At 39.5% G+C, this 288,358-nt stretch overlaps 1 protein-coding gene across 10 annotated transcripts; it reads right to left on the reverse strand.

The window, feature by feature from the left end:
- Nucleotides 1-55,753: 55,753 nt before the first annotated feature.
- Nucleotides 55,754-215,120, reverse strand: EYA1 (EYA transcriptional coactivator and phosphatase 1). 10 transcript variants are annotated; one of them, XM_060115523.1, is made up of 18 exons: nucleotides 213,376-213,487; nucleotides 191,834-191,848; nucleotides 189,111-189,188; nucleotides 178,201-178,270; nucleotides 177,730-177,872; nucleotides 173,836-173,997; nucleotides 155,929-156,011; nucleotides 155,345-155,512; nucleotides 142,322-142,325; nucleotides 132,594-132,733; nucleotides 131,176-131,259; nucleotides 104,700-104,789; nucleotides 74,091-74,149; nucleotides 73,820-73,980; nucleotides 72,798-72,912; nucleotides 72,559-72,680; nucleotides 68,662-68,762; nucleotides 55,754-55,834 (listed from the first exon to the last, which is right to left on the reverse strand). In XM_060115523.1, the coding sequence occupies exons 1-18, from the start codon at nucleotides 213,482-213,484 to the stop codon at nucleotides 55,754-55,756; spliced, it is 1,785 nt and encodes a 594-aa protein (XP_059971506.1). In that variant the 5' UTR covers nucleotides 213,485-213,487. The 10 variants fall into 10 exon arrangements, with proteins under 10 accessions (XP_059971506.1, XP_059971504.1, XP_059971509.1 ...); XM_060115521.1 differs by lacking the exons at nucleotides 142,322-142,325; nucleotides 191,834-191,848 and adding an exon at nucleotides 215,077-215,120 and having other exon boundaries at nucleotides 155,326-155,512; nucleotides 173,836-173,973; nucleotides 177,730-177,875; nucleotides 213,376-213,494; XM_060115526.1 differs by lacking the exons at nucleotides 104,700-104,789; nucleotides 142,322-142,325; nucleotides 191,834-191,848 and adding an exon at nucleotides 215,077-215,120 and having other exon boundaries at nucleotides 155,326-155,512; nucleotides 173,836-173,958; nucleotides 213,376-213,494.
- Nucleotides 215,121-288,358: the final 73,238 nt, after the last annotated feature.

Consider the following 288,358-nt stretch of genomic DNA (forward strand, 5'->3'; position numbering starts at 1 on the left):
TGCAAAATTCCTTCTTCTGAAATTCATTAGCTTCATGCCCCAGAGTGTGGTCGCCTCTGACCCTTCAGGAGCGGGTGGTTTATGTGAGAGAGATACTAATGAATGGTCGCAGCCATTCTGGGCTGCATTTATGTGGGCCTTTTTTTTTTCTCATGGTTTCCATCAGGAAGAGCTCTCATTATGTTTAACTAGCTTAAGCAGCAATTTCAATATTAACTCCTCAGCATCAAATGGCTCTAGAGCCTCAGCTGTGGCTAGTTGATGCCTAAAGCAATGTGGGATTCTAAAAACATGATCATCAAATTGCTTGTGTATGTTTTCTTGAAGGAACTCATCCAGGAACAAGGCTGCAACCCTTTATTCTTTTGCCTCAGCTTGTATTTGCTTCCTCACACACTGTGATCTCTTCAGACAGCTTGCTCTACAAGGTCCTCACAAGGTCCTTGACCTGTACTCTGAAGCTCCATCTGAGTGGGTCATTTCACTCACAGTCATCTTAGTGTGCTTAGTGTACTCTCCTGTCAGTACTTTCCTTCCACCCCACTGATGGCATCGGGATCTCCTAAAGGAAGCAGCCCAGTTAGTATGGTGACTGGTGGGTCAGGAACAGGAACCTTTCCTGAGGTCTGGATGGACTGGTGTCCTTACCAGTGTGGTGAGAGAGCACAGCATTGAGACTGTCTCTGCCACAATGTGTGGAATACCTGGGCTCTGGTTCAAATCCCTGTTCTACCACATCCTGTGAGATCTGAGACATTACTTAAGTTTTCTCTGCCTCAGTTTCCTCATCTAAAAATGGGGAAAGAATAGAAGCTACCTCCCATGGGTTTGTTGTAAGATTCAATGAGTTAACACTTGTGAAGCATTTAAACTATTGTCTGGTACCTACTGAAGTGCTTGGTAAATTTTGGCTGCTATTCCTACCACCTACTATGATGATGCTTCTGCTACCCCTGCTGTCCTCCCCAAACCTTGTGAGTGCTCCTTCATCCGTGTATGGGGGATGGGAGGTATCTTTTGAGCATGTTTCTCTCCTTTAACTGTAGCTGTGACATTATGGATCCTGGACCCTGCTCATCTAAGTAAACAAAACAATAACTCAGAAGCATATATGTATTTGCCTCATTAAATTCTTGTTGCAGTTGCATTGTATATAGATCTTTGGTATCAGTTGTAACCTGAAATTAGATTGGAAACTCCATCAGGTCTGTCATTCGTTCATCAAACATTACTATGTGCCACTCCTATCACAGTGGGGATAGAAGACTGAGTCAGGTAGTCCCCCCTCGTCAAGGAGCTTATGGTCATAAGACAGAATAATGTGTAGATAAAAATAATTTTAATAATAATAATAATAATAGACATTTGCTCCTTGGCAGGCTGTGCTGAGCACGTTTCCATTTGTTTCATAACTGACTTCTGAAAACAGTCCTACAGCACAGGGAGGCAGAGGTCCTGTGAAGAATTAAACCTTGGTCCTTCTGGCTTCCGAGCCTGTGGTATGCCCATTCGTGACACAAGCCATGAGACAGTGTCACAAGGCTGCTCAGGGGTTCAGAGGAAGGAGAAGTCACTTCTAGCTGGTGTGTTTGTGGTGCAGGTGTGCTTACAAGGAAGGTGTGGTGGCAAAGGTAGCTTTTTAACAGTTCATGCCTGGGACTGGTGGGTGGAATTTATCAATACATGGGAAAGAAGCATCCTGTGAAGTAGGACCAGAATAGAAGTGCTAGACACTATTGTGAAGCTGGTCATTTCCAGGGCCCTGTACATAATTTGTTTTGACCAAAATAAAGGATATGGGCAGGGAAAGTCCAACTGGAGACATCTTAGATCCAGACTCCATAAGGCCTTGTATGCCAGATAAAGAGTTTGCATTTTTTTTTCTCACTAGGGTAGTCTGGGAGAGTAGAGAGATCCCCAGCCATCAAATTGGATACTACTGCATGTGAATAGTAATGTGACCACTTACAAGTCAGTTGGGGAGTATGCCTTAAACTCTCTGATCTTCAGTTTTCTTGCTGATGACCTCAATAAGGATTTGTTCATGCTTGTTTGCGGAATGGATGAAGGGACTACCTCATCCTACCTCATATTTTATCATTGTGAGAAAGACAACCAAGGCAAAGCACAAGCTTAGCAGTCAGTACATGGCAGCTACCGTCGTTAATAAGTAGAGATGTGTCCTTGAGGTTGTTAGGCAATGGGGTGGCATCAGTAGAGTGTGGTTTTTAGGAGATTTCTCTAGCACATGTGTCTGTGAGGAAGAGGAAATACTGCAAGTGGGGTGCTCAGCAGGAAGCCACTGAGTAATGCAATGGAGAGAGAATGAGAACCTGAACGGAGGCGCCTGACGTGAGGCCCTTGATGGGTCAGGGGCGGAGTCGGTGCTGTTGGCTGCCTGTGGGTGACCAAGAATCTGCCCAGGAAGCCTCTGTGTCATATTGTATCAGGGTACCCCCAGATATTTCCTCAGTCCTTTTTAACCCATGGGATGTTTGCAGTCACGTAGGGTGAAGCTTCAAGGCAGAACCTAGTTCTAGAAGATTCTGACTTCCATGCGTTGAATGACTCTGCCTTAGTACCCTGCCTCATGTTATGCTAATGAGCTTCAGCATAGCAGCTTCTCCAGCTTCGTTTCTCTAATTCAATGGAAGCCACATCACTGTTGTGACTCGGTGTTTATAGCCTGGGAAAAATCATATGAATATGTCAGATCCACTAATAACCAGTAACTATGACCAAATGGATCCCCTCAAAAAAAAAAGAGTTTACCTTAGCACTTTGTTGATTTCTATGTAACCAAGCTACTGTGCAGCCTGCTCCTTCCCACTTTATGAGTACTGCCCATGAGGGTTGCATATTTCTGATAAGAATGAATTTCAAATAATTATTTAGATTTACTATATAAATGCATCTTTGTTGTTCATGTTGCACCTTGGCCACTGCATTTCTCTTTGAGTCTGGGACTGGCCTCTACCACTTGAACTGTTTTTTTTTTTTTTTCGTGACTCAGTCACATGAACCTCTTTTGGCAAAAGTAAGAAGGAGGTTTGTAGGACAGGCTCTGTGAGCCCACCAGACAATGGAGAGCACCTCGGCCAGTAAGAGGTCAGCCCTGTTTCATGACAAGGCATGAAATATCAACAGCTGTGATTTTTGTTCCTAAACCAAGTCGGAAGGAGGTGAGGCATGTTAAGACAGGGTTTTCTTTCTCTTCCTTCCTTCCTTCCTTCCTCTTTCTTTTTCTTTTCTTTCTTTTTTTTTTAGATTTTTTTTGATGTGCACCATTTTTTAAGTCTTTATTGAATTTGTTACAATATTGCTTCTGTTTTATGTTTTTCTGGTTTTTTGGCCGTGTGGCATGTGGGTTCTTAGCTCCCCGACCAGGGATTGAACCCATGCCCCCTGCATGGGCAGGCGAAGTCTTAACCACTGGACTGCCAGGGAAGTCCCTCTTTTTTTTTTTTTTTTTTTTAAAGAAGACTGGGAATGTAGAAAAGCAGCAGCTTGGACAAATAGGAGGGAAGAATCATAAACATATCCCAGTAAGTCGGGGTCCTGACTTGCCTGCTGACAGCACTGGGATTACTGTAGCTGAAACCACTTGCATGTTATCTCAGAATCTGCAAACTCCGAAGGGAGCTAAAAGATTCCCTGAGTCTGCTACAACCGTGTGTTCAGTATCCCAGCCTCTTGTTTGGTCTCCTTCTGATCATGAGTTTTATTTGTTGGTTTACTGTCGTATTAGCAACACTGACCACTATAATCAACATCTGACACGTAGTAGGTGTTGAGTCAAAGTTTTTATTTTTTTAAAAATTTTTATTGGAGTATAGTTGATTTACAGTGTTGTGTTAGTTTCGGGTATACAGCAAAGTGAATCAGTTACACATATACATACATCCACTCTTTTTTAGAGTCTTTTCCCATATAAGCCATTACAGAGTATTGAGTAGAGTCCCCTGTGCTCTACAGAAGGCCCTTCAAAGTTTTTAAAGTAAAAATTCCCAATGCTTGGACTCTTGTCTCATTTCTCATGACCAAACCCTGTCCTCATACTCTGGTCCAGCACTGAGTTCTCTGGCTTCTTACCCTGGCTTTGCTTTGGACCATTCTTTGATTCCTTGGATTCACCACATCCTGTGGGACTCAAATCCTGCCATCCCAGTGGTCTCCCTAGAGCCTGAAGTTCTTCTGCCTATGAAGCACCTCTCCTCTGGCTGTTACCGATTGTTTTGCCACCAGCTCTCCTCTTCCTGCCTGCTCCCCAGACCCCTTCTCACACGTCCACCTGCCATGTCAAAGCCCCTCCCTCTTCTCCACCACTGGGACCCTCTTCTTAGCTGCCCTGAGGGGTGGGACTGTCTAACCTCTGACTCTGGCTTTTCCCACCCAGCCCATCCCCCCACTGACCATGACCTGATTTAGCAGTTACTTAAAAATCTGTGGAAGGCTGGGGGAGAAGAGGAAAGCTTGTTCCAGAAGGAGCTGTCTGAGGGATCATAAGAATTTCTAAACAAGGCAAAGGAGGGAATAAATTACTGGTTGAAAATCGAAAAAAAAAAAAAATCTGTGGAAGGCAGCTGGACCTGGGGAGATGGGTGAGCAACAAATGCCAGACCTTTTGATGAAAAAGATTTATCTGGGGCCTCCCTGGTGGCGCAGTGGTTGAGAGTCCGCCTGCCGATGCAGGGGATACGGGTTCGTGCCCCAGTCTGGGAGGATCCCATATGCCGCGGAGCGGCTGGGCCCGTGAGCCATGGCCGCTGAGCCTGCGCATCCGGAGCCTGTGCTCCGCAACGGGAGAGGCCACAACAGTGAGAGGCCCGCATACCGCAAAAAGAAAAAAAAAAAGATTTATCTGTGACTTCCAAGAGAAAGAGAAATAAGAGAAAATTCTAAATCCTTACTACACGACCTTTTCAGAACATGTACTGTGGGTCCCTAGTAGTGAGTATATTGTGATAGTCCCTAATCCCTCTTCAATAAGCTGAAGAGAGGCCTGACCAGAATTAGTATTCAGAGATGCAGCTAAAGGAGGTTCCTATTCTTCTTTCCTCAATACTCACCGTACGCAGCAGGGCAATATCTGAGGATAACTTTCAATCTCTTAGTTGAGGAAATAGATAAAAGCCCTTGAAGGAAGCACCAAAGTTTGACTTTTTCTCCCTTGTACCATCTCTCAAACTGACAAAGGATAAAGCATCCAGTACTTCTCACCGAGCCCCAGGATGACAGAGGAAGCTGATTAACATGGCCCTTTGGGTTGGATCTGGAGAGCTAACCCAGCATGGCAGGGAATTGGCCGAGTTTCATGCTTTGACCTGGCAATTGCACCCCTAATTGGGCACACAGTTGCACTTTCATGCCATTTAAACACTTTAAAGAAACCGTACTCAAGACAGAAGGCTACTGTGTGTTTTCCTGAGGGTGCAGTCAGGGAGTAAAGAATGCAGGGGCTCTTTAAGCATAATTAGGCATTTAATTGCACAGCTAGGCTTCACCGATGGTTTTGCACACACATTTGATTATGATTCACTTGAATACATCCCACCGATGATAGTCTGTCTTCCATTTCTCTACAAAGAAAATTAGGGAGGAAAATATTTGAAACATTTAATTCTTAAGCCTTATTTCTTTAGTTTCTTTTTTGTTCTAACTTCCCTTCAAGTTTCTAGAGAGTTAAAACAACCACCACCGCAGGGAATTCCACATCTGACTCTTATAAAGCACATAAAACAGAATGTACATAACTGTGGGTAGTTTGCAATTAGAGCATAAGTATAGTACAAATGTGGTGTCTCTCATCTACCAAGAGCCCCCTTCTTGCTCTCTACCCATATTTTCAGATTGAGAAATCAAGGCATCGGAGTCAAATCTTTGACCTAAGTCACTGAGTAGCAGAGACAGTTTGGGAATATAAATTGCCCTTGGCATCATGTTCTTTTCTGTCATCAAGCCAAGAAACCAGTGTAATGTGTTTTACTCCGTTCTTCAATTGCACATGTAAGGCAGTAAACAATGGCTAACCTCTGAGACTTGGGTTATACAGAAATACAGACTTGGATATTTTGGTCCAGTTTCTTTTTCATACCCGTCTCCTTAGTCACAGCACCAAAAAATTTCAAATGAAGACTTTGGAAATGGACCCATCTGTTTCCTTCATCCTCTCTGCCTTCATATTTTGAGTACTTTGGGAATTTTGGCTTTTAGTCCAATTGTATGTTCCGTACTTTTTAAATTCACATGTTCCATTGACCAAAGGCCACTTGAGTTGTGTTTGCTACACGTACACCACTGGTTGCTGCCTCTCCCAGCTTTTCATAACTTGGCCATCCTCAGAGCATCCTCTAAGGAGCAATCTTTAACCTAGTTTTGGCTTAATCTGACTTTGGCTTATTGCAGTAGTCAAGAATGTGTCACCCAGAGTAGACATCAACCGGATAGAAGATCTTGAGAGGTGGTTAGAGTATGTCTGAACCACCGCCATGAATCTAGGGCTATTCAGTCGTTACTGCATATTCATCAGAGGTGGATTTTTACTGCATAGATAACAAATGCTTAATGGTCATATTAAACGTTGATTTCTAATCTCTTCTCATTAAGAAATAAGTGAAAACGCAGCCAGATACAGCTGGCTTGTCAAGTTCTTAATGGGAAGTGTGTATGGGAATCACGAGCATGGGGGTGGTGGGCTCCTTCAGAATATGGAGATACAGGCCCTCTGAATCAGAAATTCCACACTGGAGCCAAAGCCTATGTATTTGCAAAACGCTCCTTAGTGATTCTGATGCTTTGCTGTGGAGAAGCGTAAGGTGGGAAGAATAGTCTCTGTTCTGGTTCTTCCTGAAATATATTGTCTTTTGCCAGGGTGTTAGGTTGGGATTCATGGAATTTGAAGACTTGAATTCAGTTGGGGACTGCACAATTTATTGTGTGAGCTTGGGCCCCAATGTCCTTACCTGTAAAAGGTGAGACGATCATAGGATATGTTGAGATTAAGAGAAGAGGTATGCTTAGCCGTGTGTCTGGTATCTACCAGCCATGCGTAGGGCTCATCAAATGGACTCTTCCTGTCATTATCCTGATAAATTCATGCCCCATGCATCTTGTCCATTGTCCTGTATTGGAGTCGTCAAAGTTTTGTATCAGGGTCCTTATTATAGTTTGCAGAGAAGTGCCATACCTTATTCCTAATAAACAATGTGAGAGTAATAAAAAAGCATAACTTCCCTCAAATATGCTCTGTGCATTGCCTGCTGGTGCTTTTACTCTTTGCCCCAGCTCTCTGCCTACTCTAACCCCAGCATTGTTTGGCCAGCCTAGTAAGGGGAATAGCTTCCTAACAGGTCTGGACAGAAAGTGGATTCTCCCACTGGGAAGAGGCATGGTCATCCTAAAACTGCCTGTGTGACATCATTCTACCATCATCCTATAGGATGAAGGGTCAGTGAAGTTGACCATGTCAGGTCAATGGACACACTGCCCTGCATGTGGGTGTTTGAGTCTCAACGTTTTGTTTCCCAGCTATATTGTCAGTTCCCCAAGGACAGCCTTCCCCTGTCCAGGGCTTCACGGAGCTCTGGGAACAGGGAATGTGTGTGCCAGGCAGCCCCCTGGCAGAGGCATGGCTTGTTTATCATTCTGGTTTAAATTGCCTCTTTTATGTACCAGTATTTATACGTATAACAAATGGGGACTGGCTAATTATGTGGTTCTTAGTAGGAGTTTAGTCTCTGCTGGAACCAGCCCAATCTCTGCCCACTATTTATAGCCTTCATATGTCCCAAATTTTCCAGTTCTGATTTCAAATATTCTATCCCACTGTCTCCAGAAGTATACTTTATGCTTGTCAGACCGCATGTCAGTTTATGGTTGAGAAATATAGTCACAGTATTATAACTGCCACGCCAAACACCATATTTTCTGACTGTTAGATTGGAATCCTGCCTTTTCAAAACAAATTGGACATACTTAGGAAGTGTAAAAAAAAAAAAAATCTTCTTCAAATATTCTTGGTAAGCAGTTGACTCGAGGCTTCACCTAAAAACCGTGAAGATCTGGGATTAAATGGCTACGTAATAATAAAGAGCTTGATGACAATTGTCCTTGAGAGAGTACCTTTCGCAGAGAACATGACCAATAGATAGAATAAACAAACAGATTGAATGATTGTATAGAGATTTTCTTCTTACTGTAAACTACAGAACTCCGATCTGAGTGGGTTGTGTTTCTTCCCAGTCATACATGCAGGCAGAACTTTTTGCTGTATTAAGTGAGAAAGGGGCAGATTTCTAACACTGTTTGGTCCCTTCTTTGTATTAGGCAAGATGCTAGGCCCTTTATCTTACTTAACCCTCCGAAGAGCACCAGGGCACAGGCAGCATAATCTTCATGCCACAGATGGGAGAATAAAGACTCAGAGATTAAGGGGCTTCCTTGGGACACTCACTTGGTTAGAACCAGAACTCAGGCCGGTGTGACTACAAAGTCTCTTTATAAATCAGAGCTTCTCACATTACTCTTCATTTTCCCCAGGATGATAATAGATGAAATTTAACTGAAATCATATCCCATCAGCCCCAAGCTCCCCATTATATGTTTAGAGATATTTGCAAATGTAGCCAGGAGGATAAATGTGCCTTTGCTCTTGTCACAGCTTCCTACCTTGTGTGTCAATGCTGGGATGGATGTCTGTGTTTTGGGGGGCATACATGGGTGGGAGTGTTTGAAGGCCATGTGGAGAGATTGTCTTATCCAGGCTTGTGCCTTATCCATGCTGAAGTCCTCTGGTGGCTCTGCATGGCTGGACCTAATCTTAAAACCTGGTATTTTCAGCAGCACATAAGCACGCCCTAGTCAATGGGACTACTTCCACGTGTCTTAGAAACCAAGGGACAGCTTCTTACCCAATGTCTCCCTACCCCACATAGCCCAACAGATAGCACTAATAGAATCAGTACAGAATGGCAGCTGCTGGCTCTAGGAAACCCAAAGTCTTTTCAGATATGGCAACTTCTGTTCAGTCTATGGAAAATGATTTCAATAAAATGTTTAGAAGTCTAAAGATGTGGGATGCAGCTTCTGTAAGAGGAATGGCTCTAGGGCCTAGAACGGTGCCTGATCCAAAGTTGATGCTAAGTCAATATTGTTGAGTAAATGAATGAGTTAAGAACTCAATGACTCTCTTTCAAAATTTATTATGGAGAAGTCCATAGACCATTGCAGCATCTCATGAACTGGCAGTCATGATGCCCAAGGCAGAGAAGAGTCTTGATTAATCCCTTGTTGGGTATAGCCAGAGGTGGTTCTATTTTCAGAGGCCCCTGGATGCCACAGGGAGCATGCTATCTGTGAAACCCAGATATCCCAGCACTTAGCAGGGTCCTGACATTTAAGAGGCAGGTCATAGTATCAAGACAGTATCTCAGGCTTCCCTGGTGGCGCAGTGGTTGAGAGTCCGCCTGCCAATGCAGGGGACACGGGTTCGTGCCCCGGTCCAGGAAGATACCACATGCCGTGGAGCGGCTGGGCCCGTGAGCCATGGCCGCTGAGCCTACGCAACTGGAGCCTGTGCTCCGCAACGGGAGAGGCCACAGCAGTGAGAGGCCCGCGTACCACAAAAAAAAACCCAAAAAAACAAAAAACAACTGCTTTAGACTTGGTTGTTGAGGGAGCCAAGACAACATGTGATCTTCCCAGCTACAATGATCACCTTATTGATGTTGCTGGAAGCTTTGCTTTATGAATACTTTTCTACCACCTCCCTCTGAGGATGCACTGAAGTGGCTTCTTGAGAAAACACTGGTAGGATTGAATGCTTATGAGTTTGAAGCTGCTGGAACACTCTAAACAAAGTAAATTACCATTAGATAATCCAGAAGATTCTTGGAGAAACTGGGGCTGCATCTGGATTCAGCTGTTACATATTTTCATTTTAAAACTAAAAGTATGCCTGCCTCTGGGGAAGAAAAAGAAGAATTTGAGCATAAAGTCCAATAAAATGACCTCCAATTAGTCAGATATACGTGAGGTACTGCGCTGATTATTTTAGCAGGAAAAAAGCAAACATATAGGGTTTGTGGCCGTTTTTCTTCACTGAACTGTAAGTTAGATTATTTGAAGAAAAAAATCACAAGTTCTTGTCTTTCAAATGTGGCTGAAAAACCATATTCGAATTGGATTGGAAACGCTTTCCACCACATGGCATTGTGCTGGTAAACTTTGGAGTGAATTCCTGCCCAGAAGACTGAGACTCCAGCCTCACCAGTTATGGCAAAGACTGGAATTAAAACAAACAAACAAAAAAATGGAGGCAGTATCCTGTTTTTATTTGCTCTGTGTTTGGTAGGGCAGGATATATTTTAAACATCAGTTTGCTTAAAATGATACAAATGAACTTATTTACAAAACAGAAACAGACTCACAGATCTCGAAATCAAATTTATGGTTACCAAAGGGGAAACGTGGGGGAAAGTGATAAATTAGGAGATTGGGATTAACATATACACACTACTATATATAAAATAGATAACTAATAAGGACCTGCTGTATAGCACAGGGAACTCTACTCAACCCTCTGTAATGACCTGTATGGGAAAAGAATCTGAAAAAGAATGGAGATATACACACACACACACATACATATATAACTGATTCACTTTGCTGTATACCTGAAACTAACACAACATTGTAAGTCGACTACACTCCAATAAAAACTTTAAAAAAAATCACTTTGCTAGAGTGAAAAATGAGGGTTTGTGGATTAACTCTTAATAGAAGCAAATTAAACTTTCCCCTTTGCTTCCTGGAGGGTGGCTCCCACCACAAGATGAAGAAGTGATCAGTTATCATGGGTCGGGCTTGACAGCTGCTAAGGGTAGATACTGTTTGGTTCTATACCCAGCGGTCTCACATAGAGGCAGTCACGGGATGGAGTTCCCTCCTGCTGGTAAACTACTATTCCATCTGGCAAGGGGGTTAGAAAGAAAGAGAGGGAAGTGGAGGATGGGTACCAAGGAGGTGGGGTTATATGTGCCAAGCTGCACTGTGCACTGGCCAGTGTCCCTTCTAAATGGGCACCATCAGGCTCCCCGTTCTGCATCAGTCATTTCCATCACTCTCCAATCCACCGCAAGCCCAGAGTTTGAGGGTAAGGAAGACAGATGAACAAGGAATGAAAAACATGAATGTTTAAAGGGAAATTTATCACAAAATTGGTCTGGCTTTGTAAAAGGGACTGAACAATGATTGAATGATTTGACTGAATTTCCTGAAAACTGAATTTCCTATCACCCAATTTCTTTTTCCTCACCTTTGATAATATTTTGAAGCTGTTGTATAGACACACACGACAAATTGCCTAAAATTGTATTTCTTTTTCTAAATTTCATTCAACGATGCCTCATTCAGTGACGCCACTATTAAGTGTAAGATTTATAAAACGTGGACCTTGCTTGATGCTTCTGAACTTGAAATGTGGGCTTTTTGATATGGATGATCCGATGGGTTCCATTTTAGATTATTAAACAAAAACAATTTTTTTTTCTCATCTGGAGACACCAGCTGCAGATTTAAAACACCATGTGATGTTTGTAGCGTCCAAAAGGAGTTTGTTGGAAAATCACGAAGTTAGGTGGTAGCTCAGCAGACAGTCTAGGACGCAGTTGGTGCTCGGTCAGCGTTTGTGGGATGAGTGAGTGAATGGCCAGGAGCATTTAGCATTCATTTAGGGGCTAAGCACGTCAATACTCTTGACACAGCTATGGAACTCAATCAACTGGTGGCCTGAGGGAACACTTTACCGTTACAATTTGTTATTGATACAACTCACGGGACAGATGCTCATTAGAAGACAGGGAATTAATGAGGCCAAGGATCTCTGTTGAATGCCTCTAGGGGCCAGTTATCTTTGTTCTGTTCCAAGGCTGCATCCACAACCCATAACCTTTGCCAGCTGTCACACACCAGGGCATGCTCTTTGTCACACAGGGGCCCAGAGAGGAGATTGTGAGCAGATTAGCTCAGGCCCATGACCATGTAAGAGGAATAAAACTACAGGCATGCGCTCTTTAGAGAGGGCAGTTGCAACAATTGAGTGAATGGAGAACAGTCTGTTTTGGAGCCAACAGGACCGAGGATGTCACCACATGTTGCGGTTGTGTGTGTATGGTGCCTGGGCATGGTTGGCTGCAGACAACCTAGCCACATTTGCTGAACATGGAGTCATTCCAAAGCCCTGACTCTAGCAAAAAGCTCGACACACGGACTTCAAAATGGACTTGGGCGTATTACAACCACTTACCCCTTCCAGAACTCCCCTTTTGCTAAGCCTATATATTTCAGATGATTCCAGCATTACCTAGTAACATTCTTGGAATAGTGGGCTAGTATGTATATTTTCTTCCTGGCAAGCCTCACCTTGATCTGCATTATCATTTAGACCCCATCTGAAAACACCATTCATTTAAATAAGCAATAGAGACTGAAATAAAATTCCATTCATGCTTAACTCTCCAATGTGGTTTGGAAATGCTTTCTTCTTCAGCCAGTCTTATGTTACATGCTGGATGGTCTTTTCTTTGACCACCTCATAAAAAAGGGCTCATAAATACTTTTCATGTGTTATTTAAACTAGCAGTACTCCCCGAGGCACTACACTCCTATTTTTTTAAAATCCTTTGTGTATTTCTAAAGCATTTCTAAACCAGTAGCAGAGGTAAAAGCATATTCTAACTTAAGAGGACCACGTTCTATCACTATCAGGCCACAAATTTCCTTTACTGATAAAAAGAATTTACTTCTCAGCAAAACGTTGCCTGATTTATATGCTTTCTTTCTAAAAATAATCCTGTGTGAGCTCTAAGTGCCAAAGTTAGAATATATGTTTCTTTTCTTAATGCTCAGAATTGTGACTTTTTAGCACAAGGCTGTCCTAGGATATTTTGATAAACGAGAGCTTTATTCTCTCATAACGATCTATTAACTTCTATCTTCTCTGCCTTGTTATTCAGAAAAGTTGATGTTGCCTGGTGTACAGGCTCATCATGCTCTGTGTGGCATGGTCTTGACTTGGAGCTGAAATGGTCCATCTCCCCTTTCTAGCAGGTTAGCACTTGACTAACTTTCTAGGCCGGCACTTCACTTGGTGCCCTGACTCACACATGTTTCTTTTCCCTCGAGTATCTTAGCTCTTGTGCTTTCATTCTGCTTGTCCTTCCCACTCGGAAATAAATTTTGGGTGGCTGTACTGCTGCATCCAACTACTATGTTCTTCATCTCAAGTTGACCTGAGTCCGCCACTGCTCCCTACGCCTTACTCAAGTCATAGAATTGTAACATCTATTAGGGTTAGAATGGGACGGACGGACCATCAGTCCTCCTTCCTTCAAGTACAGGAAACGAAGTAAGGAAATCCTTCCTTCAGTAGTCCACATGGATACCCCTTTAGAATTTGTTTCCATCACTTTAGGAACAAGTAGTTTTCAGCTTTGCACGCTGTACCCTCATTGCTCAAACTGTAAGACATTCTAAATGTGGATTCTGTCTTCAACCCTCTGGCACTGACTTACAAAGCTTACGAACTCAGTGGAACTTCGTGTACCTAACTTTGCTAGATTCCTTAAGGGTTTGAAAAATGTCAGCTCTAATGCTTCTAACTGCCTTATTTACAATCATACTTCTTCAAGCTACATATTTCAATCCATATGAACTGATGTGACTTTTTGACAAAATTCAAGGACCCATATTTCCAGTTGCTTCTTGGTCATCTCTACCTGGATTAATTTTCCTTTTATTCATTTAGCAAGTCTTTATTGATATGCTCCAGGCATTATGCTAGGCACTGGTGGTTCAGATGTGAACCAGAGAACATCCCTGCCCTCTTAGAGCTGACATCTGATGGGGTGGTTAGACAACAAATATATAACGTGCCCCATAGGTTCCTCAAACACAATGTGCTTAGATGTTAACCTTTAAGCTTACTTCCTTTTTAAACGAACTCTTCACCCCCTGCAGTCCTACATCAGTGCTTCTCAAAGTGTGTTCCCCAGAGTAGCAGCAGATCTGAGAACTTGTTACTGGATTTAAACTTTGGGAAGTGGAGCCTAGAAATCTATGTTAATAAGCCCTCTAGGTGATTCTGATGCATGTTCAAGTTTGAGAACCTTTGTCCATAGGGAATCACTATACAGCAGTCCCTCGATATCCACGGGGGATTGGTTCCAGGACATCTGTGGATACCAAAATCCGCGGATGCTTAAGTCTCTTATATAAAGTGGTGCAGTACAGTCAGTTCCCCACATCCACAGATGCAGAGCCCGTGGTTGTGGAGGGCAAACGCTATAGCCTCTCAAAGTAGAAATGCCATAGCCCCCTTGATTTCTCAGTCACTTTTTCCTCTCCAGGCACAAAGTCTTGTTAATTCTCCCTAAGAAATTTCTTCTTCCAGGTTTTAAATTCAGAAATTTCTCCTGCCATGAGAATCTTCTAGGTTTTAAATTCAGACCTGTATGTCTTACCTGGTGTAACTTCCTAACTGTCTTCTTAACCCTCATTTACTTTCTCATCCAATGGATCCTGCATACAGCCAACAGAGTTATCTTCCTGGGTTAAAAAAGAAAAATCTTGTCCTGCAAAACAGGACAAACAGCCACAAATTCCTGTTGGCTTCTTGTTACCTTCTGGATAAAATTTAAACTAAGTGAGACACACCACACAGGTCCTGAAATTTGAATGGAACTGATCTCACAGCCTTGCCTATGCACCCTTTGTGCTTATTCCCTGATTTCCCCTAACCCCTGAATACACCATCTCTCCATCCCCTTTTGTGCTTGTCTCTGCAAATAGCTCTTGGTTGTGACTACACAGTCACCGCATCCCCTCCTACCCCACAGTCCTGTCCCTGTCTTTTTCAGCTGGTAAAACTACTTTCCTTCCAAAACAAGACCAAAGGTCACCTCCTCTGTGAAGCCCTCTTTAACTTCTCTTGGGAGAGTTCCTTGCTCCCCTAACTCCCCACAGCACTTTGTTCATACCTAGCACAGTGGTGTTCAGTGACCATTTTGATAAATGAGAATGTGAGACACAGAGACTATATGCTTTTTCCAAGGTCACACAGCTCGACAATAGCAGAGTCAAGAATGAACCAGGTTCTCCTGGCTACTAGTCCAGGGTAATATCTTCTGTGTTTCAAAGCACCTGTTTGGTGTGTTGGGTGGTGGGGTACTGGGCAGTATTTCTTTAGACACTACTAGTGAAATCCAGGAGATTCTTCCTAATCCCACTTAAAGTGGGAGCTTCTGTCTTTGCTCAGTTGAGAGCTGGGGAAACTTGAGGACCACTGTATGCTGCAGGAGTCTCCTGCTGAATTCCCAAACTGTCAAGATTCTCTTACAACATCTGGCCACTTTACAGGGCATTTCATGGAGCAAATCAATTAACATTAAAAAAAAAAAAAAGTCGGGGCTGAGAGAAAGAAAGAAAATATTTGAATGGTAGCATAGCACTCTCCAAATTCCTGAACTGGGATGGCTGAATTGCACCAAACCTTGTAACTATATCTCACTTCTACATAACACAACTTATTCTTAAACAAAATGTAAACATTTTATTTTCCAATTTAGATCATCAGATTCTTTGGACCATGGACAAATCATAGACATTATTTAATAGGAGTACTCTTAGCTATACCACTAATTTATCCTCTCTGTGACAGTGGGCTCTGAGATCAAGACTGTGGCTTGAGAAATTACATTTAGCCGTTAAGACCCCAGGGGGTGGTTCTTTCGAGATGTAGTCATTGGATTCTGGCTAAACAGTGCAGGGGAATCTTGGCAGCGGCTACTGCAATCACTTGAACAGTGCTTGATGTACTGAAAACATAGAAGCTATTTCTACTTGTGAAGTTAAATCCTGGTAAGTTCACTTCAAATAGTTCAAATTGGTTGCTCCCATAGAGGCTCACTGGTTGTACACACACACACGCGATTGTGAAGTTGCTCATTTATCTCTATTTTGAACATGTAAACACCACAAGACACGATATAGCTAAAGTACCTAGAAGAGTGCTTGACACATAGTAGGTGTTCCATATATAGGTTGTCAAATTAATAAAGGAGTGTTTTTAAAGAACAGTGTTGATGCTCTAATGGTCTGTTAACCTAGTGTAGTCCCCCTTTGATAAGTTCTGTGATATTTTGGAAAGAACCCAATTGCTCTGATTTGAAGAAGTCCTCATCTGCAACGAAAGAGGAGAGCCCTTCTCTTACGGGGCCCGTGTAAGAATAAAATGACATTTACAAAGTGGCTCAATCTATAGTTAGCAGTTCTATGGAAATCAGCATATTTAACTTGACTGTTTCTTTATTAAATGGGCCTTAAAATGTCTGGCTTAGGACTCTGCCAGGGTCCAATAAGTCATAAATGTGACCATACTTACTAAGCTGCAAGTGTGAGGCGCTGTCGTCACACACCTCTGCTAAGAGTTGACAGGATGATGCCTTTCCCAGGCACTTATTCTGACCAAGGTGAGGATCGTTAAAGAATATGACTTTGAGATCACAAGGTTTGCCTTGTCTTTATTCTCCTCTCAAACATAATGAAATGAATTTACTATTAAGTATCTTTTAAAAAAATTAAACGGTCTTCACTATCACCTAACTGATAGAAACAATGCTGAGAGTAAAGGAGCTGTGAAAGATCCAGTCCCCTCCAAGTATTCCAGTTCCTGGGGAAGGGTTTCCCTTCTTTTATCCTCTCAGGGAACCTCTTGGGATGAGGCTTTTCCATCTAGTTATTTAACACACTGTTTTTGCAGTCCCTCCCCACCAGGTTCCCCCTGCCCCAGACACACACACACACACACACACACACTCTCTCTCTCTCTCTCTCTCTCTCTGAAGTGATACAGGCTTCAGACTTTGTTTTCTCTTTCTCCTTTCCCTAAGTCTTTTCCCATGCTGTGGATGGTAACGGGCTATAATCTGTTGAAAATGGGAACATAGCAATAACTCCAACAGGGAGCCTCACAAGTTTGAAAAATTGAGCCAAGCTGCATGATTTTCTAAACATTCCATCACATTAATACCTTGTGGGTCTACAGGGACCTTCATCTAAATCTCTCCAAACACTTGCCCCAGTTTGGTTAATCCTCAGTGTAGCCATAGTGAGACATTCCCACATGATGGAGGGGCCATGAATGAAGCCCCCCTTGGCCAGGAAGCTGCTCAGGAACCCGGATGAGAAAAGGAAGCTTCTACCTTGAGCTCCGTTGTCTCTCAGCCCACGCAGGCATGGCCAGCAAAGCCGTGCAGCAGGACGTGGGGAGAAGACAAGGAAGTTTGTTTCAAATCAAAATAAACTTTCCAATGGAACAAGAAACATATTGCTTTATTTTTCATAGCTGAAAGATTCTGTATTTGCCAAACGATGGAATCAAAAGACTCTGTCTATAGTCAACTGCTCTCTGTGGCCCCTGCCCAGAATTTTCCCCATGACTAAATTAATTATTAATAACGTTATTCAATAAACATTTACTGAGCACATTCCAGGCACTTGCCCTAGGTATTAGAAAAAAATAAATGTGGACAAAACTACCCCTTGCCCTCAAGGAATTTGCCGTGTAATAACAGAGACAAATAGACAAATTATTAAAATAACATGGGAGTAATTTACATGCACCACACACATGCTTATGAATTCTTTCTTCAATCTTAAAAAACAACTTCTTTCAGGAAGCCTTCCCTGAATGTTCTCCACCTAAAATTATTCCTCTGACTTGCCCTAGGCTTCTATCTGTGCTTCCATTGTGGTTCTTTTGTCTTCTTACCTTGCATTACGTATGGTTATGTGCATACATTATTTTCCTTAGTAATCTAAGTCTCTTGAGTAACTTGTGCACAACAGCCACTTAATAAATGTGAGTTGAATGAATGGATAAAGAACAAGTCAAGGGCTTCCCTGGTGGCACAGTGGTTGAGAACCTGCCTGCCAATGCAGGGGACACGGGTTCGAGCCCTGGCCTGGGAAGATCCCACATGCCGCGGAGCAACTAGGCCCGTGAGCCACAACTACTGAACCTGCGCGTCTGGAGCCTGTGCTCCGCAACAAAAGAGGCAGCGACAGTGAGAGGCCCGTGCACCGCGATGAAGAGGGGCCCCCGCTCGCCGCAACTGGAGAAAGCCCTCGCACAGAAACAAAGACCCAACACAGCCAAAAATAAATAAATTTAAAAGAAAGAACAAGTCAAAGCTTGGCCACTAACCTAGGAGATGTTATACTTTAAAACAGAGCAATATAAATCTTTGTTCACCTCCTACACTGTTGGTGGGAATGTAAATTTGTTCAGCCACTATGGAAAACAGTATGGAGGTTCTTCAGAAAACTAAAAATAGAGTTACCATATGATCCGGCCATCCTGCTCCTGGGCATACATCCAGAAAAGATGAAAACTCTAATTCGAAAAGATACACGCACCCCTATGTTCATAGCAGCACTATTCACAATAGCCAAGACATGGAAACAACCTAAATGTCCATCAACAAATGAATGGATAAAGATGTGGTACATATATACACTGGGATACTACTCAGCCATAAAAATAATGAAATAATGCCATTTGCGGCAATGTGGCCGGACCTAGAGATTATCATACTAAGTGAAGTAAGAGAGAGGAAGACAAATACCATATGATATCGCTTATATGTGGAATCTGAAATATGATACAAATGAACTTATTTGCAAAACAGGAACAGACGCACAGACAGAGAAAACAAACTCATGGTTACCAAAAAGGAAAGGGGATGGGGAGGGATAAATTAGGACCTTGGGATTAGCAGATACAAACTACTATATATAAAATAGATAAACAACAAGGACCTACTGTATAGCACATGGAACAGTAATTGATATCCTGTAATAAACCATAATGGAAAGGAATATGAAATATATATAACTGAATTACTTTACTGCACACCTGAAACTAATACAACATTGTAAATCAACTATACTTAAGTAAAAAAAAAATCTTTGTTCAATTGATATCTCTAGTAGCTGGTCCAGTGTAGGCAGGGAGGGAGAGAGTGAAGAAGAGAGGGAAGGAGGAAGTCCAGAAGGAAAGAAGTCTACATATGGACGATCTATAGGGAGTTTTTGACTAGATTAATGAGAATTTTAAGGCAGTACAACTGATTAAAATGGATTTTTGTTCTTATAATTCACTTCAGTAGATAAACTGAACAACAAATGATGGGATTCCCAACTCATTCAAAGCTTAAATATCAACCCATATTTTGTGTGTGTGTGATTCCTATTTTTTTTTTTTTTTTTTTTTTTTTGCGGTACACGGGCCTCTCACTGTTGTGGCCTCTCCCGTTGCGGAGCACAGGCTCCAGACGCGCAGGCTCAGCGGCCGTGGCTCACGGGCCCAGCCGCTCCGTGGCATGTGGGATCTTTCCGGACCAGGGCACGAACCCGTGTCCCCTGCATCGGCAGGCGGACTCCCAGCCACTGCGCCACCAGGGAAGCCCTCCTATTCTTTTTTGATATGACAAACTTAAAAGAGGAAAGCTTACGCCCTATATGCTTTCCTGTTCAAAATCAGTATCTGGTGAGTAAACTAGGACTACTTTTAACTTTCTAAGGGTAAGTCTTTGGTGCTACATGAGTCAATCTGGATCCAAGTAAATTTGGAGGAGAACTTGTAAAAAACATGAAAAGATATGAGGAACCGTCAAAATCACAGAACTGTATATATGAAGCAGAAAAGCTGAGACGTGCAGATAACAATAGGCATAAGGAAAGATGTTAATGCTGGGAAATAACCAGCAGGATCCAGGTGTACAAATGAATGCTGGAGCCTAAGTGTATGGGTGATGACATAATATTAGCCCTAATAGAATAAGCATGTGAGAAAAAAGTGTCAATTCATTTTTTGGAGCTCCTTCCAGGTCTGGAAGCATGCTTACATAAAGCTTAGTAACCAAATGTTTAATTTTCCTTCGATGGATGCAGGACACATTTGGAACATAGAACTGTGGCCGCCTACTCTGCTGGGCCCTTCTCATCTTACCAGGCTGGGGAGGCGGCTTTGTGATGGGGTTTTGGCCTGGTGGACTCGTGGACCAGACTGGGGAGAAGACGGGCTGCATTTCCCTGCCGGGAGGACAGTTGGAGCTACTTCGTTCGTATACTACTGGGATTCCCTTTCAAGGAATATCTTGGACTCAACTGTCTTTTTCCTGATGGATCATGTTTTGGATCATCCTTTACCAAGGATATAATCACGGGCTGTTAACATTTTTTTGGACTTTGATTTGGCCGGTAACGACAATGTTTTTGGAAACCTGTTTTCATTTACTTTCATTTCCTCTTTCCTGTTAAGCACATCACTGGCCTAGAAGAGCAGAACCTCAGATTTTTGGAACTCTTTGTGTTTGGTGCTGCTCCTCCATTCACATTGGGAGAGGCCTGAGACACACTTCTGACTTGTGTGGTTCCCTCCACGGGAAAGCCAGAATGCACACCCCGACCTGCCTGAGGTGGGTAGCACAGGCATGGAGACAATAGTCATTTCATACTATCGTAACATTACGTAAGTCGTTTCCTTCCCTTCTAGAACGTGAAGGGATATATGAGAAGCAAAGAAAAACTCATATTTTCCACAGGCCTCCAATTACCCTTTCATCTGCCCCAAAATATGGAGGGTGATGTTAAAACCTTGTGTGATAATCTGGCAGGGTTTTGTACGTTCATGTTGTCTCTGGTCTGGTTTCTAAAACCGTTCTGGTGATTTGGAAGATTTGCCAGCAAGGGCTCATTGTTCCACAAAGTTGTCGGTTTAATTGTTAGTGGTTTTCCGTGGTTGGTTTGGTGTTGCTTTTAAAGAATACAAAACATGCACAGCAGGATTCCTGCTTATTCCCTTTTGGCAAGTGTGTTTGCCATCCATGTGACAAACAAATTAGTGGCATCTTTGGAAAACACAGGAAATTTATGACATGAGAGAAACATGATGAAAAGGAATGAAAAGTCTGAGGGAGTGAAATTCATTCTCAGCCACATAACCCTGTGAACCTAATGGGAGACAGCTTTTCTGTTGCCACCAAACAACAACAGGTAAAATGGACTGATTTCACTTATCCATTCATCTAACAAACATCTTTGGAGCACCCACTATGTGACAGCAGTATTCTTACACTAATGATACACAAACAGCCCTGAGAGATAGTGTGGGTTTGGTTCCAGACCATTGCAATGAAGCAAATATCACAATAAAGCAAGTCACACAAATTTTTAAATTTTCTAGTGCATGTAAAAGCTATGTGTATGCTATACTGCAGTCTATTAAGTGTGCAATAGCATTGTATCTAAAAAATGTGTATGTCTTAACTAAAAAATGCTGTTCTGCTAACCATCATCTGAGCCTTCAGCGAGCCATAATCTCTTTGCAATAGTGACCTGAGGGCTTGCTTCCATGGTGGCGCAGTGGTTGAGAGTCCTCCTGCCGATGCAGGGGACACGGGTTCGTGCCCTGGTCCGGGAAGATACCACATGTTGCGGAGCAGCTGGGCCCGTGAGCCATGGCCGCTGGGCCTGTGCGTCCGGAGCCTGTGCTCCACAACGGGAGAGGCCACAGCAGTGAGAGGCCCGCGTACCGCAAAAAAAAAAAAAAAAAAAAAAAAAAAAAAAAAAAAAAATAGTGACCTGAAAGATCGCTGATCACAGATCACCCTAACAAATATAACCATAATAAAAAGCTTTGAAATATTGCAAGAATTGCCAAAATGTGACGGAGACATGAAGTGATCAAATGCTGTTGGTAAAATAGTGCCAATAGTGCTTGATGTAGGGTGGCCACAGATCCTCAATTTGTAACAAATGCAGTCTCTGTGAAGTGCAATAAAGCAAAGCACAGTATAACAAGACGTGCTCGTAGAAGTTAAAGAAACAAAACAAGACAAACTACTGCTGTCCTGAAACTTCGTGGAGGGAGATCATGCAATAGTGAAGCAGTGTTCAATTTGAATAGAAACATGTTAGTGTCACTCGCCTCCTTTTCAAAAGCCACCATGAAAATAATTGGAGGCTGATATGGTGTTTCTTTTAAAATAAAATGACAGTGACATGATGACCAATATCCCTTTTATTCTCTTCGACTTAAAAGCTGAGATCTTGCAGAATAGCTTCTGGAAGAGGTGGAATGGATTACGATGATAAAAATAAAGTGTGAAAGAGATAAGACACAAGCACAGGCTGTGCACGTGGCAGTATTTTTTCCGCGGAAGGATTTATTGGTCCAGGCAGGTGTGGGCTTCCATCCCTCAATGTTGCCAGCTGGACCACTCTTACCAAGTCTTGGCCCTGAGAGTTTGTTTCCCATCAGTGGGCTTTGCTGTCCTGACAGACGTGCTCCATGCAAAAGCTTAGCCCTGGCCAAAGGTACGTGGGATACAGTCAAGCTCACCAGCTTCCACCGCCCGCCTTCTCCCAGTGTCCTTGCTCACCACCATGCCCTCCATAAACCCTGCATCAAACAAATAAGCACATGCATAGTCATCAGACTCTGGCTATCTGGAGACCATTAACAAAGTGATGAAAACATCTGGTGCTCCCTGACAACATGAGTGGCAGATATTGCCTGGAGCAGCCAAGGATCAGAGAGCAACTGGGCTTTATAAATAGCTTCTCTCAGTATCCCCATCTCCCGGCCCAAAACAAGAAAAATAAAAATTAATGGACGCACACACGCTCGCAGTTTTTTTCCTCTTTTTTCACCATCTGATAGATATTGGGACAGATTTCAGGTCCCATATACTTGCCAACCAGCTATTTCAGCGCTGATGATGTGTCTAAGAAAGCTGGCTGGTATAGAGTGAATTTGACATAAATACCAATAAACGCGACCCCTCCTTCCATAACATTATTCAGCAGAGAGAAGAGTTAATGCCATCTTTTCCCAGCCCGATGCCCAAGTCAAATATGATCACTAATTGGAATTTTTCAGTGGATCGAAACAGTCAACATCAAGCTTGGGCAAATGCCTTTTAATACCTAATTTCCCATCTTGATCATAAGGAAGTAGAGTCCTATCAATTCTTTTCCACCAGGAGAAAAGTTTCTCCTCATAAAAGGAAGGGGAGAAGTAGTTAAAAAGGAAAAAAAAAAAAACACCCTTAAATAGCACACAATCCCTTTTCTCCTATTGAGAAAAAAATCAAGTTCTCAGCTTGTTAAGTAACTTATAAATACAGAAGTTTCCTGGTTATTCTCTCTTTGGTGGCAGAGTGTGACTTTGAAGGCAGCCTCACTGTTGAGTGGCTGGACATTGAGCTAATGAGATTTTACTGTTTTGAGCAGCTGGTCAAATTTGGAGGCCCCTGGAGCCTAAAGGCAACTGCTGATTTACAAGGATCCTGCAATATACGCAATTGTGGCTGGTGCTTTTGTTGTTGATTTAGGCTGGAGCAAAGGTGTAGATTTTGTGATGCCGTAAAAACGTCAAGTGATTGATTTGAGAATATGTAATTCCTACAGGTAGCCCCTGCTAGGAGCCAGCATCCTGTGTGGCTCATATTGGAGAATATTTTAGGAAGGTTTGGGTGTTCAATGTGGCCGTACGTTTTCGAGGAGGCAGCTTTGCATGAACTGGCTGTTTACAGCTGGGTGGAGCTGGAAAGAAGCCTTTGAAAATTCTAACTCCCTCCTCCTCTCCCTGCCTTGTTACGAAGGATGTCAAAGTAAATTCCAGAACTCATATCATGTTACCTCTACATCTGTGTATCTCGAAAAAATATAGACGTGTTCTTCAGAACATAAACATCATAATTCTTTGCTATAATCTAAGACCTAGTCCATCTCGATTTTTTTTTTTATTATTTTCTTGGAAGTATCTTTTAAAATTAGTTTGTTCACCCCGGATCCAAACAAGGGCACACATTATCATTTGGTTGTTAAACCTCTCTGTCCAAAATAGTCTCCTCTCAGGCAGGTACTTTTATCCCTATTTACAGTCAGGAAAACTGAGGCTAAAGAGAATCCACAGAGAATGAGGGGAAACAGTGGTCTCTCAGAACCCAAATCTGTTCCTACACTGCTTCCCTCTTTTTCCTGGCAAATTCATTCTTCCTGTTGAGCTTGGGTTGATTTCTCTGAGTACCTTCCTTTCCACCTTACTATTTGATCCTAATTGCGCCTTAGTAGAATCTCAAGATCAGAGTTCAGCTCATATTGCTTTCCTGTTCCATGTGTCTGTAGCTTTTTCCTTAATTATTTCAGAAGAAACAGTAGCCGAATCACAAAAGTTGTGCAGTGCGCCCTGGTGTCTGGAGGTGAGATGCTGCTGTTTCCCTTGGTAGTTCCTAGAATTCTTCTGAGCGCTCTAGTCAGCTCCCCGGCTCTTTGTGGGAGAAGTGAAGGCTGCAGATAAGGAAAGGAATAAGACAGGTTTATTTCTCTATTCTTTTAAAGAGTTAGAGCTTCAGTATTTAAACCAGTAACTAGTCTAGGTGTGGGTATCAGGGACAGAATTTGTAAATTGTGTTTTCACTAGTACAAGTCCAGAAAATAGAACTTCCTTTCAGGTACAAGCCAGAGTACAGAGGGAGAGCCCCTGCTGGTCCCCTCGCCTTGGTGGGGCGGTGGGATCAAAGGAAAACACAGGAAACATTTCACACACCCATAAAACCTAGGCTTTACCTCTCTTCATCTGGTCCAGCATTCCATCTCTCCCAGAGGCAACCCTACCCCAGTCCCACCCTCAGCCATGTCCTCGCATCCTGCCAAGAAGCGGTGGTTTGTTTGAAACCCCAGTGCCGGGTCTACCTTTGCTGTTGCCTCTGGGGCTCCTCCACTGATGCGCTCATTCCCCCTCAAGGCTCCCACCCCTCGTCCCTCCTGAGGCTGAGCCCTGCCGTTGCCCCCATGCTGTGGCACGTTGCACTTTGGACTTGCTGCGTGCTTTTACACCAAACAGGCCTGAGTTTGAGTCACCGGTCAGCCACTTACTCCCCGTAGGATCTTGTACAAGCCCCTCCATCATTCCGGTCCTGCTGTGACTGCTTTCTGATGACAAACCCAGGATAAGAAGATCTAGCCCCTTGGGTTAGGACAGCTAGCCCTTTCTGATTTTTAGTCTCAATTGTCTTAGGGAAACTCTGGTATAAAATCATTTCCTTCATTTTTTTTTCTTTTTTATCTTTCCAGAGTACTCGTATTCTAAGTCTCTAGTTCATGGTATTTCTTTGTAATGGCCACAGTTTTATTTAGGTGACCGAAAACACTAATTCCTCCACGTAAAATCTGGCCCTTCTTCTGTTTACCCCCAACATATCCCTCTCTTGAATTGCCATGAAGTTGTTATTTATTTTTATTATATTCCACATGGTATCTTTGGAACCCTGCTTTTCTTATATTCTTATGTTAGGTGTATGTGTTCCATTTCTCTTACTGGGCTGTGAGTCCTTTGGAGCAGGGTCTTATCTTAAAAAGTCTTGAACCAAAGCTCCCACCCACCTCAGAGCACCTAACAAATTACTTCAAGCCCATAAAGTATTCGGTGCACGTTTATTAATGAATCTGTGATTCCTAGGGAGCACTTGGGGAGCAGAATCGTATTGATTTCCACTTAATCTCTAGATTTGAGTCTCATGCTAGTTTGGGAGAAGGGATGAAAGGAAAGGGTTGGAAATAGTTGGACGATTACCTGCCTCTCCACCATCTTAAGGCATCTTACTAGCTTATTTCATTTGCTTATCTTGTTGACTAAATGTTTGTCTCCTGGGTTTCTTCTTCAATAAGTAATAAACATGGACGTACCTATAAACAATGCCGGCTCCTTTTAGTCCTGAATGTCATGTGCTCTTTTAAGATCTCAAGTCAGCATAAGCTCAGAACCAAATGTTTTTGGAGAAATCTGTATATGGATCAGTTGTTGATGCCTATGGTGCCCACCTAGGAAGGTATTTCCTTGGTCTTAGAAACAGAGACTGTTGTAAGCAGTTCTGGAGAGCAAGACAGGTCCCTGCTGCACCCGAGAGTCCATTTTTGCTGTTTCTTTCCAGTCTTGTTGGGGTGAACTTGGGTGTGAGAGGTTAAAAGAGTGACTCTACCATGAGAAAAGTTAACTAAGGTATTGACTTACCTTGATTTGAGTGTTCATGGGTCCCTCCCCACTGCTCCACATCAGGAGTCAGGGGGCTTCCCATGGCTAGGCTTGCCCCAGGACAGAGGGTCTAGAAATCCTCTGACAACTTACCGGCAAACCCTGGGGGAGCTGATTGAGCGCTGCTTGAAAGTGGCTACACAGAGTTAGCTAAACTGTGAGATTAGGGCGCAGTCCTCCGGACTGCCAAGTCTGCCCAAGACCCTGCAAGGAGTTACGATCTAACAACAGAGTTGGAGGGCACAGTCTCACTTCTGACACCAACATCAAGTTTGGGGGGGCACGTCCTTCAATCACCTTCAAGTTTGATAATTCGATAGAAGAACTCATGGAACTCACTGAAAGGCATTATACTCACAGCTGTGGTTTATTATGGGCAGAGGATGCAGACCAGAATTAGTCAAAGGAAGAGGTGCATAGAGCAGAGCCTGGGGACGTTCAAACACAAAGCTTCCATCATCCTCAAGGACGTGTTACCCTTGGGCATCAACATGTGACAGTATCCATGGAATATTGCCGACCAGGGAGGTTCACCTAAACTTCAGTGTCCAGCGCTTTTACTGGGGCTTCATTACGTAGATATGATTGATTGATTGCCCAGGTCATTGATCTCAGTCTCCAGGTCAACTACATGATCTAAAGCCTTCACTCAAAAGTATGTGTTTGGTCTCTTTCAGGTGGCCAGTTCCCACCTCAGACTATTGTATATGGCTGGCCCTACCCTAAAATCTGGTGTGGCCAGCTTTCTCCCTAAACAAAGACCCTCCTATCGGGTATGACATTGATTCCCTCCCAGAGCCTGAGGGCAAAGGCCAGACCTCTCATTGGACAAGTCCACCTTCTTTACCAGACAGTGACTTAGCAGGTCTTTTTACTATGCCCAGCTCTTCAATCTCTGGAGCTCTTTTCCTGGCAAATCAATTAAAATAAACCAGCAAAGTTGTTACTCTGTAACACTTCCCTTTAACCCTTGGACCCAAACATCATCACTTGCCAGATTAATGTATATGACGTTGTATTAATTCACCTAGCACAGTATGTAATACAAAGTTGGCATTCAGTAGACCAGAAGTTCTAGTCTGTGAACCCCCTGAAATCATATGTAAAATTTTGCAAGTATGTTTACATTGGGTTTGGGTGGGGGAATCATGGTTCAAATGTTTCATCAGATTTCAAAGAAGTCTGTGTTCCATAAAAGTTGGAGCCCTCCTGGCCTAGATAAAAGTGAATTCTCTCCCCACACATCACCACTGCTGGACTATTTCTTCATGAGCTCTTGGAATTTTGTTTGCTAAGAGAAGGGGGCACAGAGGAGACAGTGCCTGGTCTGGCAGTGTAAGGGCAGTTTTGCTATCTTGGTTTACAAGGCCTCTTGGGTTAATTCTAGAAGCATCAAAGCAAGCGTTTCTTCTGCCTTTCCTGTGCTCTGCAGGCCAAGAGTTTCTTGTGCTAAAATAAATAACTGGCAGTTTCATTAGACTCCACAGAAGGAAGGAAGAAGTTTATGTTTCATACCTTTTATATTATATAACAACATTACTATGCGAACTTCAATTCTTCAATCTGTTTAGTTTATTTAAACTTAAAAAACAGTACTAATACTGTAAATAGAATAAACCACGTCCAATCCTGAGCATCTACAATGAGCATGCAGGCAGTAATATAGTCCCTGAAATAATAAACCACTTACCCTTGATGGTCAGGAGAGATAGATAGATATAGATATAGATATCTCTATATATCACCTTTAGGTTTTATTAAACTACAGCTGGCTTGGGGGTGGGGAGAGGTTCTACTTGTTTTAAACTATAGAAAAAAGCCCCATACACTTTATTTTGCACTCCTTGAAGCTCTTATATAATCATGGAAATTATGACGTGTCTGTGCCAGCCAGCGCTCAATTTTGTTTTGCTTTATGTAGAAATTTGAAGTCTGATCATAAAGAAGATATCTGTTTATTTTCAGTTCTGTTGAGTTCTTAAAATATCTTGGTTTTTTGTCAGACAAGGAAATAAGTATTTGATGCTCTGTAATCCTGATTCATTCAGAGGCATTGAGTGCTGCCCAGCACATGATTCAGTAATACATTCTGAGGAGGATACATATGAAATGATTACCCTTGAAATGCTCACAGTTTAGTGGAGAAGATTAGTAGTTCCCAACACTCACAGCGTTTTACTACAGTTATTGATTTACATGTTTTTGTTGTGGACTGTTTCAAAATCCCAATTACTTTTATTTTTCAGAAATAGAAAAATCTATCCTAAAATTCATATGGAATCTCAAGGGACACCAAATAGCCCCCTTTTCTTGGGAAAAAAAGAATAAATTTGGAGGTCTTACACTTCCTGATTTCAAAACTTAATACAAAGCTAAGTTAATCAAAACAACATGGTACTGGCAAAAAGACAAAAGTATAGACAAATGGAATAGAATAGAGAACCCAGAAATGAACCCTCACATATATGGTCAAATGATTTTCAACAAGGGTGTCAAGACCATTCGGTGGAGAAAGGGCAGTCTTTTCAACAAATGGACTGGAGAAACTGGATATCCACATGCAAAAGAATGAAGCTGGACCCTTACCTCACACCATACACAAAAATTAACTCAAAGTGGATCAAAACATTAAAGCTACGACTATAAAACTCTTAGAAGAAAACAGAGGAAAAAACTTCACGACATTGGATGTGGCAATGAGACTGTGTTTTATGTTCCAGTAGAGAAGAGCAGTCAAGTTGGGGGCTAGAGTCAGAGAGCTGGGCTCAAACCCAAGACCGCCACTCCCTACCTGTGTGATTTTAAGCACATTGCCTACCCTCTCTAGGTCTCAGCTTTCTCATCTGTAAAAAGATGACAGTCATGGAACAATGGTGGGAATTAGATAAATTAATGCATGTAATTAATCAATGCTGGTGTCTGGCATAGAGCTTACTCTCAGCCACTCCTATCCATTTGGGGGAAGTGGGAGGCGACATAAGACAGTAGTTTAGTGGGGTAGGATTTGAAGTCATGTTTTATAGGTTCATATCCTAGTTCTATCTTTTACCACCTCTGTGACTTTGGGCAAATGCTTTACATTTCTGTAACTGAGGCTTTTTTAAAAAAAGTTCTGAACAATGGAATTAGTAATAGTACTCAAAGCTGTAAGGATCAAATGCAATAAAGTAGTTAACACTCCGCAGTGTTAGTTCTTACAGCTGCTACAGTGCTCAGTACAGTATTGGACAAATAGTACGTGCTCATATAATGAACCATCATGCTGCCCTAAACAAAGGCTTTTAGGAAGTGCTTAATGACATGGGTAAATAGTAATCATAAACTGTCAGGAAAAACAACATAAAAAGTTGAATATGCAGTTTGATCTCAACTATGTAAGAATAAAAGCAGAATAAAAGTTTAAAAGTAACTTGTTGAACTATTAACAGTGGTCATTCCTGAGATGGAAAAATCATGCATGGGTTTATTGTTTCTTTATGTTTTTGTGGACTTTTCAGAATTTCTACCATGAGCATGTACTTTGGCCACTGGAAATACTAAAACGCAGTGAGATAAGCTGGAAAGAGGGATAGCAGTCCACAATGTCTACTGACACTTGGCACGCTGGCTTCTAGGAGTAGCTCCCAATAAGCGGAAGAGTGCGAAGACCATGGCCTTGAGGAAGTGGGATTGTTTGTGTGTGTGTGCTTGTGCACGTGGGTCTTGTCTCCCAGAGAGCCTGAAATATCCTTGAGGGCATAGACTCTTTGCCAGCCAATCCCCCAAGCTTTCCTTCTAATCCAGGGTCTAGCATAGATGTTCAGGATCTACGCACATATAGTCACTGAATACATCGTGAACCAGGAAATGGTATTGATGGTGGAAGGAGAGGTTCAAGCCAAGGCTGCAGTGGCAGGGGGCTGACCTGCCTGTGTGACCCAGTGTTCCTCCACCCCACAGACTGGGCAGGCAGAAGAGAAAGTAGAGATCATGGAAAATCAGAAAACTTTACCCCTTGGATTGGGCATGGCCCTCAAAACACTCAGCTTCAGGGAAGAAATTCTCTCTTTGCTGAAGACATGGTGTTTGAGCCAAATCTTGCCAAATGTAGTGATTAGAAAATAGGGAAATTTTTATTTTATAATTTAAAAAGCTTTGAAATTATTTTAGCTATATCATTTTCTCATTGGAAACTTCAGAAAATAAAGACATTATCAAGAAGTGAGAATACTTCAGGATTCTACCACTCAGAGATTACCACTGTATATATTGGTATATATTAGTCTAAGTCTTTTACAGTGTGTGCTGTCTGTATCTTGATTTTTTTTTCTTGATGAGACAATATATTGTAGACAGCTTTCTATGACTGTAGGTATAGCCCTATATAATTTATTTAATGGTGGCACAGCATTTCATTGCATAGATGTACTTCAATTTTTAAAAATCAATTCTGACATGTCCTATGTGTTGGAGATGCAATGGCCAAAACAGACATGGTGCTTGCCCTCATAGGACTGAGGGGTTAGAGTGGACTTCAGACGATTAAACCCACACAAAGTGTGGTAAGTGTGATTCGGGGATAGAAGTTTCTCCGACAGCCCAGAGGCAGAAGTCCCCGGCTTACAGGCACATTTAAGTATAATTCCTAGTACCTCTATATTTGTCGTTAAGCATTCATTTTTTTCTTTTATTGAGGTATAATTGACATATTACAAGCAGACCTCAAAGATATTGCGGGTTTGGTTTCAGACCACTGCAATAAAGTAAATAGCACAATAAAGCGAGTCATGTGAACTTTTTGGTTTCCCAGTGCATATAAAAGTTATGTGTATACTATACGATACTCTTAAATGTGCAATAGCATTATGTCTAAAAAAGACAGTGTACATACCTTAATTTAAAAATACTTTATCGCTAAAAAATGCTAACCATCATCTGAGTCTTCAAGTCATAAGCTTTTTGCTGGGGGAGGGTCTTGCCTCCATGTTGATGGCTGCTGACTGATCAAGGTGGTGGTTACTGAAGGTTAGGGCGGCTGTGGCGACATCTTAAAATAACGATGAAGTTTGCCCCATCGATTGACTAATCCTTTCAGGAAAGACTGTAGCCTGCAGTGCTGTTTGATGGTATTTTACCCACAACAGAACTTCTTTCAAAATTGAAGTCCATCCCCTCAAACCCTGCAGCTGCTTTATCAACGAAGTTTATGTCATATTCTACATCCCTTGTTGTCATTTCAACAATCTTCACAGCATCTTCACCAGGAGTGGATTTCATCTCAAGAAACCACTTCCTTTGCTCAGCCATAAGAAGCCACCCCTCATTTGTTAAAGCTTTATCATGAGATGGCAGCAATTCAGTCACATCTTCAGACTCCACTTCTAATTCTAGTTCTCTTGCTATTTCTGCGACATCTGCAGTTGCTTCCTCTGCTGAAGTCTTGAACCCCTCAAAGTCATCCATGAGAGTGGGAATCAGCTTCTTCCAAACTCCAGTTAATCTTGATATTTTGACCTCTTCTTATGAATCACAAATGTTCTTTATGGCGTCTAGAATGGTGAATCCTTTCCAGAAGGTTTTCAGTTTACTTTGCCCAGATCCATCAGAAGAATCACTATCTGTGGAAGCTATAACCTTACAAAATGTATCTCTTAAACAATAAGACTTAAAAGTCAGAAATGTATTTCTTAAACAGTAAGACTTAAAAGTCAGAAATGTATTTCTTAAACAATAAGACTTAAAAGTCAGAATTACTCCTTGGTCCATGGGCCGCAGAATGGATGTTGTGTTATCAGGCATGAAAAAACATGAATCTTGTACATTTCTATGAGAAATGTACATTGTCAATGAGCAGTAATACTTTGAAAGGAATCTTTTTTCTGAGCAGTGAGTCTCAACAGTGAGCTTAAAATATTCAGTAACCATGTTGTAAACAGATGTGCTGTCATCCAGGCTTTGTTGTTGCATTTATAGAGCGCAGGCAGAGTAGACTGAGCATAATTCTTAAGGGCCTTAGGATCTTTGGAATGGTAAGTGAGCATTGGCTTCAACTTCAAGTCACCAGCTGCATTAGCCTGTAACAAGAGAGTCAGCCTGTCCTTTGAAGCTCTGAAGCATCAACTTCTCCTCTCTAGCTATGAAAGTCCTAGATGGCATGTTCTTCCAAAATAAGGCTATTCTATCTACATTGAAAATCTGTTGTGCAGTGTGGCCACCTTCATAAATTATCTTAGCTAAATGTCTTAGCTAAGTATCTTCTGGGTACCTCACTGCAGCTTCTACATCAGCACTTGCTGCTTCACCTTATACTTTTATGTTATGGAGATAGTTTCCTTCCTTAAACCTCATGAACCAACCTCTGCTATCTGTAAACTTTTCTTTTGCAGCTTTCTCACCTCTTTAAGCTTTTATAGAATTGAAGAGAGTTAGGGCCTTGCTCTGGATTAGACTTTGGCTTGAGGGAATGTTGTAGCTTGTTTGATCTTCTATCCAGACCACTAAAACTTTCTCCATATCAGCAATAAGGCTGTTTCGCTTTCTTATTCGGGTGTTCACTGAGGTAACACTTTTAATTTTCTTCAAGAATTTTACCTTTGCATTCACAGCTTGGCTAACTGTTTGGCACAAGAGGCCTCACTTTCAGCCTGTCTTGGCTTTCAATATGCCTTCCTCACTAAGTTTACTCATTTCTAGCTTTTGATTTAAAGTGAGAGACATGTGACTCATCCTTTTATTTGAGCACTTAGAGGCTATTGTACAGTTATAAATTGGCCTAATTTCTCAAAAAAGAAAAAAATTGGCCTAATTTCAGTATTGTTATGTCTCAGGGTATAGGGAGGCCCCAGGAGAGGGAGAGAGATGGGGGAGCGGCCAGTCAATAGGGCAGTCAGAACACATATAACACGTATTAAGTTTGTTGTCTTATATGGCCATGATTTGTGGCACCCCAAAGCAATTACAATAGTAACATCAGAGATCACTCATCACAGATAACCGTAACAAATATAATAATAACAAAAAAATTAGAATTATTGTGAGAATTACCAAAATGTGATACAGAAACATGGAGTGAGCAAATGCTGTTCAGAAAATGGTGTCAATAGACTTGTTTGCGGCAGGGCTGCCACAAAACTTCAGTTTGTACAAAAAAAATGCAATTATCTGTGAGGCACAATAAAATGAAATACAATAAAACAAGGTATGTCTGTATATTAGCTTTAGCTGTAAAACATAATGATTCGATGTTTGTATATATTGCAAAGTGATCACAACAGTAAGTCTAGTTGATATCCAACACCACACATAGTTACAAATTTATTTTTCTTGTGATGAGAACTTTTAAGAACTACTCACTTAGCATCTTTCAAAGGCGTGATAAAGTATTATTAAATAGAGCCATCATGCTCTACATTGCTCCCTGTAACTTATTTATTTTATAACTGGAAATTTGTACCTTCTGATCCCTTCCCCTATTTCACACACCCCCAACCCCTGCTGCTGGCAACTGACAATCTGTTGTTTGTATCTGTAAGTTTGGTTGTATTTTTAGTTTTTGGAGGTATTGGGGGTGTGTAATTTTGGTAATTCTCACAATAATTCTAATTTTTTTGTTATTATATTTGTTACAGTTATCTGTGATGAGTGATCTCTGATGTTACTATTGTAATTGCTTTGGGGTGCCACAAATCATGGCCATATAAGACAACAAACTTAATACATGTTATATGTGTTCTGACTGCCCTATTGACTGGTAAAATCGTAGTGTATTTGTCTTTCTCTTTCTGACTTATTTTACAAAGCATAATGCCCTCAAGGTACATTCATATTGTTGAAAATGACACAATTTCATTCTTTTTTATGGCTGAATAATATTCCATTGTGTATATATACCATATTTTCTTTATCCATTCACCCATTAATGGACATTTAGGTTGTTTCCGTGTCTTGGCTATTGCAAATGATGCTGTAATGAGCATAGCTTTTCTAATTAGTATTTTTTATTTTCTTCAAATAAGTACCCAGAAGTTGAATGCTGGATCATGTGGTAATTCTATTTTTAATTTTTTGAGGAACTTCCATACTATTTTCCATGGTAGCTGCACCAATTTAAATTCCCACAGTGTACAGGGGTTCCTTTTTCTCCACATCCTCACTGACACTTGTTGTTATTGTCATTTTTTTTTTTTTTTTTTTTTTTTTTTGCGGTATGTGGGCCTCTCACTGTTGTGGCCTCCCCCGTCGCGGAGCACAGGCTCCGGACGCGCAGGCTCAGCGGCCATGGCTCACGGGCCCAGCCGCTCCGCGGCATATGGGATCCTCCCAGACCGGGGCACGAACCCGTATCCCCTGCATCGGCAGGCGGACTCTCAACCACTTGCGCCACCAGGGAGGCCCTATTGTCATTTTTGATAATAGTCATTCTGACAGGTGTAAGGTGATATCTCATTTTGGTTTTGATTTATATTTCCCTGATGATTAGTGATGTTGAGAACCTTTTCTTGTACCTGTTGGCCAACTGTATGTCTTCTTTGGAAAAATGTCTATTCAGATTCTCCGCTCATTTTTAAAATCAGTTTTTTTTTTTTTTTTTTTTTTTTTTTTTGCTATTGAGTTGTGAGTTCTTTACATACTTTGGATATTAACCCATTATTAGATATATAATTTGTAATTATTATCTCCCACCAGTATGTTGCCTTTTCATTTTGTTGATAGTTTCCTTTGCTGTGCAGCAGCTCTTTAATTTGATGTAGTCCCCCTTGCTATTTTTTATTTTGTTGTCTTAGCTTTTGATGCCAAATCCAAAAAATCATCGCCAAGACTGATGTCAAGAAGCTTACCACCTATGTTTTCTTCTAGAAGTTTTATCATTTCAGCTCTTACATTCAAGTCTTTAATCCATTTTGAGGTACTTTTCATGTATGGTGTAAGGTAGTAGTCCAATTTCATTGTTTTGCATGTGGCTGTCCAGTTTTCCCAAAACCACTTGTTGAAGAGGCTGTCTTTTCCCCATTGTACATTTTTTGCCTCCTTTGTTATAGATTAATTGCCCATATATGTGTGGGTTCATTTCTGGGTTCTCTATTCTGTTCCATTGATCTATGGTGTTTTTAACACAAATACCATATTGTTTTGATTATTATAGCTTTGTAATATAGTTTTAAATCAGGGAGCATGATGCCTCCAGCTTTGTTCTTCTATCTCAAGATTGCTTTGGCTATTCAGGGTCTTTTGTGTTTCCATACAAATGTTTTGGAATTATTCTATTTCTGCGAAAAATGTCAATGGAATTTTTATAGGGATTGCATTGAATCTGTATATTGCTTTGGGTAGTATGGACATTTTAACAATATTCTTACAGTCAATGAGCACAGAATATCTTTCCATTTCTTCGTATCATCTTCATTTTCTTTCATCAGTGTCTTACAGTTTTCAGTGTACAGGTCTTTCACCTCCTTGATTAAATTTATTCCTAAATATGTAATTCTTTTTGTTGCAGTTGTAAATAGGATTGTTTTCTAGTGTTGATCTGCTAGTGGCTGGGGCCGGTTCCTGACACAGCTGGCTCTGGGGGTGTCCCGAAGCTTGTGCTGTCCTGCTGGTGAGGAGCTGGGTCCCAGGGTGGCTGGCTGAGGAGTCCAGAGTATCTTGGAGCTGGTGTTGGCCCACTGATGGCCTGGAGGCAGGTGGTTCTGGGGCTGGTATTGGCCTGCTGTTGTGTTGGCTGGGTCCTGTGTTGGTCTGAGGTGTTCCAGTACTGGTGCAGACAGACTGGTTTTGGGGGGAGGGCTGGGTCCCACAGCTAACAAGCTAGAAGGAGGATGCTAAAAGAGCAGTTGCCAGCACCAGTGTCTTTGTCGTAGTGTTCTTGGAGCTTATCTTCCTGGTGCAGGAACCCTGGGCTGGGGAACCTGATGTGGAGCTTGTACTCCTCATTCCTTGGTGAGAAGCTCTGCAATTATAATTTTCCTCCTGTTTGTGGGTCTCCCACCCAGCAGTATGGCTCTCGACAGTACTGCATCTCCTCCCCTCCTACCTGTGTTGTTGTGGTTCCTTCTTTATATTTTTAGTTGTAGCAGGTCTTTTCTGGTACGTTCTGGTGTTTCTCATCAATAGTTGTTCTGTATATAGTTGTAATTTTGGTGTGCCCATGAGAGGAGGTGAGCTTAGTGTCTTCCTGCACTGCTGTCTTGGCCATAACTCATAACGTCTCCTCTTTAATTTCTGATTTTATTTATTTGAGTCCTATCTTTCTCTCTCTCTTTTGGTGAGTCTAGCTAAAGCTTTGTCAGTTTTGTTTATCTTTTTAAAGAACAGCTGTTAGTTTTATTCATCTTTTCTCTTGTGTTTTTAGTTTCTATTTCATTTATTTCTGCTCTAATTTTTGTTTTTACCTTCCTTCTAATAACTTTGGTCGTCATTTGTTTTTCTAGTGCTTCAAAGGGCAAAATTAGGTTGCTTACTTGAGATTTTTCTTGTTTCTTTTCTTTTTTTTTTTTTACATTTTTATTGGAGTATAATTGCTTTACAATGGTGTGTTAGTTTCTGCTTTATAACAAAGTGAATCAGTTATACATATACATCTGTTCCCATATCCCTTCCCTCTTGCATCTCCCTCCCTCCCACCCTCCCTATCCCACCCCCTAGGTGGTCACAAAGCACCGAGCTGATCTCCCTGTGCTATGCGGCTGCTTCCTACTAGCTATCTACCTTACGTTTGGTAGTGTATATATGTCCATGCCTCTCTCTTGCTTTGTCACAGCTTACCCTTCCCCCTCCCCACATCCTCAAGTCCATTCTCTAGTAGGTCTGTGTCTTTATTCCTGTCTTGCCCTTAAGTTCTTCATGACATTTTTTTCTTAAATTCCATGTATATGTGTTAGCATACAGTATTTGTCTTTCTCTTTCTGACTTACTTCACTCTGTATGACAGACTCTAGGTCTATCCACCTCATTACAAATAGCTCAATTTCGTTTCTTTTTATGGCTGAATAATATTCCATTGTATATATGTGCCACATCTTCTTTATCCATTCATCCGATGATGGACACTTCGGTTGTTTCCATCTCTGGGCTATTGTAAATAGAGCTGCAATGAACATTTTGGTACATGACTCTTTTTGAATTATGGTTTTCTCAGGGTATATGCCCAGTAGTGGGATTGCTGGGTCATATGGTAGTTCTATTTTTAGTATTTTAAGGAACCTCCATACTGTTCTCCATAGTGGCTGTACCAATTCACATTCCCACCAGCAGTGCAAGAGTGTTCCCTTTTCTCCACACCCTCTCCAGCATTTATTGTTTCTAGATTTTTTGATGATGGCCATTCTGACTGGTGTGAGATGATATCTCATTGTAGTTTTGATTTGCATTTCTCTAATGATTAATGATGTTGAGCATTATTTCATGTGTTTGTTGGCAGTCTGTATATCTTCTTTGGAGAAATGTCTATTTAGGTCTTCTGCCCATTTTTGGATTGGGTTGTTTGTTTTTTTGTTATTGAGCTGCATGAGCTGCTTATAAATTTTGGAGATTAATCCCTTGTCAGTTGCTTCATTTGCATATATTTTCTCCCATTCTGAGGGTTATCTTTTGGTCTTGTTTATGGTTTCCTTTGCTGTGCAATAGCTTTTACGTTTCATTAGGTCCCATTTGTTTATTTTTGTTTTTATTTCCATTTCTCTAGGAGGTGGGTCAAAAAGGATCTTGCTGTGATTTATGTCATAGAGTGTTCTGCCTATGTTTTCCTCTAAGAGCTTGATAGTTTTTTCTTGTTTCTTGATACAGGCATTTATCACTATGAACTTTCCTCTTAGAACTGCTTTTGCTGCATTTGATATGCTTTGATATATATTTTTATGTGGACCATTTTTAAAGCCTTTATTGAATTTGTTACAATATTGCTTCTGCTTTATGTTTTGGCTTTTTGGCCCCAAGGCATGTGGGATCCTAGCTCCCTGACCAGGGACTGAACCTGCACCCCCTGTGTTGGAAGGCAAAGTCTTAACCACTGGACTGCCAGGGAAGTCCCACCTTGATATATTTTTATTTTCCAGTATCTCAAGGTTTTTTAAATTTTACCTTTCGATTTCTGCTTTGGTCCATTGGTTGTTTAGTAGCTTGTTTCTTCTCCACATATTTATGAATTTTCCAGGTTTCTTCTTGTAATTGACTTCGAGTTTTATACCATTGTGGTTGGAGAAGATGTTTGATATGATTTCAGTTGTCTTAAATTTATTAAGGCTTGTTTTGTGCCTAACATATAAGCTCTCCTGGACAATATTCCATGTGTACTTGAGGAGAATGTGTATTCTGTTGCCTTTGAATGAAATGTTCTGTGTATATCTGTTAAGTCTATCTGCTCTAATATGCTGCTTAAGGCCAATGTTTCCTTACTGATTTTCTGTCTGGGTGACCTATCCATTGATGTAAGTGGGGTATTAAAATCCCCTACTATTGTTGTTTTGCTATCTTTTTCTCTCTTTATGTCTTTTAATATTTGCTTTATATATTTAGGTCCTCCTGTGTTGGGTGCGTAAATATGTACAAATGTTATATTCTCTTATTGGATTGACCCTTTATCATTATGTAATGCCCTTCTTTGTCTCTTATTACAGTCTTTGTTTTAAAGTCTGTTTTGTCTGGTATAAGTAGAGCTATCCCAGCTTTCTTCTGGTTTCCTTTAGTATGGAATATCTTTTTCCATCCCTTCGCTTTTAGTCTATGTGTATCCTTACATATGAAGCAAGACTCTTATAGGCAGAGTATAGATGGGTCTTGTTTTTTCTTAATCCACTCAACCATCCTATATCTTTTACTGGAGAATTTAGTCTATTTATATTTAAAGCAGTTATTGATAGGTATGCACTTATTGCCATTTTGTTAATTGTTTTCTGGCTGTTTTGTAGTTCCTCTCTCTTCCTTTCTTCTTCTCTCTCTCTTTCTTTTATGATTTGATGACTTCCTTTAGGGGTATGGTTAGATTCTTTTCTCTTTATCTTTTGTGTATCTAATGTAGGTTTTTGCTTTGTGGTTACAATGAGGCTTACATGTAACAACTTATATTTACAATAGTCTATTTCAAGTTGATAACAAATTTGAACACATTCTAAGACTTAGCATTTTTACTCTCCCTTACCACATTATATATATATATTTTTTTTTTCTTTTTTTTTTTTGCTGTATGCGGGACTCTCAATGTTGTGGCCTCTCCCGTCGCGGAGCACAGGCTCCGGACGTGCAGGCTCAGCAGCCATGGCTCACGGACCCAGCCGCTCCGTGGCATGTGGGATCCTCCCGAACCGGGGCACAAACCCGTGTCCCCTGCATCAGCAGGCGGACTCTCAACCACTGCGCCACCAGGGAAGCCCCACATTTTATATTTTTGATGTCACATTTTACATCTATTTTTATCTAGTTATTTACATAGTTATAGTTATTTTACTACTTTTGTTTTTTAACCTTCATACTAGCTTTATAAATGACTAATTCATTACTTTACTATGTATTTAACTTTACCATTGAGATTTACAGTTTCATAGGTTTTCTTGTTGTGAATTAGCACCCTTTCTTTTCTGCTTAAAGAAGTCCATTTAACATTTCTTGTAAGACCAGTTTAGTGGTAATGAATTTCGTTAGCTTTTGCTTATCTGGAAACTCTCTCTCTCCTTCAATTCTGAATGACAAATTTGCTGTGTAGACTATTCTTGTTTGGAAGTTTTTTCTTTCAGCATTTTGATATGTTGTGCCACTCCCTCTGGCCTGTAAAGTTTCTGCTGAAAAATCTACTGATAGTCTTATTGGGGTTCCCTTGTATGAAACAAGTTATTTTTCTCTTTCTGTTTTTAAGATTCTGTCTTAAACTTTTGACATTTTAATTATAATGTGTCTTGGTGTGGGTCTCTTTGAGTTCATCTTCTGTGAAACTCTCTGGGCTTCCTGGATCTGGATATTTGTTTCCTTCCCCAGATTAGGGAAGTTTTCAGCCATTATTTCTGCAAATAAGTTTTCTGCCCCTTTCTCTCTCTCTTCCTTTTCTGGTACCCCTATTATGTGAATGTTAATCTGCTTGATGCTGTCCTTTAAGTCCCTTAAACTATCTTCACTTTTTTTTTTTCATTCTTTTTTCTTTCTGCTGCTCTAACTGGGTGACTTCCACTGCCCTGTCTTCAAGTTCACTGATAGTTTCTTCTGATTCATTTGGACTGCTGTTGAACCACTCTAGTGTATTTTTCAGTTCAGTATTATATTATTCAGCTCTTCGACTTCTATCACTGGTACTTTCTTATATTTTCTACCCCTTTTTTAAAGTTCTCACTGTGTTCATCCATTCTTCTTCCGATGTTTATGACCATTATTTTCAACTCTTTAGCAGGGAAATGACTAACCTCTGTTTCATTCAGGTTGTTTCCTGAGGTTTTATCTTGTGGAATATATGCCTCTGCTCCTTCATTTTGCTTGACTCTGTGTTGGTTTCTAGCATTAGATGAAACAGCCACCTCTCCCAGTCTTGAAGGGTTAGCCTTGTGTAGGAGATACATCTTATCATTCAACCCTGCTCTAGCTGTTAGTTGTCTCTCAAACCTTTGTAATTGTCTAAGAGGCCTATTTTATTTTTAGTGGCTCCCAGTAGTTGAGGGTGTTCCAAGATCTATCAGTGATCTGAAAGGGAAGATCTTAGCACTGAGATTCAGAGTGATTGGAAGCCTGAACTTCAGGCAACAGCTTTTAAAGTATGCAAATATATATAATCCTGTGGGACCACAGTGTAAGCTCCACTGGCCACCAGTGCCAGCCAATCTGGAAATGTTCCTTAGGTGACAGCTGCAGAAATTTGGGCTCCAGATGAGTGTATAAGTGCCTTTCTGGGAGATACTGGCAAGTTGTACTGAGGCAGAGGGAGAGTGCAAAGATGGTGTCCACTGGCCTATGTCTCCTGAGAGCACCTCCATCAGCTTCTAGATGTGTGCCAAACCTGAAGTCTGCCCCTCAGATTGAAGTTCTAGGACAAGCAGATAGGCTTCATTTACAGAAAGACTGGGGTTGTGTTTCTGGCTACTGTCTGTGCAGTGCACTGGAGGTGGTAGCCAAGAACTGACTCTCCAGGTGTTACCGTCCTGTGGGATCCAGGAACACAAGCCCACCTGGCTACCAGAGCCAGGTGATCAAGGGGTATCCCCTGGGCGGAAGCAGCAAAAACCATGGTACCAGATGTGTATAAAAGCTCCCCTCTAGGAGACACTGGTGCTCTGGAGTATAGCAGAGGGAGAGCACAAAGATACCATCCATCTTTTCCAAGATCTCTGGAAGGGATTACAGTCAGCCCTTAGATGTGTGTTTAATTAGAAGCCTATCCCTCAGGCTGCAGCTATGATGATAAGATAATAGGCTTCTTTCATAGAAAGACTGAGCTCCTTGGTCTGTTGCTTTTTACTGTGCCTGGGGGCGGGGTGGTGGTAGCCATTTAGGAACTTAAGGCTACAGTCCTATGGAGCCCCACTGGTCTCCAGAGCCAGACAGTGTAGAGGTTGGCCTGGTGGCAGCCATAAAAATCAAGGCACCAGACAAGTATAAGCTCCTTCTGGAAGATACTGGTGAGCTGGAGTGAGGTGAGCTGGAGAGGGCAGAAAGATTGTGTCCACTGTCCTCCGTTTCCTGAAGGCATCTCTGTAGGCCTCAAGATGAGTGCCAAACCAGAAGCCTGCCCCTCAGGCCAAAACTTCTGGACAAGTAAAAGGCCTCTTTCACAGAAAGACTGGGGACCAGTTTCCATCGGCTATCTGTACAGTGCCCTGGGGGCATTAGTCTGCCAAGCACTGTGCTCTGGAGTGTGGCAGAGGGAGAGCACCAAAATGGTGCTTACCAGCCAGCAGACTCCTAGATGTGCATTCAGTCAGATGTCTACTTCTCAGACTGATGCTTTAAGATTTGCAAATATCTTCTGGAGGAGAGCTTTTATATGCATCTCGTACCCTGGTTTTTACATCTGGTGCCCAAATTTTAGGGGCTGCTGCCCAGGGAATGCCACTTGATCACCTGGCTCTGAATCCTGGATCCCACAGGACTGTAACAGTTGGAGAGACAGTTCTTGGGCTGCCATTCCTTGGAGCCCTTTGGTGGGTAAGTCTACACGTGAGCCCTTTAAGAGCTGTTTCTCAGATGGCTATAGCCTGTGGGTCTCACGGGCAGAGGCCCCGCTGGTTTTCAAGGCTAGATTCAGGTCTTAGAAGTTGGGGTGCCCACTGTGGGGTTCAAACCCTTTGGTCCTCAGGGAGATACTTCAGGTTTCGAATTCCCGCAATTGTGGGCTGCTGTGCCGGGGATGAGGTTTATGGAGAGATTGTGTCCCAGCCTCTCCTACTTGCTTTCATGGGGGCCTTCTCTCATTCACCTGATGTGTAGGAGCTGCTCAGCCAGTTTTTAGGGTTTTTTTCAGAGAGAGTTGTTCTATATGTACTGTAGATTCAGGATGTCCATGGGAAGAGGTGAGTTTAGGCTCCTCCTATGTTGCCATCTTGAACCAGAAGGCAAGCATTCATTTTTATGATCATGATTAGCCCAGCCAGGTAATTATATATTTTTGCTCCCCATCGCATCCTTAGCTGTATTATGCTGAATACAACTTCTGGTGAATAAATGTTGAATAATATTTCTCTGAATAAATCCCCAGAAATGGAATTTTATAGCAGCATATTTAATTGAAATATAAGATACTAGTGTATTTAATATGTAGAAGACATCAAAGAAAAATGCAACAATGGGTTAGAGTTTTCAGGGTAACGTAAAAATGTGCCTGTTGATCTACACTATAAATCAATAGCACCATCAACTGATACTTCTGAAGATTTACCATGTGATGGGCTGGATACTCTGATGGTATAGGAAATGAGGCACTCTTCCTGCTCCAAGAAGTTTAAAATGCTGGGTAGGGGGTTAAGAAATATATATATGAGAACCAACCACTGTTTTGCAAGGCAACGGATAATACTAAGTAAATGGTATAAAGAGTATCTTCCTCAGTAATTCAGAGGAGTGCAGCATGATCCAGCTTAGCAGGTATTGTCAAACAGTTTTACAAACAGGCTGCACTTCCACTAGTGTTAACCCTCTCTTTTATTTCAGTCATTCTGGTGGTATGGGAAGGTATCGCATTACTGTTTTAGTTGTCATTTCTCTGACAACCAATGAAGTTGAGCAACTTTGTCTATTTTTAATCAGCCAGTTGGGTATCCTCTTATATGGAGTGTCTATTCAGATCTTTAAAAAAATCTTTGATTTTTTTGGTCTTTTCCATATTTATTTGTAAGAGTTCTTTATATATTCATTTTATGAGTACTTTGTCAGATATATGTGCTGCAAATATCTTTTCCCACTGTGGCTTGCCCTTTCATTCTCTCTCTTTTTGTAAAATTTTTATTGAAAAACAGTTGATTTACAATGTTGTGTTAAGTTCTGCTGTTCAACAAAGTGATTCAGTTATATGCTCTTTCATTCTCTTAATGGTGTATTTTGATGAACAGACATCTTAATTTTAATTTAGTCCAGGTTATAATTTTTAAAATGGTTAATAATTTTTTTTGTCCTATTAATAAATCTGAAGTTCATAAAGCTATTTTTATATGTATTTTTCTAATATCTATATTATATTACATTTGGACCTACTATCTTTCAGGATTTTATTTTTGTGTATGGTGAGAGGTAGGGTCAAGATTCATTTTTTACCCAAATGGAAATAAAATTGATTGGCACCATTTATTGAAAAGACCATCTTTATTGTACATACTGTCCTAGTCATCAGTGACAGAATATATGTAGTTCTATCTTTTATTCTTTTCCATTTTTCCTTGTTTATTCTAGGGCCAATATCACACTAATTGCTATAGCTTTGTGATTGGTTTTGACATCTACTAGTATAAGTCTTCCTGCTCTGTTTAGTTTAAGGAATCAGCTTGTGTTTTCTCTCTCTCTTTGTAATATTCAGTCTTCTAATTTATGAACATGGTGCATCCTTCCATTTATTTAGGACTTCTTCAATTTCTGTCAACAGTATTCCTTAGTTTTTAGATTTTCGTTGCAATTAGATAATACACAATTTGATGTTTAGCTTTTACTTTTTGGGTCCAAGGGCTGGCAAATCTTAGAAATACCTGTAGAATTTTAAAATAATATGGAAATCCACATCCTACCTCAGAACTACTGCAGCAGGATCTCTGGCAGCAGGGCTCTGAGAGTCTCAAAAGCCTTCCAGATTTCCCAATACTTTTGGTGGAAGTGTAAAAATTAGTGCAGTTTTTTTTTTGCATAATAATTTGGCAAATTTTATTGCATTAAATAGTCATACCTGTTGAGCTTGCACTTATATATCTAGGAAGTTAACTTATATGAATTATTTGCACATTTATAAATACCCATTTAAACGAATGTTTATTACAGCATAGTTTGTAAAGGGAAAAGATAGCAAACTCCCTCAGCTTCTATCAGTGGAAGAGGTGTGCTACTCACATATAGTGGAACACTAGGCAGCTGTGGAAAGTGAGGAACTAGATTTATAAATACTGAAATGGAAAGATATCTAAGATAGTTGAAATTTTAAAATATCAAGAAGCAAGAAATTATGTAAAATAAGCTAGTATGTACATACATATGCATGCACACATTACACACAAATGTGCACACACATAAAGACAGTCACATGACTGTATCCTTTGGGGAGTGTGAAGCTTTCCTGCTTCCCGTCATCCCTCTCTCCTTAAGTTCTATGACTGAGCAGTAGTGCAGTCAGTGATTCGGAGTCAAAGTACATGAAACCCTGCATGATTCTAAGTGGAAATAGTTGGGGTTTTTGCCTGTGAAGTGGTCAGTGCTGGCATGCAGGAGTCCAGTGGCATGAATTCCTAAGAGTTTGTGAGGGACATGATGGTTCATTGTATGTTCATGTGGCAGCAGGTTGAGAACAAAAAATCCTTTAAAAATTTTACATATTTCTCCATTTCTGTTTGTGATAAGTAGCCATGCTTATATTACATAAGCTTTTATTTTGTTTTCCATGTTAATGTTTTTTCAGTATACCATTCAGTGGCATTAAGTACATTAAAATGGTGTGCGACCATTAGCACTATCCATCTCTAGAACTTTTTCATCATCCCAAACAGAAACTCTGTACTCATTAAACAATAACTGGCCATTTCTCTCTGCCCTCAGCCCATGGTAACCTCTATTTTACTTCCTGTCTCTATGAATTTGCTTATTCTAGGTCCCTCATACAACGTTAGAATCATACAATATTTGTCCCTTGGTGTCTGACTTCTTTCACTTAGCATAACGTTGTTTAGGTTAAGCCACGTTGTAGCATGTACAGAAACATTTAAAACTATTTAAGAGATCGTAAATGTGAAAAACATTCCCAAGTTCATTTTGGTATATGGCCACACTGGGCACCACTGAGTGACATGACTTTCCAAAGTATGACTGATGCTGGCACTTGAGTCCGTTTGCCCTCCAGCCTCCTACCTGAGGCCAGTAACCTTCCCAAAGGCCCAGCTTAGAGATCAGTTCCTCCAGGAAGTCTTCCTAGACATTCCAGCCAGAAATCTTTTCCATTATCTGCATGTTTTAAACTATGCCCACTGTCATAGTTTAATCCATCTACAGAATTTAAAATTTGGAACCAGAATTTACAAAGTTTGAGATTCCCACAACCATCCCCCACCCCCACCCCTAACCCCCCAAACGCAATATCAGGATATCTGGCTTCTCTTGAAAGCTGGAAAACCTGACACCCTGAGCCAGCATTCCTTCGTGGCAACAACTGGGTAGAGCTGAGAAGCAGCTGTCAGCTTCCTAGAGCCCTGCTCTCTTCTGACCATCCCCACCTCTTCCCTCCGAGGATAAATGCCTAGAGCTGATTACAGTATACTTTTTTGCATGATTTTCTTCTAGTGTAGAAAAACTTTTCTGAACTGTCACTATCAAATCAGAATAAGGTTTTGTTGTTGTTGTTTTTACATGAGAGGGCCCTGGGATTTCTATAATAGGCCTGAATCCCTCCCCCACTTATATTACTCGCTGGCCCCTGTTGTCATTTGAGTTTGTAACCTTCGGTGACATGAACTCTGGGCATGGTGTGCAGAGCATATCTCTCTTGACCTATGAATTTCTTGCAGTCGGTAGAAAGCTCTCCGTGAATGGTTATAAGTGACCATCCTATGTCGTGCTTAATTTTTATAGCAGTTTTAAGGCTCAATTTCTGAAACTGTTTTAGACGTTATGCACTTCCCCCCAGCTTTGCTCTTCTTTTTTTTTTCCATCTGTGAAACTCCCACCTGTTCCTCAGTACAGATTAAATGTTACATTCTCCTAGGAATCTTCCCAAAGCACTCATCTCCCCAGTGACCCCTGCGCCCAAAGCCTCCAGTTCATTCTGTTCCTTACCGTTCAAGTCCAAATCACCCAACGCTGCCTTTATCTCAGCAGCCCACCCTGACTCCACCCTGGGAAACATGAACTTCTCAGGACCAAGATCCTGTCAGCACCTTGCACCGGGCTGGGCATACAGTGGGTCTTCAGTACATGTTGAAAGGTGACATGTCAAAGGGAACTATTTTTTCAGCATCTCATTTTCTTTAAAGCCTGTTGTTGATGTCAGGCTGTTTGGAGCAGTCTGTTGTTTTTCCTGATTCCTGCATTTCCCTTTGTTTTTCATGGAACACGTAGCACTGATTTCCTGTAAGGCTTTGCAAATAAATATCAGGGTCGGGCTGGAAGCCTTGCTGGAGCTCTCATGGCACCTTTTGATTCCACTGGGCCAAGAAATGCTTTCAACCCCAGAGGGCAGAAGTTTTTCAAAACAAGACTGTTCCACTAAGGGCGTGTGCTTCCTCTATCAGTGCAGGCCCCCGCCCGCTTGCATTTTAACTACTTTGAGAAGAATGGAAGTTCTGCAAAACCTTTGGTATTTTTGAACTACTGAGTAGGCTAGGTGATGGGGCCTGCGGTGATTTCTCAGTGAGAGGTTGGTACAGACAGGAACATGGGGGGAGGCGGTGAAAGAGGCCCTTTCTGAAGAGCCAGCGGAGGGGCAGGGCCGCCTCCGCCCAGAGCCCCTCTCCCCTTCCTCCTCCGCCCCGGGGGCTGTCTGGACGCGTGCTCACCGGGACTTTGATCCCTGCGACTTCAGGGGGCCCGGGTCCAGGCCTCCTGCACATCAGGGCTAGGGCAAGTACGGGGGGATCCCGTTCAGTGGTTTCGTTCTTTTTAACGTCCAAGTTGACACAACAAACCCTCCCTCCCTCCCTCCCTCCTCCCTCACACACGGTCTTGGTTTCCCTTCTCTCTCTTTCCTTTCTTTTCTTCTCTTCCTCCTGACACTTTGCCGTCCATCTGAGATGGGTGGCGTGCTTGTAAACAGGGAAGTGCAAGGGACACAGTCAAAGGGGTTTTGCATCGAAGGGCCTTGGAGCGGCCTCTGGGTGCCTGTTTCGTCTCCGAGGATGCAGCGTCCCTTAAAGGGAGGTGCGAGGAGTGAGCGTTCGGGGGACCCTCGTCCTCCTGCAGATACTGTTACCCAAAAACTAGGTTTGCCTCTTGGGGGGTGTCGAGCCAATGGACACGACCAAGCCAAAGACGGGGAGAAGGAAGGACTTATTATTCCTGCAGCCAGTAAGGAGAACCTTAGGGGTCTTTCCCAATAGCAAAACTGGGGAGCTTTTAAGCTAAGGGTCCATGTATATTCGTGAAGGGGCTTGAGCAGAGGAGAATTCAGCATAAAATTGGGACAAACGTCGACAGAATCCGAACTTGAGTTGACTGACGTCATGCTGTCCTCCCCTGGGTGGGGACCTTAGACCCTGCAGAACTCAGAGATATATTATTCTGTGTATCCCCTGAGGAGGCACGAGGACTCTTTGTCACTGCACTATTGTTCGGCTGCCTTTTCTCTCTTCCTGCATTCCTTTGTTCCCTAAAGCTCATTGATTACTGAGGCCTGTTCAAGGGCCAGCATGTGGCCAGGCTTAGATCACAAAATGCTGAGGCCAACATGGCTCCTCTTAGGTCAAGAGAGCCATTCCTGGTTCTCTTTCTTCGGGGACCCCATAACCTATCTGCTTACAACACTACAAAGGTCCCGTCCCCTGCCCCCCAGCCCATCTCCATGTTATGTTTTTGGAGGGTGATAGGAAGGGCCTCCACAGGAAGGGTTTAGCTTCTTTAAAAACACCTTCAGCCAGCCCCCCTTCCCCCAATTTGTAATGGAAAAGTGTCACTTTCCCAGTTACACGTAAAGGGCTTCAGCCTGATTGCTGCACTTTCGAGAACCATCTGGGAAACTGGGATGCTATTCTTGCCCCTTGAAATAATTCACTGCAACACACACACACACACACACACACACACTCAATGATATATATAATTAGCCCCCCCCCCCACACACATTCAATGATATATATAATTAGCCCCAAAGACAGCAAAGCCTTCCAGGTCTGAGTCCAAGAGAAGATTTAGAATGAACCAACACCTTCCCCTCAGCTATAATCCTCTGACTTAATTATGCACAACTTGGTACCTGGCTGGATCCAGCCGGATCCTATCCAGTGTTGGATGGAGGGAGGGACACAGCAAGAGAACCTTGGAAGCCTGCCCCCCGCACTCAGGACTAGCTCTGCCCCTGGGACACCTGCGAAATGGGTTCCATGTTTCTATCCCCAGGGCTGCCCTAGGACAGACCCTCCTTACATCTCACTTGGGTTATTGCAGCCGGCAGTTATTAAATAGTTCTCTCTCTCATTAATCCGGAAGAGGATGAGGAACCTAGGTTTAGGAGCCTATCAGTATCTTTTTCTTTTATCTCATCTAGATCGATGAAAATGTCATCCCCTCAGTGAGACCTGTTTCCCCAGCCAACATCCATTGCTGTCCCCTCTGGGCTTCCATCATAAGTTAAAATTCTTTGCAACATTTGTCCCCCTAGATTTCCAGTGTCCTGGCCATCCAGTGAGGCCGTCGTCACACCTGCCTTTTCTCACATTCTCTCTGTTTCCCCACTAGATGGCCAACCCCCTGGGGACACCCTTGACACCAGGCAGAAGTCTTCACTCACAGGACGAACTCCCTAGATGCTTGAATGGAATCGAGGTGGGGGTCATAAGGATTTCCGGGGCATAGGCATGGCCAACCGGGAATCGGAGTGGCTTGGAAGGGAAAGGCCAGGAGCTGGGAACTCACACTCCACACATGGCCCAGCCTTGCTGGGAGTTGCCTTGAATGGAGGCCTTTCCCATACCTGGTTGGCCCAAAGCAATGGCTCTTTACCTTGACTGCTGCTCGAGCCCCAACCTAGACAAATTCAATTAGAATCTGTAGAGAGGGGCTCAGGGAGTTTTCTAGGCACCCGGGCGATTTCAATGGGCAGCCCATTGAGGACCCCTGGTAGAAGGATATGAGGGCTTGAGGGGGCCTCCTTTCTTGGGGAGTTACCCAAAGGTCCCTGCTAGATGGGGTGGCAGACAGAGGGAGGAGGTGGGGGGAGTCGGTGGGCGGCACCAACGTGGGAAACACGAGGTAGCTCATCTCCTTTCCCACCTCTGGGTCCTGGGGCTTTATGTCAAGCCACGAGAGAAGGTGGGACAGGCCACGGGGTGCTGGGAGCAGCAGAGAGGAGTGAAGGAAATCCATTTTCAGGATGGTCCGTCTAGCTATGGTCCCAGGCAGCAAAGTCCCCCAGTCAGACCAGCCGACAAACCCAGCCCAGAGCCACCAGGCGGTGCGTAGCTGCACACGCACTAGCTCTGGGCACACTTGGTCCCCCATCAGAGAGTTCTCTCGGAAGGGCTTCCCTCTGGCAGGGCATCCGTTTTTCTTCTGTTGCCAATAAAAATCCCCGGCGCTGTTCTTTCTCCTTCACTTCCTTCTATTGCTTCTGACAGAGTTTGCCAGTTAGCTGAGGTCAGGATTTCCTCTTTACAAACAACCTGCTTTCAGTGAGTGGAGCCAAAGGTTTCCTAAATTACAGACCCTTTCATTTCTTCTGCCACAAGTTCGCCTGTCAGTTTGGATAATTGCACAGAACAGAGAGAAAGGGAAACGTTTCTGAGAGACACTGAAAGAAAGAAGTGCTATTGCTAACTGTCTCCTTTTGGATTGTCAAGAAACCATCCTGAGTGGGAGGGACAGGGCGACGTGAGTCAGCTGACGCTTCTGTAGCTGCAGAAAGAGAGTGTCGGGGATCCCAGGGTCTGGAAGGAAATGTCTTACAGGTCTGAAATGAACCCACGCTGTCTGCGGCAGCATCTCCACATTCTGTTAAGCAAATGGCTTCCTTTATAGTCACTTGAATTGGGGAACATCCAAGCCCTATTCAAATGTTTTGAAAAGCAACTTTTAAAAGTTATTACAGAATGCATGTGCATTGGATGTGTGTAAATGCTGATTGGAAGACAAATTTTAAACCAGTCCCTGGAAGGATGACACAGAATTGAGGTGCTGAGGTTTACAACCCAAAGCATTTAGACATCATTGGACAATTGTACTAACGGTGGACAGGATGCCAAATACACCTTGAAAATGGAAAGCCCTGGTGTGGAGCCATGGAGCACGGGGCAAAGCCAACTTCTATTGACCTGAGAGCCCATGATCTTTTCATGATTCTGTGTTGTATCCAAGAGTCGCCTGGGGTTATGACTCTGCCTGATTGGGCTGTGACCTCTTGGACAGAGCAATTAACCTGAGTTTTGTAATCTGTATAATAAAAGGGGCTCCGCTAGACGCTACTTAGGGCTAACATCTAAGTCTAGTTTAATGTGGAATCATGGCCCCAGTGAAGGGTCCCAGGCTGTTTGTGCTATAATGCAGGAGGCTGAATGCAACCTCTGTTTCTATCCTCCTATCTTTCTTCCGTGAAAGGGGACTAGCCATGCTCGTGGGTAATGAAAGCACTAAGCCTGAAGTTTTGCTTGGAAGTGAAGCACAGTTCACGCCCTCACCCCTCCCTCTCCCGCCCACTCTGACCCACACTCCCCGCGATCCTGTAGTCCTGTGGCCTGTCTTCCCTTCTCACCTTCCCTCTCGGCCTCTCTCCTGTGCTCCCTTCTCCCCACTCTGCTCAGGCCAGCTCTAGCCGGCAGGGCTCAGCTTCGGGGCGGCGTTGCCCGCTTGCCCAGGCTGCCCTGCTCTCCCCACCTCCCACGCCAGCAGGACCACTCACGGAATCCTCCTTTATCGTTGTGATTCTTTTTTAATAGCCACCATCCCAGTGCTTGAGGTCAGAAACTAGATGGTCTTTTTCATCCTGTTTCCTAGACTAGGCCGGAAAAATGCAGTCCCCTTGTAAATGGTCTGTGCCGTCAAAGAGCTGGTTCTTTAGTTGGGGAGAAAAAAAAAGTCTGAATACTTAGCCAGCATAGTAATGGGCAGCATTAAAAAATATGCCAAGCAGTGTCCCAAACAATTTATACATTTTAACTTAATTGGTCCTCATAATAACGGTCTGAAGTAGGTATCATTGTCATCCCCATTTTTTTGGGGGGGGTACACGGGCCTCTCACTGTTGTGGCCTCTCCCGTTGCGGAGCACAGGCTCCGGACGCGCAGGCTCAGCGGCCATGGCTCACGGGCCCAGCTGCTCCACGGCATGTGGGATCTTCCCGGACCGGGGCACGAACCTGCATCGGCAGGCGGACTCTCAACCACTGCGCCACCAGGGAAGCCCTGTTATCCCCTTTTTACAGATGAGGAAACTAAGGCACAGGGAAGTTAAACAACTTGGCTAACTAAAGTGGGAAGCTGGGATTCGAACCCAGGCAGTCTGCCTGCAGAGGCCAGGCTCTACACTATCTCACAGTGGTGGGGAGACCCCTTGCTCTGGGGGTGTTCAGACTCCTTGTGTCTCACTGCTCCCCCCATTCAACCCATTAACCAAGTTCTGTCCTTGCTGTCACTACAAATAAATCCAGGTGTTTCCCCGTCCTAACCTGAATCTGGCTGTTGTTCTCCTGGACTCTGCCCTGCTAGCCTGATGACTCGTTCCCCCACTTCTTTAGACCATCCTCCACCCAGCAGCCAGAGTGGTCATTCCAAAGTGTGTGTCAGATTGGGTCACAACCCTGTGTAGACCCCTCAGCGGCCATTTAGAATAGCATCCAAATCCCTCGACAAGGCTCTCCCCGTCTCCATTCCTTTCCCAGATCATCTCTTCTTGGACCCATGAGTGTGACTTTCACTCCTAAAACACAGTGAATAGAAGTCTTCTCCTCTGAGGACCTTTGACTGTATCTCCTGCTCCTCATCTTCACATGCTGCCTGCTTCTTAGCAACTGGTCTCCGTTCACATGTCTCAGTTCTGTCCATCCTTTCCAGGGAAGCCCTGTCACCTACCCATATTCCCTGTTTTAATTTTCCACAAAGAATGCTTCCAACTGAATGTATCTTATTCACTCATTCATTCAGTAATTCATTTGTCTGTTCCCACCTACTCTGATATAAACTCCATCCTCATGAGCCAAGACCTCCTGTCCTCAGCATCTCGGACAGTGGTGGGGGCATGGTGAGCCTTTATTTAAGGGAATAGTCTGAACGGCCAGTAAGACTATGGACATTGGGTGAGAGAAGTTCAAGAGAAGGCACGAACACTGTGTGCCATGGCGGGAAAGAAGGTTCTGCAGAGGTGAAGGGTCTGGAGCTGGACACGGTTTGGGTGGATTAAAGGTGGAGGAAGTCATTGATGGCAAGGGGAGAGCTCTGAGCAGAGATTTGGCAGGGATGCTTACAGCCTGTTTGGCCCATTAAGGAGCCCAGTCTATATGGACTGAAGGTTTGTTCCTAAGAATAACGAGAGACAACATGGGGAAGAAAGCAGAGGCTGGACTTGGAAACTCTAGAATGGCAGGTAGAGAAATATGGGCTCTAATCTATGGTTGAAGGGGAACCCTTTAAGCATTTTGGCCAGAGGGGGTCATGTTAGACGTGGCGCTTTAGAAAATCCATCTCTTGAGGGTATGCTCTCCACTTTGCCTGTTTTCCATACTTTCTTAACCTGAGACCAAAAGTCCTTCTGGTCCCCACCCCTGCCTCTCTTTACAGACATTCCCCAGACTTTTCATTCTCGGGTGTCTGAGCATGCACAGACACTTCATTAGTGTGTGCATGTAAAAAACGAACATCCTGGGCCTGATAAATGAGTCAGACCACTGCATGTTTGATGGTCACGTGTTTGTATGTATGAATGTTGTGTTTCTAAGATTAAGTCCCAGGAGGAAGCAAGTTGTGCTGTTTTGTAGCTCTTTGTCGGTGATTAATCTGGCCAAATCTTAGCGGTGTATGTTGTGGGCGTTCTTTATAGATGAAGCTCGTTTCTGTTGCTGTCCCTTGGGTATTTAAGTGGCTAAATCTATGCTCTGGCATCAAGACACTTGATGCTGAATTCTGTTCTATAGCAGATAAGTCTGAGCAGAGGTCTAGCTTAGATAGTTTTCGGAGGAAGTAAAGAGCTTTTCCATTCATCTGTTCTTACAGTGATCAAAGAAACAGCTGTAATTTTTCTAGCTTAGTCCTCTCAAGGACTGATAAAGCCATTACTACAGTTGCTCTGTACAACTTCCTTTTGTTGGACTATGAGCTTTCTAATGCAACCAAGATCCTGCTATTTCTTAGAACCAAGAGATGAAGAAAATACTGACAAGTCAAGGAGCTTACAGTACTTCACAAATCAGTTTTATTAATTTAAACACAAATTGAATGAAGAAAAATTCTGTACACAGTTGTGGACACAACACACCTTTATACAGTAAGGGTAAGATAAACTGTCTTTTCAGTCTGCAGAGTACAAAAATGTAAAATGTTAAGGCTGAAAAATTGTCGACTTCTGTTTGCTTCAAGCAAAAGAGGAAAAACAAACTGAATTGAATGATTAAAACGATTTTGAGAAATTCACAACTGACTGACTAATTCTAGCAGCAACATGAAACTTCAGAAAAGGATAGAGTAGCTCTTTAGCTACTTTGGGTCAAAGCTGGTGTTATTTTTTTCCCTCAATACACTATTAGAGAAAATTCATCCAAAAAGTAATTCATGACAATGGAAGGCTTTAGATGAGAGAAACTAGTGTCTAGATAAACTGATGGATCACTTTTGGAGAAACTTTATTAGGGTATTACAAAGGTGACAAATTTTATTTCCCAGGTTTATGCTTGTCATGTAATACAGAATGGGGGTGAAGAGTAGCATTATTTTCTTGGTGATGATGACCGGGCTGTGTCCCCTGCTGGCAATGAACTTTCCTGGGAGGGTGGGGTAGGAGGTGAGTGTGGAGGAAAACAGAAGGAACATGACTGTAGGAAGTAATACAAAGTTTTGCTCATTTCCAGATATGTGGTAATGTCCTTCCTTAAATGAGAAAATATCATCTGAGCACATGAAAACTTTGCTAGTGTCCAGTTCATGAACCATTTCATTAGTAAAATATATCCATCATCTACATTCTTTCTGTGGGAAGGAGCGTTTGAATAATCTTTTTCCAAGTAGTTACATATACTACATTAGTGTTGACAATGAAAAAGTGAGGTTTTAAGAGGGCTTTTTTCCCCAAAATTATTTAAGACAGACAGACACTGCTGTGTTCTTTTACCAAGGCCCTCCTAACAGCATAAAAAAAGAACTGATGGGAAAAAAAATGGGAAAACAAAATCTTATTGACACTTGACATCCATGCTTTTGGTCTTGACAACATGATCTTAAAAAAAAATCCATTATCTACATATTTATACCAGTACTTCGAGAAGGCACTGCACGTCTGTGCATATCCTGCCTCATACTTCACTATCAAGGCATTGCTACCTTTCAATATCATTTTCCTAAACAATATGTAAAAGAATCATCCATTATTACAAATTTACACCCAAAATTCTTTCTGTACATGATTGTCTCAGTGATGTACATATTATACGTTTAAATTAGACATATTTTAAACTACTTTGCAATGTGCTAAAATTCAAAGTACTTGCTGTGTCGTGAGGCCAAAGCCTTCAGTCGCTTCTCTCTCATCATGCTGTCTCTTCAGTTATTTGATGTCAGAAAAGTCTGTTCACATGAACTGTATGGTTCCTGAATTATACCTCGATAAAGCTGTTTTTTTTTTTTTAAAGTCTGTTCATAAATAAGTAGAGATGTACAGATGACCCTGGGTATGAGACACCAAAAAAGTAAACCTTTACAAGAAAATCCCCCCACTGGTAATCAGGAAACCCATTTCAGTCTTTGTTGTGCAATCAAGTTTGCTGTATTGGAGAAGCTGTTTAGGTCACACTGAAGATGCTAAAAACGTAAAGCGTCTGCGGGTCCTTTCTTCACAGGTTCGAACCATGTAGTTAATGTGGCCAAGACACGTTACACTGTGCTAGAACATTCTCATGGCTTATTTGCATTGGATTCACAGTACTAGAGTCAACAGCTGTTCTGAAGAAAGGGATGTGGTCCTTCATTTACCACAAGGGCAGAGGCGAGGACCCACAGCAGCTGGGCATCAAAATGTTGAAATCGCTAGTTTGGAGTCCGGCGCCGACTCGGGACTCAGCCTGCTGGGTGTGTCCCTGGTCACGGGGCGGTTGTGTGGTTTCAAAGTGCTAGGGGGCTGTTACAGGTACTCCAGTTCCAAGGCATGATGTAGGGCCATGAGGTCCGAGTGACTGGAGACCCTCCAGAAGGGCATGGCGTGCTGCAAAGGGGCAGACAATGTGGTCAGGACAGAGGACACTCCCAGCACAGGCCCTGAAAGGCTGCTTTGGCAATCCACCATGCTGCCCACATCCCCTGATTCGGTACCGTGAAAACCGCCAGTTAAGATCTCAACATCACATCTGTTTAAAACACAAATTCAAACTTAATCCTCCCCTTAGAATACTGGACTGCATTTTAAAATGTAATTCAGGAATCTGTTCCTTTGAAGAAGGTGATGGGTATTTCTTAAGCAGACCTACACTGCGATGTGAATGCCGATTTCAAGCTTCAAATAAAATCCAGTAGCTATGAACAAAACCTTGTCAAACATTTGCCTTTCAAAATCTGGATCCAGTGCATTTTTCATGCTGCAAGTTTAAGCGGTTTTCCTTAGTTGGTAGTATTTTACATTTTGCAAAACTTAATTTTACTCCTGTAAGAAGCAACTTTTTTTCTTTTTTTCCTTTTTTTGCATTGACCCTGAAACAGGTTTACCATATGGGAAATTTTAAATGAACATCTAAGATAGTTTTTTGGGTTTTTTTGGTGGTAGTTTAAAACATCTAGAAATCTAGCTTAAATGACGTTAAATGACGGGAATGTCTGTGAAACGCCTGAATTAATCAGAGACAAGAAAAGCAGGCCAAAAAAAAAAAAAAAAGGTTACATCGTCCATGAGGGATAAAAACATTATAAACTTTACGGCTCAAAAAGCACTGTACTAAGTATTTATGTATCAGCAAAATCTTTTTCTTCATAAGAGAAAGATAATCATCACACTTCAGAGAACAAAATTCTATCAAGCCCACAGAAAACATTTTGGTTTTTTCTATGCAAAAAATAATGTGAAGGCCTGAGTATAATTTGCAATTATAGGCCTAGGGAATTTTTAAACAATTCACACTATTAGGAGAATATGGCATGAAAGCAAACAGAATTTAGAAATGAGGAGTTTTTTGGGGGGACTATCTGTAAGTGACAGTAGGAGCTACTAACTATTTTGGTGCAGATCATATACCTGTTATTCTGGGGATGCAAACTATTGTTACTTATTAACAAGTAATCTGCTAAAAACATATACCACAGTCCAATAGCATATATAGACCTTTCTGGATTCTATACTATTTTGGAGTATCTCTATTTTTGTTATCCTTCAATAACTGTCCAGAACCAAGTACTAGAGATTTCTTTTCAAAAATTCAGGATGTTCCACTTGGCAATTTTAGATCATAGAAGTAGCCTGTACTATTTTGCGTTCATTCATTAGTGATTTTTTGCATTCACAGGCACGGTGTAGAAGACATCCCCCGGCCCACCCTCTCACAGTCTGTGGGTGAGTAGCAGAAATGAACAACAATCATGAATGTTCACCTAAAAGGAGTAGGCGGGGGTAATTCCCTTTGCCTGGGGAACTGGGAGAGACACTGGTAAGAGGCGGTAATAGCTGAGCTAGTTATGAAAGGCTGATCATTCAGAAGAGCACTGTAGTGTCTCTGTGCGTGTGAAGGGGGCTGGGGCAGAGGATAAAGAAGTTCACTGTTAGAATACTGGCTGTGAGAGAGAGAGACATGGCTGCGACATTACCAGCTGTAGGAGCCAAGTGGTGCAGGACCTGGTTAGTCCTGTTAAAGAGTTTATTAATAATAATGATAGTTACGATTAACGTTTAATAGGGACTAATTCTAAGAAGACTGAGTCTAGCGGAGACAACAGGGGAGTCAAACATGTGTTAACAAATAATTAGAACTCATATTGCAAAATAACATTTTCCCTAACTAAGCACATACGGATGTGAAGCTTTTATGGATCTACAAGAGCTTCCCAGGGCAACTGGGTGCAAAGTAAACAATTTTTTTTCCTGAATCAATGTTTAGCGTGGAACAAATATTTCTTATGTGAAGACAGAGAGATATGGTGGCAAAAGAGGAAAAGAAAAGCAGGTTCTAAAATGAGGAGACCTGGGTTATACTCTCAACTCTGACTTTTGTCATGATTCAAAGTCATGTTACTAATCTCCCTGGAGCCCCCGTTTGTTTATTTGCAAAATAAGGGTTTAGGGGAAATGACTCAGGGTTGCTTCTAGGTTTAATAAAGTCTATAAACTTTTTCATTAAAATATTCTATTACTTGTACAGCTCTGCAGCTACAGCAGATTTGTAAAGTAATATACATACATAACATATGATCCTACTGCCAAGAACCAGCAGGCAAGACATATCTGCTGAAACTATTTCATTACAATGTAAGGCAGTGTGGGACTAAGAATCAAATTGACCTTGCCAGAGAAATGAGGTAAGAAAAATAAATAAAAGCATCAGAATTGGAAGGGGAGAAGTAAAACTATTTGCAGATGACATGATTATATATATAAAAAATCCTAAAGACTCCAAGAAAAAAACTGTTAGATCAAATCAATGAATTCAGTAAAGTTGCAGGATACAAAAATCAGCAGCATTTTTATACACTAAGAACAAATGATCTGATAATAAAGAAAGTGATTCTATTTACAATAAAGCATCAAAAACAACAAAATACTTAAAAAGTGAAGGATTTCTACACTGAAAGTTATAAGACATGGATGAAAGAAATTGAAGAAGACACAGATAATAAATGGAAAGGTATCTCATGTTCATGGATTAGAAGAATTAACATTGTTAAAATGCCATCTACAGATTCAATGTGATCTCTATCGAAATTCCAATGGTGTTTTTTTACAGAAGTAGAAAAAACAATCCTAAAATGTATACGGAACTAAAAGACCCCAAATTGCCAAAGCAATCCTGAGAAAGAACAAAGGGGGAGGCATCACACTTCCTGATTTCAAGCTATATTATAAAGGTATGGTAATCAAAACAGTATTGGTATGGGCATGAAAACAGACACATGGAAAATGGAACAGAATCAACGAGCCCAGAAATAAACCCATGTATATATGCTAAACTAATATTTTACAAGGGAGCCAAGAATACTCACTGGAGAAAAGACAGTCTCTTCAATAAATGTTGCTGGGAATACTGGCTATTCACATGTATAAGAATGCAAGAATTAACTTGAAAAGGACTAAAGACTTAAATGTAAGGCCAGAAACCATAAAACTCCTATAAGAAAACACTGAAAAAAATGTTTGGCTCCTTGACATCAGCCTTGGCAATTATTTTTTGGATATGACACCTAAAGCAAAACCAACAAAATAAAAAATAAACATGTGGACTATATCAAACTAAAAAGCTTTTGCACAGCAAAAGAAACGTTTGACAAAATGAAAAAACCTATGGAGTGAGAAAAAAATGTTTGTAAGCCATATATCTGATGAGGGGTTAATATCATACAACTCAATAGCAAAACAAATAATCCAATTTAAAAAATGGGCAGAGGACCTGAATAGACATTTTTGTAAAGAAGATATACAGATGGCCAACAGGTATATGAAAAGGTGCTCACCATCACTTCTCAGGGAAATGCAAATCAAAACCACAATGAGATACCAGCTCACGCCTGTTAGAATGGCCTTCATCAAAAAGGTAAGAGGTAACAAATGCTGATGAGGATGTAGAGAAAAGGGAACCCTTACGCACTGTTGGTCAGAATGTAAATTGGTATAACCACTATGGAAGAGAGTATGGCGGTTCCTCAAAAAATTGAAAACAGAACTACCCCATGATTAGACAGTTCCACTTCTGGGTATATACATGCCCAAAGGAAATGAAAACACTATGTCAAAGGCACATCTGCACCTTCATGTTCATAGAAGCACTATTTATAATAGCCAAGACATGGAAGCAACCAAAGTGTCCACTGACAGGTGAATGGATAAAGGCGTTGTGATATATACATGATTGAATATTATTCAGCCATAAAAAAGAAGGAAATCCTGCCATTTGGGACAACATGGACAGACACTGAGGGCATTATGCTAAGTGAAATAAGTCACACAAAGACAAATATTGTATGATCTCACTTATGTGTGGAATCTAAAAGAAACCAAAAAACCGGAAGCCATGGAAAAGGAGATTAGATTTGTAGTTACCAGAGGCAAAGGGTTGGGGAGGGGAAATTGGATGAAGGTGGCCAAAAGATACACATTTCCAGTTATAAGATAAAAAAGTACTGGGGCTGTAACATACAACATGCTGACTATAGTTAACACTGCTCTATGATATATGTGAAAGCTAGGAGTAGTAGATCCTAAGAGTTCTCATCACAAGAAAAACATGTTTTTTGTATCTATAGGAGATGATAGATGTCAATGAAACTTATTGTGGTAATTATTTCACAGTATATGTTTCACAATATATGTAAGTCAAGTCATTAGGCTGTACACCTTAAACTTATACAGTGCTGAATGCCAATTATATCTCAAGAAAACAAAGAATCAAAATGATAAATTCATAGAGAACTCAGCTGTAAGCAGGAGAGGGTAAATTGGGCCTGTATTGAATTTGAGAAATGGGCAAATCTGGTTAGGTAGATGGAGAGGGATGGGACTCCCAGTCAGGAGATGGTATGTGACAAAGGTGGGATGCACAGAGTATTTAGTGTGGAGGAGATGGGGCTGGAATGGTGTGTTCATAACAAACACTAATAAGAAAGGAGATATTTTTTTCCAGGTAGAAGTATGTTAAGCAATTTAATGAGGCACTAAAGGAAGGATGGATTGGAGGTGTGGCTGGCTGGTAGCAGAGAAACTAGGCAAAGGAACAGTGGAAATGGAGTGGGTGCAATGGACGGGAGACACACTGTAAAGAGAGAGTTCTTGCTAATGGGTGATGGGTTGGAGGTAGAGAACACCAAAGCAAATCTGAGTGGGCGAACTGGTTTGGGACAGTAGAATTCATCTGCTGATATGCAGGTGGATGAAATGGGATACCTACATGGAGAAAGTCCATCAGGTAACTAGAGCCATGGGACTAAAACACAGCTAAACCACAAATCTTAACAACAGTGATAGCCTAAACTGATGTGTATATAGTTAGTTTATCAAGATTAGCATATACTGAGAGAAGTGGGCATCAAGACCTAAATCTTGGGAAATAGCCCATGTTTTGGGATCATTAGAACCAAAATATTCCCTAATGGTAAAATAATGATACAGCCTTTGTTCCTCTTGCCCACATGTGCAGCTTTCCAAATCCCCTTCTGCCAACTTTCCTCCTTGTCTGGTATTTATCCCTTCTGGGTATACATAAGATCAGTAATATAAAAAGCTGGGTGTGTGGACACATGTAATTTGAATATTGCTGAATTATTAAAAATGTATTAAGAAAATGTTTCAAAACCAGAAACGCACATAACCTTTGCCCCAGGTATTGCACTTCTAGGAATTTATCCCACAGATATACTTGCCCACGCATGAACCACATAAAGACCACTCACTGCAGAACTGTTTGTAATAATAAACACTGGAAACCAATGAAATGTTAAGCCCCAGGGGACTCGTTAAACTACAACATATCAAGGTAATGGAATTGTGATGCAGCCATTTATAAGAATTAGAGATGCAGAGCTCCATGTATTGATATGGAATAACTACCAGGATATATATGAAGTGAAAAAAGCAGGCACGGAAAAAAAAGTGTATAGTTACCATTTGTATAAAAAATAAAGAACAGATCTGTGCTTTCCTATGCATATATTATCTCTAGAAAATTTGCATATGGAGGTACAAATACTTCTCAAATTGTAAATAAAGAGATATTCTGAGAACTCATGAAGCTTACCACACAGCTTTGCTCTTTGACTATTTGTATACCTGTATCCCCTCTGGACAGGAGTGAGCTCTTTAAGAATAAAGATGAAATCCAATTTAAGACCTGGCATACAGTATGTGCTCATTAAGTTAAACGAATGTAATGGCTTTAGAATAATAAAATTCTGTACTCAGTAATCCCTATGTCTCACTTAAATAAAACTAAAAGCAAAAACTTGCCTTAAAAATGTTGTCTTTTTTTTAAACAAAAGAAGCTCTTATTTTTCTCCTAATTTTTCTCCTAAATAAACTCACAATCAAGCATTATTAAGCAGATTCTCAGCTTCATCTTGGTTTTCAGCAAGTTTTGGAATGCACAGTGAAAATGGACATTTTTTGATGAAGAGTTTGTCATTATGCAGAATAATGGTGCTTGCCATCCCCCTTTCCCTCCATGTTATTCACAAGAGATTAATTTTAAGTAATTCTCTGAAAAGTAAATAAAGTCAGAGTTATAAAACGAGGCTGTTTTTACTCTAGAAACCAAAACTGCTTTCAGTGTGCTGAAGACTATTATTTACATTTTGATTTTTTAAAAAATCATACATAGGCCTAATTATTTTCACTTGAGGAATGTTGTATTCAGCATGGCAGACTTTGACAACAAAGACATACATCAAAGAAAGATAGCCACCAGTAGTGAGATGGCTTCTCTGAATGGTCTTTCTAGGAATAAAGAGGTGCTCAGAGAAAACTCTTACAAGAGATCTTTTTTAGAATTTGTCCATTTCTTCTAGGGTGAAAAAGGGAAAGCATTTCCTCTAAGATCAGGAACAAGACAAGGATGTCTAGTCTCACCACTATTATTCAACACAGTCTTGGAAGTCCTAGCCACAGCAATCACAGAAGAAAAAGAAATAAAAGGAATCCAAATTGGAAAAGAAGAAGTAAAACTGTCACTGTTTGCAGATGACATGATACTATACATAGAAAACCCTAAAGATGCTGCCAGAAAACTACTAGAGCTCATCAATGAATTTGGTATAAAGTTGTAGGATACAAAATTAATACACAGAAATCTCTTGCATTCCTATACGCTAACAATGAAAGGTCAGAAAGAGAAATCAAGGCAACAATCCCATTTACCATCACATCAAAAAGAATAAAATACATAGGAATAAACCTACATAGGGAGGCAAAAGACCTGTACTCAGAAAACTGTAAGATACTGATGAAAGCAATCAAAGATGACACAAACAGATGGAGAGATATACCATGTTCTTGGATTGGAAAAATCAACATTGTGAAAATGACTATACTGCCCAAAGCAATCTACAGATTCAATGGAATCCCTATCAAATTACCAATGGTATTTTTCACAGAACTAGAACAAAAAATTTCACAGTTTGTATGGAAACACAAAAGACCCTGAATAGCCAAAGCAATCTTTAGAAAGAAAAATGGAGCTGGAGGAATCAGGCTCCCTGACTTCAGACTATACTACAAAGCTGTTATAATGAAGACAGTTTGGTACTGGCACAAAAACAGAAACATAGATCAATGGAACAAGATAGAAAGCCCAGAGATAAACCCACACACCTATGGTCCCCTAATCTATGACAAAGGAGGCAAGAATATACAATGGAGCAGACAGTCTCTTCAATAAGTGGTGCTGGAAAACTGGACAGCTACATGTAAAAGAATGAAGTTAGAACACTCCCTAACACCATACACAAAAATAAACTCAGAATGAATGAAAGACCTAAATGTAAGACTGGACACTGTAAAACTCTTAGAGGAAAACGTAGGCAGAACACTCCTGGACATAAATCGCAGGAAGATCTTTTCCAACCCACCTCCTAGAGAAATGGAAATAAAAACAAAAATAAACAAATGGGACCTAATTAAACTTAGAAGCCTTTGCACAGCAAAGGAAACCATAAACAAGACAAAAACACAACCCTCAGAATGGGAGAAAATATTTGCAGATGAAGCAACTGACAAAGGATTAATCCCCAAAATTTACAAGCAGCTCATGCAGCTCAATATCAAAAGCAAACAACCCTAGGGCCTCCCTGGTGGCGCAGTGGTTGAGAGTCCGCCTGCCGATGCAGGGGATACGGGTTCGTGCCCCCGTCTGGGAGGATCCCATATGCCGCGGAGCGGCTGGGCCCGTGAACCATGGCCGCTGAGCCTGTGCATCCGGAGCCTGTGCTCCGCGACAGGAAAGGCCACAACAGTGAGAGGCCCGCGTACCGCAAAAAAAAAAAAAAAAAAGCAAACAACCCAATCCAAAAATGGGCAGAAGACCTAAATAGACATTTCTCCAAAGATGACATACAAATGGCCAACAAACATGAAAAGATGCTCAACATCACTAATTACTAGAGAAATGCAAATCAAAACTACAATGAGGTATCACCTCACACCTGTGGGAATGGCCACCATCAAACAAATCTATAAACGATAAATACTGGAAAGGGTGTGGACAGAAGGGAACCCTCTTGCACTGTTGGTGGGAATGTGAACTGGTGCAGCCACTATGGAGAACAGTATGGAGGTTCCTTAAAAAACTACAAATAGAACTACCATATGACCCAGCAATCCCACTTCTGGGAATATATCCAGAGAAAACTATAAGTTGAAAATATACATGCACCCCAATGTTCACAGCAGCACTATTTACAATAGCCAGGACATGGAAGCAACCTAAAAGTCCATTAATGGAGGAACAGAAAAAAATGTACATACATAGAATGGAATATCATCCATAAAAAAGAACAAAATAATGCCATTTGCAGCAACAATGGATGGACCTAGAGATTGTCACACTGAGTGAAGTAAGTCAGACAGAGAAAGACAATTCTCATATATCGCTTATATGTCGATTCTAGAAAAAGGGTACAAATGAACTTATCTACAAAACAGAAATAGAGTTACAGATATAGAAAACAAACTTATGGTTATCAGGGGGTAAATTGGGGGGGAGGGATAAATTGGAAGATTGGGATTGACATAAACACACTACTATATATAAGATAGATAATAACTAAGTAAGGACCTGCTGTATATAGCACAGGGAACGTCACTCAATATTATGTAATGGCCTATATGGGAAAAGAATCTAAAAAAGAGTTGATATATGTATATGTATAACAGATTCACTTTCTGTACACCTGAAACTAATACAACATTGTAAATCAACTATACTCCCATAAAAATTTTGAAAAAAGAGATCTTTTTAGAATAACGTTTTTTAAAAAAACAAAAGTATTTCTAACCTTTTCTCTTTGACTTTTTTTTTTAATGATATGGATTATAGAATTAGATAAAATTACGGATGAAACTCCTGGGACTGTATTGCTAAAGAGAACAAAGGTGATAGAGCAGACTTCAACTGACCATAACAAAACAAGTAACTGGCAGAATACTTACTAGTTTTCATTTCCGGGCTTAAAAAAATAACTACCTCTAGCAAAAGAACATTATTTAGGGAGATGAAAGATATCTCTACAGGGAAGAGAGAGGAGTGTTGTACTAGATTTTTAAAAGGACATAGGAAATGAAGAGAGGCAGCTAAATGGTTAAAATTGATTTAGAAGAAATGCAAAATGTTTTGATTTTGCAAAACATTTTAGTGCCCAAACTTGCAGAACTTCACTGGTTCACGGTTAGTTTTATTTAGTAATCTGAAATGCTTGTGAACCAAATTATAAACTAGAATTAATGATTTATTTTTAAAATTTTAATCATGAATGTAAAATTGGGAGAAAGAGAACACTTAACATAGTTCTATCTACCTCCCAAAAGAAAAGAAACAAACATTGCACACTATATTCTAACAATTTTAAAAAAGCATTAAAATTCTTTTTTTGTAAATCAAATCATATTTAAGATATGTAAGTAAAGTCTGTAATTTGAAGGAACTTTGTGCTGAATCTCACAGATATAACTGGCTTCAAATCCTAATTTGGTGACTTTCTAGCTGTGTGAGCTTGGCCAAAGTATTCACCTTCCTGTGCCTCAGTTTCCTCATCTATAAAAGAGGTCTAAGGGCTCCTGCCTCATAGAATTGTTGTGAGGATTTAATGAGATAATGGATAGGAAGTGCCTAAAAGAGGTTCTGGGACATAATAAGGGCTTTATAACTGATAGTAAGGATAACCATCTCTTTATTTCTTTAGCTTGAATTTTCATATAGAGTTTTTAAAATGGGATATTGATAAATTGTAGTCTTCCCCTAAATTAAATATTTCCCTTAAGTTAAATATTAAATATTCTCTATTTCTATGCAGAACGCCACACATTAAATATACTCTATTTACTGTGAACTGTTAGATCCTTGTCTCTTAACTCATGCACTAAGTACTGCTGTTTAAATACTAGTTAACCTAGAAAGGCTAGACAGACTATAAGAAAGGAATGGTCAATTTGTCACTCAGGATGACAGATGTATGACATCTGAATCATATGCACAATTATTAGGAATCTGACTATTTCTGAAAAATCTGTACACTTTACGAACACACATAAAGTGCTTACAACTCCTGGTTACAGTTTCATTAGAGTTCCCACGCTGGTAGCTCTCAAGGTGCCAAGAGTTCCTTGTAACAGAGTACTGGACTGGTTACATACACTTATCCCAAGAAATCAGACCAGAAAGTTGAAGCTACTAGCATTCATTTACAGTCAAAAAATTTAAAGAGGATGTTCTTCGTAGGCAGCTGCCTAATTCTTTTTGGTATAGGTGTGTGTGTTTGTCCTGAATAGAAAGAATAACATGTCCAAAGATAAACAGTGGAAACAATTTTAACTGTTCTTCAAAGAGAGCAAATACTCTCAGTACTGTTACTACGTTCAATTCTAACATCAAATCACAAATTCCTTTACTTTTCCCATCTTGTGTTCACCCACACAAATATCTAAGAAACATACTTCTTGTGTTCTTTGAATTTTAGGTCATCACTTTCATAAACATTCTTCTGTCTACCACAAGCTAGAAAGCCACATTTTGGCAACCTTCTCTTGAAATTAAAATTTTTTGGTGAGACTAGGTGGAGAAGGACCAGCTTGGAAGGCAGAGTCACACCTTGGCCCTGGGCCATCCTGGCATGAAATGCTGCTCTTCAATTCTGTGATGCTCAGAGGTGCAAATCTATTCCATGTTCCCATAGCCACTAGGAGGTCCTGTCTGGAAATGGCAGGGGATTCCAGAGGCTTTCTCAGGAAAAAGATTTGAGTCTGGATTCGCACCAAATATTCTCTTTAACTCTCCAGGGCTGAGTTTTGGGTACTCTATTTAGTCTGGGAAAGATTTCTTTTTATGAAGACAGCCCAAAGGGCTAACAGATGTACCTAATGACAATGGTGGTTGGCCACTGGTGAAGCTGGAACACAGAATTAGTGCTTAGATGGCAAATACTGCTTAGAATCAAGCTTTAAAAAAGTGTATGTGGGTTTCTACCAGCACTGAACACACGTGGGGAGACTGTAATCATGGGCACATTGTGTATCTATGGGTGTAAGTGAAATCTGTTATTTACAGAATTAGGGTCAGCTTCTATGCTTTTACTGGAATTCAGAGGCACTGAAGGTGAATTAAGTATTCTTGGACTCTCTAAGGAGGCTGGCCACATGCCATGCTTCATGCTGCATCTATGGACTGGTGCCATTTCTGGAGTATACTGGAATATTCCAGAAGAGCTTGCCTCCTTTATGGAAAAGTGACTTCTATGAGTGAGTGTATGGGGAAGAGAAGAAAACAATTATTCTATTGGTTAATCTCATAAAATAGTTAATGCTCTTCAATTTAAGAAGTATTAGTGCATGACTGTGCCAAGATTTAGGGAACTGTAAAAAAAAAAAAAAAAAAAAAAAAAGAAGACAGAGTCTCAAACAGCAATCAAGCAAAATAAGATCCCTACATCTCAGGAGCTCACACTTTACTGCTGAAGCAGGCACATGTGCAAATAATTAATAATAATAGCTGCCATTTGTTGCATACTTCATACGTATCAGGCTCTTTTTTATACCTGAACTAAATCTAATCCTTAAAATAGCCAACGAGCTAGGTGTTGCTATAATCTCCATGTTTAGATATGGAAAGAGAAGGGTAAAGTAACTTTTTCGAAGTCACAGAACTGGTAAATGGTAGAGCTGTCATTCAAACCCAGGGTATCTGGCTCAAGAATCCAAGTTATTTACCAGAGCTTCTGCAATTAAAGTATAAGTGGTGCTACTATAACTGAGCTCTTATAAACAAGGGAAAAAGAAAAGGTGGTATGTAAACTGGATTTTGAAAAATGAGTAAGACAGTGACAGTAAGGCACTGGGCAGAGGAGCATTCCAAGCACAACAGCAGCAGGAAGGAGGTGCTGGGCGTGGCCAGAGGAGGGCAAGCAGACCAACGTGCCTACGGTGTTACTAGATTGTGAAGACCCTGAGTGCCAGGCTAAGGAATGTGGTTCCTTCCTCCTTCCCCCTTTTTAAAATACAATGAAGGACTTTCATGAGAAAGCTTTTGCTACAGGAAATGACAGAATCACACTTGCAGGGATGCAGAAGAATAAAAAGAAATATCACGGGCAAACGGAGAGTCAAGGGACCTGCTCCTTTCCTCCTTTTTGAGCATCCCAAAAGAGGCAAAGCATTGACCTCGTGATCAAAAGAAGGCACCGTACTCTAGGGCAGAAAATAGCTTTGCAAGCCAGCTCTGATTAGCTCCTAGAATCTTTCTGAACTGATGTTTGGAAGGTGCTTAGGCTGCATCCAGGCTCAGGTAATGGACGTCTAATCACCTGGCGATGTCTGCCATGGGTGCAGAAAGGGGCATGAGCAGGCATGTGTGCTGTCTGTGTTCCGGATGATGGCTGCAGAACTAAGCCTCCTTTTCTGTTCCCCGAGTCTACATTCTGTGAAGACCAACCATCCATGACCCCCGAGCTTGTGAATACCACTCTTCAAAAAGATCTCTTCAATAATGACTTACTTCTACTCTGCCCTTGGTCAGCGCTTATGGTTCAGAACACATTCATAATCTGTTTCAGAGAAATGGCATGTGTTTAAATGATCCAGTTCTGAAGATTTTGAGGAGTAAGAAAAATGAAAGGGCACAAGAGGCACCAAGGAGGAACACTCACCTTTTTTGCCCCTTGTTCCTCTTCCACACCGTCTCCTACGACAACATACACCACTTTTCTTCCAAACCTCTGAATTATCCTCTCAAAACAGCTTTCCTTTCCTAATGAACAAAAGTAAATTGTAAAAAAATGTAAAGTTTGAGTAAGTCAGCACTCCAGGGCTTAAATTTTTATATAAAATGCTTTTTCCATGCTTCTGATCCAAGTCAATCGTACTTGTGCAAACTAGGAAGAGTGCTTTTATATGCCATTTGGGGAGTATGTAGAACAACACAGTACAGCAAAAACTGTAAATGAACGACCCATGTGGTGTCCTGTCCCTTGGGAACGAACAATTTTAGTACTTTTTCTCCCCCAAGACTCATTTATTAAAAAGTAGAATCTAGATCTCAGTAGAGCATTTGGTGGAAAAAGTATTGTTTGGAAATAGTACTTTTCCCCCTACCAGCTGAGACTAAATGAAAGCATGCCATTCTGGCACAACATTTTAACTTGACTTAAAAAATGTTTCATGATCTATCAAACTCTGAATACAGTATCTGATCGAAAGACTGTTGACAGGGATGAACAAAACCGAAGGACTGGTTTTATTACGGCAAGAGAAATCCAACACTGGACTTAGTTTATCCCTTCATTTTCAGGTTGGGATGCTCTTTGAATGAAAGACACCCTCCCCCGACCCAGGCGTAATGCGTTGACCTGAAATATTCTTGGAAAACTGTTTCTGAAATGAATGTCAGGTAATTTGGTGCTTGCCTGGCCCAGGCATCTAATGCTCAGTAAAGCGCTTTCCTAGAGGAAAAGTGGGATAAAGGTAACAGGATACCTGTACCTATGTATTATCTTTCCCATGTCAAGACTTAGTTTAGGCGCCCGTGGCAGCTACACTGTCAGCACATCCCTGTAGTTAATGCAGCCATTGTTGCTTCTTGGAGCAGGAACTGGGGTTCCAAGTCCTGGGCTGCCAATAAGGTCATTTTAATGGACAATGGGACAGTTTATAGTTTTCAAATGTGAATGGCTGAACGGGGCCTGTACCTCTTTCAAATAAGGATCAGATATACACACGAACAAATTGCTTGTTTGCTTAAACAAATGTCTGCTTTATATTTGTATTTTGCACTAAGATCTCTAGCTTGCATCTGACAGAACGAAATAAGGCCAGCCTTCTTCAAAGGATGTCATTTCAATGCTTCTTCAGTTGCCCACTAACCTGTGAAATATTAAATCACCTTGAGAAACAAATACAAAGGATGGTTTTCACTGCAAAAAATATGTAACCAAACAGTCAGATGTCATGAAACTTTCTTTCCCCGCTTAGAGGGAAACGTTTATGTGGTTCTGTAAAGTTTCCTTTTCATGGAAAAAAGGAAGGTAAACTCAATGTTATTTAAAAATAAGTCCCCAACCTTTCTGGCACCAGGGACCGGTTTCATGGAAGACCATTTTTCCATGGACCGAGGAGGGGGTGGGGGTGGTTCAGGCAGCAACCCCAGCAATGCTTTGCTCCCCCTTCCGCCGCTCAGCTCCTGCTGTGCGTGTGGGGCGGGAACCCTGGCCTACGAGGAAAGTTCCTGGGTGGTTTTCTGCATTGATCCCCAAATTAGATCTCATTTGATGGCAAAACTAGCAGCAACTTACAGGAGTTTCAATACCTACTTTTTTAAATTAAAAATATCATGGAAAAGTGATTCTACCTATGGTTTTGAGATCGTTTCTACCACCGTACAGTTTTTAAATTAAATTTTTATTCTAGACTGAAAACAATTAAAGAAGTCCAATATGGCAAACAAAATGCCCATTAAAAAAAAACTTGCTTGATTGTTATTGTAACTTCCTATTATCCTCGCATTTTCAAATTATTTGGGATTAAAGTTCAATGTGCATGACGTGTAATACGCTAATTGTTCTTTTCTTCTGGGAAGTTAGGTGCTATCCGTTCTGTCTTATATGCTCATTTGGAATATGTTCTTTCTTTCATGTGCTGATAAACCTTTCCCTTGGATCCTTGTTTACAAAACACAATGATTCCTCTTTACTGATGCAGACAGAATAAAGACCTGAGTTTATGGAAACCGATTGCTATTTTCTATGACAACATATAAAAATTCAAGTTCTACTGGCCTACTAGGAATTCTATTTGGTATACTCCTAGTATTCTCTCCTTGGCCCTTCTCAGGAGGCATCAGTCATTCTCACACTCCAACGATTTCCAACTGGACAGGGCTATCTGAATGTCCCATAGGTTTTTCAATCTCACATTGGTAAGCTCAAACCCTTATTATCTTTGCCATCAAACCTGATTTCCCCATCAGCTAACAGCGTCACTGCTGACCCAGTTGCCTAAAAGAAACCTCTGTGTCAGCCTTCTTCTGAATAAACAACCATTTATTCGCCCATTTCATTCAACACTGATTGAGTACCTACCGTGTGCTGGGCCCTGTAGCCACCATGATGAGTGAGATGGATAGACTCAGTTACCAAGGAGACTATGAACAAATAACTGAACAAGCAATTTTTTAGTGATAATGTAGTAAGTTCTTTGAAGCAGAAGTACAAGCCAAATAGATAGGGGTTCTGTTCTGCACCTTTTTCTTTAGCCAGAAACAACCTTCTTTCCACCTACCAGGATACTCATCCTCCTTCCCTAGGACTCACTTACATAACATTCCTCTCATTAGGGCAACATACGAGGCCACTTATGATAAGACCCAAGTCTACCTTTCCAGCATCAGCTTCCCATGGGCATTGCGTATTAGTCACCCGGGACGACTCACAAGTCCCTCAGCAGGGAACCCATTTTAATTCCTCTGTCACTTTGTGCTCATTCGCCATCTGCCTAGTAAACTCTTCTCTACCCTTCTCTACCCAGCTCAAATGTCATATCTTCCCTTTAGTCTTCACTGACTCGTGCCCCCTGCTGCCTCCTGGGTGGGAGTGAATGCTCTCCCACTGAAGTGCACATTTGGGCACTTAGTGGTAGGACCTCTTGGGGTGTGGAATGGAGTCTGCTGGACCTTGGAATCAGAGAGATCTACTTTGACCCTTAACTTTACTAGCTGTTAACCTGAACAATTTACTTAAGTCTCTGAGCTTTAGTTTTCTCAGCTGAAAAATGGAAAGGCTGCAAAGACTGACTTTAATATGTAAAATGTTTAGTACAATTCTGAGCATCTAGTAGATACTTGATAAATGCTTATTTACATACTACTTTGTCATATTATAGTTATTTTGATTGATGTCTGCTTCCCCTGCTAGACATAGTGAATTCCCTAAGGAAAGAGCCATGTCTTCTTTTTATCCCGACTTCTGTTTTGTCTTGGTTTATACCTTAACTAAATTTCCCATTAGTCTTCTTTCCCAACTACATTTCCTTCTTGCAAGAATTTAATTTTTTTGATCCCCATAACAAAAATGGGAACTCAATCATTTATACATGTTATAAAATAAGGTGAAAAAAATAGTTCCAGTAATAATAATGTATTATTAGAGTTGTTTAATTAAAGCTGCTATTAGTTATTTCATTTCTACTTTGTATATTTCTATACAACTACTTGTTTTAGCTTATAAAATATTTTCATTGATGTTGCCTAAGAGAATAAAAATAAGATAATAATCTAGAAGTGATGCTAAGTTGCCTATAGCTAAAACGCATAGGTTTTAATGTTAGCCAGTAAAGTAAAATTTTCTGAGTTCAACTACATGGATTGTGCTTTATATTTCTCTTGATATCTAAAGCCAATTTTGACAGTAAAATTTGGTTAAATCATTCTTCTAGTTTTCTGACATTTAGCGTTCTGAAAAAAGTAGTCCTGTTTATTATCGCCTTTCATTCTTACTAGCCTGAAAGCAAAGTGTTGATGGTTAAATAAATAAATTAATTAAAAAGCAGCTTACCAATTTTAGTTGCACTGTAAATATTTTCTATTGGAAATACAATTCCTAATCCATACAGCAGGACTTTCGCCAATGCTGGGATAAGCTGAGTAGTTGTTACTAAAATATTAACACAGTTCGTCCTGTGAGAATACACAGAAAAAAAAAAAGACAGTTGAAAAATAAATCTCCAAAATGAACAAGCACAGCTCATTTTCAGGCAAAGGCACTCTGTATGAAGTGACCTGGGGAGAACTTACCGGGAGTGAATGAGTGTGAGAGCTTTCAGGGCCAGTGTCAACCAGGAGTCTGTCAGGGCTTCAATCTCGGCCCTCAGCTGCAACCAGGCTTCCCTCTTAGCTGGACCAAGCAGACCTGTGGATTTAAAAGCACATGAACTACCTCCTCACTAACGTGTCTCGTCAACTTTATAAACAGTAAACATTTAAAACTACTCAAATACTACCCTCAAGCTTTATAACAGACTAAGCAATTTTTCACGTTATCATTCATTTGACAAATATTTAGCACTGTAGCGAACATCTATTGGTTTTGCATTCCTAGCATCCTTCTGGCTATAGACATCCTCTCTTCTTTTTGGGGAGCCTACTCTCCCCCATTCCTCCAACCATGAAGATTGAGCAGAGCAGACCCTACCCTCTGGCTCCCAGAATAGCCATATGTCCTCAGCTTGGCCAGTGAAAGGCTGTTTCGGATCTTTTGCTCAATCTATTGGGAAAGACACTTTCCACCCCATGGTGGTGCTGGACTGGTAGCATATAAGCCTGGGTCTACTGGTAGGCACATTTGCCACCTTTTGGGAGGTGGTAATTTTCCAAAGGAAATTACAGGCCAAAGATGACTGATTGCATCATCTGAGCATCTGGATTTAGCCATGCCAGAAACCAGCACCACCTAAAGTTTTCATTAGGTCAATATGTTCCTTTTCATACCAAAGCTATTTGGAACCACAATCAAAAGATCCAAAGTAATGCAAACATCTACCCGGTAGAAGGAGCTTTATGATTCGTCTTAAGTCCTTTAGGCAGGAGGTCAAGAAACTTACTCCAGGTCACACCACTACTAAGGAATGGAGGGCAGCTGGCTCTAGTCGGTGACTTCTGTCACTCGGTCACAGCAGCGTAATCACTGGTTAGATGAAACGGCTCTCAAAAACAGCTGTTCTATCCAAAAAAGTGTGATGTAAAAGTGTGTGGTACTTTGAGCATCTTATCAAGACTATCTTAACTAACACAGTAACCTACTGGTGATAGCCACTTGCCTCCAACATTATTTTTGTAGGTATTGTAGATCTCTTTTACTCGTCTGTAACGGAAGGCCAACTTTCTCATCCAGTCTACACCGCCACGCACACCGGTGGCCAAGCATAAATTAGCGCTGGTTGCCGCAGCAGGAAAGCCATCTGTTCCAAAGTTATATGTGCTATTTAGATGCAAGAAAAGCCCAAAGTTAACCAAACAGAAAGTTCATCTTAATAAGCTGAGCAATTAAGCTATAACGTGGAGCCCATCACTTCCCATTCATCGGCTCACCTTAGGTCCTGTCCATTGTCATCTGAAGAGACATCATCTATATGAACTTGGTCACATTCCTAAAAAGCAATTAAAATGATACATGTTAATTTTCAAAAAGCATCTACATTTATCTACATTTTTTGGAGAGGGGGAAATCCACAGAAGCCTGTTTAAAAAAAAAAGCCCAAACACTGTAATTGGAGTGTTTTCCAACCACGGCAATCAGTAGGTGGCAGTCTAGTTAAATTGACATTTTTACCTACTTCGAGTCCTTTTACAATATAAGAAACGAGCAATGTCATTAAGGACTACTGTTATTCAGGTTCAGAAAACACATTTTTGTGTTTAGAAAGGAAAGTGATTGATTGAAAACAATTAGCATATGTGTTTCATAAACCTCAGGTACCTGAAGACATCGTGCTGCTCCGAGCTGATTCAGTCAATGCCGAAGCGTAACTGAAACCAGACATTTCGGTAAATCTAACATGCTAGAAAAATTAAACCTGATGCTAACTGCCAATGAAATTATGACCTCTGATTGCTGTCGAGCCACACACCAACACAGCCTGAGGCCAGCGTGTGGAGGAGCCCAGACTAGAAAATCTGTTACTGGTTTGCCATTGATTTGAGAGATGCAAGTTTTATTCTGTGTGTGTGTGTGCGTGCATGTGTGTGCGTGTGAGTGTGTGTGTGTGTAGGAAAAAAGCATGGGAGACTTCACAACCTAAATAAAAATAATCAAACCACGAGGTGTTTTTTTTTACTGTTTTTAAAACTTTAACTTTTTTTTTTTTACTGTTTCACTATTATTACATATTCATTTTAAATATCGGATTGATGAGTTGATTATAGAATAATATGAGTTGAACAGACCTGATTGTAAAATCCCAATCCATGTGTAAAGTGTTTAGAATAGGAGGTGTAACTGTGGGTTAAAGCTCAGTTGGACGAGTTCACGTTGATACACCTGCTCACATATAAGCACGCCCACATCTTACTGCTGTGTCCCCAGCCCCCAGCATCATTGTGGGAAGAGCAGACACTCAGTAAACGTTTGTTGAACAAATGAAGGCAAACTAAATTTGGAGACAGACACGGTCCCTAGTCCAGAAACAAGTAACACACTTGGCAAATGCTCTAATGTTTTCAGTTATGATTCTCCTCTTGGCAGTCAGCCTCCAGGTACCCCAGAGGCCATTCTCACACTTATTTCCATTAAAAGTTTTAGTTAAAAACATTTTTAAAGAAATTTTCAGGCGTGGATCCTGTATTTTAAAATGTTCTTCAGACGAAAGCTCTGGTTTTCTTTCCTATAGAGTTAATTTTACAGAATCTAGCCTATCTGTCCCTCTAGTGCTTCAATTCCAATGTATAACAAGATGCCATAGGTAAGCACCACAGGAATAGAAGGTGTATTTTTATGTTGCTGGCTCCTTCTGAACAAATTCTTTTCTCTCCATGGATTTGTGAGGAAAGGAGCAGGAGATAGAAGTGGAAAGAAACTCAAACCAGCTGTTGCTTAACAGAATTAAAATCCTGACCCCCCAACCTCTTCTCTCTAAAGCATCTATTTTCCAGGCAACCCTCTCCCAGCAAGCAGCAAGTTCCAAGGAGGAAGGGACTTTGACCTTGTAACCCTCCCCTGCTCTCCCGAGGTCCGAAACCCCAGATAAGGAAAAAAAGGAATAAAAGTCTAGGAGGCCTCACAGGCAGGGCTGTGAATTTAACATTTGAAAAAACAGGTCATTCCTGCAAAACATGTTTGGAAACTTCTCAGAGTTATTAATTATACATAATTCGGAGGATGAAAGATGAATGATAGTTGTGTTTTTTCAACAACATACTTATTCTGGGTTTAAAGAATGACTAAATCATGACTTTCTGCTATCTAGCCATTCATCTAGCCAGAAATACAAAAATTACGCTGTTGGTAAACTACTCTTTTCGGGTGTATGGTTAGTTACAACACAAACAAATGCAGAAAAGCGTACTCCCTGCAAACAAACAAAAACCCCTAAAGCCTTAGCGCCTCAATGGAGTATTTTCCTCTCTTGGGAGAGAGAACAGAGAGGAGGAGGAAGTTGAGAAATTAGAAGAGGAAAAGATATGTTAAAGAGAATTTAATTCAAGGAATCAACGGTGACCTAAAGTACTTGGTTAACTCTAGGGGTGGGAGGAATTCTTTGCAAACACAGGGTGTTAAGAGGCTTTTCTTAAGCTAATGCTCTTGAAAATCTCCATTACTAACAGAGCAGCCATTATCTTCTAATGACTGTTGGTGACTCTACCGTGGCTATTGTCCATCCACATCCTGTATTTGTTTTCTCCTGCCAGCTTTCCTTAAGACTTTTTGTTCCCAGGCTGAGGCCCTCATTTGAAGTATTGTTCAATATCTTGGTTGGCGCTAAGTGTCAACAGCTTCCAGCTTTTTTTTCACTGCAGGTAACCAAACTCACTTCACGGTGATTTGATGAAAGCAAAGTTTGGTGTGGTGGCAACAAGGAAATCCTGGCTCTTTAGCTGGAGAATTTTTGTAGAACAATTTGAATCAAAATAGATGAAAAAAATCAAGAGCATTTTTAAAAAGAGCCTCGTTAGCGCTTTTAGGAATTAAAACATCATTAAAATGTCTATGTAGGGCCTCCCTGGTGGCGCAGTGGTTGAGAGTCCGCCTGCCGATGCAGGGGATACGGGTTCGTGCCCCGGTCTGGGAGGATCCCATATGCCGCGGAGCGGCTGGGCCCGTGAGCCATGGCCGCTGGGGCTGCGCGTCCGGAGCCTGTGCTCCGCAACGGGGGAGGCCACAACAGTGAGAGGCCCGCATACCGCAAAAAAAAAAAAAAAAATGTCTATGTAAAATGTGTTTTTGGAATGGGTGCTCATTTTACTTAACAACAGACAAGTACTATGTTGCACAAACTTGGAATTGATGAGATACATATTAAAGATGCATCACCGCTGAGTCTCTGTATGAGTTTACAAATAATGGTATAAATGTCTTGGGAAATAAGCTATGTAGTTTAAAAAAATTTTAATGAGAAACTATAATATTACTTTTGATGCTTACCTATGAAAAACTTTAATTCCTTAAAGAATGGAGAGTATTAAGATACTGAGAGATCATTTCATTTCCCAGCAGAGCCCTGTTACGTGTGAACTTGTGCTAAGTGTTTTCACTCTCAAATTAGAAACTGCAGTTCCCTGCATTCTGATATCCTGCAGTTGTCTCCTCCGTGGGGATGAGGCTCCCCTCCTCCCACTTTTCAGAAGCCATCTAGCTTTTTGTTTGTCTTCCTGAGAGCCTAATTTGAGGTTTTCATTTTTGCTTTCCGAATTCGGTTGCTTTTAGTTTCCAAATTCGTCATAAACTGAGACAATTCAGTAACTGGGGGAGGGAGCAGAAGGGGCTCTGCACCCACTGAAACAACAACAGCAACAAAGCTTAAATCCCCCACTGGTGGACACAGAAGACAACAGTGGAAGCTTTCTGTATTTTCACGTGCCAAAATATATCCCTACAAGCCCTAATTTAATGCTTAATACACAGAGTGCAGATATATAGAATTCCACGAGAAAATACGTTTTTATTCCCAAAACACTGAATGTGCTGAAAATGTACTTTTGAAATAAACTTCCAAAAAGTATGTGATAGGATTTTAAGGAGTATGTCATTACCGAATCCAAGTCTTGGGGTGGCATCCACATAGGGGGCTCCCACTGCCAGCTCAGCCAATTTAGCATATTTCACGCATTAATCAGTCCTACTGAGACTTGAGATGCCTAAGGGACCCCTAGCATATATGGGTGTCAGGCTTGGAGTCTCACCTGGGGACACAGAGTAGTGATTTCCTGGACTCCTGGAAGACTTTGCACTCAATACCCATCCAAGCAGGCTAATGGGTGCCTTGGATTAAAAAGGTGATCATTTATTTATTCATGTGTCTAATTATTTATTAAGGGGTGACTGTTCTGGGTATTGTTCTAGATGCTAAGGATACACCACTTAACACAAAAATCCTTACCATCTTGGAACTAACATTCTAGTTGGGAGAGACACCCGAACAAGAAAATATGCAAAATGTACAATCAGACAGTAAGAAGTGCTAAGGAGAAAAAATACAGCAGGCGAGGTGAATATGCAAGGCTGTGGTGGTATCTGGGGAAAGAGCTTTGCAGGCCAAGGAAATAGCAAGTTCAAAGGCCCTGAGGCAGGAGGGGAAGAGTTACCCGGGCCAGCAGCTGACAAGCGAGGAGCTGGCCCTGCCTGGGAAGTAGTATCAAGTTATCAGTCCCTGCCCTCAAGGCACCTACAGTTTGGCAGGAGGGCCAGAAGTTAATTTAACTAGCTACACATGTGCTACGTTAATTACACTTGTGGTAAATGCTGCAAAACCTCCCTGGAACCCAAAGGACTATCCTCTCCGAGAAAAGGGAACCCTCCTGCACTGTTGGTGGGAATGTAAGTTGGTACAGCCACTCTGGAGAACAGTATGGAGGTTCCTCAGAAAACTAAAAATAGAACTACTGTATGATCCAGCACTCCCACTCCTGGGAATATACCTGGACAATATACTATAATTCAAAAAGATACATGCACCCCTATGTTCATAGCAGCACTGTTCACAATAGCCAAAACATGGAAACAACCTAAATGTCCACCAACAGATTAATGGATAAGGAAGATGTGGTACATATACACAATGGAATACTACTCAGCCATAAAAAAGAATGAAATAATGCCATTTGCAGCAACATGAATGCAACGAGAGATTATCGTACTAAATGAAGCCAGAAAGAGAAGGACAAATATATGATATCACTCATATGTGGAACCTAAAATATGGCACAAATGAACCTATCTACAAATGAACAGAGGCAGACTCGTAGACATGGAGAACAGACTTGTGGCTGCCCGGGGTTGGGGGAAGGGGAGGAAGAGGGATGGATTGGGAGTTTGGCTTGGTGGATACAAACTTACATTTGGAATGGATAGACAACAAGGTCCTAACGCATAGCACAGGGAACTATAGTGAATATCCTGTGATCAAACATAATGGAAAAGAGTATAAAACAAGAATGTATAGATGTACACATTTCCCCAAAAATAAAAACATAAAAACACAGGACTATCCTCTTGCTGAATGGTGGAATTCTGCTTAGTCCAAGAGGGCTGCAGAGCTCTGAAAAACTGAAATTATAGTTTGCTAGATCAGAGAGGGACAGCCTGGCCCACTGTTTATTCTGGTTGCTTTTGTGATTAAAGTAATCAAATACAGAGATACATGGTGGACAGCTAGAGATGGTTCACAATCCCTGAAGCTACGGTAACAGGAACAAAACATAGCTTTTTGATCCCAGACTGTCAATGCCGGTCCTCTACTTTTGAGTGGCTGTGGGGTGGAGCAGGGGAAGGTGGCACTTTTGGGGCAAGCCAACCTTCTCTCTAGGAAATACCCTAGACTTAGAGATGCAAAGGGACTCTGTACAGTTAGTGAGCAGGTCCCAGAGGTGAGAGGGAAGGTTCTTGAACATAGTTTCTTTTACCCCCCCAATTATAGATGTGAGAATTAATGTGGGACAGGAAAGGGATCAAGAGGTGGGCAAAGAGTTATTTGTTGTTCACGGCTTTCCAAAGGGATGTCAGAATCAGTATTTTTGCGTAAAGGCTCTGTGTCACGTCAATCCTAAAGGAATATATAATTAACATTTTTAGTTAACCAGTTTTCACATATACCCACATCTCACAAAGAGATTCTAAGGAAGAGTCAGGCCAGTGCTGGGCACAGCTGTGATTATCCTTCACTAGGAAAAGTTCACAACACCGAATTAGATATTGCTAATGCATCTGGCCCACTGTTGCCATCCTGAGCTCAGTCCCTCCCTTTTCAGAAGTCCTAAAGCACCAGGGATGCACCATCCCCGTTGACATTCAGTTACCAAAGTGTCCCGTGTTGACACTTCGTGTCCCGCAAAGAGCGTATTCCTCCTTCCCTCAGAGTGATGGCGAGCGACTCCGAGTCATTTCTTATACTTCTGTGGAGTTCCTGCAGAGGCAGGCCTACGGTTTCTCTTACACAGACTCCTATTTCTTGTTGAGTTGGATTACTGTTACTTGTGTAGAACACAAAATAGTATTTAATGTTATAACCCATCTTATAGATGCAAATAAATGAAGACTCAGAAAAGTTAAGTAACCTAAGTGCTGAGACACTACACAGGTCTTTGACCCCCATTCACTGTTTCTACCCGGATCCCTGGATTTCACACAGTGTAGACAGGTGGCCACGACCTGGGCCCCTGGTGCCTCGCCCGTTGTTTCATGTTTAGGGGACGCATGCTCCCCTTCGTCTGCCCCACACCCACCTGGGTCCAGAGTTTGTCACCAAAGCCCCTCTCCCAGCCCGGAGCTCGGACGTGAGTCCTCCATTCTCCAGTTCAAGCCCCGCCCCATCATCTCTCCACCACGCCTCCAAATGGCACTCCAGAAGGAAACTGTCCCGGAAGGAGAGCCATCGTGGGAACTGGGGTGGAGGGGACAGGGCACAATGGTAGGCAGTGAGGGCGTAGGTGTTAGTGTGACTTTGACACATGTCTTCATAGGAGCCTTGAAGCCAGGAACAAGGATTTTGGCCACAGTCACCGATCAGGGAGGCATGAGTCTGAGCCTACAGGTGCTGGCCTACAGGCTCTGTTCTACCTGGAAGCCTCCTAGGAGCATCCTCTAGATAAACACCACAAACCAAACGACCAAAGTTTACCCTCGCCTGGCTTCCCTTTATGTTCCATGGACTGGGCTTCACAAAGCGGTAAAATAAATAAAATTAGCAAGCTTCAGCTACTCCTGGCCCTCAGCTCAGACATCTCAACACTCGTGGGGCTGGATTATAAAATGCTCACATGCGTGGCTGGGGAAAACTGCCAACGCATGAAGCAGAACTGAATACCAGGTCTAGACTTAGAGATGCACAGGGACTCTGTGCAGTTAGTGAGCAGGTCCCGGAGGTGAGAGGGAAGGCTGGGAGCGGAAGCAAGCCACACGGGGACCGTCTCACGGCCAGGCGGCAAAGGCACAGTCTCTCTCAGAACTCTGGTTTTGCACTGTTATTCTGCCTTTTTGGTCCCTTCTGTCATTATTTTTGGCACTGCAACTCAAGCTGACCTTTTTCTGATCCGTCATCATCTCTGGCCTTCCAGGGCCGGGCCACAGACATGTTCTTTTGGACCAAGCCCCGGGAATAACTCCGATTTTGTACAGGGGCTCATATGCAAAATATTAAGTTATGGCAGAATTTTTCTGCAAATATTTATTCTGCTTTGATACCGTAGTGGTTGGACTTTTCCTCCCAAGCCTTTCACTTGTGCCATAATTATGTAAAAATACACCATACCATTCACATTCATTTAGGAAAATTAATAAAAAGAATTAAGACAGTTACAATGGGTCTTATTATCTGTGCCAAGCAGTGACGTCATCGCCAGGATGTTGAGGCGTTTATACCCCTGAATCCGACACTAGAAACATAAACTCCAAATAAACCTGCAGGCTTTGAATAAACAGAGACACTTAGAAGACTTTGAGGCAGCCTGCATGTTATGAAAGGGAACAATATAAAATTCTTACAAACACGTCTTTGGAGAAGTTGAGTTACAGAAGCCCTGATTCTGCTGACTGAAGCGGTATTTGCTCCATTTCCCAAATTTACCATGAGAAAACGGACACCGTACTGCCGACTAATTGTATCAATAACTTTCTTTACAAAGTAAAGAAGGAAGGAAGAAAGAGTCACCGGAGAACGAGCTATTTTCATTGTCTACATCAGGGAGCCTACTGAGACCCCCTGGAGTTGGTGAAGGCCAAGGAAAGGACGGCTGGGTTCTCTCTCCCGCCCCATCTGTCATCAAGCAGTTACATCCACTGCTCTGACCTCCCCCCCCCCCAACAACACAGATACTTGCTTGATACCTTAGACATCTACAAGTTACGAGGACGTTTTCCTTTTATTCCTAAACATGAAAATGTGTAATTATACAGAGTACAGGAGTATTTCTAGTACTTGAGAGACAACTCACACAAATTGTCTGAAAGCTTTAACAAGTGATCAGCAGTGCTTGAAAATGTTTAAAAAAAAAAAAGGACCCCCCCCCCAACCTGTGAATCTGCCCACACTATCCTCTTTCTCATAGAAAATCTAAATTGTACTGATGGCATTACGGGGTGACCAGTATTTGAGTGACAGAGGTTTTAAGGGAGTGATTTCCATGGCGGCTTTTGGAAATAACTCCCGACTGCCTAGATATTTGCATAGCTTTGTTGGAAAAATAAGGTGAAATGGGTCATCCCTAGAGATTTTCTGTTATTCAGAAGTTCTATGGAGGGGGAAGGAGTGGTCAACAAACAAGTTAATTAATGACAAAGATGTGAAGAATCCTGCTTCTAATTGACTGACAATTAGAGTCAGCGCGTCGAGCTCGGTGGTTAAGAAATTGTCTGTACTGTACAGCACAGGGAACTATATTCAATATCTTGTAATAACCTATAATGGAAAAGAATCTGAAAAAAATATATATGTATAACTGAGTCACTTTACACCTGAAACTAACGCAACATTGTAAATCAATTATATACTTCAATTAAAAAAAGAAAGAAATTCTGTCTGAGAGTTAGTAAATTTGCAGAAACCAGGGTTTGACTTGCATATTTCGCTCTTTTGCTTTATAAAGGAGGCTGTCCGATCAACGTGCTGTGTATTTAGACTTACTGATGGGGAATAATATGCTTGTAGCGTGCTTTCTAAAGGTGTGTCCAAATCCTCACTGCACTTTCAAATGGATGCAATGACAAGCCATAGAACTGCTGCGTCCCTGTGCCCCTCACCATGGACTGGCGGCAAGCCTGCGGCGCGGGCCACCTGGAAAGAAGAGTATCCAGGTTGCAGCCTGGTGGCTCTGGTGCTCAGCGGCAGGACCTGTCATGCCTGTCTGGGGTGCACCTTGTGACCTGTCAATTGCCGGTGCTTTCCCACTACAATGCTTCCTTGCAAAAGAAAAGGGTGCAGATTACCCAGGGCTAAGGCACAGGAGATGAAGAACAAAGGGAGTTTTTGAAATCCTTCTGTTTGACAGTTTGGGAAACACCAAGTTAAGGAATTAAAATATAGCTGGACAAATTTATCTGCACATTCCCACTTGAAACTATCTACTCAGCACAGCAGCAGTGCCAACGCATATTTTAAGTCAATGTTTAAATAACCCTATCTGTTTTGATAGGAATAGGATGACACAACTATAAAAGCCAGTAGGAAAAAAATAAAAATAAAAACAGAATTTTGAATTTCAGAAACCGATAAGAGGAATTTTAACATCTATTTTTAAGATCTGGTAGTAAGATGCAACTTGTGGAGACACGTGCTGTTTTTAATTATTGTTCCTTACTTAGAAAAACAGTATTTTAATATATTTAATGTTACCATATCCTGTAGGGATTATCTAAACGAGAGAGAGATTTTACTAGAATCATGTTTACTTTAGCTAGGAGACCTAGGTACCTGTATTCAAAACCCAAGATTTGAATTACAGCAGTTTCAACAAAGGCAAGATATTAACTATTTCAATCTCATTCTGTTTAGATGAATATTCATAAAACATTTAGAGAATAAAATCTTTACTAAAGTACCTGGAGATGGCATATTAAGGCAAAAGATAAAGTGCTTAAGCTACGTTTTTGTGTATGTACGAAGTTATACTAAATATGTAAGATCACTAAATAAAAATTACAGGACTCTCAAGCTTCTTATTTACAATAAATAAAGAAAAGATGAGAGCATGTTTTTAAATTTGTAATATTTTCTTATAATATTAATTCCTTTAAAAATGTGCTCACTAAAAGTAATATGTCATGATAATACCACTGCAGCACGCAGCTCGAAGAATCCCAAAGGAATTACATGAAGCTGGTTCCTTCTTAGAGAGTGGTACAGTGTTAATAAATATGTCAGTTTCACTCTGCTTGGAGTTCCTTCTTTCTAACCATGAATACCTTCTTTCCCTCATTGGTTATATTAAATATATTTATCTTTATTTACACCCTCCACCTTAGGGTGAGGAAAAGAAAGGCTTACTAATGAAAGCCAGAAAGAATTGAAAATGAGCTTTTAAAATAAAATGGGCTTATTTAAAATCGTTCAACACTGTATCTCTAAAAGTAAGGGATTCATTTAATTGATAATTATGGCATATTATTACATTTGATCAAATGATATCAACATATAACTTTCTTTACTTTTTAAAAAATATACAGTGAATAAAAAAATAAAGTGAATAAAAAGCAGAGTGAATGAAAAGGTATACAGTGAATGCCTAATATCTAATGCTACAAGATCCATCTTTTTTGTTTAAGTTATGTTTTGTGCAATAGCACAAACTATATTTCAGTGCATTCTATACCCCTACCACATGATACTATACATAAAAAGCTTTGGCCCAAATACACAGCTTCATTTATCGTTCAGCTAATACAAGAAGATATGGCATTTTACAAATTTGCAGAGAAATCAGTGAAAATGTTTTATACCTTCAAATACAAAAATAGGGCAGTGCATCAGTGTTTGATATGTCTAATTGTATTATATAGCTTTTCATTAAAATATCATACAGGGGCTTCCCTGGTGGCGCAGTGGTTGAGAGTCTGCCTGCTAATTCAGGGGACACGGGTTCGAGCCCTGGTCTGGGAGGATCCCATATGCCGCGGAGCAACTGGGCCCATGAACCACAACTGCTGAGCCTGCGCGCCTGGAGCCTGTGCTCCGTAACAGGAGTGGCCGCGATAGTGAGAGGCCCGCGCACCGCGATGAAGAGGGGCCCCCACTTGCCACAACTAGAGAAAGTCCTCGCACAGAAACGAAGACCCAACACAGCAAAAATAAATAAATAAATAAACTCCTACCCCCAACATCTTCTTTAAAAAAATTAAAAAAAATAAAATATCATACATATTTTAAATTATATAATGTAACTTAAAATCAAGTAGTAAGATAAAAGACTACAGGCTGACTAGGTACAAAATAATAATTCAGAGCCTTAAAAAAAAGGACAACTCAGCACATATCTAATATAAATGTCATTCTTTGGAAAGTCAGGACTACTCTTAAGAATAAGACTTTGATTTACTGCTGAACTGATTTCTCAGTTTTCAGTGGGTTTGCCCATCATTTTGCAAACATAATTTGTCACTGGTCACAGTGTTCTTTGTAATTCCTGTTGCCTTTCTTTTAGATCTATTATTCCTGCTGAGAGTATCTACCAAAGAAGAATTTTTCATAGTGACACCAGCTCTAGTCTTGCTGTGAATAACCATATTCTCATAAAAGTCATTCTTTTTATTGCAAACTTGCTGCTAGAAGCATGGAAACATACCCAAAGCAGGAAACCTTTTATACTTTTCTGCAACCACTTTCTTTTAGCCTTCACTGCCATTTGAAGAAAATTAATCAGATACTAATATATTCACAAAGCATTTAACTAGAAGTTTTCATTTACATGGAATATTTCTGTCTTGATCACACATAAACCAATGAACTAAAGTTGTAATAATTAAACAGGTCATATTATAAGAGAGCTCTTTTTTTCTGAAATAATTTTTCACTCTAAAATTCCACATTTGCGACCAACAGAAGTTCCAGTTTATTACCATTCATGTCTATCGGTTCCTCTTTATTGAACTGCAAACCATATGTCAGGACAATTTTTAAGGACATATTTCAATGCAATTGATTTTTTTAAGTGACTCTTTTTTGCAGGGTTGAGGAGTAAAATTTGAAACTTTAAAAGAGATCAATTTATTAATTTTAGTTAACTTTTATCATATAGCCAGATGACTTTATAATGGTAAAAAAGAATCAGTTTTGTATAAAAGAATGTGTAGCTCGGAATAACATCCTTAGTTTATAAGTGAATAAAAATTCTCCAGGCTGATTTCCTCTGTCGTAAAATTATTGCTGACTCCAGAGAGAAAAGTAGGCAGAAACGGACATGGGCACTTAAAAAAAAAAAAGTTTCCCCATGAGCTTCAGGAAGGTTCCATCATCACCTTCCCTCACTGTCAGCCCCTCATGGGGGGAATGAGGACCTCAGAGGAGGCCGCTTTCTTACTCAAAAAGTTCTCTCTTCTCTTCCAAGTATCAGTGGGTCTGAAATTCCACCCGTGGAAATCATCCCTTTTCAATCTTCTTTTATAAGACAAAGACTTCTGGTAAGGGTAAATGACTTAAGCTCCATTACTTTGGTGTGAACTGTCCTAACTGGTAAATTTCCTCCAGCATGGGGGCTCTGGTGTGCCCCCAAACCAATGGGTGTCAGTAGGGGAGGGGAGAGGGGCAAATGCCTGAAAACTAAGGAAAAATCTTGTTCATACTCATAGTCTCACTCCCTACAAAACCACCCCTTTTCCCATGAATTATATATTTCAAGCCACAAAGACTATGTTTTGGTTGTTTATATATTATTCAGGAAAACAGTATATTATATACCATTAATATAGCATTAATATGATCTATGTTACCTCTGGAAATATCTTTAGAAAATATATATAGGACACACATTCTGTATTCTTTCATTCATTTTGTCATGTATTCAACTAATAATGACTGACCACCTATTTATATACCAGGCACCAAGCACACGAAAATAAATGAGATGCAGATAATGCCAGTAAGCCTTCATAAACATGGGGAGGGGCTGGAGAGAGAGGGTATAAGTGAGTGTCACTATGATTTTTCTCTCAGAGAAGGAACTAGAATTCTCACAAAGCTACAAGAATGGAACATGGGATTCATCATGCTTCTCGCCCTTCTCCTTTCAACCCAGCCTGTGCATTAATCACCTTCAGATACAGTTTTCTCAAAGAAGGTTTTGCTCTCCCAGGAAATACGATGGGAGAGCTGGTGGAAATCCTCCAGTTAATCCACTATGGAGGATTAGCTTCTTGGGGGCAGGTAATACATTTCACTTCTATTTCTGTCTGTCTCTGCCTTTTAACCAGAAGGTGATCAATAGATGCTTTGGAAAAATTAAATTAGAAATACGTTATATATTCCAATGCACATGGGCATTCAAGGGCTTCAATAATGAGACTTAACCTTGCCTATCCAATGCTGTCTGTCTCTCCTTCACAGCCCATCTGGAGGAGGCACATGCTCCTCGCAGGCCAGCCTCAACCAGCCTGGCCTCCACTTCCCTCTTTCACCAGATAACGGTTGTGTCTATTGCTTGCTGGAATGTCTTCTCTCTCCTTTCTCTCCTGTCAAGGCGAGATTCCTCTGGCAAGCTTTTTTTTTTATTATTATTTGACCAATAAAATTGATGGATTCTTTTCTTTCTCAACCCTGATGTATGCTCTGGAGCTCACTGTCTGAGTAACAGAAGCAACAATCATTAAGAGCCACTATGTGTCAGGCACGTATATTGCACGCTATTTCCAATCTTCCCTTAAACTCTATATTTGATGGATAAGGAAATGAAGGCTTACACAGATCTGTGTATCCCACCAGGTAACAAATGCTTTGAAGGAAGAGAGAACTTTTTATGGGTCTTTTTCTCCCTATTTATATTCTAAGTAGAACCTTATTCCTGCCTATTCCTTTTCTGGGTGGACCAAGCACATGGACGATACTGAAGGAAACCTTCCAGATTATCTGGCTGACAGAATTTAATTTGAAAAAATGGGGTGACCCAACCAGAAATTAGTTGCTAACATTACTGCATTTTGTCATTGCAGTGTTAAAAAGTTAGTAGTTTTATGAAAATAAATTTATTATTTTATCTGATTATAAATGATACATTCATGTAGAGAACACATGCAAAATACAAAAATATATAAAACAAATAAACTTCAATTCCATCCCTCAGAAGGAGCCAGTGTTAAAATTCCTCCATCATTCTTCCTGGTCCTACCCACTCAATTATCCAGCGTTCTTCATGTTTTTCGTAGAGCTTAAATTCTGGCACGGGATACGTACCAAAAAAGCCGGTAGGGCTCCCCTGGTGGCGCAGTGGTTGAGAGTCCGCCTGCCGATGAAGGGGACGCGGGTTTGTGCCCCGGTGCGGGAGGATCCCGCGTGCCGCGGGGCGGCTGGGCCCGTGGGCCCTGGCCGCTGGGCCTGCGCGTCCGGAGCCTGTGCTCCGCGGCGGGAGAGGCCACAGCAGTGAGAGGCCCGTATACCGCAAAAAAAAAAAAAAAAAAAAGCCGGTAGAACCAGATACATGTTTTGTAGCTACTTTCCCCTCCACTCAACAATATGGAATAAACAGCGTTTAAATCAATTCATCATCTGTATTATCTTTTAAATTGCTGTATACTAGTCCACATTATGCATGTCTCATATTTCTTTTAACCAAGCAATGGCTGACAGTTTCTAATATTTTCTTAATTCCCTAATATTTAAGTAGGGCAACAACTGTCAATCTTCCTTACAATTCCATTTTAAGCAACTAAAATAATTAATATTTAATTATTAATTAAATTAATTACTCATTAATAATTAATATTTAAGCATTTTTGTGCATAGAACAGTCACCACTTGATCAATGTTTAAGTGAATGACCACGCTGATGAACAAGCTTAGACAGATTCATGACATTCATTTATCTCTTTAGGCTACATTATACTTTTCCTGACATGATATTTTGAATCACTCAAATCTCTGAGCCTTGTTCACTATATACCTTCTGCTTAGAACATTCTTCTCTAAAGCCCACCCCACACAGCTCTGTTTATTCCTGTTAATCCTTTGTGACAGTTTCAATGTCACCCTCATCTTTCTGAGTACTCCTTACTCTGAGCTCATGTGACTTTAAGCACCTTGAGAACATGACTTTCATCTTGTTTACTATCATCCCTAAAAAGTTTTACAGGGCTTCCCTGGTGGCGCAGTGGTTGAGTCTGCCTGCCGATGCAGGGGACGTGGGTCCGTGCCCCGGTCCAGGAGGATCCCATATGCCGCGGAGCGGCTGGGCCCGTGAGCCATGGCCGCTGAGCCTGCGCGTCCGGAGCCTGTGCTCCGCAACGGGAGAGGCCACAACAGTGAGAGGCCCGCATACCGCAAAAAAAAAAAAAAAAAAAAAAAGTTTTACAAAATTCATTTGTTTCTTAACTCAAATATAAAGTTTAAAATTTTTCTCCTGGATTTTGGAAAAGCCCTTGTCAATTTCCTTAAGGCCTTGGCCAATTATGGGGTATGACTTCTGCTTACGACCATTTGAATAGGTATGTGACTGAAAGTAGAGTGAATTATTCATTTTTGTCATTTTGAATTTAAGTACTTTTCCTTATATTTTAAAGAAAGTAAAGGTTGTAATTACTACTTTGAAAAGAGAAAATATTATTTCGCCACACCTCTACATGTTCTTATGATATACATGCTAAATACTATCTTTCAACTGTTAATGCTCCAAGCTACTTACTTTTTGCTTAGTAGAAACATCTTATCTGCAAGTCCAGGGGGACTGCATTAGTATGTGTTTAAAACAAACAATTCCCACCAATTAAAAGGGATGGTATCTTGGATCTAAGAGGTCCCTTTAACTTTTTGACAAAACACCAATACTAGAAGATACTTCTTAGTCCATTATTTTCAAAGAGACAAACAAAATCACCAAATACTGTTGATCAAAAACGGCATCCTCTCCGCCTGCCCCTGCACTCTACCTGCCTTACAAAGGAGTCGCACACAATTACCAGCAAGAAGAATCCAGGATTTAGAAAGTTTTTACTTAGAAATGCTGTTAGCATACTGGACTGGCTGAGCCCAGATAGAGGCTCTATTGTAACTGCCCCGAAACGGGAGAAGACTCCAGGGACCACAACTTAAGCACATTTTGGGGAAGTTGAAGTTACAGGCTTACTCGTGCACTCGTCAATTTTTTTTTTTTTTAAAAAGAATTTTTTTCTCTACTAAGCAAACTTCCTATGAAGGTAAGCGAGTAAAATCTCCCAGATTGAAGATTACTGAGCACCTGTCAAAATGAAGAATCTAAACAAAAAGTCTGTCATAGGTGACACCAACAGGTCAATTTCTCAGGATTTTTAAATAAACTGACAGCCATCGGCCAATTATGTGAAAGCTGAAGTGGCATTTCTATTTGGGAAGAAGGAAAGGCACTCCTGAATACTGAGGCCCACCACCATGTGCCAGGCATTGGCTGGGGCTCCAGATAATCCTCTCTCCTAACTGCACTGTACCCCTGGGCCATCTCTGACGCTTGTCGGGGTTGATGGGTGAAGGTCGAGCATTAGTTTTAAGCGAGACCTGAACTTGCGTCACTTCCAAAGAAGTGTTCACTGTTTCCTCAGACCACGCTGCCTCCAGTGGCTTCATCCACAGAATAAAGCCAATATTTTATAATAACGATAAATGGAATATAACCTTTAAAACTGTGAATCACTATGTTGTACACCTGAAACTTACAATTATTGTAAGTCAATTATACCTCAAAAAAATAATCAAAAAAGAGACTATGGTAAAACGACGAAGATAGTTTCACAGGCAGGTCAATTATCAGTTTGCTAGAATGACCACTTTTGCTTTACATACGTTATTTAAGTTTCTGAATAGGGAATCAACAAACATTTAGATTCTGTGTTTCCAAACAAAAATCTCACAAAGAGACCCCTGCTCTGAGATAATGTTTATCATTCAATACATTCTTCCTGAGAAATTGTAACCAATTTTATGGGTGATGACTTCAAGCTCAATTCTCTCTTCTGAGCTTCAGACCCACATACACTGCTGCTTGCTGTAGTTTGCCTGATGTCCAACACACACTTCAAATTCAACATCTCAAAATCGAATGTAGCATTTTCCTTCCAAAGCCAGCTAGTTGTCCTGGGTTTTCTATCTCTACCTTATTGTTCAAGCCGGAAAGTAAGATTCCTACTTCCCCAACCCATTACATCAAATCTTCTCTCCCATGCTCTAGACGACTTTCTTAAGAACTTTCCCATCTGCCCCCATATTCTGTTCCTAGAAAGGAACCCTGGTGATTCCTAACCTATCTTACTGACACCTCTGACTTCACCATACAATTCATCTCCAGAGCAATGCTAACATTAGTGATTACCCTTGGCATTCAATATGACATTCAGCTTCCTTAGCAGAGTGTACAAAGGCTCTCACGATCTGGCTTCGGTCTCCCTTTCTGTCTTCTTTATCTCACAACTGCTCTACATGTGCTCTGAGCTTTATATCTCTACTCCAACCGTTCCTAAATGCCATGCTCTCTCACACCAAACGTTACGTCACGGGGAAGTCATATCTCCTGCCCTCTCTGCCTTGCCACCTCTCCCCCAGGCTGGGTTAGCCACCCTGCCTTTGGACTCTATTAAGATCCTTACGTGTCTCCGTCACTGTGGAGATATACTGTGCTCTAACTGTTTTCTTGCTTTTCTATCTTCACCCCCCATCTGGGCTCTTTGAGCGCAGTGAATATATTTCATCTCTTCTCCTCAATGCCTAGTATAGTGTCCAGAATGGAGTAAGCATGAGTAAATTTATAGCACTGTAGCTCTTTTTCTGTGCAGTGTAGATACAGGCAGCTAAAATATTTTTGTCTACTCAATAGAAATTGAGAAGCACATGTCTGTCTGTCCATTATCTGTCTGACAACCTATCTACCTACCCATCTACCTCCAAACCGTTCCAAGACAGATTTCAGCTTGCCTGGTGACCACTAACAGTAGAGTAAGACCTAGTGAGAAACAAAGCTAACAAATAATCCATTAGAGAAAACACGTTCGTTATTGGGATCTGCTGCATGACAACAGTATAGTGTCATCTAGTGACAACCGTATATATGACAGCACCAACATGCCACTACGTCCTTTGTGTTGTTGCAGAGAAATAGCCAGGTCATGGGACATGGCTAGAGAGGTCTGTGCGATGATATTTTGGATCAGAAGCCCCTGTTCCCACCTTAGCTTTACCATCACCTCACCAAGTGGCATTGGGCAAGAATCGCTTCACTTCAACTGTCCACACACGTACACTGGAGATGAGAAGACTGAGGTCCCAGTGCTGACGGAGCGTCAAAGTCAACACTCTGTACTGCTGTGAGAGGAGCTTCCCTAAAGCCTGCCGTCCTTCTCCCTCCTGTATCGCTGTGTACACGGCAGGGTTCTGCTCCACGCTGGGGACACCACCAGCAAGATCCAGGAGCCACCCCTCAAACACAAGGCAGGAAGAGGACAAGGAAAGGACAGCTCACTAGCACAATCCGAGAAACACGCGTCTTTTGGACGTGAAGCCAGCATCCTCGTTTTCCGTGAAGGGACAGCACAGGGTGAGGGAAGCCAGATACAGTAGCTGTTTCACTGCCCAGAGGAAACCTCCCCTCCTGGAACTGGGGGTGGGAGGAGCATGTGAATGGGGAAAGAGCAGAAGGAGGACAGTGCGCTGCGACGTGCCTGGAACCGTCTGCATCTGCAAACTGAACACCGGCAGAATTTCCGTTGTTCTTCTGGTGTGATTTCTGTTGGAATTCTACACGGGAATTTTGGCGGCAAACCACTTATTATTTTCCACGCTTCATTTCCTAACCACTCCCCAAGCCACCCCCTCTTCTTGCTCCGTGGCCCTACTCTCCAGTGTTTTGCATCAAAGATACTCAATAAAGGGCCTCCCTGGTGGCGCAAGTGGTTGAGAGTCCGCCTGCCGATGCAGGGGATACGGGTTCGTGCCCCGGTCTGGGAGGATCCCATATGCCGCGGAGCGGCTGGGCCCGTGAGCCATGGCCGCTGAGCCTGCGCGTCCGGAGCCTGTGCTCCGCAACGGGGGAGGCCACAACAGTGAGAGGCCCGCATACCGCAAAAAAAAAAAAAAAAAAAAAAAAAAAAAGATACTCAATAAAGAGTAATAGCAGATTGGACTTCCTTAGTGCCTCCTGTGTGCTAGAGCTAGTTCTAGGCACTTAACAGGTATTCGCGTCTTGAGTCTTCACACTGACCCTAGGAGGTGGGTACTATCACCATCCAACTTTACAGAGGAGAAACTGAGGCACAGAGGGATCCCTCAAGAACTAATGAATTTGTGAGTTTAACCTCCAGTACCCCTAGAATTGCAAGATAACACACCACATAAATATAGGGCTTTGAGTCAAGTTGGAAGAGTTGAGTCATGATTATTCAACAACTTTCTTATTATAAGAAATGTTAACTACAGAAAAGAAAAAATATAAAGAGAACTTATAGTTTAGTTCATGGTAGTCTTATCCCACTATCCAGAGGTAATTTTTACTGTAGAAATTATTTATTTTTTGTAACATTTTTAATGTGGAAAATCTTTGTATCTTCTTTTGGATGTATGCACCTTTTTAAAAAAACCTTAAACTGGATCGACACTGAATATCATTTTATATCGTACCTCTTGCACGTCCATGGTGTTTTGCCACTAAGGACTTTGAAAATATGACTTAAAAAAGGCTAATATCAAAATTTAACCTCTTGGACAATTTCAGTTATTTTTAGGATTTGTGATCAGTCATTTACTTTTAGCAAGTTAATGTTTGCAAATTGTAAAAAGAGTAGGGTTCATTGTAGACTATTACTTTCAAAAATTTGGAAAAAATTAAAAAGACATAGGAGAGCCTTCCGTGTAACCAAATCTGGTGTTAGTGCTTAGGCTTCAAGTGGATGAGTCACGGCCCCTGCTCTCAAGGGACTGCCGGGGGGGTGGGGTGCAGGTATAGAAAGAGGTAGACAGAAAATCGTAAGATATTACGGGAGGTATTTTTACAGTGAGAACAGCCTCCTCTCCCACTGTGGAACCCCAGCTGCCTGCCTGCATCTGTGCACCTGCAGAGTCTGCCTGCCTTCTTACTGAAGCCCAGCCCTGCACCTGGTGTCCTGAAGCCCATCCTCTCCTGAAACCCAAGGACTTCACTCTTTCTGCTGCTCCCTCTCTTTGCCACACCTTGTATCATCTCTACTGGATCATTCCCCCCGACACCCAAACATGTCTAAATATCTTCTATTTGAACACTAACCGCCCCCCCACCACACACACCTTGGTCCTATGATCCTCTCCACATCCTACCCATCTCTTTGCATTTTGTCATTGTGGAAACTCTCAATCTTTCCTGGTTTCACGGTGTCAACCCTCATCCTCTTTTCAACCCACTCCCATTGGGCTTACGTCTTCCGCTTCACTGAAAGGGTGCTTACCAGGGTCATTACCAGCCAACATTCTTGGCAAATCCAACAGCCACTCGACACAGTAGTGCAACCCCCTCATTCTTGAAACACTATTCCCTAGATTTCCGTGATGCCTTGTACTTTTCCACCTACTTCACTGTCTACTCCTTACCACTCTCTCTTGCGAGGTCTACTTTCTTGGTCCTGTTTCTAAGTGTCTGATGCCCAATCTTATGCCCTCTTCTCAATTTCCTCTTTCCCCTACGAGATGTTTTGTCTCATGCCTCTATGATTCCCAAAACTGTATCTTCACATTTGCCTCTCTCTTCTGAATTCCAAACCTAAATGTCCATAATCTCTTGACCTGAATGTTGAATAGGTATTTCAAACTTAATATGCTCAGTGCAAAATATTTGAGGACAACTCTTCCCCCAGCCTCGCCACCCCAAAGCGCTCTTCGTCATCTCAGATAACGTGACCACCCATCCAGTTGCTCAGGTCAAAACCTAGTGGCCCTCCTTGATTCTGCTCTCCTTCTCCTCCCACATCTGACCCATTAACAGATTCTGCCAGTGCTTCCATGAAATTATACTGTAAATCCTGCAACTTCACACCACGTCTGGAACTGCTGCATCCTCAGCCCAAAGCAACTGTCTACTAACTGGTCTCATTGAGTCCAGTTCCTCATATGATAACCAGTCTGTAGTAAACACTAGTCTATCATATTCATGCTTAAAACTCTCCAATGGCTTCCCATTGCAATTAGAAAAAAATCCAACTTCTTTACCACAGTCTACGAGGCCCTTCATGATCTGGACCCTGTCACTTTCCCCCCATTCACTCTACCCCAACCAAATGAAGCACGTGTTTATTTCTTGAAGGAGCAAATTGCATTCCTACCTCAGGGCCTTTGCACAGGCCATTCCCCTTCCAGAATGACTTCCTGCTGTTCCAGCTGCTTCCTCCCAACTTCCTGGTTTCTTCACAAATGTCCTCTTTTCAGAGACACCTGTTCCTGAATATTTCAGCTAAAGATGTCCCACTCTCAGCTAAAGATGCCCCATCTCAGCTAAAGAGCCCTTATCCCTTACATTACTCTCTGATTTTCTTCCTAGCACTTATCTCTACCTGAAATTATTTTATTTACATAGTGTTTGTTTCCTACTTCCCCTCCACGAACAGGGTAACCTTCACTCAATTATCGCTGCATCCTCAGCATCCAGAATTGTGCCTGGCACTTAACAGTTAATAAATATAGGGCTTCCCTGGTGGCACAGTGGTTGAGAGTCCGCCTGCCGATGCAGGGGACATGGCTTAGTGCCCCGGTCCGGGAAGATCCCACGTGCCGCGGAGCGGCTGGGGCCGTGAGCCATAGCCGCTGGGCCTGCGCGTCCGGAGCCTGTGCTCCACAATGGGAGAGGCCACAACAGTGAGAGGCCCGCGTACCGCAAAAAAAAAAAAAAAAAAAGAAAAGTTAATAAATATATATTGACTATTGAATGAAGGACAGAAGGTATAAAGAGTTTACACAATGTTATGAGCATCTCAGTTTTGACGCGTCACAGAGAAACAGCATTTATAACCCCATCATCCAGACTAGCAACATTATAATGTATTCACCTCCAGTTATTTTTAATATGTCATAGATGCTAAAATCAGAATTATACAGTATAATTTATTCTGTAGACTGCTTATTTTTAAAGTTACATAATGGTAGCTTTTAAAACTGTATTTTCCTCCAGTTTTCTTAATATGCCACACTTTAAAAAAAATTAATAAACCTTATTTTTTAGAGAAGTATTAGGTTTATAGCAAAACTGACCATAAAATACAGAGATTAGTCATATACCCCCTGCTCCTACACATGCAAAACCACCCCTCGTATCGACATCTCACACTAGAGTGGTACATTTGTTACAACCAATGAATGTATATTGACACACCATCACCACCCAAAGTCCATAGTTGACGTTAGGGTTCACTCTTGGTGTAGTACATTCTATGGGTTTGAGCAAATGTCTCATGACATGTACCCACCATTGTAGTATCACATAGAATAGTTCCACTGCCCAAAAAATCTTCTGTGCTCCAACTAATTCATCCCTTTCTACCCCCAACCCCTGGCAGCCGGGTGATCCACAGTTGTGCCTTTTCTAGAATGTCAAATAGTTGGTCTCATAGTATGTAGCCTTTTCAGATAATATGCCATAAATTTTAACATTAAGGCTACACTGTACTGAACAGTCTATTTTTAAAACTTGAAATGGACCATGAATATTTTCCCTATATTTAATAAGCAGTCTGAAAACAATTTTCAGTGAGGATGTATCATTTATCACTATTCATCTATTTTAGGATATTTAAAATAGTTCTATATTTTAGTGGTAAAAAACACCATTTGGGAGATGATATAGCATGGGGTTGAGTGGACTTCTAGAAAGCACTGGACCTGAGTCACTTGTCTAAGCCACTCAGCTGTGTGGCCTTAGACCAGTTTTGTTTTAACAACTCTAAGCTTCTCTTGGCTATTCTATAAAATGGAGATAATAACAGTGCTCTTATCATAGAAATATCAGGGTATTAAGTGGAATAACATGTAAAGCACTTAGGACAAGTGTTCAATAAATGTTCATTAATATTGTATCAATTCTCTGCCTATAACTTAGAAGTTATTTTTAGAAGTTTTCTTAGAAGTTAAAAGTGAAATTACGGAGTAAAAGGATCCATACATTAAGGTTCTGAATACATATTATCAAGCTACTTTTCTCAAAACTTGTACCAATTTCTATCCTTATCAGTAATGTACACAAGTGTTCCTCCTACTGCACTGTAGACCATACTAAAGCTTGGCCAATTTGATGGGCAAGAGGCTGAACACTTACTCTCTAACATTTCTGATTACTAGAGGTGAAATCCAACATTTTCTTTTCTGTGTTGAAAATTTGAATGCTTTTCTCTTGCGAATTATCTGTTTTAAAGCTTTGCCAATTTGATGGGCAAGAGGCTGAACACTTTCTCTCTAACATTTCTGATTACTAAAGGTGAAATCCAAAATTTTCTTTTCTATGTGTTGAAAATTTGAATGCTTTTCTCTTGTGAATTATCTGTTCATGTCCTTTGCTAATTTCTTTAGGTTTTTCTTAATGGGTTGCAATAATATTGATTATTTTATTGGTTAGAAATAGCTTTGTCTTTTAATATTATCTATGGTTTTCAAAAACAGTGTTTGTTTTCTTCCCTGACTACAAAAGAAATTAGTATATATGTTATAAAGAATTTGGAATACACAGAAAAGTACAAATAAGAAAATAAAACCTGGGATCTCAGATAGAAATAACATTAAAATTCTAGAGTACCTCTTTCCATCTGTTTTTTGTTCCTCCATTTATTTATTATTTAACACGTACTTACTGGGTGCCTTCTATGGGCCAGGCACTGTGCTAGAGAAACAGTAGTGGCTATTATTATACATAGGGTATATTATTATTATTATTTTTTTTTGCGGTATGCGGGCCTCTCACTGTTGCGGCCTCCCCCGTTGCGGAGCACAGGCTCTGGACGCGCAGGCTCCGGACGCGCAGGCTCAGCGGCCATGGCTCACGGGCCCAGCCGCTCCGCGGCATATGGGATCCTCCCAGACCGGGGCACGAACCCGTATCCCCTGCATCGGCAGGCGGACTCTCAACCACTTGCGCCACCAGGGAAGCCCAAGGGTATATAATTTTTAACAGAATTGAGAGCAAACTATGTCTGTGTGTATAGTCCTCAAAATGTTACTTTTTAAAAAATAACTTTTTGTTGAAGAAAGTGTATATTATAGCTCAATGAATTTTCACAAATGGAACATAGTCATGTAACCAGCTCCTGGGACAAGAAATGAAACATGATCAGAATTCCATAATTTGGAAATATTTATAAATAGTTGCCTTTGTCTTTGACAAGTAAAAATTCCTAGATGTACAATTAGCACAAATGGTATCAATCTTTTTTAGGCTATTGATGCTTACCGCCAAATGGCTATCCAACAGTTTATTTCCTGTAAGCAGTGTGAGATCTCCTTTTGATCTACCTATATTTTCTCCTTGAGTTTTATTCTTTCACATTTTAACGCTATAATTTACCTATTTCTGTATATAAATTGAATAATCCATTCCTTCACTGGTTAATTTGTTTGGTTTCATTTAACACATACAAAATTTTTCTACAAGTTGGGTCTATGTCTGAGCTCTCTCTTCTCCCTATAGGTCAATGTCAAAGCTGTGCCAACATAAATCTTCATATTATTGTCTAATTATAAAACATTTAATACTTGGTTGAGCTGGGTGCTCACTATTACTGCTTTCTGTCCAAAACTTCTAGGTATTTTTGCCTATTTATCCTTCAAATGGACCTTACAACAATTTTGTCATATTACAGAAAAGAAAAGGAATGGAAGAAATCTCACTTATTCAAATCTTCCTTTAGATCCTTCAATAGGATGTCAAAGTTTATTCATATATTTCCTATAAACACTTCTTATATAGGTTACTCCTTATCTTTCCTTTAATTTTTTTTGTGTTGTAGTTACTGCAGCTATTTAAAAATTATAATTTAATTAAATTTTCTACATGTGTGGCTAGAAGAAGGCTATTAATTTTTTAATTTAATTCTATAGTCTTTTACTTTTCTGAAGCCCACTGTAAATTCTAAAACAATTCCTGGAGATTCTCTTCAGTTTTCTATGTATATCAAATATTATGCAAAAAAGCACAATAATTTTAATCTTTCATTTCATTTCTTTCATATCTTATTGCGCTGCTCCAAATTCCTAGAACAATGCGGACTAATAGTAGTGACAGAGGACATTCTTATTTTGTTTCCATCTTCATGACAATTTGCCTCTATTATTTTATTGCTAAGTACAATGTTGGCTGTTGGTAAAAGGAAAATATCTTTTATTATGTTAAACAGCCACATATTTTGACTAACTTTCTGATAAACATCAGAATCAAGGAAGTCTTGGAATATAGCTTTATGTTTCTATTTTTTACTTCAGATAAAATAAAGATGATAGAATCTTGTGAGAAATGATGAGATAGGAAGAACACATATACTTATTCATGAGTAACAATAATGGATAAAATATGGGTATTGCTTCATTCTGATCACCAGTTACAATATAGTTAAATTCAATACATATGTATTTTGTCTAATAATCATTTGCTGCTTGCAAACTTATTTTGACTCCTAAACTGAGGGCTTTGGTGTTACTCCTATTAACTAAGAAAATAGACGAGGTCAAGCAACGTATCTTAAAACAGAAAGGCAAGGTCAAGTCTATTGTCTTCCATGGGAAAGGACACAGAAATCGATCTTCTATCTGAGACAACAGATAAGAATTTAATCTAACAAATACTCACTAATGGTCAACATGTATAGGGCAATATTCTAGGTGTTATGAAGGATGTTACCAGGATTTTAAAAAAACTGTAATCCTTTATGTTTGCTAAATTTATCAAAAGAAAATTAAATACATATACAAAAGCCTATGTCCAGAGCTGAAAATGACAAGTGGCATACACATGCCTATGGTACATTTATGTTTAGAATGCAATTACTGATAGGCCCACACACTTTCATAGAGTTGTTTCTTGGCTGTGATATGCACTGAAAGAAGAAAACAGCTCAAGCTCTTCCAGGAGTGTCTTCTTTACAAGCACCTATGGAACCAGAGCATCCAGCGCCTACAAAGAAGCTGGACCCTGGGCATCAGAGTTCATTCTTGTTTAGCAACAAAGCACTTTCTAGGTGAATTATACTTTTCCACTCAAAAAGTCAACTTCTCAATTAGCTTACAACTTTTCCACTTTTGGAAGCACAAGCATTAGGTCACTACAGAACGCTTCGCTTGAGATCAAAGCTACTTAGCATTGGCATGACTGACATTTTGAAGTAAGATTTTTTTCCCTAGCTAAAAATCAATTTATAAACAAGATATATTAAAGTAATTAACAGACGATAACCTAAGTTTTAGACTCATAATATATTACTGCAAATTTAAAGACTGAATGAAACCAAGGGGCAAACTAATTTCTTTGCTTTATAAGAAAACTCATTATAGCTTATGTGCTTTAAGTTATGGCATTACTTGGAGACTGTCCATGGTGCCTTTCCTTGGCCTTTGACTCATCAAACCCAGCTCTACTGAGACCAGAACCTTTGGTCCCAGGCCTTTTCTTAATAGAAAATGTGAAAACAAGGAGCTACAAGAGTAGGTGATTGAAAATCAAACCTGGGACAGGAGTCTACATATCAAAGGCCCAAGAAAGGGCTGGGGTATTCACATTGTAAAGCTTGACACCAAAGAATCCTCTGGTCTGTCCCAACTAACCAACACAACTAGGAGCATGAAGGAGAAAGTTGTAGCACAGCTTCACACTTGACTTGGCGAACGTGGTGTGTACAACCCAGGAGACAAGAGGTGGGTCCCTGCTGCTTCCCAACCCTGACCCCTGTGGCCTGACAGCAGAGACTCTTGGAGGCTACCATGTTGATAACATCAGTTAGGATGGCAACCATAACGCCATGATATTACTTAACACCAGACAGAAAGAGAACATTCGACATCAGCTTGTGCCTTATTTTTCTTTAGACTCATATTAATCTTGATGAAATATCGTCCTTTAATTGTGGAAAAATCCAGCAGGATAATCGACAAAAAGCAAGTAAAACTGAAATGCTATCGTATTCAGAAGGTTGATCACCTTTCAATAAAAATCCAACAGAAAGAGCTCTTTCTCCACTCAGTCAGAAAGAGACAGACTTTACTAAAGAAGCTGGAAAAAACCCTCCAATTTCATACTGTCATTCATAAAAAATGACTTCCATAATAAGCATCGTCGGATTGCACACGGAGACCTTTTGGTAAAATGATACGCAGGGTGTTAGTCAGACTTGAAAATAGGAAAGCCAGGAGTGCATGGAACTCAAGTCTAAACCCTTCTCTGGGTGGGGGGGAAAATATTATTTCCTCTGATAATTGTGTCTCCCTGTCACTCATGGTCCTTCACATGTCAAACATTTTTAATGGTTCAAAAAACCAGCTTTCTCCTTCTTATTTATTTTTTCCTGAAGTGTCAATAGAATTAAATTGTGATGGCTTTTATTAAAAACTCTCACTAACTGATATGACAAATAAGGCTTTTAAAACTAAAATGGTTAACTTTATTATGTCTTAAAATTCAGTGAAGATATTTCTAAATTTAAAATCATATCGAAAATTTCCTAAATAATATCCTAATAACCATTTTAAGCAAATACTTTGATAACACAAGAACTGTTACTGGAAGCTCCTTACATAGTATATTTCATTATTCAGAATCTCTTTTAAGCCACAGCTTGAACTAACCAAATTATAGAGTGGCTGGCAAAAAGTTAAGATTTTAAAAGAAAATGAGACTTAAGTCAACAATTAGAGTTCAGAAATCACACTTCAAGCTAACCAATAGATTGTTAATCTCCTTGAAATTACCTGTACTCTAGATCTTCAAAAGCTAAAAACATGTAATTAAAATATATTAAAATATTCATGTCCTTTACGACAGTACATTGCTAATTGGAATGTGAAATCAAGCATTACCACATCATTTTTGCCTGATGAGATAATTTTGGTTTTCTAAAGAGTATTAAGCTAATACATTTATTTTTGCCAGGAAATAATTTTACTCTATTTTGAAAGAAACTAATATTTGCAATGACCAGTCTCAGGTTTGTTGAATTACAAAAATATAAAATGAAGAATTGAAATAAGTATAAAAACCAATGTATTTTTAAAATATTGCACAAATCTAAAGCAAGTAAATAATTTCCGAAGACAGAGGCTAAGTGAATCTTTCATTTATACTTTTGCTTTATATTATTCGCAAGTAAAATAAAATCAATTTTGGGAAGGTTACAAGCTTAAATAATTTTTCACTATTGATTTTTACATTTGGTTGAATTATTCCTTCATTCTCTTCTCTACTTTACTTATAAGAAAGAGTCCTCAGGGCTTCCCTGGTGGCGCAGTGGTTGGGGGTCCGCGGGGGGTCCGCCTGCTGATGCAGGGGACACGGGTTCGTGCCCCGGTCCGGGAAGATCCCACATGCCGCGGAACGGCTGGGCCCGTGAGCCATGGCCGCTGAGCCTGCGCGTCCGGAGCCTGTGCTCCGCAACGGGAGAGGCCACAACAGTGAGAGGCCCGCATACCGCAAAAAAAAAAAAAAAAAAAGAGTTCTCATGCCAAGAGTAAAATCTGATACTTCAATATCTGTGTGGATTCCTAGTTCTTCTTTTTTTTTTTTTTTTTAATTTGGGCTTATGAAAAAACTACATCCACTACAAACCTAAACTAGAACTTTTAATATTTACTTTTATTTCAGACCTTCTCTATATAGTTCGGTGTGAATAATGTTAGTAAATAAATAAAAATCTGGCTGTATTATATCCAAATTGAGTTAGGAAGCTTTTCTGTCTATATTATACCAAGTTACTATTTTGTCTAACTTCTCACTTTTTACCACATAGTTTTGGCACTGTACAGTCAAGCTTTGTCATTTTTAAGGGGTAGAGTTTAAAAACAATAGAAAATTACTGCTAATTTCTTCTTGATGGATGCTATTAATACCTATTAACATCAGTAAGAGTAACAGGTTTGAACCCAAGACAAAATATCAGCCTAGTCTGTATCGTTGGAAACAACCGAAACTTAGGAAAGGAATTTTAACATATTAGTAAAATATGGAATTTTTTGGTGCTGTTCTCTTATGAAGGGAATCACAACCATAAGGCAGAAACAGCTTTTGAAAATAAGTATGATTATTAAGCTTTTAGAAAGGCAATTCTGAACTTGTCACTCACTTGGAATATTTCCACCTTAAAAAATAGTAATGCCTTACATGTAATTTCCTTAAGGAAAGCAAACACTTTAAAATGCAAAAAAAAAAAATTCTGTATTTCACCCTAAGTGTAAAAATAAATATTTCACTAAGGAATGGGGGAAAAATGAAGCACATTTAAATAATTTCATTGCACTGGAAGTTGCCAATTCGTCTGTGAGTAGTTTCACTGCAGATGAAAAGAAATCAAAATACAGGACAGATGTTGAACAAACCGCATTTAAGTTCTGTCACACACTGGCATTTTTCAAATGATTTTGGCTCATCTATGAAATAAGGTGCATTTTGCTTGATTTTGAAAAGGGGAAACATAAGGAAATATTTAAAGGCCAATTGCTGCCAATTAACTTTGATCAGTAAAAGTTCTATTTGAATCTTTCAGATTCTTCTCCTGTCTGAAATAACATACATTTATAAAATCTAGGAAAACAACAACTTGATGATTAATGCCTGTTGGCAGCCCTACCACAAGCTTGCTTAATAGCAGGATTTAAATAAACAACTATCTCTATTATGAAGGGAGTGAAATGTAGTTACAGGCATGTTTTCTCATAATGGAGCTATGAAAACCAATATTCTTTATTCTTAAAAATGCTTCTGGGGCTTCCTTGGTGGCGCAGTAGTTAAGAATCCGCCTGCCAATGCAGGGGACACGGGTTCGAGCCCTGGTCTGGGAAGATCCCACATGCTGCGGAGCAACTAAGCCGTTGCGCCACAACTACTGAGCCTGTGCTCTAGAGCCCGCGAGCCACAACTACTGAGCCCACGTGCCACAACTACTGAAGCCCACGCGCCTAGAGCCCGTGCTCCGCAACAAGAGAAGCCACCGCAATGAGAAGCCTGCGCTCTGCAATGGAGAGTAGCCCCCGCTCGCCGCAACTAGAGAATGAACGCGCCCAGCAACGAAGACCCAACACAGCCAAAAATAAATAAATAAATAAATAAATAAATAAAAAGCTTCTAACCAAGATCAGCATGTTTGTCATTGCCCGTAACACATTTAACTAGCCATCTTACAAAAGTTTCCCCCCAGATTATAAAGGACAAATAAAATCATCAGCAGTTTGACATAAGGAATCCTGGTAACCCAAAGAGCAGAGGCCTGACTAAAATGTTATACGACCAACTGGGCCAGACAGAAAAGAATCTGACCCAATACGATAAGAGTCTGACATGGACAACATATGAAAGGATCACAAATTCTGTTGGATTCTAAAGGTAACCCATCTCAACAGTGATTATGTAACTGAGAAATCTGTAGCTTCTGATAATCAACACAGTTTAATATAAAACATTCTTGACATCAACTTTTAACCCCTACCAATAATCATGTGGAATCGAACTTTGAAATACAACAGCCAAATAAAGCAAAACAGAAACTCCATGAAGGCAAAACACATGATCATATAATAATTACTTTATCTCCTTATTCCAATTATATATTCAAAAAATAATATCCCACCATAATTTTAGGACCAATCACCTATTTCCAAACATGCAACATGAAGAGTATATAAAATAATCAGAACTTACCTCTAAGTCGTTAAAAAATAGATGTGTGTCTGCCAAGTTGAAAATCATTTCTTCCATTCGTAGTCCAAGGGAAACTGAAGTAGGTGGATCCTAAAAGAAGAATTTTACAGGTCAAGAACATACATACTTCAGGGTACAGGAAATAGAGTGTCACGCTGAGAGGGAGTTAGCATCGGGAAAGGACAAAAGGCTTGGGCTCCAGCTGCTTTTAGAGTGCGTGGTTTATTCTGTATTTGAACTTCAGTGACTTGTTTTATTTAAAAAGTACCTCTAATGTTGTTGGTACTTTGCATAATGAAGAAAAAAATTGCTGCTTATAAGACTGCAAAAAATATAAAATCTAGGGTTACTTAGACATATAGAGTAGAGGAAATTCAGCTTCACACGTCTGTTTCAGGAGAAAGAAATTCAGTGAATCAGGAAGACATTTTTTTTATGTTCCACCTCAATCCATGAAGAGTGTCTAAAAGCACTGCCACAAATATCAGAAAATAGATATAATATAGATTAATTTCAGAAGGATAGAAAATACCAATTTCACTCCAGATGATAACTACCATTATTTTTTATTTATTCAGATCGCCTGCCAATTTTGAGTATACTCAAAATGGAAGTGATGGCCACTCTGACCAGCTGGCACCATGCCAGTTCAGGAAGCTGATCTTGACATTCATGTGACACTATCCAGTCATCAAACAGCCAGTAACACACACAGGGGAGCACCAGCATTCTGAACAGTGGCTTCTACCCAACGCTTCAAGCCTTCGACACTAGTGATAGACAGTCTGTCCCACACAACACATATCCTGATGACATCTGTTGGTATTGAAGGTGGGGGATAGAGAGATATTTGCAGGGTTTTAATGGTGTTACTCTATTCGTAATGCATCAAACCCAGGAAGCAACACTGTTCATGGTGAATATCCTGCATAATTAGTGAAAAAGGAAAAATATTCTGTAGAGAAAGTATTCAAGGATATAATGTGAGTTTTTCAAGTTTTTATTGGCATTTTAATAGCAATACCAACTTTCACCTTTATGGCCTTTACATTTTTCCAAAGAACAATAATTTCTGATATACTATTTTATTATCACAGCAAACCTTTGGAATCTATGTGGATCATTTAATTAGAGAAACTGTAACTAGAGAAATTATGCCTTCATGTCGCCCACCCATCTAGCTGGGGTGTACTTTGTGTATCACCTGTCTTTGAGTCTTAGAGTGGAGAAAAACCCAGAGAAAATAAGTCTTGCTTTCTAATACTGTCCAATATAAACCTTGTACATTTTCTCTATTGTCTTCATTTCAAAGCTCAAGACTTGCCTGTGTTTTACCCCCTACCCTCCAAGTATCTAAAGTCCATCAACCTCAAGCCCCATCTTCTCATGGGCTTTGGGAGGCAGCGACAAATGGTAGAAGAGCCCTAGACGCAGAGGCCAAGCCCTATCCTTGTTCTCTTAGTTACTTTGGTGTCTTTATCTCACTGAGCCTCAGTTTGCTCATCTAATAAATCAGGTGGCTAGATGGCAAATATGTTGTTCTCCCGTAGAATAAAAAAAACAAAACAAAACTCCGTCTCTTCATTTGTCACAATCATATGTGTTTATACACCTGAGAAAGGAGGGGCCTGGGATGGTGGAGGGGGCGGAGACTCACTGGGTGCCAGCCATGGGCCAATCAACTGTGGCCAGGGAGGCCGAGTCAATACCATCCCTGCACCACCCATCCGACTAGCTCCACCCACCCCACCAGCACACCCTCAGCTCCAGCACCAGCATGGTTTATCTCACAGGAGTCCCAGAGACGGACAAGAGGAGGTTTGGGGAAAATAGGGCAGGATGGTACTGCTGGTCTCAGTTCCCCTCCCACCTAGGCCTCCTCTGCCAGCTGACTGGCAACGAAAAGGAGAGAGAAAACACATTATTGCCAAAAATCTGGGGTTAGCTTGGCAAAGGGGCAAAGCAAATACCCCAGGGTTTGTAAGAGGGCAGACAGGAAATAAAAACACATAGACCAACTGAGTGTCCAAGAGCTGTGCAGGGAGGGACAAATAAAAACACTTCCCTCAAATTTCCTGTACAATGATTTAGCCTTGTTAAATCTTCCCTGCTTGATACCACCTAAAATCTATGAAATTTCATAGGTTGTAGAAGAATTAAAAACTGTTTACAAAGAAGTAAAGAAAAACTCTCACTGAATCTTGGTTTTATAGGAAATTGCTCACTTCCAAGAATTCCAAGTATCAATAAGTGTGCTGGGAAAAACAAATGCTCAAATACATACAGCCTAGAGCAGAATTAACCAGTAGGGGAAGTTCAAACAGCTGTTTCTAAAACAAAACACCTGACTCAGGTGTGGCCTCCCTCTAGTTGAGGCCAATAAAAATACACTGACTTGTCTCATAACCACATCAATGAATCTTTTTATGGGGCCAGGCGAAGGAGACTCACTGCCATTATTTAATGGGCAATTGTAAATTGATGTGCCATGGTATTGTTACTTCTGAAAAAGGATTATTTCTCCTTGATATGGTTGCTTATTTATACCACCATCAAAAGTATTACTCCATTGTTTGTGAATACATAGCATACTCTAACTTTTCTTCATAAATTACAGTAATGACTTGTGAGTTGGAATACTAATAAATCTTAAAGGCTTGTTCAGTCTTGTGGTCAAATACAACATAGATGTTGGCCTTATTTACCTTTTAATGTTTTTCTCTTTTGTTATTAGTGGTCACTCCTTAACAGTTTTCACACCTGTCACTCCACAGTATTGTTAGGAAACATTTACACCACCAATAGAACAACCTGACGGTTAACTGGAATGAAAGAATTTTAGAATAGGAAGCGGATCTAGTTGAAAGCAGTGTTTCTCAAATATTTTTTAACCATAATCCACAGTAAGAAAAATCATTGTATACTATGATCTAGTAACATCTCTCTCTCTGTGTCTCTCACACACACACAGCTGAAATGTGAGCTTGGCAAAACAAGGCTTTCCACACTGTGTGGAGAGTATTCTGTTACTTTCCATTTCATTGACCGTTAATGTGTCGAAGTCTATAGTTTGGAAAGCAGAGTTCTAAAGAACACCTACTTTTGATTTCAGAGACAGGAAAACTGATTTGCAGCCGTGTTATGATTTGCTTGTGGTAACAGAGCTGTTAGGGTACAGAGCTATCTCACCCTAAGGGTTTTACCTGAAGGAAAACTAGCCAGAAGAACAGATAGGTAACCATGGTCACAGATCTGCTTCCACATTCTAGCAACTGGAGTTCTTCTCAAATCAAGGTTGGATTTGATCTTCCTATTATAATAATCTTTCAATATTTTCGTATTTTTCAAACATGGCTGATACAAGTCAAATGTCAAAAAAGCTAACACTGAACAGTTAATAAGTTAGTCCTAGCTTGATGGCTTATTTTGGCATATATAGTGGAAGAAAGAAAAAACACATTTTTTAGACCCAAACTGAGACATTAAAATCACCATGTCTTTGGCTTAATCTTACTTTCCTTGTGCTTTGCAGTAACGAATTCCAGAGCTGTAGTTGTGAAATGGTGCCTTTTAAAACACCATTTTTTGCTACATCACTTTTGAAAAATTATTTAGAACTTCGCCTCCACTTCCAAGAAACATTTCACTTTAAGTAAACCTTGTTGCCAAATGTTTCCATTCTTTTCTGAACTTGACTCCTCTGTGGTATTTACCACTTCTAATTTCTTCTTCCCTTACGTCTGTAATATCATCAGTCTTTTCTGGGCATCTTCCTAGAATCTGATTACCCATCCCCTATCCCTTCAGTGATGTTGGTTCCTAGGACTGTTTTCATCCATTCCTCATTCTATTCACACTGCCTTACAGACTCCAACACACTCATACCTTCAACTATCACCCCATTCCCCTCTGTTGAACCTCAGACCTCATTTGTAGGCCCATATATCCATCACCTATTGGTCCTTTGTACTTGATGACCCATAGAGCACCTGAAACTCAATGGGCTGCAACCTGGATTCATCATATTTCCCACATCCAATGAACCACAAGCTCCTGCCCCTTGGACCTGGAATTCATACCTTCCTTATATTCGCCACCATTTTCTTTTCTCCAGCCATGTGTCTCCTTTGTAGCTATCTGTAGTAGCTTCCCTCACTGGATCGGTCTCCCCTGGTTACCGACATGAATACAACCAAGTCTCTGTTCAACCCCCATGCTCAGTCCTGCATCCCACAGAGTGCTTCTTTCAGTGCCCCTCCATCAATCCAGAGTCTCTTCCCCGACTCCTCCCAGCCGGGCTCATCAGCCGCTGGGTACCACAGCTGTATGTGCTCTTGTCTATGTCAGAGGCATATCCCTGTATCTTTCTCTCTCCATCCTTGGGACCATGCACAATGCCTGGCACAGGGCTTTCACAAAGTTTGGTGGAGGAATAAATGAATGAAAGAAATAAACAGCAGATATTTCAAATAATTGTAATGAAGAAAAAAATATTAAATTTGATCTTTAGTTAGTTATTAGTGTTTAGTGTCAGTAAAAAAAAAAAATCCTAGATACCTAGCTTAGGGGGAAAAAAGGACATTTGATTCCTAAAAGTCATTCTATCTACATAATATGGTATCAATATTAAACACATTCATTCCTACTTTGTACCTGATTAAAGAGCAGCTCATTCTTAGAAGAGCTACTTACAAAGCCTTTCTTATCTATTTGATGCAGTGAATAAGATTAACATAAGATCAGCATACAATTATTTATTTTTAAAATTTATCAGTGGTATGCGTTAAAACATCTTGAAAAATATATTCTCATATTGTCTGCAATCTACTTCCCTAGTAAAAACTGAATAGTTCAGTGAAGAGGCTCAAAGAGAGAAAATACAATCAAATGCTTTATCATTTTTCTTGTTTAATGAATAAACAGTATAAACTTACTATAGTTCTTCTGCCCAGGAAATTCTACTAGCTGTTCCTTAACAAGACAAGACAAACAGCATCCAACACCACCCCTCACTCACACACACACACAGAGAGAGGAATTAAATTTAACTCTGATCTTAAATTATTTTGATATGATAGTAAATTGCAAAGCAACCTAAATGTCCATCAATGGATGAATATATAAAGATGATGTTGTATAAATATACAATGGAACATCACTCAGCCATAAAAGAGAATGAAATAATGCCATTTGCAGCAACATGGATGGACCTAGAGATTATCATACAAAGTGAAGTAAGTCAGAGACAAATATCATATAATATCACTTATGTGTAGAATCTAAAAAAAGATACAAATGAACTTATTTACAAAACAGAAATAAACTCACAGACATAGAAAACAAACTTATGGTTATCAAAGGGGAAAGGTGGGGGAGGGAGGGATAAATCAGGAGTTTGGGATTAACAGATACACACCACTACATATAAAACAGATGAACAGCAAGGACCTAGTGTACAGCACAGGGAACTACATTCAATATCTTGTAACAACATATAATGGAAAAGAATCTGAAGAAGAATATATATATATATATATATTCTATATATATATTCTATATATATATATTCTATATATATATTCTATATATATATTCTATATATATATCCTATATACGTATATTATATATATATATATATATATATATAAAACTGAATCACTTTGCTATACACCAGAAACTAACAGAATATTGTAAATCAACTATACTTCAACTTAAAAAAAATTGCAGTTGTCTGCTTGAAGTCATGAAAATAAGGTGAAGGAACTCGTTGCAATGCTAGGCTACCCAGGGCTGTTTTGTGTAAGTCAAAAATGGTGGGCTTCCCTGGTGGTGCAGTGGTTGAGAGCCCGCCTGCCGATGCAGGGGACACGGGTTCGTGCCCCGGTCCGGGAAGATCCCACATGCCGCAGAGCGGCTGGGCCCGTGAGCCATGGCCGCTGAGCCTGCGCGTCCGGAGCCTGTGCTCCGCAATGGGAGAGGCCACAACAGTGAGAGGCCCGCGTACCAAAAAAAAAAAAAAAAAAAAAAGGTTATGTCTATTGAAGAGAAAGCAACATTATACAGATAAATTAGACCCAAGCCTAAAACAATTGTTTTGCTCTCATCTTCTATCCAGTGATCTTTAATTATCCCATTCCCTCAAGATCTTTTTCTCCGGTTTCTAGAACACAGAGCTGCCCACAGAGACTAAAGTTATTATCATCCTGTATTCAAATCATCAGCATCATCCCTGGCCTGTTGTCATTCTTTTAGTGTCCCTTGGTTTTTTTTAGCCTGATCACTGCTATTACACTAGATCCTCATGTGATGAAAATGCTTTAAAAAGAAGAAATTCTCGACAAAATCAGTGCATAGAAATGCTGAAATGCCATTAAATTCATCTTCTAGGGAGATTCATGTCTGTCAGTCTTGAATTAACATGTTGAAAAACTATAATGTGATTTGAAGTAAATGAAAGAAAAGGGTGTCCGTACATGTATGTGGGTATTAGAACACTGGAGGACTAGGAATGTGGGCTCTTGTCACCTTGTTTTGCTTTACAGATGAGCTAGGGCCTTGGATAAACTTCAAGCGTCACTAAAAATGCACATTTCCGTCAGCACAATCGATAGCAGTTCAGAAGTGTGATCTCACCAAGACGCAAACACCAATGAAGACACTGTTGTAACTGCAGGGCTGTGTCGTTGTTTCCACACATCCATCTAGGAATTCTCTCAGGATGACAAGTAATGAAACTCCTTGTGATCAGAGCTTGCAAGGATGCCATCCAGTTCATCTTTGGACGGAACTAGGTGTAACACTAACCCCAACACAAGGCATTGGCAGGGGTACTTTTTTGCTACATGTCACAGAAATTGAAGGAGCTTCTTCCAAGATAATTGTGCTTCCAACCTGCAGGCATACACGGTAGAAGGACACTGGAAGTGCACACTCTCATGGTGGTCGTACCATGGGCTTTGCAGTCATGGAGTCTAGATTGGAATTCTAACTTTGCCTTTACTAGCTGTGTGGTGGGCAAGTTCAGTTACTTAAACCCCTGGACCTCAGGTCCCTCATCAGTAGAACAGGAACACAACAGGTTTGCTTGAAGGATTAAACTGATAATACATTTAAAGTTCTGAACATAACGCCTGCCAAGTATTAAGCTGCTGCTGCTGCTGCTACGGGTGGTGGTGGTGATTTCTACTATCACTATACTACAGTAATAACAGCAGATCAACCTGAACATGGGACACCATGTCTCCACTACAAAAAGATGCATTAACATTCTGCACTCAGATTGGATGTGAAGTTCATGCTTTTTAAAGATAAGGGCAACCCTAAATTCCTCATGCCAATATATATATATATATATATATATATATATATATATATATATATATATTTTTTTTTTTTTTTTGTGGTATGCGGGCCTCTCACTATTGTGGCCTCTCCGGTTGTGGAGCACAGTCTCTGGACATGCAGGCTCAGCGGCCATGGCTCACAGGCCCAGCTGTTCCGTGGCATGTGGGATCCTCCCGGACCGGGGCACGAACCTGTGTCCCCTGCATCGGCAGGCGGACTCTCAACCACTGCGCCACCAGGGAAGCGCCTCATGCCAACATTTTTGAGGTGACTGTGTTTTTAAGAGACCAATCACCAGTAAAGCTGGTTTGTGTGGATGTTAAATGGGGAACATGCAGTGTGACCACTCTTAGGAGGACTGTCATTGGTTCTCCCAAAAGATCTCAACCAAGCTTCTCATCACTAGGAGAGATGACCCAACTCTAGCAAACTGGCAAAGGTGTTGTCCCATACTCTGAAGATCTAGGAACTAAAGGGGAGGAAGTGTCATTCAGATAGGATCCAAATACTGCACCAATTCAGTAGAAACCTAGAAGTGTTCTTTAAAAAAAAACTAATTACTTGCACAGCCAAGCACTGTGATCTCCATGGGTGGGTCACATACCTGTTAGCTTATACCCTTTCATCATTAAAGGGTCAGATTCATGAACAGGCACTTAAGCACAGCCCAAATCCATTGCTTACAGTCAATTAACAAATGACTTGGAAGAACAGGTCTTAGAAAAATCTTGACTCTGCCCAAGTTTATCAACAAATGGCTGGTAGTGATAAATGGCAATAAACAGTTAATTACTGAGGTACATTCCAAATTTAGTACCTTCAATGTATAGTCCCTGAAAAATTTCAGTATTCACAAAATGATGTTATGTTTTAGCATTTGAGGAACAACATAATAATTCAAAGAGGTCTTGTTTGTGGTAGGGTCAAAGGATAAATTTGTGGGACTACTTTAAGAATATCAACATCATATAAAATTATCAGCTAACATAACAAGAAAGAAAAGTGGAGTCTTCTAGTATTAGTTCTTCCACAAATAGCACCTCTGATTGTCATGTGATTAACTACCAGGGAAAGGTATTCCATTTCTCAGCTCTCTGATGTGAGCATAGCATTCTTTCCCTAATGTAAATAGTTGATCACTTCCAAGTCAAGATTACAATGTACATACATTGTACATAAACCTCTGTTAAATAGTATTCTTACACTGAGATTTGCAAGGAAACTGCCTGTAGATTAAATGCCTAAGGCTAGACTTAAGCCTCAAGGGGCAGAGTTGGATTTACCTTTAAAGTTACCCACCAAGCATCAAGCAAATCTATAGATTAATCACATTAGTTCACTGACTCAGGACTATGGCTGGTAAACTGAAATTCACTATGCTGTTGAAAAGATAATAAAGGAATGTGGCACCTGCATGAGCCACTGAGGATATCTATCTGTCTCCTAGAGGTGACCAGGAAGCCTTAACAAGGATCTGTACTAATACTGGAGAGATATTCAAGGAGAGAAGATATTTGAGAAAATCTCTAAATTCGGAAAGTAGTCTAGGTTTATCTCAACCCGTTGCCTCACCAAAAGTAACTATGGGCTAGTTATTTGCAACAAGCACTGTCACATCTTTTTATTTCTGATGTGCATCCACATATACTTGGTTCTGCTGAGTTAATCAACTAACTTTGATTAATCAGTTAGTTAATCAACTAACTTTAGGTCCTTCCTAATCAACTAACTTTGAGCCAATAAGAAAGGATTTACAGGATAATTACAATGGATTGTTAGAGGAGACTGTCCAACCAGCAAGCTGAAGTTTAAAACAAGAGCAACCAGGGCTTCCCTGGTGGTGCAGTGGTTGAGAGTCCGCCTGCCGATGCAGGGGACACGGGTCTGTGCCCCGGTCTGGGAGGATCCCACATGCTGCGGAGTGGCTGGGCCTGTGAGCCATGGCCGCTGGGCCTGCGCGTCCGGAGCCTGTGCTCCGCAACGGGAGAGGCCACAACAGTGAGAGGCCCGTGTACTGCAAAAAAAGAAACAAAAACAAAAACAAAAACAAAAAAAACCCCAAGAGCAACCAGACATTACACATCTCTTACTGGAAGGATATACCCCACCTATGAAGTCTTGACCAAAACAAACAAACCATTAAACCTGAATCTAATTAAGCTTCTGGATCTAGCTACTAATTTACAGGAAATACAGGGGACAAAAGAATATGTGACAAAGGAACACAATGAAGATGCAATCAAGAAAACCCAGAGTCTCAGACACTCTGTAAGACAGATGATCTGGTTATTTCAACAGAAATACTCAAGGTTAAAAAAAAAAGATTGAGTGAGAATGTACAGATTAAAGACATGTAAGAGACATACAATAAACTGTAAAAAAAAAAAAAATTATAAAACCACTGGAGAAAAACACTTTACAAAGTAGGAACAGAGGATAGAAGGAAACTATCTCAGTACAAAAAAGGACATATATGAAAAGCCCACAGGCAACATCATACTCAATGGTTAAGGTCTGAGTGCTTTTCCTCTATGACCAGGAGTAAGACAAGGATGCCTGCTTTTGCCATTTCTAGTTGACATAGTACTGGAAATCTTAGCCAGAGCAATTCAGTAAGAAAGAAAAAGAAATAAAAGTCATCCAAATAGGAAAGGAAGAAGTAAAATGTCTTTGTTCACAGATGACATGATCTTATATGTAGAAAATGCCAAAGAGTTTCTAAAAACTGTTAGGACTAACAAATGAATTCAGCACAGTTACAGGATATAAAATCAGGACACAAAAATCAATTGCATTTCTATATACTAATAATGAACAATCCAGGAAGGAAGTTAAGACAACTTCATTTAAAATAGCATCAAAATGAATAAAATACTTAGAAATAAATGTAACCAAGTAGGCAAAAGACTGGGATACTGAAAACTACAAAATGTTGCTGAAAGAAATCAAAGAAGACACACACAAATGGAAAGGCAGTCCATTTTCATGGATGGAAGACTTAACATTAAGATATCAATATACCCAAAGTGATTTACCCTATCCAGTTTTCAATGATGTTTTTTGCAAAACCAGAAATATCCATCATAAGTTTCATATGGAATCTCAAGGGACCCCAAATAGCCAAAACAATCTTGAAACAGAATAACAAAGTTGGGTCTCACACTTTCTGATTTCAAAACTTAGTTACAAAGCCACAGTAGTCAAAACAGTGTGGTACAGAGTGATCTATAAAGACAGACATATAGACCAATGGCATACAACAGAGAGCTCAGAAATAAATTCCTACATATATGGTCAAATGACTTTCAACAAGGGTGCTAAGATTATTCAATGAGGAAAAGACAATCTTTTCAACAAATGGTGCGGGGAAAACTGGATATCCACATGCAAAAGAATCAAGTTGGATCCTTACCTTACACCGTATACAAAAATGAACTCAAAATGGATCAAAGACCTACACCTAAGAGTGAATTTATAAAACTCTTTTTTTTTTTTTTTCCTTTTTGCGTTATGTGGGCCTCTCACTGTTGTGGCCTCTCCCGTTGCGGAGCACAGGCTCTGGACGCGCAGGCCCAGCGGCCATGGCTCACGGGCCCAGCCGCTCCGCGGCATATGGGATCCTCCCAGACCGGGGCACGAACCCGTATCCCCTGCATCGGCAGGCGGACTCTCAACCACTGCGCCACCAGGGAGGCCCTATAAAACTCTTAGGGGAGAAGCTTCATAACAGTGAATCTGGCAGTGACTTCTTGGCTATGACACCAAAGGCACAGGCAACAAAAGAAAACAATAGATAAATTTCACTATATCTAAAAACTCTGGGCATCAAAGGGTCCAATTAACAGAACAAAAAGGCAACGTATGGAATAGTGGAAAATACTGAAACTCGTATCTGATAGGAGGTTAGCATCCAGGATATACAAAGAACACCTACAACTAAGCAACAAAAAATGAACAACCCGATTAAAAAATGGGCAAAGAACTTGAATAGGTATTCTCTAAAGAAGATATACAATAGAAACATCGTATCACTATGTTGTGCCCCAGGAACTAACATAGTGTTGTAGGTCAGTTATACTTAAAAAGAAAACAAATAAACTCATAGAAAACATCAGATTTGTGGTTACCAGAGGTGGGAAGTGGGGGGATGAGGGGTTGGATGAAGGTGGTCAAAAGATACTAACTTCCAGTTATAAAATAAATGCTAGGGATGTACTCTACAACATGATTAATATAATTAACACTGCTGTATGATATATATGGAAGTTGTTAGAATAAATCCTAAGAGTTCTCATCACAGGTAAAAAAATACTTTTTCTTTTTTGTTTATTTAACTTACTGTGCTAAGTATTTCAAGATGTATGTAAGTCAGATCGTTACACTGTACACAAACTTATACAGTTCTGGATGTCAATTATATCTCAGTAAAACAGGAAGAAAAAAAAGCTAAAATAAAAAGAAGATATACAAATGGTCAACAAGCACATGAAAAGATGATCAACATAACTAGTCATTAGGGAAATGCAAATCAAAATCACAATGAGATACCACCTCACACTCACTAGGATGGCTACTATAAAAAAAAACCTGGAAAATAACAAGTGTTGATAAGGATATAGAGAAACTGGAACCCTTGTGCACTGCTGGCACAGCTGCCATGAAAAACAGCATGGCAGTTCCTCCAAAAATTAGGCATAGGGTTACTATGTGATCCAGCAATTCTACTTCTGGTACCCGAAATAATTGAAAGCAGGGTCTCCAAGAGATATCTGTACACCCATGTTCATAGCAGCCTTATTCACAATTGCTAAAAGGTAAAAGCAACCCAAGTGTCCACTGACAGATGAATAGACAAAATGAGGCATACCCATACAATGGAGTATTACTCAGCCTTAAATAAAAAGGAAAGGAATTCTGATACATGCATACAACATGAATAAACCCTGAAGACATTATGCTAAGTGAAGTAAGCCACTCACAAAAAGACAAATACTGTATGATTTTACTTATATGAAGTATTCAGGAGAGTCAAAATCAGATTATCACACTAAGTGAAGTCAGTGAGACAGAGAAAGACAAATATATGATATCACTTACATGTGGAATCTAAAAAATAATACAAATCAACTTATTTACAAAACAGACTCACAGACATAAAGAACAAACTTATAGTTACCACAGGGGAAGGATGAATTAGGAGTATGGGATTAACAGATACACACCACTATATATAAAAAGATAAAAAACAAGGATTTACTGTATAGCACAGGGAACTGTATTCAGCATCCTGTAATAATCTATAAAGGAAAAGAATCTGAAAAAGAACATATATATACCTGAATGACTTTGCTGTACACCTGAAACTAACACAATATCGTAAATCAACTATAGTTCAATAAACATAAATAAATAACAGAGCAGTCAAAATCATAGAGACAGAAAGTAGAATGGTGGTTGCCAGGTGCTGTGGGGAGGAGAGGATGGGGAGTTATTTAATGAGTATAGACTTTCAGTTTTGCAAGATCAAAAGAGTTCTGGAGATTGGTTGCACAATAATGTGGATGAATTTAATACCACTGAACTGTATGCTTAAAAGCTGCTAAGAGAGCTTCCCTGGTGGCGCAGCAGTTGAGAGTCCGCCTGCCGATGCAGGGGACACGGGTTCGTGCCCCGGTCGGGGAAGATCCCACATGCCGCAGAGCGGCTGGGCCAGTGAGCCATGGCCGCTGGGCCTGCGCATCTGGAGCCTGTGCTCCGCAACGGTAGAGGCCACAGCAGTGAGGCCCGTGTAACGCAGAAAAAAAAAACAAAAAACAAACAAACAAGAAAACTGCTAAGAAAGTAGAGTTTATCTTACGTGTATTTTACAATTTAAGATAAAAAAAAAGAATCAGAGAAATGTAACCGTTGATTAGACATTCAATGATATTAAGAAATTATTATTAATTTTGCTAGATGGCTAAAGTTCTGAGTAACATCTACTATTTCTATTCTAAAAAGTCTTTTTTTTTTTTTTTCTTTTTGCGGTATGCGGGCCTCTCACTGTTGTGGCCTCTCCTGTTGCGGAGCACAGGCTCCGGATGCGCAGGCCCAGCGGCCATGGCTCACGGGCCCAGCCGCTCCGCGGCATATGGGATCCTCCCAGACCGGGGGACGAACCTGTATCCCCTGCATCGGCAGGCGGACTCTCAACCACTGCGCCACCAGGGAGGCCCCTAAAAAGTCTTTTAATGCAGTCTTAAATACATACTGAAATACATACAAATGAAATAATATGATCTCTGGGACTTGCTTTGAAAAATAACCCTAGGGTAGAGCAGGATAGGGGAGGGATGTGGTAAAGGACATACATGCAACAAGATTAACTAGGATCTGATCATTGTTAAAGCTGGCAGAGGTTACACTGGGTTCCGTTATACCATTTCATCTACTTATGTAGATGTTTAGAAGTTTCTATAATAAATTAAAAAAAAAGTATTCACTGAGTCCAGATTGGTTGTCTTTTGGTGGTGAAACTATAGATTAAAAATATTTATTTTGAAAATGTAAAGCACACTCAAACCATACTTTTAAAATGACAAAAGAATTTTTTAAGTCAAAATTGTCAAAAGTCTTGCAAAATTCCTCAGTATCTCCCTTTTATTGAAAAGATGCTAGGAGTTGCTTGGTAATCTGTACTCAGACTTAAGTGAGATTTGTCATATACAGAAGGATGTAGGTCAGAAGACAATGCTTTTCTTGTATTAACTCTACTAATTTTTTATCATATGGGATGGTCTTTTCCAGAAAACCAGAGAAACTCCTACATACATAATGGAAGCCACAGGACCTATGTCTTATATATTTAGGAGCAGCAGTGTCACATTGTAATGCTGATCGGCTGCAAAGGAGAACTCCCAGTGTAATTTAAGAATAGCGGTAACCCTAGAAGCATCTCATTTAGGGCCTCTGGCATTTATTTTTTGGTTGTGCAGCTCCTGTGGATCCTGATCTTTTTTTTTCTGGCTCACAATACTAGTGTTATCATTTGACATCCTATTATTGGCTCTTTCTTACTAGCTAAGTAATTGTAGCTATTAGAGAACACTTGTCCTGAGTAATACAGGAAGACTTGTTTCCTTCTTAAGATTGTTATTCCTTTGGAGATTCTGTGGTTTCACTCTTTGTGGATTTAGAGTGGCATTAGTTTAGATCAGTTTTGCCCCAATGAAGGACTGCTGTTGAAGACTCATCCATTTCCTACCGACTGCCTCCTTTATTAATTTATAAGCTCCCTGAAGGCAGGAATTACGGCTAGGCACCTATTACATTGCTATGTATGTATTCAAGAAATTATAAAGGGCTGACATATGTACACTCTTATGTATAAAACAGATAACTAATAAGAACCTGCTGTATAAAAAATAAATTAAAAAAAAAAAGAAATCATAAAGGACTGACATTCTGAATGACTCATTGGTATCAGACCAGGAGATAAATGGTGACTCAGGCAGGAGAGGGGTGCACAGCCAAGTGTGTCTTAGGTACTACAGCCTGTATAACATGGGTGGTTTTGCGTGTGCAACTTGGAACGGTGCCATTTGGTGGTACAATTTTTTGAATTACTTAATGGATGTTTTCAGTGATCATTACTCACAACGAAACTACTATAGGCCAGAAGGCTAAGGAACTGCATGCCATCTACTACTTCTACTATGATAAATTCTTTGGATGGGGTCTTAAATTTTGGTTAGTCCTAACATGGGGACCACATGGCATTAGCATGGATTCTTACCCAGATCTGTGAGGAGGAGCAGCAGGGGGTACTTTCTGACATGACTTGTGCTGTATTTCACTGACCAAGCTGACGTTCATGCTGCTCAGATTATTTCGTTGGCCATTTATGTTGAGAAATATCATAGTTACATCTGCACTGCTAATTCCAGTATTTGTACATGATATTTGATCTTAACTATCTATAAAACTGTTTGGAAGGATGGTAGGCACTCAGCCCTAATTCTCATTTCGTGGCTTCAATGGCAATTTAATGTTTTTAATGGCAAACACGAGCACCCCCCATACCTACCACCCCTCGAACTGAGACTGATTAAAAAATGCTTTTCTTGGGCTTCCCTGGTGGCACAGTGGTTGAGAGTCCGCCTGCTGATTCAGGGGACACGGGTTCGTGACCCGGTCCGGGAAGATTCCACATGCCACGGAGCGGCTGGGCCCGTGAGCCATGGCCGCTGAGCCTGCATGTCCGGAGCCTGTGCTCCGCAACGGGAGAGGCCACAACAGTGAGAGGCCCGTGTACCACAAAAAAAAAAAAAAAAAAAAAAAAAAAAAAAGCTTTCCTTAACCCATTTTCATTACTTTCTCAAAATTCTATTTTTGGCTCAGAGTGTCCATGGCCCTTTGAGCCTCAAAATAGATAGTTTGAGGAAAACCTGTTTATCTCTTCTTGGGTTTTTAGAACAGGATCCAGAATGTTATTCTGAGTACAAAAATAAAATACTTTGTCCTTTCTCTAGAAACCTTAAAGCTAACCATTCATCTAGCCATAAAAATATCTCTTTTTTTATATGACTATTTTAAAAGATACATCCCAAGATTTTTAGTTTTGGTTTAACAATGCTCCAATGCCAAATATTGCATTAGATCTTGTATAGTCCAAAAAGAATAAGTCACTTAAGTTTTACTGTAAAAACAACTAAAAATAGCACCAAATGTTAATAAGAAAGCAATTTCTCTTTATTGCTTAGATATACCAGTAAAATATTAAAAGAAAAAATTGTTCGTATTATTAATATAACTCTGGTTCCTACTTCCACACCCTTGAAATTTTGCCCTTTTATTCCTTTTCTTACCATCTTAGTTTTCTAAACTGAAAAGCAAAAAAATTTAACAGTGAAATAAACCAAGCAAAAGTATAAGGTAATATACATTTATCCAATTCAAATTATTTAAGCTGAGACCTTTAAGAAATATTTTAATACCTAAGTCGTTGTTCTAATATTAGATAGCTGCAGCATTCCAAGTAATAGGACTTCTACAGTAATAGTAATATAGTATAGTAATATAGTAATATTACTGTAGTAATTCTACAGTAATAGTAATAGGGTTCTACAAAGTACCAGTGATGCTGGGGATTTATTTTACTGAAAGCCAAAAAAATTAATTTTGCTTTTTAATTTTTTTTTTTCTTTTTTGCGGTATGCGGGCCTCTCACTGCTGTGGCCTCTCCCGTTGCGGAGCACAGGCTCCAGACGCGCAGGCTCAGCGGCCATGGCTCACGGGCCCAGCCACTCCACGGCATGTGGGATCTTCCCAGACCGGGGCACGAACCCGTGTCCCCTGCATCGGCAGGCGGACTCTCAACCACTGCACCATCAGGGAAGCCCTGCTTTTTAATTTACCTATTACTATTTCCAATTTCCAAGTACCTTTTAAATACATGATAAATGTCTTTTGCATCTCTCCTATCTGAATATGTACCCCACTACATCTATATGATCAAACCTATACAGAATCCTGGCAATTGCTCTTCTAATACTTTGGATCAAAAAGTAGAATCTATGATGTTTTAAAAATGCTATTTAGGGCCTCCCTGGTGGCGCAGTGGTTGAGAGTCCGCCTGCCGATGCAGGGGATACGGGTTCGTGCCCCGATCTGGGAGGATCCCATATGCCGCGGAGCGGCTGGGCCCGTGAGCCATGGCCGCTGGGCCTGCGCATCCGGAGCCTGTGCTCCGCAACGGGAGAGGCCACAACAGTGAGAGGCCCGCATACCGCAAAAAGGAAAAAAAAAAAAATGCTATTTAAAGAGTTTATCTTAGGCTAGAAAGAGGTGCCAGAAGATGGTTCAACTATTTCAGAAAGTCTGACTAGTTCCCTGGGATATGGTACTTACATTTTTAATTTGTGGACTAAAAGGTAAGGTTCTAAAAATTCTATCTGCTCTGATCCTAAGTGGGCAGCTAAGCCTCCACTGGAGAACAATTACTGGGATTGAAGTGGCCCAGTGAGGTGTGATGCGAAGGATGTGAACAGGTTTATGAGGATTTGTTGGTCAATGTGAAAATCTTGTAAAGTCTCCTCAAAGCAACAACAAATCTTGGCCAGTCTCAATCAAAGGAAAGAAAAAAAAATACCCATTTTGGACCCCTTAAGCAACTCCTTATTTAGAACGCTAATATTACAGCCACGGACAGGGCCCAAATGCCATTTAAAATAAATTCTCCCCATTCAGGATCTTTTGTTTTGGAGAAAAAGAAGCTGAAAAACAGGACTGGGCAGGCGCTCTGAGCCCAGGAGTGGCTTCTTTTCAAGGCCCCATGCTGGTTGCTCACAAGGGAAGGATTAAAGATAAGATGAGAAAATTAGCTCCCTTCTTGGAGAGAAGAAAAACAAAATATGCTGAAATGTTATTTCATTTAAAACTATTTCTAAAAGTGTTATGTAAATGATATGTACAACCTATGAGACCCAAAGATTCCACTGTTTTCTTTCTTTTCCCTAACCTGTCTAAAGTTATCAACACCATCAATGGTATATTAACTTTTTGTAATTTTATAAGGCCCTAACACTGAACAGCTGGTGTGAAATGCCAAGGTTTAGGAGCTGGGCATAGTTCTGATGCCAGTTAAGAAATCATCTGGATTACCAGGAGAGAAGGCACACACATGAAAAATAAATCACAGCTGAATTACTCACTGAATGATTTTAAAAAGAAAAAAATCCAAACTTGTGGTAGGGCTAATCAGGTCATTTTTACTGATTAGATATGTGACACTCGACTGCTCTAATTTTCTCCTATTTAAGAGATTCTCTTTCAACATCATGAAAATAATACCCAAGTAGAGAATAAGGGTAAGAACGTCACCATTCCAAAGATGAATTGTGATTGTGGAGAAAACCCAATGAATCCCAAACATGGGACAGATGCCAAGACGTGGTACAAAGAGGGAGGAAGGAGAAGAAAGCCAGAACAGATCTAGCCAAGTTGGGGCCCATGCAGTGCCGGCAAAAAGCCTACACGGCTAAATCCAATCAAAAAACATCTAGATTTCACTTGTAACCACTCTCCTATCTCTCTCTCCTTCCTAGTGTTACAGCCATTCTCTTAGACCTTTATTATTTCCTACTGGGAGGACCGTAATAATCTTCTCTGCTATCTCATCAATCTTCCAAATGGTACACGTCCATCATGTCGCTCTACTGTTTCAATATCGTTCATGGCATCCCCATGCCCACATCACAAAATCCTGGCATTCAGGGCTCCTGGCACCCCCCTTTTGAGGGTGATGGGCCCATCAGAAGACTAGATGAAATTCCTGATGTTGTCAGTTAACAGATGTGCTTCCTTGGGCCCATCATTTACTCTTCTGAGTCACAGCTTCCTCATTAGAAAAAAAAGAAGGAACTAATTGGATATTTAATCAATGTGAGATGGCAGTGCAGACTGTAAAAGCTGAACAAAGGTGCAGTATTCTTATTACCATTTCAATACATTTTCTGCTACTCATCTTCTGCAAGTCCGATCCTCTATATGTACTTAATAGATATCCAGCCACCTTGCCTCCCATTTCCCTAAATGGTTATGCTCTCCTTCCACCTCTCCCAGTCTGCTACCTGGAACAACAAAGTATTCACTATGGCTCACTCCCTCCTCTGAACCCCCCAAAGTAAGCAATAATAGCTCTTATTTACAAAGTGCCTATGAGTATTTTTCTAGGTGCTTTACATTGTTTTCCCAACAGCCCCGTGATTCCTCCCATTTTATAGATGGGAAGATTAAGACAGAACAAGTGAGACTTGCATTATCTCCAAGGGGCTTTTCCAGGCCTTAGAGCAAGGGAGGTCCAAAGCTGGTGTTGGCAGCCCAGTATGGTGGTTGGAAAGCTGTGATGATTCATGTTTGTTCGCTGCATTCCCTTTTACATGTATGAACATGAAAAATAGGCTTCATTCAATAAGGTAGCAGGAACATACATTGCAGTCTATGTTACAGCCAGTAAGGAGGAAGAGGCTGCCAGTTAAAGGGAAAGAGAACCACTGTCAGGATAAGGGCAACAAAAAGGGATGAAGGAGGCTCTTTCAGCTGGAAATCGCATTGATAGTCAAAAACATTGTGTTTTGGTTCATTTTGAGAGTTTAGGTTCCATGTCAATTCACAGTATCCAAAGGTTATATTGGGAACCCTAATTTATTTCATCATTTTGATCTAACTTGGCACTGATACACAAAGAAGATAATAAAATCAGGGAACAATCCTTTGGGAGTAAGTGGCCACTCAGCACACCTCTCACATAGCCCTAGGGCACTTCTCTGCTGGGATGACCAGAGCCACCGCAAAGGTTTGAAAGTGTGCTCTGGGTTTTACTCATTTGTCGAATATTTCTTAGCTGAGAACTGTGGCTGCCACTGACACCCATCCACCAAAACCCATTCTCTGTTTCTTCCTGGGCACACAGCTAGGCTACATCTCCTGGTCTCCTTTGCACTGGGCCAAGGGAGCAGAGGTTATGTACCCTTCTAAGCCTGGCCCATAAAGCCTGCCACTCATGCTCCCCCCTGCTTTTTCTCCCTGTGGGCTAGAAAGCTGATGACAAGGATCACAGAAGCCTGAGAAGCTACACGGTGAGATGGTACAACCATCACCTGCAGGGCCAAAGCCTGCCTAAACCAAGCAACCTGGGAGATCCACTCAAGACCATTCAGTAGGAAACAGATAAATTTCTGTTGTGTTTGAGCCATGAGATTTGGGGCCTATTTGTTACCACCACTTTGCCTACCCTGACAAATTCATGTGCTGGCTTGTGCTTCACTGCGGCCTCAGATGCAGACACACAATGCCTGCATTGAGTTTACTGTCTAGTCAGCCACACTGTGGCCGTCATTGAATTGTCCTGATGTCCTGAAGGCAGGAGTAATATTAAGTAACGCAAAGTTCAGAGCATGATCTAGAGCAAGGGCAGGCAAACCCTTTCTCTAAAGGGACAGACAAAAAATATTTTAGACTTTGCAGGTCATATACGGTTTCTGAGACAAATTCTTCATCTCTCTCCCTCTCTCTCTCTTTTTTTATATATATATATCCCTTTAAAAATTCAAACAACATTCTTAGCTTGGAAGCTCTACAAAAACAGACCACGAACCAGATTTGGCCTATGAGATGTGATCTGTCAATCCCTGGTCTACATTTTTAAAATCCAGTGGAAGGATATTTCATGACATGTAAAAATTACATGAAATTCAAACTTGGGAACTATAAGTAAAGTTTTATTGACATTTATTCAGTTACATATTATCTGTGGCTGTTTTTGCACTACCAGGGCAGAGCTTTAGAGTTATGACAGGATATGGCCCACAGAGCCTGAAATATTTATTATCTGACCCTTTATCAAAAAAGTTTATGAAACCCTGGTCTGGAGGTTCCAAAAGAGAGATCATCCTGTTTAAGTAACCAGATCCTCTATAGCCCAAGAAGGACACTGGATGTCTGGCTGCTTGGGTGCCATGCTAAGAATTTGACATCTATAGCCACCATGGAAGGCAGCTCAACAGAGTTTGGAGTTTTAGGGAGTTCATACCCTAAAACAGGGTAAGAACAGTTATCTTTACTGGCTACCTAGAGTGTTCTGATGAAATGGGTTAGATAAGCTGCTGTCAAATTTTTCTTTCATCAATGTGCTGAATGATCAGTAATACACTCACTAGGGAGGTTCAGTTCATCTAAATTCACTATGACAATGGGGACCTTCCTAGAAGCCTGGTACATTAGAAAACAAATGCTTAGACAGCAGACACAAGATCAGTGACATATGCTGTTTTTATTATTGGATTATTGCTATTAATAAGGCCCTTCAAATTCATGACACGACTTACATCTTTTTTTCCCCTCCAGCCTTATTGCGAAATCATTGGCACTTAATGAATTCTTAAAGCAATTATACGTAGTCAGATTTATGGATATGGAAACTAAGGCTCAGCATGGATAAACAATTTGCCCAAGGTCAATGAACTGAAAATCAGAGCTTAGATCTGAGTCTAGCTCTATCTGAATTCAAATCCGATGCTCTTTCTATTACACCATAAAGCCTATCACATATTGGTACTTCAAAAATTTAAAGACACTACCATAATTTACTCACTAGCAACTATGCCAGATTCAAGGAGTTTTTTGTTTTGTTTGACAGCCAAGGTTCAGCTACATTAAAATACAACTAATACATATTTGATGCCAGACACGATGCGAAGTGTTTTTCACATTTGGTCTCCACCTCTTCAGTTTCCTCATCTGTAAATGGGTTTGGCAATAGCAGTTTCAGAGCACTTAAAGTTGAGTTAAATGAGTACTGGGCACACAGGAGATTCTTAATAAGTAGGGCCTACAATTAAAAATGCTAAGCTTTATGCTGTCCTAAGTGTTCACGCATTTAGGTTTCTGTGTAAAATGAGGAGTGAGGCTCAAGACTTTGAAGACCTAAATTTCAGCCCAAATCTGTATGAGACACAGGTGTTAAAGCAACAATAAAAATAAAGTATTAAAACAATCAAGATACTGGGTATCTTGGGAAGTCCTCCCACAAAAAGGGAATAATGCTTGGGACATCCGCACAAGACTTATTTTAAATACAAATCTGGGGTCTGTGCTTTGATATTAACAACTAGATTATTACATTGTCTATTTTAAAGAGAACATTCAACAAAAAATATCAAGACTATAGTTTTCTTCAGTAAAGTTGGGGAATTTGGATTTAGTTTGAAAGCAACTTAAAAAGAAGCATTAAACAAAAAAAGCTAGGACAGATATTATTAACAACAACCTAATTTACAGTAACACCCATGGACTTCATTTTCCTGCTAATATGCTCTTTCTTTTCTCTTCCCTAAAATATGAACTGTAGCTAGCACCCTCTTTTTGTTCCCATCACCTTTGTTATAAAACAACACTTCCTTATAACACCCAGCAGGACTGCTTCCCACAGCTAGGATTACATGGAAGGTGGGACATTCTCAAACTTTTTTTGGGTACATATTGCTGTAACATGCCCTAATTTTGCATTATATCAACCAGATCCTGTATCCCCTTACTGAATAGCCTACTCATCCAGGAGCCTAAGCTACTGTGACTAAGCTACTTCTCAAGTATCTGGTTCCCATAGAGACCGGACAGCGATCACACTGTCGGGTATTCAATGCTTTATATGCCTGAAGAGTAAGGCACAGCCACATGCTCCCTTGACAAAGCCCAGTAACATCCCTGAACCTGTGCTCCAAGAAAGGTGGCCCGCCCCTGAAGTGCTTTAAGATTTCTCTCCTGTGCCCCGAGTAAACAAGAGGGATGCAAGTTCTTATTTCTTTTTTTAATTTATTTTTTTATACAGCAGGTTCTTATTAGTTACCCATTTTATGCATATTAATGTATATATGTCAGTTCCAATCTCCCAATTCATCACACCACCGCCCGCCTCCCCACCACTTCCCCCCCCTTGGTGTCCATACGTTTGTTCTGTACATCTGTGTCTCAATTTCTGCCCTGCAAACCAGTTCATCTGTACCATTTTTCTAGGGGGATGCAAGTTCTGATCAGCTTGGTTATTATTATTGTTTGGAAGAATCCTTGGTGAGCCACAGTTTTACAAGACATGATTATCAGATCTGAGAGCAGTTCTGCCAGACTCTAAAGTTCTCTAATAAAGAGAACATGGAGCAAGCTTTCTTGCATGCCTCAGGCTACAATTCAACATCCTCAGCAAGAGCATCTTCAAAAGTCAGGAAGGGGCGTGTCCCAGCAATGAGACCACAGGCTGACCAAGAGTGCCCAGCACAAAGAAGGTGTTTAGGAAGAAAGCAAGCTAATAGTGTCTGAGGACCTTCTGATCCTGAGCTGTGCACTGTTGGACTAAATCTGACATCTCCTGCCCTGACCACTCCCCCGTGCCCCAGGCTCACCTTCCAAGTATCTCCTTGCCTAGTCCAAGTGGATGTCTAATGGGCATTTCAAACCAGTATAACACTGAACTCTCCATTTTCCCTCCAAATTAGTTCTTCCCCATCTCAACAAATCTTTGACTATTCTCCCAGTTGCTCAGGACAAAACCCTGAGCCTATTATTTATTGCCCACCAGCACAGTCCAATTAAATCCTAATTCTCTATCTGCAATTGTAATAGGGAAGAACCTTTTGTATTCTACTATAAATTAATCACTAAAGGGATGTCACCTATAAGCTTAAATTATACATAATGGCCCATCTCTGGGAACCCTGCCTCCCAGGTAATGAACATTAAGCTAAAATACCTTTGTTTAGCTCACAGGGAACATCCTGATTAGGCCCACCTGTGAATGACTGCAGGGAGGAAGAAATTAACACATCCCTTCCAGAGGCTGATGGGAACCAGCAAATGTTTGACTTTACTCCCTCCCCTTTCAGTATAAAAGAAGACTGAATTCTAACTCAGGCAAGATGTTTCTTTGGGACACGAGTCCACCATCTTCTCGGTCTGCTGGCTTTCTGAATAAAGTCGTTATTCCTTGCCCCAACAACTTGTCTCTAGATTATTGGCCTGTCGTGCAGTCAGGAGTACAGGCTTAGACTCAGTGACACAATAGAATCCATCATCCTATCAGCTTCTCCATCTGTACTGCTAATGCATCAGATCACCCCTGAAACCTCCTCTCTGTTCCGCCACCCCTCTCCCTGTACCATTAATCCTCCACACACAACCAAAGTAGTCTAAAAATCTAAATCGGACCTTGTCATGTCCCCATTCGAAGTCTTCCAAGGATTTCCTATGGCCGTGCAATGAGATTAACCCTGCTGACCATGGTTGGGAGGCACTTTGTACCTCCCCTCATCCCAGCCCACACCTCTCTTGACTCTGCATCTCCAACACTAAGCTAGGCAACACCAGCCTCTTTGTCTCTCAAACATTAAACCCTTTCCTGCCTCTGTGCTTGCTGTTTCCTCTGCTTAGAACACTCTTTCTCCTGATAGGCGCATTCTCAACTGGACCCTTCAGGTCACTCTGACCTCAGGCTCAAAGGGTCATGCTCAGGAAGATTTTCCCCAACCAGGCTTTCTGAAGTTGCTCTCTTCCCAACCCCCATCAACTTATAAACGAAGGGTAAGCTTACATTTAAACATCTCAAATCATCCATAGTTGAAAGAATATATACATTTGGCTTTGGGAAATTACAGAAGGTAAAACTTTTTATCACATGCCCTAGTATGAGAAAACTAAACATACAAACAAACAAAATACTATCGGTTGAAGTCTCAAAATACTAATGGTTGACACTTGTAAAAATAAAATTCATGATATTTGTAATGTTTGGTTTAGATCTTGTCAAGAATTCAAATGAAAAATTCTAAGCTGCCAGTGGCTTCTAGGTTAGGTGTGAATTCCATGTGTAAACCAATAATTTATGGCCAGAGACTGACACGAGGTCATGCGGTCATGGGATGTTCACCACCTCTCTCTAAACTGACCCCTTTCAATGGCTAACAGCACACTGATCAAGACAACTCTCTTTACATCAATTTGGCCTCTAGTGACAAAGCTTTTAAAGACTTGAGACTTTCTGGGTGGTTTTCAAATGTTGGTTTCCTAAGTGCATGCCCTTTTCAACACTTTTCTGTGAGTTCCAGGAGCCAGCTCTCTTCCTTAGGAGTTAGTTGTAGGGAGATTAAAATTGTTCTGTTAAGATGATCTTCAAGACTCTTCATATTCATTACACTTTGATATTTCAGGCTTATAAAGTAGTAGTTTTTGTAGAAATGGGGATAGTAATAGTATTGATAGAAGAAATAATATAAAAAATCACAACTAATATTTATTGAATCCTTATTATGTGCTAGCCACAAATAGAGACTTATTTTGAATGACTGATTCTATGACCTTATTTTTTTATAATCTGTGTTTTTGTTAATTGTCTTCTTCTCAGAAAATTTGTTTAACAGTAAGATGGGACATATTGTGTTTCACATATATCTTATTTCTGACAGACATTCAAATGGTGGAATATTCTTGCTCTTACAAATGTGCATTTTTCCAACCCTTTTTCGGATTAGGTGTAGCTTTAGGGTTAAAAGAAGGAAAGTTGCATTGTGAAGCTCATTGATCATTTCTCTACTTTCACCTTCAGACACCTACATATCAGGCACTCAATATGTATTTACTGAAATAACTATTTATTGAAAGAATGAATACCTGCATAAAATCTGTAAAGATAGCATGACAATTTTACAAGTATCAATTTTAACATTTAACTGTGATACAAATCTGGAGTCACCAAGACACAAGAATTCACTTCCTAAGGCTTCAAAAAGATTTAATCTTTAAATCATTCTTTAAAGATTAAAAAGATGAAAAATATCATATTCACAGGATATTTCAGAAATTACTTAAACACACTTTAAATAACATGATTTTTGCGTGGGAAAGGTTTATGGAACCACCAAGCAATCAGAAAGGATTTCCAAGGTTTTGAGAAACCCAAATTCAGAACATTGAAATTGAAGTTGTACTCATGGAAGGTGATCTATAACATTATTCTGTACCTATACCACCAAGATAAATATTGTAACGACTCAGAATTGGACGTGTTGGTCCTTTGTCATTCAGAGGCCCAATTTTACAAACCATTCATGTAAATTTAGCTCCATAGCAAAGGACTAATAAAGACATTCATAACAGGTACTTTGAAAATAAAATACTAACACTGGTAATCACAGAAGACAATATCAAGCACAATATTTGCTCCATTGAATATGTTGGGAATAAAGAGAATAAAAGGACGTGACAAAAAAAATACAACGCAAAAGACCTTTCTATATCATCTATATATTTTACTATTTCATCCTAGAATAGCATCCAATCACCTGTATTGATTGGGGTCTGAAATAAGAATGAATGTAATTGCATAAAGTTTATCTCATTTTTAAGAGCCTAAAAAGAACTCCTTCTGTTCATTTATATGTTCTTGTCTTACATATATATTTGACTATTTCAATAAATCAAGTTATCTTCCTTTTATATTTTAAATGTATTATTTAAAGTTAAGCCACATTCCCATTTGGATAAAAAAATTCAATTCTAGGAATACTTACTCTAAAGAAATTAAAAACTGATGCCTCGTGGTACTCACCCTCCCGTATCTGTTGGCGTAGGACCCAGTGAGCAAGGAGTGGAAAACGATGATTGTCTCATCCAAGTCCCAGATGAACACCCTCTACAAAGGAAGAACCAATCACTGTGTCTTTCTCTTCTTGGTTGAGAAACCTGCTATTCAGCTAACTTAAACATGAAAAGGTAGTCTTTAAATGGGAGACAAATGAAAAACGTGAATTTACTATTTTTTTTAAACACAGCTGTTCCAAAGGGTATCTCCTAGTTTTCCTCAGATATAACCTCAAATGAGGTGCAAGAGGATAAATACATTAGCAACACTGACATAAATGTAGGAAAAAAGAATATATGTCCTTCCTACTTCTGTAGTTGCTTCTTAGTCTTAGTTCTAAAAAAATGAAACATAAGCTAAAATGAGTTTGTTTATAACTTCTAAGACAGAGAGGGGCAATCAATGAAAAATCACTCAATTGATCTTTTCCTTATCTCTGCTCTCTGTTCATTAAGAAATGTTAAAATAACTAATCTTGTGTTTTATTCTTATCAAGTCAAGTATTTAAAAATTGCACATAAAAACTGAAACTACATCGTCTATTCACCTTAGGTTATCTGTTGCGATGTTATCAAATGGATGATATACTGTTCCTGCCCAATTTTCTTCAGATTTCAGAGTTAACAACTTAAGCAGATGGAACACACATGCTCCTGACACACTCTTGGGGTATTTGGAATTGAATTATAGAAGGAACTCATTTCAAAAAGGTCTCTGAGATACCACAAAAGGCCTCCCAACCCTGCTTTTCTTCTTCCCAATCCCACTTACACCAGTACATATTCATACACACAAGTTCTGCTGGAAATTTTCCATCTTTTCAGCCAAAAGAATCATGTTTTCTACCATCAGTTTCACTTGGGCAATAAAAAGAAACTTAATTCCAGTGGATTCAAGGCTATGAAATCTATCACCCTTTAAAGTTTTATTTATTTAATCCCTCCTGCTTTGAACTCCATCAAAATGTGTCTCATAAGGTGATAACCACTTCTGTTTATAATATCCTGGGTTGTCCTTTCTCAATATACATAGCGTGTCTTTAATTTCCAAGTGGATTTTATTAAGCATTTTTCGTACAACACTTAATTTAAATGGCAATGACAGAGCAGTACAAGAGAATTTTGTCAAAGCAGGATTATATAATTTATGATGTTTCACTAAAGAGAAAAAAAAATGCTTTACTACATAGTTAAAGTGGAAGAGAAAACAGAAATAAAACTCTGCTTTATCTTCAATATGGAAAAAAAACTGGCTTACTTATAGTTAATATGGAACAGAATGTAGTAACAAAGGCATTTGGACACCTTGCTCACAGCAGGTATACAGAATCACCAGTTAGCTACTAAAACACCTTGCTATTTACTTAGGCCTTGGCAATGACATACCTCAAGATCAGAATCTGGCGGAGGAGAAGGATTATTGTTTCTTCGGCCCCGTCCACGTGACTTCCCATCTGAACCTCGACGCAATCGATCAGAATCTGAATCTTTAATGGGTGTTGACGGGCTGTGGATTGTACTGTACTCTGTGGAAATACAGCAAGGACTTTCATCTCTTGTTCTATCACCACGGTGCCAAGATTATCCTTGTTTTAATCCATAGGGAAGTTGGAAAAGTAAAGCACATTTCATTCTGCTCAAATTCTACATTATCTTTTATGGACATCAGTAAATAAGTTAAGAGATGGATGATGTTAGACTTGTTTGGAAAGAATGTGTGATTAGAAGTAATTAAAAATTAATGGAAGGTGGGAGACAACAGGTTGTACCAAGTGGGGGAGATTTTCTTTGTGGTTCTCTGTAGTGAGACCCCATCTCCAGGTCCACTTGCTTCTCTCTCACCCCACAAATAGCTCCTGGCCATACTGAGAGGTCCACACAATTGCCTTACCAGCCATGCTCCTGCCTACAGAAAGGCTTCTGGTTCATGGAACGAAATGAAAAGAAAAACCCCTGGGCCAGGGAAAATGGAATCAGATGGAATTTTCTTTGAAATTTTAAAATTCTCCATTTTCTCCCTCATTTTATGTGAGAACAAGGGAGCGGCAAGATGAGCAGAGCTCATGTACGAGCAATGCCATACTCTGCACGGCATTCATCACAGGCTCTTCCTGTGTCTTCATCTCTTTGAAGCAAATATCCCAAACCAGGCAGCACATTAAAAGTACTCATCTGGGAAACTCAGAAAAACCACAGAAATAATCATGGAGAAACCACAAAATTAAAAACAACCCCCAACCAGCTCAGAGGAAGAGCTGGGCAGTGGTTGTGGAGTCGGGAAGAGACTCTTACCCTGTTTCCAGAATAAACAAAAAACCCTCTACTCTTAGCCCTAGGTACGTTCTTTTCATAGTCCATCCAGTTCACCCATCAGACAGTCTCTACCTACCCAAACTCCAGATGTGCCTGTGTGCTGGTTCTCCCCCCAACCTCTTTGCCAGATCACTCTACTAGATATGGGTTGGATCTCTCAGTCTAATAAGAGGAATGATTATTCTCACGAAGACGCTGATGTGACATTTCACCAAACAGAACTGTGGAGAACAGCTAAAGACGTGGTAGCCTTTATTAATGTACTATCAGCCTTGACTCTACCAACAAGGTCTTCCATGTGTCAAACTGTGTGATCTCAGTATTACCTCCAAGTTGAAGGGCTTCTCCAAAGCCTTATGAGTCGGGGTAGATAGGAATGGACTCTGACAGAGTAAATTCTGTTTTTAAATCACATGAAACAGCCCTATGTCTCTTGTTTAACCTGAAAACCTAATTGATTCCTATCACTTTTAGATGTAGCTTTTGCATGTCCTCTGGCATAGCAAACAAGATGGCAAACTTCCTCATATAAACTGGACACGTGATCCTTGAACCTAGAAACCACCATGATGACTTACAAGGCTCTTGGTTAATTACGGCCAGAAAATTCAAAGCAACTCCACTCAATGCTCAGTTTATGTTAATCAGGATGATTAACATAAACTCTGAGCTAACTCATCTCATAGAACTGTTAGAATACAGTGCCGCCTGGTGAACGATAAGCATTCTCTAAATCTATATTAGATTCTTTTCTTGCAGAGGTAGATGTTTGTGTCATCTTCTCAAGATGTTCCAAACCAAGCATCTCTCTTCCATGTTTTATAGAGAATCAGGAAGTTGAAATGAATTTATTTTTTATGGAGTTCATTAGATTCAAAGTTGTGTTTTAAAGAAAAAGTCTTGACCTCTTTTTTTTAAAAAGTATTCTGCAATCTACAGCTCCATACAGAATCTTTATAGCCACCACCCTATACAGAACACACACCAATCTCTTTTAACAGTTTCAAAACGGAGCTGGACTTCAAGGCACTTGCCTGTAAAGTCTATCTTGAATGGTGCTGAGTTTTCCAGCTTTGGAAGTTCATATCTGAGAAGAAGCTAAAGACACCAAGCAATGTGTCTTATCGCATTATGCTTTACACCTCAACTTCCAGATAGTTTAGAGATAATTTTGTCCTCAAAGTAGTTTATCTTACCTACGTTTTCTGAGCCTAGATTTCCTCCAGTTGATTGCCTATTCCTTTATTTCTTGGTGTTTACTTCTTTATCTCTTTTTTAAAAACTCAATTAAATCTTTAAAAATACATTCCATCTCAATTTGCTTGGAAATAGAAAAGCTATAATGAAATCGATTACTTACTTCTGTAAACCTCCCCCCAAAGAAAACAAATTCAGTGATCAAAGTCTACAAGAAGACTTTTAAATCATGCTATGTAGAGTTTTTCCAGGTGAAGAAAAGAAGCCCTAAAAGATGGACAATCTGACAACTTATTAGAAGGAATATGAAATTTGAATAATGCAAGCTAGTTTTTTTCAAAAACTCCTCCTCTTTGTTTTACGAGGTAGAATTAAATGCTTCTACTCTCCTAACCAGCTTTCCCGCCTCTTAGTTCTCCTTCCTCCTACAAGTACAAAACAACAAATAATTTAATCTTCTAATCCACTAACATCTCATGTTTCATTAAAGTCCTCTCTAAATTGTTCAACTTTACCCCGACTGAGATAATGGATGTGAAAACACTCAGAGGAGCATTCATTTCATTTAACAAACACTGACTGAATGTTCACACTCTTCCAGGCACCGTACTAGAAGCCTGAAGTATAATGATGTATACCAAACAGATATGGTTCCTGCCTTCTTGGAGTTTAACATTCAGAGGAAGGCACTGATTCATGAATAAAAATGAGAGATTACAAAACAACTTGGAAAAGGTTATGAAATGGGAAAAGCAGAACGTTAGGTGACCACAGAGGAAGTGCATGTAGCTCAGACTTGCAGGGTCGTAGAAGGTTCCTCATGATGGAAGACACATATGCCAATAAAAAGGGTATACAAATGTGCTCCAAGTAGTCATATGAGCACGTGTGAAGGTGCAGAGAAGAGCATGTTGCAGAACTAAAAAGCAATCAATGTGACCTGACTCTACAGAGCACACAGATGAGGCTGGAGGGGCAGCACAGAAGTCAACAAGGGGCTGACGTCATCAAATTTACATTTGTAGATGGAGGACTCTAGCTCCAGGGTAGCAAGGGTCCTGGAGACAAATGAAGACTGAGAAAGGGAGACCAGTCAGGAGGGTAACTCAGTCATCCAGGTGATGCATATGCTGGTGGTCCAGATGCAGGCAGTGGGGATAAGGAAGGGTTACAGGTTCAATGAGTCATTTGGGGGCTTCCCTGGTGGCGCAGTGGTTGAGAGTCCGCCTGCCGATGCAGGGGATGCGGGCTCGTGCCCCGGTCCGGGAAGATCTCACATGCCGCGGAGCGGCTAAGCCCGTGAGCCATGGCCGCTGGGCCTGCGCGTCCGGAGCCTGTGCTCCGCAACGGGAGAGGCCACAGCAGTGAGAGGCCCACGTATCGCAAAAAAAAAAAAAAAAAGAGTCATTTGGCAGCGAAATCCATAACTAATGGGATAAAGAAGAAGGGGGAAGGTTGATGCTCATGCTAGTGGTTTGGCAACTAGGCAGACTGTAGTATGAGCACGGGGCTTAGGAAGAAGGAGGGATGGAGGGAAAAACGTAGGTGAGAATTTGGGTCCAGCTTTGGACGTACTGAAATTGAAGGTCAGCACATTTTTTTGGCAAAGAATCAGATAGTAATAAGTATTTTAGGCTTTGTGGGCTATGTGGTCTCTGTTGCAGTGACTCAACTCCGCCATTATGGTGCCAAAGCAATCCCAGCCAGGATGTTGGTGAAGGAGTATGGGAGTCTTTCAATAAAACTTTATTTACAAAGCAGATTTGGCTTGTGGGAGGATATAATTGCATTCATTAATGTAACTGTGTGACTATGAGATTCAAGTAAGTAACTCTGTTGTGACTGAGATTCAAGCAAGTGACTGTCACCTGACTTTTCTGGGTGCTATCACTTCTTCAAATCTGTTAAATAGTAAATGGTAAAACTGTGTAGTAAAGATAGTAAGTGAAACATGTTGCTGAACTAACTGGAGAACAAGGTCCAAAATAAGGAGCTAATTTTGGGGGAGCTGATAACAAGCAGATAAGGAATTTAATATATACTTTTTAAAAGGCCCTATCCCAGGTGCTAAGAGAGCTGAGCCATCATGCTGTCAAAACATCCCTATCTTGAATATGCAAACAAAGCAAGAGGAGGATAGGATTTTGTTTTCCTCATGAACACAGTAACTTGACATGCAAAACAGATTACAGATTCTCCTCGGGTTGATACGGGCACCGACACCTCCATCCTGGGAGGGATTCTGTGTTCTCATCTCGAAGAGAACAGATCTCCGTGCAGGCACCAAGCCTAACGAAACCACTGTACGATGGGCACTGTTCCAGGTGTGCGACCTTGGGACACTTGTTTACTGGGCTCTTTGCAGTTGACTGAATCTGGAGGACACAGTCACAAATGACAGGAGCAGGCAAGCTCCAGTGACACTGCATGATGAGCTAAGTTTGTTTATGAGAAAAGAAAAACTCAAAGGCCCTGCCTGCCATGGTCAGGCCATACTGTTCACTAACCAGTCAGTTCTCTGTATCCTCAAGGGTAGCACATCCACAGATCAAAAATATTTTTAAAAATTCCAGAAAGTTCCATAAAGTGAGACTTGAATATGCCACATGCTGCCAACTATTTACATAGCATTTCCATTATATCAGGTATTATATGTAATCTAGATAGGGTTTAAAGTATAGAGAAGGATGTGCATAGGATATATGCAAACAACTACACCATTTTATATAAGGGACTTGAGCATCCTGTGGATTCTGGTATGGGGCGGAGGGTGTGTGTCCTAGAACCAATCCCCCAGGATACTGAGGGATGACTGTACAGGAGAATTAGGAAAGTAGGTGAAAGGGCAAAGGGAAAAGGAGCACATATGTCTTGCACACCTAACACTTAGATTTTCCTTGACTTGCAGTCACCTGTGACAACTGAATCTGACAGCTATTCCTTCCCAGGCTCTCCCCCAGTCAGCCAACAACACTCTGTAAAACGGATTCTCCTCTCCTGTAAGTCAGCCTGGAATCAACCTCTCTAAGTCAGAGATCCTCAGAGTTGAAACCTGATATTCCTGGAAGTTTTCTGACAATGGTTTCTGACCAGTTTGAATTTGTAGCACACTTGGTAAGCACTGATACTTCTTTTGAGGTAATGATTGCTATGTATTCATGTATGCATTGCTTCCTATTCATGAAGAGGAAAATCAGTCAATGTCCATTTTGACATGGTGTATTGAGATAGAGAGCTAGGGATCTTTTGTCAATGTGAGCATTATATATAATGTATATTTGTGAATACTGCATACAATGTACAGCAGACATTTATACATTTGGTAAAAAGACCTGATTAAATTTGATTAGGCTCTTGACATTTATTTTTAAAGCTTGATAGTCTTTGACAGTAAAACAGAATAAATTAACGTTGTCACTTAAAAAAATACAGTTGACAAGGCTCGTGTTACTTTGGGAACAATTAAAGATGTAAAACTGGATAACAAGTACAATTAGGTAAACTAATTGTTCTTGATCTAATGTTCTAAACTAAGGCTCCTGATCATTCTTGATGTTCGCTTATTAGTAGATTGAAGTCATCCTGAATGAAAATGAAAATAAAGTAGTTTCAGACAATAAAAAACTCCCCGAAATTCCCATTACTCTCCAAACTCTAAAGAAATGCCAGTGGTGGCCTAAACTTCACGCTTGCACTGTCCAGTGACAGAGTCACTACCACAGAAGACAAATGCTCACAGCAGAGCACGGATGTGTACATACACACTCATTCAGCTAACTTGCTTTTTTCTTCCCCCCAATAAAAGGGGAACAATGTTGGAAAACGTCTTCAAAAAGACCTTTATATATTGTTTTTTGAAAGCAATCTTTGAAACAAGTCAATTTTAAAGCAGCTAAAAATTGGTCATCTTATCCTTGCCCTGGATCTAATCTTCCATTCATACTGTCCTTCTCTGCTGGAGTTTGAGGAATGAATGGGGAGGACTTTCTTATGTCTTTTCTTTTTAAATTAGTCATTGATACCACATCTTTACTGATAATGGACCGTAAACTCCATTGCCGAGTTTCAGTTCTTCCCACCTTCCCCTTTCCACTGTTGTGATTTGGGGAATTCTGACTCAGGAGACACCCCGTAGCAAATGTTTTTGGCGATGAAGGTTTCTAAAGAGCTCTGATGCATCTTCCGCTCACTTTCTCAGAATGCTGCTATACCTTTACCTCTCTCCATCTGTGATGCCAGCAGCTTCTCTTTCGGATTTGATCTTTCTTTCTTAAACTTCTGAGAGAATGGTAAACACGGAATGCTACCTTCTCAGGAAGTCCTGGCTCCGGCCAGTGCCCCTGGCCTACTGCCCACGGATGTGCTTGATCAGATTCGACGGGTAACTGTGTACCAGGCCAGCTCCATGGACTTGTGGGCTGAGCGGTCACAAGAGGCCCTGTGCTCAGATGGGCCCTGCACATGGTTGAAGGCTCTGCTGTGTGGTTTTGAAAGTCTTGATCTATGAACAAAGGGCCTGCATTTTGTGCCCCGGGGCCCACACACCATGTAGCCATCCTGCCTGTGGCTGCCACGAACAAATCCCTGAACCAGTGGAGCAAACGCCACTTTAGGATTCTGTGCTGAGACCGAGCACCTACTTTGCGCCAGGCAACGTGCTAAGCACTGGGGACCCAACTGAGCCGGATGGCGGTTCCTGCCTTCACAGAACCTCAGTGCTGCCTATATTCATGACATACTGGGGCATCGCAAGCGACAGCATGGGACAGCTTGACCCTCAGGACCAAGTCTCCTTCTAGCCTCAAGCAAGAAACCTGCCTACCTGCCCCCTCATGCGCTGAAAAAATAGAAGCACCCACTCTCCACAATTTCCATGCCTGGGTAAACCCCCTGCCAGCACTTTTCAGGAACAGTCTCCTCCCCTCTTGTTAGGATGGATGAATTTCTGCACTCCCCAGGCCAGCCCCTCATTTGGGCATGAGACCCCAGCGCCCTGTCACCTACTTCAGCCAGTGTTCTTCCGGATCACTCACCTATGTATACAGGCTGGATATGTTTCCTGCCTAAAAATACCCCAAAATCTCCCTCTAGTTTCTGCCCCATTTCTCTATTACCCTATAGTGTACAGTGAAAGTAACTGAAAGAATGGTATTAGCTGCATCAATTTCTTCTCCTCCCCCTCTCTTTTTCTTTTCTTGCGGTACGTGGTCCTCTCACCGCTGTGGCCTCTCCCGTTGCGGAGCACAGGCTCTGGACGTGCAGGCCCAGCAGCCATGGCTCACGGGCCCAGCCGCTCCGTGGCATGTGGGATCTTCCTGGACCGGGGCACGAACCCGTGTCCCCTGCATCGGCAGGCAGACTCTCAACCACTGCGCCACCAGGGAAGCCCTCCCCCTCTCTTCTGAATCCATCCCAATCACGCTACTTTCTCCAACATGCCCCCAGCATCCCTACTCTGTCCAATCCAATGGCACAGTCTCGATATCCACTTTCTCAAGCCTTCACAAGCATTACACACAGTGGATCACACCTCACTGTTGGATACTTACTTCCCTTGGCCCCATGCTTCCTCCGGCTCTCTGAGTTCACACTTGCTGCCCTGCTGAACTCATCCAGGCACGTCAGCTCTAAGTGGCATCTGTGCTGACTGACACATTTAGGCCCTCAAGTAACCTACGAACGTCAGACTTATTTATCCAACAACTTACTTGCCATCTCCCCTGTGGATTTCTAACAGGCATCTCAAACTCAAATGGAAATCCTGATGTCCTCAACACCACCTTTTCTCCTCCTGCCATTTTGCCCATATCGATAAATGGCAGATGCACTTTTCCAGCTGTTTGGGCCCCAAAGCACGGTGTCACCCATGACTCCTCTCTTCTTACTTCTCACATTTAATCCATTGACAAATCGTGGTATCTCTACCCTCTAATCCCCCTCAAGTCTGACTGCCATCACCACCTCCACCGCAAGCACCAAGCCTGGCCCCCATTACATCTCACCCGGACCACTGGAAGCATCTCTTACGTGATGGCTCCGTTCCCCGTCTTGCCCTGCCCCAGGCCATTCTCTGCCCAACAACCAGACAGATTCCTTTTAAATGTCATGACATCTTGTCACTTTTCTGCTTAAACACTTCTCACCGCACTCAAAATAAAATCCAAAGTTTGCCCCATGCTCACATGCCTGCTGTGATCTGGCCTCTCTACCTCCCCACCCTCAGCCCCGACACTCTCCTCTGCCAATGGGCTCCAACCACACTGGTCCTCCTGCCACTCCCCGAATCCACGAAACACAGTCCCCCCTCCAGGCCTTGGTAATTCTGTTTCCTCTCCCAGAACACTCTTCCCCTAGATATCAAGGTGGTCCTTTCCTCACCCCTTCCAGGTGTCTGTTAAAATGTCACCCTGCTGGACCACTCTTCTGAAACAGTTCACCTGCCCTAACTCTCTTCTCTTTACACACCAGGTCATCCTTCCAGGCACTTCTGTCGACTAGATGCATTTTTATATTTACTATTGTCTGTGCGCTCTGGTAGAATGTAAACTCCCAGAGGGCAGAGACTTCATTTTGTTCACTGCTGAGTCCCCCGTGTCAAGAAGAGAGCCTGGAACATTCCGGAGGCTCAAAAAACATTTGTTGTTGAATGAACTAACAACCTGGCACATGGAACATCCCTGGTTCACAAAATGCACATGATCACCGATAATCCGCAGGGTAAAATTTAATTTTAAACACTCTCTTAAGGGATGTGTCATAAGTGAGCACTTATCAATGTGGCGTCACACCCTTTCAGGGAGGATTTGACAGAAGGAGAACTCAGACACACTCGGTTCCTTATTCCACCCTCTGGGTTCAGCTGACTTCATCCAGTGCAGAGCTGGGGGTAGACCTTACCCTTCACAGTAAAAGAAAAGTGAGGGCACATTTGGGTTGAAAAGTGGACGGTAGATTGAACAGGGCTTCCTCTAGGCTCTGAGAGGACTTCTCTCGTTCTACCTGCCTTCTCTGCCTCATACACTTAACCGGACCTGCCTTGACTTTTCTCAGAGAGAGCGTCACTTCTCTATGCCACAAGCCTTGCTTTGCAGTGATGAGAACAGCGTCAGGTGGTCCAGCCTCTGATGGGCTCCTGGATGGGGAGCTTTGGCCGCCACCTTCTCCTCCCAGAGGTTTGGGGCTGGGGGAGGGGAGCTGCCCAGGACCCAGGCTTGGCCACATCAATTATGGAACCTGCAGCAACTCTGAAAATATGACCTTCTTCTCTTTCAATGTTTGGGAAATAATCCACCTATGGAGGGGGTGGATCCTGTAGGTTTTGGTCCATCTCCACTTTTCTCTAACTTACAGGACAGAACATGGAAAACTAAGCAGTTCAAATGTCATCACAGGGGACAGTGTAACCTACAAATCCAGACAGTATGATCTGAATGGGCGTGGTACGTTGTCATTTAAATAATTATCTGCACATTATCTGGACTTCAGCTTCTTCAACAGTAAAATGAGGATGACACCATTATGAAGAGTAGGTAAGATAATTTTATGCTGCAGTATTTTGTACAACGTGTTAGTGCCGTCGTGTGAAGTGAATTGTTCAAAGTCACCTCCCTGGATGCAGGTATCTTATTGGTAAAGACAGTCGTAAAGTGATCTTCCAGCTTAGAAATGCTGTTCATCCTTCAGTGAAATGCAAGTATAGTTTAAGTTTGTTCTGATGGAAATGATACCATCATTGAGCTCACTGAAAAGGGTCTATATCTCCAGCCTTGGATGAATATCCCTTCCCTATCCTCTGTCCCTCACTCATTCCCATCTTCTGATGCTGAGGATAAATTTTACCTCCTTTATTAGTTTTTTCCCCAAACACTTTACATAAGAAATCTCTGGTGCCTGCATTCTTCTGGAGCACTTTGCTGCTTCTCCTAGCACTACGTTGTGTCAACTCAACGTTTCTTAGGTTTGACTGTTCACACAGAATGCTCCTTAAGGACAGAGAATAACCCTCTTGCTCTCTGTATCCCCACCGAACCTAAGAGTACTTTGTAATTAAGAGATGCACAATGATTAGCTAAGGGCATGTTGGAGAACATCATCAAATCCTCATTTACAGGTGGCAGTAGAAGAAACCATGCTTTTTGCCCTTCCTTCAATTATGGAACAGTGTAACAAAATTTCACGGCCAGATTAAGGAATAAATCTCAAGAGAAACATGCTTCCTCTATAACCTTTCTTAACATCACTGCTGAGTCAAGGGAGGTAATTAGATGAACAAATGTACTGAAACGGCCACATTAGGGAAAACACTAAATGAGAAGCTGGAAAGAAAAGAGATCCCTCAGAAAGAAAATTCTTAGAATGCTCAGAACATTTAAAATGTCATCGGGGATGGAAAAGAAAAGAAACTACAGAAGTTGAAAATGATGTCAGAGGTAGAGAAAGTGAATTCTTACCTTTGGGAAACATATTACAATTGGCAACATGCTTCTTTATATAAATTAGCTGAACTGAAATGAATATAAAGCCTATGAATTAGATGGGGAGGTATGAGACTCTGGGCAGAGAGAAGAAGAGACGAAGACACGTGTGCTCTTGGGAGGCTATTATTAAGAGAATCCTAAAGAGGTTTTTGTGCATACATTAACCAAAATGGCAGCATTTAAAAGATGGTTGTAATGTAGTTTGCAAAACAGGTGCTTCCTGAGCATGAGTAGTTGTGGTGAATCTTTTCTCTGGCCCTTATTCTTATTGAATAAAACATTTAAATTCTTTATTTTATTTTCTGAGTAATTTATATCCTACCTTTCTCCAAAAAGGGTTTAAGATACACACCAAATACATACACAATAACTCTATAGCGGTCTTTTAAAACAATGAACGAGTGCTTTAGACGAAACACTGCAGTGGGGAATGTAAATAAAATAAAGCTGGGAGGAGAGTGGTCAGCACAGGTCTGCTTGCCCTAAGTCTGCAGTCAACACAGGCAGAGGCACAAACAGTTCAAAGACGCGTGGGGCATAGAAGGTGAGACAAACCAATTTCTCTACAGAAACGAGAAGGAAACGCCTCATGGGACTGCTCATTGAGAGGGTGTGTATGATGCCAGGAACATACCCTCCTGGTCAATAAAACAGCACGTTTCACAAGACTCTGACTCCTACGGCTGATTACACTGGACTCCATATGGCTGACTCGGCGCTTCAGAGCACAGAACGTGGACGGCAGGCATCTTGCTTATCTTAAGGGTAAAACTGAAAATATCTAGAAGAACGAGGCCATGATTTACCCTTCTGGCAGTGAACAGAAGCAAGTTTCCACTTGGGTTTTAGACGGCGATGAAGGAGGAGGTTATACTGATGAGTTACTCGGAGGAGAGTGATTCTTGGCTGCTGGCTTGAGAGGAGGCTTGAGCTTTGTTACTAAGTTAGCTGCACTGAGAATGGAAACGATATTCCCCTATGAAAATTAAGAGACATGTCCAGGGACGATTCCCAGACGGAGGGCCGCTGCCCTGAGCGAAGGCCAGTGATGTTCCTCAAAAAGCTATGTAGGGGCCTCCCTGGTGGCGCAGTGGTTAAGAGTCCGCCTGCCGATGCAGGGGATACGGGTTCGTGCCCCGGTCTGGGAGGATCCCATATGCCGCGGAGCGGCTGGGCCCGTGAGCCATGGCCGCTGGGCCTGCGCATCCGGAGCCTGTGCTCCGCAACGGGAGAGGCCACAACAGTGAGAGGCCCGCATACCGCAAAAAAAAAAAAAAAAAAAAAAAAAAAAAAAAAAAAAAAGCTATGTAGGACCCACAGAGACCTACAAAGTAATGGGTCAACAAGCCTCCAAAGTGACATGCCAATTTTATACTGGGAGCTTTTTTGTTTTTTGTTTTTTGCGGTATGCGGGCCTCTCACTGTTGTGGCCTCTCCCATTGCGGAGCACAGGCTCCGGACGCACAGGCTCAATGGCCATGGCTCACAGGCCCAGCCACTCCGCGGCATGTGGGATCTTCCCAGACCGGGGCACGAACCCGCATCCCCTGCATCAGCAGGCAGACTCCCAACCACTGCGCCACCAGGGAAGCCCCTATACTGGGAGCTTTTTAAAGTGGGAGCTATCTATCTTGGCAACAAACAAACAAACAAACAACCTCATCAAAGCCTTGAACAAATTACATTTCATCATATAAGACTCTCAGTGAATATTACCTCATCAAAGGATAAGAGAAGACTTAAAGAAACTTTGATAACTTCACGTGATCGGTCATAGAATCCTCCCATAAAAACTTGTGTAAAATAAGCCAAGGCAAGTATACTTGTTGACTAGTCTCATAGATGTCACCAGAAGTCAAAGACCAATAGGTATTAATTAATTTTAGAGAACTGCTTTGATTTCTCTATCTGTCTTCCATGACTATTGCTTCCCTTTCACGAATTACTAACGCAGGTAAATTAGGTCCTCAGACAAGGTCTAGTGACTAAATTAAGAGAACTTTATCATCCCTGGAGTCAGGCCATCACCCACTCTCCGGTACTCTATGGAACGACCTCGTAGAAACATCTATCATCCTTCTCACGTGCTTCAACCTCTGGCTTAAATCCCCGACAGTCATTCTATGTGAAGAAAACAGGTGAGACACACTTTGAGGGCTTTATCTCTGAAATAACCACAATGCACAACGCACTACAGTTATCTTCAAGAGGGGAGGACTCATCAGCTCCCGAGGCTGGAGACCTTGCCTTTCTTGTCACCTCTATGTCCCTGGCACCAGGCGCAGTGCCACAGCAAGCACTTGTACATGTCTGTTGAACGCATAGCTGAAGAAACGAATATCTGAAAGCCTAGTATCTGTCAGTCACTTTGCTGGCCACCACATAATTTCATTCCCTCATTCATCTTATACACAAGAGAGGTATTATTCTCATTTCATAGAAAACTGATACACTAAAGAGCTAAGTGATGTGCCCAGAGTAAATGACAGAACCAGGATTCCAAGCCGGGTTAGCCCAACTCCGAATCCCTAGGTACCACTCCAGTTTCTCTCAATTATATTCCAAGGAAGTGTGTGGTGCCCAAGAGAAGTTCACAGATATGTCCTGTGGGGGTGGGTTGAGAGTGGTACCCAGGCAGGTGTGATTAGGACACTGTGCATTATATTCAATTCTCAGTGAATATTACTGTATCAAATGAACACAAAAGACTTAATGTAGAGGAACCCTGATAACTTTAAACCTGACAACTGTGTCCCTAACAGATTCCACCTTGGAACTCATTAAAGGACACCCATCTCCATCTTCAGGAGATAGCAGTGCTGCCTGGGGCAGTGTGGGAAAATCCATACCACGTCATATCTCCCAAGGCTGCCACTCCAACTTGCCGTAAAGACATGTTGCTGATGGCAGGCCACACGGCTTTGGAAAAATTTAACCTTTCTGGATTCCTTATTCATCATCAGTAGAGTGAAAGTCTTAGGCAAAAGAATCTATAAGGTCACTTCTAACTTTAAAATTATTCAACTGCTCCAGGGTAAAGTTACTCAAGTGGATTTGTAGATAGAAAAGAGTTGCCAATTTTCAAATCAGCTATGTTCTAAATATTTTTACATAAGCTGTCTGAAACTCAGAAGCTATTTTCTCACAGAAACAATGGTAGACATGATTTCCAAACCAATCCATGATTATCAAGTCAATCAATAATCCAGGTGAAAACTGCACACACGCAACATAAAACATTAGAAAACTGTACTCAAATATCGGCAGTTACATAAAAGTGAAAAATAGAAAAATTTGTCTTACATAATGGTTCTGAAGAAAATGCAATTTAAATTTTATAAAGTTTCTAAAGGGGGTCACATACATGTTTTCAAAAGTGTTGGAAGATGATTGTACTGGGTTAAGATGCCTGCTTTCACTTTAAGATGAATGGCTTTCCTTGAGACAAGAATATCATTATCCCTATACTCAACACTCATCAACCGTGAGCTGTGAGTGGAGAAATAAAGACAAAAAGAAAAAGTTCCTAAGGTAGAGAATGAGGTCCTTGCAGGGAAAGGAAAGAGTAAAGGGCTGTTGTGAATATCGTTTCCTAAGCAGGTCCACAGTAGGTAATTATTAAACAGGATAAATAGCGAGTAAAGACAGAACAGATGCAGGAAAGTGGATGATAAGAAAGAAAGTGTACAACTGGTTGTCGGATCATTCAAGAGACCCACAAACTGACCTTATAATTCAGGAAATACAGTAAAAGATCACCTTAGATATATTACATACCATGTCCCTATAATTTCAGACAGACCTACGTTATTTTTATTAGCGAGTAGAGCTCATTCAAATGTTGAACATATATTTAACTGAATGCCTCCTAATAGATGCCTTTGCTGAGTAATTATGCTCATATATGCTATGAATGATTAAAGAAAATGAACACCATATAGCTACTACCTTTTGTGACTCTTTGTTTACATTTTCTTGTTTCCGCTTGTTTGAAATCTCAAACCCGGTGGTTTCAAGAAGCAGCATGCTTTCCTGATTAAGAACTCAAGTTTGAAGCCAGAGGTTAAATCCAGCACTGCAGCTGACCTCTCCTTAGCTTCCCTTGCCTGTAAAATGGGGATAATGATGACATTGCCTATTCTCTTGGCCCTGGTAGAAACAAACTAAGTCATGCACGAACAGTGCTTAGAATGCTGTTCGGTACATAGTAAGTGCTCAGAATATATTTGCCATTGTTATATTTGTATATGAAATATAGAAAACAACAAAACTACATATTGAATTTTTCTCTGTATATTACTAAGAGAAAAATGTAGGGTACAGAATAGTATGCATAGTATTCTAATATCTTTAAGGAAAAAGAAAACTAATTAAAAGTATACATACTTGAATATGCAAAAAAAAAAAAAAAAAGTGCTCAGGGGCAGGTGCTATGTCTATGTTTATATAAGCAAAGTGTATCCGTAGAAGGATACACAGGAAACTCTGCTGAAAGAAACCAAGGAGCTGGGTGTAGAAGATGAAAGGGGTTTTACTTTTCTCTGTAAACCCTCGTGGACCTTTATAATTCTGTCCCATGCTCTTTTGTTATTATTCAATAAATTTAAAAGACATTCATTAGGGCTTCCCTGGTGGCGCAGCGGTTGAGAGTCCGCCTGCCTATGCAGGGGACATGGGTTCGTGCCCCGGTCTGGGAAGATCCCATATGCCACGGAGAGGCTAGGCCCGTGAGCCATGGCCACTGAGCCTGCGCGTCTGGAGCCTGTGCTCCGCAACGGGAGAGGCCACAACGGTGAGAGGCCCGTGTACCGCAAAAAAAAAAAAAAAAAAGACATTCATTAAACTTAAATTGTTTTTTGGCCATGAAGCTAGGAATAAAACTGATAGCCATTAATCATCAAAACTACCTTTATTGAAAAGTTAATCCCAAACTCATCCACTAAAGCATCCCATCCCAATTAAATGAGGTGGAGGGATGGCAAACACAGGTAACTTACTAGGTCCTTTTCCCCAGCAATCTCCAATTACAAAATTGAATCAGTAAATGCTGATGTCCTTTAATTTAAACAAGGGAACTTATTACATTGATTTGTGTTGGCCCCATAGGATGCTTAATACCAATACTTTACAAAAACAATGACTCAATTAGCTACAAAAGAAGATGAAATAATAAATGTTTGGGAGGTTAGTGAACTAATTTAATTAGCTCTATAATATATGCTTTCTGATTTTTATTATTTATATTCAAATCATCTGTTATGTAAAAATATCAGAAAGAATGACATACTGGAATCCAAGTGTACAAAAATTGACTCTATAAGGGATCCTGAGTTCATGCCAGCTAACTGAAAAAATTAGTGAAACCAGTAACGAGGCACAAAATGGGTAAATGCTAAAACAGTGAATTTTTCGCTTCTTAGAAACAAGTCCAAAATTCACAGGTACGGCAATTCATTTTTATTACATTCCTGGCAATATAAAAAAAGTGAATTTTATTTCCAAGAATTTTATAATCTCATTAAGGTTAACGCTGTACATCCCCTGGGGGTAAAAAAAAAAAAAAAAAAGAAAGAAAACAAATGCCATCAAGACAACCAAACACAAGAATGCCAAACAAACATCTGTTTTGTTTTCTCACATCTCAATAGCCTGGCTATTTCAGATACAAATATTTGTTTTGCTGACAAATGTTTCCAAAATGTTAGTTAAAATTGTTTTGCTGAAATAGTTGCTTTTCGAGCTGAACAAATTGCAAACTCTTCCAAAGTCCACAAGGCATCTGTGGGAAGGAGCAAATATGGCCTAAAGATTTGCAAAACCACTCACTTGGCAACGTATAGGAGTCAAAATGGAAGCTTATTGCAAACCTCAGGATCATATCTATAGCGAACAGACACAGACATGTTAGGTAGTATAGATGTGGCCCAAATTTCCTACATTCACAGGGAAGACGGCCGGCAGTTTCGTTTTTCATCCTGTCACACTGAATTCCTGTGAGAGCTCAGAGCGCTCCTGCCACTTTGCACAAGAATGTCCCCCTGTTTTTCATGCGCTTTGCTCTACTTTCCTGGGCCTTGGCAAGGATCAAAGAAGCAAAGGGAACAAATGGTTTCCCATGCATATTGAATTCCCTCTTATACTGATTTTTCCTCTGTCACTTGAAATTCAATATTGGCAAGATTCCTGTACATCACCTTAACCAGTAAATTGTCTGCACGCAGTCAGAGCATGAAAAGGTAGATTTCAACATCAAGTTTTTTGTAAGAAATTCAAATGAACAAATCCTTTGAAAAAGGAACTTTTCTATAGCATCCGTGCTAAAATTCGTTCCTAATAAATACATAATTAGCTTTTATTTCACATTAACCTAAAATGATTATTTATCATTTACTTTTATCCCTCTCTCTCTGATTGCTTTGTACTATTTTAAAAATACAATGTTACAGGTGAATAGCCCTTTCATAAGAATTTGGCCTCAAAATTCCTGATTAACTTAATAACACCTAACATTTACTGAGCATTCAAGAGCTATGTGCCTCATTTTCCTCATCTGTAAAATGGAGACACAGAGTACCTAATTCATGGGTATATTTATAAGGTTGAAGGTAATATAATGTAAAGCTCTAAACACAGTAATTGTGTTTTTACTATGTATTATTATTATGATCACTGTCATAATTATTATGAGATATTCTAAGAGATTTTGGACAAGAAAAATGTTTTCAAGCCAAATTATTTAAATATAGCACAGTAACTGGATTACAAATGAGTGTTCATATTTTGACATATGATAAAAAAACATTTTTTAAAGAATGGCTTAAGTGTTCTTTTGATAAAAATCAATTTAAAAATTCCTTCATGAATAACTCTCGAGTGGTTAAATTATTTTTTACCACTTTAAAAAAAAAACGTATTCAATTATGTTGGTAACAACATGCCTTAAGATTTTAGGGTTCAGTACAAGGAAATAATATACTCTTTACACTTCAGTGGCTAGGAGGGATAAGAGTTTAGATATTTGCACAAAAGGGAAACATCCTAAAACGTCTTTTTCTTTTTTTATTTCTTACCTCTATATTTTTTTAAACATAGAAGAAAATCAGTAACTTTGCAAAGAAAAATATTTTAAAAAGAAATTAAAAATTAAAAAAAATTTTCTTTTAAAAGTTTAAAAGAAATTTTAAATGAAATCCATCATTTAAAAATTAAAGTAATATTGGACTTAATTTTAATATTACTTAGATTTGGATAAGGAAAAAAAAAGAGTTGACTGTGACCAAAATTATCTTATATAGAAAGTAGAATTTGAATGGACCATGTAATACCCTTCTCTCAGAAACTAAACACATTTTCTAAGAACTGAAAGCCATTTAATTAGGAAGATGTGAATAACTATGGCTGTAACAAATGATTCTTACTGTATACCATCAAATTTCTAAGATTTTTCTCTGATAGGATGTTTATAAATATACACCTCTTTGAAAGGGAGGGCTTCAATGATAATGAAAATAAAAATATTTTGAACTAAATGAAAATGAAAAAAAAACCCTATCAAATATTGTGGGATGCAACAAAAGCAGTGCTTAGAGGGAACTTCATAGCATTGAATGTGTATATTAGAAAAGAAGAAAGACTTAAAATCAATCATCTAAACTTCAAACCTTAGAAAACTAGAAAAAGAGGGGCAAATTAAATCAAAAGTAGGCAAAAGAAGGGACTTCCCTGGTGGCGCAACGGTTAAGAATCCACCTGCCAATGCAGGGGACACAGGTTTGAGCCCTGGTCCGGGAAGATCCCACATGCCGTGGAGCAACTAAGCCCATGCACCACACTACTGAGCCTGCACTCTAGAGCCCATGAGCCACAGCTACTGAGCCCACATGCCACAACTACTGAAGCCTGCACACCTAAAGCCCATGCTCCTCAACAAAGACAAGCCACCCCAATGAGAAGCCTGTACACCACAATGAAGGGTAACCCCCGCTCGCCGCAACTAGAGAAAGCCCACGTGCAGCAATGAAGACCCAATGCAGCCAAAAATAAATAAATTAATTTATATATATTAAAAAAAGTAGGCAAAAGAAATACTAAAAAGCAGAGAAGCCAATGAAATTGAAAACAGGAAAACAACAGAGAAAAATCAATGAAACTAAAAATTGGCTCTTTGAAAAGGTCAATAAAATTAATAAAACTCTAGAGGGTTAACCAAGACAAAAAGAGAGAAGATAAAATTTACTAATATCAGAAATGAAAGAGGGGGTCCATCATTAGCAAGCCCATGGACATTAAAAGGATAATAAAAGAATATTATGAACAACTCTATGCCCACAAATTTTCTAGAGCATAACATAAGAGAAAACCTATGGTTTGGCAATGAGTCTTTAGATACAAAACCAAATGCATGTTCCATGAAAGAAAAAAAATGATAAGATGGAGTTCATTCAAATTAAAAACTTCTGCTCTGCAAAAGGTAATGTTAAGGGAATGAAAAGACAAGACACAGACTGGGATAAAACAACATCTGATAAAGGACTTGTATCCAAAATATACAAAGAACTTTAAAAATTCAACAGTAAGAAAACAAGCAACCTGATTAAGAAGTGGGCAAAACATCTGAACAGATACCTCATCAAAGAAGATACACAGATGGCAACTAATTACATGAAGATACTCAACATCATATTTCATTAGAAAAATGCAAATTAAAACAATTAGATACCACAACACACCTATTAGAATGGCCAAAATTTGAAAACTGACACCACCAAACCCTGGTGATGATGTGGAGCAACAGGAACTCTCATTCTTGCTGGTAGAAGTGCAAAATGATACAGCCACTTTGGAAGACATTTTAGCAGTCTCTCATCAAACTAAACATACTTTTACCATACAATCTAGTCATCAGACTCTTAGGAATTTGCCCAAATGAGTGAAAACATATGTCCATACAAAAACCTATACAAATGTTTATAGTAGCTTTATTTATAATTGCCAAAATTGGAGGCAACCAAGATGTCCTTCAACGGGGAGTGGGGAAGCTGGCACTGCTAGCTGAAGAGTAGGCACTATTTTCTTGAATCCAATAAGTAAATTAAAACGTTGGTGAATGATCAGATAAATCTCACTATGTTTCTCAAGTAGATGGATTCTTACATATCTCCAGATGATGTAAATTGTATTTTATTAAGACAGTCAATGCATGACTAATAATCTCATTTTTTTAAATGAATGCAAAGGCACTGTTTTTAGTTTTTAATATTTGAGAGTAAGCTTTCATATGCAAGTTATGTTATTTTTAATGTATTACACATGCCTAATGAAAAGAGGATAAAGTTTTCAATATTTAATTACAAACATATTAAAATAAGTTTTGAACTTAAGATTCATGAGGAGGTACATACTTATAAGTAATACTGCATAATATCATGGACTTGAAAGATTACTATTGTGCATACCAATTTTAAAATGCACAATTAAAAATAAATGAGTCCCTACATGTTTGCCCTGAAAAAGCCTTACAAGGCTATCTTATTTGTTCATTATGACATAACGATTCTATGAACAATAAAGAACAGATATCATAAAGTATGGAAGAACTCATGAACTGTGGATTCATCTGTACTGCATAATTCCATGAAACTGAAAGGCAGAAACCTGGTCATACTAAGATCAGATAATGACTAGAATTTAACTTTCCAGTTTTAGAAAATACTGACTTTAAACCCAATAGACTATTAAAAGAAAAAAAAAACATCTGAAATAACTTCAACAAAAATAGACATTCATTATTTTAACTATTTTTATTTCAATCTTGAAACAAAAACATTAAGTTATATGTAATAAATCATTCCTTCTAATTCTTCAGTTTAATGATTTTTATGTACTTTATCACCAACACTTACTTTTCATCAAGAAGGATAAGTCTATAATTTTACACATGACTAGTAAGAAAGGAAAGTTAATGCCAAACAACTTAGGCTGAATCCACAATCTTACCACAAAGTTTAAAAAAAAAAAAAAAGACTAAATTTTCCTTGAATTTTTAAAGAAATCCACATTTCTTTTTCAATGTGTAAACTCACTGAACTTTCCTCTCCTAACTGTGTAAGACAAGAAAGGCTGGTCCCTACACATGAGTTTTAGTGGGAAGTGGTGAATACAAAACGATCTGAAAAATTATTTTCTCCCCATTTCAATTCATTCCTATTCTGTAGCCATAAAGATACTGAAATTGAAATAAGTACCTAAAACACTAAGCATTTATTCAAATAAAACCTAAGATAGATCATTCAATCTTAAAATAAAATTATATATACCTTTCAAAAGTTATAATTTTGCATTGTTTCCCATCTGGCGTGGCTTCGTGCCCACTCATCCCCACTCTCTCACACAGCATCCCTTTTATAAATAAAATTCACTCAGAACAACGTCACCTTTCAGAGATAAAGTTTTATGATATGTCCAAATGGCCTTTTTTTTAAAGCTCTAATCAACCTTAATTTAAGAAACATGATTAAGTCTTCACCAGTTTGTTTTATTCTGTTCTCTTCACAACAAAAATGTCATGAATTAAGTAAAATTATTCTGCTGTTTCCTTTTCTCAATCTCTTATTCCACAGACCCTAAAGAGTTTTTCTATTCCTCATTCACATAGCTATCCTCATTTCAAAATTTCTTTTGATCCTTGAGAAGCTTGCACGACCCAGATGGTTCATGTAAAACACAAGATACCCCTAAATTTCAGCAAGCTATTATCTTTCCTCTTGATACCTATATGAAGTTAATGTAGGTAGCGAAGAAAATTCTACAATAACTTCTACAGGACATTCAATACCTACAAAGTTTATTTAAGTGGGATTATATAGATGTGAAATCTAATTAAAAGACAGAAGAAATACGTATATGAGGTTCTATGAATACTGTTTTTACACATGAACTGTGTGAAGAATGTTATATCAAGCGAGTTTTTTAAAATAAAGGTAAATGGAATAAGATAATCAAAGATAAACATGTTTAGAATGGAGATGTGCAGGTAGTTGTAATGCAAGATTAAGAATGATGTAACTTCCTACTCGAGAATAAAACAGCATTTGCATGCATTTAAGAGAAAAGGCAGAACAACTAAACACTTAAAGGGGTTTTCGGGAGGGTCATCTGCTAAGATTTACAAGACAACCCTACAGTCAAAATTTAAATTAGTATCCATTACATTCCCCCCCCCCCCACAATTTGGGATAACTGCCTAGAATTAACACTGTGATCACATCCTAGAAGTGAGCCTTACAATGTAAGACCATTTTAACCTGACACAGTGGGCTTTGGCTCTAGGAATAAAAGGCAAAGAAAAAAAACTCGCTGCTGCTTTGAGGATAACAGCTCACCTCTAATCCATGAAAGGAAAGATTACATTCTTAAAAAGTTAAGGATGAAAGAAGTGCGAAGAAAAACGTAAGAAACCTAGTTAGAGACCAATTCAGGAAATTAAGCATACAATACTAAGAGTTCCAGAAAGAATTAATGGCGGGGAAGAAATGTTAAAAACCTAGCAGATAAACTTTCAGAGATGGAGAGACTTGCATTTGAAAGGGCCCCTCAAAGGTTGTGCAGGAGTACCAAAAATGCCCGCCTTCAGATACATTGTTAAAAAATTCACAGCAAGTCAGGAGTGGGAAAGGGTAGGCCAGGAGAATCACTATTTTCCATGATCAACCCTCTGATGCTATTTGACTTTTTTGAAAAACATTAACTGTTTCATGATGATAAACATTAGAGTCGAGGTGATGTCATTTATCTTCATATTCATATGTCAACACAGTTATAATTATAGGTAAGCATTATAGCTAAACATTTATACTTAATGCATCTAAAAAGCTATATATATCTTGAAAATTGAGTATAGGTACGACTAAACAAAATCTCTATTTCATGTACTTTTGAAGTTATACACTTTGTACTAAAATTTTTAAGCAAATAAAAATAAAGCTAAGGTCACCATCATGCTGCTTGACTTAAGGTCTTGCCAAAACTTGTCAAAGGTGTGCGACCACTGTCGTGAATATATGACTGTGGAAAAATGCATTTCAACCACCAGAAACATAGCACGCAGGACTAATAAAAATGCACGAAATTACCTGCTGTGGGATCTGTCACTGCTTGGCTGGTGATGCCAGATGGCGGTTCCTGAAGCTGGTAAGTGGCATTTGTGGACGGCGTCGTTGGGCTGCTGTTGCTACTCGTCATGTAATGTGCCGGGTACGGCGAGCTGTTGTAATACTGTGCATACTGACCCTGGCCAAAGCTGGGATACGATGGATAGTCCTACCAAATCAAACCACACAAGAGCAACCTGTCAGAATACGGCTGCTGCTTAGCGTTTTCAGAATGTAACCGTGAATGTGTTTGTACTTCCGTCTTCTCTGACTTCACAAAGGGACACACAACCACACGCTGACTGAAGTGAGCAGACTTGCAAACCAGTTTTATGTAAGCTCAGATTCCCTCTTCATATTTCTATTCCATGATTTCTAGGTAAAATTCAACCAATCTGAGAACCAAACAACTCACCATATAGGACCGCTAAAGAGATTTTTAATGGAGGAAAAAAAAAAAAAACTATTAGAAGGCTTAAGAAAGGTCTTGCTTATAGTGTAATATAAACGGATCTTTCTTTACCTAAGAAAATCATCTGTTGCATTTCTTTACATTTCAGAAGTTAAACTGGCTTTGAAAATTACCTGCTGTGAACTGTTAAATCCAGAGGAATTCGTGAGTGAATTATTTCCTGTATATAATCCTGATGATGTTGTAAAACTGCTACCTAAAACAAAATGAAAAGAAATATGGTTGACTAAGCCATGCCAAGTAATGTGCCTATAGGAAATTATTATTTAGATAAAGCAGGGTTGGAGTTCACTGCAAATGCGTTTCGTTTATCTTTGAAACCAGAATCCATTGCCATGGCTAAAATTTTGTTTTCTTAAAATGGTTGACAATTTTAGTTTCACTATACTACAAATAATTAAAAAGTACAGAGGTTTACATTTCTGAGGACACGAGGAACTCATATAAACTATGGACAAAATTATACATATGTGCAAAAATATTAGACACTGAGTTTTCCATTTCAATTTGTAAAACACACCAGGATTTTTCGTATCTTTACATTAAATACGCTTATTGTAAAGTAACAGGATCAGATTGAATGATCTTTAAAGTTCCTGCTAGCTCAAAAACTATGATGCTACTTCCAAAAATGCAAAATGCTTTCCAACGTGCACTTGCCATTTGAATGGGCACCGAAAAAGCTGGTTATTTCATTTCACAGAAGAATGAATGGAAGCACTTGAAGTATTTGATAAAAACAAAGATCAAACAGGAACATGACCAATGTTTTATGTATTACATGTGCTGTGTAGGCAACATCCTGTTTGTTGAATGTCTCTGTGTCAAAAGATACAGCAGGCGTTGTACAGGATTCAGGCCAAAGAGCAAATCTTAGTCCCCTTCTTCAATGGATTTACTATCTTACTGTTTAACCACGCAAAGTGACAACACACCATTTTCTTCTTGAAGTATAGCTTATTTACAGTGTTGTGTTAATTTCTGCTGTACAGCAAAGTGATTCAACTGTACATACATATACATTTTTTAATATTCTTTTCCATTATGGTTTACCTCAGGAAATTTAATATAGTTCCCTGTGCTATACAGTAGGACCTTTTTGTTTATCCATTCTATATGTAATAGTTTGCATCTGCTAACCACAAACTCCCACTCCATCCCTCCCCTACCCGCCAACCCCTTGGCAACCACAAGTCTGTTCCCTATGTATGTGAATCTTTCTGTTTCTTAGATACGTTCATTTCTGTCATGTCTTAGATTCCACATATTAGTGATATCATATAGTATTTGTTTTTCTCTTTCTGACTTATTTCACCTAGTATGATAATCTCTAGGTCCATCCATGTTGCTGCAAATGGCATTATTTTGTTCTTTTTAAAGGCTGAGTAGTATTCCATTGTATATATATACCACATCTTCTTTATCCATTCATCTCTTGATGGACATTTAGGTTGTTTCCATGTCTTGACTATTGTGATAGTGCTGCTATGAACATAGGGGTGCATGTACCTTTAATAATACACTATTTTTGATGATCCTTTTGGCAAAGATTTTTGAAAAGATCAGGGATTTGCAAATGTAAAAAATGGCATTCATACACAACAAAATGGGAATTTAAATAAGACAAGCTATTGGGCTATTTGGTCATGATCAAGAAATTTTATATATCGTTTAACCCAGCAATTTTATTGCCAGGCTACCTAAGAAAATATGGATTTATACAATGAGGTAGTTAGTAAAGATATTCTTCAGTGTTATTTCTAATAACAAAACATAGAGAGCATCCCCAAGTTCTTAATAGGTGTTATTTGGAAAATGGATTATTATGAAGCTGTTGAAATAGTATCATGAAGACATTTAACGACACAGGAAATTTTTTCATACTAATTTGTTAAAATAAAAACTAAAGCAACAAAAATGTTCTTTGTGATCTCATCTGAAATATTTTTAAAGCATAAAGTATTTCCAAAAAGCACAAAAATCTCAGAATCTATGGAGAGGTGCAATCTATGGTCACATAATATTCATGGAGCCAATATACATTTTTAAATTTTCTACTCAGAACCTGTGTTACTTCTGTAAACAGAAAAAACATTTTTTTAAATTAAAATTTTATGGCAAATGAGCAGTCTTGGCAGTAAATGCGTGGGCAGTTTAAGGAGGACATCTTCAGTGTGAACTGCCTAGTCACAGATGCCTTCCGGTACAATGTGGTAGTTAATATACACCAATTATTTACTTGCTACTGAACATTTAAGCACTGGCTAAAGAGTCAGAAAACATAGAGTTTCCAGTTCATTACTTATGAGCTGTTTGGACTCTGGACAAATCACCTAACTGCTCTAAGAAATAATTTCCCTAGCTGTAGAAACTCTATTTCATAGGCTTCTTAAACAGATCAAATGAAGTAATGTTTTGGAAAACATAATGAACAAGCCACAGTAACACACAAATGTTTGGAACCGTTACTGTTTATTCCAGTAAACGCTTCTAAAATTCTCTACTATATTTATCTTTTCCCTCTTTTGACTTTCCCAAACTAGATAAATATGACTTAATCTCTCTGCATATCTAAAATTCTTTTCTTACTTATTTATCAAGCATCTACGCACTTTGAAAACCCAATCAGAGGATTTGTTATTTTTGGATGTAGGGTATCTTTTTTGGTAGGTTCCAGTACTTTTTTGTTCAGCAGTTAGTTGTGATTCCGGTGGTCTTGTAAGAAGAGGTGAGAGCACGTCCTTCTACTCCGCCATCTTGAGCTAATCTCAAGGATTTGTTACTTTTATTAAGAGGGGACAATATTTCCTAAGATAGTTTTAAACGTAGTTATTACAGACTCATATTTGAGGTTTCCTCATTTGTAAATTTTAGGAACATCGGTTGTTCAAAGTGCCCAGAACACCTACCACAGATAAGCTGCGAGCTCTCACACAACTATTACTTGTTTCACCACAAACGTAGGGGCAAAAACAGACAAGCTTTTCATATTAATGATCATTTGCACGTGGCAACCACATACTTATTAAGCAAGTATTAAATATAGGGCTTGTGGTGATAATTACATGAGGACAGAAGATACAGGCTTGGACCTCTAGGACTTACCAGGTTAACATTAGTTCTGTTTTTTTTCTTTTTATTTTATTATTATTTTTTTTTATTTTTTATTTTTTTTTGCGGTACGCGGGCCTCTCACTGTTGTGGCCTCTCCCGTTGCGGAGCACAGGCTCCGGACGCGCAGGCTCAGCGGCCATGGCTCACGGGCCCAGCCGCTCCGCGGCATATGGGATCCTCCCAGACCGGGGCACGAACCCGTATCCCCTGCATCGGCAGGCGGACTCTCAACCACTTGCGCCACCAGGGAGGCCCTGTTTTTTTTCTTTTTAAACACTGGACTTCATGGGCATATGACTCATTCATTATTTGTATATCAGTGAACAATTAACACTAAATCTATATCTATACCTACATATATATATCACAAACTTATAATGAGCATTTAAAAACTTCCTTATAAAAATTCAAATTTATTCTGTTCAATACTTTTGAAAACTGTATTATATACATTTTATAGGAAAAAATACTTCGGGTTACGACTTGTGACTTTCATTTAAACTACACATTTTTAGGTTATGACTTGCTACTTTCGTTTATACTTTTTTTTTTTTTTTTTTTTTTTTCCCAGTACGCAGGCCTCCCACCACTGTGGCCCCTCCCACCGCAGAGCACAGGCTCTGGACCCGCAGGCCCAGCGGCCACGGCTCACTGGCCCAGCCGCTCCGCAGCATGTGGGATCCTCCCAGACCGGGGCACAAACCCGCGTCCCCTGCATCGGCAGATGGACCCTCAACCACTGCGCCACCAGGGAAGCCCCTATACTACACATTTTTGAACAATAAATAGTGACCTCAATAATCCCCATCCACCAAGAAAATGAATTAAGATATAGAAAATATATTTTAAAAATGGATGTTTTTATTCCATAACTTATTCCCTGGAACAAAGTAGAAAAGACGATGGAAGCTATATTGGCACATATAGGCCACTGGGGTCTGACCACGTAAATCACTGTTCAGTACTCTAAATAGTACCCCAGTGACTTCCCAGACTTCATGCTACTTCGACGGCTGTACATTAGCTGGAATTCGACATAAGTTATACTCATTTACTGGCTGACTGCAGGCTGAGATTCCATTCCATTTCACATGCAGGAGTTTAACAGCACTCCAGTGGCCTAGGAGACTTAATGCAACTTCCACAAGGATCTAACTTACGTCAGGCAGAGATGGACATGCGGGAGAATCAGGCTCAGGCAGTATTAATTTTTAACCCCAGATTCAGATCTGTAGGGCTGCCCCACCCGCCTCCACAGAGGACTTAGGAAAGAGAGCTGATAACTTTTAGTCCAGGCCACCAGCACTGGATTTCTTCAACAGCCTGCTTCTTGGTCTCCTGCCCATCTTCCGGCCCCCTATAGCTCATTCTCCACACCAGCAGTAGAATACTTTCTCTAAGGTGCATATCTCATCTTCTCACTCCCTTGTTAAAAAAGTAACTGCCCCCTATTAGCCTCAGGATCAAATTCAAACTCCTTACCAGGGCTTATTTATTAGGCCCTACTTGGTCTGACTGTAGTTTCTCTCTTAGATTTCTTTGATCTCTTCCCAGGAACTCCCACCCCTCACCCACCCAGATACACATTCCAGCCTCATACAAGGGAAGCAACACACACTTCTCTGAAGGTTACTCTTTGCACCTCTCCCTCCCTCCCCACTCCCACTATATCCTGGCTAACTTCTAATCAGCTTCCCAATTCAGCACAGACTAGAAACTCCTTTCCTCAGAAAAACCTTCCCTGAATTCCCTTCTTCTCCTCTTTCCTCCTAAGCCTGGGTTAGTGAATTTCTCTCTGTCTCCCTCTCCTTCTCTGTGATGTGTATATTTTATATATATGACATATATGAACAATAAAAATGGAAAACATGCATTGAATGCTTACTATATGTTAGGAATAAGTTCATCTTTCACATGCTTTATCTATCAAAATAACTCGATACTATAGGGAACCAGAGGGTTAGGTTAGGGTAATATAGCTTCCATGGCATGGAAGTAAAATTAAACATAGCTCCATCTGGTTTTAGAGTCTATATGATGAGCTCTCATGTCCTCTTACCCTGTTCTCTGTTGCTTTATGGGAAGATCTGAAGTTTACTAAAGTGTTCCCAGGGATCATTCTATAAGGATGAAAAAAAAAAAAAAACCATAGGAAGCAAACATAGGATCAAAATAGAAGTGACAAGAATAATCATACTTAAAACATATCAAGGGCTTACTCTGAGCCAGGCCAATCAAATATTTTACATGTTACAACTCACGAGCTCTCACAACCACCCCTCAGGAAGGTACTATTATACCCCATTTTACAGATGAAGAAACTGCCCAAGATGATAAACAAGTGTGGCAGACCTGGGGTTCAATCCCAGGCCATCTGGCTCCAGAGTTGAAGTTCTTTATCTCCACCATGTATTGCTTCTCAAAGTAACCAGGGTTCTTTTTCCTTTAATATTTATTTTTTAACCAACACATTCAACATATGGCTAACTGTCTGCCACGGAATCACCAGGAGGTGTTTGTTAAATGGCACAAATCTGGGCCCCTCCTCAGACACAGAAATCACCATCTTACTGAGACAGGAGGGGTAGGATGTGACCTGAAAATCCACAGGTTTACTGGACACCTAAAGTCTCTTATTTCTAGCCACTATATTTTAGTACCAATTCAACTGGTGTTTTAGCAACTGCTTCAAAAACCCCCACTAGTATAAGTTTTGTTTTTACACTAAGAAAGTAATCACACTCACCAGGAATTTAAAGAATGGAAGACTGTTTTGGGTACTTGTGGCCCTTGAGCTGGGCTAAACAAAGCTCATAGGGAATAAAGGGTCCCACTCTGATAGCTGATCTGATGCAGATTGGGTGCCAGTATTATCAGATGAATTTCACCGAAGCTTAGAACACCACAAAGCAAAGGCAAAATAGCAATGACAACGCTCCTAAGAAAGCGTCCGTGTGTAGCTACTAAACCCACTTCCTACTCTACACAGGCCTGGGAGATGAGGCACATTTGTGTAGAAGGCCACCATGGACCAGACTTAAGCATGTATGCTACAGGGGAGAAAGGGCAGGACATGACCAGGAAAAACAGACCTCCTTCTTCCATTAGGATCTATCCTCTTAAGAGTTTCTGTTCGATTCACAAGAGTCTTCACTTACAACGTTAGGTCACAGAATTCGGCTTAGTATTGAGAATTCATTTACCAAAATAATATAGAAGTATTTTCCTTCCTAGATCCAAAAGATTTTACATGAAAAGTCACCTCTAGGTGAAGAGAACAGAAATATTCTATGATAAATTGTTTTATATTTTATGTAACATATCATGAAAATTCCCCCAAAGTAGAAAGAATTCCCTTTTCGAATCCATTATTTCTCACTCACAAGGAGTTTGGCAGAGATTGGTTCAAATGGGGCTCCAATAATGCCCAACATTATTCTTGGTAGAGTTTGGAATTAAGTTACCTTCCAAGCAGGGTGGTAGTGGTGACACTTTCTTCCCCACTAGTGAAAAGGAAAACCTTATCTGTTTAAATAGTTTACTGTTGTGAAAAACCATAGCCATTCTTCTTTTTTGACAGGGAGGAGAGACACTCCTTTCCAGACCAGAACACTGGAAAAATCTTTCCTTTCAGAACTTCTCTAGGACACAAAATTATTTTTCATTCCATTGTCTTCTTTTTAAAGTTGAAAATTTTTATATTCTGAATGGGAAGATTATATATGTTATACTGTGTGAAAAAGAAAAAAACAAAACCTTTCCAAGTTAGTTCAGTCCACAGCAACTACTGGCCCATCTAATTGGCACACTTACTACTCTAGAGGGTGTTGTGGACCAAAAGAAGCGGGTGTCATGAGTCTATTCTTTGAGGAAAGTTTAAAAACACACAATCTCATGAAAGCACCACCAAGAAACATTAGCTTGTGTTACCTACACGAGCACCACAAGTTCTGACATGGAGCTGCTCAGTCAATGAAATGAAAACATCTGATGAGACTGAAAAGGACAATACACAGAAAATACACAGAAAATGTCAAGCAGCGTATTCCTGGTACACAGTGAGTATAAACTATCCAAAGGAGAAGATCTGAGGGTGAAAGGTTTATAGGGAAGTAGGGAAAGAGACTAAAGGTAGGTGACAGAAGTTTCTTGATCATTTAAGAAACGAATAACAGTTCAGCAAAATGACATTCTTTATCGGAAAAACCCAGGAATCTGAATGTTGATCATCCCAATATTAGCATATTGGGATGCGGGAAATGTTATGATTCTGATTTTCCTTTTAAGGATTGGAGGACGTGTTATAAATGCAAAGATATTTTTGTTTATATAACTGGGCCTGGAGATGGGGGTGGGTGAGCGTTCGGGGTAGAGAGGTGGGGATGGAGGTGCCCAGGAGAGGGATATGCTCACCAAGCTACTTCCCGAGGCTTGCCTGCCCACAGCTCACTACATGAATTCAGGATGGGGTCCCTGCTATCCTGAAAACTCATCTTATTCATTCTTGCTCCTCTTATTTAATGCTTCTCTCCGTCAATCCCCATTTCCCATCCTTCATGATCTGGCTAATGTCCTATCTTCCCAATAAGCTTTCCCTGACTGTTCTTCTCTGCACTGATTTTACCTCCTGGGAACTCGAGCTCACTAATAATTGATACCATTGTTCTCAGAACAGCACTAAACAAGGTTTCATTGGCCTTGCTTTTATCCTGACCATAAGTTCCTTAAATTCACGTGTTTTACTTATTCACCTGTCTCACATGGACAAGGAGGAACCACGTCTGACTAGTGCCTTTGAAGAGTTTCGTGTAGGCTCCAGTAGGAGACAGAACTGGTACCTGAGTTTCAATCCAGGATGTAATGACAACAGGGTCCAGTGAGAATACGACTGTCATAAAGAAGCAGGTGTGGTAACAAGAGGAAACCTTTCCACAATTGTGTGTGTGTGTGTGTGTGTGTGGTAATGGTGGCAGAAGGCTGTTTGGAAGAGCGATTTGAAGGCCCAACAGCGATTTGAAGGCCCATCTCTCAACTTCCTTATTTGTTTGGCAATGAAAAAGACAGCGGGGAAAGGAAAAATAACCAAATAATAATTGTTTATTTCTCAGATTTTATCTAAAGGACACACACTTTACTGGTTTCTTTTAAACTGGATGATATATGAAGGCTTAGCTTTAAAAATTAGATTATAATCACTACTTTAGATGTAAATTACATGAAGAATATTAAATGCAGGACTTAGAAGCACCTTCTGGAAGGATTTAAAATATGTCTGAATTTCTGGAAAGAAAATCCAGCAGGGTTTTAAATCAAATAAAATATTAAATTAATTAAGCATCATGAATTTTGAACAGCTCATAAAATATCACTGATCTAGCTCAGATATTGGTATTTCATGGGTACATGAATGAAAATAAGAGCCTTGCTTGCAGATGAAAAATCTCAAATTTAGAACACAATAACATCCTATGATTTTACAGTCCATTTATATTTCAGTATTTCCACATCCATTGTCTCAGGTTATTTCCCACATCCGTATGTGAGGTAGGATCCTTGTCAGAGAGAGAATGGTGATTTCCTGGCCCAAGGACTCTGAGTTAGGGAATGGCCATTATCTCCACTTCCAGGCCACCATTTACCATTCTACCACACAAAATGCACCCTTTAGATGCTCTGATTCAGCAATGTTGAAAGTGAATTATATATTGTAAAAAGTCATATTTTTAATTTAACTTCAGTTTTTTATTATTGAAGTAGAGTTGACTTACCATGTTGTGTTAGTTTCTGGTATACAGCAAAGTGATTCACTTACACACATATATATATATATTCTTTTTCATATCCTTTTCCATTATAGGTTATTACAAGATATGGAATATAGTTTCCTGTGTTATACAGTAGGTCCTTGTTGTTCACCTATTTTATATATAGTAGTTTGTATCTGCTAATCACCTATATGTGGAATCTAAAGTATGATACAAGTGAACTTATTTACAAAACAGAAACAGACTCACAGACGTAGAAGACAAATTTATGGTTACCAAAAGGGAAAGGGGTGGGGAGGACTGAAAAGTGGTATTAATTTTTCGCTGGACAAACATCACAGACACACAAAGGGTAGAGACATCCGAGGAATTTCATAAATAATGATCTCATTTCTAAAAGACTTCTTCATTGTAACTCTTTTGAGGCTGGTAAATAATTTTAAAAGTAAATTATATAGTCACCCAAGGATAGTGTATCAGAAATACTGGCTTTCTTCTTGTCACCATCAGGGGTTGCTATAGGGAAAAGGTGGTGGTCTCGTCAACCAACCGTAACAAACAAACAGTCTTGCTAGAAGACCCTGTGTGGCCACCCAGTACTATAGATGCTAAGCAATTGTAGTTTAAAAATAAACCAACCCCTCCAAACCTTTATTAATAAATCCTTACTACTTTTTCATAGTTAAGAAGAACCCAGCCTATGTTGATTTATAACATGATTTAAAATATCAAATCAAAGTTTTGTGTGTGACTTAACCTGGAGAACACTGCCCAGCTATAACTTCAAAAAAAAAAAAAAAAAGGTAACATGTAGGTCAAAGGTCTACTTAACAGAGAACAAGGACTCGCATTAAAAACCAGAATCCCAGCCAACATAAGAATGCTGGAACCTGCTGGGGCCTGTCTGTATTTCCCATGTTTTAGAGCATTTTCTAGCACTTACTCGGCAAGCAGGATGCTATTTGTCCCTCGTGTATTTTCACAGAAGTCCATTTGCTTTCCTTCCCTGGCCTCTTTGCCATGGGCTATGTCCATCATCGGGTGCAATCTATGCGGCAGAAGTCAGTGGAGCTCCCTGCGGAAAAGCCTCTGAAGGCCAGATGGGCTATTTAAAACCAAAGTTTTCCCCTTTTCTTACAAGAAGGCTTTTAAATGACCAACTTTTCCTTTTTATCTCAGTAATAGTTTTTCTATTTCAAAGACAATTTGTAACTAGGGTAATAAAGACTACAAAACCTTGCTATTTATCTTTCTTCATCTATTTCTCTATATTTTAATAAAAACCGATTCATACCGACAATAATTTGGGTATTGATCTCTGATTAATTATTGCTATTACTGGATTTCAAAAGATCCCCATACAATTTTCAACACTTGTCATTTGAAATAACACAAGATGCCAAAAGAACTGAAACAAAATATTACTGTTAAAAAATCAACTTAAGCAAAAAAAAAAAAATTCTAGAATGCAAAAAATTCCACAAACTAAAATATAAATGTGAGTAGAATGGCAAAGCAATTAAGAGAAATTGTGAACATCAGTGCAAGCTGCAGTAGCTTTTCTCCAATTGTAACTCTCATCTGTCATTTTATGCCAGAAAGTGCAAATCTCCAAGGCTTTATCAGAGCAGATTATTAAAAAGGTTTAATAAATATTTTCTTAAAACCATATATTTGAAGTAAGGAAAAATACCATTTCTATAGATAATGAAAAAAACGTTAACAGTACATTTTGGTAAGCAATTTTGAGGCTCTAAAAAACTAATAAACTGAAAGACTTCAACTATATATTTGAAAAGCTACAGACAGGCAGACCAACGGAAGCCCGGGTGGTTGTCCTTACTAGATTATTATTGGATGGTTCCCACTTCATAACGAGCCCCAGATCGGCGAGGTGCAGAGACCTGTGGAGCTGTCACCCTTCCGCGTCCCATTAACAAACCCCTGTCCTTTTTTTTTTTTGTCTCTCCTCACTCGTTGGAACTCCAATCTCTTTAACAGAGCAAACTACATTATATACAAAGACGGAGTTAGAATTCGTGTGATTTTCTCCTCTAAAAGAGAGCAATAAAACCGAAAGGAAAATAAACCAAGCGGGGTTTCCAGAGCCCTCTGGGTTTCGGGCGTGCGCATCTGTGTAGTCCCTCCCATCTATCGTGGCAAATCCTGACACCTTCTTGCTGCAGAATGACAGCAATGTCCCCACCTCACTGCTTTTCTGGGGCACTAAAACACTCAGAAAGGCATTCCACACAACCACCGCGATTCTGTGATGTCTCCATCCAGCTCCACCTACTAGCGTGAACACAGGGGAAGACTGCTTTGAACAAACTGCGATAATAAAGTAACCAAGGATTTTACGATGCTAAATTCCAAATTCGTTTCCCCAAATGAAGAGAACTAGAGTTCTTATGAATCTTAACTTCCAACTGCCATTGTGACACAGACCTCTCCCAGCAAAACATTTGTAGATTTCAGACACACTACCAAATAAAATGAAAATATGAGAAGAAATGGTCACCCCCTGCAACTGTCGATCAATAGAACTAAGTTATTAGGGAAAGCTGGCTTTGCCTCAAAGCTGAAGCTTAACCAGTTAAGAGCCCAGACTTAACTTGAATTACTTTTCATCTGAAAATTGTTTGCATTTCCTTATCTCAAACAGATTGCTAAACAAAATGTCATTTTCTTCCTATGACTCAGCCTCAAAATTCTGAACAGTTTCTTATTTTCTGTGGTCGATGGTCTCCTAAGTCTACAGTGTATAGGATGGCGGGGGCGGGTAAATGAATGAATGGGGATGCCAGCAATAGGTCTGGAACTTGTGTTCTTAAGAAATTATAACTAAAAGCTTGATTTCAAGTCAGATGCCTCTTTTACATAAAAGGAGAATAAAATTTGCTTTTGACAAGCTTGGCAGATATTCTGTGAAACGGGTCAGTGAATCACAGGCTAAAGCAGTTTCTCCTAAGTCTTCTTGCCCTTAGTACATGTACGCACGCACGTGTGCACACACGCGCGCGCACACACACACACACAGACATACACATAAACTCACACGCCCTCCCTTCATTCCTGTTGTCAGTGCCCTTTGATTGGCAGCATTGAAAACACTATCTACAGGATCTGCACGGTTGACCAAGGGGTCTCCAGGCACCCTCTGTCCGTCCACACTCCCTCATTCAACTCACTCATTTGCATGTTTGTCAATGGCGTGTGAAGAAAAATCTCACACCATCCAAAACTTCTTCCAGACACACTGAAGCTGACCCGGGGAGCAGGAAGATGTCAAAAACTACCAGCAAGGATTTCACTTCCTCAGGGTGAACTCCACAGTTGTCCACGAACAGAAACATCTTGTCTTTCTCTGTTAAACTTAAGTTTCTAACCTTTCACGGGATGTACAAAAGAGATCCAATAAAAGCAGAAATAGAATTTTCCAGAATCTTGCAGCAAAGGTAAAAGCAATCAGATTTTCCAGTCCCTGAGGTTTTACTCTGTGGGCTTTTAGTATTAGTGCATTTAAAAGCTAGTGCATTTAAAAACAAGTGCATTTAAAAATCTGATCCTTGTTTGCCTTAAAACGGCATGTGCCAGATTCACCGTAGCCTGCCACGGACATAAGTGTTGAACTTTGGAGCTGGAAGAATCCAGAAGGTTCACCTGGACTAAACGAGGGCACCAAGGCTGGCCTAGTTCACAAGATAAGGCAGTGCCAAAATGCCCACAAATTACCAATTAAATCTTTTCCTTAAGTGCCATGAAAATGTTAAAACACAGACAGTGCTCGGAAATTAGCTCTCTAAAAAAACTTTTCTAAGCTTCACGAGCTGGTATTTTTTTTTACTACTTACATAGCTAGCCGTGTAATGCAGTATCTCAGTTACCAAAAGAGCAAATCCACCCTTCAGGAAACATACTACAGGCAACTACATTTCGTTGTTTTTGTAGTTTTCTGTAAGCGCCTCCCCTATAGGTGCGGTCATCTAAGCATATAGAAAACATGGCAGGGTCTGACAGTTCTAAACCATTCTCCATTTTGATGTATTCGTCAGCATTTTCAGATTCTTATCCTTCAAAGCCATTGTTCAGGGTCGTTGCAGGGATGAAATAATATATGTAAAATAATTAGAAAAGTGCTGGGCATATGATGAACAGCAGCTGTTTTTTTGTGTTATGGGCAGCAGAGTTTTCCATCTTGATAGAGCATAGCTTGTCACGTTCCCATCTTCCTCCCTAATCTTGGTTTCTGAACTAAATAATTTGGTGTTTGCATGGCTATTACCTCCATTTTCCCCACCAGTTCCTGGCACTCAAGTCGCACTGTGGCTGCAGGGCTTCCTGGGACGTAAGGACCTGGTTGATACCGCTTTCTTTCCCATCACTGCAGAGCTGAGTTTCTTTCTTTGTCCGTGGCCCTTCTGTGTCACCCACTGCTCCTGCTTTCCAGCACCCACCACCGCTGCTGCCAACACAGCCATTTATCCCTTCTGATTTTCTTCTTCACGTTCTTGGCTGTTTTCTCTTGTTTCTTCTGTACGTTTGTATCATGTACACAAAGCCTGACCTTTGTTGATAGTGATTCTCCTTCTTTGCCAGCACATGAGTTAGATCTGGCTCCTTTTTTGCTATGCTTACTTGGTTACTGGGTTCTTGGAGCTCTCTTTGCTGGTTATATATATACATATATATGTGTATAGACACGTATATAATAGTATATATATTAAATTTTTTATATTTATTTCATATAGAGAGAATTATTTTTCCTCCTGGGGAATGGGAGAGAAGAATTTAGGTAATGCTTCCTAATCTGGAACTATTTCAGAAGGCTGGATTATGATGATGATGATGGTGATGATAATAACAATAATAATAATAATCACCCCTCCCCCACCACTACCACATCACTACCACAATGAACACAGTAAATAAAAACAAGCCTTTGAATGCGTACTACGCGCCAGATGTTGGTCAGAGTGATATACACGGATAATCTCAATTAAACCTCACAATACTACTGTGGGAACAGATAATATTATCCCCACATTTGAGATGAAGAAATGGAGACATGAGAAGTCAAGCCCCATGCTGAAGTCCCACGGACAGCAAGCGCAGGGCTGTTGCACAGGCAGCCTGACTCTAGAATTTACGCTGTTCGCCAGAGTGCAAGATTTCACTGTAACTTTAGTCCAACCTTCTATATCTCACAGAAACATAGAGGTGATCATCAAAAATTTTCCTGAAGTTAATCAGCATAACACCCACTGAGTCATCTGGGTTACTAGAATATTTCTTCTAGTATTGTGAAATTCTAATATTATGAAATTTTAGTAACTAAATCTCTGAATAACTCATCATCATACCTTATATTTAAAAGGTATATATTTAAAAGGTCAAAGGATATTGGAGAAAGCACTAGGTAAAACGCTCACAGATCACTAAAATACATATACTGTCATCCAAGATTCTAAGATCTTTTAACAGATATAAGATTGATATAAGCAAAAATCACTGTTATTCATTAAGGATAATAGAATTTAGAGAATTTTGAAAATAATTTCAGACATTATAGAAAGTTTTATATTAAAAAGAAGTATTGAAAAGACAAAGGTCAATAGGCTCCCATGACTGGGCACATAAAATCATTTCATCCACTTCATTTTTTACAATGCAGTTAATATTTAAGAAACACATATTAATCAGAGTGTACTTATTTATCCACATTTGACCATAAGGCGTTTATAGCATATTACGTATCATTATCCATCATCAGACTGGCAACTTTCAAGTTAATAGCATATTATTCTTTGGCTTGGTGTGTGAAAGTCATATTTTAGATTATTCTGAAAATGAGTGAGGTGCCATTATAGAAATATCCGTATGAAATAATACCTCAGTCATGGAAAAAGGGCTCTAAAATCCCACTGGAAAGGCCATTCAACCAGGGGATGCCTAAAAACACAAAAAGTTGTAATGCAATATCCCAGATGCAATGAAACCTATAACTAGAAAAGCAATGCTATATTTGCTATATTTGGTGCTACACATGTCCTTATTTCTGCTTTAAAATAGAGTTTTTTCCACCTCCAAATTAACGTTCTTTTCTCCTCTTTCATTTCCACTCTTCTCTCTACACTGACGCTATGCTTACTTACAACTCTGACAGCTAGTTAGTCCTCTTAGGAACTTTCTTGCCACATAAGCTTTTGATCTGCGAGGACAGAAAGATAAAGCTAAGTCAAGGGCAATATTTCTCAAACTCTCTGAGACACACAGCACGCTTCTCTTCTCCTAATCCTTTCCAGGCTGACAACTTAGCAAAATATAATAGTTATGTATGACTAAAAGAATGAGATGAAAAAAGAAAAGACACAGAGTGCATGTCTGATTTCACCACCGTAAGATTTACTACGGATGTACCATGAAAGTTTCTAAACACTTAACTCGCAATTTCTGTACTCAGCCCATTGAGGATGGTAACCAAAGGGCTGCACGTGGGCTCAAGTCCAGGAATCACACATGTAGTTATCTCTCCTCTCCGGAAGGCACTTCTCCTGTTTCATTCTGACCTTTAGGATCCACTTCTCCTTAAAGAGACTGGATGGCCGGAGTAGAACAGAACTGACCACAGTGCCAGATTTTTTTCCCCATAACTCTCCTAAGACTCTGCAATTGCATAACGTATTTGTCTGTTTGTCTACGGTCTCTCTCCTTGAGGCAAATGAAAGCTTTAGGAGCGAACAGACTTTGCTTGCCTTATGATCCATTTCATTACTAAAGCCTAAGACTATTCGATTCTTTAATGAAGTCTCATCAATTTTTGTTCTTTTTATCCCTTTACTTAACTGATATTCAGCATATGGAGAAACATAGTTCTTTTCCAAGAGCAGCTTTCAAGTTTGGAATCAAGCACATGAGTGATATCCTTCTAACACTAAATGCTACCTGTCATAAGGTAATTTTAATTTTGTAGCCATCAAATATATCAAAACTTTATAATCCATGCCTTTTTTATACCAAAGGCAAAACCAAGTATGAAAGGATTAATGAATCTGGTCCCATAAAATTTTAGCTTCCCGTGCAGGAAAAAAAGCTCTTAAAAATGATAAACTGGGGGCTTCCATGGTGGCGCAGTGGCTGAGAGTCCACCTGCCGATGCAGGGGACACGGGTTCGTGCCCCAGTCCGGGAGGATCCCACATGCTGTGGAGCGGCTGGGCCTGGAAGCCATGGCCGCTGAGCCTGCGCGTCCGGAGCCTGTGCTCCTCAACGGGAGAGGCCACAACAGTGAGAGGCCCAATGTACCGAAGAGAAAAAAAGATAAACTGGAAATACATCTATAAAACATTACTAAAGATTAAGAGACGTAATATAAGAAATAATAAGAAAAGACAAACACCACCATGCAAGAAAAGAAAAACTGGTTTATCAGCTCAATTTTCTAAAAATACACATGAAAACAACAGTAAAATCTCAGACCTTCCAAAATGACAATTTTTTAAAAAAGTAAAATATTTAATGTGTCCACGCGAATTCACAGCCCTTCCTTGTGGAAATATATAACAAATCCTTAAAAGAGTTGAAAACAGTTTACCTAGCAATTCCACACTTACGTTTACTCAAAGGAAATAATTAAGCATGCACATAAGATATTCGTGGCATTGCTCTAGATGTCCAATAACAGGGGGGTTAGTTAAATAAGATATATCTGTGAAACCATGCAGCCATTAAAATGATGCCATAAAATAGATTTTATTGATGTGAAAAGATGTCTATAACATATCTGTTATTTAAAAGAGCAGGTTGCTAAGTCTACCAGCGGATGAATGGATAAAGAAGATGTGGTATACACACACACATACAATGGAATACTACTCAGCCATAAGAAAAGAAAGAAATGTTGCCGTTTGCAGCAACAAGGATGGACTTGGAGGGTATTATGCTAAGTGAAAAAAGTCAGACAAAGGTGGACAAATACTGTATCATATCACTTGTATGTGGAATCCAAAAAATAAAACAAATTAGTGAATATAACAAAAAAGAAACAGACTCAGAGATACAGAGAACAAACTAGTGGTTACCAGTGGGGAGAGGGAAGTGGGGAGGGACAAGATGGGGGAGGGGATTAAGGGGTACAAACTATTATGTATAAAATAAATGAGCTACGAGTATGTATTGTACAACACAGGGAATATAGCCAGTATTTTGTAGTAACTATAAACGAAATATATAACCTTTAAAAATTGTGAATCATTATGTTGTACTTCTCTAACTTATGTAATATTGTACATCAACTACACTTCAATAAATAAAACAATTTTTTAAAAAATAGCAGGTATTTAAATCTACTATAGCTTGGCACTATTGAAAGGATGCATATCATTTGTTAAACTGATTAGTGGTAAAAACAAAATATTAGGAGAACGTTTAAATTAGGCGAGAACAATTTTCAAGTATTTTAGACACATTTTCATGATAATAATCTGCTAATTACAGTAATGCCTACTCTTGAAACAGCTCTGACAAGATAAACTTTCAGGTGTCATCCATATGACTTGCACTTACATTATGTTTTGTCTATAGTTTCAAAATCAGAACCCAGGGATGGGTCCTTGGAGGCAATAGCTTGAAGATGCATTGAGTGGCTGTCAATTTGATCTCCTGGTCTTTGGCAGATCATTTAGTCAACACCTATCACATGCTCTATTTCCAGAGCCGTGATAATGAAAATGAAGAAAACATACCCCTTTGAGACAGGTTGACTGGCGACACCAAGTGCCAGGGTCTTTAGCATATATCATACTACAACCTCTTACATCATTGACTTTGCTTTTTTTTTTCCACCCTTTTTTTAGTTGATAGAAGCAAAGGCAGAAAACTTCCATGACACAAAGAATTTTAGAGCTTTTTGTAAAAGAACCTGAGTGATCATCCAGTCTAACCCCTGGATGTTATAAATATGGAAATTTAGGCCTGGAAAGCAGGGAAGTAAAGAGCCAAACTAGAACCAGCTATCTTGCCTCCAAGCCCAGTCCACTTTCACCATCATCCACTACTTACACAGAATATCAGGTTCCAATTTAGAAGGTAATAATTGTCCCACAGGATTAATGAAAAGAGCAATGCCAGTGGGTATACAGACCTTGCATCTGGTAGCTGTACGGTGCCTGTCCAGGTTGAGGGGTCCCAAAGCTTGTACCATAGCTGAGAAATCCTGTCTGTCCAGGTGACTGAGACTGTGACAGTCCACCTTCAGTCTTGATGCCTGCCCACAATGCACCTAAATCAGTTAGTGACAGCTTATCTATCTGTTCATTTTCAAAAGCTGGTCCATATACAAAAACACTCCCACAACTATCCAATTACAAACGTTTCCCACCCCCCACCAGTGTTATCTCAATAACCAAGGCCATATACGCTTAGAGTGAAATGCCCTTCACTATAACTTCAATTAAAAAGAATAAAACCAGGATTATTACAGATTTCAATGCCTATCCACACTATTCTTTTTTGTTGTTTTCCTGAATTCCATTTTCTGTAAAATTTAACTCTAGCGATATCATTTCTATAATTAGTTGTATTGCTTTACAAGAGTTTAAGATCATCTTTACAGTCCAGAAATGGCCATAATTAAACTTGAACTAAATTATTCTAAATGTTGTTGCATTGATTAACATCAGAATCAAAATATTTTTTCTAAAAAGTGATTAATTAGAGTCTCTAGCCTCATAACATTAAAAACATTTTTTTTCTTTACTCTTTCTACCACAAAGCTGATTTTAGTACACAACGCATTTTGAGGTCAGAGGTAGCAATACTGGGCATAGAACTAAGCAACACAGGGGGAAAGCTTCTCCCAGATATCCAGATCCTACCAGGCAGTAAGCACAAGAGAAGCAGAATAATAAAGAACTCAACCCTGTAGAACAACATAGTGCTTTATAAACAGCACAGAGAAATTGACAAGTAGTTCTCTTTTTGTCCCTTATAGTTTCAGGTTTTTATTCAAATATAATTGTTTTAAGTGTAACATAAAGTACACTTTCTTTTCATCACATCATAATACAAAAATAATGTATTTGTGGCCCCCCAAAACTTCCCGAAGTGCCAGGCTGACATCCTAATTTCAGGACTTGGGTTTGGCGGTATCGTTGTACAGGGCTCAGCCCTGGATCATAATTAAAGACAGTCATGAAAGTTAACAACTGTCCTTAATTCCCACAGAGGGAGGGGATGAAAATTTCTGCCAAGGGAATTCACCTTTTGGAATAATTTTACTTTTCACTTAAGATAAAAGTATCTTTGGGATCTAGAATACACAGTAGTCTCACTGTTTATTTCCATTTTAGGGGAATTTCATCAGTAGAATGAAGTTAGGTAACTTTCCTAAGGCAGTGGAAGAATGACTCTTGGCGAAGAGAGCCTACTCTAATTCCTGAAGTATCTCTAAGTAACCTCATAATGGCCTTACATTTCAGTCTTAACATAACCTTAGCATTTTAAAAAAAATGTGACTTTCCTTGTACAGGCAATCCCAAACCAATGAACAACCCACACTTATAAATGGTCCCTGGAAAAACAAGTGCCCAAGACAGGTGGTTAGATGGCTCTAGAAAACTCCATTCCTTTCCATGGTGTCACAGTAGAGATTTTCCCCCTTCTCTCTCCATTTGATGCTATAATGATCTGCTTTCAGTCTTCACCTGTGTCACCTCTGTTTTCAGCCTGGAGGCTCAGGATGGGAATCTTTGTGATAAGAACAGGTAAGGAAAAGCAGGAAGTAGAAAACACCCATAGCCACACCTATGTCCATAGCTTCTATCCACAAGCTGTCAAACTCATCTCACTGGTCGACTACACGCAGATCCAGTGAAGAATGGCATGACCTCTTCCTCCTCGCCGACCCCTTGCTCTTACTATGAAAAGATTTGCCTATCTTTTCTTACTGGGTCTAAGTGAAAAGTCAGGGGACACACGTCCTTGGAGAAAGTCTTCTAGAACTATCAGGACCTTAACTATCAGCAGTTAAAACCCCTAAACGATGTGCTCTTCCTTCAGAGTAAGCAATAGGGAGAAGGCTGCCATAGTTTTCCATGCATTGGCCCAAGAAAAAGAGAATGGCTGGTCAGAAGCACTGGGGCATCTCCTTGTTCTCAAGGTACAAAAAGAGAAGAAAGGAGGTGATCAGAAAAATGCTAAGGACTGAAAATTATTCCCAGGAGATTTATAAGCATGGAAGGTCCTGGGATCAAAGCCCTTTACACTGAGACTCACTCTCACCACCTCCCCGATCCCCACCTACCACATGAAAATCCCTGTCTTCATCCTACTAGTTCTGAGCCTAACCTCCGAACCTCTGCTCATCTCACTCTACTGGAACAACTATTTCAGACAACAGGGCCGTCTGTTGATGGTTTAGAATTAGAGGAGTCCTTACCCCGCAGCCCAGAAATTGGCAAAGGGCCCTTCCATGACTGAATGGGGAAGAGAAAGAAAAACAAGAGAGTTGTGTGAGTGGCAGTCAAGGCAGTAACAGGAATGGTACCTTCCCCTGGCAGCACTGATAGGTCTACAGTACTTGAGCATTGTTTGTACTGGAAAATACATTTCTACCTCAAATAATCGGCTTACAAACAAATGTTGAGAATACATATTGGGGACTGCCTTAACTCACATTATAGAATGGAAGTCACGCAATTCAAATCATAGAATCTTTTCCCTCTTTTAGCATAAGAGTAGTTTAAAAGTAAGTTACAGACAAATGTGATCTATATTTAACATTATTTTGAGAAACTTGACTAAAAGTCATGGAAATGAAAGATAATTCTAGAAAGTCCATTTTATTGCTGTTTTTAAAGTCTGGTTGAAAAACACCTCCCTAGATCACATTCAGTTGTGATCTTTTTAAAATAAAACTATGAAGGTTGAAGTCCTACCTAATTTAGATTTTAATTTCTATATATTTTATAAGAAATTTATATATGGCCAATTTGATCTGGGGTAAAGACGGAACAAAAAAGCAAAAACTAATTTACCTTCTAATGATTAATGAAATGTTTAAAGAAGAACATTATTTCTTTCAATATACTGAGAAAAGATTATTATGAAATAACAATAGCGGCAGAAGCGTAATTAGAATATCGGTCACAAAATACTCCACCAGTTTTCTCTATCAGTCTTGCTTCCAAACTTTCATGTATTTTTTTCTGGATCACTAGGTTTTATTTATTTCTTAATAAAATGCCAATAATCCATATTTTTCTCTTCCAACAAGTTGCAGTTTGTTTAAAATTACAACTACCATTCAATGGAAGTGAAGGTATTCTGGAATCCTAAGCTTTTTAAAAATTAAACTATGAGGTTTGGCTGGATTTATTTTTAATTTACAGGTATTGACCCTGTAACAATTGAGTTAAATTACACCAAGATAAAGATAATCTCCAGGTGAGAAGGAACAAATAGGGATGTGAGCTTTAAATGTTTCCTGATTGGCCTCTTTAAAGTGCAGCCCAAGCCATGATATAGATCACTTTTCCTAATGGTTGATAATGCTGAAATCTGAGACTACCACCCCCCTCAAGTTTAGAGCCAGGGTTTGTTGAACTCTGCTTGTACTTCTCTAATCATAGCTCAGCATCTGATAAATAGGAAATGAATCTTCACCCCAAAAGACTTCATTCACAGAAGTTTTATCAGAAATATGCACCAAAATACTTTGGATTCCAGAGCCAAGTGCTCAAGTGGCAAATTAAGAATTGAAATATAAATGGAAGAAAAAAAAAACAAAAAAAAACAAAACGAGAGCAAGAGGCCATATGAACCATGGTATTTGCCACCTCTGACCTCAAGATAAGTAACTACGAGCTCTTACAATGCTCATTGGAAACGATCATTTTAAGAATTTAGACACAAAAGGTGACCACCCTTTCTCAAGTGGCCCAAGAGGACCGTCTTTAAGTACCACTCCTGTGAAACTTTCGCAGGTACAGATGTGCCCACTAGGCAACATCACCGCTAAAGCTGAGGGATTACTCACCATAGGAGGAAATTCCATAGGGCTGTCCCGGCTGTGGGTACGTGGCATAGGCTGTAGCTTGTTGCATTCCTGTGGTAAACTGTGTTTGCCCATATGCAGCCATAGTTTGTGAGGAAGGGGTAGGGAGAATATGTGGGTATGGTCTGCTATTTGTCAGAAATGACAGAAAATAGAAAGCCCATGCATTAGATGGAAACATGCAAGGTAACTGATTAACAACCAAATCACAAATTCCAGTTAAAGATTGTTTCTTAATGTATAACTTTCAAGTGTAATACACAAAGAACCAAAATACTACAGTGTCCCTCCTAGGTGATGCTCCAAATAAATTTGCGTAAATACATTTAAGTCTCTATGAAACACACTTTAGTTTAAATTAAGATGTAACACGTGGGCACCAGACATGACTTGAAATAAGGTAAAAGACTACTCAGAAAAGTTATTTATTGATTAAGAGAAAATATATCTTACTTGGAAGGATAAATCTGTGGTGGGGAGAATTGGTGAGACGGTCTTGGGCTGAAGCTACTGCTCCCAATGGCTGGAAAAAGAAAAATAATGCACAATAATCCAAGCAAAATACAAAATATGTATAAAGCATTGATACAGTTTCAACTATAGGTTGGCCACATGAAACCGTAGACCTTTTGGACCCGAAGAAATGGCAATTTCATAAGTCAACCTAATAGAAAGTTAAACTATATTAAGGAACCTATAGGAACTGATCAAGTGATTCGAATTTTAAATCAACTCTTAGAAAACATAGTCATAATATTCTTAAATACCTGTCAGTGATGGCTTTTACAGTGGCAATACTTTAAGAGCACAGGGAGTCCTGGCCACTGGTTGGAACGACCGCACTGAAAGGGGAGGGATGAACTTGAATTACAGGGCTGGGCGGGACCGGAAGGTCCTCTGGTCTATTGATTGTGTTCAAGGGGACACACGCCCCTGAGACTGTGTTACTGAGAAATGCAGTCTAATCTCCTCTCAGGGGCAGTAGAAATAGGACAGATCCTCATTTGCCTGCATTGATTCAGCAATTTTTTTGAATAAGAATGCATTCCTATAACCATCTAAGATTTCTCAAGTTGCAAACTAAGCCCGTTTTTTCTTGCACGGAGATGGATATTCCTTTGCCTTTCAGTTATATGTGCTCCACTTCAGCATTCAAGTCACAAAGGTTTTTTTTTAAGAGATTATTTAAGCATTCAAGTGGAATCTCATTTCTTTTTAATCACATATACTTGATTCAATAAGTCTCAGAAATGCACGAAACCCTTCTATCAAATATTCTTTTAGAATCATTCTGAAATAAAGAAGCAAAAAAAAAAGATTTTTTTTTTTTTTTTTTACTAACACGAGGCCTTAAAATGGTGATTCTCAGCTTCTTTCATTGCTAATATGGGTCATCTATTTATGTACATAAATATCTACACACATTTACATATCTACACATTTACATAAATATATACATATATACATACACACATATATATATATATGTATTTCCCCCTTTCCCTTCAAACTCATCCTATGCTTTTCCTGGCTAAGATGCATATGCTTTGGGTACAATTATTATAAGATGTAATATGTTTATTTTCTTCTACAAATAATCACTGTCTGCAGAGGCTCTATTATTTATTCATTATATTCTACATTAAAACCCTTCATAAGCTTCCATGAACTCCAGGTTTTATACATTTTCATGATATCACATCAGTATAGTTATGTTTCTCAAATGTAATTTTCTAGCTTGTGTTTGGGAAAACAGTGGTGGGTTTGGGTTAGAATCTCAAAACCTATGACTAATCCTTTCCCGGTAAAGCAAACAGGCCTAACCCAGTGACAAGAGAATAGATGAAGGTCAGCAGTACTCATGCGACCTGCCAGACGTCAACCCTCTGGCTGTTGGTCTGGCAGAGATGGAGGCCATATTAATGAGAGAAGGCAGGCCAGCTTGGCTGGTGTCCCCCATCTCTTGGCACATGTTGGGTCACTATTCTGTTCCAGGCACTGCACTCCATGCTGCAGATGCAAACATGCAAAGACAAGTCCTGTCTGTCGCACGTGGGAAGGCCAACATACAAATAGCTATGGGAGGATTAAATACAATTTATAGAAGGGAGAGAATGCCTGGACCACAAGCACTGCCACTTGCCCAGGCCACCTGCGATTACAACCTTTCTAATCCCCTCTTCTAGGCCTGGAAAGAGACCAAGGGCAGAGAAGATTTATCCAGCAGAGCTGTTGGAGGGGTAATATCTTCCCTGGATCATCATAGATAGAAAGAAGTTTTTAAAAAATGAAACCACAGCACAAATATGTACTACCACACAAAAAACCCCAAAGCCATCTGAGGATGCAAGCCACAGAAATCCCTTTTATTCTTTTCTAGCTCTATCCCTGTGTTTTTCAAATTATGGGTCACGACCCATGAAAAGATTGTAAATTCAACTTCATAGGTTCTGCTCAGCAATTTTTTATAAACAAATAGAATAAGAGAATAGAAGATATCAGGGTGGTTATACAGCATAAGGTAGGTTCCGTGAAGCTCTGATTTAGATTATATGCATCGTATATGTGTGTACACATGAAGACAGATTTGGGAGGTTGCAGAGTGTGGTAATACAAACACAGTTTCTGGAATTAGAATTTAATTTCAGCTCAGATTCAAGATCCAACTCTTCTATGCGGTCTTGGTCAAGCTATTTGATCCCTCCAAGCCTTGGCATGTTCTCGTGTAAAATGATGGCAGTAATACTACCTACACCTCATAGGATGGTTGTGAGGACTAAATGAAGTAATGACATAAAGCAAATAATACTGTGTTTGTGTAAGAAATGTTTAACATCTCAGATTCCAAAATTCCCACTATCTTTGCCCCCATATTTGCCCTTTTTCTGTACTTTTAATTCTACTCAATGGACAGCATCACCATCTATCCAGCAAAATGCTGAAAAACAGGATTCTTTATCCCCATTTTATATATGGCGCTAGAAATTAAGTAACATGTCCAAGCAAATAAAGAGGAAAGCTGGTATTTGAACCCACATCTGCCCACTCCTTCTGCCAAAACATACTATCCCGACCCCCCTTCATAGAAACTAGAAACCTCAGAATCATCTCATTTTTTTTCTCCCTCTGTGACTCTCAAGTCACCCATCTCCAACTCAGAAACACCCATTGAGCTGTCCTGCATTCTCCATCCCTACCCACCTGTCCCGGGGCGGGTCCTCATTATGTCTCACCTGGACTAGAGAAACAGCCATCTAGCTACTCACCCTGCATTCCACCCAGTGCCCTTTGCCTCTCACTTCTGCCACCACATTGATCTTCCTTACGCGGAAACTTCTTCACGTCCATTCTTCCAGCTTACAATCTCTCACCTGCACTTACACTAACCCTAGAAAAAAATTCCGAATTCCTTGGCAGATTATATACAGATATTCAAGCATCCACTCTCCTGTGGGTTTAGAGTTACATAGCATCCCTGGACTTGAGGACTGCCCGTGCATGCCATGCATTTTCCTGTCTGTCTTGGTTGGTCTTCATGTCAGAGCCTAGTGCCATGCTAATGCTCTTCTTTCCCCTGCCTGTCAACCACTCTTCCACTGGGACTAAAACATCATTTTCTCCTTAGGATAATATCTTCTTTCTCTGTACTTTTTGGAATGTTGTAAACACTGGCAAAGTTGCCCTCACCACACTACATGATGGTTAGTTTATGTAGCGTATAGATGTTAGTTTCCTCTGCTACCCATGAGCTTCCAGGGCCAAGGACCTCCTACTCTCCTTTGTTTCCTTGGCACCTGGTAGGGCCTGGCATGTGGTAGGTAATCAATAAATAACATTTGTTGAATGAGACTGTGAGGTTTAGGTCATAAGCAAAGTAGATATTTTTAAACCATGATAACTTGAAAGATGGTTAAATTATGTTAAGTTATTTATAAACACAACAATAAACCTGATCTTTGGCAATATAAATGGGTCAATAGTTTTCCTTATTAAATAGATGTGAATAAGAACCTATGATGCTGCCCGAGTATGTTGCTGCTACTTACCTGTGTGCACCTAAAATTATTGACTATGTAATGCCATGTAAACAGCCATACCCTTAGGGCTTTCTCTAAATTCAAACCCCTGTGATCTCTGTGTAGCCTAAAGTCAAGAATCTTCCACCTTCTACCTCAAGTACTTTTTTCCTTAATTGCCTAAAACACTTTAAACTTTTTAATAATAGTCTAAGAATTCAGATTATTTTTAATTTCATGAGACCAGAATAACCTAAGGCAAAAAGAATGCTCCCAGGCCATTTACCAAGGTAAATCAATTGGTTCTCTTACCATTAGTAAACTCCAGAGGCCACATGGCAGAGCCCTGGGGATGCAGGGACAACAGGTCCTTCTTTGTTTTAGCACACTTGTTTCCTATCATTGCATTCTTTCTCCTACCTGTCACGTGTAAGTTAAAGAGGCTCCCCAAATCTTACTGCAGGAAGGGAGAGGAGAAGGACCCAAGGTGAATTAATATTCACAAGCTAGAGAATCCGCTGAGAGAGTCGATAGAAATCTAAAAATTAGCAAGTCCTCAGTTCACGGCTCCCCCAGGCTCCCACCTCGTCCATGTCAACGTCATTCAGCTGGACAAACAGGTCAAAAGCCTAAAAGTTAAGTTTTGATTCGTCTCCTTTCCTCATACCCTTTTATCCTAAGTCCAGTCAGTTCTCCCTTCCAAATATAGGCTAAAAGTGACAACTTCTCACTCTCTCTTGTCTGCCACTCTGTTCCAGTCACCAACGTTGGCCGTGGCCATCAGAGAAGGCAGCCAGGGCATCGCCCCCTGATCTCACCTTCCCTCCCCTCCCCGATAGGATACTGGCACACAGCATCCTGCTTCAGTGGTTCCTCCAGGAAACACGTGGGCTAACACAGTCCTCTTCTTCTGCACCAGGAAATGCTGGTCTCCCTGCTTCTCCTTACCTTCTTCCCACCCTTCTCCCAAAGAGAATTTTCCACATGACAAACAGTGATCTCTTAAAAACATAAATTAGATCATCATGTCAAACCCCTCCTTGCCCTCAACTCCAAACCCTGTTATCCTGTTTCATTTTGATTAACCCAAACGTATTCCCTCACTTCACTAAGACCTCTGCTCAGATGCCCTTTCGTTAGAGAAGCCTTCCTTCTAAAAGAGACCCCTACCCACTCCTCACCATAGTCTTTGATCTGCTTTCATTTTCTTCAGAGCACTTTTCACTGCCTAGTTACTTATATTACCACTTACCACTTACTTATTTATCATTTGTCTCTCCCACAAGAATGAAAGCTCCATGAGAGCAGGGACCTATCTACTTATTCACCTCTATATTCCCACTGTCTAGAACATTGCCTGGCCCACAGTAGGTGCTCAATACAGAATTGTTGAATGAATGAATCAGATCCCAAAAGGTAGATCTTTTCATGAACAATTACAAAAACAGGAAATCATATTTGTCAGATGTGATTTTTTTCTCCTCTAGAAATTTCCGATTTTCAAATACCCCCAGACATCAATGTTGAATGAATCCATATCAATTGACATTTTATTTAACAAATGAATAACAAATTTGGGCTTTGTGGAAGTGGAAGCAGCAGCAGGCAAAGACATTTTGTAATCCCTCAAAGCACATTATTTTCAACCCCAATTGTTCTTAACGTTTTAATCATTAAAATATTGTTTTTCATTGGTCAACAGTAAATGAGCAGAACGTCACTGTATTTTAAAAACACAATAAACAACCTTGCATTTTTCAATTCAGCCACATGCCTTGGAAAATCAACCTCTCTCCTCCAGTCTCCCCACACCAGGATACCTGGCGATTTCCCTGGAGAAGAGTGAGCCTCCCTGCCTCCTTAATGCTTTAAGATGCTAGGGTTCCTTGAAGGACAAAGGTGGAAACAGCTATTACCAGTGTCAGGATGACTCCATGTCTTCTTTATCCTTGCTATTTCCTTAAGATACCCAGAATATTAGGGAAGTGAATTTTTAAGCTATCATAGAGAAGGAAGGTAGGCATAGTGACCACAGAGGTAAAGACCATCTTGGAGTTAATTCTTGGAGACTGCTTTCTCCAGCCTCCTCTTCCTCTTATAAACCCTAAGTCCTATTCACAGCCACTCCAGCATGCCATGGTTTTCACATCTTTACTTATGAAAGGTGGGGGGAGAGAAGGAGATGTGGGGGAAGGGGGGTGGAAGAGGAGGGGGAAGGAGAAAGAAGAGAAAAAGGAAGAGGAGGAGAAGAGGAGGAGAGAAGGGAAGAGAAACAGTAAAAGACAACAACAGTAAAGGAAGGTCCATCCCCACGGTGCTCTGTGCCCCCTATGCCTTGACCCAGTGCCCAGGTCACCTGAGCCTTTCCTCTGCGTCCAACACAGACCATCAATCTATGGCAAATGAGATTCTCTACAGCTTCAGTCTCTTCACCAAACTATTCCTCCACCTTCCGCTAAGCCCTCCTCCAAGGCCCTTACTTCTCCTGTGTATCTTTTCCCAGTAGAGGCTGCTCATTCTCTCAGATTCCAGAATAACAAGACCTAAAAACACATCCTCCTTGTTGTTTCTTCCAAATCATTGTTTTTCTGCTCTCCCATGAAACCCTCCTTTCTCTGAGGTTCCTGACAACTCTTTAACACTTCCATGAAGGACCCACCTCCTAAGCACTGCCTTGCATTTATCAAAAACTTTAGTATTTGACTGTGTCCCCTGACACATCCCAACATCATCTTGGGTCACGCATCCAGCGCTTTTCTCATTTCTGTCTTGGCCTCAACTCTGGCCTTCTACGTCAACCACCAAGCTCAAGACCACATCCTGGACCTCTTTCTCCATTCCAGTCTTAAACCACAACAGCACTGACTGATTTCATTTGTTTATTTACAAACATGTACTGACCACTGCGTAGGAGCTCCATTCTACGATGGCCCCTGGGATTGTAAGTGTGAACAAGACAAACAGTCTCTGTTCTCATAGGGCTATAGTTTAGCAGGAGGAAAGACGATGCAAAGTAATTTTTAAAGGAGTGATAAAGGCTGAGGAAGGGAAGTACAGAGAACCAACGCCAGAAGCATCAGGTGGAGGCCTCACTGAGTTCTGAGATTAAGGAAGGAACATCCTCTCTTTCCAGAATTTTCACTCCTTTATTCCCATCTCATCTATCCTCCAACCCATCAAGAGAGGCAGGCCCCCTGACATCCTTATCCTCTCTCAGTTTATTATCCCCTTCCTTCACTTTTTTCTATCTGTCCTAGATACATGAAGTTATTTGAAACGCGTCTTTTACTGATATCCTCAATTTTCTTCTCATATTGAGTCACTTCAGAGAAAAAAGTAGAAGCCATCATTCATTCATTCATTCATTCATGTTTTCAATAATTTATCTAGTAAATATCTGAGTGCCTAACACATGCTGGATACTTTTTCAGGTGTCAGGGATACACCTGAACAAAAAAAGACCAAATGAACAAAAAAAGACCAAATCCCTGCCATCTCAAGCTTACATTTTGGTGGGGGTGAGAGACCAGCCATAAACCTAATACGCAAGTGAATGATAGAGTTTGTAAAAGGTTCGACGTGTTATTGGGTGGGTGGGGGATTCTGGAAGTCTCTAGTGAGAGTTTTGTAACACTGAGTAAGGTGGTCAAGGTGAGCCTCAGTGGTGGGATGTGAAGGTGGTGAAGCAGTCAGGCAGGTGCACAGAGACGTGTTCCAGGCAGAGGGACTGCCCCTGCAGAGGCCCTTATTAGAGGAATAGCAGGAGGCAAGGGAAGCAGGCAATAAGGTCTGGTGGGGCTTGCAGGCTAATTGTAATGAATCGGCTTTTACTCAGAGATGAATGGGAGCCACTGGAAGGTTCGAACAGAGGAATCAGGCAGGAATTCCCTCAAGGTCTTGTCTCCTCCTCCTCCACTTCAGACTCATCTGTGTTACTTTCTATCAATCTTCCCTGATATTTCTGTGGAAAAGTTATTCCTTTTCTAGGCTGACCCACTTCTGTTTTGAATTTAACCACTGCTCTGTCCCATCAGGTTGCCTCTACCTTGCACCCGTGCCTCTATAAAGCTCATGCTGGCAGCCCAAAACACCCTGACCTAAATGCCATCCTCAACCCTCCAGCCCTCTTTCTAACAGACTACCTTCTCTTCTCCTCCCTTTACCACTGATCGACGTGAAAGGCATTTTTCTCTTTCTTGTCTCCACATCCTCATCGTATTCATTAAGCCATTCATCCATTCAATAAACTTATGAGCACATACTACCTGCTAAGAACTATGCTGGAGACACAGAAGTAGGGCATGTAGGCCAGCGGACACAAGGGAGATGAAGCCCGCTTGTCCACTGAAACTGCCGTAGGTTAAATCCATTCATGCTTTTCATTTTTTATTTTCTTATTTTGAAATAATTTGACGACTGGAGAAAAGTTGCAAGAAGAGTAGAAAAACTTCCCAGATATCTTTCACCCAAATTCCACAAATGGTTATGTTTTATGAGATTAACTTTATCCTTTATTCTCTTTCTCTCTCTATATGTGTGTATATGCACATGTTTAACTCACATTTTTTTGGAGTTGCAAATATGATACCCCTTTACTCATAAATATTTCTGTATGTATTTCTTAAAAACAAGGAATTTCTTCCCCCCAGTACTGTGATAAAAATCAGGAAAAACCATGATGCAATACTATTATTCATAGATACTTTCAAAAAAATTATCTCTTTGCAGTTTAGTATGTGATTTTTAACTTATACTTTAAAATGATTACTTTTTAAAAGTATGAATGTTATACATATGCTCTGCAAAAAATTATGAAAAAGGCAGAAGGAATAAAATTCAAATTATATTCCACCATTCAGAGAGCCAACCATTAATTTTTATACACATACACACAGAAACAAATACATACACATAAATGTCTTTTTAAACAAAACAAAACTGTGATTATACTGAACATGTTACTCTTTTATAATCTGCTTTGCACTTAATATAAGTAAACATTTTCTGATGTCGTTAAGATTTTTTAAAAAACCATTTTTCAAATCTGTGTATGAATCTATCATATAGAAGTGCTTCCCTGAAGTTTCTTTCCTGCCTTCCTTCACTTCCATTTCAATACTCTTTTTCTTCTCCCCCAATCACCTGTGCTTTCATCTTATCCTCTACCCATCTCTTATGTATTGGTTTTCCCTGGGTTCTGTCTTCAACCTTGTTAAACCCTGCTAGCGTCAACTCTCTGTACACTTTCAGAATTTCCATTCCAGATCTTTCCTGAGCTCCAACATCTTCAGGTGCGTGTTAAATCACCACTAACAAGCCCCAAACAGAAGCCACCACCTTTCTTCCTCAGTCATACCTCTCAGATTCCCTCACTCCTCCCTTCTCTCTCTGCTTCACTCATCCTCGCCATGCTCATTGGTCACTATGACCATAAATTCTATTTCATAAATACATCTTAATCCATCACCTTTTCACAGCCATTGCCAGCACCCTATCTCAGGTCTTCATCATTTCTTGCGAAAATGATTGCAAAAACCCCTAACTGTTCTCTCCCCTTCAGTTCCCCAGCCTCCCCTCCATCCTGCCTGAGTCATTCCATAAGGGAAAGTGATCACGCAACCTGATGCCTCCCGTGGCACTCAGGATAAAACACACATGCCACGTGGAACACACCTGCCTGTTTAGACTCTGGTCCCTTCCTCTCCGTGCAGCACAGCCCGCACTGCTCACACCAGACACACCAAGAATGCTGAACCATCAGTGGTGCCTCCAAGTTCCACACCCCCGTGCCTTGGTCTCCTCCCACGGAACACTCCATCCGTCCAGCTTCCCCATCCTCAATTCTACGTGTGCTTTATTCCTACACATTCTTTAAAGCTGAGTGCAGGCATCCTCTCCAGGAAACCCTCCCTGACCACCCCACCCCAACTCAGTCTCTGTTGGGTCCTTCCTAGGTATTCTCAGGGGTCCCCAGGCCTCCCTCCGGCATTATCCAGCTGTACTATGATGGCCTGGTGATTACTTCGCCCTATTAAGTCGCAAGGCAGGACCGTTCTCATACATCTTTGAATCCATAATAGCACCAAGCACACTGCCTGACATAAGTCAAATTCTAGTAAACGCTTTATGAAAGAACTATGGGTGTAACACCTGTTGTTAGCTCCTTATCGCCTCCAGCTGGTATCATCAGCATAAAAGTTGTGCATCTGCATGTCATTTTATATCTATTTATAACTCCTTCTAATTGGGGTGTATGTGAAATGATCCCAAGAGCTAGATGAAATCAATCACAAACTTACAAAAGTATAGCATTTCCGATGGAGAGGTCTCATAAACACAGCCAATCACTTGAAAAGGGTTAAAAAATGGAAGAATTACTTCTGATAAGAATGAGTTTTAATTGAAAGAGTCCAAGCTGGGTAATTTGGCAAAGATACAATCAGATCCTCACAGTGAATTTATTATCACAGTCACTTTCTTATCAGCAATTTCATCATCATGGAGGTGAAACGTGTATGTTTTGTTTGTTGAAGGCAGGCTTTACTCAAAATGAAAGAGATTAAAAAATTAATTAAGGATCTAAAGCTGCTTGACAAAGTCTGATCTCTAGTTGACATGACAGTTAGTTAGGAGGATGCCGTGGCAAGTCTGTTTAGAGGCTATCAGAAGCCAAATTGTGCATGATTAGAAAAATCACATAGGGACTTCCCTGGTGGCACAGTGGTTAAGAATCCACCTGCCAATGCAGGAGACACGGGTTCGAGCCCTGGTCTGGGAGGATCCCACATGCCACGGAGCAACTAAGCACGTGCGCCACAACTACTGAGCCTGTGCTCTAGAGCCCGCGAGCCACAGCTACTAATAAGCCTGTGCGCCTGGAGCCCGTGCTCCACAACAAGAGAAGCCACCTCAGTGAGAAGCCCGTGCACCGCAAGGAAGAGTGGCCCCTGCTCCCTGCAACCAGAGAAAGCCCACATGTGGCAGCAACGACCCAACACAGCCATAAATAAATAAATTTATTAAAAAAGAAAGAAAAATCACACAGATGAGAGACAGAGGGAAGGAGGCATCAACATAATAAAGATAATTTAGAGAAGATGGAGAACAATTCCCCTTTTGATTTTTTTCTCCTTTACAGAATACCAACATTTTCAGCAAACACTTCATCACACTGAACAAAAACATCAGAATTGCAAATATGTGATGCTGAGAAAAACTATACAGTATTACACAGATGATATCCACATACATACACATACACATGCATATACACACATATATTTGTATATGTAAACTAGGAAAAATAATGTTTCATATTACTGTGAAAATCTAATATTTATTCCTTACCTGAACCTGAGAAATTGTCTAAAGACCCGTCTGCTGTTGTTGAAACTATTTCACTGCTGCTCATTGGCTCTGTTTTAACTATAAAAATAAACAACATATATCATATACCCAATTAATATTTATAAAGGCACAGTAGAGAAGATATAACATTCAAAATAATTATAAGAAAATCACTTAAAAATCAATCTTTTCATATTTGAATATAAATCAGATTAATATTCCTAATAGAGTCTTTTTAAAAGAAATTCCCATGTTAAGTGTTTCTTCCTAAGGAAACAATCTATTGTGGCAAGTTACCTTTTAATAGAAACACTTTAAAATTAGTTCAATTCATTGTTGTCTTAAATGTTTACTAAATTGCTTACTAAAATAAATAACTTATGTCTCAAGATTTACATAATGTGGATGTGAAATTATTTCCTTGGGTTTGTAGCCATTCGGCCAAATAGAGTCCAAAGGATAGAAGAGAAAGACTTGAAGAAGTGGGAAATAACACCAGCTTTCATGATGCTCAAGGACAGGTGCATGCGCACACACACTTTCTCAGTTATCCAGCATGGGTAAAAAAACAGAATGCTCATTTTAATGGACTGTTATTACCACCCAGCCATGACAATTCATCAAGGTCTGATGTACACTTAGTACCAAAACCACACTAAATATAAATGAAGCAGAAATAAAATTTTCCATTTAAAAATAACAATAGCAGACAGTCTGTGGAAAGCATAACCTTCAGTAAAGTCCCTTGGGTCTGTAAACTAAAAACATTTATCTTTATGCTATAGGTTCTCCAAAGCAAATCTACTGCACTGATATAGTGAGGGGATTATTGCATCCCTACAGATAAGGCAGAACAGCTCAGAACCCTATTTTCCCTAGTTTTAGCTTAAAAAAAAAAAATAGCATCATTGTTTTCCCTAGAAACTACTAGTGAAGGTTTTTTTTTTTTTTTTTTTTTTTTTGGTTTCTGCTTTATAATACTAGTGAAGTTCTATCACTGGAATTTGCCTAGCCTACTGTGTGGAAGTTATACATCCCTATTAACAGGTTTCCAAGAAGAGTGTAATAATACTTTAGAGGCTACTTAAAAATCAATAACATGTTTCCCAAAATGAAGGCCCTAACAAGAGAATATTTGGGGTGGCTTCTCTCACCAAGTAAACACATCCCGGAATGGGAACGGATGATGGAGAAAATGAACCTTTTCCTTCTCTCAACACTGCTAATCTCCTATAAACATCAGGCAGAGGACAAATTCACCCTCTTGGGCCTTCAAATCTTTTACGAGTGCATAATGAGTAGTTCTAAAATTCACATTATAAATAGTTGCAGCAGATAGCTTCAAAAAAAATTATTTAGACTGTCTCTAAACCAAGTTGAAAAATGAAACCAGTGAGTCCAAAGGGAATCACTTCAATTGATTGTTTTAATGTAGACCAAACAATAGTGTAACTGAAATTTTCTCTTTTCCACCAGTTGTTTCAGATTAGAAGTCTTAGTTGATGCTAATAAATTCTGATATAAGCCTGTATTTCCCTCCTCTCTTCATGCCTCCAGGAAACCTAAGGATTTTGCTCTTCATAAGCATTATATAGCTACAGATTTAGGAAGGCAGGGACACCACTGCTGGTGCACGGTTTCATAGCCAGTTGTCCACATCCTTACTTTACCTCTTTAAAAAGAACTCATATAACGCCCTGTACATAAAAAACAATGGTTCTATTTCACTCTATACTGGACAAATTACCATGGGATCTGAACTCACTATCAAATACCACACACCCAGAAAAAGATCAGAATTAGGCCCAAGGGGAATGGGTCCTACAGAGAACCTACTATGTGTCAGATTCTTTGTAGACATTTTGATTAATCTCTTTAAAGAATTCTACAAGTAGGTCTCAGAACACAACACACAAACTCACTAGTTACGTACTGTCTTCTTGTTTCACAGGCAAAAACTGAAATCAGAGGGGTTAGGAAATTGCCCAAAGTTACACAGTAAGTGGCAGAAATGGGATTTCATGTTGGATATTTTTTATTCCAAGTCTTGAAAAATAGCAGTAAGTGGCACTTCCCAATAATTAGAGCTACTCGACAACAGAGTAAGGCACATTGTGGACATGGTGCAAAGCAAAACCCCTGCAGTCCTTGTCTTCCTAGAGCGTTAACACTTCCAGGCTAGTGAACATGCTGGAAGATCTCAAGCAGAAGGTCCATGCCCACCCATCTGCCTGGGAAAGATGGTGAAGAAGAAATTTACAGTGTGAGATCTTAGCCCAGATGACTTCTAAGTCTTTGCCAAATCTAAGGTCTATGAATCTGTAGACTGGACTATAAAATTCACGAAAGCTTGACTACGCCAAACCACTCCTACTCCTGTACCCCAAGACCTACCCCAGCTACTCTCCATAATTAGCTTAATCAAGTACAGCTTTCACTCCCAAGAGGCGCATTCAATTATACTTGCAATGCCATTAAAACTAGGCAAAAAGAATAGGAAGGAAACGAAGAGGATACTTTTTCTTTTAGGCCCCCAGCCCATTGCTTTTTGCCATTGTTCAAATACACTCATCTATACACTAAAGAATAAAGACTCCCTTTTCCTGATGAACCCAAGTTTTTAAAAGGCTCACTGTTGAAGAGAAGAGGCAGTATATAAAGGAACTACCAGGATATTCGTGATTTTATCAGGTACTGTAATTGAATCTGTGATCACCAGCCACCTGATGCTAAAGAGACTGGTGATTTATTGTGATGGAAAATAGTTTCTGAATGAAAGCCAAATAAACAGAGACCACTGCTGGCTTTGTGGTTGCCAAGCATACACCCACCAGAAAGTTAAAAAGAATAATCTCTGGCCACCAGAACTTTACCCATCCTCACTAGCGCCATGACATTTATAAATATGTCATAGGTGATATAATAGAGCACCTTTCTAAAGCTTTGAATTTAAAAACACAACATACTGGATTTTTTTTTAAGTTTGAGAGATTTAAAATGCTGTCATGTCTGAGAACAGTGATCCCATCTGAGCTATTTATCTGAAAAGAAAAATCTGAGTGACCTGTTCTCCTCTAAATAATGGTAGGATTCTTTTATCTCTGCCATACTGTTTCCTGCATTACATGACTTCTGTCTATCAGAAAATAGCAACTTTTAGTCTCTTATGCCACCACTCAAGAGTCTCTCTATTTCCTACCACTCCAGATTTCCAGTCTTCCATCTGATACTTAAGGACCTACTCATCCTTTAAAAATATTCAGAAATTCTCCTTTACCCGTTTAATCTCCCTGATCCCTTCAACAGCTTCACCTGTCCATGTACTTTAGGCCTGAGTTATACTGGGCAACTTGCTACCCTCCAGAAGTGCCACAAACTTCCATCTATCAATTTCTTTGCACTTTGGTTTTGGAGGCAAATAATCCAGCTACCTGCTATAAGACTTTGTAAAAGTTATATGATCTCTTCAACCTTAATTATCTCATAAAATATTTTAAAAGTAATATCTACAGTGATACACACACACACACACACACACACACACACACACAATGGAATTCTACTCAGCCATAAAACAAATAAAATCTTTCTATTTGTGACACCATGGATAGACCTTGAGGGTATTATGCTAAGTGAAACAAGTCAGAAGAGAAAGATGCCATATGATTTCACTTATATGTGGAATCTACAGAACAAAATAAACGAACAAACAAAGCAAAACTCATAAAGAGAACAGACACTCATAGATACAAAGAACAGATTGGTGGTCGCCAGAGGAGTGTTGTGGGTGGGTGAGATGGGTGAAGGGGGTCAAGAAGTACAAACTTCCAGTTATAAAATAAACAAGCCACGGGGATGTAATGTACAGCATGGGGGCTACAGGCAATAATATAGTCCTGCATATCTGAAAGTTGCTAGAAGGGTGCATCTTGAAAGTTCTCATCACAAGCAAAGAAAATATCTATATTATAGAAATGAAATAAGGATCCATAAAAACGTATGTAAAGTACCTGATACAAATAAGGAACTGAAACTACATTTATCATCATCATTAGTAGCAGCAGTATTATACCTACCTACCCTGAATGCCTTTCTCTTGGGGAATAGTACCAGGGAGCAATAGGGAATAGAGTTAAAATATATAATAAATAAATGAATGAATGAATAAAGGAAGGAATAAAGAGTTAAAAGCACCAGCTTTGGAATTATCAGTTGAAGTTCAATCTAGTGTTGCTATTAATAGTATGAACCTGGAAAAATTACTCAACTTCTGTGTGCCTCAGCTTCCTTCTCTATAAGTGGGGATAACATACTCACGAGAAGATTAAAAAGATAGATGCTTATAAACCATTCAGCACTGTGCTAGGTCCAGAGGCCATGTTTTTACAGTTACTTCTATCATTAGAGTATCTTTATTAAAGTAATTACGAGAAATCAAAGTGTTTCTTCTGGGACAGAATCTGTTACAAACTTCACATTAAAGTTAAGCTTACCCTTTGAAAAGTACATTCGAAGAATCTAAAGCTAAGTGACTTGTCTAAGATCAACCATTAGGGCAACTGCCTCAGGACAGCCAAAATCAAATCAAGGTAACTTGGCGGTAACTCAAGAGGAAGGATTAAATCATGATTATATTAAGTAAACATATCTGCTAATCCCAGAGTCCTAATTTATCCCTCTCCTCCATCTCCCTTTCCGCTTTGGTAACCATAAGTTTGTTTTCTATGTCTGTGAGTCTGCTTTTGTTTTGAAAATAAGTTCATTTGTGTCATATTTTAGATTCCACATGTAAGTGATATCATATGGTATTTGTCTCTTTCTGACTTACTTCACTTAGTATGATAATCTCTAGGTCCATCCATATTGCTGCAAATTCTTCTGCCCATTTTTTAATTGGGTCGTTTGTTTTTTTGATGTTGAGTTATATGAGCTGTTTATATATGTTGGCTATTAATCCCTTATGGGTCATATCATTTGCAAATATTTTCTCCCATTCAGTAGGTTGTCTTCATTTTGTCAGTGGCTTCCTTTGGTGTGCAAAAGCTTTTTAGTTTAATTAGGTACCATTTGTAAATTTTTTTATTTTTATATCTTTATTGGAGTATAATTGCTTTACAATGTTGTTAGTTTCTGCTGTACAACAAAGTGAATCAGCTATATGTATACATATATCCCCATATCCCCTCCCTCTTGAGCCTCCCTCCCACCTTCCCTATCCCACCCCTCTAGATCGTCACAAAGCATCAAGCTGATCTCCCTGTGCTATGCAGCAGCTTCCCACTAGCCATCGATTTTACACTTGGTCGTGTATATATATCAGTGCTACTCTCTCACTTCATCCCAGCTTCCCCTTCCCCCATTGTGTCCTCAAGTCCGTTCTCTACATCTGTGTCTTTATTCCTACCCTGCTATTAGGTTCATCAGTACTGTTTTTTTAGATTCCATATATGTGCGTTAGCGTACGGTATTTGTTTTTCTCTTTCTGACTTACTTCACTCTGTATGACAGACTCTAGGTCCATCCACTTCCTACTATATATATAAAATAGATAAACAACAAGGTCCTACTGCATAGCACAAGGTACTATATTCAATATCCTATAATAAACCATAAGGGAAATGAATATGACAAAGAATACGTATATATGTATAACTGAATCACTTTTCTGTACAGCAGAAACTAACACAACATTGTAAATCAACTATATTTAAATTTAAAAAAATGGTCAGGAGAACTAGACATTTTTCCAAAGAGGAAATGCAGATGACCAACAAGCACATGAAGATGCTCAACACTGCTAATCATCAGGGAAATGCAAGTCAAAACCACAATGAGATATCACCTCACACCTGTCAGAATGGCTATCATCAAAAAGAACACAAATAACAAACATTGGAGAAGATGTAGAGAAAAGGGAACCCTTGTAGACTGTTGGTGGGAATATAAATTGGTGCAGCCACTGTGGAAAACAGTATGGAGGTTTCTCAAAAATCTAAAAATAGAACTACCATATGATCCAGCAATTCCACTCCTGGGTATGTACCCGAAAAAAATGAAAACACTAATTTGAAAAGATCATGTACCCCAATGTTCACAGCAGCATTATTTATAATTGCCAAGATATGGAAGTAACCTAAGAGTCCATCAATGGATGAATGGATAAAGAAGATGTGATATGTGTGTGTGTGTATATATATATATATATATATATACACACACACACAATAGAATGTTACTCAGTCGTAAAAAAGAATAAAATTTTGCCATTTGCAGCAACATGGATGGACTTGGAGGACATTACGCTAAGTGAAATAAGTTGGAGAAAGACAAATACTATATCACTTATATATGGAATCTAAAAAATACAACAAACTAATGAATATATCAAAAAAGAAGCAGATGTACAGATATAGAGAACAAACTAGTGGGTACCATGGGGGGGAGGGGCAATATAGGAGTGGTAAGTGGGAGATACAAACAACTAGGTGTAAGATAGGCTCAAGGATGTATTGTGCAACATGAGGAATATAGCCAATATTTTGTAATAACTGTAAATGGAAAGTAACCTTTAAAAATTATATTAAAATTAAAAAAAAAAAAGAAAACATATACCTCAGTCATTACAATCTTTCTGAAGAAACAGGCTAGTGGGAGGATGGTGAACATGGCAATTGTGATAGAGGATATTCCAGGAGGAAATGTGGGCATTTCTCTCCAGCACTGCTTAGTGGCCCATGGAAGAGAGAACCCTGTCTTTGTGCCCCATAAATTTAACTGGAGACAGAGCTATCAGATCACTGGAGCCTGGGGACTTGAGCTATAAAGACCATCCAACGAACCCATCATACCATGATTCCCTGCTCATCAAGCAACTTCTCATTATAATCTGAATGTTGCAGGCACATAATCTCCAGGAAGATGATAGGCTGATCAGAGGAGATAAGTACCCAGTCCATTTGATTAGTTATATTTCTCACTATAAATTAAGAGGGCAGTTAAAGCACGTTCTTCCCCAGAGGACAGCTGTGCCTGATGGACTGGGAGCCGGACTCTGTGTTAAGGATTTGCCCAGGGGTTTCCCTGGTGGCACAGTGGCTGAGAATCTGCCTGCTAATGCAGGGGGACATGGGTTCGAGCCCGGGTCTGGGAGGGTCCCACATGCCGTAGAGCAACTAGGCCCGTGAGCCACAACTACTGAATCTGCACGTCTGGAGCCTGTGCTCCACAACAAGAGAGGCCGCGGTAGTGAGAGGCCTGCACACCGTGATGAAGAGTGGCCCCCGCTTGCCACAACTAGAGAAAGTCCTCGCACAGAAACGAAGACCCAACACAGCAAAAATAAATTAATTAATTAAACTCCTACTCCCAACATCTTCTTAAAAGAAAAAAATAAAAAGAATTTGCCCAGGATTGCAGCAAAGGCACCAGCCTGGGTAAGCCGTAGATCCTCCCCAGGTAGTATCTAAGCTCATCTCATAACTTTTCTTCTCACTGTGACAGGACAGCTTGCCTTTGCTTGGCACACGCTTGGTCTTCCTCTCTATTTTGTTTCCTACTTCAATGCTCCAGGACTTTACAAACTCTGTTCACTATCCCTCTACTACTCTTTAGGATTCCTTTCTCTCTTCTATTTCAATGAGATTTACTTTCATTCCACTTTGGTAGTTAAATACTTCAGCTACACCACTTCCTAGAACTGCACTGCCTCTAAATAACACCGCCTTTTACCTTTTTCATTTGCTCACTTCTGCTGGACTAGCTCTTAATGCTCCTCAGAATAACCCGTCTTTCTAAACCCCTATCCATTCTCCCACTCCAACCACACCAGCCCAGTCTGGAACCCAGAACTCCCCCCCTAGAATCCCATGTCTCACCTCATTTTTCCAAGCATCTTTTTTGCCAAGCTCCATTCTCAGGATTGGCAATCTCTTACTGTTCACTCTTTGGCTCTGTTCTGGCTGGCTGAGCATAGGAGAGGAGACCACAATTCACCCGCTAACTGAATCCACTAAAATGTATGCTTTCTGTATTCTTTTCAGTCATCCTGTTGCCTGACAATCCCACCTTTCCATTTCTTCTGCCTGAAAGTTTCCATCAAGTCTTTTCTACTTTACTCAAAACTCCAAACCGCACCTTATTCCCCATCCTCTTTAGCACATGTCCTCACCAACTATTTTATAAAGAATGTAGAAGCTGCATTAAATCTTTCAATGATCTTCCTACAATGTTTTCCATTTTCCCACTGATGAATCTCAATAGAGGTTTTCTTTCCTCTAGCAGGGTTTAAATTTTACACCTTTATTCTTGCACCACGTCCATACCTTCTTTGCAACAACGCTCCAATATTTGATTGTTTGGTCTCAACATCTTCAATCGTTCCATCTTGAGGGACTACTTCCTTCTACTTCCCCTAACTTTTTTTTTTTTTGCGGTATGCGGGCCTCTCACTGTTGTGGCCTCTCCCGTTGCAGAGCACAGGCTCCGGATGCGCAGGCTCAGCGGCCATGGCTCACGGGCCCAGCCGCTCCGCGGCATATGGGATCCTCCCGGACCGGGGCACGAACCCGTATCCCCTGCATCGGCAGGCGGACTCTCAACCACTGCGCCACCAGGGGGGCCCCCCTAACTTTAAAAACAGGCAGCAGCACTACTTACAATAGCCAGGACATGGAAGCAACCTAAATGTCCATCAACAGAGGAATGGATAAAGATGTGGGATATATATACAACGGAATATAACTCAGCCATCAAAAAGGAACAAAATAATGCCATTTGCAGCAACATGGAGATTGTCATACTGAGTGAAGTCAGAAAGAGAAAGACAAGTATCATATGATATTGCTTATATGTGGAATCTAAAAAAAGGGTAAAAATGAACTTATTTACAAACCAGAAATTGAGTCACAGATGCAGAAAACAAACTTATGGTTACCAGGGGGAAAGAGGGGAGAGGGATACATTAAGAGATTGAGATTGACATATATATATAATAGATAACTAATAAGGACCTACTATATAGCACAGGGAACTCTACTCAATATTCTGTAATGACCTATACAGGAAAAGAATCTAAAAAAGAGTGGATATATGTATAACTGATTTGCTTTGCTGTACACCTGAAACTAACACAACATTGCAAATCAACTATACTCCAATAAAATTTTTTTTAAAAAATCCAATAAATAAATAAATAAGGCAGGTCTGCCCTGATTTTAAAAAAACTTCTCTCAAGAATGATCTACTTCTCTCCCTTCTTTCATCACTAAGTTTTCTGAAAATTTGCCTTCAAATCCTTAATATCTACTCTCTCTTTAATCCTTTGTATCGTCCCTTTATAGCTACTATTTTACTAAAAGGATATTCCTAATTGCCTGATGCAAACTTTTTCCATCCTGATTTTCCTTAATTCTTCTGTGGAGTGGGCCTTCCTCGACACTTTTCTCATCATTGACCAACACAACACAGCAGTGTTTTCCTTTTTTAACCTGTATATGTCTTTTTCTCAGGATTGTCTTCCTTTGCCTACTCTGTGGTTCTATAATTCTACCTCCTCATTTATCTAAATTGTCCCTCACAGTTATGTCTCTCCACAATTAAAAAAAAATCTCTTTCATGTAGGCAACTCTCAAATCTCTATCCACATGCACAACTTTTTCACGGGGACCAATCCTCACATCCCAATTATGCAAGGCCCTTGCCTGGATCAAGGTCAAATCAACCTGCTCAAACGCAAACTCCTCATCCTATCCCTTTGTAACGGTCATGCCACCTAGACTGAAAGTTTCCTTTTCACCCTGATTCCTCCCAGCAACTCTTCCCTCACACTCCATTGCCAAGTCCATCATTTCTACCATTCTAATCTTTACAACCATTTCCCCCCCTAATTTCACAGCCACTAACTTAATTACCTTATACCTCTTCTCTTGGAAAAGCTGACCAATTTGCTTTTCAGTCTCTACTCTATTTTGAGCAGAGATACTTATCTTTCCTTAGCCGAGATTTGAGCAAGTCACTCCTGGCTCTGAGGTCTAAGAGCAGGCTCTCCACTTTCTCCCAAATTAAGTTACCATTCCTTTATCATATTCATAAGGCCCTCTATACTCTAAGACCAAGCTTCTTATACTTTTATTTTTTCCTTTCCTTGCCAGTTCTTCCATACACATTTTACACTTGTATAACAAACGCTAACTTACAAGAATATAAGAATATTACAAAATATAAGGTCACATCTAATTGTCCTAACTTTCCTATGTGACACTTATTATCTCCCTTTTACAGACAAAGAACCACATGTCCATATATACAGTCAACATTTAAACCAAACTGGTCTACTGAATGTTTAATGTTTCCTCAAATCCACAGTATGGCTAGTGCCTTTCCTTCTGACATCAAATGTTCTACAAATTCCCATCAACCAATGTCCCACCTGCTGTGTGAAGTCTTGCCTGATCTACTACTCGGGGGTGATTCTTCTTTTCCTTGAGCTTGTACCTCATTTAGAACACAGATCCCACTCAACCTCATTTTACATTTCACAGTCTTATCCGTTTGAATATATTATACATTTCTTCCTGATAGGAACTCCAGCTTTTTATATCTCTACAGAACAGAGCACCATGCTTGACACATAGCTGGAACACAATATTCACTGAAGGAATGGATGAAGGTAAAAATGTACAACTGACTTTAAAAAACGGATTACAACTGACTTCATACCACTAGGCATATTGCATAAGGCAATTAAACACACTGTGTATGATCAAACAGAAGATTACATTTTATTCTTCCCCAATTATCACTCTGTCAATGTATGTGCAGGTTCTTGTAAAGCCTCTCACTTACAGGACACATGCCCCTCATGTTATTTTGAGCAAAGTACTCTTTGGAGAAGATACATTCGCATAAAGGAATATCAATCATTGGAATTTTTGTATGTTTAGAGAGAAGCCTTCCTGAATCAGTAAAAAGAGAGGTACATAAGTCACAAAGATTTAATAATAATTTGTGGGGCATGACCAGCCCAAGACAAATGTTAGATATTGCTGTAAGTAAGCCTTAAAAAGCCCTTTAAAGAGATACAATTATGCTGTACAGATGACAAATAACCTATAAGACAAAAGTATAACCATAATAATATTAAGTTATAGTTTGGATTCAATGATAGTATCACTCACAGATTTAATGACTGCTCAAATCATGAGGCCAAAGTGGCAATGTATATATTTTTTTGTCTTTTTGCGGTACGCGGGCCTCTCACTGTTGTGGCCTCTCCCATTGCAGAGCACAGGCTCCGGACGCGCAGGCTCAGCGGCCATGGCTCACGGGCCCAGCCGCTCTGCGGCATGTGGGATCTTCCCGGACCGAGGCATGAACCCGTGTCCCCTGCATTGGCAGGCAGACTCTCAACCACTGTGTCACCAGCGAAGCATGGAAATGTATGTTTTTTAAAAAATGTGTCAAATGACTCAAAAAGTGGCATCAAGGGATACCAAATGCATATGTAAACAGAATAAAATTATTACATGAAATATGAAAGTGCAAGTTAGCAATATTCCCAAATTTATATATTTTATATATCTTATTTTAGACATATAATTGAATTAATAATTACAAGCAGCCATTCAACTCTTTCTTCTTTATCTAAAAGTTTATATATCTACCTTTGGTTAATACCCATTTGGAAAACGAGGTATCACAATCTGGAATATGATTATTATTCCTCTAAAAATTTAAGGTCATCCTCTTTTTCTTAAAAGAGAGTAGAAAAATATTAACTCTACAAAATAGCAATACAACCTTATGAAAACCAAATCAACATACATAGACTAAACTTGAACTTAAGGGTATACATCGCCAACAAGAAATGTTATTCAGTTTCAAAACTCATTATTCACAGAAAGTACAGCATATTGGAGTAGCACTGTGCAATGATTTATGTCGAGGTCTGGACTCGTTGACTTTTTTTGGTAAAAGAAGTGATACTTGGTAAGTGATGGCTGCTCCATCAAAATGTCTCCTGCGATTTCATTTTCTTTTTTTTTTTTCTTTTTTTTTTTTTTGGCAATTCTCATTCTTGCCACACAAGCTCAGGTTTCTAACACACGAAATCTTGGCAGATCAGATGAGCCTCCATTTTGCCGCACATCTCTGCCTCAATCCAATCTATCCTTGAAATTGCTGCCAGATTCATACCCAAAACACTTGCACCATATCAATCCCTCACTCAAAATATTCAGTGGCTTCTCTACTGGCTCCAGGATGAAGTCCAAATTCCTTAGCCTAGTATTCAGGGTCCTCCACCTCCTAGTTTGGCTCTAGATGATCCTTCCAACCTTATCTACTATCAGTTCCTCTTCAGCTCAACTGGTCTCCTCCCAGTCTCCCAAACGATCCTACCTTTGTTCGCATTGGTCCCTCGTTTAGAATGCATTCCATCCCTTCTCAACCTATTCAAATTCTACCCATTTCCCAAACACTCAGCTCAGATTCCATCTCCTTCTTGAAGCCTGGCCAGACCTCAGCAAGCTGAAGAGCTCTTTTCTCTGAACTCTGAGAGCACTTTTGTTTGCATCAGTGGCTTCTAACCTTCTTGAGAATGAAGCCCTCTTTCTAACACCAAAACATTTCAGAACCCAAGTGATAGCCTATTTTTAATCTGTTGATTGAGAAAGTACCTGATGACAAAAACCTACTGTGAATTTTCGGACAAGAAAATTTATATTTTCATAAACATAACAGAACGTCCATACGTGAAAAAGAGTTAAAGATGTATGTGACCTATTAATTTCCTCATCCTTCGGACAGAGCTCTTTGCACAGAATTTGCTGACTTTCAGTACTAGCTCTGCAACTCCTGGGGATCTCTAAGCCACAGACTGGAAATCTCTGCCTTCATAATTTAATTGACACAACATGACCTTTCAGTTTTTGCCAAATTTTTTAAAGAGTCGTATCTCCCCCAACCAGACTGTGAGCTTTTAAAGGCAGAGGTAGTGTCATACTTCATTGTATATGTGCTAGAACCTGGCAGAGTGCTTTGTACACAGTGAAAACTAAATAAATGTTTCCTTCCTAGGACACTTTAAGTATCTGAGGTTCACTTTTTTCATCAATATTTTATTACAAAAATTTTCCTACATACTGAAAAGCTGAAAGAACTATACACTGAACAGCCAGAAACCTACCACCAGGATTTCACCATTAACATTTTAATCTATTTACTTTTCCACATCTATTCCTCATAAAACCATCTTATTCTACATGCATTAAAAATAAGCTGCAGACATAATATAGTTCCCCAAAACACTTCAGCACTCATATCATTAGAGTTCATATTTGTTTATGGTCCTTTTTTCTTTTAAGTAAAATATACATAATGAAACACACAAATCTTAAATGTGCCATTTGATGACGTTGAACAGATACCTACATTTAGATGCCAAAGTGGGATCTAAACATTTTTAGTGTGTTATAAGAATGGGAACATGGCACAACGGTCTGAAAAGGTTGTTCCAATTTTAAGAATTGAGTTAGCAACATAACAGTCTCAATTTATGGCATAGGCAATACTTACATAGAATTTTCATGTGGAAGAGTAGTCACTTTAAAAATAGCTTATATATATTGAGCATTTACCACATGCCAGGCATTGTGCTAAGCACTTTGTAAGCAACAGCTTATTTGCTTCTCATGGCAACATCATGAGATATTTATTATAATTGTCACATTTGAAAGATGAGGAAACTGCAGCTTAAAGATGTTTAAAAACTAGCCTAAGGTCACACAATTAGGTTTCAAATTTCTTTGATTACTATACCTTTTATGAAACCACTGAAAAATCAAACGTTGTCCAATTAGGGTTTTATCATCCTTAATCATTCCTCTGATGGAGATCTGAACAATCAGTGAAGGGCACAGCAATAGGAAAGTCCCAGAAGAGCAGGGCATTGAACAAAAGTGTACCACTGTATGTTGCAAATTAGCGGTTGGTAAAATAAACTGGTGTATGAAGATTGGAAGCAGATGAACTGGCTTGGGTTCATAACCTCAATCATATCAATCTGGAAAAATGGTTTACTTGCCTACAATGTAATCAACCTACCAAATTTACATCTCAGATCATACCTTTTCCCATTCTTCACCGAATCACAGGAGCACCCAGAACTAAATCCTACCCTCACTGTGTGTTAATTGAGAAAGTACTTATTGAGTACCACAGGTACTCAAAGTACCTGCAAAGGCTATTAAGAGATGTGCAGATCTCACAAGGGAAGGAAACATCTTCTCTTTCCATGGAAACACTGCAGTAGCCAGCCAGTATGCAGTAGCCATATGTTTGCTTAAAAACATATAACATGGATTAGTCTTTACTAATAGCTGCTACTCTTTGAGCATGTGGCATGGCAGTGACTGTGCTTAGCATTTTAGGTCTGTCCCTGCCTTTAAAGAACCTTGAGCCTCTACTGGGTGAAACACACCCAGTGAAAAAGGTACAACCCCCATTTTACAGTGGGGAAAGCAGAGGCTCAGAGATCATATATGATAATAACAGTAACAACAAAAACAGCCAATGGATAGTAAGTATTTCCTAGGAGTCAGACTGTTGTAAGTGCTTTACCCACTCATTTAACTATCCTCACACCCCGACAGGTCAGTACTATTATTCTCTTCATTTTACAGACCAGGAAGCAGAGATATAGGGCATCACACTTGCTAACTGGTAAGGGGCAGGGCTAGTATCCTGGCTTCCAGGCCTTCCCCCAACCCCTTGGTGTCTCTCAAAACCCACATGTCCGTTACATTGTTAGTAAATAGCTAAACTGATTTTTTTTTTTTTTTTTCTGTACGCGGGCCTCTCACTCTTGTGGCCTCTCCCATTGTGGAGCACAGGCTCCGGATGCGCAAGCTCCGCGGCCATGGCTCACGGGCCCAGCCGCTCCGCGGCATGTGGGATCTTCCCGGACCGGGGCACGAACCCGTGTCCCCTGCATCGGCAGGCGGACTCTCAACCACTGCGCAACCAGGGAAGCCCTAAACTGACAATGTTAAGCCCAGGTTAGTCTGACTGCAAAATCCACCCTCTCACGATCATGCAATACGGCTCTGATATATTTTTAATATTATCCATTCTCTGCTTTCCTTAAGGCAAGTATCAGATAGAAATTTGTGCTGAAAGAAATAAAAATATATAAATAAGTACATGATTTTAGATTAAAATGCCCTCGTAACTTCTCACCTGGAGTCTTTTCTCCCCACCTACCACCTATTGAATAGCATTTCAAAGTACTACCTAAGTGTATTTCCAAGACACAGACTCTATCACATAACTCTCCTGTTTGCAAGCCTTCAGGTCACCCAGTTCCTTCAGGATTGAATCCAAACTCCTGAACCTGGTACATAAGGCCATTCATCATCTGGCTGCCATGTCTCTCACCAACCCCTCCGCCCCACCCCCCCAACACACAAACACAGCCCCCGGGATTAGGGATGGCTTTGCTACAGCTGAATAATGCATGGTCTCCCTTTCTGCCTTTCTGGCTTGGCATCCAGAGGTTTTCTACCTCTCCTTCAAGATTCAGTTTAAGCGTTACCAGTGTGCAGAAACCATCCTTAGATCACCTCAGTCATGATTAGATGTCCCTCCTCCTCTGGAGAATACAGCCCTGAGCATCAAGTATGGTGGTCATCTGATTATTGGTCTGCAAATCACAGTAGACCATGAACTTCTCCTTGGCAAGAATGGTATTTGGTAAATTTCTAGACACAATTACTTAAGAACTATTTCTTGAATTAACAAGGAAATAGTGGATATATAATACGATATATATTCTTATATGATATGTATATTCTTTTCACTGCAATGTGTATACATCCTTGCTCCTGCAATTTTTCCCCTTAAACCTCCAGTCATGGCTCCTTACCATCTATGTAAGGATACTAAACCTAAGTGTGCTAACTGCTTGATCTTTTTATCATTCAGCTGTTTCTCGGACTATGTGAAAGTTAATTCATCGTTGCTAAATAACACTGAGTCCAAGTTGAAGTTCCCATTTATAAAACAGTTAATTAGTACATATCAAATGCAAGTTAAGTTACTATGGAGCAAATTCAAACTCAGCAGCAAGGTTGACGGCAGATATTCTCTGGATGGATGGTCTATGGCTACTGTAGGAATTGGTCTGTGCAATGATCATTTTCAAAAATTTGCAAAATGGGCTTTAGCTACTTATTGAATCTGTTAATGCTTTGTAAATAAAGTCAGTGAACCTTCTCTTGGAATCCTTCACCTGCATTATTTACTTAGTAATATGCAATAACCAATATTTGTTGACTGCTTAATCAGGGCCAAGCCTTCTGCCAGCTGCTAAGGACACGATAGTGAACAGACTTATCCCTGCCTTAGGGACCCTTGAGCCTCTACTAGGTGAAATACACATATAAATGGAAGCTGTAGTTCCTTCAACGGGTAATAATCTTAGATAAAGTAACATAAAAACTTCTTAAGGCAGGTTAAGTATTTCAGTAAGTGCTAAGTTTTTAGGCTATTAGGAAGTCCTTTTTTTTTTTTTTTTTTGAGTGTAAAGGATGCAGGCTTTAAAATTAGCCTGACACGCCTTTGAATCTCTTTTCCAACACAGATAATATGCTGTGGAAGCATAGAATAATCACTTAAACTCTGTACAATGAGGTGCAGAAAAGCTACCCTAACTTTTTTCAGGATAAAAGGAAATAAGGTCGGTGGAGGGAATAAAAGACTTGCTTACGTAGTAAGAACTCTGTCTATTCAGCTCCTAGTCCTTGTTTTGCTAAAACAGTATTCTCCCCACACAAAATTCCCCTTATCGGTAATAGATGCAGTGATAAAACAGGGAAGTATTTTAGATTTTGATTTAGATTAATTTTATGAAAGAAAAAATGTCTCTGTTGTATATTACAGGGAGCACTTTAAAATACATCCTTGGGGGCTTCCCTGGTGGCTCAGTGGTTAAGAATCTGCCTGCCAATGCAGGAGACACGGGTTCGAGCCCTGATCCAGGAAGATCCCACATGCCGCAGAGCAACTAAGCCTGTGAGCCACAACTACTGAGCCTGCACTCTAGAGCACGCGAGCCACAACTACTGAAGCCCGCGCGCCTAGAGCCCGTGTTCCGCAACAAGAGAAACCACCACAATGAAAAGCCTGCTCACCACAAGGAAGAGTAGCTCCCGCTCACCGCAACTAGAGAAGGCCCACGCGCAGCAATGAAGACCCAACGCAGCCAAAAATAAATAAATTAATTAAAAATAAATAAATAAAATAAAATACATCCTTGGAATGTGTTTGATAGAGTTCACCCAACTTTTTCAGTGTAATGGGACACTGGAGGCATGAAATAGAACTGAAAAACCTGCAAAACCAGCAAACTACCTTGTACATAATCATAGTAAGCTTTTAGTTATAAACTACTTGGGTGCCCTAAAGCTTAACATAAATCCTCAATTAGCTTCTCAAAATGTATGTTCTCTTTTAGTAAAGGCAATATTTAACAGTCTTTGAGGATGGCTATGTGACAGATGACTTTTTCCTACCCAATGTGAAAAGGGAAAAATAGAAAATTTGCAATTATGTATATATTCTTTCTATTATATTGTGAGTTTGGAGGCAAAAAGAAGAGAATGAATTATTCTTGGACCTTATGCCAAGTAAGCAAGGTGAGAATAAGTGTGCATGCGTGCACGCACACACACACATACACACCACTTTTATCTATATACTGCTCACCCCAAAACATCCTTGGGCATCCTAAGAAATTAGGAACTACTTAAATCAGGGAATTCATGACCAAAGGGATAAGGATTGGCCTAAATACTGGCACTCACTAAAGGTTTGCACATCCCTCTGGGGGAAACCAAAGTTTCTCCCAGAGATAGGATGTCCTTAGGAAGTTATACATATTTCTGTTCCAATGAAAGTTCTGGCCCAGCTAGGGGAGAGGTGCCCCAGAACCGTAATTCTCTGAACTATTGATACTGGGAGTAGATGAAAACTGTCTACATGGAGTCATTAGTTTATCAAGAAGCCTGGCCCTCTAGAAACTCTGAGCCTAGTTTCAGGCAGTATTATAGTTCCTATTATTACTATGAAAGATAGTTAGTGATATATAATTGGCTAGAGTATGTTTGCCAACCTGCAAGCCCTACACATGCCACCCCTCTCTTCCTCCCACTTGACCTCTTCCACTCCCTGTCATTCTCTCTCCTCCTGTTCCTAGGATGTAGCACGCATGTTCCCAACTCATGGCTTTGGTAACTGCTCTTCCTATGGAGCCCCAACAAATGCCATTCAAGCTTCTTCTTTGAGTTTTGCTTGGTTACTATAACCTGGTTCTTAAAGTCAAGAGAAATGTGACCAAATTTATCACCCACTTCAAAATATTTTCTGAGGCCGAAAAGACCTACTCTTGAGCAGTAGCAAAACTGCAACCACTTTTAAAATTTCACAGTAATACTGCTTCAATCCAAATGTGCATATAATAATGACTATTATAATGAAAAGCAGAGATGACTTCCCAACTCCGTTTGATCCCAGAGAGGCTTAACATAGATGGACGGCTGGTGGAATTATAATTAAGTCTAAAGCTTTGAAAATGAAAACTAGTAAGAGACAATCCCCTAGAAGTTAACCTATTGATGCAATATGCTATGTGCACATGACACAAGGAAGAAATCTCACACACTCATGCACAAAAGAACTTAAAAACCAGAGTATGACTACCCTGGGGAGTTGTCCTTATAATGAAGTCCTTTTGTCATCAAAGCCTTTGCCATTGGTCCTTTTACAGCTCTGCTGTTTGCTAGAGAACAGTGTTCTCCAGTCATGAGGACAGTGGAGGTACCAATGTTTAGTACGAAGGTATTAGAAAAGGTATTGGCAGATGGTGGAATCATGTATTCTCTCCCTAGAGTGATACAGTGATTTGAAAACCCAGGCTCTGGACTCAAACAGAACTTGATTCAAATACCATGTCAGATACCAGTGGTACCAATTACAAATCATGTGTCTTTCAACTTGGCATTTAACTTTCCAAGACTCAGTTTTATTGTACCTGAAACGATAATGGTACTCTGGAAGGGGCTATCATTTACATATGGTCTAGAAATTCATAGAGCACTTAGTAAGTTCCTAGTGTGTTACAAGTTTTACTTATCATCCTCACAGCAAGCCTGATGTAAGACCTGATGTTATCCCCACTGTACAGATGAGGAGACTAAGCCACACAAAGTTAACGTGCCTGAGCTCACACAGCCAGCAAACGGAGCTGGGATTCAAACCCAGTGTCTCAACCACTATGTTGGCGATCTCAAAGGATTTTCTGAAGACTAATGAAATGAATCAGAGAGAATGGTCAGCTTAGTGACTGATAATAAGGTATTCTTAAAAATTAGCTATTATTTTCATTAACTACCAATAGGCATGTGAAAATTATTCTCATACACTGTACATGCAAATATTAAATCCTAACAAGTTATAGTTTTCATGCTTTCACAGCTTTTGCTAAAGAACAATTTAAAAGAAGCCAATTCTGTGGCTACAGACAGACTCTAAAAGTGTCACTTAGAAACCCCTTTACTCACAATGTCCCTTCATCTTCCAGAAACGAAATCATGTGCAGAATGTAAACAACAATAAAATTAGATTACCGTTTTTTCTACTGACAACAGAAAATTTGACCACATATATATAAATATAGCTTTTAAAATGTAGCCTCAAACCATAATGTTATACACTTTCACTCCAGTTTACATATTTTTCATAAGTAAGAGTTCTTAAAAATACTCTACTTGGATATAACGGTATTTTACGAAATTAAAATTACAGTGAGGAAAGCAAATTCAAGATATTGACAATTTGTTTGCAGTCTAAGCTTTGTAGAAAGGATAAAGCAACTTTCAAATAACTTCTGATAATAGAAATTTATAAAATTGAATTAACCTATCAGCCTAAAATATGAAATACACAACTAAATCAGTCTTAAAATGCAGAAAATTTAGCCACCTAATCCAAGATTGCATCTCTTATCATCTGGGAAATCTGATATACCAATTCAAAATTACTACTTGAATTACCATCAGAATTCCTGAAACCCTATTTGTAGTGAAGATTCCAATTGCATCTGGTTTTATGTCACTTCAAGACAAATTCCTCGGCTTTAAGACAAGTTTAGCCTCTTCTTGAGTTTGCCTCTGAATTTGCAATCAAGACAACTCAGAATGAGAGCTTTGAGTTCTGCTCGCTCACACCTCTTTTTTGCCCTTCGCCACTCCTCAGCCCTAGACAACCAAAAATAAACACTCACGCTAGCAATATATGAACTGACCAATCTTATGCTCCCGTGGATTTAAGACAACCAGAAAAAACAAAGATGGAAAGAATCACTGCTTTGCAAACAAGGCCTTAATTAGGTACGTAAATAAAAATCCTTTTACTGCTAGAGCCCTAGGTCCTTCTGAAGAAACATTTCCCAACGACGTCTCACACTTACACAACACAAACGTCAACACGCAGCCTCTACCAAAGAGAGGCCGGAACATATACCTACACATTGGAAATCCTCTCAGGTCCGACGCTCATGTTTATCTAATAGGAGTATCACCACCCAAGAGCCTATGTCTTAAAAATTATGCTTTAATAATCTAATAAGAAATTCCTCTTCCATTCTGTCCCAGAAGACGAAAAGACTAGAAGAAAACAGTTAAAAGAAAAGCCACCACTGATGTTTCCATAACCATTCCATCAGTCTCTCCAGGTCAAGCTTTAATTGTTGAACAGTCATCTAAAATATTTATTAACTCATCTGGAAACATATCCCTTCTAACAGTGCTTTTCTTAATGCAAGTCAAGCATTCATTGATGCTATTTTGTATTTTTGCCTCTTTATGTTTTCTAGTTCAAAGCTTTATAAACTGGGTGAAACCCACAGTTCACTGCAACAATAACAATTCACAGAGAGGTTGGAATAGAATATACAAATATGAAGAGTTGAAACTTTTGAAATCTGAAACATTCAAACAATGAATCTCACTAAAGAACATTTCAATTAGGAAAGAGAAAAGCACAGTGTTTGAGGCGGCAGCTCAGTGTCTTTCTGTCTTTATCCCTTAGATGAACCATGAAAATAGGCACTAGCCTGTGAGGACAGAACCTACAAACACTGAGTCTTATGATAATCTGGCAGCCAACTTCAGAAGAAATTTAATATTCTCTGCCTCTCCACTCCATTCCCTTCTTGTTTGTTCTTCAGATGAACTTATGGTTTTTGATACAGGAGATTTTCATGTTTTCTTAGCCTCATGATAGGAACAAGTGATTGCAGGAAATAAAAAAAGGCTCTGGTGAGAGAAGACCACCTATCTAAGTGGGTGAAGGGCCAACAACTATGTACACTCAATGGAAGTTCTGTTGACCTAATTAAGGAGACTCATTGCAACTGGGCTGCAATAAAGTCACTTAAATATCCATCATGGTGGCGATAGCTAGAAACACTTGTTATGGACTTAGGGGAGGTGATTGATATTTTAAACACACTTTGAAAAGTTAAGGGATTTCTTGTTTTTTTTCATTCCTCTAATTCATTGGTAAATACTGCTGGTTTCAAAATAAATAAGATTTCAAAGAAGGAATAGGAAAATCTATAATGATTCTATTCCAGGAAAGCGTGTCAGCCACTGTGAATTCACTGATTTTTAAGCTGAACTCCTCTAGTGGTGACTGAGAGAAAAGACACAAATGCCTTATGCAACATGTAAGCAGCATGATAAATTGATTCACAAACTTAATAACAACCCAGAACTTTCTGATATCGTTTGCATCCGAACAGACATGTAGCATAGATGGTGAAGAAAGTTTGGGTCCATGTTTTCAAACTGTACACTAAAGTAAAACTGATGCCCCAGTCGACTGACTAAAATTTCATGTATTCTTTGGATAATTTATAGTGATATCTTCTCACTTCACTTTCTAACTACCATAACCTTTGCGAAGTATACCAGTAAAGAATGCCCGAAAACAGAGTGAGGTGAGTAACTGGGTACCTGTCTGAAATAGGTTTAAAAAAATCCATTTCTAAGCTATAAGATAACTAAGAGTTTTTTTGGGTTTTTTTAGGAGAGAAATAATTTCTAAGTATTTCCCAAATTGATGGTTCAGCAGATTACACAGTTATCTAAAACATTTTCTTACTTTGGATTTTAGTTATGCAAAAATCTGATCAAGTACATATTACTGAATACAAACATGACATCAAGCTATGAAATATAAATATTCAGAAATAGTATCATTTCACATGTCCTTAAAAAGCAAACCACGCATCACGCACACAAAGCCATCCAAGGGGGCAGTCTCCAACACATACTCTGTTTCAATATTGCCTGGTTCTTCTTTTGTAGGAGATGATTTGCCAGTAAAACGATGACAAAATGAAAACATCTTACCCCTATTTCATTTCTTCATATATAAGGAAATTAACTCATAATTTCATAATTACTCCTACCAATATGTATTGGTCTATTCTATAAATCAAAACAATTTAACATACTTAAAGCTTCTTTTTTCTTAAGTTACTTTAAATGATTGTCTTATTTGGACTTCACAGTGATGAGAATGACTGTTACAGGTTTCCACCTCTGGTCCCCTGATGCTGCCCTCAGCGGCCGCCCTGAACGCTGACACTGGCATGGGGCCTACCGGTCCAGGGCCCTGCAGTGGTCTGTGTGTCTGTGCACACACCCGGGCCAGTCCACACTGCAGCAGCTGCCATGCTCACACCTGAAGCCAAATTCCAAAGGAGAGAAAAAAAGGACTGCTGGCTTTTATTTCATCTGCTCTATAAAATCTTCCTAAATGCTAGAATGACTTTCCTATACTTAAGTGAAATTTCTTTTTGATTGCCTATCGAAATGGGCAGAAGAGAGTTTCACATGTAAAGGAACCTTTTTCAGAGATTTTTTTTTGCTAGGTCAGCAAAGTTTCTACTTTTGACAGGGACCATTTTCCGTAAATGAAAGTATTTACTCAAAAAGGAAAATACAGACTACTACATGTAAAAACAATCACTGAGGCTGTAAAAGTTATCTCCTATCAGAAACAACTGATTTTATATTGTATCCATTACCAGAAATTTCATATCATTATCAGTTTCAAAATGCTTCCTTCACACATACTGGAATATTGCACCAAACAAACAATTTTATGGCATTTGGGGTTTTTTTGTTGTTGTTGTTTTTAAGAACTATGATAAAAGATCATCATGGTGATTGAGAAATGATGGTGAAGGGTTTTGTTTATGGATGGAATTCTAATGTAGATAATTCATCAAACTTCTAGTGAAACTTATGTTCTAAGTTCATCAAGGTCCTAAGGCTTAGTAAGGAATAAATAAGCAAAAATATCATCTGTGAAGAAGGAATATTTCAATAGGCCAAAGTAGAAATAAATACAATGCAATATGTAACATACCCTTCTATGAAGTATTAAAAATATGTATAGTACCTAAATAAACGTGCACGACAGCTAACGATACATACAAATAGCTTTACCTATATGTTTAGACTTAGGTATATATGGATTAAAGTAGGCATTCCTATTTACATAAAATTTACATAAATATTCATATGTATTAATTACACAAAAATCGTTGTAACAGTACTGTGTTTGAAGTATATACTTAATCTTTAAGAAAGTAAATGAATGTCATGTTATCTTCCAAGTAAGGTCATATATTTGTAAACAATAAGTATTTTTTTACTTCTTTATATTTCAATGGCCAAAGCCACAAGAACATTAGGCACACAAATCATTGTATTGATATTTAGAGACAATCCAGTCTAATGTTGCCTTGAAACAAATTTGATTATATTTAGTAACAAAGGGAAAGTAAAATAAAGGAAATAATCCAAATTCTCATGGCTCAGAGAGCAAAACGATTGCAGATTGATACTGTGCTGTGGAGAGCGATCAACAAGAAGAAAAAACACACTCAAAGCTTAAATATGTCATGCACACATATGCATCTATGTGAAATAAAACCAGTCTGTGTAATGTTATAATAACCTGGTAACATGCAGTCCCTAAGTAAGGGTGGATACTGATTATAAGTCAAATTACCTAAACAAGAAATAAAACAGTGGTTTCATGGATTTGACAACTGAAATCATAACCACCTAGTAACACAATGTATACTGATGAAGAAACAAGGTGCAAAGTAAACAGTGAGAAGGCAGACACTCACCTTCGGTGCCATTGGGAGTCATGGAATTACTATTTATATGAGAGTTATCGAGTTTGGGGGATTCACTACTACCACTCAGACGGCTATGCGGGCTGGTTAGATCCTGCATTTCCATAGACCTAAAGACAAGAAGCCTTCCGTTTGACAGATGTACCAAATTCATAACCCTACTATTTAATGTGCTAACGACTTGACACCTTCTTTGAAACACATTCGCACAAAAGCCCCATTGTATCTATCTTCTTCGACTCAAAATAGTTTGTCTTACGTTATGAAAGGATGGCTGAAGTGAAAATGTAACCTGTACTATTACAAGATGTCACTGGCCTTACCTATTTCAGCCAAACATTCATACAGAGTTTTTTTTAATCTCTTTTTCTCTCCTCCGATAGCTCATCAAGTCCCAAGATCTAAGGAGACAATTCCATCTATTTTTATTATCAAAGAAAACAGACCATCATGCTTTCCTTTTCAGGTGAGAAAAAAAACCCCAAGGCATTTTTGTTCTAAAAGACGAAAGTGTAAAATTGAAAAGAAAAATCACTTTTCTATGGAATCTCTTTCATCTAATAAATTAGCACTAGGTACTCCCTTATAATTTACCGCCCAATTGTGATTTAATGGGTCTCCAAACCAAATACAACACTTGAAGCCTATAGTCCAGTGACAGGGAATGAGATGTCCCTGATGCATGTGTTTACTCTGGGAAACTGCTTAATTGTTCCTCTGTCTCCCTTGAAACAAATGCAGCATTAAAACATCCTGATGTCGGCTCACTTGTTTGCTTTGTGGATTACATACAGCCTGCCCAAGTGAGGAGGGATCAGGCCAGCATACAGTGAGCCCCCAGGAACATGAGCAGTCAGAATACCTCAGCTGTCACCCACTCAGGGAAATAAGCACAATGCCACTTCCCTGCTCAAATTGGGCAATTTTACAACACAAAACCAGCGAAATCCCCCAGAAAGTTCTTCGACTCGGCAGTTGCCTATGCTCTACAGGGTCCAGAAGCCACTACTCATGTTCACAACTTCAGAGCTATTCACTTATATTGCATCTGTTCTTAATGAAGAGAGGCGAGCATTTGTTTAAAGTGACTAAAAACACACCTAGATATCGTTCTGTTTTCTGACAGCCAAGTGTCTGAAAGTCTAAGGCCCGTTCACTTTATTTTAAACTTTGTGTTTTTCTAAAAAAAAAAAAAAAAAAAAAAAAAAAGGAGGGGGGGTTAATATGTATGAAGCTAAGACTGTCTGCTCATCCCGCCAGGCCAATAAAAGCTACAGTCGTTTTAATTTGGAGGCTGCACTTAAACTGACTGTAAATGTCAGTTTTTAAAACGGCTTAACATGAACCGTTTTACTTCCAAAGTGAGTTTTGACTTCCCCAAGTCTTCTGGATTCAAATGGGAGATGGCTTAAAATCCAATTTTTCTCCCCTAATTCTCATGACACATTCACAGTTTTCCTAACCCCAGAAACTAGAACCCCTAATCATTTTCAAACCCAGGATCCTCTTCCCTTTCTACATATTTAACAATTTTTTTTTTACAAGCACACACACACACACACACACAAATGGTTAAGTAATTTCCAACCAAGGCTATTAATAGAAATAATTAAGAAATACTAGACAAAAATAGATAGGGGGGGTCACAGAAAGGTAATCTCTCCAAATGTCAAATATCAACGATATCCTTACCTGCAACTTGAGGAAACAGCAACATCTGAACTGGTTTGAGATGTTTGCACCTGTGATCAGGGGTAAAAAATTAGAAGCTGTTGTTACTCTGCTTCAGTGTCAGTTCTTAATTATACAGAGCACGTGGCTCAGGACTACAATGCTCTCTTTTAACCAAAAGAGAAAAAGGAGGATACTGCAGCGGTGAAAGGCATATTGTCTTTAAGTTGAGGTCTCCACTGTTGTTTCCTCCTCCAGGTCTGCCCTCCTCCTCCCCTTGTTAGGGGGGAAGGCAGCCAAATGACGGGATAGTGATTCATCACTGGCCTATGACAGCTGCAAACGGGATTACCCCTCCCCCAATCAACATGCAAAGCAGCCTTATCCAGGCAGCTTGGACAAGGTGCTTGGAAAAAAAAATAGCTATTAGCAAAATGAGTGTGTTTCACAGCAGTGGTTCAAGCATTAACCCTCCAGCATCCTCAGAAGATCTTTCATCTTCTGCTATCACCAGCTGAAAGAGATCTCCCGCCCATGCCTTTGACACCTGACAGTCCTTATCCTTATCGTGATGGTTTTCTCCTATATTTACTATTTGTCATTGAACATTCACCAAAACGGCTTCTGGGCTACTTTCAGGCAGTGCCGGACTCAACGAGAAATGGCAAAAGCACGTTCTCCTCCCCAAAGTCCCATCGTGGAGCAATGTGCTCATGTACCCAAGCAAACTGAAAATTCAGTGCATGTTTAAATTCAGGGAAATCCATCACTGCCTGGTGAAATAGCAAAAGCCGTTCGCTTTTGGTTTAATTTTCCACCTTTTAAACCAGGAGAGAGAATGGATAGTTGAATAATCAATTCAGTGTCTCAGCTGGCCAGAGTTCTGGTCTCTTTTGTCTCCAGATGAATCTGTATTTGGCATTTCACTGAACAGCTAACTTAGCTTGCAGGCTTTGCTAGTCACTGTCCTTCGTCCAGAGACAGCAAAACTGCCAGCAGGTGATAAGCTCAGGTGAGGGTGGGCCGCTGGCCCACAAGCTCAGGCTAACGCCTGCCTCGGAGGTAAAGGGAATTCTGCATAACGTTTAAAATGACTCAGAATTCCAAATCTTTGATGTGTATTTTCATTCAACCGGAACAGACATCAATTAGGGTTACAGAACAAAGATGAAAAAACTGAAGCATCTCAAATGGCATTAAAGTTATCCAGCCAAGCATCTTCTGTTGAGTCCTGTTATTTTTTAATTATGATTTATGAAATTAAAAAGTACTACCTTTTTGGCAAGAATAAAGCATCGTTAAAGTCTAAATATCTTGGTATAATGTGACACGAAATTTCTAGGTATACTTTTCTAAAATATGTGCAGGACGAAAAATAATTTTAAAGGGATGCCTGAGTAGTCAATAAAAGTTTCATTTTAATGCCTACAGATAGGTCATTTGGTGATAACTGGCTTCTGATATTTTTTTTGAAATTAATGTTCTCACACAAGATTAAATGTTTTCCTTTAGAAACTGCAGCGATATACCTCAAGGATAAATTTCCTTTTTTTTTCTCTTTTTTTCCACTTTTATACACCTGGAATAAATTATAGGTGAGAACTAACTTAATTTTAAGAACTCTCTTGGCTTAATTATGTGAAAGAGTATGTAAAACATACCTTCTGTTACATATTAAAATACATTCCTATTTTAACCTTGGCTAGATAGTATCATCTTAAAAACCTAATTTTAGTTTCCTTGTATACTTTGAAAGTTTGATTATATTTATATTTGAGGTTTAACCTATCCTATTTAATTGCAAAGTCAATCTGTTAATTAAAAAAAATGAACTTCAAAATAAGAATCATTCTAACACGCTTTCTCACTGAAAAAAATGCATTTTCACAACAACGTACTTTTTTTTAGGCTGGCTGGACTCAGTCTCTACTGTACTTCGTACACTACAATTTTTGAACCCGTATCCATGACCTTCATTTCATTAAGTATACATCAGATATATTCTTTTGTGTCTCAAGGATTAGTTAAACCATGTGTTGTGTGTTACTGTTTTTAAAAATGACTCTTTAATCAAAATAACTTTAAAACAACTAATCCTCACTTAGGCTGGTCAGCTGAATCCACATCGTGGTCCAGGAAAAATAAATCTACTCTCAAGAATGCGAATGCAGACAACAATTAGACACAGATGTGAGCAAAATTAGTTACAGTTTACAAAATGCTACACTTCACATGCTTTTAGTTTTTTATGTGTAGTACAAGATTACAGTGCAGTAAGAAAACATACTCTTGTAATGACTTATCTAAAAAGAACACCTATTTCTGATTGGCGTTGATTTTCTCTTATGTTTGCCAATATCTCTGGAAGGTTCTAGGTTTTCAAGGTCTAAAAACATAATGTGCTGCAAAAATAATTAATTAGGCGCCTTTCCATTCAAAGAGAAAAGAAACTATTTCATGGTTTTCAGAAAAATGCTGTTAGGCATTCAGTAAGCTCATATTTTCTGCTTTACATCCATAAACCTAGTATGTTTCTTGTCTCCTCCTAATCTGGTATTTTTAATTCAAATGCTCCTAGGAGTGCAAAAATATTTCCCATAACATTATAAATGGTCATCTTAGATTACAATGAAGTCATTTCACTTTAATGCTTTTTAAAACTCTTTGTAGAGAATACCCAGAGTAGCGTACTGACAGAGTTGTGAAAATACAGAGAAAAAAGAGAGCAGAACTTCTTAGAATTTCAATTCAAGGATCCGCAACTAGTAACTTTGACTTCTGATTAGTTAATGAGGTCTTTTAAGTTTGCCTTTTTTCTAATTAAATTTCTAATTCTTCACAGATGTAACTTTTGTTGATGTTCAATTTGTCTCTCTCATTTTGTTAAACCTCACATAGTACTTCGCCAATCCATTGAATAGCCACATTAAATCTGTTAATACCATGCTCTTCAACCCCAGAAATTATTTCCAGAAGGCAAACTTGCTTTGAGAGATCATCAAACAAGACTTAAGGTACACATTTTATCACATTTTTCCCTACCACAGAGCTCAGGATGCAGAGCAAAATTCATGACTTTTGCACTGTTTATTATACTTTGCTAAATTACAAATCAAAAGCATCTGACAGAAGATCATGTATGAAGCCAAAAAGTTAATAATGTTCTGTGAAAAGTAAACTGTAAATGGAAAGGGATTCTAAATCTCAGCAGCAGAGAGCAAATAAAATGTAGGTACTTGTTTAAATTATGGGTTTTCCATTGGCTTTTTTGCTTGCTAGAAGCAATTTTTATAAAATGACTATAATTTTAAACTTTTTTTTCAAACTCAAAAGAAATTTTCAAAGTGAAAGTACTGAACTTATCTAAATAAATAGAGTTGGCAGGCGAACTAGTTTTGCCCAACCACAGATCAACCTGAGTACTCCCAAATTTGAAAGACAATGGCAATTTTCTAATCAGAGTGTATTTTATAGGAAAGAAAATGTGCCTTAGGCAGAAGCCTGCTTTTAAATCGCAATATATTCTTGCTAAAATGTTCCTCAATCAACATTTCCAACGATGGTGTCAATGATGTAATTAAAAATCTAAACCTAAAAATGGAAATGAACTTCCAGAAAGAGGTAGATGTCGTTTCAGTGTTAACACTTACCTCCTTCTTTATCAGACTCCATAAAATGAATTCTTTAATACCCTTACTGATTTTAAATGTAATATACTGTATCACTTTTTAAAGTCTCTTGTTTAAAGAAAATGACAAAATAGAGTCCCCAGGAAAACAAAAACAAGTATGTGAACAACACTGATTCTACCTATAGACTTGACGGATTGTTTTCAAAATTAGCATTTATTTAAGATGTTGAATGTAATACTTTCGATAGTTGATTAAATGGAAGGGGTTTTATTCTCACTGCGAGTGTTTTTTCCCCCAAGGTATTCTTACAAAATAAATTTTCAAATTCAAGAGGAAATTTTCTTTTGAGAAAATCATTTATTATGTCTACCAAACTCCCAGAGCTGTTGACTTCCCTTTGGCATTCTAAAACTGAACAGTGGCTCAGTTAGGCTGCTCTGTCTGTCACCGCGAAGAATTTTCAGGATTGAAAATCCATGGCTGTTTGCTCACTTACTGAACACTTTGGGCCTTAGGAGAACTCAAGCAGCGAGAAAGTCAAATATCAAATATTTGATAATGAAAAAAAGCATAACTATTCGTGTGTGCATGTCTTCAAATCCCAAACGGTGGGCGAAAAGACTCACACGCCTAAAATAAAACCTACTATGAGAGACACATCAAGAAAACAACCCCCAGCCTATAAAACTACACTACGTGCTTAACGAGCGACTTTTTGTATCCCTTGTCATTTTAAGAAATGAAACATAAAAATACTTGTCTACATTCAGTGACAGCTCTGAATTTACTGAATTCGTGCAAAAGCTGTGCTTAAATGTTTCAAAAACTCCTCCCAAGAAATATAAGCCTGTGAGTCATTAGCAATTCATATACTGATTTTGAATGACAAATATTTTAAGTGGTAATTCAAAAGTTTAAGAACCTTATTTTTAATTTCAAGGTCCATTCAAGTCCTGTTAAGTGTCAATAAGTGAGAAATATATTAATTTGGCAAATGTTTATTATTTCACCTTTTGAAGATGAGCCCTTTAATATAATGTTTGGGAAATTTGTTTATTGAAACGAAAGGATTTCCTTCCTTAAAAAGTGGTTTCAATTTTTATTTTTGTTATCTGTTGTCCTTTGAAAATGTTAATTCCTTCCTCCTTTTCTCCAATCCGACTAAAATGTGTAGGAAAAGTTATCTGTGTGTTGCAATGGCTATAGACAGATACCGCTTTAATCAATATCACACAGTACTAGTTGAGGTTTGTGCAGAAAAGAGATATGAAGTGATCTCCCTACAAGAATATAGCCATGCAATATACTTATTTACATAGAGCACAACAAAAGTCATCGTTAACAATTAATTTCTAATTACCTCTTAATGATTCTAATCGCTCAGCTAATTTGGGGGTTAAAACTTATACTTTTACGATGGAACCCAGTGGCCCATAAAGCACTGGGTACAAAGTGTCATAATCTTCCCCACGCCCTAATGTTTTTCTTTTAAAACAAATCAAAACAATAACTCAAAGCGCTCCTGTTATCTTCGGCTTTGCCCACAGGACAGCTGTTGTCATTCAGAACAGTTTTTCAAACACTCAGCTTGTACTTACAGCGCTTACATTTGCTGCATCCACCAGTTTCCTGGGCTCCTTCGAATTTTCTGGTTTAGCAAACCTCCATTCCTGACATAGTTTTGCTCCTGGATAAGGACGCGGGAGGGCTCTTAGGGGCTCTCGGCGGAGCCCGGCGCTTCGGGAAGCGGAGCGCGTCCGCGGGGGGAAGCGGGGCCGCGAGGACCGCCGCCTGGGCGCCGCTGCAGGCTCGGGCTGCCGAGCGACTGAGCGCACACGCTGGCCCCGGCGAGAAAACCGCCACACTGGACGGCAACAGGAAGGCTCAGAGTCGGAAGTGGCACTGGAGAGTTTCTACCTCGCCCCAAACTCGCAGCCATCAGCTCCCACCGTTCTGTTTAGTCACCGCTTTGAGCCCCGCGCTCTTTCCCTCTAAACAGCAGCAGCTGATAGCATCTGAGAAGCCCAGACAAAGAAACAGCACCATCTCATCCCTCGATTTGTTGGCGCAGCCTTGCAGGTCTGCCCGTGGAGCCTCGGGGCTTTTTTTGTTTTTGCAACGCAAACCACAGCTATTCTCTTGTCCTATCCTTATTGGTTTAAATGCAACAATTGAGAGGAGCACTGCTCTCTCTGACTCAACCTTGCTGCTCCGAAAAAATTTATTATGTAAATGAACGCGCCCCATGCTATCTGAATAAACAGCTGTGTGAGAATCGCTTCTCGGAGACACTGTCAACACACATCTCTTGCTACAGCAGCTACCAATTACGAGCTTTGGGGAGTAGTTACACGTTATCTTTCATACTTTTCCAAAACTTGTTTTCAGGCCCTGAAACTTAGGGAATCGATACTTTCCCCCCCCCGCAAAATTTTTTTTTCCGAATGTAACAACTAACAGGTCTGGGGAAAATGAAAATTAGAATGGCCATTTCCATATTAAGTAAGCAAAGGGAGAGAAAAAGCAAACGTGTAAGCTATTATCAGTTTAACAATGAAAGCCTGAATGTTAATTCTGCAGTGATTTCTAGAATGGCAAGTTTTACAGGAGCAATTTTTTTGGATATGAACCAGATAAGATTTCAGTGTTGATATTTTAAAATGATTTTGGGGGAAAAGATTTATTTTACCTAGAACTCTTTCCTTACAGTCTGTTCTTTTAAAAAATTCTAACTAAACTCAATCTATGCATGAAAGTCTACAATGCTCACCTAGGTAGTTGAGCTATTCAGATTAGGACTAAATTACAGTTTAAAATATTTACTTACTCTCATGTTTTAGGCAAATAAATGACTTGTTATTAGATCAATAACTTAACCATTATATTGATTTCAAATATTTAAAGAAGGCATCACTTACATGACTAATTATTATACTGCTTTTTGCCAGCCTTATACCATAGTTCAAATACAAATGTTTATTTTTACTCATCATAACCAATTTTGTACTCTAAAATAGAATCTTTATACCCGTTGGATTTTCCTTAAAACTGTTTCGTCATTAACAGTAATACTACTCTATGGATCTAGTCTTTTTTATTAGTAATAATAAGCATCTTCTTCGTTAAGGCTCCTGCCTTGGTATGAAAAAACATTTTAAAAATCACAGTAACTTGTTAAATGATTTTATAATACATTTCAGATCATCAACTCATAAAACAGTAAGTCTTACCTTTACTTTACTAATTTGTAAATGAAAGCACCATTCCAATGCAAACAAAGAAAAAGCTTCTAATGACCAAAATTCAATATGGACTCCCCACCCCCTTCCCCCCACCAAGGATACCAATCTAAATTCCTCAGAAGAGAACACTTTGTCAAACCTAAGAGACCGCTTAAACTGCAAACTCACCTAGGATTTCATTTTGTATGGTACTGGCAAGGAATCATGGGCTAGCCACCTACCATATTTGGGAAGCAAGGTCAAAAATCAGTTGTTTGCTATTGGATCTGTTCATGCAGCCGAAATAGAATTACGTTACCACCTACAGCACTTTCCCAGACCAGAAGTATCGGTTATTCAGTATACTAGAATATATATGCAGAAAATAAAATACACCATGTAATGGAGGTCTCTAGTGCCGTGAGATAAAATAATTCAATCTATGATATCAAAGACCCTCACAGTAACCGCTTTTGCTACCATATTTATTTCTAAGCCCCATAAAATATAAAATTTGAGATGCTGTTTGGAGAATTCAACCGTATTTGAAACTTTAAGCTATTGTGGCCATGTTTCCCATAGTTTAAAAATTATTTTAGGTATAAAAAGATAAAATATTATTTTTCTGATCCATGAAAGATTATACTGGCGAATCCAGGAGACACAAACTATATGAAGTCAGCAGGAATATCATGTAACATATCTGACTTTTATATAATCAAATTTACCACATTATATTAGTTTTTATATTGAAATTCAATTATTTTTATTTATATAACCAAATAAGAACCATTAAAGAAATGATGCATGTCATTATGAAGAAAATGATGAAAAGCATGATGAATGTAATGTGAGCACTAACTGATGTGATATAGGTCCTGCTGCATAGTTATGTAACAAAGAGCTTAGTCATTGGCTACAAGAAATATCCATGTATACCACTTATTTATTTTTTTAACTTTTCAAAAGTGTGTATCACTATTAAATGCTTTCCTTTTCCTAAAGGAAAATTAGATGGCCTAAAAACAATCACATGCGTATCCATAAATTTTGTCTGGTTACTACTTCTGAATATCAAATATGTAATAAATACCATACAACTCACACCAAAATAAGTTATCCTCTGATAAATAGCCAAAATGTAAGACATTACTAAGAAGACCCAGTTTGTAGTGTACTGTTAACTTCCTATTTCTAAATGTTCACAACTATAATTACATGACTTAACCATATACTTTAAGGACCAAGGTGTTCCCTAAATAGTCATACCTATTACAACAGAAATTAGGAAGATTTGCTGAAAATCCGCCATTAGTAAAAACAGGTGATAGTAGAAAACATTACTATCTGATATTTCCTGGAAAAATTTCAACACATAAACATATGAATAGGAGGAAAAAATTTCTAATATGCCTTTTCCACACTAAAACAAAAATAACTTTTATCTGGAAAAGGAAAACGCTTGGAATAGTCAACTGTAACAAAATGTTTGAATACCCTCAAAAAGGATGATATCTTTCATGTATCTCCAAACAAGTTTTATCATACAGAGCAAACTGTTGTCTAGATATGTGCCTGGTTATATAGAAGTCTGCAATTTTGACAGAAGTTGTTAGTGCTGTTCAATGAACAGAGAAGTTTAAATAAAGGCATGATTACAAAAATAAATGTGCCTAATTAAAAAAGAAAAAAGACATGGGTAGATATAAGGGATCCATTAGAACAATCGAAAAGGTAAGTTGGAACTTTTCTAAAATGACATGAATATACAGTTGATTAATCCAATTAAATATAACAAACACCGAGAAAGCAAAAGCTAAAACATGTCTCCCTTTCCCTTTTTCCATTCCAGGAACGATAATACAGTTCTTGAGTAGTTGTGAAGTTTCCAATAAAAGATAGACTCAGAAGTTTTTTTCTTCTAGTTTTGTTTACCTTTAAATCATTTTAGAATTAAGCATGCATGCAATTACCTGGTCGATGCCCACTATCTCTTACCTCTCTGTTTCTACCATTCTTTTTGAAGATTCTTACTCAAGAATAATGGTACAGTAAGTTGCAAGATAGAATTAGCACTTAAAGATCAGTGCTTTTTCTTCAAAAGCAAAATCCTTGTTATTATTTCTTCCACATTCTTAAAATCAGTAATACCTGGAAATAGTCAACATTTTGTGATTTAAACTGCTCAAAGTAGAACAGCAAATATTCCAAAATACTGTACTTCCAGCGCCTCTGCTTCCAGATAACTCTTTTTCTCGTGGTCCATGCCACGGCTCTACATTCCTGGCTTTTAATGGAACCTTTGGAACAGTGTCTAGATGGCTGACATTACCATCCTTGCTGGCATGTGGAGTGGTCACTTCCATGACCTACTCATTCCCAGTGGCACGAGACCTGCAATGAGGGCCCTGCTCCCAGTAGCCTTCTGCGGAAACGTAACCAAGTAAAACATCCTCTATTTATTTTAAGAATGATATTAAATCCGCCAAACTGAATGTCTACCAGTATTTTGCTAAATGTTTCCCGTTCAAATTCCAAGATGAATAGCTTTTAACAGCAAATTTAAGGAGGCAATTACTAACTATTCGCTGTACCATGGAAAATTATTTTAATAAAAATTAGATCCTTTATACCAACACAATATGGAAATATAACCTATTTCCTGGCTCCCTAATAAGCACATTGGTTATTACATATGAATAATACCCATTTATTTATGTAGGGTGGGAGACTTGTTATCATATGTAGTAATGACTGCCTACAGGATGTTTTTTAAAAAATTATTATTCTTAATAGAAAGCTTGAGCAGCACTTCTTGAAACTAATAATGATAACAAAGGCAGCAGTAGGTTTTTAAGAAGAGGGAATGGGATGATAGAGGTACTTAATTTAAAAACAAAATAGGACATATTGGGTTTTCTCTTTTAAAATCAACTGATTTCCCAAAATGGCAAAGAGAGTTACTTTTTCTTCCTTCTGCCAAAAATATGTAAATAATTGGTCTTGGGACCATATGCTTAATCTGAGCAATAAGCTATTTTGCTTTCTCAAAATAAAAAATTGACATGAAGCAACCTAGAAAACCCAGGTTGTCTCTTCAACCTTTTTTTCTCTAAGCCATGGGCAAAACCCATCTTGTCAGCACCTCCCAATACCTTTAAGAGGATCTGGAAATTGGCTCTGTGTTTTCCAGGTTTCATGACAGCTGAGTTCACAGTTTTTAAATTCTTCGGAAACGATGACTATCTCACGGAAGAAGGAAGGGAATTAGCGTTTATTGAGTGCTTACTCTGCGCCGGTATTCTATATACATTCTTCTTTTTTTTTTTTTGCGGTACGCGGGTCTCTCACTGCTGTGGCCCCTCCCACTGCGGAGCACAGGCTCCGGACGCGCAGGCCCAGCGGCCAGGGCTCACGGGCACAGTTGCTCCGCGACATGTGGGATCCTCCCGGACCGGGCACAAACCCATGTCCCCTGCATCGGCAGGTGGACTCTCAACCACTGCGCCCCCAGGGAAGCCCTCTTCATTCATTTTAACACATAATGTAACAGCTTATCTGTATGAATCCTGTTTTTTAAAAATATGCTCCCCCCCACCCCCCCGCCTCCAACTATTTGTTCTGGAATCTGCCTTCTTTCTCTAGCACCATCAAAGTTACCGCTAAACAGTAGATGGGGCACTGGGACATCACTGTGTCCTGGTTGTATCATCATTTTGGAGCAAGGTGACACCTAATAAAGTTAATAAATCCAGAAAGGTGTGTGATGTATGGAAATGATGTATTTAATAGAGAACAGACATCATCACTATACAATATCTGATTATTTACAAACACATATTGCAAGTTAATTTGCTGGTTCAAAAATAAAAGTACATACATTAAATGGTCAATAGGGGCAAAAATGTGATGAATCCTTAAACTTGAATGATCAAATCAGGAGCTATATATATTTTTCTCATTATTTACCAAAAAATGTGAATTATCTTCCTAAAGCAGGATTATAAATATTCCCAACTTTTTCTTTATATTAAAAAGAGCAGCTAAGGGTCTGAGTTTACAACAAGCAATTGTATGGACAGTTCTATCAATTTCTTCCCTGTTGTAGTCCTTAATTTTATTTATCCAATGTGATATTGCTTGCATCTTAATAGCTATTCCATCATAAGCACTTGATTTATTCATCGAGGAAATAATTACATTCAAAATGCACTCCAATTCTCCTTATGTATTTGGAGGTGTAGTTTAAGTACTCAGAATCAAGAGGCTCTATTATTGCTATAAAGGATTTGCCAGGAAGGGGACAAATAAGAAAACCAAAATCTAATAACCTATAGAAATTTTTTCTTCCTTCAAACAGCATTAACTTTCCCCCCTTCTAAGCTCCCAAATCGGAAAAAAAGAGTAACCTCTAAAGCTGTTTTAGACAGAAGGTCAGAATTCAAAGGATCGGTAACTTAATCCACAGGGTGCTGCAATCACATTGCTATTGGAAACACAACCAGAAGCACCATTATTCTAGATGTTTTTATTAAGCAATGTCAATAGGTATACAATCTAGAGGTTTCTCTACTGTAAAGATTCATACTTGCAGGCGATCAAGTTGCCTTGGGTTTTTGAATTTTACTTTAGAATGCTATAGAGTAAGAAAAAGTAGACTGCATTACATGCTAAGGAAAACAATAGCTTCAGTTTGTTTGAATAGTAAGAGTACCTTTTTATGGCCAAAATGTAAACAAGGCTTCAAGTTTTTTAGTCTTTGGATGCTCATAATTAATAAGAATTCTTATTTCAGATGGTCTAATATTGGGTATATTAGACTGATCCTTTAAATTTGTAGTTCATATTCTTTGAAAAAACAGAAGTCTGGAAGCATCTGCTGCTTCTTTCAGGGATTCTGTTGTAATATCATTGATCTGGTTTACCTGAATTGCAAAGTAAAACCAAGTCCAGGATCAGGGTTTTTTTCCTGAAATCGTGTATTTTAAATGTGCATGATTCTTAAAAACAACACCTGGTTGATAGGGAGTTACAGGCTGGTGGCTTGTTTTTTTAATCAATATAAGGAAAAACAAATAGTTTACCAAAAGGTCAGAGAGCCAGTAAAGGAGACCTCTACCGCGCGGTTAGCATCGACAGCCCCTGCTGAAAGATCCGCAAAACCCCCATTAGCTCCGGCCTCCTGGGAGAGCTGTTCACTTTCCTTCCTGTCCTTGCCTGAGAGGACAGCTCTTCCTCACCAGCAGAAAGTGGCTGGAGAGGGCTAAGGAGGAGGTGTGGGAGGGCCAGGACAAAAACAAGAAAGAAGTTATTCAGGACAATAATCAGAAAGCCAGCTGGATCCTAGGTCTTTTTAGAAGGAGTGTCTGTGACTTAGACATTCTAAAGGGGAAAAAAGATAACATTTTTAGATATGCAGATTTTTGTATGTTTTACATTTACAGTACTGTTACTAGTATACTCACCTCTTTTGGGAGGCACTGCATTTGATAAATTTTAAAAAAATGACCTAACTCCACAGATAAATTAATTCATGATTAATTACTGAAGATTATTTAAAAGGAGGAATCTACATCTCTAAGCTTTCTGTTTATAATTTACCAAAATCATGCCTATTACTAACCAATGAATGACCTAGATTTGAAAAAAGATATTTTATTTATTTATTTATTTATTTATTTATTTTTGGCTGCGTTGGGTCTTCGTTGCTGCACGCGGGCTTTCTCTAGGTGTGGCGAGCCGGGGCTACTCTTCGTTGCGGTGCCCGGGCTTCTCATTGCGGTGGCTTCTCTTGTTGTGGAGCATGGGCTCTAGGCGCATGGGCTTCAGTAGTTGTGGCACACAGGCTTCAGTAGTTGTGGCTTGCAGGCTCTAGAGCGTAGGCTCAGTAGTTGTGGCGCACGAGCTTAGCTGCTTCGTGGCATGTGGGATCTTCCCGGACCAGGGCTCAAACCTGTGTCCCCTGCACTGGCAGGCAGATTCTTAGCCACTGCACCACCAGGAAAATCCCCAAAAAGATATTTTAAATGAGATATTTCATGTGAAGACCTCAGGAAGCAACATATGATAATCTTTATTTCCTTCCCCTATGTTTCCATCTTCTTTGATTGTATTTCTATTACTGTTCAAGGTTTAAATGGTGCTCTTTTCCTCAAATGTGTAGAATTATTAAAATCTATCTACAGTTCAGAGGGTACTACTCACTAGACTAAAACAAATGCGTGACAGATTCAAGTTCTAATTCTGGCTTCAGCATGGGTTTTTTCTGTGCCCTTTGTGGTCATGTCACTTACAGTGTCAATTTATAATCTGTAAACAGGTTAAACAATAAAAAGGATGCAGGAAGGTTCCACAACTTTCCAAAATGGCATAGGGATAAAAATGTTTACTGCTATGAGAAAGCTCTTATGGATAGTAAAATAGCAATAGAAAACTGAATTTCAAATCAATTTAATTAAACAAGTATAGAATGAGTGCCCAGACAGGGCATGGTTGAGTTTCCAGTTTTAGCACAGCTTGGTACACATAATAGGTACTCGATAAGTTTTATTCAAATTAATTAATACATGCATACTTGGCTACTTGAGGGAACATGCCAGGGGTTTGTGAAAGAAAAATGATTTCCCTGAATTTCCTTTGCTTCTATGTTTTCCTTTATTTTCCTTACATGTTGTCCCCCGTTGGAAACTCTAAAGTTGGACTTATTATCATAAAAGAGTTAATGTTGGTCTCATGTTCAAACCATACTTAAAATACTTTATGGAACACAACTGAGTCATGGAAAATGTGCTAGAAATTTGCCATCCTAACATTGGGGAATAGCCAAACTCTAAGGAAATTAAGAAATTAGAAGAGACCTGAAATCACTGTATTCACCTGGTATATGTGTTTGGGTGAGACAGGAAAACAGAATAAAAAGTTAAGGTTCAGATTTTTTAAAAAGCTACCATACACTGTATTTTAGTTACACCCAACGTATTTCTCCTGAAGTGCCCTGTTACTCCAACATCAGTTTATATTTCCTTTTTAAATTCTTAACCAAAATATCTAGAAAAATTAATTTAAAAAATTTAAGGATACACAATAGAGTAAAAGTATCTTTAAATAAAGTCTGCATCCTCTGCCTCTCAGAAATACCTCATTGTAGATGTATCCAACAATGCTGTCATTTTAAAATTTTTGCATCTTTTAGACTGTTCAGAAATCTAACTAACCAAGCTAGTCAGCCAGCCGGTCAGTCATTCAGCAAATTTATCATGCATTTAGTATGTGCCAGAAATGTGGGCACTAGGAGATGAAGCAGTAAACAAGACAGACAGAATTCCCACTTATCATGTATGCATAAAAGAGAGTAGATAAATTAAAAGGTGGCCAACTGGACATGAGCATTTATTTTTTGCTTTCTCTATAAGCCCCACTAGAGCAACACTAAATAGAGTTTTTTAAAAGCATAAATCCCAAAGAATTAAAAGGGAAGGTAATAAGAAAACAGTAACAAATTTTATAAGTGAAAAAACAGGCAGACCACTACTGACTGCTAACTGACTTAGCAGATCCGAAGAAGCTGAATCTAGTGTTGGCAGTGAGAAAAGCTGAAAAGCATCCCAATTTACACCACCAACTTGGATTATCTATGTCTGAGGAAAGCCTCTACCAAGAAATGTAGAAACCAAATGAATAGAGAAAAGCAACTTGCAGGAAACAGAGATCAGGCAAAAGGAAGCAAAACAAAAACAAACTCTCACTAAACTGATATCCCTCAAGAAATAAGATACTGTAAACATGAAACAAGAGAGGAAAATAATAATAATTATAATTTTTTAAAAAAGAAGGACATCCAACAACAAAAAACAGCCTTTAGAAATAAAAAGTAGGATAACAGAAATGTGTTATTCAATGAGGTTTGGAAAATAAAACTGAGGAAGTTTTCCAGGGAATAGAGCGAAAGAGACAGAAAATAGGAGAGAAGAACAGAAAATATAAGAAAATGAGGAGCTGTAAGAAAACCTAGTGGTCCAACATCCAAATAACTGGAGTTTCAAAAAGAGAGCAGAGAAAATAAAGGGTAAAATTTAAATAAATAATTCTAAAATATTTCCTAGGACATGAGTTTCCAGAGCTTAATATATACCAAACAAAACAACTGGAAAAAAAAAACCATACCAACTGATATTGTTGAGAAATTTCAAAACACTAGGAGAGAGGGTAGCGCCTATAACCTTCTAGAAAGAAAAAACAGGTCACACACAAAGTATGTGTCATGACTTCAAACTTCTTAATTGGAACATGTATTTCTAGAAGGTAATAAAGCAATGTTTCAAATTCCTTAAAGAAAAATAATTCTCAACCTAGAATTTTGTATCCTAACAAACTTTATAACAAGTAAGAAAATTGAAGACATTTAAAATAAAGATATTTGCCAATATGTTAAGTCTCAAAAAATTTATTTTCCAAATATCCTTTCTCAGGAAGCTAAGAGATGATACATTCCATTGAAATATGGAAGCAAAGTTCCTTTATGAAATAAATAAATGAAATAGGAGAGAGAAGTCTCTAATCCCTGGTGTTGATGATAAAGAGAATTTCTAGGAGGATAGCTCTGGACCAGGCATGGCCGTCCAGATTGAAGGTCAGGAGGCACCAGGAAAGTTTTCATCAAGATGAAAAAACTGATAGAAGAGTAGATGCACCTGAATATATGGAAAGGAGAGTTAAACAATCAGAGAGAGTATGAAGTTGAATTATTAAAAGGAATTGTAGAATACTACATGCTGTGGCTGTAAAGCACATACGTGTAGGTAGTGTTATTTTTATAGAATTCTTTGACATGTAAGATGATGTACATATAATTTTGATTAAAATCAATATACTGTAGAAAAATAAGCATTTTCCTGCTCCTGTGTGTGTGTGTGTGTGCACGCAATGGTTATTGACAAGCAGAGAAAAGAATTCCGGTAAAATTTGGTAGAGAAGGACATGAGGGAAGTGGTGGGTGCTATGTCAGCTAGTCAAGGAAAGCCTCTTGGGAGAGGAGTCACTTGAGTTGAGACACAAATGATGAAAAGGTGACAGACTTGTAAAATCTTGGGGCGGGTGGGCAGGGGAGAGGAAGGTGGTCCACACAAAAGAAACAGCAAGTTCAAAGTGAACAGCTTGACAAGTAGGAGGGAAGAAAGAAAGAACCAGATGATAGAGAACATGAAGAAAAGAACAGCACCAGGGCTGGTGTGGAGCACGGGGCATTGTAGGTTAGGTAAGGAGTTGGGATCTTACTCTAGGTGTTATAGGAAGTTACTAGAGGTTTCTTTTTTCTCTTTCTTTCTTTTTTTTTTTTTTTTTTTGGTTTGCTTGCTTCTGTTTTGTTTTTGAGCAGAAAAATGGCATGATCTGATTTATACGTAAGAGAGGACACTCTGGCTGCTGCCTGTAGGTGTAGGATAGACAACAGGAGACCAAGAACAGAGGCAGGGAGGCAAATGAGGGGGCTACTGCCGTAGTCCAGGTGAGAAATGGTGATAATCTAGACCAGGGTTTTATGGGGAAATGATACGTAGTCAGATTTAGGGCATATTTTGGAACTAGAGCCAACAGAACTTGTAGATTGGATGTGGGTTTGAGGCAAAGAAAGAAATTAAGGATGACTCCAGTCTCTCCGCACAAACAATAAACACCCCTGATTTGACTTTCATCTCCATTCGTTTCTTCTTTCTGCTTTCTTGCTCATACAATAACATGACATAAACACAAAGAGCATGAATAATTCGAATGTAAATAGTTGAAAGTTAACTGAAAGGTTTTTCATGACTATCTAGTTGAACTATCTAACACATCCCCTCCCCAGCACCCACTTAGTCCACACCATCCCGTTTTCTGTCACCCAAACCCTGCGCTCACTCCTGTGTCTATGTATGTGTTTATGTTTCCCCATACTCACCAGCCTGATATTAATGTCTTTACCCCTCTTTCTACTTAGTCTAGCCCTTATCCACTGCTGGCTTCTGTCTCACTGAATGGTCAATAACCAACAACTAGTAACCTTGCCTGGTATTCTCTTGGGATCTGATAAGTTTATCATATAACTCCAGGAATACACAGAAATACGTTTAAAAAAATAAAAAATGTATATATATGGGTTATATTTTACAATAAAAATGTAAAATGTGAAGACATGAATGAAGAAAGCAGAGACTTTTACTGTTAATACTTAAAAGTTTGAGGATCAGTAAGGTACTATATTTTATACTCATTGGGTTGGTCTGTATATTCTTAGTCAACTTGTTAGGATATTGGAAATCTTTACTGTGTCTTGAAATCACAGACTTGTGATTATAATTTGAAATGGCTAAGGGAATTTGATTAATTAAATGGAGTTAATGTTTAAAGAAGCTTCAATTGGTTAAATAGCTAAGTGAAAGTCATTTTTCTTATTTTGTGAAAAATAACCAGATTTATAAGTAAAATAAGTTCTATGAGTTGACTTTTTAAGCTTTGGGCTAAACAACTATTTATTAAAACACAGGTGAATATGTGAATTCCTTTCTATACACAAAAGTCTTCAGGCATGAAAACCCATCCCAGTATGGCAGAGAGAAGGCGGACAAGAATTCCTGGGTCTCCAGTGGGGACACAAAAGTGTCAAGAAACTTGATCAACTAAGTAAAGGCCTTTTGTGAAAATGAGGAGGCCACTAGTAGGTCACTTGAGCCTGGAGGCCACTGTGGGGACCAAGGACTCGAAGAATAGCAATCAGCATGGTGCTGGACAGGACCACACAGGACTAGCCACACCTGTGCCTGCCACCAGGCAGGGTTCACAGCAACCAGAGGATGTGTCCCCGTGAGCCACAGGCAACACCCAGCACAGCACATGTACCAGAGATGCAAGAGCTACAACTACCCCAAGGCCATCCCCAAGGCCAGGATGGTACATGAATGAGTCCCCCGGGTACTTAGATCACCCCAGGGAGAAAGGTGAGCAAAGGCGTTTCAGAGAATCCAGAACTATCAGGGATTACATCCTGAAAGGACCACCTGTTCACCTGAGAGATTCTGTTACCTTGAAATAGACACATTTAAGGATTTTTGTGGTTGTTACTCTCGTAATTGTTCTTAGGTTTCGTTTTGCTACTGTGTGCTTGGAAGCAGGATGCCATTGGTTGTGGAAAATAAAATTAACTTTGATTTCACGTCTGAGTCCTGCATAAACTGTAACAGCACAGCCCTAACAGACGACATCTCCTAAGCTCCAAACCCAATCTATCCACTACACGGTGACCACACTGCCACACTCTCTTTATAAAATACGAATCTCATCCTATCTCTGATTTAAAACATCCTTCATAGATTTGAAGGTGAAGTTCAAACTCACCAGTTTATCACAGGGGCCCTGGGTAACCCGGCACAAGCCTCCTTCTTCAGCCTGAAGTCTCGCCTGCTGCATACCCCTGCGTCCTTGTAGTCATTCTGGGACACAACCAGTTCTCAACCCTGACGCCCAGGTTCCTGCCTTTGTGTTGTTCCCTGTGCCCGAAATTTCCAGTCCCTACTGTCTATCAGAGTTCAGCTCAGCATCTCTCTGGACATACTTCCCTTACAACCTTATCCCCCTGTAGTGTCACCAGCTAGCTTCCCCATAAACACTTGGAATGCAATCTGAACTGAAGGAAACTCATATTCTTAGCCCCAAACCTGCTTCTCTATTTCTCTCTTTCACTTGGGGACACAACCAGTAAGCCAAGCTGGACATGTTAAGGTGTTCTTGGATTCTTCCTTCTCTACATCCAAAGCCAGTGCCAAGTCAGCTGATGCCACCTCTCCATATCCTGCACGCAGTCTCCTCGGGTTCTGCCCTGTTTCTGCTGCCCCAATCAGGCAGCCTCCCAGCTGGTTCCACTGTATCCAGTGTTCTCTTCCATCCACACTGCAGGCGGCGTCGACTTCAGACACTGGGACTCTGATGATTTCACTGCAGTGCTTAAAATCCTTTAACAGCTGACTCCATTCTCAGAGATTAAAACTGAATCCATAAAACAGCTTGGGAGGCTCTCCACAGTAAAACTGAATCCATAAAACAGCTTGGGAGGCTCGCCACAGTCTAGACACTGTCCACCTTTCCAGTTTGGCCGCCAGGATGACCTGTTTGCCCCTTCTGCTCTAGCCCTAAACTGTCCATAGTTCCCCCAGGACACACATGCTTTTCCTCAAGACACCTTTACTCATATTGTCCCCACCATTTGAAATGTCCTTGAAACCTTCAGTTAGATACCAATTAAAAGCAAGCAAATTAGGTCCATGGTAGACGTCCAGGTAAGTTTCAGTAGGAAAAAAAACCAGAAGGAAAGAGGCTTTTGCACTTCCGGTCTCTGTATTAACCCCTAACCCCACCTTGTGCCTAGTCTAACAGGCATGCTCCAGTCTTTTCCATGCCAACGTGACATGAAACTGCCCGTAACTTCTTTTCACTCGTCTGGAAACTGGGTACATTAGAACATTGGGAAACTGAGAGAAAGAGGGAAGAGCAGACTATAACCAGGGGCCAGGTTGAAGCCAGGGACAAGGCACACACAGACAATGACTTCGGAGCAAGAGGTTTGGTAAGGTTTTGGTTTTTTGAAAGACAGTGAAAAATTAGTATTCACTTTTACCAGGGCTAAGGTAAACGTCTTTTATTAAATTTATCCTCATGGTGTTATCTCTAAAGCCAGGGCTCTACAGATGTGAGTACCAATCGTGCAGACACACATTAGCGCTTTGGTTCTAAAATTGCTTTGAAGATTTCCCCCCTTCTCATCCTCTTAGAGGAATCTAAGATATTCCAACGTACTCATCCTCAAATGCTCCCTCACACGCATGTGCGTGCACACACACACACACTGCCCCCCGCCCCCATCACACACACTCTGGTGAGCAGACACCATTTATAATTGTCTCCCTCCGTGTGTCATTTGGGATTTACTGGTATTTTCACTAACAGGTTGATTCTAGACTCTTATAATATAAAAAGCACTTTGTATACACAACATGGGCACAGATCCAGGGTAATGTCTTTAAAGCCTGGGGCACTTTAAAATTTGTTTTACATCAAGCTAATCATGTTATGAATCTGCATTTTCATTATACATCTTAACCATCCTTATTTTTACTAATGACATACAAGATGAGAAGAAACAGAACACATATGTTAAGGCTACCGTCTGATCTCCCATTTGAGTAAAACTAGACATTTTAGTAGAACCACAGATGAATTACATAATATTTATGAAGGGATCTTATAATAAAAATGAAGAAATCAAAACCAGATGAAAGTAGATAAAAGCTTTATTTTCGTAATTAAAATTATATTATACTGAATTGAACTAGTACTTATACAGTGGTAACAAATTACCATGTAGAATATCGTATTACTTTGCATTACTAGTTGCTAAAATATATATAAATTTGTAACATAAAAAATATCTCAAGATTTCCTACCTTAACAGACATAAATTAAATTAAAAAGATCCAGTGTCCCAACTGTTGTCCAAATGGTTAAAGGTATATTAGAGGTAAAGTATCCACCTTAAATAGTAAGTATATTAAATTTAATTTTATATTCACTTCACATGTATTTCAGCACACAATATTATTTTATACTACAAAGATTTCCTTCTAATTTTTTAAAGTTGCAATTTATCTCCTTAAAAGGTATGCATTAATAGGAAACAGATAAGCCATGTTTATGTTTTAAAGGGCCTGGCGTTTTCTCATTGACTAGTAATGGAAATATATGCTTGTTTCTTAAATCACTGCAGAAAATAAAGCAGAGCTGGTGATAAACTGAGGAATCTACATAGCATGGACAGTCAAACTAGGTAAGTATAGACAAAAGTTTTCTCTGATTACTCACAAAGTCAGATGATCTGTAAGATGTTACAGAAAAACACAAACTTTTTGGCTAACCCAATATATCCAAGTTAAACTTAGTTACAGAATTCTATGATTTGGTGGCCTACGCTTTCTGAATTCAGCAATTCTGTGCTTCAATATCTGTATTAGGTCATAGTATAGAATAAACTGAAAGCTCATAGAAAACATGTAAATTTCTAGGCTCTTAAGAAAATTCTATAATGAAAGAATAATTTTAATTTTTAGTATGAACAGAAAATTTGCACCATTCCACATTTTGGAAGAATGACATAACTAAATGGATGTGGCATATCAGAACAACGTGAATAAAAAATCATAATTAAAAAAAATTCTAAAGCCACAGTTTTGTGGGGAGGTGCACCTTTGCTTAAGTAACTTTTCTTCCATGGGTCAGTTAAATGAATATATGATAGCCGTAGTTACATTGTTTTCTAAGATTACCTTTTCTATACCAATTTTTATCACCTCACTTAAGAAAATGCCAATGAAAAAGACATAACATTTCATTCTCAGCTCAACCAAAATTATAAATTCTGACAATTCTAAATGTTGGTGAAGTTGAAGCAACAGGAATTCTTATCCACTGCTGTTAGAAGTATGAAAAAGTATATCAATTTTGTTAAAAGGAAAGACACTCTCACACCCAGCAATTTCATTTCTAGGCATATTTCCTAGAGAAACTCCTATACATGAACACAAAGAAAAATACACAAAACACTACCACATTATTTCAAATAAATATTTAAAAAATACATATGTATGTATATACACTTGAAGCAAAAAAGCAAGTTTAAGGATGATAATAGATAATAGGCTATTTTTTTACTGAAGTTTTAAAACACGCAATAATAAGTGCCTATAGATACAGATTTGTAGTAAAACTATAGAGACATGAGTGGAAATGATGAACACCAAATTCAGAATAGTAATCAACTCTGGGAAGAAAGGAAGGAGATAGAAAATGAAGAAAATGAACCATGGGATTCAATGCCTTCTTTAATGTTTCAAAAATATACATGCACCCTAGTGTTCATTGCAGCACTATTTACAATAGCCAGGACAAGGAAGCAACCTAAATATCCATCAACAGATGAATGGATAAAGATGTGGTACATATATACAATGGAATATTACTCAGCCATAAAAAGGAACAAAATAATGCCATTTGCAACGACATGAATGGACCCAGAGATTGTCATACTAGGTCAGACACAGAAAGACAAATATCATATGATATCGCTTATATGTGGAATCTAAATAAAAGGGTACAAGTGAACTTATTTACAAAATAGAAGTAGAGACACAGATGTAGAAAACAAACTTATAGTTACTAGAGGATAAGGGGGGGGATAAATTGGGAGGGTGGGATTGACGTACACACACTCCTATATATAAAATAGATAACTAATAAGAACCTGTTGTACAGCACAGGAAGCTCTACTCAATACTCTGTAATGGCCTATATGGGAAAAGAATCTAAAAAAAGAAGAAAGAGTGGATATATGTATATGTATAACTGATTCACTTTGCTGTACGCCTGAAACTAACACACTGTAAATCAACTATACTCCAATAAAAATTTTAAAAAAATAATGTTTCATATCTTGAAAAAGAGAAAAAGACATTTGAACAATACAAAACTATTATATTTTGGCAATCTGGGTAGATGTATGCAGGTATTAATTATATTACTATTTCTAATTTTCTGTGTATATAATATATTTCCAATTTTTAAGAGCAAAACAATTACTTCTTCACCCTAATAAACATTACTAGAACATTTATTACTATTTTTATATACCTTTTTAAAATTCACTGTATCTCAGAGATAGCAACTACAATTTTAAGTGTTTTCCACTTCATAATCTTCTCCAGATCTTTAGGAGGGCATTGAATTTCCCAACCTCACTAAGAGACAAGCTTAGACCTCTGATGATACACTATCTGATAAGGTAATTGGTTGTTTTCATGTTGCTTACATGATCAGTCTGCATATATTTTAAATTGGTGTGTCTGTTCCACATTGAACATTTTTAGGAAGGTTTATTTAAATGGCTTAACCTCTCTGGACAGGTTACTTCTTTTCTAAGCATTGTAAGATCCAGGGTGGGGCTGATTTATCCCTCCCCATGTCCCACTGCCCATTCACAGTGGTACTTTTCATCCTTTAGGACTTGCCTCAGGTGGGGCAGACCCTGGTTGCCTTCTCTGACCAACTGAGGCCAGGTTGGGGCCCCTCCCTGGAATTTCCTTTGTCCCCACAAATATCTGGATTGCAGAATTTTTCACCCTGCTGTCTGGCAGATAACTCTATCTCCTCTCCTGAAATATAAGCTTCCTAAAAGCAGCACCTAAGTTCTGCTGTTACCTTTTCAAGATCTTAGTGCAGTCCTATATTTACTTGATAAGTGTTTCCTGAATGAATAAATGAAAGAAAGAAGCTGTAAAAACACCAGTATCAATCCTTCCCCACTAGTCTTATTCTTTAGCTGGTGCTTTTTACAAAGGTGAAAGGCAAAATCATCGTTGAATCCTTCTCTTAGGAAATGGCAATGCTCCCCAGAGGGAGAAATACAACTTATTCTTGAGTCTAGGTTTTGAGCATGAAGGCATATAGTTTGCAACGCTTTGACCTGATAATGAGTAGTTCTCAGAATGGCATATGCACAGATGCAGTGATTTTTAAGTGAGTACTAAATACTCTTATACCAAATTGTGGTGAGTAGACCCCCATAGACATAGAATATTAAAATATGATCCAGGGACTTCCCTGGCGGTCCAGTGGTTAAGACTTCGCCTTCCAATGCAGAGACTGCGGGTTCGATTCCTGGTCAGGGAACTAAGGTCCCACATGCCTCGCAGCCAAAAAAGCCAAAACATAAACCCAAATGACTATAAACACTCTGGAGCAGCCAGGCAGTGGGCCAGTGGTGAAAACAGATGAGCCCACGCCTCAATATGACAGAACACCCTGTAACCCTAAGAGAATAAGTGTCGATCTCATACTAGCCATCACAGAAGACAGGAGCTGGGAGAAATACAGGTACAGAGGGAGAAAAGAGTTAAGAAAAGAGCATTAAAAGCATTTTACCTGGGGCAGCGGGAGGAATAAATTGGGAGATTGGGACTGACATATACACACTACTATATAAAAAGTAGATAACTAAAAAGGACCTACTGTATAGCACAGGGAACTCTTCTTAATACTCTATAATAACCTATATGGGAAAGAATCTAAAAAAGAGTGGATATATGTATATATATATATATATATATATATATATATATATATATATATACACACACACACTATATATATATAAAACTAATTCACTTTGCTGTACAGCAGAAACTAACACAATGTTGTAAATCAACTATACTTCAAAAAATTTTTTTTTAATTTTTACCTGTTACAGTAGCTACTGATTATACAGCAAGATCTTGACTTTATATATGCTTTATTTTATTCATAAAGTACTTTTCCCCATGTAATCTCATTAAAGGCCGCAACAGTCCTTAGATTAAAAAGATCAGGTAACATTACCTGTTCTACAGATGAGGAAACTGAGGCTCAGGGAGGCTAAGGACAAAGAGGGAGTGTCAGAAGTGACACCGAAACCCAATATTTTTTATATTTAATCCAGTCTCTTTTCAAAATGTGGTACTGTCATTCTCCCTCAGTTAATTTCCTTCCACTTAAAAAATAATGCTTCTGGGCTTCCCTGGTGGCGCAGTGGTTGAGAGTCCGCCTGCCGATGCAGGGGACGTGGGTTCGTACCCCGGTCCGGGAAGATCCCACATGCCGCAGAGCGGCTGGGCCCGTGAGCCATGGCCACTGAGCCTGCGCGTCCAGAGCCTGTGCTCCGCAGCGGGGGAGGCCACAACAGTGAGAGGCCCACGTACCGAAAAAAAAAAAAAAAGCTTCTAAGTGAGTATAGTTGAAGTGGAATTTAGAAAAATTTGAAACTCTTCTATAATTGAATAATATCTGTCTGGGTTAAAATTAGCTGTATAGTTTATTTCTAATTGCATAAATATTCAAAGATAAACACCTAAGAGGAATATTCAAAGCACTGAGCGGTGTGTTTTTTATTACATTAACAGAGATCATCTGGGTAAATTCCCATTTAATGCTTCGAAAATCTGTCCCCGACTTTTTACCATTTAGGTAGCTATAAAGCACACTCCTGCTTATTTTGGTTTTGTAGTGAAAAATATGCTTAACTTGTATTACTCTCACATCACTTAGAAAGATGTTGCTGCTTTCCAGTAATGCTAATTCTCTCATTTAGGTCAAATTATTCCATCACACTTCTTTTAGTTTCTTTAATTTTTACCATTTTCTGCATTTCTGAGCCTCAAAAATCTTAAACTCCCATGCATCTAAGATCAGCAATGTCTCTAAGACCTGGGTCAACACTAATGATGTAGGTGGCAAGCTTCAATGCCTTCAGGAACCAGTTTGTGTGAAAGAAAAATGGGGAGGGGACAGGGCACTGTGCGGTGCAAGCTCTTATGAATGGGTCATTTGCTGTTCAACCCATGTGGGTTGCTGTCATACAGGAATATGGATTTACTGTTACTGGATCTTCAGAGTTTTTGAGAGAAGCCAGAAATCTGTATTTTTTTTCATAAGGTTACAATTAAAAATAATTTTTTAAAGTGTATGGACCAACATTTTCTAGAGCAATTGGCATTTGTGGACCTTGAGTTTACAATTGCTGACTCAGTTTTCTATTCCAACGTGCAGAATGGTGGACCCAAAGTCAGATTTCAGTAGGAAAGACTGTCTTCTTCCATGGTTACAATCCAATTCCTAGGCAAATTTAGGAAAAATAGGATGATATAAACATAATTAGAATGTTAGAGAGTGACAGAATGAATATGGAGAAAGAAATTGCTTGCTCATGTCAGCATAAGTGAATGTTGATGAGAAGCCAAGAATAAGGAACTTGCAAAAGGAAGAGATGTAACCTTCTATTTTATGACAATCTGATATAAGGAGTCAAAAAATAATTGGAAACAGAAATTTTTATTCTGAATCAAACTACTTAGTATCATCTTATTGACTAATGGCTTTGTGAAATGGTTCTAGACATGGATTGGGCAGATGGGGTTAGTTCAATTCATGTCAATAAACATCTTATGGTCCCTCGTGTGGGCCAAATTCTGCCAAGTGCTGAGAATACAGATGAATGAGATACGTTCCCTGCCCTCACAGAGCTCATCATCTAATAGGCGTACGATGCGACAGATTTACTTGAAGGCCTTTAGGGAAGTATAAGAAAAGATTGGGAGGCACAGAGGAAGTAGCTTGTGAAAGTCAGTGATGGCTTACTTCAGGTGATCATGGAATTAAATATTGGAGAAGGAATGGAAGTCATTCAGGTAAACTAAGAATGGCAAAACAGCCTTTGCAGGGCTTCCCTGGTGGCGCAGTGGTTGAGAGTCCGCCTGCCTATGCAGGGGACGCGGGTTCGTGCCCCGGTCCAGGAAGATCCCACATGCCGCGGAGTGGCTGGGCCAGTGAGCTGAGCCTGCGCGTCCGGAGCCTGTGCTCCGCAATGGGAGAGGCCACAACAGTGAGAGGCCCACGTACCGCAAACAAACAAACAAACAAACAAACAAACAAAAACAGCCTTTGCAAAGGTATGGAAGATAGAAGTAACATGGTGTCTTTATCAATGTACAAGCAGAAAGCCACTTACATCATTTAAGAAAAAGAGGAACTTTGCCATCTATTTTAGATAGATAATCCTGACGGACTTTGTAAAGGATAGAATTAAGAGAGACAAACATGGGGTAGAAACACCATTAAAGTGACCATAGCTGTGGTCCAATTGAGGGATAAGGACCTAGACTAGAGAAAAGAAGATATAAGGACTTTTAAGAGAAAAGGGAGAGATCTGAAAAATATTGGGGAGACGTATTATTGGAACTGAATGATTTATATGATGGTAGAGTTGAGGGGAAGCAATGCCAATGACTCACAAAGTTCTACCTTTGTTTCATAGTGTAGCTAGTGGTCGTGTCCACTACCCTACAAAGCGATCAAGAATAAAGAGGAACAGGTGTCACGGAAGGTGATACATTCAGTTTGGATGCTCTAGGTTAGAGGTGCCTATGGGATATTCAGGTGGAGATTTTCAGTTCTAAATCTTGGGGATAAGATGTGAGCAGGAAACATACTTTTGAGAATTCTTAGAAACAAAGTTGGTGGTTAAAGCATGAGAATAGAGAGAACATTTAGTGTGAGTGTGTAATGAGAAGAACATAGAAGCCTAGGGCAACACCATTACTTAACAGAGATGAAGAATCATCCGAGAAGTAGAAGAACTAATAGAATATGTGACAAGGTTTCAAGAAGGGAAGAAAGAGTATTGTACAGCTAGTACATGCCAGGAACTGTGCTAAACCTACACACATGGTCCATAATCCCCAAAGTTAGTTATCATTATACTGTACTCATCTTCCAGTCAAGGAAACTGAACTACCCAAAAAGGTAAAATATCTTCTTCAAGGTCACTCTGGAATTAAGACACCTGTAATTCAAACCTAGTCCTGCCACATTTCAAAGACTGAACAATTTCTACTTCATCATGATGTCAGTGATCCTCAAGGTCATATAATGAAGTGGTCAAGGGTGAAAAGTGTCCCAGATTTGCAATATAAAGGCCACTGGTAATCACAGCTAGAATCTCTAAAGTATCTGGAATGACTGGCAAGTCAGGAAATGGAGTTAGCAAATACATACAACTCCTATAAAAGAGCTTGGCTATGATGATAGCAAAAAGAAAATGGAGGGGGACGTGAGTTAGATAGTGAGGGTGACCATAGTTATTCAGTTGTCTATTAAGAATTTTACAAGGTGTTCACTATTATAATGGCTAATGTATCATTTAATACAGAGAGAGATGGTGAAAGGACCTTTCCAGAACGATGATTCTACTGATCATCTCTAGCTAGCTTCAATCCCAGCTACTTAGGAATAGGAGCTAAAGAGAATGATAATATTATCCAATCTTCTAATTAATGCCACATGAAACAAACAAACAAAAATACAGAACTCCTATGACACTCTGATGCTGAAGCCCTATCACACATGTTTGGGGAGAGGAAGTGAGCAGGTCTTTCTTGGCACTGTAGCTCAGATCAGAGGAAGTATACCTTAATAAGTATGAGAATTATAGTCAAAATCATCTTGGAAATGAACTGAGTTTATATAAGTCAAGACGTATGCAGACTGGTCTTGGTTATTAAACATCACGCTGGCAACTTCACAGCATCCAGCTAGTTCCTGGGTATTTGGGAAGCCAGCCAGTTCTTACACACAAGTCCCTCTGTAGACGAAAAGATGTAGAGCATTCCTCATCTGGGCTCCCCTCACCCCCCTGCACCAGGATGCCTGCCAACCTGGCTCACCTCAGGACTTTACCAAGACAATTAAGCAACAAAAGCAACAACAAACAACCAAAAAAAAAACAAAAACAAAAACAAAGGGAGAGAGGAAAAACAACAAAGTTTCTCCTACCTCCCCTGCCCTTTTTTATGGGGGAAGATACATCTCTGTCAGGAAACTCTAATGATCTTTTTACTCTTTTTATTCTAATAGGATTTAACATTCAGTAAATCAGTACAGGGCTTACTTGTTTATCTTCTTCTTTACTTATCTGAACATATTTTAAATATTTTAAAATATAGCAAATTATATTTAATTACATTATTAAATCTCTGCTTTAGAGCAAACATGTTAGGCTATGTGTTCTCTCTTCTATTAATTATTAACAACAACAATAAATAAACAGTTCCACGTTATGCAGGTTAACTGAGACCTGAAACATATCAGAAATCCCCCTTAATGAGATGTATTAAACACACTGCATATAACCAGGAGCACTTGGCAAGATTTTCAGAAAGTGAATTGGCAAAGCAGATTCTGTATTACTTAAACAGCTCTTGTCAAAGGGGTCAATGTAGAAATTTCATGTTTTGTTACTGGGCTTGGCCCCCCCCATCTTTATTGACGTATAACTGACAATTTTTTTATATCTAAGGTGTATGACTTGATGTCTCCATACACTTATGCATTGTAAAATATCACCACAATCAAGCTAATTAAGATCACCATCACCTCACATAGTTACCATTTTCTTCTCTTTTTTATTTTGTGATGCAAACAAGCAAGGGCTCCCTCTTAGCAAATTTCAAATACACCATATAGTCAGTATTGTTAACTATAGTCACATTGCTGTACATTAGCTCTTCAGAAATTATTCATCTTGAATAACTGAAACTGAGTATATAAATGAACTATGAATTTTAGGATTGTTTTTTCTATTTCTGTAAAGAACGCCATTGGGATTTTGATAGGGGTTTCATTGAATCTGTAGATCACATTGAGTAGTATGGACATTTTAAAAATATTAATGCTTCCAATTCATGAACATGGGATGGCTTCCACTTATCTGTCTTCTTTAATTTCCCTCACCAATATTTTATAATTTTCAGCATACAAGTCTTTTACTTCTTCGGTTTAGTTTACTCTTAAGTAGTATATTCTTTTTGTTGCTGTTGTGAATGGATTGTTTCTTAATTTCCTTTTTGGATAGCTTGTTGTTTGAGTATAGGAATGCGAATGATTTTTGCCTGTAGATTTTGTATCCTTCAACTTTACTGAATTTATTAGTTCTAACAGTTTTTGGTGAAGTCTTTAGGGTTTTCTACATATGATATCATGTTATCTACAAACAGATGCAATGTAAAGTTGGGTTATTTGAGATCTTTCTTTTTTTAAATGTAGGTATTTATTGCTATAAATTTCCCTCTGAGTACTGCTTTTGCTGCATCCCACAATTTTGGGTATGTAGTGTTTTTGTTTTGTCTTGAGATACTTTAAAAATTTCCTTTAGATATCCTCATTGATCCAAAGGTTATTTAAGAGCGTGTTGTTTGGTTTCCATGTATTTGTGAGTCTTCCCATTTTCTTATTGTTATCAACTTCTAGTTTCATTCCACTGTGGTCAGAAAAGATACTTTGAATAATTTTTTTTTTTTTTTTTTTTGTGGTACGCGGGCCTCTCACTGTTGCAGCTTCTCCCGTTGCGGAGCACAGGCTCCGGACGCGCAGGCTCAGCGGCCATGGCTCACGGGCCCAGCCACTCCGCGGCAGGTGGGATCTTCCCAGACCGGGGCACGAACCCGTGTCCCCTGCATCGGCAGGCGGACTCTCAACCACTGCACCACCAGGGAAGCCCTACTTTGAATAATTTTGATCTTGTTAAATTTGTTAAGAGTTGTTTTGTAACCTAACATGTGATCTATCCTGAAGAATGTTCTTCATGTGCTTGAGAAGAATGGGTAAACTTCTGCTTAGGTGCAAAGTTCTATATATATCTGTTAGGTCCATTTGTACTACAGTGTTGTTCAAATCAACAGTTGGGCTTGGCTTTTAAAGGTAGAAAAATCAAAATTATGAAAAAGTTCTCAAGCAAATGATACTAACACCTAGAAAAAACTGATGCCAAAAATATCTGATGGTCCATGTATGAGTGACAGATTAACATTAAATTCTTTTGAAACTGACTTTGGTACAAGGTTCTATTCAATTGGTCTCTTTCCTTTTTGGTGTCCACCAGACTTTTGTATTGTAATGCCAATAGTTCAATTTGAAACTGTGAAGGTCTCTAGGTCAATATTCAATCTTCTGCATTTCCCAATCTATCCCTCTGTTTAGTTAGCATTATTTTACATATATCTTTTCCCTGGTAGATGCTTAATTTTTTTGTTCCATTATTGAATGTATAATTTGAATGCTGTTATGTTTACCAGATGATTATTTTTGCATTTAGTGATGTATTCATAGCAGTTTTTCTCCTTTAAAATTTTGATGTAGTGTCATATATGTTAATAGATTTCCTTATGTTAAACAATTCTTAAATTACTGAAATAAACTTGACTTTGTAATGGTATATTATGCTTTTAGTACACTATTAGATTTGATTTGCTAATGAAATTCCTTTAAAGATTTGACAATCTTTCATTTACAAATGAAATTGGTCAATTTTTCCCTTTTTAAAATTTAGGTTTTGATATTAATGTTAAGCCAAATCATAAAATGAATAGAAGAAATTAATATTTTGTATAATGTGAAACAATTTAAAAGTTATAGGAATTATTATTTCTTTAAAGATAGAGCCACCTAGTCTGGTGTCTTTTCTCTTCAATTTTTTTTTTTTCCTGCACAATTTCTCTTACCTCTCCTTCTTAGAATCTTTCTATTCATTTAAACTGTCTTTACCCCATCTAGCATAGGTATAATAGCTTCTCTAAAATCTTTGACTATTCCAATATCTCAACTTAGAGTTGGCATTTACTGGTTGTTTTTTTCATTGAGAAATGGTCACATTTTCCTTATTCTTTTTATGTTAGGTAATTTTGAATTTTATCTTGGACATTTTGATTACTATGTTGTGAAACTCTGGGTCCTGGGAGAATGTTGGTTTTTTTCTTGTTGTTTTAGGAGACAATGAATCTGGTTAGTCTCAGACTGCAAGTTCTACCTCACCTTTTTGGGTGGTGGTCCCAATGTCAGTTTAGGTTTCAAAGCTTTTGCTATGCTGCTTTGGTACATGTGTGAGCCACTCTGGGGCTAGTCTGGGAATTGGACAGTGGTATATCTAGTAGTGCAATCCTCAAAGACTTTGTTTTGTTCTTTTGGATCTGTTCCAAGCATGTTGAGCTCAGATGTGAGCCCAGAATGCTTGCATTTATACACAGAATTAGGGAGTCCCCTTTTCAAACTTTTTCCTTTCTGGGATCCCACCACACTAAACCTCTCAGGGGCCTCTTTTATCTATCCTCTGACTAAAAAGATAATTTCTCTCAGAACTGCAGCTGCAGCTCCTTGATTGGAGCCTGCCTGTGGTCAAAACAGAAAGATTAAAATAGGAAAAAAAAAAAAAACAGGGACTTTACCCCACACTTTTCAGACTACAGGGGTCTGTTTTCCCAGTTCCTATGGACAGAAAGGCTGGGTTTCTCTGAGCTTTAGTTATCTGTACCTTCTATTCCCATAGTTCCACAACTGGGGCTGCTGTCAGGAGAGGGAGGGATGAAAAAGGGGAAAAAAATCCTGAAGATTTTACCTCCGCACTCTTTGGCTGCCATTGGTTCCTTTTCCTGGTTTTACTGTCAGGAAGGTGAGATGGTTCCATTCTTTCTTCCCAAAACCCTGCAGCTACAGAATCATGACTGGGGGATGATCTTCAAGTTAAAGCCATGAGTGAAAAGAGAAAAAAAAAATGGGACTCACACTCCTGTGTAATTCGCTTCTTAACTTTTGACCTTCCTTTCCAACCTTCTTGCTTTTATTTACTTTTCAGTGTTCCAAATGGTGACTTGTTGTATTTTGTGCAGAGTTTCCCTTGTATCAGTGGCAGAGACAGGCTACAGTGGGATTATTCCATCTTGGTTGTCCTTGGAAGTACTAATGCTTTTTAAAATACAAACTTTTATTTATCTTTTTAACCTGCTTTATGGTTTTTGGTCTTCTCAGGGTCTTAGTTTCTTCTTTAGTCAATATTTTTAGTTCATATTTTGCTGGAAAATCATTCATTTCTTCTAATTTTTCGTTTAGATTTACCAAAAAAACAAATGTTTTCTTAAGCCTATTTCTTCCGTATATGTGGTTCTATCTCTTCATAGTTAATGTGGCATATCTTTGTTTTAACTCCCTTTTCAAAAAAATCAGGCATAGCAAGTTTCTCTATTTTATTAATCTTTTCAAAAAGAAGACTTCAATTTCATTATTTTTATTTCTTTAACTTCAGTCTGTATGAATTACTACCATCCCAGTATTTTCTGTTTATTTTGTTACTTTTTCATTACTGCAACTAAATAATTTATTTTCCTACTTTTTTCGGAATAAAATCATTTAAAGCTATACATTTAAAGCTATAAATTCATGCTTGTAGACTATATTTAATTCACATGATATATTTATTTGCTTTTTTTTTTTTTTTTTGCGGTACGTGGGCCTCTCACTGCTGTGGCCTCTCCCATTGCAGAGCACAGGCTCCGGATGCGCAGGCTCAGCGGCCATGGCTCACGGGCCCAGTTGCTCCACGGCATGTGGGATCTTCCCAGACCAGGGCCCGAGCCCGCATCCCCTGCATCGGCAGGCGGACTCTCAACCACTGCGCCACCAGGGAAGCCCAAGCATAACTTATTTTAAAAATATTAAAAAAGAAAACTAGGATACCAATTGTACAAGTTTTGACTCAGTATTATTTTCCTAGGCAAAACAGGAAACTCAAAAGGTGTAAAGGAAAAGATTAACATAATTGACTATATAAAAGTTTTAAATTATTGTATAGCAAAAGACAGCATAACTAAAGTCAAAGATAATAGACTGGGAAAATGTTGGACAGAAATTGGGTTAATAATCCTAAATAATCAAAGCACCACATATTGTTTAGAAAAAGACAAGTAATCCAATAGAAAATTGTTCAAAGAATATGAGTGGGAAATTGGCAGAGAAGGGAATCCAAATGGCCAAAAACTTACAAAAAGAAATGCATCATTACTGGCAAACCAAAGAAATTGAAAAAAAAAAATGGGTGTGTAAGGTGTAACAAACAGTGCTGGTAGAGTTGTGAAGAAATGGAAACTCACATATGATGATGGTGGAAGAAAAAAAAATGCCAAAACGTCTTGGAAGCATAAATTAGTAGTATTTATTAAAACAAACTCTGAAGTTCGCAGATGCTGCGACCAACAATTCCACTTTTGAGAATGCATCCTATTGAAGAAGAAGAAGAAAAAAAAACTACTACGTGAGCACTGCTACTGCATCATTTTGGTAAAGGTAAAATGGAATCTACTTGATCATCTACTTAATCATCAGAGGAATATATGGCTAGATCATGGACTCTAAAAAATTGCATGCTGCTTCTAAAAAGAATAAGATAGAGCTGTATCTATAAACCTGAAGGGATATGCATTTTCAAGTAAAAAAGCAAGTTAGACTTGCTTTTTTGTATACTATACCTTTTTCTGAAAATAAAACCAGAACCTAATAAATAATATATATATTTAGAAAAGGATGGAGAACGTTAAGAAAGCATACAACCCAAGCTGTTAGCAACTGGTCACTTCAAGAGGATGGGAATGGAAGGGAATTGAGGAAAGGTTATTCACCCTTTCTTTAAACGTACTTGGATTGTTTCACTTCTTAAATTGTTTTTTTTTAACTTTAAAAACAAACATTAAAGAAATTTTAAAAATAATTGTTCTTCAGACGCCCTCCGGCGACCTACACGCAGAGGCGGGGCCAAATCCACAGCTGAGACCCAGGAGCTGTGAGAACAAAGAAGAGAAAGGGAGACCTCTCCCAGCAGCCTCAGAAGCAGCGGATTAAAGCTCCACAATCAACTTGATGTACCCTGCATCTGTGGAATACATGAATAGACAACAAATCATCCCAAATTGAGGAGCCAGGAGTCAGTGCTGTGCCTCTGAGGTGGGAGAGCCAACTTCAGGACACTGGTCCACAAGAGACCTCCCAGCTCCACACAATATCAAACTCAACAGCAGCACCCAGCTTCACTCAACGACCAGCAAGCTATAGTGCTGGACACCCTATGCCAAACAACTAGCAAGACAGGAACACAACGCCACCCATTAGCATAGAGGTGGCCTAAAATCATAAAAAGTCCGCAGACACCCCAAAACACACCACCAGACGTGGACCTGCCCACCAGAAAGACAAGATCCAGCCTCATCCACCAAACACAGGCAGTAGTCCCCTCCACCAAGAAGCCTACACAACCCACTAAACCAACCTTAGCCACTGGGGACAGACACCAAAAACAACGGGAACTACGAACCTGCAGCCTGCAAAAAGGAGACCCCAAACACAGTAACATAAGCAAAATGAGAAGACAGAAAAACACACAGCAGGAGAAGGAGCAAGATAAAAACCCACCAGACCTAACAAATGAAGAGGTAATAGGCAGTCTACCTGAAAAAGAATTCAGAATAATGATGGTAAAGATGATCCAAAACCTTGAAAATAGAATAGACAAAATGCAAGAAACAGTTAATAAGGACCTAGAAGAACTAAAGATGAATCAAGCATTGATTAAAAACACAATAAATGAAATAAAAAATACTCTAGATGGGATCAATAGCAGAATAACTGAGGCAGAAGAACGGATAAGTGAGGTGGAAGATAAAATAGTGGAAATAACTGCTGAACAGCAAAATAAAGAAAAAAGAATGAAAAGAACAGAGGACAGTCTCAGAGACCTCTGGGACAACATTAAATGCACCAACATTCGAATTATAGGGGTTCCAGAAGAAGAAGAGAAAAAGAAAGGGACTGAGAAAATATTTGAAGAGATTATAGTTGAAAACTTCCCTAATATGGGAAAGGAAATAGTTAATCAAGTCCAGGAGGCACAGAGAGTCCCATACAGAATAAATCCAAGGAGAAATACACCAAGACACATATTAATCAAACTGTCAAAAATTAAACACAAAGAAATCATATTAAAAGCAGCAAGGCAAAAACAACAAATAACACACAAGGGAATCCCCATCAGGATAACAGCTGATCTCTCAGCAGAAACTCTACAAGCCAGAAGGGAGTGGCAGGACATAATTAAAGTGATGAAGGAGAAAAACCTGCAACCAAGATTACTCTACCCAGCAAGGATCTCATTCAGATTTGATGGAGAAATTAAAACCTTTACAGACAAGCAAAAGCTGAGAGAGTTCAGCACCACCAAACCAGCTTTACAACAAATGCTAAAGGAACTTCTCTAGGCAAGAAACACAACAGAAGGAAAAGACCTACAATAACGAACCCAAAACAATTAAGAAAATGGGAATAGGAACATACATATCAATAATTACCTTAAATGTAAATGGACTAAATGCTCCCACCAAAAGACACAGACTGGCTGAATGGATACAAAAACAAGACCCATATATATGCTGTCTACAAGAGACCCACTTCAGACCTAGAGACACATACAGACTGAAAGTAAGGGGATGGAAAAAGATATTCCATGCAAATGGAAACCAAAAGAAAGCTGGAGTAGCAATTCTCATATCAGACAAAATAGACTTTAAAATAAAGACTACTAGAAGAGACAAAGAAGGACACTACATAATGATCAAGGGATCAATCCAAGAAGAAGATATAACAATTGTAAATATTTATGCACCAAACATAGGAGCACCTCAATACATAAGGGAAATATTAACAGCCATAAAAGGAGAAATCGACAGTAACACACTCATAGTAGGGGACTTTAACACCCCACATTCACCAATGGACAGGTCATCCAAAATGAAAATAAATAAGGAAACACAAGCTTTAAATGATACATTAAACAAGATGGACTTAATTGATATTTATAGGACATTCCATCCAAAAACAACAGAATACACATTTTTCTCAAGTGCTCATGGAACATTCTCCAGGATAGATCATATCTTGGGTCACAAATCAAGCCTTGGTAAATTTAAGAAAATTGAAATTGTATCAAGTATCTTTTCCGACCACAATGCTATGAGACTAGATATCAATTACAGGAAACCAGCTGTAAAAAATACTAACACATGGAGGCTAAACAATACACTACTTAATAACGAAGTGATCACTGAAGAAATCAAAGAGGAAATTAAAAAATACCTAGAAACAAATGACAATGGAGACACGACGACCCAAAACCTATGGGATGCAGCAAAAGCAGTTCTAAGAGGGAAGTTTATGGCAATACAATCCCACCTTAAGAAACAGGAAACATCTCGAATAAACAACCTAACCTTGCACCTAAAGCAATTAGAGAAAGAAGAACAAAAACATCCCAAAGTTAGCAGAAGGAAAGAAATCATAAAAATCAGATCAGAAATAAATGAAAAAGAAATGAAGGAAACGATAGCAAAGATCAATAAAACTAAAAGCTGGTTCTTTGAGAAGATAAACAAAATTGATAAACCATTAGCCAGACTCATCAAGAAAAAAAGACAGAAGACTCAAATCAATAGAATTAGAAATGAAAAAGGAGAAGTAACAACTGACACTGCAGAAATACAAAAGATCATGAGAGATTACTATAAGCAACTCTATGCCAATAAAATGGACAACCTGGAAGAAATGGACAAATTCTTAGAAATGCACAACCTGCCAAGACTGAATCAGGAAGAAATAGAAAATATGAACAGACCAATCACAAGCACTGAAATTGAAACTGTGATCAAAAATCTTCCAACAAACAAAAGCCCAGGACCAGATGGCTTCACAGGCGAATTCTATCAAGCATTTAGAGAAGAGCTAACACCTATCCTTCTCAAACTCTTCCAAAATATAGCAGAGGGAGGAACACTCCCAAACTCATTCTACGAGGCCACCATCACCTTGATACCAAAACCAGACAAGGATGTCACAAAGAAAGAAAACTACAGGCCAATATCACTGATGAACATAGATGCAAAAATCCTCAACAAAATACTAGCAAACAGAATCCAACAGCACATTAAAAGGATCATACACCATGATCAAGTGGGGTTTATTCCAGGAATGCAAGGATTCTTCATTATACGCAAATCAATCAACGTGATACACCATATTAACAAACTGAAGGAGAAAAACCATATGATCATCTCAATAGATGCAGAGAAAGCTTTTGATAAAATTCAACACCCATTTATGATAAAAACCCTGCAGAAAGTAGGCATAGAGGGAACTTTCCTCAACATAATAAAGGCCATATATGACAAACCCACAGCCAGCATCGTCCTCAATGGTGAAAAATTGAAACCATTTCCACTAAGATCAAGAACAAGACAAGGTTGCCCACTCTCACCACTCTTATTCAACCTAGTTTTGGAAGTTTTAGCCACAGCAATCAGAGAAGAAAAGGAAATAAAAGGAATCCAAATGGGAAAAGAAGAAGTAAAGCTGTCACTGTTTGCAGATGACATGATACTATACATAGAGAATCCTAAAGATGCTACCAGAAAACTACTAGAGCTAATCAATGAATTTGGTAAAGTTGCAGGATACAAAATTAATGCACAGAAATCTCTGGCATTCCTATATACTAATGATGAAAAATCTGAAAGTGAAATCAAGGAAACACTCCCATTTACCATTGCAACAAAAAGAATAAAATATCTAGGAATAAACCTACCTAAGGAGACAAAAGACCTGTATGCAGAAAATTATAAGACACTGATGAAAGAAATTAAAGATGATACAAATAGATGGAGAGATGTACCATGTTCTTGGATTGGAAGAATCAACATTGTGAAAATGACTCTACTACCCAAAGCAATCTACAGATTCAATGCAATCCCTATCAAACTACCACTGGCATTTTTCACAGAACTAGAACAAAAAATTTCACAATTTGTATGGAAACACAAAAGACCCCGAATAGCCAAAGCAATCTTGAGAACGAAAAATGGAGCTGGAGGAATCAGGCTCCCTGACTTCAGACTATACTACAAAGCTACAGTAATCAAGACAGTATGGTACTGGCACAAAAACAGAAAGATAGATCAATGGAACAGGATAGAAAGCCCAGAGATAAACCCACGGACATATGGTCACCTTATCTTTGATAAAGGAGGCAGGAATGTACAGTGGAGAAAGGACAGTCTCTTCAATAAGTGGTGCTGGGAAAACTGGACAGGGACATGTAAAAGTATGAGATTAGAACACTCCCTAACACCATACACAAAAATAAGCTCAAAATGGATTAAAGACCTAAATGTAAGGCCAGACACTATCAAACTCTTAGAGGAAAACATAGGCAGAACACTCTATGACATAAATCACAGCAAGATCCTTTTTGACCCACCTCCTAGAGAAATGGAAATAAAGACAAAAATAAACACATGTGACCTAATGAAACTTAAAAGCTTTTGCACAGCAAAGGAAACCATAAACAAGACCAAAAGACAACCCTCAGAATGGGAGAAAATATTTGCAAATGAAGCAACTGACAAAGGATTAATCTCCAAAATTTATAAGCAGCTCATGCAGCTCAATAGCAAAAAAACAAACAACCCAATCCAAAAATGGGCAGAAGACCTAAATAGACATTTCTCCACAGAAGATATACAGACAGCCAACAAACACATGAAAGGATGCTCAACATCTTTGCTCATTAGAGAAATGCAAATCAAAACTACAATGAGATATCATCTCACACCAGTCAGAATGGCCATCATCAAAAAATCTAGAAACAATAAATGCTGGAGAGGATGTGGAAAAAAGGGAACACTCTTGCACTGCTGGTGGGAATGTGAATTGGTACAGCCACTATGGAGAACGGTATGGAGGTTCCTTAAAAAACTACAAATAGAACTACCATATGACCCAGCAATCCCACTACTGGGCATATACCCTGAGAAAACCATAATTCAAAAAGAGACATGTACCAAATGTTCATAGCAGCCCTATTTACAATAGCCCGGAGATGGAAACAACCTAAGTGTCCATCATCGGATGAATGGGTAAAGAAGATGTGGCACATATATACAATGGAATATTACTCAGCCATAAAAAGAAATGAAATTGAGCTATTTGTAATGAGGTGGATGGACCTAGAGTCTGTCATACAGAGTGAAGTAAGTCAGAAAGAGAAAGACAAATACTGTATGCTGACACATATATATGGAATTTAAGAAAAAAAAATGTCATCAAGAACCTAGGAGTAAGACAGGAATAAAGACACAGACCTACTAGAGCATGGACTTGAGGATATGGGGAGGGGGAAGGGTAAGCTGTGACAAAGTGAAAGAGCAGCATGGACATATATACACTACCAAACATAAGGTAGATAGCTAGTGGGAAGCAGCCGCATAGCACAGGGAGATCAGCTCGGTGCTTTGTGACTGCCTGGAGGGGTGGGATAGGGAGGGTGGAAGGGAGACGCAAAAGGGAGGGGATATGGGAACATATGTATATGTATAACTGATTAAATTTGTAAAAAAAAAAAAAAAAATCCCACTCACCAGAAAAAAAAAATTTTTTTAAAAAAAGAAAGAATTGGTAAAAAGGCATGTGTTGACAGCTTCTGAACATGAAGTGCTTTTAACAACGTAAAAAAAAAAATTGTTCTTGTTGGGGTACAAATTATAAGTTAATTTGGCTATAGCACAGTGATTGGGAAAGAAAGAAAGCACTGTGAAGTTAGGTTGAAAATGGTGATGCGGTTCAGATTATGAAGGATAACATACTTAGCTCTATTTAGGAATCTTCTGTGTCAAAGAAAGTGACCTAATAAGAAATGTACATTTAAAAAGCAATAACATTTTGGAAAAAGAGTAGGAGATTTTGGAGGTGTCCAGATCATAGAGCTAATAAAAAGTACCAGTATGGAGAGGAAGGAGAAATATGGGAATAGTGTTTTTCAAACCACTGTCAGAACCTATTAATGGGTGTTGAAGTGACATAAATGGCTTGCTATTAACAGTTTTGAAAAATGAAGTAGAAAATAAAATATCAGAGGGCATCACCACTAATAACGGTCAACATCACTCAATGAATTTTTTCAGGCATATAGATGTTCACACATACAAATGTGTTTGTACTGGATTGTGATGGGAAATATTTCCAACTGTGGTTTGCAGTTTAAAAAGTTTAAAAGTCACTGTTTTTAGAGGTAAAAATGACAAAACACATCAACTGATAGATTGTGAAGTAAAGGAAGAGAGAATCAAATGATGTTTAAGGTTCAGAAGTTTAGAAAATGAAAGAAAAATATACTCTATCTTATTTCGCTTGGCCAAAGCCACCTCCAGGAATCCATATCTTTAATTAACAACTACTCCCAGATGCCAGAAAAAAATTAGGATCCAGGCCAATTCTTTTTTATTTTTATTTATTTTTATTTTTTTTATTTTTTGCTTTATAACAAATTTAATCAGTTATACATATACATATGTTCCCATATCCCCTCCCTTTTGCGTCTCCCTCCCACCCTCCCTATCCCACCCTTCCAGGCGGTCACAAAGCACCGAGCTGATCTCCCTGTGCTATGCGGCTGCTTCCCACTAGCTATCTACCTTACGTTTGGTAGTGTATATATGTCCATGCCGCTCTTTCACTTTGTCACAGCTTACACTTCCCCCTCCCCATATCCTCAAGTCCATTCTCTAGTAGGTCTGTGTCTGTATTCCTGTCTTACCCCTATGTTCTTCATGACATTTTTTTTTCTTAAATTCCATACATATGTGTCAGCATACAGTATTTGTCTTTCTCTTTCTGACTTACTTCACTCTGTATGACAGGCTCTAGGTCCATCCACCTCATGACAAATAGCTCAATTTCATTTCTTTTTATGGCTGAGTAATATTCCATTGTATATATGTGCCACATCTTCTTTACTCATTCATCCGATGATGGACACTTAGGTTGTTTCCATCTCCGGGATATTGTAAATAGGGCTGCTATGAACATTTTGGTACATGTCTCTTTTTGAATTATGGTTTTCTCAGGGTATATGCCCAGTAGTGGGATTGCTGGGTCATATGGTAGTTCTATTTGTAGTTTTTTAAGGAAACTCCATACCGTTCTCCATAGTGGCTGTACCAATTCACATTCCCACCATCAGTGCAAGAGTGTTCCTTTTTTTCCACACCCTCTCCAGCATTTATTGTTTCTAGATTTTTTGATGATGGCCATTCTGACTGGTGTGAGATGATATCTCATTGTAGTTTTGATTTTCATTACTCTAATGAGTAAAGATGTTGAGCATCCTTTCATGTGTTTGTTGGCTGTCTGTATATCTTCTGTGGAGAAATGTCTATTTAGGTCTTCTGCCCATTTTTGGATTGGGTTGTTTGTTTTTTTGTTATTGAGCTGCATGAGCTGCTGATAAATTTTGGAGATTAATCCTTTGTCAGTTCCTTCATTTGCAAATATTTTCTCCCATTCTGAGGGTTGTCTTTTGGTCTTGTTTATGGTTTCTTTTGCTGTGCAAAAGCTTTTAAGTTTCATTAGGTCCCATGTGTTTATTTTTGTCTTTATTTCCATTACTCTAGGAGGTGGGTCAAAAAGGATCTTGCTGTGATTTATGTCATAGAGTGTTGTGCCTATGTTTTCCTCTAAGAGTTTGATAGTGTCTGGCCTTACATTTAGGTCTTTAATCCATTTTGAGCTTATTTTTGTGTATGGTGTTAGGGAGTGATCTAATCTCATACTTTTACATGTCCCTATCCAGTTTTCCCAGCACACTTATTGAAGAGACTGTCCTTTCTCCACTGTACATTCCTGCCTCCTTTATCAAAGATAAGGTGACCATATGTCCGTGGGTTTATCTCTGGGCTTTCTATCCTGTTCCATTGATCTATCTTTCTGTTTTTGTGCCAGTACCATACTGTCTTGATTACTGTAGCTTTGTAGTATAGTCTGAAGTCAGGGAGCCTGATTCCTCCAGCTCCATTTTTCGTTCTCAAGATTGCTTTGGCTATTCGGGGTCTTTTGTGTTTCCATACAAATTGTGAAATTTTTGCTCTAGTTCTGTGAAAAATGCTAGCGGTAGTTTGATAGGGATTGCATTGAATCTGTAGATTGCTTTGGGTAGTAGAGTCATTTTCACAATGTTGATTCTTCCAATCCAAGAACATGGTACATCTCTCCATCTATTTGTATCATCTTTAATTTCTTTCATCAGTGTCTTATAATTTTCTGCATACAGGTCTTTTGTCTCCTTAGGTAGGTTTATTCCTAGATATTTTATTCTTTTTGTTGCAATGGTAAATGGGAGTGTTTCCTTGATTTCACTTTCAGATTTTTCATCATTAGTATATAGGAATGCCAGAGATTTCTGTGCATTAATTTTGTATCCTGCAACTTTACCAAATTCATTGATTAGCTCTAGTAGTTTTCTGGTAGCATCTTTAGGATTCTCTATGTATAGTATCATGTCATCTGCAAACAGTGACAGCTTTACTTCTTCTTTTCCCATTTGGATTCCTTTTATTTCCTTTTCTTCTCTGATTGCTGTGGCTAAAACTTCCAAAACTAGGTTGAATAAGAGTGGTGAGAGTGGGCAACCTTGTCTTGTTCCTGATCTTAGTGGAAATGGTTTCAGTGTTTCACCATTGAGGACGATGCTGGCTGTGGGTTTGTCATATATGGCCTTTATTATGTTGAGGAAAGTTCCCTCTATGCCTACTTTCTGCAGGGTTTTTATCATAAATGGGTGTTGAATTTTGTCGAAAGCTTTCTCTGAATCTATTGAGATGATCATATGGTTTTTCTCCTTCAATTTTTTAATATGGTGTATCACGTTGATTGATTTGCGTATAATGAAGAATCCTTGCATTCCTGGAATAAACCCCACTTGATCATGGTGTATGATCCTTTTAATGTGCTGTTGGATTCTGTTTGCTAGTATTTTGTTGAGGATTTTTGCATCTATGTTCATCAGTGATATTGGCCTGTAGTTTTCTTTCTTTGTGACATCCTTGTCTGGTTTTGGTATCAAGGTGATGGTGGCCTCGTAGAATGAGTTTGGGAGTGTTCCTCCCTCTGCTATATTTTGGAAGAGTTTGAGAAGGATAGGTGTTAGCTCTTCTCTAAATGCTTGATAGAATTCACCTGTGAAGCCATCTGGTCCTGGGGTTTTGTTTGTTGGAAGATTTTTTATCACAGTTTCAATTTCAGTGCTTGTGATTGGTCTGTTCATATTTTCTATTTCTTCCTGATTCAGTCTTGGCAGGTTGTGCATTTCTAAGAATTTGTCCATTTCTTCCAGGTTGTCCATTTTATTGGCATAGAGTTGCTTATAGTAATCTCTCATGATCTTTTGTATTTCTGCAGTGTCAGTTGTTACTTCTCCTTTTTCATTTCTAATTCTATTGATTTGAGTCTTCTGTCTTTTTTTCTTGATGAGTCTGGCTAATGGTTTATCAATTTTGTTTATCTTCTCAAAGAACCAGCTTTTAGTTTTATTGATCTTTGCTATCGTTTCCTTCATTTCTTTTTCATTTATTTCTGATCTGATTTTTATGATTTCTTTCCTTCTGCTAACTTTGGGATGTTTTTGTTCTCCCTTCTCTAATTGCTTTAGGTGCAAGGTTAGGTTGTTTATTCGAGATGTTTCCTGTTTCTTAAGGTGGGATTGTATTGCTATAAACTGCCCCCTTAGAACTGCTTTTGCTGCATCCCATAGGTTTGGGGTCGTCGTGTCTCCATTGTCATTTGTTTCTAGGTATTTTTAATTTCCTCTTTGATTTCTTCATTGATCACTTCGTTATTAAGTAGTGTATTGTTTAGCCTCCATGTGTTAGTATTTTTTACAGCTGGTTTCCTGTAATTGATATCTAGTCTCATAGCATTGTGGTCGGAAAAGATACTTGATACAATTTCAATTTTCTTAAATGTACCAAGGCTTGATTTGTGACCCAAGATATGATCTATCCTGGAGAATGTTCCATGAGCACTTGAGAAAAATGTGTATTCTGTTGTTTTTGGATGGAATGTCCTATAAATATCAATTAAGTCCATCTTGTTTAATGTATCATTTAAAGCTTGTGTTTCCTTATTTATTTTCATTTTGGATGATCTGTCCATTGGTGAAAGTGGGGTGTTAAAGTCCCCTACTATGATTGTGTTACTGTCGATTTCTCCTTTTATGGCTGTTAGTATTTGCCTTATGTATTGAGGTGCTCCTATGTTGGGTGCATAAATATTTACAATTGTTATATCTTCTTCTTGGATCGATGCCTTGATCATTATGTAGTGTCCTTCTTTGTCTCTTCTAGTAGTCTTTATTTTAAAGTCTATTTTGTCTGATATGAGAATTGCTACTCCAGCTTTCTTTTGGTTTCCATTTGCATGGAATATCTTATTCCATCCCCTTACTTTCAGTCTGTATGTGTCTCTAGGTCTGAAGTGGGTCTCTTGTAGACAGCATATATATGGGTCTTGTTTTTGTATCCATTCAGCCAATCTGTGTCTTTTGGTGGGAGCATTTAGTCCATTTACATTTAAGGTAATTATTGATATGTATGTTCCTATTCCCATTTTCTTAATTGTTTTGGGTTCGTTATTGTAGGTCTTTTCCTTCTGTTGTGTTTCTTGCCTAGAGAAGTTCCTTTAGCATTTGTTGTAAAGCTGGTTTGGTGGTGCTGAACTCTCTCAGCTTTTGCTTGTCTGTAAAGGTTTTAATTTCTCCATCAAATCTGAATGAGATCCTTGCTGGGTAGAGTAATCTTGGTTGCAGGTTTTTCTCCTTCATCACTTTAATTATGTCCTGCCACTCCCTTCTGGCTTGTAGAGTTTCTGCTGAGAGATCAGCTGTTATCCTGATGGGGATTCCCTTGTGTGTTATTTGTTGTTTTTGCCTTGCTGCTTTTAATATGATTTCTTTGTGTTTAATTTTTGACAGTTTGATTAATATGTGTCTTGGTGTATTTCTCCTTGGATTTATTCTGTATGGGACTCTCTGTGCCTCCTGGACTTGATTAACTATTTCCTTTCCCATATTAGGGAAGTTTTCAACTATAATCTTTTCAAATATTTTCTCAGTCCCTTTCTTTTTCTCTTCTTCTTCTGGAACCCCTATAATTCGAATGTTGCTACGTTTAATGTTGTCCCAGAGGTCTCTGAGACTGTCCTCTGTTCTTTTCATTCTTTTGTCTTTATTTTGCTCTGCAGCAGTTATTTCCACTGTTTTATCTTCCACCTCACTTATCCGTTCTTCTGCCTCAGTTATTCTGCTATTGATCCCATCTAGAGTAGTTTTTATTTCATTTATTGTGTTTTTAGTCAATGCTTGATTCATCTTTAGTTCTTCTAGGTCCTTGTTAACTGTTTCTTGCATTTTGTCTATTCTATTTCCAGGATTTTGGATCTGGGAAATAGAATCTTGGATCAGCTTTACCATCATTATTCTGAATTCTTTTTCAGGTAGACTGCCTATTACCTCTTCATTTGTTAGGTCTGGTGGGATTTTATCTTGCTCCTTCTCCTGCTGTGTGTTTTTCTGTCTTCTCATTTTGCTTATGTTACTGTGTTTGGGGTCTCCTTTTTGCAGGCTGCAGGTTCGTAGTTCCCGTTGTTTTTGGTGTCTGTCCCCAGTGGCTAAGTTTGGTTTAGTGGGTTGTGTAGGCTTCCTGGTGGAGGGGACTAGTGCCTGTGTTCTGGTGGATGAGGCTGGATCTTGTCTTTCTGGTGGGCAGGTCCACGTCTGGTGGTGTGTTTTGGGGTGTCTGCGGACTTTTTATGATTTTAGGCCACCTCTCTGCTAATGGGTGGCGTTGTGTTCCTGTCTTGCTAGTTGTTTGGCATAGGGTGTCCAGCACTGTAGCTTGCTGGTCGTTGAGTGAAGCTGGGTGCTGGTGTTGAGATGGAGATCTCTGGAAGATTTTTGCCGTTTGATATTATGTGGAGCTGGGAGGTCTCTTGTGGACCAGTGTCCTGAAGTTGGCTCTCCCACCTCAGAGGCACAGCACTGACTCCTGGCTCCTCAATTTGGGATGATTTGTTGTCTATTCATGTATTCCACAGATGCAGGGTACATCAAGTTAATTGTGGAGCTTTAATCCGCTGCTTCTGAGGCTGCTGGTTGAGGTTTCCCTTTCTCTTCTTTGTTCTCACAGCTCCTGGGTCTCAGCTTTGGATTTGGCCCCGCCTCTGTGTGTAGGTCGCCGGAGGGCATCTGTTCTTCGCTCAGACAGGACAGGGTTAAAGGAGCAGCCACTTCGGGGACTCTGGCTCACTCAGGCCGGGCGGGAGGGAGGGGCACGGAGTGCGGGGCGAGCCTGCAGCGGCAGTGGTCGGCATGACGTTGCACCAGCCCGAGGCACGCCGTGCGTTCTCCCAGGGAAGCCGCCCCTGGATCCCGGGACCCCGGCAGTGGCGGGCTGCACAGGCTCCCGGAAGGGCGGTGTGGAGTGACCTGCGCTCGCACACAGGCTTCTTGGTGGCGGCAGCAGCAGCCCCAGCGTCCCACGCCCGTCACTGGGCTCCGCGCTTTCAGTCGTGACTCGCGCCCGTCTGTGGAGCCCCTTTAAGCAGCGCTCTTAATCCCCTCTCCTCGCGCACCAGGAAACCAAGAGGGCAGAAAAAGTCTCTTGCCTCTTCGGCAGCTCCAGAGTTTTTCCGGATTTCCTGCCGGCTAGCTGTGGCACATTAGCCCCCTTCAGGCTGAGTTCTCGCCGCCAGTCCCAGTCCTCTCCCTGCGCTCTGACCGAAGCCCGAGCCTCAGCTTCCAGCGCCTCCCGCCCCGGCGAGCGATCAGACAAGCCTCTCGGGCTGGTGAGTGCCGCTCGGCACTGATCCTCTGTGCGGGAATCTCTCTGCTTTGCCCTACCCAGGTATGTGGGGAGTTTCTTGCCTTTTGGGAGGTCTGGGGTCTTCTGCCAGCGTTCAGTAGGTGTTCTGTAGGAGTTGTTCCACGTGTAGCTGTATTTCTGGTGTATCCGTGGGGCCAGGCCAATTCTTAAAAATAAGAGTAGTATAGAGGTGCCAACCTGGTATCATATCAGGCATTCCAAGAAAGTAAATGGCTATAAATAGGCTGCCTGTTCCAGGACTTATTATTCTTTCATTATTGCATTCCCTTTTCTGAATCATTGTCCATTCCAGTCCAGCTCTGTCTGTCTCTGTCTCTCTCTTTTTAAACAAGAGATTCCATTTAGAACAATGGTTCCCTAAGTCATCCCCACTCTCATCCTCACTTTCCTCCCCACTTTCTCCTCTCCTCTCCAACCTTTGTCTGGGTAACCATCTCTTTAACACACAGAATGTGGACCAGTCAGAATTAAAGACTGGACCCCTTTCTCCTTTGAGCCACCCACTGTTCCCAGGAAAGGTGCCTACAAAGTTGTTATCAACACTTAATTCCTTACTAGTTCACATGGTGATCTCTGTCTCCTAGCACATAAAGCCCTTGAATGTAGGGTAAATCTTTTTTGGTTTGTTTTGTTTTTATCTTTATTTCCTCAGCACCTAGCACTATGTCTGGTACACAGTCTGGAATAGGTGAATAAATGAATACATGCTAAGCCACTCACTAAATTCTAACTCCATAACTTTCAAGCTTTCTCTTCATAAATGTCTATCTTTCCTGTACCTTAAACTTCTATCATCTGGATCTTTCCCCTCCTTATTCAATAAGCAAGTATTAACTTCCCATATTAAACTATTTCCTTCCTTCACTGCACAACATTCTGGAAAACTAGTCAAGTTTTCTGCTTTCACTTTCTTAACTCGCATTCACTCCTCAACTCTTAAAATATGGCTTCCCCTGATCAACACTTTAGATCCAACTGTAAGTTAGAAGAAATACAGTTGACAGAGGAACAGATTAAAATACAGCATAGGGGAGGTGGCCAAGATGGTGGAGTAAGAAGACGCTGAACTCATCTCCTCCCACAGAGAAACCAAAATTACAACTACTTACAGAGCAACTATCTATGAAAACAATCTAAAGACGAGCAGAAAAGATTTTCCACAATTAAAGACATAAAGAGAGAACCACAATGAGAGCAGTAGCAGAGGCAGACATTGAATATAGTCAGGACCTACACCCCAAGGCTGGCAATCCACAAAGAGGAAGAATACCAATTGCAAAGGAATAAGGAGGAAGGGGTCTGAGCTCCATATTGGACTCCCCGGGCCAGGGATCCTGCACTGGGAAGATGAGCCCCCAGAATACCTGGTTTTGAAAAGCAGCAGGGCTTATGTTTGGGAAAGCCAGAGGGCTATAGGAAACAGAAACTCCACTTTTAAAGGGCATGGGCAAAATCTCCACTCTTAAAATGCAAGTGCAAAAGAAGAAAAGAACAAAAAAGAATGACAATGACAACCAGAAAACAATCAACAAAATGGCAATAAGTACATACCTATCAATGATTACTTTAAATGTAAATGGAATAAATGTTCTAATCAAAGATACAGAGTGGTTGAATGAATAAAAAAAAAAAAGGACCCATATATATGCTGCCTACAAGAGACTCACTTCAGATCTAAGGAAACAGACAGAAAGTGAGAGGATAGAAAGAGATATTCCAGGCAATGAAAATGAAAATAAAGCTGGGGTAGCAATACTTATATCAAACAAATAGACTTTAGAACAAAGACCATAACAAGAGACAAAGAAGAACATTATGTAACAACCAAAGAATCAATCCAAAAATATATAATGATTGCAAATATATGTGCACCCAACATAGAAGCATGTAAATACATAAAGCAAATATTAAAACATAAAAGGAGGAGCTTTTAGTAACACAATAATAGTAAGGTACTTTAACACACCACTTACATCAATGAAGAGATTATGCAGACAGAAAATCAATAAGGAAACACTGGCCTTAAATAACACATTAGACCAGATGAACTTAATAGATATATATACATAGAATACTCCACACAAAACATACCTCAATATAATAAAGACCATATATGACGAGCCCACAGCCAACATCATACTGAACAGTGAAAACCTGAAAGAATTTCCCCTAAGGTCAGGAACAAGAATGTCCATTCTCACCACTTTTATTCAACCAAGTATTGAAAGTCCTAGCCATAGTAATCAGACGTGAAAAAATAAATAAATAGAAGGGATCCAAATCAGAAAGGAAGAAGTAAAACAGTCACTATTTGCAGATGACATGATACTATATATAGAAAATCCTAAAGACACTTTCAAAAAACTATTAGAACTAATAAATGAGTTCACTGAAGTTGTAGGATGCAAAATTAATATACAGAAATCTGTCACATTTCTGTACACTAATAACAAACTATTAGAAAGAGAAATTAAGAAAGCAATTCCATTTACAATTGCTTCAAAAAGAATAAAATACCTAGGAATAAATCAAATAAAATAGGTAAAAGACTTGTACTCTGAAAACTATAAGACACTGATGAAAGAAACAGAAGTCTGGACAGCAGATGGAAAGATATAATCTGCTCATAGATTGGAACAATTAATATTGTTAAAATTAACATGCTGCCCAAGGCAATCTACAGATTCATTGCAACTCCTACCAAAATGTCAAAGGCATGTTTCACATAACTAAGACAAATAATTCCAAAATTTGTATGAAAACTCGAAAGACCCCAAATAGACAAAACAATCTTGAGAAAGAACAAAACTGGACGTATCACACTCCCTGGTTCAAACTATACTAGAAAGCTACAATAATCAAAAGAGTATGGTACTGGCACTAAAACAGATACATAGATCAATGGAACAGCATAGAGAGCCCAGAAATAAAACCACACCTATATGATCAATTAATCTACGACAAAGGAGGCAAGAATATGCAATGGGAAAAGCCTCTTCAATAAATAGTGTAGGGAAAACTGGACAGCTACATGCAAAAGAATCACACTGGACTACTTTCTCACACCATATACAACAATAAACTCAAAATCGATTAAAGACTTAAATATCAGACTGAAATAATAAAAGTCCTAAAAGAAAACACAGGCAGAGGAGTCAAGATGGTGGTGTGGGAAGACGTGGAGTTAGAGTCTCCCCACAACTAGGGTGCCTGCTGGCTGCTGGTGGGGGACTCTAACCCCCAAGGAGATGGGAGGAACCCCAGAGTGAACCGGTAGGATGTAGGGGGACCGAGGGGGAGGAGAAGTGGAGGCCAGACAAGATCAGCGGCCCTGAGACCAGGGAGATCAGGAGAGGCAGGTGGGAGGGACTCTCCAGGAAGAGCAGGAGAGGAGCGGAGGGTGATCGCCTGGCCCACTGAGGCCATGGAGCCTGCTGAGTTCCCAAGCCAGTTCCCACCTGCTTCCAAAGCCCCATCCAGGCCACATGGGTCCTGGGGGCATTGGAGGGAGGCCATAGAGATCAGGAGAGGCAGGCAGGAGGGGCCCTCGGGAGGAGCGGGAGAGGAGCAGAGGGCGACTGCCGCACCCACATGGGGAGGCTGTTGTGCTCCAAGGCTGATCCCCTGCCCTCCAAACCCCCTCCAGGCTACGTGGGTCCTTGGGGGCATAGGAGGGAGGTTGGGGAGATCAGGAGAGGCAGGCGGGAGGGGCCCTGCAGGAGCAGAGGGCGATTGCCCTGCCCACTCAGACACGGGGAGCCTGCTGAGCTCCCAGGCCAGTCCCCTGCTATCCAAGGCCCCCACTCCCCACCCCCTCATTGGTCCTGCAGGCATCGGAGGAAGGCCAGGGAGATCAGATGAGGCAAGCAGGAGGGAACCTCTCAGACCCCAGACGGGAGGAGCAGGAGAGGAGAGGAGGGCATTTGCCCCACACACTCGAGCCCAGGAAGCCTGCTAGGATCCCAGGTGAGGTCCCCGGCCCTCTGAGACCAGGAGTGGGGGGCACGCCTGGGCCCCTTCTCTTCCTTGAGCCTAAGCCCCAACCCCCACAGCCCCCAGGGCCTTTTCCGGCCCTGTGGGTCCTGAGCATTGGCCCTGACCACCACACAAATCTCGCCCTTGCTTAGGCCCCACTCTCCACAGCCAAGGCCTTTCCCCGCCTCCTTTTTTTTTTTTTCCTTTTCCCCTCTTCCTCTTTTTTACTGTTGTGGTACTGATGTATTTTAGGTTGTTGATTCATCTATAATTTTATTTTTACACTCCTTCTAACATATCTGTTAGCTTCCTAGTCTAATTTTATTTCTTACTTTCTTATTTATTTATTTATTTATTGCCACCCCATGTGGCTTGCAGGATCTTGATTTGCGAGCTCAGGGTCAGGTGGAAGCTCCTGCAATGGGAGCTCTGGCCAAACCACTGGACTAACAGAGAACCTCAGACCCCAGGGAATATTCATCAGAGTGAGGTATCACAGAGTTCCTCATCTCAGCACCAAGACCCAGTTCTACCCAATAGCCTATAAACTCCATTGCTGGAAGCCTCAGGCCAAACAACCAGTAAAACAGGAACACAATCCCACTCATTAAAAAAAAAAAAAAAAAAGACAGCAAAAAATTATGTCACAGGTGAAGGAGAAAGGTAAAAACCTACAAGACCAAATAAATGAAGAGGAAATAGGCAATCTACCTGAAAAAGAATTCAGAGTAATGACAGTAAAGATGATCCAAAATCTTGGAAATAGAATGGAAGCACGGATTGAGAAAATACAAGAAATGTTTAACAAAGATATAGAAGAACTAAAAAACAAACAAACAGATGAACAACACAATAACTGAAATGAAAATTACACTGGAAGGAATAAAAAACAGAATAATGGAGACAGAAGAATGAATAAGTGAGCTGGAAGACAAAATGGTGGAAATAACTGCTGAGGAGCAGAATAAAGAAAAAAGAATGAAAAGAATTGAAGACAATTCAGAGACTTCTGGGACAACACTACCAAAGGACACAGACTGGCTGAACGGATACAAAAACAAGACCCATATATATGCTGTCTACAAGAGACCTATTTCAGAACTAGGGACACATAAAGACTGAAAGTGAAGGGATGGAAAAAGATATTCCATGCAAATGGAAAGCAAAAGAAAGCTGGAGGAGCAATACTCATATCAGATAAAATAGACTTTAAAATAAAGACTGTTACAAGAGGTAAGGAGGGACACAACAAAATGATCAAAGGATCAATCCAAGAAGAAGATATAACAGTTATAAATGTTTATGCACCCAACATAGGAGCACCTCAATACATAAAGCAAATGCTAACAACCATGAAAGGAGAAATCAACAGTAACACAATAATAGCAGGTGAATTTAACACCCACTTACACCAATGGACAGATCATCCAAACAGAAAATAAATAAGGAAACACAGCTTTAAATGACACACTAGACCAGATAGATCTAACTGATATTTATAGAACATTCCACCCAAAAGTAGCAGAATACACTTTCTTCTCAAGTGCACATGGAACATTCTCCAGGATAGATCACATCTTGGGTCACAAATCAAGCCTCGGAAAATTTAAGAAAATTGAAATCATATCAAGCATCTTTTTTGACCACAATGCTATGAGATTGGAAATCAATTACAGCAAAAAAACTGTAAAAAACACAAATACATGGAGGCTAAACAGTGCACTACTAAATAACCAAGAGATCACTGAATAAATCAAAGAAGAAATTTAAAAATACATAGAAACTAATGACAACGAAAACACGATGACCCAAAACCTATGGGATGCAGCAAAAATAGTTCTAAGAGGGAAATTTATAGCAATTCAATCTCACCTCAAGAAACAAGAAAAATCTCAAATAAACAATCTAATCCTACACTTAAAACAACTAGAGAAAGAAGAACAACGAAAACCCAAAGTCAGTAGAAGGAAAGATATCATAAAGATCAGAGCAGAAATAAATGAAATAGAAATGAAGAAAATGATAGCAAAGATCAATAAACTAAAAGCTGCTTCTTTGAGAAGATAAACAAAACTGATAAACCCTTAGCCAGACGCATCAAGAAAAAAAGAGAGAGGAGGCAAATCAATAAAATTAGAAATGAAAAAGGAGAAATCACAACTGACACTGCAGAAATTCAAAGGATTATAAGAGACTACTAAAAACAACTATATGCCAATAAAATGGACAACCATGAAGAAATGGACAAATTCCTGGAAAGGTACAATTTTCCAAGACTGAACCAGGAAGAATTAGAAAATATAAACAGACTTACCACAAGTAATGAAATTGAAACAGTAATTAAAAATCTTCCAACAAACAAATGTCCAGGACCAGATGGATTCACAGGCAAATTCTATCAAACATTTAGGGAAGAGCTAACACCTATTCTTCTCAAATTCTTCCAAAAAATTGCAGAGGGAGAAACACTCCAAAATTCATTCTATGAAGCCACCATCACCCTGATACCAAAACAAGAAAAAGATGTCACAAAAAAAGAAAATTATAGACAAATACCACTGATAAACATAGATGCAAATATCCTGAACAAAATACTAGCAAACAGAATCCAACAGCACATTAAAAGGATCATACAACACGATCAAGTGGGATTTATCCCAGGGATGCAAGAATTCTTCAATATATGCAAATCAATCAATGTGATACACCACATTAATAAATTAAGGAATAAAAACCATATGATCATCTCAATAGATGCAGTGAAAGCTTTTGACAATATTCAACACATATTTACGATAAAAACTCTCCAGAAAATGGGCATAGAGGGAACCTACCTCAACATAATAAAGGTCATATATGACAAACCCACAGCAAGCATCGTACTCAATGGTGAAAAACTGAAACCATTTCCACTAGGATCAGGAACAAGACAAGGATGTCCACTCGCCATTCTTATTTAACATAGTTTTGGAAGTCCTAGCCACAGCAATCAGAGAAGAAAAAGAAATAACAGGAATACAAACTGGAAAAGAAGAAGTAAAACTGTCACTATTGCCGATGACATGATACTATACATAGAAAATCCTAAAGATGCCACCAGAAGACTACTAGAATTAATCAATGAATTTGGTAAGGTTGCAGGATACAAAATTAATGCACAGAAATCTCTGGCATTCCTATACACCAACAACAAAATATCAGAAAGAGAAATTAAGGAAATACTCCCATTTACCACTGCAACAAAAAGAATAAAATACCTAGGAATAAACCTGCCTAAGGAGGCAAAAGACTTGTACTCAGAAAAGTATAAAACACTGAAGAGAGAAATCAGAGATGACATAAACAGATGGAGAAATATACCATGTTCTTGGATTGGAAGAATCAATATTGTGAAAATGACTATACTACCCAAAGCATTCTACAGATTCAGTGCAATCCCTATCAAACTACCAATGGCATTCTTCACAGAATTAGAACAAAAAAATCTTACAATTCGTATGGTAGCACAAAGGACCCTGAATAGCCAAAGCAATCTTGAGAAAGAAAAACAGAGTTGGAGGAATCAGGCTTCCTGACTTCAAACTATAGCACAAAGCTACAGTAATCAAGACAGTATGGTACTGGCACAAAAACAGAAATAAAGATTAATGGTAGGGGACAGAATGCCCAGAGATAAACCCACGCACATATGGGCACCCAATGTGCACCCAACATACAATGGAGAAAAGACAGCCTCTTCAATAAGTGATGCTGGGAAAACTGGACAGCTACATGTAAAAGAATGAAATTAGAACATTACATAACACCACACACAAAAATAAACTCCAAATGGATTAAAGACTTAAATGTAAAACTAGACACTATAAAACTTTTAGAGGAAAATATAGGAAAAACACTCTTTGACATAAACCACAGCAAGATATTTTTTGACCCATCTCCTAGAGTAACAGAAATAAAAACAAAAATAAACAAATAGGACTTAATTAAACTTAAAAGCTTTTGCACAGCAAAGGAAACCATAAACAAGACAAAAAGACAACCCTCAGAATGGGAGAAAATATTTGCAAATGAAACAACAGTCAATGGATTCATCTCCAAAATATATAAACAGCTCATGGAGCTCAATATCAAAAAAACAAACAATCCAGTTAAAAAATGGGCGGAAAACTTAAATAGACATTTCACAAAGTAAGACATACAGATGGCCAAGAGGCACATGAAAAGATACTCAACATCACTAATTATTTGAGAAATGCAAATCAAAACTACAATGAGGTATCACCTCATGCCGGTCAGAATGGCCATTATCAAAAATCTAGAAACAATAAATGCTAGAAAGGGTGTGGTGAAAAGGGAACCCTCCTACACTGTTGGTGGGAATGTAAATTGATACAACCACCATGCAAAACAGTATGGAGGTTCCTTAAGAAACTAAAAATAGAACTACCATATGATCCAGCAATCCCACTACTGGGCATATACCCTGAGAAAATCATAATTCAAAAAGAGACATTTACCACAATGTTCACTGCAGCACTATTTACAATAGCCAGGACACGGAACCAACCTAAATGTCCATCGACAGATGAATGGATGAAGAAGATGTGGCACATATATACAATGGAATATTACTCAGCCATAAAACCAAATGAAATTGAGTTATTTGTAGTGAGGTGGATGGACCTAGAGTCTGTTATACAGAGTGAAATAAGTCAGAAAGAGAAAAACAAATACTGTATGCTAATGCATATATATGGAATCTAAAAAAAAAAAAATGGTGCTGATGAACCTAGTTGCAGGGCAGGAATAAAGAGGTAGACGTAGAGAATGGACTTGATGACATGGGGTGGGAGGGCAAAGCTGGGGCAAAGTTAGAGTAGCATCAACATATATACACTACTGAATGTAAAACAGTTGGCTGGTGGGAAGCAGCAGCATAGCACAGGGAGATCAGCTCAGTGCTTTGTGAAGACCTAGAGGGGGTGGGATAGGGAGGATAGGAGGGAGGATCAAGAGGGAGGGGATATGGGGACATGTGTATGCATATGGCTGATTCACTGTGTTGTGCAACAGAAACTAACATGGTACTGTGAAGCAATTATACTCCAATAAAGGTCTATTAAAAAAAAAGAAAGAAAAGAAACTAATAGATAATAAAAAAGAAAAAGAAAACATAGGCAGTATCCTCTTTGACATCAGTCTTAGCAATATTTTAAGGATCTGTCTTCTCAGGCAAGAGCAACAAAAGCAAAATAAACAAATGGGACTACATCAAAAGAAAAAGCTTTTGCACACTGAAGGAAACTATCAACAAAAGAAAAACGCAGCATACTGAATGGGAGAAGACATTTGCAAATGGTATATCCTATAAGGAGTTAATATCCAAAATATACAAAGTACTCATAAACTCAACATCAAAAAACAAACAACACAATTAAAAAAATGTGCAGAGGACCTGAATAGACATTTTTTTCCCAAAGAAGACACACAGATGGCCAACAGACCCATGAAAAGAGGCTGAACATCACTAATCAACTGTGAAATACAAATCAAAATCAAAATGAGATACCAACTCACATCTGTCAGAATGGCTATTATCAAAAAGACAACAAACAACAAGTATTAGCGATTATGTGGAGAAAAGGGAACCCTCATATCCTGTTGGTGGGAAGGTAAATTGGTACAGCCACTATGGAAAACAGTCTGAAGATTTCTCAAAAAATTAAAAATAGAACTACCATATGATCAAACAATTCCACTTCTGGGTATTATCCCAAAGAAAACAAAAACACAAATTTGAAAAGATAAATAAATGCACCTCTATGTACATTGCAGTATTATTTACAACAGCCAAAATATGGAAGCAACCTAAGTGCCCATCAACAGATGCATAGATAAAAAAAAAGATGTGGTATTTATACATACATTGGAATATTATTCAGCCATAAAAAATTAAATCTTGACATTTGCAACAACATGTTTGGATCTACAGAGTACTGTGCTAAGTGAAATAATTCAGACAGAGAAAGATAAATACTCTGTGATCTCACTTATATGTGAAATCTAAAAAAAAAAAAACAAAAAAGAAAACAAAATAAAAACAGGCTCATAGATAAAGAGAACAAATGGGTAGTTGCCAGAGGGAGGGGTTGGGGAGGGCAAAATAGATGATGGGGATTCAGAGGTACAAACGTTCAGTTATAAAATAAATAAATCATGGGGATTTATTTATATAGTATAAGGAATGTAGTCAATAATATTGTAATAACTATGTGTGGTTACTAGACTCATTGTGGTCATAATTTTATAAGGCATGCAAATGTCAAATCATTATGCTGTAAACCTGAAACTAACATAATATTGTACATCAACTATATTTCAGTTTAAAAATATCAATTAAAAAATTGTAAAGCAATTATATTCCAATAAACAGGTTTAAAAATAAATAATTAGGGCTTCCTTGGTGGCGCAGTGGTTGAGAGTCCGCCTGCCGATGCAGGGGATGCGGCTTCGTGCCCCGGTCCAGGAAGATCCCACATGCCGCGGAGCGGCTGGTCCCGTGAGCCATGGCTGCTGAGCCTGCGCTTCTGGAGCCTGTGCTCCACAACGGGAGAGGCCACAATAGTGAGAGGCCCGCGTACCGCAAAATAAATAAATAAATAAATAAATAAATAAATAAAATTAAATTAAATACAACACAGGGATGGAACTAGCAACATCCAGACTATGACAAACTCTACAGAACAAATGACGAATTTCTTTTAACAAGACATATACGGAGGGAGGGGAAGTAAACATAGACTTTAATAATAGCAAAAAACCCTCAATTCATGGATTTTTTTTTTTTTTTTTTTTTTGCAGTACGTGGGCCTCTTACTGTTGTGGCCTCTCCCGTTGCGGAGCACAGGCTCTGGACGCACAGGCTCAGCAGCCATGGCTCACGGGCCCAGCAGCTCCGCGGCATGTGGGATCTTCCCGGACCGGGGCACGAACCCGTGTCCCCTGCATTGGCAGGCGGACTCTCAACCACTGCGCCACCAGGGAAGCCCATGGATGTTTTTTGATTCAAACAATCTTTTAGAAAGCAATTTATGACATTCATGCAAATTGTGGAAAATGGCAATTACATGTTAGCATTAACTGGATTTTTGATGATATAATAATTATTCATTGATTTTAGGTGTACTGACAGTATGATAGTTATACATTTTTAACTGATCTTATCATTTAATGGTACATGCTGAAATATTTAGGGATGAAGTAATATGATGGATGAAATTCGTTTCAAAATAGTACAGGGGGTGGTGGATGGAGGTATATATGAAAAAAGGCCATGAGATGATTGTATTAAATCTGATAATGGATACATGGGGGCTTATCATGTTGTACTTGAAATATTCCACAATAAAACGTTAAAAAGAAGCATGGCTTCCATCCCCAACATCCTGTTTAAAACTGCTTTGAGTATGGTCACTAATGACCAAATTGGCCAACTTCATGGGGATCTTTTCAAGTCATTATCGTGGTCCCTGTTTTCTTGACTCTGTTACCTACCCCCATGTTGATTTCAAGGTCACCTCTCTCTGCATTCTCCTCTATTTCTGCTGTCCTGATCACAAAGCCTGTTAGGAATATCTTTTGGGGACCGTGCTAGGGAAGGGGACTCCAGGACTGAATTAGAGGGTCTGAGATAGACTCGTGTGAAGCAGCAGAGTCAGGTTGAGAAAACAGAATCGTCATCCAAAGCCAGCATCATAGGTAAAAGTGCCAAGGTTCAATTCTACAAAATGAGTGAAGGAGCAAAATGGAAAAAACTTGTAAAGGTAGTTGTTTGGAGGTTCAGAAGTAGAGCAGAATCAAAAAGGAGGAACAAGTCAAAACGATTATCTTTACAATGTCAATACAAGTGTGTTCTGGAACGCCCCTCTAAGGAGTCTCTAGCACCTGTATGGTGGAGGTGATGACCACTGTAGGTACCACCCTGGGCCAGCAACCCACCTCTCCAACAGGAACTGCTCAAACTCCTGCATGATCAACTCCCAGTACCCCTGGATATTCAGCAAGTATTTGAGTGCCTTCCACAGGCTCAGTACATTATCCTAGTTCTGCTTCTCATTTTACTTATACCAATTGTTCTAAACCTTTTTGGGGGCATGAACTCCTTTAGGAATCCAGTGAAAGGCACGAACCACCTCCCCAGGATAAAATGCCCATAAACACCTATGCACAAAATTTGGCATGCCATTTATTTTATTGCATTGGAAATTTACTGCAAATATGCAGACTATAAAACAATCTTCGTGTCACAAATCAAAAGCTAGCCGTTTTTGATGATGAGAAAGGAAAAACGTATATGGTATATGCAAAAGAAAAAGTAACCTAACTGTGTTCAAAAGTACATTCCAATGTTGCTAAACTTGACAGCAATGCTGCCATTGTTGTATGGCTCATGATTCGGTACATTTGTGTCATCTTTAGATAGTCAGTCAATTTTGAATTTCCATTTAGTTAATAACTACTGCTAAAATTCTTACTCCTAAAGGTATGCAGCAAGAAAGGAATTATTTTGCTTTGTCACTCTGTAGGCTGAAGGTAAGTGTTACAAGTTGGATTTCCTAGAAAGTAGAATCTAAGATGATTAGCACTTGGTCAATTTGTGAGGGTGTGCTGTTGGGGTCAATACTGTGGAAGGGTAGGGAGAAAAGCAGGATGGGCAGAGAAAGAGATTGACTGCAAGGCAGCCTCCAGGAAGGCCTGGGCCACACCAGGGGAAGGCCCTTCAGAGGTAACCTGAGTTGGGGCTAGAAGCAGGGCCATTATACTCCCATATTAAACAGTCCTTGGATGCACGCTGCCCCAGGAAAGGTGTGCCATCAGCAAGGCTGTGCTTTTCAGTCAAGGCAGCTCTGAAAGAGAGCTGACAGCTGATGAGCATCTTCCTGCGGCCCTGCTGGTGGCAATCCCAGCGGCTAGGGAATACGTCTTCATTCCTAAAGGGGGGTCTGGGTGGCACATGACAGTGTCCACTACAGGAGGCTTCGATCAAGAAACACCAGAATTCTCTAAGACTCCTTGAACTGAGTTCTTATCCCATCATTTCTGTATCCAGTTTATACTCCATCTTTGACAAGGTTTGCAGTCATTCTAATTTTGGCTGCAGAGAAATGGCTAGAGCGTTATCACTTTTTTCTCTGCCCATAGACACACTTTTCCAACTAAAATTTCACACGAAAACCCACCTGAAATTCCCTCTCCTAGTTTTCTTAGACTGTTTTCTAAGAGCTCCTTCAGATTTTTGAAAGAAAATATTTACCTCAATCATATATGTCAAAATTTTATACAAAGTATGTCAAGATGGGTTGGAACTCTGGTCAAATATTCTAAGAGTGGCTTCCCTATTAACCCAGAGGAAATGAAATGTCCATTGGATGGTTAAGGGCTTTAAAGCCTTGACCTCTGGAATACCTGTGAACATCAGGTATTCCGGTGTTCTGAAGAAGCAGAGAACACTCTTATATTGTTTTCCCATTTCGGAACTAAACTTCTGGAAAAGATAGCGATTTAATCTATAGCTCTAATTGAATTCATGACTCTCATATAAGATGATTATTTGGAAAACCCTTCAATAAAACAACAAAATCTGACAAGTTCTGTAGCACTGCAGACACTCCATTGATTCACAGAAGATCAACATTTTTTTCTGACCAAAAACTTATAAAACTGAAGCCCTTTTTTGATGGCATCAGTATACACATAATAGAAGAAAACCAGCAAAACTGGGTGCTCTGAGAGGCATCAGATATTTTATCCAGTTGCAATCTGAAGGGAAGGAATCAGAGAAACATCAGTGATTCATTAGTAGGTGGCATCCTTTGATGAAGAAACCTCTTCAGTTTTCTTCCTCTGCTTCTTTCACCACTTCCAGAGCACTTAAAGTTCTCAGTAATTTTGACTCCTTTTATTTGGAAACAAGGCAATCAACCTTATAACAACAATAAAGCTACTAATTATTGAGGACCTTCCACATGCCACATATAGCTCTAACTAGCTATAACTCCCATTTTACAGATTCCCATTTGTAGATGAGAAAATCAATACCAAATGATGTTAATGGTCAGCCTACACTCCCATAACTAGAGAGTGGGAAGCCTGGATTCAAACACACATGGCTGCCTGACTTCAGAGTCCACCCTCTTAACTACACTACATGGTGTTTCAAGCATCTCTGGGGGACAAATCATAGTTAGGGAGTCATCCCAACATTTTTTAATTGAGCCTTCCTCTCACCAAAGAATTCTGCTTTGCCTGGTACACACACACACACACACTCTCTCTCTCTCTCTCTCTCTCTCTCTCTGCTTCTTTAGTTTCACTGGCTTCATGCTTCCATCAATAGGACGAAGAAGCACTGGGGATCCTTGCTGTATGTTCAGCAACAAAAGTAGAACCAAAGACAGCTGAGCACTGTTCCACTTTTGGTAACATTTTTCTATTAAAGCCAGAGTCATTACAAATAAGACAAATTTCTATGATCATAAGAGCAGGACCTATTATTAACCCCTATATATTGGAGAATATACTTGATATCAAAATATGGGGATAATGACAAACACACATTGCTTGAGTACACATATTTCATATCTATGTGGAGCATATATTAGTTATTGTTTGTATGTCTCCTCCTCACTCCAGACTCATTCTCTGCTCCTCTCCACCCTCTCTCGCCTCAGAAGGCTGATCTCTACAGACTGTATCACCCAAGCTCCCACCCGATGGGCTTCATTCAATTGGACTTGGCCAACAGCAAGCACCAGGAGGATGGTCAGACGGCTAGAAGAGAGACAGAGGGAGGGGCCTTTCTTCCCTTCTCCCTCCCGCTCAGCGCTGTGGTTCTCCCAGGGGCTGCATCCCTCCAGGACCACAGCTCTTCCTCCACCTCCCCTCCTCCACGGTGCCAGCGCTCTTTGGACATCCCAGTGCTGCCAGCCTCTTGGTGCCTCACGATGTCTTACTGGTTGCCTTAACCTTGCCTACATCTGTGTAAACAGCTCCATTATTTAATGCACTTCATTTGCATTATCTGAGTGGAATTCTGTCTTCTGCTAGGACTCTGATCCAGAGTAAAAGGGTACAATGCTCCTCTAATAAAAATATTTGAGATGTAAAAGAAAAACAGCAATTTTTAAAATAAAAGGAAGAAGATGAAAGAAAACCATCATTAGGAAGCCTAATTCATAACTCCCTTAAAGCCCACATTTGCAAAGTTAAAACCACTGCTCTCGGGCTTCCCTGGTGGCGCAGTGGTTCAGAGTCCACCTGCCTATGCAGGGGACGCGGGTTCGTGCCCCTGTCCGGGAAGATCCCACATGCCGCGGAGCGGCTGGGACTGTGAGCCATGGCCACTGAGCCTGTGCGTCCGGAGCCTGTGCTCCGTAACGGGAGAGGCCACAACAGTGAGAGGCCTGCGTACCGCAAAAAAACAAACAAAACAAAACAAACAACAAAAAAACCCACAGCTCTCTACAGCCTTCCAGAGTAGTCCTCATCTGTTCTGAAGATTTCAGCTCAGCTCGGTGCTCTGTGATGACCTAGATGGGTGGGATGGGGTGCAGGAGGGAGGTCCAAGTGGGAGGGGATATAGGTATACATACAGCTGATTCACTTCACTGTACAGCAGAAACTAACACAATATTGTAAAGCAATTATACTCCAATAAAAAAAAAAAAAAAACCTTGCACTCAAAGTGTGGTCCTTGGACTGGCAGCCTCAGCATCATCTAAGATCTTGTTAGAAATGCAGGATCTCAGGCCTTCTCCAGACCTACTGAATCAGTATCTGTACTTGAAAATATTCCCAGTTATTTATACTCACATAAAAATTCAAAAAACATCAGATAGACATTTTATATCTTTAGTCCAGTGGTTCTCAACCGGGGACAATTTTTCCCCTCGGGGCAATTTGTCAATGTGTGGACACATTTCTGGTTGTCACAACTGGGAAGTATTATTGGCTTCTAGAGGGAAGACACCAGGGATCCTGCTAATCATTCTACAAGGTACCAGACAGTCCTCTACAACAAAGACTTATCCATCTCAAAGGATAATCAGGCCTAGATTGAGAAACCCTGCTTCACTCTATCTCCTATGTCCCTTGGCTCCTAGTTTTGACTGCCTAAAAGATATATCCATCTTGATATATGGAGATAACTCAAATCACATTCTCTTCCAATCACCATCATCATTCCCAGAGCTCAATAAGCCCTTAAGCCAAACACAGCTGCTCTCCTAAGCTAGAAAACTGAAGGTAATCCTGAATGCCTCCCTTTAGCCCATCCAACTACTCATAAAATCTTGTCACTTCTACCTCTTCTGATACTACCTTCATGCGTACCTGCATCATTCTTGCCTCATCCACAGTGGAGCCTTTATTTAGCCTGATTCTCTGCCTCTTGGCTCCCCCCAGGTGAGTCCACTCCTCACTATGATACCTGAGCCACTTCCCGAGGACTTTCTATTTCCCATCTAGACAGCTATTTTTTTTTTTTTTTTCGGTATGCGGGCCTCTCACTGTTGTGGCCTCCCCCGTTGCGGAGCACAGGCTCCGGACGCGCAGGCTCCGGACGCGCAGGCTCAGCGGCCATGGCTCACGGGCCCAGCCGCTCCGCGGCATATGGGATCCTCCCAGACCGGGGCACAAACCCGTATCCCCTGCATCGGCAGGCGGACTCTCAACCACTTGCGCCACCAGGGAGGCCCTAGACAGCTATTTTGACCCCCAACACTTAGTGCTGAAGTTGCAGAATGTCACCACTGAATATGATTACCTTAGTTCACACAGCATTTTTAAAATTGGGGAATTTCATATAAAATTTCACTTTTTCAGATTCTCTTTTAAAAAATTAGAAGTTGAATCAACCCTGAGCTCAGAGTCTCATATAAATTGTTTCTGCTACTCTCTTTTGATGGGTCATGAGCTCTTCAGTTTCCCCACCTCACCCCTATTCCCATCATACCTGAACCTATTTTTTTGCCTTGACCCCATTAAGCACCTGCAGGATAACACCTAAAAGCCTTACATTTGACTTCTAATGCTGGTCACACACATGGGTCCTAATTTACTTCTCCATCTCATCCTCCCCCGCCACCCCAGCAATCTAAAAGGATTACTACATCATTATGGGTATTCAAACGTATACATTATTTCAGAAAATTGAACAAATTCTTTTCTTTCATTTATGTGGAAAATATTCATTGAATACCCTATTATATCCCAGCCATTGTTCTGGGCATAGGAGATATAGAAGAAAGAAATACAAAGACAAAGGGCCTCTTCCCATGAAATTCATCTTCTGGTAAGAGAGGCAGAAATAAACAAATATGTCAGATGGTGATGGGTGCTATGAAGAAAAACAAAGCAAGGATGAGGATAAAGAACCATAAGGTGTGGAGAGACATGCCACTTTATACATGGTGGTCAGGGAAGACCTCTTTGATAAGATATAACATGGTCAGAGAGCTAAAGCAAGTAGGGAAGTAGGCTATGGACATGGCTGGGAAAGAGCAATGGGAAGGCCTTGAGGTCTGAATATGCTCCAGGTAACTGAGCTTCTCCAAGGTCATTGCTGCTGGAGCAAAATAAGCAAAGGGGAAAGAGGTGAGAAATGAGACCAGACAAGTAGTTAGGGAATTGGATTATGTGGAGCTTTGTAGGCATGCTGGGTAGCTTTTATTTTACCCAGAGTGAAAGAAAGAACCATTGGGCAAAACTTTAATTTGAAAATATACACACACCCCTATGTTCATAGCAGTACTATTTACAATAGCCAAGACATGGAAACAACCTAAATGTCTATCGACAGATGAATGGATAAAGAAGATGTGGTACATATATACAATGGAGTATTACTCAGCCATAAAAAAGAATGAAATAATGCCATTTGCAGCAACTTGGATGGACTTAGAGATCATCATACTAAGTGAAGTAAGTCAGACAAAGACAAATACCATATGATATCACATATATGTGGAATCTAAAATATGACACAAATGAACTTATCTACAAAACAGAAACAGACTCACAGACATAGAGAACAGACTTGTGGTTGCCAAGGGGGAGGGGATGGAGGAAGGATGGATTGGGAGTTTGGGGTTAGCAGATGCAAAGTATTATATACAGAATGGGTAAAAAACAAGGTCCTACTGTATATCACAGGGAACTGTATTCAATATCCTGGGATAAACCATAATGGAAAAGAATATGAAAAAGAATATATATATATGTATAGCTGAATCACTTTGCTGTACAACAGAAATGAACACAACATGGTAAATCAACTATACTTCAATAAAATAAATTTTAAAAAAGAACCATTGGAGGGTTTTGAGCAGAGTCATGACATAATGTCTCCTTTTAAAAGAATCACCATGGCTGCTATGTGGAAAAAAAAACTTTAGAGGGCCTCCCTGGTGGCGCAAGTGGTTGAGAGTCCGCCTGCCGATGCAGGGGATACGGGTTCGTGCCCCGGTCTGGGGGGATCCCATATGCCGCGGAGCGGCTGGGCCCGTGAGCCGTGGCCGCTGGGCCTGCGCGTCCGGAGCCTGTGCTCCGCAACGGGAGAGGCCACAACAGTGAGAGGCCCACATACCGCAAAAAGAATAAAAAAAAAAAAAAAAAAAAAAAAAACTTTAGAGTGGTAAGGGCATAAGCAGGGAGGCCAATTAGGGAGCTATTGCAATAGTCCATCACATTATTAGATATATGTGTGTGTGTGTGTGTGTGTGTGTGTATGTACATTATATGTAATCAATATGATATATATTATAATTTTTAAATAATATGCTTCCTACCATCTTAAGACAGTGCAAATCAAACCAGAAGAATAATTAATTACATATTGATGGGAACTGATAGGAGAACCCATGCCATGAATTGACATTTATCATCATAACATTCACTAAAAACTCACTCCATTGTAAAAAAAACATTTTGTCTCTGATACACTCAATTTTCTTTTCATAAAGATTGTCAAAATAATTTGTCTCAGATTTGCTTCAGTTGGGTGGAGAGCAGGTGGAGGGTGACAGTTGTAACCAGATTGGCTCTGAGATAAAAACTGCTGAAGGTGGAAGATGGTTACCTAGGTGGTCCACCATACCATGCTATTTTTGTATATCCTGAAACTTTAAAAGATTTTTAAATCAGCATTTAAGATGCTACTAATATTAACATATTTAATATAGGATTGCTACAAAACTTCATGATTTAAATGCATACTTTACTAGCTCTATAATTATTCCTATATATAACATTTCAGCTATATTTGATATGTTTGGTAGGTGCATAATAATAGAAAAGTTCTCTAAGATGGGCTACAAACTCTATTAGGAGTTACAAAAACTGGAATTCTAGAACACTAGAATATCTGGCAGCAATTCTCTTATCTATTTTTCACACATAGGCATTTTAATCCTTATTATAGCAGTTTTTAAGAGGGCTAGATACTTAGTCACATTAAGGCCTGCTAGGTATAGTATCCTAAATGTACTTAATAAATTGCACCCTCCTTGAAAAGAAAAGGTGATGGATTGAAAAATGTTTAGCTCAACCATGCATAATTGATAGGTTCCCTAGTGCAAATAAGTGTCTAATAAATAATTAAATTTAATCTCATTATAAGAGTTTTCATAATGAGATAATTTAATTAAATGAAAGCCAAAGGGTTTCTAAGGGTTGAAAGATGTTAATGTTGCTATATTTGGCTAATGGTCTGGGGATGCTATAGTGAAGAAAGTAATTCACATGGGTGCATGCATTATTTAATGCATCCCTCTGAGATGGAAGAAAGGACAGATCAATGATAACTTGTCATTTTATCATTGCTTACAAAGCACATTTAAACAACCTAAAATATGTTAAAGGTAGAAACCATGCAAAAATGGACGATTCTTTTAAAGGACAAAGTAGCTACATTCATAATATTATACTGGAAGTTTTGATTAAGATACACGTTTTCCATGCACTGTTATTTCTCCTTTTGATCTATTACTAAAATGAAAAATAAATAAAATCTCATAAGCTGCTGTGCAATCAGGTCAGATCTGGCTCTAAGTGAAAGTAATAATGGATACAGCATGTATATCTGATACTAAAAAATTGATAGCTGAGTCATGAGGGACCCATTAACAAGCTTTTTGAGTGAGCAGAGTTTTGTGCTTCAAGTCTCCCGAAGCACTTAGCCAGACTAGAATAGTAAAATTGTAGTCTAAGTAGTTATCTCAGTTACAGGTGATCAGTTATGAGTTAATATGAATGGTGAAAGGCATCATTCTTCTATCAGATATTATTTTTAAAAGCATCATTTTGTGAGAGGTAAAGGTGCAAACACCACAAAATTTGAGCCAGGTGATCCAGGCAGGGTTTTTTCTTTCCCCCAATAACATGGTGAATAACATTGTAGAGACCAAGCACACTCTTAATTTTAAGTTAAACGTAATTTCATGTGGTGACCATGTCCAAATTTGCACTTAAAACAGAACAGAATAAATTAGGAATTTGGGAGTAACATATACACATTACTATATATTAAATAGATAACAAGGACCTACTGTATAGCACAGGGAACTATACTCAATATTTCATAGTAACCTATATGGGAAAAGATATATATATCACTTTGCTGTACACCTGAAACTAACACAACATTGTAAATCAACTATACATCAATAAAAAATATATATATATAAAAAATCTTTCAGCCAGAAAAAAGAACACAAAAGCCCAGTACAGAACTAACTAACCCATTGGCCTTAGAGCACAGCGTCTATATCTGGGGCAAATGTCTCATCCCCTGAAACCTGAGTCATGGGGCTCTCCAAGTCTTGGAAAAGAGGCACCTTGTTTACAGGGAAACTCCTTGTTTTCATCAGGGATAAGGAGATTGATGAGAAGTGGTCGCTACTTCAATCCCCAAGAGTGATCAATCAATCCCCTTAATGTTGGTGCTGTTGCCATGAATCCCATTGAAACTTTGACGCATCTTTCTCCTGGGTAGGAATTTATAACAGAATTATAGCTGAAAGGACTTGTGACGTCTCCTAGTTCCAGTACTTCAAGGCCAAGAAAGGTGACTTGCTCAAGGTCATCCAACTGTTTATTAGCAGAACAAAACTGAACCTCTAGATTTTTGGAGTGCCAGCTTAGGGGTTATTATTTTTTACTATGCCAATGGGCCAAAAGGATTTTTTAATGATGATGACATAATAGTCAGCGGATCTCAAAATGTATATCCATCGCTACAAGCTCGAGTGTGTGTGTGGTGGGGAGGGGCAATTTGTGGATGGGGAAGTCCTAAAAGGTTGAGGAAATAAACGATGCAGCTCTGTGAACAATTGTTTGATGGTGGCAGCGGTCAACCGTGGGTTACACAAATACAGTGAATTGGCTTTAACCAGCTCTTCACTTGGCCTCCTCCAAACTTCCTCCCTGCTTGCTAACCTTCAATTAAGACATATGGGATGTCAAAAAGGTAGCTGAAACACTGAACTAATGTGCTCTTAACAGCTGCTGCCACTGCACCTGCAAAGCGAACAAAGGCTTGTGTTGTCCACATGGATATGGGTGTGCAAAGGGTGAAGGGGACAGGGCTGACCCTAAGATTTCAAAAGCAGGGGCACCAATATTCTAGGTATGTTGCATAGTGTTGAGAGAAGTGATTACCCATAACTATCCATTTTTTAAGGAGATTTTTCTATAATGGTCAGATACCTCCTTTCAGATATTTTTTGATACGAATGTCTGGTTTCACTTAATGTAAAGATGAGTATTCTGTATTTGTCAGTTTCTTACGATGTAAATATTCTTTGTTTTGAAAGACTGAAAAAAAAACGTGGTTACTTTGCTTTTGATAAGGAAACCTCCCAGTTTTATTTTGTTCTGTTTTACAAAGAAGTCAGTGATAATCTGGTGAGTTTTTCTAGGGAAGGATGGAAGGTATTTAGTACAACTTTTCTAATCCATTCTTCCTCTGGGGACACTAAGGGTTTTATTTTCTAGGGCCGCTGTCTCTCCAAAAACTCTTCTGTTGATTACTGGTCTTTGGTAATGGAAATGGGAATATTTGCTTCTGTTGCTTCTCAAGCATAGAAAGTACAATGCCTTAGGCAGACATACTCCTAATCTGTTCATAACTAGAGTTCTGTCTTTGACTGGTTGTCAGCGCATTCTCAGGGAAAGGAACTTGTACACAGATACCTACCTTTACTAGAAACAGTATTGTGAGACAAGTCTGCTTAGTCTCATTTTATACTTGAAGATTCTAAACTCAGAGACCTGCAGAAACTCATCCAAAATCAAATCACAAAAATAAATGGCAAAAATCAATATCTAAATCCTGTTTTTTTTAAATTTAAAGAATGTATTTTTCCCTTCATTATAAGATGCCATAAAATACTATTGTTCAGAAAGGCATTATGTTTTCATACTGTTGTGGTTGGGGAGAGGCGTGTATCTTTGCTACCAGTTCAAAGTTTCAATCTCTTACAGGACAAAGCCAGGCTGAAAAAAATATTCTTAAAGACTGGATTTAATAGCACAGGGAACTCTACTCAATATTCTGTGATAATCAATATGAGAAAAGAATCTGAAAAAGAATGAATATATGTATATGCATTACTGAGTCATTTTGCTATACACCTGAAAATAACACAACATTGTAAACCAACTATACTCCAATAAAATTTAAAAATAAATAAATAAATAAATATCATACAACACACAGGAATAGTCTCTATGACAAACAATACAGACCAAAAATGTCAATATTGCTGAGGTGGAGAAACCCTGGTCTAGACTATTGAGGAATAATATTAAAATTTTTATCTAAAAAATCCCAACCAATCTCTGTTATTTTATAATAATATTGAAAATATTATCTGAAATAAATCTCAATCTTTCTCCATTAAAAAAAAAAGACTGGATTTAAATAGTGACAATAGCATACTGTTTTAAACATCTGAAATAATTTCCCTTGACAACAACAGTATAAATAGGATTCATGCTCATTTCAGTGACCTTAATTAGAATGTGACTTTCATGATCGTTCTTCGAATGTTTTTATCTTTATGTTCTCGGATCCATCCCATTCTAATAGGATATTATTTGTTTTATTCTTCAAATTTGTGAAAGAAATCCATAAATGATTTTATTTCTTTAGGATATCCAAATAATAGTAGTAATTTTCAACAAATGTATACAATTCCCTTGACTTTCTCGTTTAGTAACCCCCATTTTCTTCACGTTGCAGACTGTATCTCTGCATAAAGGATTAGTGATATGTGACAGACAAGGTAAGGAATGGAACAAATGTCTCCTTTGGAGACTTCATTTCATATAATTCATGTATACAATACTTCTATTTGAAAATGTCTAACGAAATCATTTTGATATTTCCCCCTGTATATCAACTTTTAAAAAAAATAAAATAGTTAACAGCAAAATGTAAAAAACTCTTGATTTGAAGGCACACATCCCCAAATAACTCTACTGCATACAAGTTTTTCCAGAAACTATATAAGCAAAACTTGAAAAGAGCTGAGTAGATACAGGTCTTGGGTAGCAGGTTAGGATCACTTTCTAGCTAGGTGAACTATTTTTATTTTCCTCCCTTATCTTTTGCTAATGCTTCTATTTTGTTGTTGTTGTTGTTGTTAGCTTAGGTTGATGTTAAGAAACAGCCTTATATGTTTAGAAAAATGGTCTATTCTTTATGGAAGTTGCAATCTTCTTGCTACTTTCAAATATAAAACAAAAAGTTTGATGGAAGGACCTAAAAGATACCCACTACTTCCTGAGCACCACCAATTCCAGGACCAAAGATTTTTCAATAATAGAATGTTGCCAAAGAAATATACATCTTGAGAATTACATATGCAATCAGATTTTCTACAACAGTTATAGTCCGATCCATGATCTTTAATTAATATATTCAGTCCTACGATATACTTAGGTCCTCACAAGTCAAAATTCAGTGATTCAGATAGTAATGTTGATTTATAAAATATATAAGAAAATAAGCATGATTGTTGGTTCTAAAATTAAAATTTTAGAACCAACACCCTGATGGCACTTAAAATGTCCTAAAATGCTTTGCCTAAGAAGAATCTGGGACTTTTACATCCATGAACCGACATCATGCATGGGATATTTATATGAAGACGTAAGTTTCCCCAAATCCAAGGCTCACCCAACAGATGAATGGATGAAGAAGGTGTGGCACATATATACAATGGAATATTACTCAGCCATAAAAAGAAACGAAATTGTCGTGAGGTGGATGGACCTAGAGTCTGTCATACAGAGTGAAATAAGTCAGAAAGAGAAAAACAAATACCGTATGCTAACACATATATATAGAATCTTAAAAAAAAAGGTTCTGATGAACCTAGGGGAAGGACAGGAATAAAGACACAGATGTAGAGAATGTACTTGAGGACATGGGGAGGGGGAAGGGTAAGCGGGGACCAAGTGAGAGAGTAGCATTGACATATATACACTACCAAATGTAAAATAGATAGCTAGTGGGAAGCAGCTACATAGCACAGGGAGACCGGCTTGGTGCTTTGCGACCACCTAGAGGGGTGGGATAGGGAGAGTGGGAGGGAGACACAAGAGGGAGGAGATATGGGGATATGTGTATATGTATAGCTGATTCACTTTGTTATACAGCAGAAACTAACACACCATTGTAAAGCAATTATACTCCAGGAAAGATGTTAAAAAAATAAAATAAAATGGGAAGCTCATTCAAATAAAAATTTATTAGACAACATAACTATTCTGACTGGGAATGTTGATCACAGTAAGATGGTAGAACTGGTGAATGTCATCTTATCTGCACAGCTAGAGAAGTGTGTTTGCAGTCTGTACATTTTTTTCTTGCTCTATGTGATCAATTCTAGTTCCCCTTGAACTTTCTGCCTGCTAAGGGTTTCACCTTAATTTGTATAAGGTGAGAAGTCTTTTGTGACATTCCAGGTGTCTGTCCTCACCCTGGCCTGATGGATGGTTTCCTATGGCCTGCCAGGTTACACTTGCCTTCCCAGGCCCTAGACTGGGAGCCCTGATCAGGCCTCTAGGTAGGACCTGTCACCAAAACTCTTAAAGAAAATTCCCCATAGAACTTCAGAGAGGAAAAAAGAGCTTCCTGAGTCATTTTCTTCATTGTTTCTAGAAAAAATGTACACTTTAATAAATTCTTGAATTGGGAGAGGTTGAGAAAGCAAACAAGATACTTTTGAAACAGTAAAATATCCTTTGTAAAAATAAGATAATGCTAATGAATTTACTAATCTAAAAAAAAAGTCATCCTTATTTTTCAATAAGCCTATGAAATTTTTACATTGTGTTTAATTCTTACATATTCTGAAATGTGATTAAACATCTCTCCCACAACACACATGCAGTGGGAAAAGCCTTCTGTGTACAACTGATTAGTGGGAAATGCTCCTCATCTAAGTACCTTAATATCTATAATTACCTAACTTCTTTCCAGATTTGGATATTCTTGGATCATATCTTCTTTAAAAAGTGAATTCTCCATTAAACCTTTACTGTATGTGTGTGTGTGTGTGTATGTGTGTGTAGGTGAATATACTTGTTCCATTGGTATCATTGGGACCATGTCTTAGTATTCTAACCTAAACAAGCATGCTTGTTGGAATAGTTGGAAGGAAGGATAGTATTCCTGGGAATCGATGGACAGGCTGGCACTGCTATGAGGCATGGCCAACGATGGGCAAAGAATCCAAAAAGGGAAGTTCTGAGACAAACTCAGCTCTCGGCTGGATGTCCAAAGGTCTCAAGGGAGGTGTGGCAGAAAAGGTGAAAAGGTCCTGATTAAAACCATAGAGACCTCGTGAGGCTGAATTGGATACAACACAACTTCATATTTCTTTTACTGGGATGTTTGGACTAGGGGAGTGAGACTACGGAAGGAAATATGACATCACCCATTCTGGTGGATATTTTATAATGTTGAAAATAATGAGTATGCATTTATAAGTTAATCAACTTTGGCATGGCTTAGACTGACTGCTGCAGGTAATTTCCTTATTATAGGATGCAAATCATAGCTCTTAATAATGTGATTTTGTAACTTCTAAGAGAACTTTAGATAGCAATCTGTTCATTCTCACATAGAGATATTAACAAGAAAAGTAGAATTATCACTTACATGTGAAGCATCCTCAAA

Source organism: Mesoplodon densirostris, chromosome 13, assembly GCF_025265405.1.
Source record: "Mesoplodon densirostris isolate mMesDen1 chromosome 13, mMesDen1 primary haplotype, whole genome shotgun sequence".
NCBI classification, from domain to species: Eukaryota; Metazoa; Chordata; class Mammalia; order Artiodactyla; family Ziphiidae; genus Mesoplodon; species Mesoplodon densirostris.

What these genes read in the sequence shown, in the direction of transcription:
- EYA1 (XM_060115523.1), bottom strand. Translation starts at nt 213,484, where the DNA reads ATGCAGGATCTAACCAGCCCGCATAGCCGTCTGAGTGGTAGTAGTGAA. An exon ending in CCACAGATTTATCCTTCCAA is followed by an intron (nt 177,873 to 178,200) that starts GTAAGATATATT and finishes GACAAATAGCAG; the next exon opens with ACCATACCCACATATTCTCC. An exon ending in CTACAAAAATAATGTTGGAG is followed by an intron (nt 72,913 to 73,819) that starts GCAAGTGGCTAT and finishes TTAAATCCACAG; the next exon opens with GTCTGCTTGGTCCAGCTAAG.